Below are 288,358 nucleotides of genomic sequence, written 5' to 3'. Positions count from 1 at the left end.
GCTAATCAAATGTAGCAGACATAATCATCAAGCTTGATCATAATAGAGCAGGATATACACTAGAAACAACTGTACAGAATTAAACTACAAGCACATCTTGGGATCAGAATGAATTTGCATAATGCTCCTGTTATTTTGACGATATTCTACTATGCAGTGTTATCTGCTACTTAATTGGTTGTAATTTGGAAGCATAAATTATTTATGACAAGGTTTAGAATCTGTGTTCTGATTTTGAATCAGTGGGATTCAGTTAATTGGGAACATAGTAAAAATAATGGCATTCTTTTTAGAATATTACATTAAAATTGTTGACAAGATTTTAATTGGCTAGTTTTGTGTCCTGCCCAATAGCATCGCTGCTTTTTAAATTACAAAAAGTGCTACCAGAACTAGGGAGGTTCAATTACTGTTACAATTTGTACTCCCCCATTGACCATAAGGAGAACTACAGTATAAAGAGCGTTTCCAGTTCATTTTTAAGAGCAGTGTAACGTTCCTGCAGTCAGCCACTTTGTTTGGCATTTTCCCAAGAATACTTCAGATAGGTTTATCAATCCTATCTGCAAGTAATCAATATAAATGCTTAATTCATACTTTAAAAATTAACAGTGAAAGGTTTTACAGGAAAATATTTGGAGAACTCCCTGTATTCAAAAAAACAAATTACTAATGTTCAGATGGTGACTCCCCACCACCTAAAGTCCCAGATCACTTTTAAGCCCTACTTGTACCCAACTTCACTTACACTCAAGGTAGTTTATAGCAATTCAGAACATATATACAATTAAATAATGGAGAGAGCAATCCTGTGGCTCCTGGACAAGATGTACCCCCATGCCTCCCCAGCCTCCTTCCTTCCCACTCAGGCAAAAAAGCCCATCTTGCCAAAATGCAGAGCGGGAGGAGCACGGAGGCCAAGATAGCTTCCGCCGCTCCTCCCGCTCAGCATAGGGTGCTCAAAAGTCTCCGAGTTTGGAGGCTTACAGGCATCACCTGTAGAATTGCACCCTAAAGTCTCCAGTGAGTCCAAAATATCCACTCAGAGAGAAGGGTGCCCACTACATCTTTTTTTGTAAAGAATGTGCATGTTTTTGAATACAAAATCTGTAAGAAAATAAGGTCTATGCACTTGGACTTTTAAAGCGAATTAGTTAAAGTGAGATAATTTCCCCAACTTAGATATATCTATTCCTTGTTTGAATAAGAATGTAGTGCATATGTCTATTGTGTGCACCACACCTCTGGTTTAAAGCCTCCATAGACCTGCATTGCTTGTGACATGCGTATATGCTCTAGTCATGCGTGTGTATGAAGATGCGTGGCAACATTTGACCCATACATAATGATTAAACAACACTCTTATAGCCCTGCTCTTCATCTGGGGGTTAGTGTTGCCTTGTTTGGATCAGTCAAACATGATTGATCTCTTACTGTTGAAACAGTTGAGAAAAATGTGTTAAGGTTACTTCAGGGTAACAGCATTCTTTCCTCTTGATCCAAAAAATACATTCACAAGTCCATTGTTTTCAAGGCAAAGCTGCCATAAATTAGATTAAGCTTTATTTTTCAAAGTAAATTAGCATATTTTGAAAAAGAATTACACATATAGCACATTTCTTAAGTTTCCAGCACTTTGTTTAAATCAGGATTTATCGCAAAAATTAAATCAGCATTGACATAAATGTTGTCAAGTGCACAACACATTTATTCTAAATTAAACTACAGTGAAACAGTAATACAGCAATTGTTATGAGAATCTAAAAACTATACATACATATGTTCCAAGGGCAATATCCAATTTGGCACTAGTGCTAACGTAAATCTCATCGCGCTAGCGCAACTGACCTCTAGAGCAATCCAATAGCATTTGCTGATGCGGCAGGTTTCCCTGGCAAACTTGTGCAAGCAAACACCACTGGCATTGTGCTAGAGGTCACTTATGCTAGCGCAATGTAATTTATGTTAGTGCTGAATTGGATAGTGCCCTATTTCATTTCCACTTCTACAAATAAAATGTTCAAGGTATACTTCTAACACTAATTTCAAAGGTGTCATGACTGGAACAGTTGCACTCTGATTGTAAACATTTACACTAGTGTCTCTGCTTGCACCACTATCATGAACCTACAGTGACAAACCTGTTGGTGATACCCCTTTCCTGGTATTTGTGTTGGTGAAGCAACTTTTGGGAAGTGGGAAATAGCGAGATTTCACAGGGTTTTTTTTTAACCTTGTAAAGGATATACAACTGTGCCAGTATTTTTGAACCAAAAATAGTTATAATTCTTATTTTGTGAGGTATTTGCTCATTGACATTATTGCCCTGATGTCAAAGTGTTCACATATCTGCAGATTAAACAGCCTACTGAAAAGAGCAGAACTATCCAAATAGGCTATAGCACCTCAGCCTAAAACACTTAAAAGTAAGTTCTATTTATTTCAGTACCATTTACTTCCAAACTCCTACCTAGGACAGTAGGATCCTAGACATTTAGGCTGATGATATTTAGATCTGAAAGGCATTAGTTCAACTCCTATACTATGACTCCAATTCATAAATACTAATTCTAATCTGTAGGATGCATTCACACATGATGTTTGAAACAGAGGTAGTCAGGATATCTCCTGAGAAACCTCACCTAATAAAGTTCATGGGTTAAACCTCTTGAAGCCCTGTGAAGTTGTTTGTTACAGTTTTAAGTAGAAACCACTGGTTTTTTAACTATATAGATAACTGCAGATAAGTGATGAGATAATAAACTAGCTTAGAATTTTTATGCTTTCAGACATTTTGGAGACTACAAAGCAGTGAGGAACTTAGACTACATGAATTCGATTTTAGTAAAGAAGCAAAAAGAAAATTTCCAATGATACATCTCAAAATTACATATTCTATATCCCAGTACTATACATTTAGGACAACAGATAAAAATTCTTTTTAATGGTACTATGTAAGCCAAGTTAAGAAAATACAACATATTGTAAGTATCTAGTTATCTTCAGTGGTCTTGACCACAATTGTTAAATAAAATCTTTTAAAAATCATTAAATAAACATTAAATAAATGTTAATCTGAAACATAAATGTGATCTGCAAAAGTAATTTACAAGTATGAAAAAATAATCCATTAGTAGTATTCCAGTCCAACGTTTCTCAAGACCACATAATTCAAGTTTACAGTGCATCCATTGGTCAGTCACAACGCAATAGAACACAAACTTCTGCCCATTCAGAAACAACCATGTATACTGCCAAACCTCCTATGTGCTGTAGTACCCACACCTATATCTTATAGTGATATTATTCATGTGCACTGGTAACTCAAGTATCACTTAAATTCATATATGGGAGCAACTTGTAGTATAGATACGGTAGACACAAATTGCAGGTAGGCATGTTGGTTCATTAGGGGGAAAAAACATCCAAAAGCAACAGTAGCATAATCACTTATTAGGACCAGCTAAGAAGGTTGAAAAGTAATGGCCAACCTACAGAGTTCAGCTGAACTATTTTCAGGATGGATGTTAAGCAAAACAACCTTCAAAAGACACCAATGACAGAGTTGGAAAGACAAAAAGATGTTGAATGCTGTCTGGGCATAATGAAAAGCTCAAGTCTATAGTTTGTAATCTTGAAATGGAATGGAAGAGGCATTACACAGACTTAATTAGGTTAGACCATGCTTGGTGAAAAAAGATCTTCAACAGAGCACAGTCTCACACACACACACACCAATGGCTTCTCAACGTTCGGAAATAGAAAACCCAGCAGTTATTTTGATCTGGCCTTAGTAGTATTCGTAATACACGGGTCCCTAGTAAAGCAGAGAGCTGAAAAGTACCAAAATGTGGTAGTCTTTGAACTGCAACTTAATTTTAGGTTGTGCAGTAGGTATAGTCAATAAAAGCCAAATTGTGCGGTGTTACCTAATTATTGGTAGGTCATTTTCCTCCTGTTCTATGCTCCCCTATGTATTACTTTCTTGTCCTAGAAATGGTATTCTCCTACTTACACATTGTACACACAGACACAGCCATGTGAACGCATAGCACTGGGAAGATTGCCTACAATTTCCCATTTATTGCATTCAGGATCATATTTCTCAATGTTCTGCAAATATGATCCTTTGGAAGAGGAATAGCCCCCTGTTACATAGATGTATCCATTCATGACAACTGCCCCACACTCCATTCTTCTTTCTATCATATCAGCCTTCTGTTTCCACACATTTTGCTCTGGATCATAGCAATCTGTGATTGTAGTTTGTCCACCCACAAGATATAGATCGCTTTCCAGTGCAATAGAACACAATCCATATTCTATAGGGAGAACAGATAAATTACTTAAAACATTGAATAACCATATGAAGAACTAAAAAGCAGTGGCCTTTCATTTGGTAGAAATGCAATAGGACAAGAGGATTAGGGATCATAACCCAAAGCACTGAATTAATGTTTCTCCATTGACTTCAGGGGTTTTTGGAATGGATTCTGGTTTGTGAGGATATTCTGCTTTATTGAGATAAGGGAGATTACCTGATAACCTGTAAATACATGTATTCTCCAGAAAAGCAACTCCTTAAAATGTTATGTGAACAGAAAAGCCAAGCATAACAGGTCCTCTCAATTATTGCAATGTAGAGTAGTTACCTATTGTCAGATTAAGAAAAACATGCAGACCATTTTCGTTTTCTCTCTCTATCCCTAGTTATAGTTTAATGCTACACCAGCTTCTGCACTGAGTACTCAGATTCTTCGGGCATTTACCATCTTCAGCTGCTGTGCATATCTGAGCCATGTTCTCGTGGACTGTAATTTCCAACATATCTATTCTAGAGCAGATCTAGCAGTCCCATTGGCTTCAAGTTCAACTGAGTAAATTGTAGAGGACTTCAGACAGTAGAAGGGATACTTCATCTTTTTCAGTATCACTTTGAGGTTAACCATTCTAAAACAGATGGGCAACACATAGCCCTCTTGTCACTACTTTCCTGCTTAGAGTGGACAGGTGAACAGGCAGCAACAGGTGAGGAGGAGGAGGCGGCAGCAGCTCAGGGAGTCAGCAGTGGGTACTTTACTGGGGTGGGGACCTTGGCAGGTGCCAGGTGATAACAATACTCAGGGCTGGCATCAGGGATTGGCAATAGGCCATGGGCTTTTGAATGACAGCACGACATGTTGGTGCAAATCAGTAGAGTGGTTTCAGGGATTTTTGATGGAGAAAGACAGACAAATTGCTGTGTTTGGAATGTGATTACTCAAACTGATAAGAAAAAGTAAACCTTACCTGGATATGGACTGGTGGTGATTATGTTCCATTCATTAGTATCAGAGTGGTAGCTTTGAACTTTGTCATAAGTGCAGCTTCCCCGATAGCCATAGTGACCTCCGGTGACATAGATTACTTCGTTCAGGACACAAGCTGTGGCATTTCCAACCCCTGTTTAGTAATACTGACTTTGTGAAAGGCTTCCAAAAAGAGAATAATATTCACCATAATTTCCATCAATAGGTTACTAAGGGCACAATCCTATTCAGATAGGCGGCCACCTCCGAACTCGGAGGCAACCACCTATCCAATGCAGGGCAGGAGAAGCATGGAGGGGATCGTTCCCTCCGTGCTTCTCCTGCCCTGCATTTTTGGCTAGACAGCCAATTGTGGCTGTCTAGCTGCGGGAGGGTAGAACGGGGTAGGAGGCTACTGTACGACACATTGGATGTGTTGTACAGGCATTTCCGCCTGCCCCGAAACGCCCCTTTTCAGCCACTCCGCATTCCTCTTGTGAGCACGGAGCATGGGGCTGTTCCATGCTGTTTTGGAGGCAGCGCAGAAGTGGGGGGAGGTCAGTTCCCCAGGAACTGACCTTGGAGCACAGGTTCCGAGGTCGGTTCCCGAAAACCCAGATATCCTCTGGCCATCTAGCCGCTGTCTAGCGGCCATAGGTTTGCTCCCTCCTACAACTAATTTTATAAATGTAATTATACAATTACATAAATAGTAATGAATTTGTAATCAATTAGTAAGTAATTAGTAATATATAGATATAACAAATATAAATACAAAAATACATATTCAGGATTTAAAATATATTCATAATAAAGTATATACTAAAGACAGCCTGAAATATCAATATTGTCAGGTGTGTTTCTGAATGCAGGGAGTGGGATAGCAGTAGGGATGTACGAAAACCACTTACCTTTCGGGGATTATGCTGATGGTGGGGGGGAAGGCGCTCTGCCCCTCTCCCTGGAATCCTGGACGGGGGGGGAGGGGCTCCGTTCCTCCCCCCCCGGAATCCTGGCTGGCCGGCTGTGCTCTGCAGAGATTCTGCGGAGCCGCCGGCCAGCTCCGCCAGCAGCCGGACATCCAGCCGCTGGCTAGCAGGGACGCAAATGGCGGCGGCTGTAGCCGCCGCCGTTTGCGTCCCTGCAGTCAGCCGTGATAGGCTACATAAATGTTTACATAGCCTATCACGGCTGACTTTAAAAAAAAAACAAAAAACGCGTTTTTTTTTTTAAGTCAGCCGTGATAGGCTACGTAAATCTTTACGTAGCCTATCACTTTTTTTTTTTTTTTAAACCTGGAAATGGCTGCAGCGGCAGCCGGTTGGAAGACCAGCTGTCACCGCCGAACCGCCGCCAGGAAGATCCGCCCAAGGTAAGTCCAGTCCAGGGGGGGGCGGGCCATTCCACCACCGATTTCGGGGGGCCAAATGCGCTGGTATTCGGCCTCCCCAAGATCCGTGGCGGAACTTTCGTACATCCCTAGATAGTAGTTCAGATTCTGAAGGAGAACTGCCGGACATGGGGGAGATGTTTTCCCAGGCTGGTCCAGACATGATTAGGCCAGCTTCTCAGGTTACAAATGTCCAGCTGGCTGAGGATAAGGGTCCCTCTTCCCCCTCCTACCACCCGGGAGTGAACAGGGGGAGGCGGGGTTTGGGGAGTCTGATCTAATAGATGCCAGGAGCAGAGCAAAGAGAGAGAAGGCAGGGGCGGAACTTAAGATGGTCTACCGGATTGGTCTTGCATGAAAAGCTGTGCTTAGAGGCCTCACGAGAGAGAGGGACCTCCCCACTCTTAATTTAGGCTCCTGAGATCACCTTCTCATAATTACCTTTTGAATCCCCTGAAGGCATTCCTTGTAGACTGAGAGTCACTAGGAATTTGCATCTGTATGACCCTGTGAAGTAATGGATTAAAAGCTGTAGACTGAAGCCTCTTGTCTGTGCATGTTTCAGCGTTTGAAGTAAAGTGGGGCAAAACAGGGGAGAGGGACATGACCCTATTGATTCTCCTGGACCTCTCAGCGGCTTTCGATACCATCGACCATGGTATCCTTCTGGATAGGTTGTCTGGGTTGGGAGTAGGAGGCACTGCACTACAGTGGTTCCGCTCCTACTTGGATGGCCGATTCCAGAAGGTGGTGCTGGGGGATTACTGCTCTGTGCCATGGCAATTGTGCCATGGGGTTCCACAGGGCTCTATTTTATCCCCCATGCTGTTTAACATCTACATGAAACCGCTGGGGGAGGTTATCCGGAGGTGTGGGCTGAGGTGCCATCAATATGCAGATGACACCCAGCTCTACCTCTCTTTTACATCAAAACCAGGTGAGGCAGTGACTGTTCTGAATCAGTGCCTGGGCATGGTAATGGACTGGATGAGGGCTAATAAACTGAAACTCAATCCAGACAAGACGGAGGTACTGTTAGTGGGTGGTTCGTCTGCCCAGCTAGGTGATATTCAACCTGTTCTGGAGGGGGTTGCACTCCCCCTAAAGGATCAGGTTCGTAGTTTGGGGGTGCTCTTGGATCCAGAACTGTCACTTGAGGCACAGGTGAACTCAGTGGCACGGAGCACTTTTTATCAGCTTAGGCTGGTATACCAACTACGCCCTTATCTGGACAGAGATAGCCTTGCTACAGTTATCCATGCTCTGATAACTTCTCATCTGGATTACTGCAATGCGTTATATGTGGGGCTGCCTTTGAAAACAGTCCGGAAACTTCAGCTGGTCCAAAATAGGGCAGCAAGATTGTTAACAGGGACTGGCCTGCGAGCTCATATTACGCCAGTACTTTTCCAGCTGCACTGGCTGCCAGTCCATTTCTGGGCCCGATTCAAAGTGCTGGTGTTAACATTCAAAGCCCTTAATGGCTTGGGGCCAGGTTACCTGAAGGATCGCCTCCTCCCATATGTGCCTGCCCGGACCTTAAGATCATCATCAGCGGCCCTTCTCCGTGAGCCCCTGCCAAAGGAAGTGAGGCGGGTGGCTACTAGGAGGAGGGCTTTTTCTGCTGTGGCACCCCGGCTCTGGAATGAGCTCCCTAGTGAAGTTCGCCTGGCGCCTACATTGTATTCCTTTCGGCGCCAGGTGAAGACCTTTTTATTTTCCCAGGCATTTTAGCATTTTAGCTTTCTAAATTTTTATCTTTGCTGTTTTAAATCTGTATTTTAAACTCCTGCACTGCTGCTAGGTTTTATTGTGGTTGTATTGTTATATTGTGGTTTTAATTTTCTGTATATTTTAAATTGTTTTATTGTGCGTTGCTTGGATTTAATTTTTGTGAACCGCCCAGAGAGCTTTGGCTATTGGGCGGTATAGAAATGAAATAAATAAATAAATAAACAAACAAACAAATAAATAAATAAACGAATCCTGACAAATGTAACCACACTAATGCAATAAACAACTGATATTGTTCTGGTTTATGTTAAAAACTTACAAGATTTGTGTACTGTTTGTATTTGATTATACAGCTCTAGTTTTGCAGTGCTTAAAGAAACAAAGTAGGTATAGCAATATTTTTTGCCGATCTAGTCTTGTTAAAAGTGCACAAGTTTATAGTCTTCACGATATTTTTATTGAGACAGAAGACCACAGAAAAACTGCAAACCATTTAATACTTACTAGCAGAAGGCTCTCTTTTTTCCAGGTATACACATGGAATAATATCCCAAACCCTTATCAGTCTTAAATATGTTATGTATAATTTATTACGACAAACTAATAAACATAACTAATGTTCTTTATATGGAAAATAGCTTAAGGGCGCAATGCTTTGCATGTTTAGGCAGAAAAAAGTCCTACAACTCCCAGCATGCCCAAGCCAGCCTTGCTTCCTGGAGAATGCTGGGAGTTGTTTAGAAAGAAAACAGTTTCTCTTCTTTACAAAGAAAAAAGTTCTACATGCATAGGATTGCACCCTAAGCAACCAAAGTTTAGGACTGCATTTTACCTGAATATTGTTGCAATCAAACACAACTTTTCACTATATGCTCTAATTTACATTTCATACACTTCCTTTCATTACCATGAGGTTGCAATGTTTTAATTAGACTGCCTTTTGAATCTGGAGTAGGGAATAAGTGGTCCTCCAGATGTTGTTGGCTGGCAGCTCACATCAACCATAGCCAGCATAGCCAATCCTGAGGGATGATGGGAGCTTCAGTCCAACAATATCTGGGAAGCCACACATTCCCCATTTGTGTTTTAAACCCTGAAGAAAAATAAAGTGTGCACAACCGGGGGGAGGGGAGGGAAATAAGGTAGCGTCTTTAGATTATTCCTGGATATTTAAAAGGCAAGTGCAAAAATCATCATCACCATACATGAAACATGCATTATGTCACATACCTTTAATCATGTTTGCAATAGGGGCCCACTTCTTTTTTAAAGGATCATATAATTCTGCTTCTTCAGCTGGAGCCCCTTTTCTGTAACCACCTAAAGCATAGATACAGCCACTCAAGGTAACTGCACAGTGGTAATACCTTGCATTAAGCATAGGGCAGCCTTCAATCCATTCATCAGCTTCACAGTTGTATATCCACATTATATCAAGAGCTTCTATATTGTCTGTTCTATAACCCCCCGTCACATAAATGTTGGGTCCCAGACTAGTAACTGCATAACTTTCCCTTGCATGGTCTGGCATATCTGCTCCCTGGATCCAAGCATTGGTTATTGGATCCCATACATGCACCTCAGATAATGGGTGCCAATAATACCCTCCAATCACATACATAGCGGCTGTAGACCGTGTAGAAACTGCTTTTGGATTGGGACTTAGTGCATTGTGTATTAGAGACCTGATCTTGTTTTCATTTAACCAACGTTTCTTGTGCAAGGTTAGGGCTGACCTCAAATACATTTCATCTAAAGCTATTTCAAGACAGCGTAGGAGATCATAAATGTACTCAGTTCTTTTGTCCACATCATAGGCTATCCACTTAATAATGGGCTCTACTGCTGCCTCTTTCCAAATGCCGAGATTTTTTCTGGAGAGAATAAACTGGAGTTTCTCACTGCTGATTTCCAGAAATTCTTCCTGCCTCCACACTTCGTCAAATCTAGATAATAATATCCTCCTAGATTCCTTCTCTAGCTCTGAACAGACATGGTATTCTGCAAAGGAGTGCATCCCTAGGCAGTTGTCAATGTCTAAGTGCCTTATCAGAAACTGTTCACAGGCTTTTTTAACTGAAGTAAACTGAAGGAGATCTGCAGCTTGGAGGAGGCTTTGAACATTTCTCTTTGTTATTTGAATCTCCGATGTGTATGCATACATCACCAAGGGTTCCAGTACTGTGGGACTGAGCCCAGAAAGTTTGATCTGGTTTTTCGACTTTTCTTTCATGTCAGAGGTGAACATGGCTTTGAAATAGTTGCTGCAAGCAGCTAATACAGCTTTATGGCAATGGAAAGTCACACCCGTTGCACACTGTAGTGTAATATCAGTGAATAAACCTTCAAGGTAGAACGTTCTGAATGCATCCAAGAACTCCACAGGATGAGAGAGGTCTTTGTATATATAGGTATATTCCTCCTGCTTGGTCAATGCCATTACTGCAATAAAATATTAGAAATGGTAAGGCAATGAAATTCATAAAGCCCATTCCGACACATGTTCACTCAGAAGTAAGTCCTATCGATTTCAATGGGATGTACTCCCAAATATATGATGGCAGAGTTTATTTGTCAGGTAAAGAGCACATTTCAAAATACAACACTCAAGGGTGATACTTCTCATCCTTAAAGCCCTCCACGGCCTTGCCCCCCTCCTCCATCTCTCCACTCCTGTGTAATGACATATATGTGCCACTGACCTCTGCTTGTCCAGCTCCACCACCATCAGCCATCCGAAGGTCTCTTGTTGCTCTCTCAAACACCCCTTTCTTTCTCACTATCCCTGGTGCAAGAATATGATGCCACCATTCTTACTTCCTTCAAATCCCTCTTCAAAACCCACCTTTTCCATGAATAGGACTTACTCCTTAGTAAGAGTGGTTAGGATTTTGTCAAAACACACTATTATCAATCATAGCTGGAAAGGCCAACTATCTCCTAGTAAAAGAATGTACAAACACATTCATTTACAAATCAATTTAGGGAGCAATCCTATGGCTGCTACTCAGCAGCTAGACGGCCATAGGATAGGTCAGTTCCCTGAGAACTGACCTCCACCCCCTCCCGCACTGCCTCATAGGCAGCGCAGAATGGCCCTGTGCTCTGAAGAGGAGCGTGGAATGGCAAAAACGGGGCATTCTGGGGGGGGTGTCAGAGCTGGGAAGTCGGAAATGCCTACGCATTGTCCAGCTGCTGCTTCCCGCCCTCTGAGGGAAGCAACTTCTCCAGCCCCCTGAAAATGCTTCACAAAGGGCCATGTGGCCCTTTCAGTGGGAGAAGCAGTGACGCAGGGAGAATGGGGGATCCATGAAAATTGGGCAGAGGCTCTTTGCATGGGCAGAGTTCCATTTATTGAAAGTACATCCACCTGAGGGATCTCCTCTTCTACATAAGCCCCCCACACCACAACCTACTCAGGGCCGGCCCAAAATATTTTGCTGCCTGAGGCACAGCAGCAAATGGTAGCCCTTCACCCACCCAAATTAAGGTGCATAGTACCCAAAGTTAGCTGAATTATTTTGGTACATGTGGAAGAAAATGTGATAAGCATCTCTCCCTTTCCATGGTAGTAGAAATACAATAACAATGTAAATAACTAACAACTTGCTGCCCATTTATGACACCAACATTTGCTGCCTGAGGCTACTGCCTCACTCTGCCTCATGGTAGGGCCAGCCCTGAATCTACTCCTTTCAGCAGAGTCCCCTAACCTTCTGTGTAGGGGCTGAGGAGCTGTCATGAGGAGGAGGGAGCCAGGAAGTTCGTTTCTACCAACCCAGTTGCACACGCCTAAATCCAGATCCAACCCATTGTATAAAATTAATTAACACTGCAATCCTAAACACACTTAGGCTGCAACCCTATACACAATTACCTGGGAGCAAACCCCATTTAACTCAATGTGGCTTACCTCTGAGTAGATATGCATATGATTGCACTGCTACTAAGTAGTATAATCTCCATACAAGTCTACTCAAAAGTAAGCCCCACTAAGTTCAATAAGATTTAGGGTGAAAGTCTATGTATGTTTATTTAGACTTGCCGGCTCGGAAATACTGGGAGTTGTGCGATTTTTGTCTGCCTTAAACATGCATAGGCTCACACCCGTATTCTCAGGTATGTGGGTATGAGATTGCAGCCCAAGCCCCATTTAATGTAATGAGACCTAGTTCTAATCAAACCTGCTTAGGATCACGTGGCACATCGCTAACATACAATCAGTGCACAGCGGTACTATTGCACGACCCCTATTGGTGCTATGGTGAGCAGCGGAGCAGAATGTGTCCTTTCACGATTCCCGCTTTCAAACGTGGCACGCGCACAAAGCCAGCAGGGCAGGGCAACATAATAACATTTCAACAAAACGAAAACGATAAACTGGTGACCTTTGCTCCGTAGAGCTCTGAGGGGGGTCTTGCGTTCTGGAATAATAAAATGCCCTTGTTGATGACGCTGTGGAGCCTTTTCAAAGGCTGATACGCATGAACCAGTGGCGGTCCGGGGGCTATTCTAGGTACTGTTCGTCAGGTGGATAAGCAAACCCTGGCACAAATAATCCAACTGCCTCATTTTCCCCGCCCGACAGTGCTGACAAGGCGGTGTTGACAACAAATCCTCACCGTATCCCAGTGACAGACAACCTCCCCCCGCCGCTCGCCTCATTTGCTAAAGACCCACCTGCTGTCCAAACAGGTTGACGGGAAGACGCAGACTTTCGCTTTACCAAGAAGGGAAAGCGCCGGGCGGGTCAGCTTTCAAACGGAATGAAAACAAAGGAAGGTCGGACGACGACCCTGGCAATCGAAGGCAATTGCGAAGAGGCAAGCCCCCAACCACACATATTCTAACAGGCAGCCTGAGATTGGTCGCAGGGTATTGTGGAAACGCCTCCCCGGCTGCTCCCTCCATGTGGAGCCAGTCACATGGAGTCACCGCAAGTAGGCATTTGCTCCCCTTCTCTGAGAATTAAGGGCAGGCTGTGGGAGTGGGGTGCACACGCACGGGGCAAGGACTTGCGAGGCCCTTTCCGGTGTGCAGCTCTTGCTCGGTTCTCTTTTCCCGGGCAGCCCTCGCCTTACAATGCAAGCCTAGGCATGTCTACTCAAGCACCGTTGAGTTCAATAGAGTTTACTCCCAGGTAAATACAGATAGGATGGCAAGCTTCGGCTGCAATGCTATGCCCACTCACCTGGGAATAGGTCCCACTGAACTCAGTGAGGCTTCCTTCTGAGTAGGCATAAATAGGCTTGCTCTGTTAGTCTCAGAAGAATCGACGAGATCCGGGTCCAACCAACGCGCAGTGGTCGAGGCCGGCGCCGCGCTTGCAGCAGGTTGCAAACTTTGCCTGACCTACGGCGCCGCGCTGCGCCGCTCTCCCGCCCGCCTTCATGCATGCAGTAGCATGGCTGTTAGGCAGTAAGCGCCAATTCCACCCCACCCCAAGTTCAGAGACGCGGGGAGAGGCGCGAACAAGAGCAGCAATGGAGCAGCTATTGCACTTGCTGCTGCTCTTTCCAGGAAGGAACGGAGAAGGGCTAAGCCTTCTGGCCTTCCTCAAGCTCGTAGCAGCCCCTTTGACCATCTTTGGAAGAGATACGGCTTCTCTTCGCTGCTTGCCAGCTATAAGCTATAGAAAGAGCAGCTGGGGTCGAGTGAGGCGGCACCTCCTATTTTGGTGTCTCGGCTGGCTGTTCCCCCTACCCTTCCCTCTCCTCTTCTCCCAACAAGGTCATCTTCAAGCCACGGGCAGTCCAGCCTTCCCCTCCCCCACTGCGAAGCCCGCGCCTGCTGCTCCCAGGAGAGAAAAGGATGCCGTGCCTTTCATAGCTTCTTCTACCTCAGAGCGCCTCTTGCTGCTTTCTTTCCAAGCTGACTGGGCGCTGCAAGTGCTCGAGCTTTGACTCCCCAACACCAGGGCTGGCTCCAGTTTTTGGAGGGCCCTTGGGTAAGGCACCCTCAATGGCCCCCCTCAGGGAGTCTTCTCACCCCCATTGTCACCAGCTGCTCTTGCTCCTCCTCCCCTTTCTCATCCTTGCTGGCTTGACAAGCAGAGAGCCAGCGAGCAAGTCGGCAGTGGTATCTACTGCTGCTCCTTCTCACCACAACTTTTCTCTGAGGGAGAGGCAGGTAAACAAGCAGGTTGCAATGGTGGTGAGCAGCAATTCCAGGGGGTTCTTGTCAACAGACCCCTGCTGGGGTGTGTTCTTGGCACTTGCTTGACCATGCCTACCATTGTCTCCAACCCTGACCAACACTATCAGTCACAAGCTGCACCTCCTCTCCCTACCCACACCCTAAACTGATCAAAGACATGGAGCAGCTTATCCACAATTGGTGTTATGAAAGCAACCTGCTGGGCATGAAGTTGCGTAGATCAGGGGTGGGTAGAAAGTATTGTTCAGTCGTGTCCCACTCTTCGTGACCCCATGGACCATAGCACGCCAGGCCTTCCTGTCCTGCGCTGTCTCCCGGAGCGTGCTCAAGTTGGTAGAAAGTATATCGCCAGATATTTGGGACTACAACCTCCTGACAACTTCCTTCTGGAAGTTGAAGCCCCAGACTTCTGGAGATCTAACTTCTGCCCACCCCTGACTTAAATAGTTCTTTTTCTATGCTATATCAGGATTCAAACCAGCCTGGAAGTCTGCCCCAAAATTCATTCCCCAAATCTGAGATGCATAAAGATCTAGTAGTAGTGACTCAGTGGTGAAGGAGCAGCACTCTGCCCATGCTCACTTAATTCTAACTAATATTACTTTCCATTTCCCAGGATTGTGCTAATGGGCCCCAAAGAGTAAGCCTAGCAAGGTCCTGTCAGATAATCACAGACCCTTAGGAAATAAAGATGATATTTTACAGGACAGGTGGGCAGAAGATAAGACTGTGCTTTGCCATATTTATTTAATTATAGTTATCTAATATTTGTAATGCATTTGACATTTCTATGATTTTTCTCTTTGGTTTTTTTTTGTAAGTTTAATTAAACTGAAAGAAAAAACATCATGGTCCACTAGCAGCCCACATAGCACCTGCTAAGTGTAGGCTTTTTGCCAGGAATGCCGGACTAGCTGACCATGATCTGATTTAGTAAGGCATTTCTCACTTAGCACATACTAGTTTTGTAACTGAAGGAATTCTGAGTAGTCACTCTTGCTTTGTAATACACATTGCTGAACCAGGATTCAAAAACATAAACCATGCAAGAATGAAGTTAACCCCTCACATGGTTTACAGAACACTTGTAACTCCATAAGCTTACATGTGATAGCTTTTTTTACCCTCGATTTTAGAGCACTACTGAGGAGAAAGACTTGTCACAAAGGGAAGTAGGCTTGTCAAAAGCTTCTACAAGGAACAGCTCAATTACACTCACCAGCTTTTATATATTCACGAGGAGAACCTGAGACTTCTTAGAGAATAAACAGAGGTTACATGGGTGGTGACTGAAGAGAGGCCTTCTTGATTGTGGCACCTTATCTTTGCAATGCCCTCCTCAGGCACCTACGCCTCTCTTTGATGCCAGGCAAATACCATTTTTGTTTTCCCAGGGCTTCTAAATATTGGTTGTACTAGTTTTAACTCTTTTGTTGTTCTAACTTGTTGTGAATTTGTTTTAATATTTGTGAGGCACTCTACAAGTAGTAGCACTGAAGGGCAGGGTATAAACTAAATAAATAAATCACCAACTAGGTAAAAGCATGTCAAGTTTCATGGGTGGAGAGGGGAGAGGAGAGGAATGGAGAATTCCTACCAATTATTGACACCATCATCACAGGCAAAGCAAAGGGCAGAACAGGCCAGCTTTTCCAAGTCTAGCATTGGTGCCACCCCCCATATCAAAGTTTCTTTGCCCCATAAAACATGAGAATCAAGGCTCTCCCTCTGTATCTAGGCCCAATCTTAATCCACACAGCACTACATAGTGATCTTTCTTAAGTGGCACTGAACGTTGGAAACAGCATAGCAAAAAAAGGGGGAATGCTGGGAACTGGCTAGAGATATGCTGATAGCAGAACTTAATTTTGGGAAAGGGATTGACTACTAAGGTCAAACCAATTTTCATAAATTTATACTAGGAATGACTCAGAGCAGGGCCTTTTCTGCAGTGGCTCCATAATCTTGCTTGAGAGGCCTGTTAAGTCCATCTTTTTATGGTTCTTAGAAAAATCGGGCTAAATTTAAATTGTTTTTATTTAACCTGATTCCAGAATTTGTTTTATTGTTTTAAGATGTTAATGATGGGATGTATCCAATGTTAGTCCTACTTAGAATAGACCCACTGAAATTAATGAGATAAGTTAAACTAACATTGGATACAAACCAATGATTGTTACCTGTCCTGGGTCAATTGTTGAGGTAAAACAAAAATACCTTAAACAACAGCATTCATTCTTCTCTGATATTCACAAGCATTATCAAAGGGGCAATCTCACTAGAGTGAGCAAATGACTGAGGAATTCTTATTGCGCATGGTTCTTTCAAAACTAGTGAATGCAAAAATCTCAAAGAGCATCATTAGAACCATATCTCTGTACATCAGATCTATTTATACAACTTATCTTATTTCTGTTGATTTATACTGCAGCTGTAGTTTACAATAAAGCCAAAGAATTCAAATTAAACTGTGGTTACTTAATAAAATATTTAATTACATATTATCTATATAAGCATGGATCCTTAAATACAAAACTACAAACAAGATAAATTAAATTTATATCTTTGTTATTTTAAACAATATACAGACTCCAAAAGTTGCAGTAGGCACATGGTATTCAAAGTAACAACTGAGTGAAAGGTGGATCTCCAAGCAAATCCATTGTTCACTATACCAAGCCCTTTAGCCTCAGTATTTAAATTTTAGCAGATAGCTAAGCTAAATAAACTCTTCAAGGGGAAGATTGCCACGAAATTACTGGGATCTGGAAGTCAGCTAGCAACTATCTAGTTTTTGCTCCTTACTCTTCCTTATTCACACTTTCAAAACATACATGTTTCAAAAATTGAAAAAAGCCACTTTACTTAAATATGTATTTCCACATATTATGGACATTTTAACACAATCACCTTCACAATGGGGTAAAAGATCAACACAATACTGTTTATCAATATATACCATTTTCTCCTAAGTTTTAGGAAGATGGATACCATACTCCTCGGTGATACCCTCACAGCTATTAGCAAAAAATCACAAATGTGGTGCCTCACTACACAGAAGATCGCAGCAAGAGCCATCAGAATCGGATTGGTGGCACTGACATTCCTCTTTCCAACTTTATTATATGCAGGACAATCAATCATTTCAGCAAAATCCTAATTTTAGTTTTATGGCTGCAATCCTATGCACTCTTACATGGGATTAAGTCCCACTTAACTTAAGCAGGAATTACTTCCAAGTAAACATGCATAGGATCATGCTGCAAAAATGTAAAGTGCTCTACTACTCGTGACAAGGAGTACATCTCTCTCATTGCCTCTTCCCTTTTAAATTCCTAACAGTAGATTTGCACTGCATGGGCAAGTGAAGTTAAGAGTATGAAACAAGAACCACCTACATTTGATGCTGTGTGCTACATCACCTTTCTCTCTGTGAACAATGCGAGATTGATACTGAACAATGCTGATTAATGCATAAAAGTGTTTTTGTTAAATAGGAGAAGGAAGGGTAGCTGCCATGCTGTGCTGAGATGCACAAGAAATCTCGTGCCACAAAATTAGCCCCAATTTCTAGACTGACTTTGTGACACATGGAAGCAGCTTCCCTCAATAAATAATGCAACAGCGCTATACTCAAATACAGTGGGGAGCTTTAGGTCTCTTGCAAGTAACAGCTGAGGTATGAAGGTGCAAGGGGTTCTTACTGGAGGGACACTGAGAACAGTTAAAACCAACACCCCATGTGAGCAATTCCTTAACCCATAGGGTGACTTGGCAAAATCATACCATCTCATATGGATAGAAAACCACAGCTGCTGGATATCCCATGGTATTGGGATACCATGGTGCAACCTTGGCTTTAGCTCTTGCCACATTTCTACTACCCATCAGTAGCTTTCACCTCTTTGTAGAAGGACTTGGGGCAACATTTTCACCGCTAGAAAAGCATGTTCTGTTATTGTTCTGGGAGCCAGCTACCCTTATTTCCTTGTCCTGTTAATAGAGGAAAACTACTTTTGTGTATCATAAAACAGACCCTATTGATACTTTATCTAATGCAACACAGATGTTACATGGCAACTATATTTAACAATGACTTTGGCATCTGCTTCACTCTATTATGGATTCCTCCCCTTTCTCAGGCATACCTGCCTTCTATTCCATCCCCTTCACCCACTGACTTTGCACAAGGGAAGACAATGAATTAAAGTAGTGTAAACAAAACATTATTTTTTGAACATTCATAAAGAAATGGTCCTACCATGAGAAGATCACAATAGCACCAAGTTATTATTCACCAGTATTATTAGAACTATCCTTTTATAAGTAATTCTAGATAGTCCAGTATCTCAATACCAGATGACCAGATGACAACTGATGCCTCCACTGGAACAAGATTCTGAGACAACTTAGAAATCATTTTCTCCAATATATACCCATGTCTTGGCATAACAACATCACTCTTTTTTAAACACATTACTGGGCACAGATCATTCCCACCATCACCTATATAAATAGTTTTTGAGTATTTCACCCTTGCCTTTAAATGGTTTTCTAAGATTTCTTCTAAGACTTTCCTCTTGCAGAGGTTTATGGGGCACTTTGTGCAATCATGAGCATGACAATTCTGTACAGTAAGATAGCCACAGCCATCAAAACTTGCAGGATTTGTAAACACTTTATCAAACAGTTGACAGACATTAGCAGCTTTTAAAATCCAATCAATAAATATTGCATTGGAATCTGATATAATTATGCAGTCAAAAAAACCTTTGTGTTTGCCAATAAAATCTAGGAGATCTTTCATTCCTGCAGTGAAAGGGATAGCTGTCATAGTCCTTTTCATCTCCTCTTCTCTTACTCCTTTGTCCCCCAGGTATCTGAAGACTCTACCCATATATTCTGTCCAGTGTCCTTTTTGATAGGAGTTTTTTATTTCATCAGGAAGCATTGAACCAGGTGCACATTTCACAATCCAGGTATCACTGTTTTCATCTACAATTGTATGGTCAAAATCAAAAACCAGCAGAACCTTCATTGTAGTTGGATAAATGTAACCCTGTAAATGAGAGAGAACCGTTTGCTTAATTGTTCTATGACTATATAAAACTGATATTATAGTTTGATGGTGTCATAATGACAATTTGACCAAACTATATATAAACAATTATATTACATTTTGGCCATGGTCTTCTGACAATTCTGCCAGAAAAATAATATTTTATCTTATTTACAAATGAAGTTGCATATGACAGTACTTAATGTTTTTGAAAGTATAGGGAATTCACAGGGTACTGGTATCTGCAATATCCCACCATGTTGTGTAGTGATTAAGAGTGGTGGACTAGGGCCGGGAAGACCTAGGTTCAAATCCTCACTTGGCCATGATGCTGACTGGGTGACTAGTCACTCTCTCTCAGCCTAACCTATTTCACAGGGTTGTTGCAAGAATGACATGGAGGGGAAGGAACCATGTATGTTGCACTGAGGTCCTTTGAGGAAAGGTGGGATATAAATAAGAGAAAATTTTATGTGATCTGTTTGGAATGTGCAAGTATTTATCATACCTTATAGACTTCAAATCGAGGTGTAATCCAGGTGTAATCCAGACTTCAAATCCAGGTGTATAGTTTGTACAAACTATGATTTGCTAGGTTCAGACAAAATGGCAAACTGCATTGAAAGTTTTTAATCTCCTCTCCTTGCACATGAAGAAGGGAGCATAATGCTCACTGCAGCTCATGCTCGTAACAACAAAGCATAGTTTGTTATTATATCTGAATCAGGCCAGTGTGTACCTGCAGGGAATCCACACACGTATTTCACACACACATGTTATTATACCATGTGTACACTTTACAAATATGATGCAACAAGTTGAGGCCAATGAAGGCTCCTCAGTTTGCATTTCACAAATGCACATCTGGTGAAATGACTGTGTTTCTTTATCTCTCTTATTACAAGATAATATTCATGAATGCATATTCATGTTAAACCGAGTAGTGTTGTGTGTGAAGCAAAACAGAGATATATACGAAGTCAAAGTCAAAACAAAGATATAAGACATTTGGTTATATTTTCAAGATGTAAAGAAGTGCCTTGTGAAATCTTTCCAATATAATAACAATGCATATTTTTTTTTACAAAGGAAAAGAAACTAACAATAAAACAACACAATTATACTCACTGGTTGATGCTGGGATATTTGAAAACTGAATTCATTGGAGGGTCTCAAATAAAAAACGGTGAAAGTATTGCAGTTCTCTCACAACTCCAACATGAATATAGGTCACTTTATAATAGCTGCACATAAAGAGAAGACTGACATTATCCTGTCCTTTCTCCAAGGAGGTCAGGGTGATATACACGGTTCTCCCCCCTGCCCCAATTTCATACTCACAACAACCCTGTGAGGTACAGTAGGCTTAGAGATAATTACTAGCCTAAAACCACCCAGTGAGGTTCATAGATAAGTGAGGATCTGAACTCAGGTCTCCCTAGTCTTAGTCCAACATTAGGAGTGTGAGCCCAGTTTCTTTCACGATTAGAAAAAACATGATGCGATGACAGAATTACTCTAATCATATATTGAAGAACCTGGAACATATCCCCAACTGCCAAGGGCCAGTAAACTCTGCAGATCATCAGACGGGCTGCTTTTGTAGGCATCTTTCCCATAGGAGTCCCTGAAACCATCTGCAGCTCCTTTTGCTTCCTCCCTGTAGAGGGAAGGAAGTGTCTAGAATCTAGACTATAACATAAACTGTTGGGGCTTTTATGGATTTTAATAAGCCAATCTTGGCTGAAAAGCAGCAAATAAATAGAAATACATAAATAGTATTTATTTTATTACAACATTTCTATACCGCTCCACATCTAAACAGATTCTGGAGTGGTAGACAAGATATGAAACGAACAAAAGATAAAAAGAATGAAACATGATATTAAAATTCTTTAAAAATAGAGTGCCAGTAAAACCAAGGCTAGTTAACCAAGGAAGGCTTCCTGGAAAAGAGCTGTTTTCAGGAGGCCGCCAAAACAACCCAGTGTTGGCACCTGCCTGACCTCCAGAGGCAGGGAGTTCCATAGGAAGGGAGCCACTGCACTGAAGGCTCTTCTCCAGGTGGACTCCAGTCAGGCCATAGGTCCATGTGGAACCACCAGGAGCATGCCCCTCTGATCACTGCAGTGATTGGGCAGGTTGGTAAGGGAGAAGGCACTCCCTCAGGTATCCTGGCCTCAAGTTGTTTAGGGCTCTGTATACTAGTACCAAAACCTTAAACCTGGGCTGGTAATGAATAGGCAGCCAGTGCAGTTCCCTCAACAAAGGAGTATTGTGCCTGATATTGATTTACTATGAGAACAGGAACAGAACTTTGGTAATTAATGCTTCAGTTTGCTTTGAAAGTGTCTATCTTTAATCCTATGCATACTATTCCAGGTATTCTCGAGCAAACATGATGTGTAGGATCTGGCTGTTCATTAGAGTAGATCAGTTACGAAGCAATTGTGGAATGTGGTTACTTTAGAGACTGCATATGAACTAAACCCAGGGCAAAATGAAATACTGCATTCAGACAAACATTTAAAGTAAAACTGTCAACAGTAACTCTTTGACTTGCTTTTGTATTCTTCATACACAGGCAATACATAGGATAGGACTTTACTTCCCGTTTCCATTCCATGTAAACTGCATGGCACGGACAGCCTTACTCTCTTAAGCTCCCCACAATCTCTGTAGCAAATATCACTTACATGTCAGGATAAATGTTTCACTATGGAGAGTTGTGACAGATTTATGGCAAGTAGGGTTCCTCATTCAGCTGGCAGCTCTTCCCTTCCTAAGTAGTAGACAGTAGGGCAAATGCTCATAACTAGTCTTGTTCTATGGAGAGAAAAGACAGAAGTAATGTGGTTAGCTGCCCAGCATCAAGTACCCACCTGGCATTTCCCAGCCAAGGTGGTCCCTGTTTCCTATCACTGCTGCCACAGGTCTCTTTAAGAGCCATGGAGCCCTGAGGGGAGGACAGTGAAGGCAGAGGAGCCTATCAGATTCATATATTTGATATATTTAATATATATTTAAAGCCATCAATTAAACATATGTAAGCCATCAATTAAACATATTCTTAGCAAAGGCAGCTACTGGTAACAAAGATTTTCAACCCCACTGGTATACACATTCTTAGGGGTTTTGTAATAATTACCTTGGGGATTTTTTTTAAAGTGGAGAGGCAATTCATAAACATACGATGTGAACAAATAAATATGGTATGCCTTCCTATCACAGCTTTTGCATTTGCCATGTGTCTTAAGCAGGGACAGAGAATGAGTAGCCTTCTAGAAGTTGAACTACAACTCCCATCAGCCCTAACCAATGGCAAGGGATGATGGGAGTTGTAGACCACCCAACAACATATGGAGAGACAAATGTTCCCTATTCCTGGCCTTAAGGACACAGCACTACAGTGGAAGGCCATGGGGATATCACCAACGGGGAGTAACCACAGCAGTTATAAGAATAACACTCCCCCCATGCACAGTGGGAACTCGTTACGGGGTAATACAATAGTCCACACAAGTAGTAAGAGCCAGGGCTAAACCAGAGGCAGAGCCGGCCCTACCATTAGGCAGAGCGTGGCGCCTGCCCCAGGCAGTAGATTTCGAGTATGTGGAGAAGGGCAGAAAATTGCTAGCTGCTGTGTCTGTTATGATTACATTTTTACTTCCAAGGAGGGGGGCGACTCTTGTGGCATTTTCTGCCTCAAGTGGTCAAGTAAGGTCTCTGGCCGCGGGTACAGTGCACCTTGACCTGGGAAGGGGGCGCACCATTTGCGGCGCCTCCGCCTCGGGCAGCAAAGTATCTCGGGCCAGAGGGCTCGTTATCTATTGCGTGGGCGAACCCCGAGAACTGGGCAAATGCTCCCGCACTCGCGGGTTGTCCGTCCGCCGAGCCCCCGCCCCGGCTCTGAAGCGTTGCGGGCCGCTCAGCGGCGGTTTGGGTGGCGACCGCGCGCGGGCCCTGGCGCGAGGGACGGAGCGCGTGAGTGAGGGAGGGGTGACGTGGTGGTGCTGGCTCAGAATTTGTGGGAGGTGGAGAGAAAAGGAGGACCCCACTCGCGCGGTCGGCCGAACTGACCTGCAACGCCTTTTCCAAGCCGGGTCACGTGAGTTCCCATACTGCTCTCGCGCCGTCCCAGCCGTGGAGCGTCGCGTGACTTCCTCCTCCAGCCGTTTCCCGGTTGCCCAGCAACCACCGAACGCTGCCGCGCCTCGCACCGAGCCGCCGCGTGCGGAGAGCGCAGGTCGCCTCGAGGCTGCTTTTCTCTCGCCTCCTGCCATGGAGACGAAGGTCCGTCCCGTGGTGCGATTTGGAAGGCGCAAAGGGCAGACTCGAGAGTCCACGCGTGAGTGCGCCACCGGGCCCGCGGAGGGTGGGGAAGGGCAAAGGACGGGGAGGGGGCGTTGCTGGCCGGAGGTAAATCAGCCACGTGCGCATCGGAGTGCAAAACAGGACGCCATCCTACGCACGTTTAGACAGAAAAGGGTATGCTGGGAGTTGTAGGACTCCCCCCCCCCCGGAACATGCCTAGGGTTACGCAATCCTAGGCATGTTTAGGGGGGAAGTTCTACAACTCCCAGCAATCCTGGTTGGTTGGGGCATGCCGGGAGTTGCAAGACCTTTTTCTGTTTAAACCTGACTAGGATTGTGTCCTAAAGGTTCCTTTCCCACAATGCTTTCTTCCCTGTGGGATGGGGAGCAGAGAGGGAGGTGGCAAAGAGGACATCACTGAAACTCCTGCTTCTGTATCCTTCGCAATTGACTTCTTCCCCATCACAAGTGGGTACCACCTTTGGGAAAGCAAGCAAGAGCCTCCCGTGTAAAAGGCATTCTCGACACGTCATAGACTACTAAAGCCCGCTTTGTCACATGCATGAAGCATCATTCTCTGTTTTATGGATCTAGAGAACACACACACCCATGTAAAGTAAAAAAGTAGGGCTAAGTGGCCATGAATTGCAAGAGGTATAGCCTGTGAAATTTCCATGCAAAGTTCTGTTGTACATAAGGTAAACATAGCGACCATTCACAACAGCAGTGATTTATTGATTTAATTTGATTTGTACCTCACTTTTTACCAAGCAAATGGCACTCAAAGCAGCTTACAATCATTGATAAATAAAAATTGATTAAAACAGTACTAAAAAGAAGTACACTAACACACAATTAAAAACACACCAATAACAGACTAAGTGGGATTAATTATGATAATGCAATCTTTGTAGCTGTGCTGTACTAATCTAAACGTTGTAGTGTGAGAGACAGCCTTGCTTCCATATCATCTGGATGTTGCCGCTTCTGCTGGGCCCTGCCCTGTGTTCAGAAGAACTGACTGTTCTATTTGTGGTATATTACCACCACTACCCCTGTTTCACTACTTCACCCTTTTCATTTATATAGTGTATTTTTTACTGAGTCTTTTAAGGAACATATACGGGGGGAAAGGGGCTAGGACTCTTGAACTTAGCTTACTTCTTTTAGGGTCTGGAACAACACGCCTTCCTAGGTAGGGGCTTGGTGCCATTTCTTTTTTCAGTTCTTTGCTTCCTTCACATAACCATTAACTTTCAGGAAATACCCTTGACCTGGTGGTTATTTTCATGTATAGAGTAAGACACAATCCTATGCATTTTTAGACATTAAAAAGGCCTACAACTCCAAAAGGCATTGTAGGCCTTTTTTCTGTCTAAATGTGCATAGGATTGCGCCCTAAGGCTGGAATCCTGTGCATATTTATATGTAAGTAACCCCCATTGAAATCAGATGGCCTTACTTCTGAGTAAGCGTGTACAGGATTGTGCTGTCAGACTCGGCACTTATATAACTTGGGCAGGATTGACATCACAGCTGGGTGGTAAAAGTAATGGTTTTGACTTGGCCAGGAGGTGAAACAGTTTTAAATAGAATTAAATACCGTTTTTTTCTTTTGTAGCAAATAACGAAGATGAAATTATGGAGGGAATATTTCTTCCAGTGGGTGTAGATCTTCGCCAAATAACTATACTGCCCAAAGCAGAATGGCAAAGGATTCAAGACAGCCTCACTGCCCCAGCTAGAGAAGCAGCACGAATTCGTGCTGAAAGGAAGGAACGGAAAGATATGCACTTGCAGTCTCAAGCACTTGTGAATAATTGGACCAACACTATTGCAGTAAGAGAAATGTGTGCAATTCAGTGTCTGTGGATGCTTTCTCAAACATCTTAGGGCACAATCCTATTGGGATAGGCGGCCACCTCTGAATGCGAAGGCGAACGCCTGTCCAATGCAGGGCAGGAGAAGCACTGAGGGGATCGTCCCCTCTGCGCTTCAGCTGCCCTGCATTTACGGCTAGACAGCCGATTTCGGCTATCTAGCTGTGGGACCTCGGAGTGCAGGAAGCTGCAGCCGGATGATACGTAGGATGCATTTCCCACTTCCTTGCCCTGACACACCCCCAGGAATGCCCTGTTTTTGCTGCTCTGCACTCTTCTTCTAAGTGTAAAGCCTTTCCAGGCAGCACGGGAGTGGGTGGAGGTCGGTTCCCGGGAACCAACCTTTCCTATGGCCATCTAGCCACTGACTAGCAGCCGTAGGATTGCACCCTTAATGTATTTATATCTTTTCTTTTACTATTGAGTAGAACAAAAGATTTGTCAGTCAAGAGAGTTTCAGAATCTACATTGTTAGCAGAGATGAGGCCTGAAGTTGGGTACTAGTTTGCATTTTGCAGTTCCTTATTCACAAGAACGTTTGAAACAGAGTTCAGTGCATTTGATAAGGAGCTGATGTTTATTTGTTCCTGCACCCTGAAATAAAATTTGGCCTATTTATTTCTGTGTACAGTGGGCTGGATCCAGACTTAGTCATACTTAGTTTAGACCCCTTGAAATCAATGGGACTTACATTAGTCATGGCTAACGCATCCCATTGATTCCAACCAGTCTGTTCCAAGTATACTGTATCCAACCTATTGGCTGTGATTGGCTTGGGGATACCATGTTTGATAGTATTTTGCATCCAAATGAAGTGTAAGATTGGACACAATTTTATGTTGGGGGGACACTGATTTGGGGTTGCCCAAAGCTTAATTTAGAGTGCACATACCCAGGTCCTTATTTGTAATTGTCATCTGGGGTCATCACACATTAAAGAGCATTGCACAAAAACAGTGGTTTTGGTTGGAAAGAATGATTGTGAATCTCAAAGGGGACAGTCCCCCGGTCATGGAGATACAGGATACAGAGTAGGCCAAAGCTTATATCAGGGTTAGAGGTATATAAACTTCAGTCCCTTTTTAAGTTTACCTAGCGAGCTCTGTTTTCAACATTTCAGCAATTAAGCAAGTTAAGGAGCAATACTATGGCTGCTAGTTAGCGGCTAGACAGCCATAGGATATCTGGTTTTCCAGGAACCGACCTCAGAATCCGCAGGAAGTGCGGAAAAGCCCCATGCGCCACACTCGCAAGAGGAGTGTGGAGCAGCCAAAATGGGGCATTCCCAGGGGGTGTTCTGGGGAGGGCAGAAATGCCTGTATGACATATCCAGTGTGTTGTACAGCAGCCTCCTCCCCTGCACTGCCCTCCCATGGCTAGACAGACGCAATCGGCTGTCTAGCCAAAAGTGCAGGGCAGGAGAAGCGCAGAGGGAATGATCCCCTCTGTGCTTCTCCTGCCCTGCATTGGATAGGCGGTCACCTCCAAGTGCGGAGGCAGCCACCTATCTGCATAGGATTGCGCCCTTAGTAACTAACTTCAGACTCATTTAGCAGAGCTGGTGTAGCACAGTAGCTAAAGGGTATGAACTGGGAAGTCTTGGGTTCAGATTTCATTTGAACCAGTAGTTAATTAGGCAAGTCCATAGCTGATCAGCCATGGTGGGTTGTTGTGTTGTGTGACTCTGGTGCGGTTTCTGCAGGGTGGCTTATTTTTCACAAACAAGCCACCCTGAGAACCCATGGCTTGTTTTAGGGTTGTTGATGCCTATGGAGGCTTGTTGAGACATCTGAACCGGGCAGGGTGATTTTATTATGGGTTGCCAGGAATGATTAGAGACCCACTTGGCCAGAGCAGCCAAAAACCCTGCCACTCCTTGCAATCTTGCTACTGCCCCTGCTATCCTCCCACAGCCCTTCTCAGTGCCCTCTACCCTGTGTTCCTCAAAATAGTAAAGAAAGGATGCCAGAGAGTGTCCCGAACATGTTTGCAACTTTTTTGGTGGGGGAGGGGGTCCTGCGCAAGTGCACAGGAGCAAATGACAGCTGCTAGGAAATTTGTGTAAATTTTTGCCTCCATTTTACAGCTCCGCCTTGAACTTTGTGCAATTTTGTACTCCATTTTACTTCTCTACCATGAGATTTGTACAATTTTCCCATCTGTGTTACTGCTCTGCTATGAGATTTGTGCAATTGTTGCCTCCATTTCACTGCTCTGCCTTGAAATTTACACAGTTTTCCACCCCACTTTACTTCTTTGCCATGACATTTGCGTATGTATAGCAATCCCACTCACTGTTCTGTAACCCATATGTATATGTGACAACTAGCAATGGAGGGAAGCGACAAGCAGGTAGGGGGAGCCGAAAGTGCCTGAGAGAAGGCACTTTACGAGCAGTTGTTCTTTCATCATAACGTGAAGCAGTCTTCAAAAAAAGTGTTCACTAGCAAGGGAAGTGGAGGACATTGACAAGAGGGTTATGCTTGGCTAAGTATTGGAGGTATTCTTGTGCAAGAGCACAAGTCCCCCTCCATTTTTTTTTAAAGCTTGTGAACACATTCCCATGTTCATAAGGGCTCAGAAAGTTTCTTTTTGCAATCTGATGTGTGTGAGGGGAGCTGAAAGCAGCTGGGAGCTACTTGAGAGAAGGGTGTGTTCATCATGGGTGAAGGCAGGGAGCCAAAAACAGCTGGAGAGAGTGCTTTGCCAGTGGATGTTCTTACTTCAGTGTAAAGTGAAGCAGCCTTTAAAAAAAGGTGTTCGCTACCAAGGGAAGTGCTGAAATGGACAATGAAATTGACAAGGGCTAAGTAGTGATAGGCAGTCTTGTGCAAGAGCGCAATTCGCCGGGGAAAAATAGTTTGCGAACAGGTTACCGTGTTCATAAGGGCTCAGAAAATTAATTCCATTTGGCGATCTGATGTGGGGGAGGGGGGTTCCCTTGGGAGCCATCAACTCCAGCAGACCAATTGTAGAAAGAGTGCTGATATAGGGACCAAGGAAATGAGTTGTGCCGCAAAGGAGCTGGCGGGAGGTCTGAGGGAGAATGAGGGGGGAAACAAGCATCAGCAAGCCTGATCATCTGTTGGGTTAGCAAGCGAACAATCAACCCATGGTGGCTTATTCGCAGGGTAGCTTAGCATGACATGGAAACCCGCCCAGTATCTCTTATCCCACCCTCCTTTTGCAGTAGACAAATAATAATACCGACCAACTATACAGGCATATTGTAATGTATGTGGAGCTCTATATAAATGCTAAGTATTAGAAGTAGTAGCCCTATTCATTAAGGCTTTTCGTTACCCATGCAGACCAAATGTCATAGTAATGAATAATACAAGGGAATAGTGGAAAGTAAATGACATATCTTCTGATTAGTTGTCCTCCTGTTACTCCTAGTTTGTGATGAGTGATTGTCAGCACAATCCTATATATGTCTACACAGAAGTAAACCCCATTAAGTTCAGTAGGATTGCTCTGAAGTAAGTGTATGTACTTTGTCACAGGCTGCAAACTTGTGCATATTTTATTGGGAGTAAACACCATTGAATTCAGTGGTCCTTACCTCTGAGTAAACATAGATAGGCTTGTGCTATGTCAATGTAATGTGGAGGCTATTTCAAGTGTAAAGGGTGGCATGAAAAAAGAGACATGTAAGAGAAGTAAACAAATTGTCTTTGGAGTTTGTGTTTAATTGATGCTAAAGCTCCCTTCAAATGTAACAGTGGAGAATCCACGTCATTCTGGTATAATTCACCCTTGAGATGAGAACTCTTCAGTGGAGCTCAAAGTGAAGTTAATCTTGTTTTTTGAAGTACATGTAAAGATTGTTTGCATGATTTTTTAAAGGTGCCAGTTTTGACCTAACCCATTGTGCTTCTAATAATATCCCTAATAGGAATGGGGTTTCTTGGTATTGCAGGGTATGTCACAGAGAAAACTAAAAGCCAAAAAAGTGCGGCAAGAGAAAGAAGAGGAAGAAAGAAGAAAGATTGACCTGGAAGAAGCAAAGTACCAAGCACAGAAGCGAAAAGAGACCATACAACAAGCCACAATACAACTGTATTATCAAAATGAGAGAGTGAAAGGATTTCATGTAATGTAGTGGGTTTTGTGTTTTTTTCATTTTAATTTTTGGGATGCTTAAGCTCGGAAGCCTGTTAAAAGTAACTTTTTGTTTTGTAGAGAGCCCTCTTACTTACTGAAGTCTTAAAGGAAAGAGATGCCCAGATTGAATTTAAAAAGAAAAAACAAAATCTATACCACAAGAAGGATGAAGAAATAGAATGTGAATGTCAAAAAGCTATACTAAGAGAGGAGGAAAAAGCCAAAGAAAGCCATATGAAGAGACTGCAGCTTAGCAAGGATCAACTGGAGCAGTAAATATAATCAAGATAGCACTTTTTAAAACCCACTTAAATCCATACATGGCCACTGTGACCCATGTATTAGTAACTGCGAGGTTGGATTATTGCAATGTGCTCTATGTGGGGCTGTTATTGGGTCTGGCCTGGAAGCTGCAACTCATGCAGAATTCAGTGGCTATGGTGCTCACTCAAGCGGCTTACTGCAAACATGTTCCACTCCATTAAAGATTGCACTGCTTGCCAGTATGCTGCTGAGCCAGATTTAAGGTTTTGTTATTTATAATAATAAAAAAGGATGTGCGCTGTTTATCTGCCAGCACCATAGCACCAAGACTGTAAAACCTAGGCACTTGAAACTTGGCATGCAAACTACAGGAACCCTAGGGGTGTGCACCTTGAGGTTATTTTGTTTTTAAAATGCCTTAATTTTAACGTGTCCATGTGTTTGATGGTAATGCAGCACCATCTTCAGTCACTTGGTGGTAGACCTCCCTAACCTGTGCATAGCTTTGCAGACAGTACAGTTTGAAGTTGGGTGGAGTTGTTGGGAGGACAAAGTTATATAGCTGCGCCTTCCCCCCTGATATGGAACAGCCTGTGCCCCAGTGGAATGGAGTGGACAGAACCCTCCTTTAGGGTGCTGTAGCGTTGCACCATGGCAGAGGCCATGCCTAGGGGTGTGTCAGGGTGGAAACTGAGCCCATAGAGCCCCAGAGTTCTGATTCTGAGGAAGAACAGCAATCCGTGGGAGAGGAGCTCACTCATCTCTCACAAGCACAGCAGCTGGCAGAGATTCCTCCTGCCAGCATTCCTGGGAGAGATAGTGACCCTGGCAGTGAGAGAGCGCTGGAGGGGGGCTTGCTGGATACTCGGTGCAGACGCAGGGAGCGACAACAGATGGAGGGCGTGGAAAGGAGGCGCTCCACTCGTTTGGCGCTCAAACAACGGTTGCGTCCCGAGGACCCAAGGGAAAGAGGGAGGATCTCTCCCTAGCCCATAAGTTCAGAGTCTTCCCTTGGTTCTCCTTCAAATGAGGACCAACTGCCTTACCTGGAGCTTAGGCTACTCTGCAGTCTTCCCCCAGTGCTGGTCCTTGCTTAGTCGCTAGTGATTAGTATCTGAAAGAGTCATAAAGGAATAAAGCCTTGGAAAGAATCCTCATTGTCTGTGTCCTGAGTTGGCTATTGGAGGGGACTGGAAGAGGCAGCTAGGGCGCTCCTGACAGGGTTCCAGGTGGCATGTCTTCAGATGTGGTGGGTAGAACGTGTTCAACTTTGACAGCTGCATAAGTTTGCTTGATGGAGCCTCTCTATCAAACTGAGGGTTATTCCAACCCATGCAAAGCTGGGTCTTTTAGGTAATGTCCGGAGCACCCTTGCTGCCTTCTGAAATCCTCAAGTAGCCAGAATCAACACGCAGACGATAGGGCTCTTTTCCAAGGCTTTGTTTCCATTCAACCTAATGGTGCTTACAGATGCTAATTGCATGAGCCTAATGAGGGAAACTTAAGAGAGCTGCCTACTAGGGGTTTCTAGCCTTAGTGAATCAGTTGATCTCCGTTTGGAGGGTAAAGGCGGGAAGCCTCTGAACTTAAGGGCTAGGAGGCGAAAGTCCAACCCTTTCCTGTGGGGCATTGGGGCGCAGCTGTTGATGTCGCGCCAAGCGGGCTGAGCGCCTCCTCTCGGCATCCTCCATCTCCCGCTTGTCCCGGCGCCTAGCATCCCGAAGCTCCAGTTGTCCCTCTCCCTGCCTGCCAGGGTCACTACCACTCTCAGGAATGTGATCAGGGAGGGGCTGTCCCTCCAGCGGCACCTCTGAACGGCGCTTGGGTTCCTCTCCCATAGTTTCTCTCTCTTCCTCAGAATCAGAACTGCTTTGGGGCTCTATAGGCTCCAATCCAACCCTGACAAGTAGGTAGTTCATAAAGCCCTAAACAACTTGGGACCAGTTTATCTGAGGGATTGCCTTCTCCCATATTAGCCTGCCTGCTCACTAAGACCATTGGATGAGTCCCTCTTGTGGAGCCACAGCCATGAGTTACGTACCTGGCAGCCACCTGGAAGAGGGCTTTCACAGTGATAGCACCTGCTCTTAGGAACAGCCTTCCCTTGGATATAAGGCATGCGCCAGCAGTATAGATTTGCTGTGTGCTGAGAATGTATTTCAACAGGCATTTCCTGACCGTTGATACTGCGAGCATACACTGCCCCCAGACCTGACTGTGCACTTATTATGAATTGTTTGGGGTTTTATCTTATTTTATTGTTGCCAATTTTTGTATTATTTTAATTTGTACACCACTTTAGATATTTGTTAATATAAAGCATTTTAGAAATGTTTTTAAACACATAAAAATAAAGGAAGTGTTTGTTGGGCAAGCATGGTTTCCACATAAATCAACAATATAGAAATTGATCTGTTTTAGCACTGAGAGGTGGGGGTGGGTAGAAAAGAAATCCTATTTGCTCACTAATGTCCTTGCACTCAGTTTTAATTACCACTGTTATATTAGTGTAAGAGACTAATAAATACAAAAGCAATAAGGTGATATATTTTATCAGGCCACATTCTGAAAGAGCAGCTGTAGGGAGTTTTGTTCCTTCTCCCTGCCAGATAGAAGTCTGCTCTAACAGACCTGCTGTGGGACTGCAGAAGTGAGGATAGGACACAGTGGCATCTGCTATCAGCCAGTAGGACAAGGGCACTGGGTAATTCTGGAGTTTTAAAAAATTGTCTTCATGTGTTATAAGCCGCCTTGGATAAACTGATGTATGATGCAATGGAACATTGATCTTCTTGGGCACTGAGTTGGATGTATGAACTCTGATCCACTCCCCATGTTTAGTTCAAAAGTTCCATTAATTGTAGAGAAACTTCAGACATTGGTAATAGCATGCTGGTTTACCAGTGATTTCCCTTTGTTTATGTTTTAGGATAAAAGAGCACGAACGTTTAGCAAAACTGAGCAAGCTACAAGACATAAAAGAAGGGGAAGAGATTCAGGCATTGACCAGGTTATATCAACAGGAAATGCAGGAAAAAGAGAAAGAGGAATATGAAGAGAAACATAGGCGTATGCAGGCACATCAGGTATGTAGCATAAAGCCCGTATCCAAATCTTTGAAAGTTGGGATCTAAAATATGCTTTTTGACCCTTATTTATTATTTCATTTCTATACTGCCCAGTAGCCGAAGCTCTCTGGGCAGTTCACAAAAACTAAAACCACAAAGCTCACCATAAAACAATATAAAATATGAAAGCTTAAAACCACAATATAACAGTACAACCAGAATAAAACCTAGCAGCAATGCAGAGATTTACAATACAGATTTAAAACACCAAAGCTAAAAGACTAGGAAGCTAAAATGATAAAATACTAGGAGAATAAAAAGGTTGTCACCTGGTGCCGAAAGGAGTACAACTTAGGTGCCAGGCAAACCACTCTAAGGAGCTCATTCCACAGCAGAAAAGGCCCTCTTCCTGGTAACCATCTACCTCGCTTCCTTTGCAGGGGCTCATGGACAAGAACCGCTGAGGATGAGCTTAAGGTCCGGGCAGGCACATATGGGAGGAGAGAATCCTTCAGATAACCTGGCCCCAAGCCATTAAGGGCTTTGAATGTCAATACCAGCACTTTGAATCGGGCCTGGAAATGGACTGGCAGCCAGTGCAGCTGAAAAAGTACTGGCATAATGTGATCTTGTTGGCCAGTCCCTGTTAACAATCTTGCTGCCCTATTTTGGACTAGCTGAAGTTTCTGGACCATTTTCAAAGGCAGCGCCATGTATAATGCATTGCAGTAATCCAGATGAGAGGTTATCAGAGCATGAATAACTGTAGCTAGGCTATCTCTGTCCAAATAAGGGTGTAGTTGGTATACCAGCCTAAGCTGATAAAAAGTGTTCCATGCCATTGAGTTCACCTGTGCCTCAAGTGACAGTTCTTGTTCCAAGAACACCCCCTAACTCTCCTTTAGGGAGCATGCAACCCCCTCCAGAACAGGTTGAACATCACCTAGCCAGGTAGATGAACCACCCACTAACAGTACCTCTGTCTTGTCTGGATTGTGTTTCACTTTATTGACCCTCATCCCTTACAAAGTTAGAGAGATTTTTTGAGGTGCTGATTTAAACAAACCAGTCAAAGTACTAAGAGATAACAAATGGTGGTGGAGTTGATTCAGGTGCCTTAGGCGAGAGCCTGCAGAAATTATTGTAGCTTTTATAGGGGAACTTTTGGTGTGAGGGATGGGAGAGGCAAAGGCTGCTTCCAGAAACACACGTGCATGCGTACACATGTGTTTGCGTGTGTGTTTGTGTGTTAGAGATGTGCTTAATCAGCACCTGTGAGCCACACATACAGACTGAGAGGATTCTTACTACTCCAAATAGTAGATTGAGTATTGGCAGAATCAGACAAATGGTGCAGTCCAAAACAGCTGTGGTGTCAAACCAGATGTTGACAAATCTAAAACCCATGATGGGTGACTAGCCATGCAGCATGGGTTGTTTTGTGAATTACAGCCACAATTTACATATAACCAAGTACTTTGCTGCCACAAATGGCGTAAAAGATGCTAATTACAGCTGTAATTAGTCCAAGTTACACTAATTGTGGCTGCAATTGGCATACCTTGCCCTGTTTAAAGACAAAAACAAACTGCACAAAATCCAGAGAACGTGACAGGGCTCCAGGGAAATCCACTGAACCCCAAGAGGGCCAAATTTCCCCGCGATGGACCCTCCCAGACCGGACATTGCAGGATTCTCACATTCTTAATGCAGACACGGCACTTAGTTAGATAGAGCTTAAAGTGTGCTGCTTTCTTCTTTTCATTCCAGCCAAAGCCCCCATGAAAAGATAGGGGCCAAAGGGGATATGATTTCACCTTCTTTCCTTTTAGTTGTCAAGACTTTTGGCTAAGGGGAATTAGCTCAATTGATGCATTCATTCCCTATGTTTGAGAAAGTCCCCAATGACCCCTTCATTCTGTGGATAAGAGGCAGAGCAAACAATTACCCATTTTCTCTCTGCCCTACATCCTTGCTGGTCCCCATTTGTATAAACTATTGTCTTCCATAGCTTGGGCCTATTCTGTACAAATGCACTGATGCTGTAGATCAGTGGTGGGGAACCTCCATTGAGGCTTCCTCATATGGCTTGCCAAACCTCCCCATCCCTGAAGTCTGTCCCTCAGAAAGGGCAAGAGACACCCGGCGGGGAGTTCTTTGAAGCAGTGATTCCTGATGGCTGGGTTGGGTGTTTTCTAATCAGCTGAGTAGTGTGGCAGGCAGAGATCATGGCGACAGGAGGTATAGATGCTAATTTTGGAAAGCAAAATGTACTTTCTGTTTTGTTTTGTTCTTTTAAAGGCACATGTTTCTGACCAGATTATTCTTAAAGCTATAGAAAAGCAAAAACAAGAAGAAGAGGATGATAAAATTCGAGCACATTTTAAAGCAAAGCAAGCTATGGCTAAGCTGAGAAAAACAAAAGAAGAGGAAATGTGCAGGTAGGCAAAATATGAGTGATAAATTTTTAATACATGATCCAAATCAAGGATGAAGTTTTCTAGTATTATGACTGTTTCCAGTGGAGACACCTCTTGCACATTGCAATATTACGGTCACAACATTTTAGGGTGTCAGGAACTCCATTTTCTTTTAGTGTTCTAGTACTTTGTAAGCTCCCATTTTGCAAAGGCTGGGGTTGCACGTAGGGCGTAAACCACTTGTGCGTGTGTTATCTTCTAGCTCCAAGGTCAGAACAGACCTGCATAATTGGACTGCGTGATCTCAGCTGCATTCTTGTGGGAAGCCTCAGCCCCCTTTAGGGGCCTGAGAAAACTGTTCTAACCAAGCTGTGATTGGCTAATGGGGATCACCTTAGAGTTGCCCAGTAGCTTGAGTATATAACCAGGGAGTTACAACTACCCATTGTTGTCGTTGTACCTTTGCTTTGGATGCCAAGTGTTTCTGTCTGGGCCCTGTCCTATTTGTAGACCTGTGCCTAGGTATGTATGGACAGTTTTAGATAGCTTTATTATTTTTTCCTTGAAGTATCATTTTCAAACAGTCTCTGGCTCTTGGGTATCTTTTATTCCCTTTTCCCAGTAAACTTACTACCTTTACAGCTGGTTGTCTGTGTGCTTCTTTCTAAATTGCCTTAGTACTAAATCCGAAGTCTTCCTCTGGGTTAATGCTACTGCCTAAGCCTTAGAAATAGAGGGTGGTAGTTTGGCCCCCTATTTGTCCTGTAAGGTCTGAGAGTTCCCTGACTCAGGCTGAGTTGAATGTAAGGGGTGGTAGCAGCCTACCTTGCTGGGTTGGTGTTCAGCCCGAGCAACCTCTTGTCCCTGCCTACACTACTGGGAGTTAGGGCACCCACTTCCTCCCTTCACATTGGGCACTATTTATTTATTTAAAGTATTTTTATGCTGCCCTCAACCCAAAAATGGGCTCCCAGAGTGGTCTAGAATCAATCAGTAAAAGACTAAAGAGTCTGGATTCAGTTGTATGCTGCTATGAATTAATTTTATCTGATTTTATCTAATGGATATTGTAAACAGTAGCTTTAAGACAAGGGTGGACAATTTGTGGCCCTCTAAATGTTTTAGCCTGCAACTCCCGTCAGCCCATGCCAGCATAGCCACTGATGAGGGCTGATAGGAGTTGTGGCCCTCCAGATGTTTTGGCCTACAAGTTGCCCATCCCTGCTTTAAAGGATGCCTCCCTCCCATTCATCATGCAGATAATGGCTTCAATCCTAATTAGCTGTCTGTTGGTGGGAATGTCCCCTCAGCGGAGTTGTGCCCATGGGAAACACTCCACATTGGCGGAAGGAGGGGAAGCAGTTTTTACCGATTCCCCCGGCCCCTGAAGCCCTGTAAACCTGCTCCAAAGCATTGAGGACCCTGTGGAACAATGTGGGGAGTGGCATAGGGGGCTGCAGAGGAGAGGATTGGAGTTTCTTCCATGAGTGCAAGGAGCTCTTCTGTTTCCAGAAGAGAACTCTGGATCCAACCCAGTGTCACGTGTGTTGTGACTGCATAGATGCTCAATTCATGCAATTCTTATCCCACAAAAAGAGTGTATGTGTGTGAGAGAGAGATTGCATAAATTGGGTATTTTCTCAGTTGGGCGTCCATGTTGAGTGTCTGTATCAAATGTATCTACATGATGATCCGGGGGGGGGTGGGGGGGTCATGCATGCTCCTCGACCACTTGAAGACTCTTCCTGGCCTAGTAAATGTCTGAACTAATGGTTGTGTGGTGACATTATCACTTATCATAAAAGAATATGTGATTTGAGCAAAGATAGTGAAATAAAATTGAATGCCTGAATTCAAATATGATAATAAGGTTCCAATGATGTGCCTCTAAGGAAATATCATTTCTTCATGTGCCATCTACATACGATACTAATTCAGTGTTTCACATGCTCTTGAATACCTGGGGAATACTGTATTTTTGGATTAAAACTAGAGGTACACTTCATTCTTATACACGCATTTCCTTTATCAGCTCTTAAAATCATGGGCAGGTACTCTTCTTTTTGCTAGGTCACTCAGGGAAGGATCATACTTTCTGGGCAATGACAATGCTTCATGGATTCCCCCACATCAGTCACCTGTACTGCGGGTTGTGTACCCTTCCCTCCTCCCTGCCTCAGGATGATGCCGCTGCTCATATACACAGTTTAGGTCCTGGATATCTGATGGAGTGCCTTCTCCCTTATATACCTGCCCGGACGTTAAGATCTAGTGAAGTTGTCCTCTTGATGGTGCCACATTTGTCTGGGATTCTATATGCAGCAACCCGAGAGAGTGTGTTCTCGATATAGGCACCCTGAGTGTGGAACTCCCTCCCCCCTCAAATACGATTGGCGCTGAGTCTTATAAACTTTTGGTGCCAACCAGAAATCTATTTGTTCACCCAGACTTTTGACTGAATAGGTCTTGCTGTATCTTGTAAAAAGTTATTTATTTGTGTTTGAGTTATCCCCAGTTTGACAGTTTTATCAGTCTATGTTTGTATGATTTTACTGGGGGTTGGGAGTTAATTGGTTTTATATCCTGCTTTGGGATTTTTTTATAATGAAAAGCAGATGATGAAGTTTAAACATAAATAAATACGTAAATCGGTTTATTTGAAGAGATATCGGTATCAGTGCTGAATAGGGCTTCCCTCCTCCGACTGGCATTGAATGGTGGTTGTATCCAATATGATGGATTTAGTCAAGGTGTGCCTCAGACCCTTTTGCAACACATCATTAGAGAATCATTGCACTGATTCTTGAACTGTTACAGAAACCTATGGGAAAAACTGCTGAAAACAAGTGTAGATTAGAGACTCCTTTTTCTCATAAAGGCTCTTTATACTTTATTCCAGTTTAAAGGCTGGAACTGGTGTAAATCATGCCTTAACAAATACGGTTCTCACAGACAAAGGGTTTCAAAAGGGCTGCATCCTTGCTTCATTTCTTTTTAACTTTTATATGAATGATGTAGTTGCATCAGTTCACAGCCAAGATTTTCATACACCAAAGGTCTTGGGTAGATCGATAAATATCCTTCTATAAGCGGATGTTATGATTTTGTTACCTGCTATGCAGGTAGGCCTGTCCAGACAATTAAGAAAGTTCAGTGACCACTGTTGGGAGAATGATCTAGTAATTAATAGCATGAAATCAAAAGTGGTGATCTTTGCCAAGAAAAAGAAACGATATACGTGATTTTTAGACACCAATGAAATAGAGCAGGTGGGGTCTTTTACTGACTTGGGCATAGTCTTTTCATCTGTGGGAGCCTGGACATTACAAATAAAGAGAAATGAACTGAAAGCAACTGCCTGTGCTCAGACTTTGCATAGGCTCTTAAATTACCCAGGCTCACGCCAACAAGCTACGAGTGTGTATAAGGCAAATGTGTAATCAATGTTAAACTTTGGTACAGAAATTTGGGGCTTTGCCAATAATGAGACAATTGAAAGGCTCCAGAACCTGTTTTTACATTTGATTTTAGGTGTGTCAAGAGTCTCTCCAGCCCACACAATGAGAACCGAACTTGGAAAAGAGGCAGTTTCAGATCTGATCCACCTTAGGTTATTGAGTTATTGGTGCAAGTTAGTTCAAATGAGTGAAGCCAGGCTCCCTAACAAATGCCTAAATGAACAGGCAGTTAAATCCGTAGAAAAATCTTGCCTGTACAATCTCTCAAAATTGGTATTAAATTATGGTTTTATTGTGGAGGTTCAAAATGTTTTTAGTCCTAATATAAGAAATGTTTTTAAACAAAGATTATCAGATACAAGAGCGCAGATGGACATAGCCACTCTGTCAAATGCAATGTCCATGAAATGGTTAGTGAGGACTAAAACCCAATTTCAGGAAGAAAAATATCTCTTCCTCCCAGTGAAAAGGGATCAGCACATGCACGGCCTTTGCCATCTCCAATTCTAACAAATAGACACCACGATGCAACAAGGAAAATTCCGGGGCATTCCAGTGCAAGACAGACTTTGTATATGTGCATCTGCAGTAAAAGATCTGGCCTGCTATTTACTGGAATGCCAGTTATATTCCAGTTGTAGGGAACATTATTTATCTCCATTTCTTGGCTGTATGCAAAATTGGGTGGTTGAGGACAAGCTGCATTTTCTCTTCTGAGGAGCTTACCAGTTTGTGAATCAGGCGGCCAGTTTAAGGAAAAAAGAAAAGGAAAAACTGCCTGATTAAATGAGCCATGTTATAGCTTTTAAATTATGTGGGGTCTTAATGGGTTTATAAAACCTCATTTTATTAAAATGTACTGTATAGGTAATTTTTTACTTTAATCTTAGGTTCTTTTATAATAGTTTTATGTTTTAAGATTCAGGTATTTATTGCTTGTTTTTAATCTGTGTTTATCATGTTTGAAATGGTCTGAAGATTTACTCAATAAAATTTGACTTGACTTAATTTGAACCGTTACAGGTCAATGGCGGAACAGAGGGACCGTATTACTAACCACCTCTTTGCTATGATGAAAAAGAAGCTTGATGACGATGATGAGCGTATTGCTAGAGAAATTGCAGAGACAGAAGAGGAGCTTGCAAAAGAACTCAAAGAAAAAAAAGAAAAGAGCAAAGCTGATTTGGAATCCATAAAAGAACACAGAATTGGTGTGGTAAGAAAAATCCATGCGCTCCTGTACCTTCTGCTGTTTTATCATTTCTTATAAGTCAGTCTTTGAAAATAGACTTCTTTTACAATGAAATAACATTGTGATCCTAAGCAACTTGCATGAAATCAAGTTTAATTTAAATTAGTGGGATTTGCTTTCAAATAAAAGTATTTAGGAGCTCTGAATAGCATATATTTAACTCCTGAGTAAATTAGGAAAGGAAAGGTTCCTCCTGTGCAAGCACCAGGTCATTACTGACCCCTAGAGGGACGCCACTTGCGCTGGCGTTTTCATGGCAGACTATAGCAGGGTGGTTTGCCATTGCCTTCCCCAGTCGTGACTACCTTTCCCCCAGCAAGCTGGGTATTCATTTTACTGACCTTGGAAGGATGGAAGGCTGAGTCGACCTGAGCCGGCTACCCGAGACCCGGCTTCCGCTGGGATCGAACTCAGGTCATGGGGAGAGTTTCGGCTGCAATACTGCCACCTACCACTCTGTGCCACACGAGGCTCGAGTAGATTAGTAGCTGATTATAGAATGATCAGATTTTAGGTTTCACTACCATGGGATATGAATTAAATTGTGTTTTTCTAGATAAAAATGAAAGAAGAGAAGGAAAGACAGGAGAAACGGGAAGCTCAAGAGATACTTCGTGGACTAATGGAAGCAGACCGGATCTATCAAGAACTGGAGAAGGACAAGAAACATAGAAATCATTGTGCAAACTTAAAACTTCAAGAAGCCCATGTCATGCAAATAGTAAGTATAACCTCTGCATTTCTATTCAGTGAGGGCAGTTTGTGAGAGGAAACTCCATTCTCTGCATCTGGGTATCATCTTGGTTACAGGCTTCCTTTATCTCCAGATTGAGATACGACAAACACATTAGAGAAAGAAATTTCACATCCCATCAGAAAACATTGTCTGTGGGGTATACAAAACCAGGATCATCATCAGTGTGGTGTAATGGAAGAAACTTGAATTCTGAATATCATCAGCAGAGGGAAGCTTACTAAAAGTAGTTTGTTTTTAAGTTTTGAGTTATTTTAGGAGAGACCTTAAGTATTTGACCCATCTGGTTAATACTGTAGATTTTCCAACTAGCAATTTGCCTAGAAAGAAGGCTGAGGGATATATTATTTTATATCAAGTCATGGACACTGTTAGAATTGGCAGTAGCTTCCAATTTTATTAGCAAGGACTAGCAAATAATTCAAATTTGAATGGCCTTTGTGATTCAGATTTTTTGTCAGGTTCATACTGCAATTAGCAATCCTTCAAGCCAAACCTAAACCTGGAATGTGAGAAAGTTTGGTTTTTACACCCTATTTGTTCAAAAATGCTAGATGAGAAGTAGCAGTTTAGTAACCATTATTGTCATTGACTTAAGTCCTCTTCAGACATTTAGAATATCTAGCTGTGGAAAGCAGATGGGGGCACATGCTCTGGTCCCACTCCCTCCACCCTCGACCTCTCTGTGTTCATGCGTATGGTCTAAAGAGGAACTGTAACCATGGTCAGCTGAATGTGGTTAGAATCCTCTACAGGATCAGGAAGTCTGCACAATCAGGTTTCTCAGATTTGTGGGGAAATATAACTGCGTTGAGGCAAACACAGTTACAGTTTCTCTTCAGGCCTTCCCTATTAGAAATGGGCAACAACACTTGTTAGTTAATTGTTTGAGCTAGTGGTAGGTGATAGTTGTGATAATCTTTCTGTCCTTGCTGACTAATCCTCTCTCTAGTAAATAAGGGGTTAACTTGCTTAGCCTGTCTTTGCCCCTGTTCTGCTCCTGCATCTTGACCACTTCCCTTCTTATCCCGCCTCCTCCCTTTTTTCTCCTCCTTCTGCAATGAGGTGCTGTTTTATTTTCTAGTAGCTGAGATGATTGTGTGTGTTCCTTTTTTTACTTTGAATAAAGTTTTTAATTAAATACAGTTTTAAAGTTTTCACCTTGACTATAAGTCTTAATGGACAGTTTATTGCAGCTGCTGTCTGCAAATTTATCAAACTATTCCCAGGATTCCCACATTCCCTGTCGACATGGGGAGGCCGGGGGTGGAGTGGGGACCAGGCGGAACACACATCCCTCCATGGGTAGAGATTCTGAACACCTGAAGGGAACTTCTCTTTCATTCCAATGGGGTTCGCGCAAGAACACTGCTCAGAAGCAGCCTATAAGTCCAGTCTCAGATCTATTAAAATAAAGGCAAATTCAGTTATTAACCTCATTGGAAAATGGATCGCACCCATACTATGCTTTTGCTATGTGAGTTTATTATTTATTCTTGCCAATACTGTATTAGTTTATTGGCTGTGGATTGTGAGGAAAAATCAGGACTTCCACAAGTTTATAATCTCAGTTCAAATAAATTTTAACATTATTTATAGATATACTTAAGAGCTTTTTCTCCAATACAGGCTGAAAAAATGGCAAGACAAGGGCATGAGAAACAAGAGGACATAGAATATGTTAGGCAAAAAGACCTCATTGCACTCTGCAAGGAGCAGGAATTCCAGAAGTATGCAAAGAAAGTAATTGATGAGGAATCCAAGACAACTCAGAATCTTTATCCTCTTTTCAAAGCAATCCATGAAGTTACTGCTGGTGTCAGTGCACCAACTGATAGAGAAAGGCATCAGTCATGTGACAAGCATGCTAATAAGCTACCATATATAGGTGACAGCGCTCAAGAAATGAAACTATTAAATGAACATGAATATGATCACACTAAGGCACGACTAGGTTTTACATGGTAAAAAACCACATTTGAATGTTAAAATAGAAGCATAATGCATTTTGAAATAATCCAAATTGTGAAAAATATAGCAGAACACTAGAAGGTTTAAGATATTATAATAAAATGTGTAACTATCTTAATATATTTGTCTAACACTCAGTCAACCAGTAATTCTAAATGAAGTTAGTATATTCAAGCAGTGTAAAAGCTTTGTTTTTACTTAGTAGGTTTGAAAAGTAGGAATAGCATTGTATTGAAGTTCCCAGAAAGCTATGTATAGCTTACAATTCAATCTAGATTCTGTTGTTTTATTACTTACGTTTATGCCTCTTGCATGACCACCAAAAATAATCTGTCCTTTGTGAAGAAAACACTTGCTGTTCATTTTCCATTTAAGCTTTTAGGCTGGAAATATTAACTAGCCATTTAGTCCTACACATGGGATTCCCCATAATGTATTTGCCTCTCATCCAAAGCAGGGAACCACATGCAAGGAAGAAGATGTAGGCAGGAAGGGAGGTACTCATGTGTTCTCTCTCCCACTACTTTCCCCACTTGATTGGGAAGCCTTATCTGGGGGGCAGACTGGGAGTAAAGCAGTTGGGGCGGCAGAGGAAAGCAGCAGGTAGATGGAGCTTTGAACATCTCTCCTCCTGCTCTCTGCTTTTCCCCTACAAATACCCCTCTCTGCTTTGTGTGGCAGCCTAAAAGATTAAACGGAAAATTAACAGTGGCTAATTTAGAAACAGTGGCCAAGTAGAAACGTTGTGAAAGATCTAGTTCCATCCTTAGTATCACTAAGAAGTGGACTATATACCTTCAGATCATTGTATCTATCATGTTTTCTTGATTAATCATCTGACTTTTAAGTTATATTTAAAACCAACTTATGTGTCACTAAATCCTCAATATAGGTGCCTCCTTGAGGATAGTAAAGGGAAAGAATGGTTTATCCTAAGTGTGAGATGACTTGCAACTTAATAAAGAATAATTTACAGAAACACTTTGTACTTGCCATAAAAATTTTGTTATGGCAATATAGTGCAGCCAACAATTTCAAGAGCTTTCAGTGTTATGGAAGAGATCCAAGTTGAAAAGAACATTGACACTGATTTCAACAGAGCACAGTCAACCTGAGTTGCCTGAACAAAAAGCCATATTAATTTTACCCTGAAATGCAAATATCTGCCAGAAGACAGAGCAATCGGGGGGGGGGGGGAGGGGGAGTCCATTTTATCCTGACAAATTACCCATGAAAAACATGCCAAATTTTAAACGCTCCCCTTGCACTATATAGTGTACATAGGCTCTACAGTGTCATCCAGACACTCCATCAAGGATCAAGCACTTAAAGCAGGGGTGGACAACCTGTGGCCTTCTGGATGTTGTTGACTCCCAACTCCCATCATTCCTGTCCATTTCCCATGCTTGGTGGGGCTGATTGCAGTTTGACTCCAACAGTATGTGGAGAGCCACAGGTTGCCCCCTCCTGACTTAAATGTTTCTGACTGGTGTCTGTTTAGCAGAAAAAAGCCCTAAAACCTTTCCATTCACAACTCCCTAACCCCAGCACCTATCCTTCTGAAATGTCACAGGTTTTGTTTACCTACAGGCACCTCTGTGATGTACGCCATTCTCATATAACTTTTTCACAGAAAACAGCAGAGTGAGTGAATCTGTTTTTGAAAACCCACCTCCCAACTTTGAAGACTCCCCTTGTATAAAAACTCTGGCACATCTCTGTATGAAATCTGGCATGGTTCATCCTCTCTGAAGGGGCAACCATGCCTGCAAATTTCATCCATTCCTGTCAAAAAGCAGAGACTATTTGTTGTTTTCCCCATTATAGCAGGGGTACACAACCGTTTGGGCCCCAAAAGTCACATCAGGGCTCTTTCTGAAATGCTAAAGTGCAGTCTGAACCAAATCTTGTCTTCCATGCGCACTGTACTAGAAACTGCTTCTATAGGGATTAGATTCTGCTGGCATCTGCTGGTGAATGATAAAAGTATCCTTGCACGTTAGGTCAACAGCTATAGATGATCATACATTACAGGAAGTATTTATTTAAAATGAATTACTAGTACACAGAATAACAGAAACAAGACACATAAATAAGTATGGAGTATTCTGTTTAGTTCACAATAAGAATTAGCACATTTTTTTAGAATAAAAACATTGCATTGCTGAAACATCAAAATTCTCCAGTCCTACCGACTGAGGGGACAAAGGGCAAGTCCACACATTACAATTGTTGCAGGAAATATATAATGGGTGAATGTCATATACCAGGAGTGGAGACCTTTTTTTAACCCATTACAGCTGCATTACATCTGGTCATTGGTACTGGAGCCAGAAACCATTTTATAGTCAATTTTAGTATCTAAGGTGGTAAATGGCAAGCAGAACAGGAGAAGGAGGTAAACACGGAATATGCTGGTAGTAACGTCATCACCTGGGAGAGAGAAATGATCAAAAGAGAACAGATTACTTCTAAAAGAGAAAGAAAGAGAGAGAGAAAGAAAGAAAGAAAGAAAACATTATCCTACAGCCGCCTTCAAGAGGATATTGCCAAGGGCCTTACGGTATGGGGACCTGAAGTCTACCTTCCACACTTCCTTCCAACCTGGCTTTGAGCACTGTTTCATCCTTTTATTTGAGCTGGCTTTGAGCAATTTTTTCCATTTATGTGCCTTTTCACAAAACTCCTTGAAGTGTATCTATTCTTTACACAAGTTTGGCTGGCTTGTTCAGAACATTGCTGCGTATTTTTCTCTTTTGCAAGAGACTGCTTCGCAGTAATGAATGATGCCTATCATTATCCACATTACATCTCTCTCTCTCAAGCCAGCTTCGTAGGGATGGGAGAATCAGCGAGGCTTGAGCTTGTCAACGTTCTCTAAATTCCACCTCCAAGCTCTGCTCACCTCGATCCCATCCCTGAATGCAAGTTTTTGTTGTTCAAATGGGAAAAGTGCACATTTAGGTGCACATTTTTTAAAGTGCACCTAAATGTTTACTTCCCCCTGTTGACTAAAGCATTAAACTGCACATTTTTCTAATAAATGCATTTTTCTAACATGATTTCAAGCTCAGGAATATGCAAGCTTTGCCCAAAACAACGCTCTCACGTTTGGGGTTGCGAAAGGGGCAAGTTCTGATGTTTAACGAACTGAAATGAAATTCTCATACATCTGTGAAACTTGGTGGCCCCATCTTATGAGCAGTAAGCTCTTTCCAAGGAAATTGACATTGCCTTTGATTTTCAAGAGGTTTCTCAGGTTGTAAATAAGATTATTACTCATCCAAAGTTCGAGGAACTCCTCAGAGATCTTTTTACTGCCTCCATTTGGAAATGTCCAGTGTGTAGCCTCATGATTATAAATAGTGTCCTTTGCTATTAACAGGAATTCTTCTGGTTTTCTGTGTAGAGGCTCCAAAACTTCTAAAGTCAAGAATTAACTCCTTCATCCTTTTCTCCACATATAGCCTAATGATGTGTGACTTGGTTTGCATATATTAGTTCCATCACCCTTGATTATCTTTCCTCCTTGCCTTTTCCTCTGTCAAAATTTAGATTGTAAGTTCCTTGAGGCAGGGACCTGCCTTTTCTGCTCAAGTTGCTCTGTAAAGGGCCATATACATGGATGGTGCTAGGTAAATAAATATTAAGCAGCCATGTATTATTAACATAGGGTGAAATTGTCATTTGCATGAACTGTTATCAGTTGCAGTAATCTGGCTCAACGTATCTGTTCACAGCAGTATCTCCCAATGCTGAATCTGGTGTTTCCCGAATGGTGGAAACATCCTCAGCCCCATTAACTACGTTATCACAAGGAGCAGGAAATCTACTCAACACATGATTTGACCTTTGAGGGGGCAGACCTAGCACCCAAGGCTCTCATGGAGGAATATCTTTACCTCACTCACCCTGCGGATATCAATATAAACCAGCACATCTTCATTCCTTCTTCTGGTGCATGACAGACAGCCCTGACAAGGAGACACCAAGAGCTAAAGCTTTGTTGCTCCCTGCAAACTTAAGATCTTTCTGACATAATGACTTGGGGTCTTTCTGTTCCACTTGGCTGATTACTGATCTTTCTGCAGTTGTCTATAACACACATACCCCTTTTCTTCCATCTTGTTGCAGCAGTGGTCTGAAACAAGATGCGACAAATAAAGGTCCAACTAGCTTATGAGAAGAAATTTCTGTTTGTTCATAGAGTGCAACCTATGGGAGGAGAGCATCATAAAATATAATGAACTGATGGTCTTTTGATAGCAGAGTCAATTTTGAGGAAGATTTGCCCTTACTGATGAATATTCAGAAGAACGCAGTTGATATTAATGAAGGTATATAACAAGAACTGAAACCAAAGGGTGAGATCTCATTTTACTGGCCCACAAAACTATGGCATTTGATATAATGCATAACGTTGGGGGTACTGTTCTCATCCTTTCCAGCTCACTTAACTTTCTGTCGGACCAGCAACTCAAAAAGGTCGGAGGTGCCCTCCCTGGCTTGCTGGCTTGCTTGCTGTTCACTCAGAGTTCATGCTGCACCGTGTAATCACCCAGTTAGGATTCAATGGAATTCTATGGGGAAATCATCCGCATTTCCCTGCTGAGTCTTTCCTCTCTTTCATAGGCACTTGATAGCTATTCTGCAAAGACCATGGCTAGGGTAGACCCCTGGCAGGAGCTCTAAATCTTCTCTGTTCCCAGAGTAGACAAGATAATATACTCTCCTTTCTACGTTTGGGATGGGACTATTATCAGGAAAGAAAGTCCTTCACAATTTAGCCTGAAAGAAGCAGCTGGGCTGAAAAGATACAGCTTCAACTATAAGAAATCTCAAAGTACCTCACTGGGAATGCTAGAAAACACACTGGAGGGTGGGGTGGGGGATGGGAACAGAGGAAATTACAAGTAGCCTATTTTTTATTATTACATTTATAACCTGCCTTCCCCCCGCCCCGAAGTTGCCTAAGGCAGTATACATGATCCTTCTCCTCTCCATTCTTTCCTCACAACAACCCTTTGAGATAGATTAGGCTGATAGTTGGTAACTGGCCAAAAGTCACCCAGTGAGCTTCATGGCTGAGTGGGGACTAGAACCTGGATCTCCTGAGTTCCATTGATCTCTTGCAAGCAAAGACAACTAAAAATCCCCAGTTAGGTATTCGCGGTTTTCTGCATGCTGGTTTAGAATTAAAAATTATTCTTTATGCCGATGACCTTTTATTGTTTATTTCAAAACTCTAGTTACCTATTACAGCTTTGATGAAAATTATTAATACTTTTGATGAACGGTCTGGTATTCAGTTAATTGGTCAAAGTCTGAACTTATGCCAATTGGAGATAATACATCTCCTAGTGTGTTGGCTAATAGGCAGTTTCAATGATGCCCTGATTTTATTACCTACTTGGGAATACCAGAGATATATCCCAATTATTAAACTAAATTTGAACAAGTTGATTAATCAGATTGCACAAGATATAAATAGATGGGCATTGTTAAAGTTCAGTTTGTGGGGTGAAGTTAACGCACTAAAGATGAATAGCATACCTCGGATTGTTTATATTATACGTGGCATGCTTCTACTTATACTTAGCAAATATTTCCAAAAACTCAATACTTTGTTTTGTAATTTGGGGGGGGGGGATGTCTCTCCATCACGAATATCTTTGAAATGGATACAACTTCCAATTAAAAAAGATGGGTTTTCTTTTCCAGACCTTGCTTTATACCATTGGGCCTTCTTGTTGACCTGTACTAAATTTGGTCTTTTCCAGTCTGATTAGATTTTCCACCCTGGTCAGTTCTGCAATCCTTCTGTTTGGACCCCCTTTCCAAATGGATGACACTAGGTTCTTGGCATATTAGAACAGACACCCCCACACACACAATTCCGACTGTTAGAGAGGTGTGGCATATAATATCACGTCAATTACAGTTTGATCCATTTTCTCATGCTCAACTGACTTTATGGGGAAATCCAGACTTAAACATTGGAAAGAAAATGTTTTTGTGGAGGACATGGATAGATAAGATGATTTTTACCCTGGATCAATTACTGGGTCCAGACAACAAGTTTCTGTCATTTTCTTATTTGCATGCTAAATATGATTTACCTGCTAGGGCTGAATGGCAATACTTGCAATTGCAACTCTTGTTGGAATCTAGGTTTGGTCCGGCTGCTTTTACAGCTTCAGCATCTCCACTGTTACTGGAAATACTTATAGCGGCTGATCAGTCATATCGACCCATAATTCATATATATATAAATACTAATTATCAGTAAATAAATATGATACTCAGAGTCTCATATGACAGAAATGGAATAGAGAACTGGAGCACGCCATTTTGCCTAATCAATAGATCATTGTTTTAGCATCTTTATCTGTATCTTAGGTTATGCCTTTTTCAGCAAAAAATCTTGTTTCGGGTTTATTGGTCCCCACAATGTCTTTTTAATAAGGGTTTGTCTAATTTCCATAATTGTTGGAGATGTAATACACCTAATGCTTCTCTTATCCATATGTTTTGGCAATGCCCAATAGTTGCCTTCTTTTGGAAGGAGGTCAGAATACAAATAAACTTTGTATTGGAATGCTCTTCAATACTGAATGATGCACATGTCCTCCTAAACTATTTACTGGTTTCTTGGAATTTACCATATGGTCAGTGCAAATGGATTTTCTATTTCCTAAAGGCTTACTAAAACATTGGAAGGATAAATGTTCATCTCATATAATGCAATGGACTGAGGACCTAACAACACTATCAATATTTGAACAGGTGGTATATAGGCGCCACACACAAATGGATAAATATATGGATATTTGGTCTGCTTTTCTTGAAACTTACGTGTAATCTCCTGGGGTTTGTTTGTTTTAGAACATTGTATTTAATGGAATATTTATATTTCTATGGATGTAGTTTCTTGTCTCCCCTCAACTCCTTTTTTCTTTTTTCTTCACGATATGTTTTGTTTTGTTAAAATCACAATAAAACATTAATAGAAAAAAATCCCTAGTTAGTAGCTTTCCCCCCATTCTGCTCCCCTCAAATGTAAACTCCAGGCCAACAGAGGAGGCCTCATTGACTTATCTCACCCTGTGATGCAGCTGAGGAGAATGGCTGCTGAAGCGTAAGTTTCTGAGGAGCCAAATGGCCGTTAATACAGACAGGCTAATGGCGGTGGGGAGTTTACCATCTCACCTTACCTCAGAGATGAGCAGGCATATGCTATAGCACTATGGGGGGTGGGGGAAGGGATTTCCCAGTTTTGTCTCTTTCTCCACACATTCTTGTGGGTTCCTCCAATTTGTTTAGAACTATTTATGTTTTCTACAGTTGTGCTTTGTGATTTAGAGCCCCTCTCAGCTGGCCTCACCTACTGCCTCCTTCAGTTAACGTTAATTCAGAGACAGAATTTCCACCTCAAATTTGAAGTGGGCTTTTATGACATGAATGACAATTAATTTTTTAAAAAGAGAGATAGAACTGTCAAGAACAATGAGAATGACTGTTGCTTTCATTCTAGTTTTCAGTGTGCATGGCCAAAACTTGATTCTAGTTTTTGATGCACCATGTCTCTCTATGGTCTTCAGCTGTTGTCAATATTTCAAATTCAGACAGCCCCTTTCCTGCTGTACCGAAAACCATACCGACTTACAGTGTGGTGTATGGGTTTCAAATTAGTTACAGTAGGATGAGATTGTGTCCCTTAAAATCCCTCAGGTGATCCATGCTGCCATATCTACATAATTTGAATATAAATGAATGACTGGCCCATGGAAGCACTTAGGTCCCACAGCTCACAAAGGCTTACTCAAAAGTAACTTTATGAAACTACTCCACTCTGTCTGATCCGAGCTTCAGGAATGTGGTGTGCTACATCTGAGTTGGCATGTGTGTATACATGCGGTCAAAATGATCATTCTTTCAATATTTAGTTTTTGTTCCGATCAGTCCCTATTTTTCTACCTTGTAAAACAATCAATGACTGGCAAGGTTTACTAGGCAAATTTTGGGGGTGGATAAATAGGCACAAGTCGCTGTAATGACATTTGGAAGGCCAACAGCCCACAGTGGTCTTGATGCGCCAGGCTGAAAAATATATTGTGATGCATCTCAATTAAGGCACACCCTGGCAATGACGTCGCTCCCTTCTCACAAGGCCTGGCTCAACATTTCTGGCTATATGTTAGAAGAAATAATATGGTAAAGTAAGATGCAATGATCATAATCTCCCCAAAATGATCCCCTTTGAACCTCAAACACTGATAATATTGGGATAGATGGAAAAAGATACAGTGACAGATTTTACTTTCTTGGGCTCCAAGATCACTGCAGACGGTGACTGTAGCCATGAAATTAAAAGACGCTTGCTCCTTGGGAGGAAAGCTATGGCAAACCTAGACAGCATAGTAAGAAGCAGAGACATCACCTTGCCGACAAAGGTCCGTCTAATCAAAGCTATGGTTTTCCCAGTAGTAATGTATGGCTGTGAGAGCTGGACTATAAGGAAGGCTGAGCGCCGAAGAATTGATGCTTTCGAACTGTGGTGCTGGAGAAGACTCTTACGAGTCCCCTGGACTGCAAGGAGGTCAAATCAGTCCATCCTAAAGGAAATCAACCCTGAGTGCTCATTGGAAGGACAGATAATGAAGCTGAAGCTCCAATATTTTGGCCACCTAATGCGAAGAGAAAACTCCCTGGAAAAGACTCTGATGGTGGGAAAGACTGAAGGCAAAAGGAGAAGGGGACAGCAGAGGATGAGATGGCTAGATAGCATCACGGATGCAATGAATATGAACTTGAGCACGCTCCGGGAGAGAGCGCAGGACAGGAAGGCCTGGCGTGCTATGGTCCATGGGGTCACGAAGAGTCGGACACGACTGAATGACTGAACAACAACAACAACAGTTTGATTCCCCAGTCTCTGTCTTCTTGAGCCAGAGGTTTATCCCAGTGATGGACATTTCAGTGATTCTATGACATAATGTCCTATCATGCCCTAATGTCATGGGTCAGTATCCAGTCTGGCCACTGTGGTCCTGCTGGTTCTATTGCGTAACAGGGTCTAGCATTTCTGACAGTAAGAAGTTCATAGAATCATAGAATACTAGGGTTGGAAGGTGCCTACAAGACCATCGAGTCCAACTCCCTGCTCAGTGCAGGAATCCAAGTCAGAGCATCCCTGACACATGGCTGTCCAGCCCCGTCTTGAATGCCTCCAGTGTGGGAGAGCCCACTATCTCCCTAGGTAGTTGGTTCCATTATCATATTACTCTAGCAGTCAGGACATTTTTCCTGATGTTCAGCCGGAATCTGGCTTCCTGTAACTTGAGCCCATGATTCCATGTCCTGCACTCTGGGATGATCGAGAAGAGATCCTGGACTTCCTCTCTGTGACAGCCTTTCAAGTACTTGAAGAGCGCTATCATATCTCCCCTCCATCTTCTCTTCTCAAGGGTAAACATGCCCAGTTCTTTCAGTCTCTCTTCATAGGGCTTTGTTTCCAGTCCCCTGATCATCTTTCTTGCTCTCCTCTGAACCCTCTCCAGCTTGTCTGCATCCTTCTTAAAGTGCAGTGCCCAGAACTGGACACAGTATTCCAGATGAGGCCTAAACAGTGCTGAGTAGAGGGGAATTAGTACTTCCTGGGATTTGGAAGCTATGCTTCTATTAATGCAGCCCAAAATATCATTTGCCTTTTTTGCAGCCACATCACATTGTTGGCTCATATTTAGCTTGTGATCTACAACAATTCCAAGATCCTTCTCATTTGTAGTGTTGTTGAGCCAACTGTATCGGCCCCAGAAGTGTAACCAAGTCACCTGTAGCATTAGAGGGGGCCTAGACATCCATAATGCCTTGCTTAAGTTCATTATGGGTGCAATTTCCTTGCTGGTAAGCCTCTGAGCATGTGAAGATGAGTCAAATGGCCAACAGCGTGGCCTAGCACATTCCATACTAATGAGTGAATCAAGATGTGCCTGGGAAGTGAAGTTTGTTTGTCTTAAAGCTGCAGGTGGCTGTGCTGGGAACCAAGCCCGGCTAGTCTATGGTAGGAATGAATGCTAGGGGGCACTTGCCGCTGTCATGCTGCCTCACTGCTAACATTTATGGTATAAAACCCATTGTACCCCATGGCTCTGGGTTCAGAGAAGCTGTCTGATCCAACCATTGGGTACGCCTGTGTGCTGTAAGTTACTCAATAAAGTACTCCTTGTAAGTAAACCTGGGTCTGATTTATCACTATCTTGGCACCTCTAAATTAAGAGGTTGAAGCCCATGGCTGGGGCAATACAGCCACGTATCCCCCATCTTGTAACTGTGCATTTGGTTTCTTTTTCCTAGGTGCAGAACTTGGCAGTTATCCCTATTAAATGTCATTCTGTTGTTTTCTGCCCAGCGCTCCAGTCTATCCAGATCACTTTGAATTTTGTTTCCGTCTTCCAAAGTATTAGCTATCCCACCCAATTTTGTGTCATCTGCAAATTTGATCAGCATTCCCTGCACCTCCTCCTCCAAGTCATTAATAAAAATGTTGAAGAGCACTGGGCCCAGGACTGAGCCCTGCGGTACCCCATTCGCTACCTCTCCCCAGTTTGAGACGATCCCATTGATAAGCACTCTTTGAGTGCGATTCTGTAACCACCTGTGGATCCACCGGATTGTTGTTTCATCTAGCCCACTTTGAGCTCGTTTGCTCATCAGGATATCATGGGGCACTTTGTCGAAAGCTTTGCTGAAATCAAGGCATATTATGTCCATAGCATTCCCACAGACCATAAGGGAGGTTACCTGATAAAAAAATGAGATCAGATTCGTCTTGCAGGATTTGTTCTTGACAAATCCATGTTGGCTTCGAGTAATCATTGCATTGTTTTCAAGGTGCTTACAGATGGATTGTTTCATAACCTGCTCCAGAATTTTCCCAGGGATTGATGTCAAACTGACTGATCTGTAGTTCCCAGGTTCCTCCTTTTTACCTTTTTGAAGACAGGGACAATGTTAGCCCTCCTCCAGTCGTCTGGCACTTCCCCCATCCTCCATGATTTCTCAAAGATAATAGACAGTGGTTCTGAGAGTTCTTCTGCCAGTTCCTTTATTAGTAGGGATGTACAGATTCCCCACCATCCATTCCAGTGGAGAACCCACCTGGGGGGGGAGGAGATCCGTTCCTCCACCTCCCAGAATCCTCCAGAGCAGTTCCGCTCTTCAAGGATTCTGCAGAGCCACCCGGCTTGAGGGCCGCTTACCTTGACAGCCAGAGCCGTTCTCCTCCGCGTCGATCACCTTAAAAAAAAAAAAGGTGATCGGCAGGATGTTTCCATAGACTTATATACAAAATAGGGCCGTGAATCTTGCATATAAGCCTATGGACACATATAAGAATATGCAAGATTCATGGCTCTATGTTGTGTATATGTCTATTGGCACATTCTGTTGATCACTTTTTTTTTTTTAATGGCGATCAGCATGGAGGAGAACAGCTCTGATGGAACAAGCAGCCGAGTGCTGTCCCACGTGGAATTCTCCTGGAGTGGAGGTAAGTGGGGCTGATCCGCCACGGATTCCGGAGGCCGGATTCCAAAGAATCCATCCTCATTTGAATCCGTGGCGGATTTCTCTAATATCCCTACTCTAGGGTGCAGTTCATCTGGCCCTGGAGATTTGAACACGTTCAAAGTAATTAGGTGTTCCTTCACCATATGCCTATCGATCTCAAGCTGCAATCCTGCCCCTTCAGCCTGTACTTTGCCTTTGCTGGGGGGTCATAGACCCTCTTTTGGGAGAAGACTGAGCCAAAGTAGGAATTGAGCACCTCTGCCTTTTCTTTGTCATCTGTTATCGTTTTGCCATCCTTCTTTAATAGCTGAACCACCATTTCTTTCCTCTGCCTTTTACTATGCACGTAGCTGAAGAAAGCCTTTTTGTTGTTTTTAGCATCCCTCGCTAACCTCAGCTCGTTAGCTGAGCCTTCCTGACACTCAGCTTTAGCCTTCCTGACACCATCCCTGCAATTCTGTGCTACCTGCCTGTACTCTTCCTTTGTGGCTTATCCTTCCTTCCACTTCCTATATGTGTGCTTTTTTGTTTTCAGGTCATCCCTAAGCTTTTGGTGAAGCCACATTGGCTTCTTCTGTTGTCTTCCACCTTTTCTTCTTGTTGGAATTGTTTGTAATTGTGCCTTGAGAATTTCCTTTTTTTAAAACTCCCACCCATCGTGGACTCCTTTTCTCATTAAAGTCACTTGCCATGGGACCTTACTGATCATTGTTCTGAGTGTATTAAAATCAGCTTTCCTAAAATCCAGGGTACGCATTTGACTACACTTGGCTTTTGCTTCCCTTAGAACAAAGAACTGAAGTACAACATGGTCGCTTTCCCCCAGAGTTCCTGTAACTGCTACTTTATCCACTAAATCATCTCTGTTGGTTAGGATCAAGTCAAGGATAGCCAGTCCTCTAGTTCCTTCCTCTACTTTCTGTAGGAGGAAGTTATCTACCACAAAAGCCAGGAATTTCCTGGAGGGGCCATGTTTTGCAGAATTTGTCTCCCAACAAATATCGGGGAAATTGAAGTTGCCCATTATTACTACATCATGCTTCCTTGAAATATTGGCTCTTTGCTTTTCAAAAGTTTCATCCTTGTCTTCTCCTTGATTGGGTGGCTGGTAGTAGGCTCCGACCACCATGTTCCTTTTATTCTCTGCTCCATCTATTTTAAGTTGTTGGACTCCCAACTCCCATCAGCCCCAGGCAGCATGGCCAATGGTGGGGAAGGTTGGAGATTAAGCCCAACAATATATGGAGGGCCACAGGACACCTTGTTCAGTCGTTCAGTCGTGTCCGACTCTTCGTGACCCCATGGACCATAGCACGCCAGGCCTTCCTGTCCTGCGCTCTCTCCCGGAGCGTGCTCAAGTTCATATTCATTGCATCCGTGATGCTATCTAGCCATCTCATCCTCTGCCGTCCCCTTCTCCTTTGGCCTTCAGTCTTTCCCAGCATCAGGGTCTTTTCCAGAGAGTTTTCTCTTCGCATTAGGTGGCCAAAATATTGGAGCTTCAGCTTCAGTATCTGTCCTTCCAATGAGCACTCAGGGTTGATTTCCTTTAGGATGGACTGATTTGACCTCCTTGCAGTCCAGGGGACTCGTAAGAGTCTTCTCCAGCACCACAGTTCGAAAGCATCAATTCTTCGGCGCTCAGCCTTCCTTATAGTCCAGCTCTCACAGCCATACATTACTACTGGGAAAACCATAGCTTTGATTAGACGGACCTTTGTCGGCAAGGTGATGTCTCTGCTTCTTACTATGCTGTCTAGGTTTGCCATAGCTTTCCTCCCAAGGAGCAAGCGTCTTTTAATTTCAGGGCTACAGTCACCATCTGCGGTGATCTTGGAGCCCAAGAAAGTAAAATCTGTCACTGCTTCCATTTCTTCCCCTTCTATATGCCAGGAAGTGATGGGGCCAGATGCCATGATCTTCGTTTTTTTAATGTTGAGTTTCAAACCAGCTTTTGCACTCTCCTCTTTCACCCTCAACAAGAGGCTCTTGAGATCCTCTTCGCTTTCTGCCATTAGGGTGGTATCGTCTGCATATCGGAGGTTGTTGATAATTCTCCCGGCAATCTTAATTCCGACCTCTGATTCATCCAACCCGGCATTTCTCATGATGTACTCTGCATATAAGTTAAATAAGCAGGGTGACAATATGCAGCCTTGTCGTACTCCTTTCCCAATTTTGAACCAATCGGTTGTTCCATGTCTGGTTCTTACTGTTGCTTCTTGACCCTCGTACAGGTTTCTCAGCAGACAGGTAAGGTGGTCTGGTACTCCCATCACTTTAAGAATTTGCCACAGTTTGTTGTGATCCACACAATCAAAGGCTTTAGCGTAGTCAATGAAGCAGAAATAGACATTTTTCTGGAATTCTCTTGCTTTCTCCATGATGCAGCGAATGTTGGCGATTTGATCTCTAGTTCCTCTGCCTCTTCGAAACCCAGCTTGTACTTCCGGTAGTTCTCGGTTTGCATACTGCTGAAGCCTAGCTTGTAGGATTTTGAGCATCACCTTGCTGGCATGTGAAATGAGCGCAATTGTGCGGTAGTTTGAACACTCTTTGGCGTTGCCCTTCTTTGGAATTGGAATGTAAACTGACCTTTTCCAGTCTTGTGGCCACTGTTGAGTGTTCCAGATTTGTTGGCATATTGAATGCAGCACTTTAACAGCATCATCTTTTAGGATTTTAAATAGCTCGGCTGGAATACTGTCATCTCCGCTAGCTTTGTTGTTACTAATGCTTCCTAAGGCCCACTTGACTTCACTCTCTAGGATGTCCGGCTCAAGTTCAGTGACCGCACTATCATGGCTATCAGGGACATTCAGATCTTTCCTGTATAGTTCTTCTGTGTATTCTTGCCACCTCTTCTTAATCTCATCTGCTTCTGTTAGGTCCCTGCCTTCTTTGTCCTTTATCATGCCCGTCTTTGCACAAAACGTTCCCTTGAGATCTCCAATTTTCTTGAAGAGATCTCTAGTCTTTCCCATTCTGTTGTTTTCCTCGATTTCTTTGCATTGTTCATTTAAGAAGGCCTTCTTGTCTCTCCTTGCTATTCTCTGGAACTCTGCATTCAGTTGGGTGTATCTTCCCCTTTCTCCCTTGCTTTTCGCTTCCCTTCTTCCCTCAGCTACTTGTAAAGCCTCCTCAGACAGCCACTTGGCTTTCTTGCATTTCTTTTTCTTTGGGATGGATTTCGTTGCTGCCTCCTGAACAATGTTACGGACCTCCGTCCATAGTTCCTCAGGCACTCTGTCTATCAGGTCTAATCCCTGAAATCTATTCCTCACCTCCACTGTATATTCATCAGGGATATGATTTAGGTCATACCTGAACGGTTTAGTGGTTTTCCCGACGTTCTTCAATTTAAGCCGAAATTTTGCAAGAAGCAGCTCATGATCTGAGCCACAGTCAGCTCCAGGTCTTGTTTTTGCTGACTGTATGGAGCTTCTCCATCTTTGGCTGCAAAGGACATAATCAATCTGATTTCGATATTGACCATCTGGTGACGTCCATGTGTAGAGTCGCCTCTTATGCTGTTGGAAAAGAGTGTTTGCTATGATCAGCGTGTTCTCTTGGCAAAACTCTATTAGCTTTTGTCCTGCTTCATTTTGTACACCAAGGCCATGCCTGCCTGTTATCCCGGTGATTTCTTGACTTCCTACTTTAGCATTCCAATCCCCTATGATGAAGAGGACATCTTTTTTTGGTGTTAGTTCTAGAAGGTGTTGTAGGTCTTCATAGAACCGATCAACCTCAGCTTCTTCGGCATCAGTGGTTGGGGCATAGACTTGAATTACTGTGATGTTGAATGGTTTGCCTTGGATTCGTACTGAGATCATTCTATCATTTTTAAGATTGTACCCCAGTACTGCTTTTCCCACCCTTTTGTTGACTATGAGTGCTACTCCATTTCTTCTAAGGGATTCTTGCCCACAATAGTAGATATGATGGTCACCTGAATTAAATTCGCCCATGCCTGTCCATTTTAGTTCGCTGATTCCCAAGATGTCGATGTTCAATCTTGCCATCTCATGTTTGACCACCTCCAGCTTACCTTGATTCATTGATCTGACATTCCAGGTTCCTAAACAATATTGTTCTTTGCAGCATCGGATTTTCTTTTCACCACCAGACACATCCACAGCTGAGTGTCCTTTCGGCTTTGGCCCAGCCGCTTCACTCTTTCTGGCGCTACTTGGAAATACCCTCTGCTCTTCCCCAGTAGCATATTGGACACCTTCTGACCTGAGGGGCTCATCTTCCGGCGTCATCTCTTTTAGCCTTGTGATACGTTCCATGGGGTTTTCTTGGCAAGAATACTGGAGTGGGTTGCCATTTCCTTCTCCAGTGGACCACATTTTGTCAGAACTCTCTGCCATGACCTGTCCGTCTTGGGTGGCCCTGCACGGCATAGCTTATGGCTTCACTGAGTTACGCAAGCCCCTTCGCCACAACAAGGCAGTGATCCATGAAGGGGACAGGACACCTAGCCCTGATTTAAGTAAAATGTTGGGACAGCTTCCTCATTCTATGACCTTTCTGCAGCTTGAAAGAAAGCGCCAGCCAAAGTGGTACAAGATGTGGAAGTGCTGAACCCAGACCCAGGCCTTGAAACAAAGCCTCTCAGCCAGGAGCCTCTTGAGCTGGAGATTCTAAACTGGAACCCCTGGAGCCAAATTCTTCCTAGGGACCAACCTGCTCTGTACCAGGGGCCTCTGCGCTTCCCAGCACCTGCTCACCACTGCAGGAAAGGAAAGGAAAGGTTCCTCCTGTGCAAGCACCGGTCATTACTGACCCCTAGAGGGACGCCGCTTGCACTGGCATTTTCATGGCAGACTATAGCGGGGTGGTTTGCCATTGCCTTCCCCAGTCGTGACTACCTTTCCCCCAGCAAGCTGGGCACTCATTTTACTGACCTCGGAAGGATGGAAGGCTGAGTTGACCTGAGCCGGCTACCCGAGACCCGGCTGGGATTGAACTCAGGTCGTGGGGAGAGTTTCACTTGCAATGCTGCCGCCTACCACTCTGTGCCACATGAGGCTCTCACCACTGCACACCATGCACCAAGTGGAAATTAGCAGAGAGGCTGAGGAATGCTGGGCTCCAGGCCAGAGGTCTTCCCCTTCAAGGCTCACCACTGCTCAGGAAGGGAGCAGAGCATAGGAGCAGTCGGACCCAGGAGGGAGTACATAAGGGCTCGACTGACATCCAGACACTGGAAGAGCAAGTTGCTAACTAGGAGCTGCGGTCCTACAACACCCACCTAACACCTCCGGCGCCCGGTCGGTTACTGCTTGTGTTCATGACCAAGCATGAGTGTTGCTCTGAATGGATTCCTGGTTCCTTCCAGGAAGCACAGTACTGCAGACTGCACCTTAGTGGCGCAGTATTGTGGCTCTTTTTGGTATTATTAGTGTACTATTAATGGCTCTTTTTTGTATTATTACATATTTTCTCTTTTAAAAAGAAAGAAAAAAGAAGGAAGGTAGCAGGAGTGTGCAGGGATTTTAATCACTCACCCATTCATGTGTTCAGGGATGTCTTCTAGTATCTGCCATCCTATATTCTACTCCTTTCCTGTCTCAAGGTGGGTCACTGGTGCAACTCTTCTGGAATATCAGAGCTGCAGTTCTGTTCCTTTGAGTTGGAGGTCTTCCCAAGACCTTCACCTTTCCCCAGAAATATCTTTAGTTGCTCATCCATTCCTGACCAACAGATAGCCTCCCTGGCCTCTCATTTGTTGTTCAGTCATTAAGTCGTGTCTGACTCTTCGTGACCCCATGGACCATAGCACGCCAGGCCTTCCTGTCCTCCGCTCTCTCCCGGAGCGTGCTCAAGTTCATATTCATTGCATCGGTGATGCTATCTAGCCATCTCATCCTCTGCCGTCCCATTTTCCTTTTGCCTTCAGTCTTTCCCAGCATCAGGGTCTTTTCCAGTGACTTTTCTCTTCGTGTTAGGTGGCCAAAATATTTGAGCTTCAGTGTCTGTCCTTCCAATGAGCACTCAGGGTTGATTTCCTTTGGGATTGACTGATTTGACCTCCTTGCAGTCCAGGGGACTCATAAGAGTCTTCTCCAGCACCACAGTTCGAAGGCATCAATTCTTTGGCGCTCAGCCTTCCTTATAGTCCAGCTCTCACAGCCATACATTACTACTGGGAAAACCACAGCTTTGATTATACGGACCTTTGTCGGCAAGATGATGTCTCTGCTTCTTACTATGCTGTCTAGGTTTGCCATAGCTTTCCTTTCAAGGAGCAAGCATCTTTTAATTTCATGGCTACAGTCACCGTCTGCGGTAATCTTGGACCCCAAGAAAATAAAATCTGTCACTGCTTCCATTTCTTCCCCTTCTATATGCCAGGAAGTGATGGGGCTGGATGCCATGATCTTCGTGTTTTTAATGTTGAGTTTCAAACCAGCTTTTGCACTCTCCTCTTTCACCCTCAACAAGAGGCTGTTTAGATCCTCTTCGCTTTCTGCCATTAGGGTGGTATCGTCTGCGTATCGGAGGTTGTTGATAATTCTCCCGGCAATCTTAATTCCGACCTGTGATTCATCCAACCCGGCGTTTCTCATGAGGTACTCTGCATATAAGTTAAATAAGCAGGGCAACCCCCTTCATGGATCACTGCCTTGTTGTGGTGAAGGGGCTTGCGTAACTCAGTGAAGCCATAAGCTATGCCATGCAGGGCCACCCAAGACGGACATGTCATGGCAGAGAGTTCTGACAAAATGTGGTCCACTGGAGAAGGAAATGGCAACCCACTCCAGGATTCTTGCCAAGAAAACCCCATAGAACGTAGCACAAGGCTAAAAGATATGACACCGGAAGATGAGCCCCTCAGGTCGGAAGGTGTCCAATATACTACTGGAGAAGAGCAGAGGGTATTTCCAAGTAGTGCCAGAAAGAGTGAAGCGGCTGGGCCAAAGCCGAAAGGACACTCAGCTGTGGATGTGTCTGGTGGTGAAAAGAAAATCCGATGCTGTAAAGAACAATATTGTTTAGGAACCTGGAATGTCAGATCAATGAATCAAGGTAAGCTGGAGGTGGTCAAACATGAGATGGCAAGACTAAACATCGACATCTTGGGAATCAGCGAACTAAAATGGACAGGCAATGAACGAATTTAATTCAGATGACCATCATATCTACTACTCTGGGCAAGAATCCCTTAGAAGAAATGGAGTAGCACTCATAGTCAACAAAAGGGTGGGAAAAGCAGTACTAGGGTACAATCTCAAAAATGAAAGAATGATCTCAGTACGAATCCAAGGCAAACCATTCAACATCACAGTAATTCAAGTCTGTGCCCCAACCACTGATGCCAAAGAAGCTGAGGTTGATCGGTTCTATGAAGACCTACAACACCTTCTAGAACTAACACAAAAAAAGATGTCCTCTTCATCATAGGGGATTGGAATGCTAAAGTAGGAAGTCAAGAAATCACTGGGATAACAGGCAGGCATGGCCTTGGTGTACAAAATGAAGCAGGACAAAAGCTAATAGACTTTTGCCAAGAGAACACGCTGATCATAGCAAACACTCTTTTCCAACAGCACAAGAGGCGACTCTACACATGGACATCACCAGATGGTCAATATCGAAATCAGATGGATTATGTCCTTTGCAGCCAAAGATGGAGAAGCTGTATACAGTCAGTAAAAACAAGACCTGGAGCTGACTGTGGCTCAGATCCTGAGCTTCTTATTGCAAAATTTTGGCTTAAATTGAAGAACGTAGGGAAAACCACTAAACCATTCAGGTATGACCTAAATCATATCCCTTAAGAATATACAGTGGAGGTGAGGAATAGATTTCAGGGATTAGACCTGATAGACAGAGTGCCTGAGGAACTATGGACGGAGGTCCGTAACATTGTTCAGGAGGCAGCAACTCAATCCATCCCAAAGAAAAAGAAATGCAAGAAAGCAAAGTGGCTGTCTGATGAGGCTTTACAAGTCGCTGAGGAAAGAAGGGAAGCGAAAAGCAAGGGAGAAAGGGGAAGATGTATCCAACTGAATGCAGAGTTCCAGAGAATAGCAAGGAGAGACAAGAAGGCCTTCTTGAATGAACAATGCAAAGAAATCAAGGAAAACAACAGAATGGGAAAGACTAGAGTTCTCTTCAAGAAAATGGGAGATCTCAAGGGAACGTTTTGTGCCAACACGGGCATGATAAAGGACAAAGAAGGCAGGGACTTAACAGAAGCAGATGAGAATAAGAAGAGGTGGAAAGAATACACAGAAGAACTATACAGGAAAGATCTGAATGTCCCCGATAGCCATGATAGTGCGGTCACTGAACTTGAGCCGGACATCCTAGAGAGTGAAGTCAAGTGGGCCTTAGGAAGCATTACTAACAACAAAGCTAGCGGATATGACAGTATTCCAGCTGAGCTATTTAAAATCCTAAAAGATGATGCTGTTAAAGTGCTGCACTCAATATGCCAACAAATTTGGAACACTCAACAGTGGCCGCAAGACTGGAAAAGGTCAGTTTACATTCCAATTCCAAAGAAGGGCAACGCCAAAGAGTGTTCAAACTACTGCACAATTGCGCTCATTTCACATGCTAGCAAGGTTATGCTCAAAATCCTACAAGCTAGGCTTCAGCAGTATGCGAACCGAGAACTACCGGAAGTACAAGCTGGGTTTCGAAGAAGCAGAGGAACTAGAGATCAAATTGCCAACATTCGCTGGATCATGGAGAAAGCAAGAGAATTCCAGAAAAATGTCTATTTCTGCTTCACTGACTATGCTAAAGCCTTTGATTGTGTGGATCACAACAAACTCTGGCAAATTCTGAAAGAGATGGGGGTACCAGACCACCTTACCTGTCTCCTGAGAAATCTGTATGAGGGTCAAGAAGCAGCAGTAAGAACCAGACATGGAACAAGCGATTGGTTCAAAATTGGGAAAGGAGTACGACAAGGCTGTATATTGTCGCCCTGCTTATTTAACTTATATGCAGAGTACATCATGAGAAATGCCGGGTTGGATGAATCACAGCGCGGAATTAAGATTGCCAGGAGAATTATCAACAACCTCAGATACGCAGATAATACCACCCTAATGGCAGAAAGCGAAGAGGATCTAAAGAGCCTCTTGTTGAGGGTGAAAGTGGAGAGTGCAAAAGCTGGTTTGAAACTCAACATTAAAAAAACGAAGATCATGGCATCTGGCCCCATCACTTCCTGGCATATAGAAGGGGAAGAAATGGAAGCAGTGACAGATTTTATTTTCTTGGGCTCCAAGATCACTGCAGACGGTGACTGTAGCCATGAAATTAAAAGACGCTTGCTCCTTGGGAGGAAAGCTATGGCAAACCTAGACAGCATAGTAAGCAGAGACATCACCTTGCTGACAAAGGTCCATCTAATCAAAGCTATGGTTTTCCCAGTAGTAATGTATGGCTGTGAGAGCTGGACTATAAGGAAGGCTGAGCGCCGAAGAATTGATGCTTTCGAACTGTGGTGCTGGAGAAGACTCTTACAAGTCCCCTGGACTTCAAGGAGGTCCAATCAGTCCATCCTAAAGGAAATCAACCCTGAGTGCCCATTGGAAGGACAGATACTGAAGCTGAAGCTCAAATATTTTGGCCACCTAATGCGAAGAGAAAACTCTCTGGAAAAGACCCTGATGCTGGGAAAGACTGAAGGCAAAAGGAGAAGGGGACGGCAGAGGATGAGATGGCTAGATAGCATCACCGATGCAATGAATATGAACTTGAGCACACTCTGGGAGAGAGCGCAGGACAGGAAGGCCTGGCGTGCTATGGTCCATGGGGTCACGAAGAGTCAGACATGACTGAACGACTGAACAACAACAACAACAACAAGCAGGGCGACAATATACAGCCTTGTCGTACTCCTTTCCCAATTTTGAACCAATAGGTTGTTCTATGTCTGGTTCTTACTGTTGCTTCTTGACCCTCGTACAGGTTTCTCAGGAGACAGGTAAGGTGGTCTGGTACTCCCATCTCTTTAAGAATTTGCCAGACTTTGTTGTGATCCACACAATCAAAGGCTTTAGCGTAGTCAATGAAGCAGAACTAGACGTTTTTCTGGAATTCTCTTGCTTTCTCCATGATCCAGCGAAAGTTGGCGATTTGATCTCTAGTTCCTCTGCCTCTTCGAAACCCTGCTTGTACTTCCGGTAGTTCTCGGTTCACATACTGCTGAAGCCTAGCGTGTAGGATTTTGAGCATAACCTTGGTGACATGTGAAATGGGCGTAATTGTACGGTAGTTTGAACACTCTTTGGCGTTGCCCTTCTTTGGAATTGGAATGTAAACTGACCTTTTCCAGTCTTGCGGCCACTGTTGAGTGTTCCAAATTTGTTGGCATATTGAGTGCAGCACTTTAACAGCATCATCTTTTAGGATTTTAAATAGCTCAGCTGGAATACTGTCATCTCCGCTAGCTTTGTTGTTAGTAATGCTTCCCAAGGCCCACTTGACTTCACTCTCTAGGATGTCCGGCTCAAGTTCAGTGACCGTACTATCATGGCTATCAGGGACATTAAGATCTTTCTTGTAGGGTTCTTCTGTGTATTCTTTCTACCTCTTCTTAATCTCATCTGCTTCTGTTAGGCCCCTGCCTTCTTTGTCCTTGATCATGCCTGTCTTTGCACAAAATGTTCCCTTGAGATCTCCGATTTTCTTGAAGAGATCTCTAGTCTTTCCCATTCTGTTGTTTTCCTCGATTTCTTTGCATTGTTCATTTAAGAAGGCCTTCTTGTCTCTCCTTGCTATTCTCTGGAACTCTGCATTCAGTTGGATATATCTTCTCCTTTCTCCCTTGCTTTTCGCTTCCCTTCTTTCCTCAGCGACTTGTAAAGCCTCATCAGACAGCCACTTTGCTTTTTTGCATTTCTTTTTCTTTGGGATGGATTGAGTTGCTGCCTCCTGAACAATGTTACTGACCTCCGTCCATAGTTCCTCAGGCACTCTGTCTATCAGGTCTAATCCCTTAAATCTATTCCTCACCTCTGCTGTATATTCATAAGGGATATGATTTAGGTCATACCTGAATGGTTTAGTGGTTTTCCCTACGTTCTTCAATTTAAGCCGAAATTTTGCAAGAAGCAGCTCATGATCTGAGCCACAGTCAGCTCCAGGCCTTGTTTATACTGACTGTATAGAGCTTCTCCATCTTTGGCTGCAAAGGACATAATCCATCTGATTTCGATATTGACCATCTGGTGATGTCCATGTGTAGAGTCGCCTCTTGTGCTGTTGGAAAAGAGTGTTTGCTATGATCAGCGTGTTCTGTTGGCAAAACTCTTATTAGCCTTTGTCCTGCTACATTTTGTACACCAACGCCATGCTTACCTGTTATCCCCGTTATTTCTTGACTTCCTACTTTGGCATTCCTATCCCCTATGATGAAAAGGACATCTTTTTTTGGTGTTAGTGCTAGAAGGTGTTGTAGGTCTTCATAGAACCGATCAACCTCAGCTCCTTCAGCATCAGTGGTTGGGGTACAGACTTGAATTACTGTGATGTTGAATGGTTTGCCTTGGATTCGTACTGAGATCATTCTTTCATTTTTGAGATTGTACCCCAGTACTGCTTTTCCCACCCTTTTGTTGAGTATGAGTGCTACTCCATTTCTTCTAAGGGATTCTTGCCCAGAGTAGTAGATATGATGGTCACCTGAATTAAATTCGTTCATTGCCTGTCCATTTTAGTTCGCTGATTCCCAAGATGTCGACGTTCAGTCTTGCCATCTCATGTTTGACCACCTCCAGCTTACCTTGATTCATTGATCTGACATTCCAGGTTCCTAAACAATATTGTTCTTTACAGCATCGGATTTTCTTTTCACCACCAGACACATCCACAGCTGAGTGTCCTTTCGGCTTTGGCCCAGCCGCTTCACTCTTTCTGGTGCTACTTGGAAATTCCCTCTGCTCTTCCCCAGTAGTATATTGGACACCTTCCGACCTGAGGGGCTCATCTTCTGGCGTCATATCTTTTAGCCTTGTGCTACGTTCCATGGGGTTTTCTTGGCAAGAATCCTGGAGTGGGTTGCCATTTCCTTCTCCAGTGGACCACATTTTGTCAGAACTCTCTGCCATGACCTGTCCGTCTTGGGTGGCCCTGCACGGCATAGGTTATGGCTTCACTGAGTTACACAAGCCCCTTCGCCACAACAAGGCAGTGATCCATGAAGGGGCTGGCCTCTCATAGACACCCTTTAATTCTAAGGTGGTGCATTTTTTTACTATTTTCATCAGGAGAGCTTCTGGGCTCACCGCTTTTTCTTGCTAGAATATGCCAATTTGTATGTGCAGCTACTCTCATATTCAGAAGTGTCTTCTTTTCAGTGTTTTATTCAAGGACTTTGGATGTTTTCTGATCACCACCAGACTCTTTATGCGATCTATGGTTTTCTCTGCAGGTTGTAGTGTCCCAACCTTAGAAAACTTTATTACAGATTCTGAAAGAAAAATGATAAAGTTTTCTAAGGTTAGGAGTGGAGTTTTCCTCTCAAGCCAGGTTATTTAATTTTCCTCTCAAGCCAATTTCATGGTGGTGTCAATATTTATTTTATAAACTCAATTTAGATGTCCATCTCCCCCAAACACATAACTGAATTCCCACTAAATATTTCTTGATTCCAGCTTCTCCCAAGACTTCAGTACACTCCAGTGCCCATCTTCAATATCGTCTGGATGAAAGCCTTGACATAGCTTGGACTGCCATCCTGCTCACCAGTAGCATTACTCTTGTCATATGGAATTACAAACTCTAATTGATCTTCATCTTGCGTTTCTGATTTTCCATTTACCCATTGGCTTTAATGTAGTGCAATTATACATACCTAACAGTTGGTTAGTCTCCTCGAATGGACAGACAGGGTTCACTAGGGGGATTATGTGGCAGCAGGCACTGTAGTCTAATTGGTATCAGTTTTTATTCCCCAGCACCATCTCTGCATGGATGGAATGGTTTCTGGGGCCTTGTTGGATTTCCTGTATTGTGTTTATTACTTTATCTGCTGTCCACTTTCACTGTTACTCCATATTCAGTAGATACTGCAGGTTTGGGACTTTACTGTTTTGATAGATACTTGAATGCCAAGTGGTTTTATTCATCACATTCGTGATATTTTCCCCATAATCAGGTCAATTTGTTTTGTCTTGCATATTTTCCTCCACAATACTTGCACTGCTGTATGGTTTCTATTGTTGTCCTTGTGTTGGACTGTATGGACAGCTCCACTGCCTTCCCTTTCAGGGCTTTAATCCTGTCTTTCGACTGCTGAGCAGCCCTGCATATCTTCAAGCTTCCCCCCCCAACCAACTAAGCTTCACTCAGCAATCTCTCAAGTGTCCTAGATTCTGTACACAACCTAGTCTCTTAGTAATCATGCTTTACTATATCTGAAATGGAAATTCACTCCTAACACCTTTAAACTAGTTAGTGTGGTACTGCTTAATACCTGCCCCTATTGGGCAAAATAGCCCCTATTGGGTAAAGTCTCCTTGATCTTGGGCAAAAAGAGATATCTTTCTAGTGTTTCATTATTTAAGGGGTTGCAATGAGCACAAAAACAGCTTATTATTGCAGACAGGGTATGCTATGCTTGTGAATATTAGCCCAGAGTGTCTTACCTATCTCTCCCCCATTATCCAGCCAAATACAAAAACAATTTCATTTCCACAGCCTCCTTTGTGTCTGCCATTTTTGTTGTTCAGTTGTTAAGTCATGTCTGACTCTTCGTGACCCCATGGACCATAGCACACCAGGCCTTCCTGTCCTCCGCTCTCTCCCAGAGTGTGCTCAAGTTCATATTCATTACAATGCCCAAATATAGGTTAAATGCCTATTTCCTTGTGTTCTATGTGTGGGCTAAGCTCTGAGCTTTAATGCCTTCAATATCTTTAGGCCCTTCCCTTTTCTTTCCCCATCAACATTTTGCTGCTAACTCATTTGATATTCTGTTGTGTGTAGCTGTGTGTAGCTGAGCCTGAGATTCAGGGAGACACCAGGTACTAAAGCTTTGTTGGTCTTTGGAGTCTTACTGTGCAATCTTATGCATATTTACTCAGAAGTTAAGTCCTACTGTGTACAATGGAACTTACTCCCAGGAAATGTTTAGGATCACAGCCTTAGGTTGTGATGTCTTTTACATTTTAAAACAACCAAAGGAAGATGATTTCTCTTATGGAAAAAAAGGGAAATTCCTTTGATAAAGAGCAGTGTCTCAAAACATGTTGAGTTAATTAAAAGCAAAACCCTATTTTCCATATCTTTGAATGTTTTCCTCCCATTTTTCTATAGACTAATATAGTTCCTGTTTCTGGTACCCAGGAAAGTTGGAGATGACTATGGGAAACGTTTGAATGCGGTCTGTCAGATCATGTGTCATCATTTCCTGTTAAGGGAAATGTGGGTTGACAGCAGCCATGTGTAACCCATAACCTTGTTTGGGCCTAAATTGAAATAATCTACCAAAAAATAGTATACTTTAAATGTGCATTAAATATAGTATTTGGTTAGCATTGTTTTTAACATGATAGAGGCCGGTGATAAAGACTCAAGAAAGGGGTTTAGGCACTTGAGCAAATTCAATGACACGATGAGACATCAGAGCACTAAAGTCTTTTCCCCCAGTACAGCAAGCTTAAAAAAAACTTTACAATTTTTAATAAAAATGCTGAGTTGTATCCAATCTTTGTCTGACTTAAGCCTCATTCATGACAATGGGTGTACTCTGAGTAGGACTAAAATCGGATTCACTTTTAAAATATAAAAGTCTTAAAGCCAAACTCAGAGCCATGAAGCCCATTGTGTGATCTTGGGCCAGTCACTGTCTTTCGGCCTGACCTGTCCTTTAGCCAAGGTTATGAGGATAAAGCAGGGGAAGAACTATTATCTTGAGCTCCTTGGAGGAAATACGCTGCACGTATACTGTGGATACGTGCAGCGCCAATGAAATCCTGACTCTTAGGCATGTTTGTTTCCTTGAAGGCAAGGTAGCTAATTCGGGGAAATTGGGAGACAGCACCCTAAGAGAATGTAGAGACATTGGGTTGATCCAGATGAAGCTAGATGTACTTAAGTCCTACTGAAATCAAGCTATGACAAACTTTTCACAATGAATTCAGTGGAACTTAAGTGCAATTAAATTTGTCTGGATCCTATCCATTGCATTCAGCACCGAACTTATTCATCAGTACTCTGCATTCAACTACCTTCTCATTCTGATTTGCAAGATGGAGTTTGCTCTCTAAACTTAGCACAGTGCATTTCATAGTTCCTTCCCGCCTAATTTTTGCCCACAGCTTGAAAGTCAACTATTGAGTAGGAAGGACACACATTATTCTTATCACCAAGCTTCCACATTTTACAGTGACACTATGGAAAGACACCATGATGAAACAATTCATGTGCCATTGGAGTAATGGATGAAAGGTCCATTAGATTATACGTGCAAATATATCTGTACTTTGCCCACATACAAGTTCAAGTTACTGTTGTAGTCATTTTAATAGGCTAGGAAGGAGAGAAACAAGCTTATTTTTATGGGCTGCAGACCAGAGATGCTTGTGTACATCTGTGTACCTGCCCAATTTTTTTTTTGAGACTCTCTCTTTGCAACTACCTCTACAGGACACCCCTTGCCCCTGAAATTGCTTTTTAAACACTTCCAAGTTTAAAAAGAAGTTGTGGTGGTGGTGAGCAGTTTTTAAAGATGAATCAGATTTAAAATGTCATGCATGTCATATCAATCTCCCTTTAATAAAACAGATTTCATGCCAACTCCCTCAACCAATTGTCATCCTTCCCTTATCAAGAGTAGTGTGTTTGTACAGAGAGCTACTGAGTTGAAAGGTAACAGAAAAATTGTGTGTGCATAAGTGCTACACACATTCTCCTGTTTTCCCCCCTCCATTTTCTCTTCAGTATGTAATGGCAATCATATCAGGCAATACCACAAAAAAAAGACAATCTTTGTGACACATTAAGAACTTTTAATGAGTTTATTGTATGAGTTCTCACTGACAACAATCTTCTTCACCAGATTGAGAAGATGCTTATTAATGTCTGCTCCTTTTTGAATTGGTGCTGAGCTACTTGGTTTCCACTTTTGAGAGCTTCTGATGTGCCTATTAACTCTGTGACCTTCCACAATCCTTGTTTGTATTTTCCATTTAAGCTTGGAAAGCTATGATCAAGGTGTTCTATATTTTTGACAATCTAACCCAATATGTCACAGCCAAGAGAATCCCAGGATCATATAAGAACTAGAAAGTATACTATCAGTCTTTAGGATGTATTTACATAGTAGTAGTAGGTGCAGTGGGTAAGGACCAGTTTAGGCATATACAGTGCACTCCTACACATGTCTACTCATAAGTAAGAAACTGAACTCAATGGGAGTTCCATGGGGCTTGCCCTCAGGTAAGTAGGTATTGGACTGCAAGGTCTAACATTGTGTCATGTATGGGAGCAGGAGCAGCACAGAAATTCCAACTCATTTGCAAAGTGTGTGGAAGGTAGCAATTTTAAGGTTGGGAAAGATAGCTTAATTGCACATGCTCTTGAGGCTGTGCCCATGCCCCACTATGTATAAGACCTTATTGGCTGTCCAAATACGTGAACCAGCCCTTATCTTCAAGATTAAATACAGCGATATAACAGAATATGAAAACAGCATTTAGCTTCTCAAAATACTTTTAATATATAAGTTTCACGTTCCATATCAAGCACTCACATTTTCATGTGTCCTTCCCAGCTGAGAATTACAAACTACAAAAATTGTCCAAAATAATGACTTTCGAACACTCTTCAGGCAACACCAACAAGAGTTATTTTGTTATCTAGACAACTCATCTGTTCCAACAGATCAGCAACTATGTATCCTATGAAGGCTACCAGTCACCACAGTGTTGACTAGATGCAACTTATAATGGTTCAGATACTGTAGGTTAATCACATTTAAAAAATACATTTAAGAGAACACACCAAACTTAACATATATGTACTTTACTATACAACTTTATTGCAAAAGGGGCAATATATGTTAGCTCAAAATCATTGCAAGTTCTCCTACAAACATGCTCGGCATGTTGCAAAATTTTTAACCAAATAATTTTTATCAACTATTGCAATATATTAGTGCAAAGTTTTAGGCTAGTGTGTTCTGTATCTTTAGAACTTTGATAAATGCAAACATTTAATACTTTAAGATACAGACACACAGGAATGGCAGATCCAAACATCCAATGCCGCAACCAGTTGATCTGGTGGACATCTCTTACTTGTTTTTGGAGTTTGATGGGTTCAAGGAGAAGATGGAACAACTTGACCAATTAACAGGCGTTAAAAAGGTCACTTGCATTCCAAAGGAATAGTACCTGAACAGACAATTTGGATGTATCTTGATATTCTACTTGCTTCAGCCGAAAGCAGGAATGATTACTTTTTTATGATATGCAACCAACAGGCTTTGTTTTCAGTGGATTTATTTTTTAAAAAACCCACCATTAAATCTGATACTTATTGGCCCTGTTTGGACATTACATATCTCGGCTTAATTAAGCACATAAGCCTTGTGCCAGTGCATTCCATCCTTGTGCTGTGTTGTCTTTCCTTCTCTATGTCCTGCAATTGAGGACCTCCTGGGTTAATTAACCAGTTTCCAGTTATGTCTGAAGCAGGGCAAAACAGGTTGCTTACCTCTAACAATGGTACCTTGAGTGGTCATCTGGGCAGTCACACATATGGTTCTGCACCTGTGCAGAGCAACATTCTAAATTTTCTAGAGCTATGTAAAAGATTTGGCAGGAATCCACATTTGTCATGACATTATGCATTGGATGTTTGGGCTTGGGTGGATGCCTCTTTCAGATGGGCTGTGCTGAGCTCTTGTTACTGCCTACTGATGAACACTCAGTATGCATGCACAAAGGGGGCGTGGCTCCTGCCTTCATGGACCACTGCAGCATCTATATAAGGAAACACAAGAGCAAGCCTGCAGTGGGGAAGGAGTGCAGGTTATGGGACCGCACAGATGTCCACTTGAAAACCACTAGTTATGGATAAACCACCTGAGTTTTTTTCTCCTTCATAGTCTGCGTGCAGTCCCAAATATGGGAGAATAGGAAGCCGACTTACGTAGAGAGAGGGCAGGTAGTATTAGGCAGTGACAGAGCTCAGCACAGCCCATCCAAAGCAGGCATCTGCCCAAGCCCAAACATCCAGTGCGTAATGTCTGACCAATGTGAAGAGTTGCAACCAAATAGCGGCTTGGCAAATCTCAGAAACAGAGATCCCTTGCAGAAAGAAATATCATTGAGGATGTGATGGGTCTCAGAGTGCACTCGGACCTCATAAGTGGGACTGCAGAGAACCTAAGATCAACAACTTTACCAGGTTCAGAACAAACCAGGACCTGAAACCAACTTCAAACGATGGTTTCAGATCCTGGTTTGTTCCAAACCTGGTAAGCAGTTTCCTGTTTCAGATTTAATGGGAGACTATGGTTAAATAACCCAGAAAGACTTCCATCATGGCACATGGAGAATAGAGGTAGGAAAGGGCACTGCAAGGAAGGAGCATGTGGATACAAAACTTGTACACATGGCTTAATAAGCCAAGATATGTTACATCCAATCTGGGTCAGTGTTTCCCCCAATCATCAAGCTAGCAGCCTTTGCCATACTGACATAGGACACATGGGGCTCAATCCAGAGCAAGTCAGTAACAATTAGGTTCCATTGAAATAAATATGGTTTAAGTTAGTTTTGTCTAACTTTTCACACTGTTTTCAATGGAAATAAGTGTGACTAATTTTCTTTGGATTCAGGCCAAGGGAAGTCACACAACAAAGACTGAATTACCACACTGCACTTGAATTTTCAAGTATTTCTTTGTAGAGATTTAGCCCATATAAGCAGGAGGATCAGATCAGGATTGTGGTGGCCCATCCTGTGCATAGAGCAGATCTCTGAACTGTACACCTCAATTTTGAGTTGTACAGATCAAACAGGTTGTGGCTACATGCACGGAACTCTATGAACCTGGTCTCCAGTGCAAACATCCAACATGCAACTGTTCGGCAAGCTTAGAACAGATGTGTCAAAAGTCACACCAGTGTAATTCCAATTCCTCATCATGGATACAAATTGAATGTCTGCGCAGGACTTCTATGCATATTTAAATATCCGTATCAAAGTAGCTTTGGGAATTATAAAGAAGTTTGCTTTTTCTGCTTACACTTTCCTGAAAAACAATCCAATCAATAGTTACACATGCAAAAAACAAAAACCTTCCTCTGAAACTTCATACTCTTTCAAAAAATAAATGAGGGGCAATCTAGAAAAGTATACAATTTAAGTTACAGTATGACAGAATTTTGCAGCGTATCATAAGGTTTACACTGCACCAGTAACAAGAATAATGGAGTTGTAGTGACATATGCTCTTCCCCGCCTTATATGAACTACTTTAAGGAAAGGAGGGATTTGAACACACTTTAATTTCAGCAACAGTCTAAGGAAGGTCCTACCAAAAGATGCAGGGACCCTGAAAAGAAAATGCAGTATTCTTAATAGATTTAAGTTGTAGGTTGCCCGACTAATGAACCACCTCACAGAATTAGATGATAGGAGCTTGGTGCCAGAACCCAAGATACCATTTGTCACAAATGCTACTGCACACACATTTTTCAGGCCCAATGTGGTGCAACTAAAACACTTAGCGGAGATGGTATGCATGCATACAAGCATGCATGGCTAAAGATGCTGGAATAAGGGATTGTGAAGGTGTTCCAGATCCCTACATGTTATATTAAGGGAACTGTCAGGACTTTCCCCTTGGTAAGAGGGACAGAACTATGTGGTCATGGTAGTGATGGAGAATACATTAATTCAGTTTGCATTTTAATGAAAACCTAATTTACACTTCCTGAACCAATACACTAAACAAAAGCAGTTATCCTTAGTATTTGTAGTTCTCCAATAAAAAAATGTGTACAAAACTGTGTAAAATAACAAAAATGCATATATTACAAGAAATGCACACAAAAATGCATACAAATTTTCATGCTGACTTTTAAAAATAATTACAAACTGATGCATAAACAGGATGAAATAAACTTAAGATGGAAAAAAATGGGAAAATGAAGACAAACTGAAATTGACAGATTTGTCCATCTTTAGATTGTGCCTTATCTGCCATGTTCTTTAGCCCACAGCAACACACAGCCACACACTATTTTTAGCACCACAGTAACTACAGATGAGCTAAGATCCTGATCTCATCCATATAAAAACATTTGTACTGGACCAAATTAAAAGAGATGTTAAGGGATATCATATTTATGGACATTTTGCATAGATGTCAAGAATAAGCAGATAGCAGCAGCCTATGTTGAGAGAAAATGGCAGTCTTTCAAGACATGATTTCTATGTTAATAATGCTATGAGGAATATAAAAGGTAACTTGGGATCAGACATCACATTCAGCTTTGAACCATAAACAGCACAGACTTCCAATAAGTAATAAAACAGCAACTACAAAAAACAGGTATAGAACTAGTATGGAGAAGTATGTTCTGTCACTGGGGATACTTGAATCACCACATAACAATTTTGTTAGACATGAAATTGTGTTGAACATGGGCAAAATTGTAGGTGCCCCATAATATTAATTTATAATTTCATCATGTGGAATAATATGGACTTGGACACATGGCAGACACATTCTTAATATACATTATGTACTTTGGATGCATTCATACATCTCAGCTTCACTTTTCTCTCAGGTTATCACATTGCTATTTCAGTTGCTGATATTTTGTCGATGAGATCACCAAATATCAGCTCAAGACCAAGTGCTTTCTTACAATGCCACCATGAACAGCTTTACTGAATCATCGCAATCCTGGTATAAATTAAATTTAGTTGGAGAAATAAATACTGCAATAAATAATTTGCCTGTCATGAAGATTAACAACTGTCATTTTGCACCACTGCAAAGAAAAAAGCAATTTTGCCATGCATATGCTTTTAACCTGAATATTTGAGAACATGGTAAACTAGACCATCTAGTAGTGTTTTCCTCTCAAAGTTTATGCAAACAGAAATTGAGAATACTCTACCGTACAGATAATATACTCATGTAACTGATAGGAATTTTTTACACTTACAGAATTCTCTAATTTATTTCATAGTACTTAGTAATTTTTATATTGATTCTCCCTTATCCCCTTCTATACTGGGAAAACAACCGCTAATTCCTTACACGTCAAGCTTCGTTGTATTATATGTAAGTAAAGCTCAAATGAAACAGTGGAATTTCAAGTTGTGTTTGAGAATAGGGCCTTAGGCAGCAAATGCCTGTCTACTACAATTATATTAATCTTTTAAACTGGATAATTTCCTAGGTTATCAATGGTGAAGCTTGCCTGGTCTGTGCAACATTCCCAAAGATACTGAGTCTTAAAACATTGAGTAATATTGTGAGAATTTCTTAACATACTAGTTTTATTTAACTGTGCCTGAATGGGCCATTTTGTATACACTGAATGGCCATCCAACTGTCATGATTTATACTCCCTAGCCTAGGGGTATGCAGAAGGTAGATATCCAATTATTTTAGACTTCAACTCCCAGCATTCCTGACCATTGGTCATGCAGGCAGGGGCTTCTAGAAATTAAATTCCAAAACACCTGGAGAACTACCTTTTGCCCGCCCCTGCCTTAGCCAAGGCTAGTCCCCCAGTGTCTAAGCACGTCGATGTAGAAGAGCAGGAAACCTGCACAAACAGGAATGGCCTAACTGCTGGCAGAAGCCACGTGTGAAATTTTCCCACAGCACACCATTCCTTTTCTCATACTCCCACTTCTAGCAAAGCAGAAACAGAGAAAGCACTGGTGCAGATACACTCTATAGCAAGTGAGTAAATAATGAGATTTCTTAACAGCATAAAAAGATGAAGCTGCAGGATTTGGTAAAAACAGATCCAACTTAGAAAAGAGAAGTTAGCTTTCTTTGATTGCCTGCTTCTTGTTGCACACTCTGAAAGGACAGCAGGAAGGGCAGCAATATCAGAAAGCAGCTATGTGGACCACAGAGGCACTGCAGTTCAATCCTTACCTGCACGCATGTGGAAGTACAGTGGTGTAATTCCAATAATGTATGCAATGGTGGTAGGGACTAATAGCCCTTCTTGAGCTTTTTCCCACTCCTGTTAAATCACCAAATTAGTCCAAAAGCAAGAAAGGTTATGAAGTGAACCTGCAGCACGTGACTGACCACATAGCACACTCTCTAATTTCAAACAGGCTAAGGAAAGGGCATGCAGTGTTTTGTTCCCCTATGTCCCTCTTTCTCCAGTGGATGACAATCTAGTATCCTGCCCCATGAATGGGTAGAGAACCTTGAATTCTTTATGAAGCAACATACACCCTCATTTCTCTGACAGATGCCCAAATAGGATTGCTGTACCTCCTGGTGTTTTTGCCCTCTTCTCTACTCTTTGTAGCACATCCACATCTGCTAGAAAATGGAAGCATTAGAAAGCACAGCAGGAATGACAGCTGAAGCATAGGCTAGAGCAAAATAGCTTCCCTCTCATCATTGCTTTTGTTCCTTTCAGCGGGAGAAAACTGAGATATATGGCTCGCTTTTTAAACGCATGCATTCAACTGTGCCTTTTCCTTAGCCGAAAGTGAATCCATTTATGGAAGCTCAGGCACCAAATTTTCACTGATCTTCCCTACCTACTGCAGCCTTCTGTGCCATATCATGTTCTGTTCCAGAGGGGCCCCAAACCCACAGGAGCAGCTTTTCAGAGGGGATGGGTGGCTTATGTGGGTAGGCAAGATTCAGGGACTTGGGTGCCCTGACTTGTGTGAGCAGACGCACTTTCTGCTAAGGCAAAGCCACCACAGGACACAATCCACTGCACTCACTGTCCCAAACAAACACTGGGTCCAAGCAAACTCCTGGTGAAAAGAAAGATTAGCTACTGGAGAGAATTAGGAACCACAGGGACCTACTTACAAGTCAATGGAATTGGGTTTTCTTCCGTTCTGGAAGAATTTTTCCCTTTCAGACAAAGCATGGAAAGTTCAATCTTCCACAGTAGACAAGTCACAGTAACACAGCATTGCCATAGGTAAACATGAATTAACACTAAAATGGAGGATACCCAGGAACATATAATGATTAGCATTTCTTAAAAGAGTTGCTTCTACCAAAAATATTTCATCCAGAAAAAATGGCCATTCCAGAGGACAAAGTAATTGATGTTTTTCCTGACTGCAACAACATCACATTTAGGGCAACGTAGGTACCTTCATTAAAGTATTCAAATTGCAGAATATCCCTCCTTCTTCTGCACTCCACTCCTTATACTCTGGTTGTCTACTTACTGTAGTTCTGTAATGTTAACATAATGTTATTTATTGTTACCACAACAGCAGTAGGCGGGATTCTACTGGTTCAAAGAAATTAAATTTATTTTCAGCCCAACCTACTTGTTTGCAGTGAGCCATCTAAATTAAAATGTAAATGCAATACAGTATGTTTCCTTCTGGTAACACAGAAGTAGTATACATAAACCATGAAATATTAAAACACAGCACACCATATTACACATAAAACATGTTTTTCCATTTCAAGTTTATTAAAACTTTAGCAGTACAAATGATCCAGGTTGTGGATTATCAAAAGACCAAACTGAAGTCCACATTAAAAAAAAAAGTGTTCCCCAACATGTCTCTAGAACCTGGAGGCAGAACAGAAACAATAAGTTCATAAACTTATCCATGTCTGTCTTCATCAGTTCCAGCACTTGATTCATGATCAGATTTTTTATCTTTACCATGGGCACGATCTCTCTCCTGATTCTTTGATTTTTGGTTGATCTCTTTTTCTCTTGAGGAACGGGACCTGTCCTTTTCCTTTTCCTTACTCCTGCGAGAAGATGATCTTTTCAATTCGTTGTCCTTGCTGCTTCGTCTTTTCTTTGAGTCAGGACTTCTATCTTGATCTCTACTGGCCTTTTTGCTTTTATTAGTCTCTGAGCTACTACTGTCACGGCTTTTTGAACGCTTTTTTTTCTCAGCATCATCTTTTTTGTGAGAACTTCTGTGGTCTTGATTCCGATGCCTCTCTTTACTTCGGCTCTCCTCCCTCTCGGAGCTCTGCGACTCCTTCCTCCTCTTGTTTTCTTTACCTTTAGATCTTTCTGGAGTGCCTTTTCTGTCTCTGCTCCTTGACCTCCCTCTTCTTTTTACTTCCTTATCTTTGTGTTTTGAGTAATCTTTACTTCTGCTGCGATCTCGTTCTTTACTTCTGGACCTGGCTCGCTTTCCTCTATCTCCGCTTTTGCTTCGCTCTCTGGTCTTACTATTTGAGCTGTATTTGCTTTTAGACTGCTCACGTTCTCTACTCTTTGACTTAGCATGCTTCTCCCTATCTTTACTTTTAGTATGATTCTGACCATTACTTTTAGATCCTCCCCTTTTATTTTTCTCTTTACTTCTGCTCCTTTCTCTCCCACGGAAATCATTGTATTTTTCTTTGTCCCTCTCTTTCTCATAGTCCCTCTCTTTACTTCCCGATCGCATTTTCTTTTCTTCATGTTTGCTGTGTTTTGAGTCCCTCTCCTTACTTTTTGACACCTCTTTACTTTTGCTCTGGCTTTTGGATCTAGCCCGTTTTTTAGCCTTGCTTTTGTTATGTTTGTCCTTGTCCTCCTTCTCAGAATTCCTCCTTGTCTCTCTGTCTTTACTACTAGATTTGTGGTCTTTTGTTTTCTTTTCCTTTTCTTCCCTTCTACTAGGGCTCTCTGAAATTTGCCTGTGGTCAGATACTTTTCTTTCTTTTCCTCTCCCTGGGCTTTTCTGATTTGCAGCATCCGTCTTGTTCTCATTAACTTCACCCCTTGACAGAAAAAAAATACTTTATGCATTTTGAACTTACAAAAAAAACAACAGGAAGCTAGTGAAGTCAGCGGGGAAAAGGTCAGATCAGTAATTGAAGCTGAAGCAGCATTACACACATAATGGAGTGGATTCAGATTTGGGCACATGCAATGGGGCTGGCAGAAGCAGACTTCCTTGCCTCCTCCTCCTCCTCACAGCAGCCTCTCCACCTGTCCCCCAAATGCTACAGAGGAACACTACTGAATGTGATAGACTGGGGTGATGGTAGGGGCTAAGTGGAAAGGAGAAATACCCCCAACACTGGATGGAGGTACCTTCTGTGGGGGGTCCTAACAGTGGTACAGCTAGGTAACTGTAGACCTTAGACGATGGACTTATGAGAGCCGCACCCTAGACAGCCTTGTTGTATTACTTCAGTTGTGAAATACACAGCTAATATTTTGCTTCTCCACACCTCCTCCACATTGTCATTTCATGCTTTACAACAGCTTCTACATTCCTGATATGTTAAACAAAAACAAAAACAGCTTCTACATTCCCGATATGTTAAACAAAATCAAGACATACTCTAAGCATGTGCAGTTTCGCATTTTAAACTCACTGAAATCATAGCACCATCATGACTATATGAATAAAATCGGGTTTGCTTCTGCTGCCCTAATGCTAAACATATTTACTAGGGAATAAGCACCATTTTGTTCCAGAAAAGGATAATGCATTTCTAAAGTACATTAATAAAATGAACATCTGTAACCATGTACATGGGTCGCTTTCTGCTCCCTGACTATAACATTTAAAGAAGAAAAGAAAGGATGCTGTGGCGAGCATAGGTATCTGCAGCAGGCCCCGGCATACCTATGCCGGCCCAGGATATGGCACTGCGCTTGTTTGCTTACTGCCCCCATTTCCTGCCACACCCTAGTTGGGGGGTAGGTGGGTTATGAGACCCTGGATTTTGGTCCCAGGGTCCAGCCCTAACTGCCCCACTGGCTGCTGTGAGGAGGAGGAGGCAGGGAGATCTGCTTCCGCCAGTCCTGCTGCACGTGTCTAAATCTGGATCCAACATAAAGATTTTTTTTTTCATTTCTGTTGTCCGTAGCTCTTAGACATGGCTACAAAATGGGCAAGTGGAAATGGAAAAAGTCACCAATTGTAGCAGTTTCACTAATATACTGAATATAGCGCAAAAACAAGTACTGCTATATTTGAGAAATGTTACTACTTTGATTCCCAGTATGTGCTCTATTATCCACTGCCAAACTGCAACACAAAAGCAAGTTTTTAAATCACATCTTACTTGTCTCCCTTTATCCATCTTTCTCCACTTGATACTCTCATTCTCTGAGCTCTCTGCATTTCTTGTCTCCAATGCGGAGGAGTCTCACTGCGTCTAAAACGATCTCTTGACCTGGATCGTGAAGGTGTCCGATAGCGCTTTGAAAATGGAAAAGAAAATGTTAGCTAAAAACTGGCTGTCTGTTAACAATAAATAACTGTTTAGTAACTATCATACATGAACTTGAGCACACTCCGGGAGAGAGCGGAGGACAGGAAGGCCTGGTGTGCTATGGCCCATGGGGTCACAAAGAGTTGGACACAACTTAACGACTGAACAACAAACTATTATACATCTGTGGGCAAACTGTTTCACCAAAAGCAGAAAAAATTATACATTTTGATTATAAATTTAAAAGCAAAGCAATCATACACTTGTAGAACAATGTAAGTTTTGTTTCATTGTGCAAGTGAAATATGTTGAGTCCCACCTCAAACCTGCTTTACCTAGTAAGTTAGAATACCTTCTTAGGATATCATCGTCTTCTGAGGGAGACATTTCATAATCCATTACTCATTTAATTTATAATTTAAAAAATACATTGATCAGTCAACATATTAGTTAGAGAATATTTTTCATGAATAATATTTCACAAAGTGGTCATACCAGTTAAAAATCCAATCAAATTAGGTCTGATTCAGCCAAAATTAAGGACTTTTTAGTTTTATTAACTGCAGTGGGAGAGTTAAGTATATGCTCACATCTTTCCCACTCTAATCAATGGGTTAGAGTCAAAATACATAGCCAAAATAACTTTGGCTATTTAGGCCCATAATGTTCAATTCCAACAATAAGAGTGAATAGTAAGAATCACTTAGCAAGCAACCACAAATCATAGGAACATAGGAAGCTGCCTTATACTGAGTCAGACCATGGTCCATCTAGCCCACTATTGTCAACACTGACTGGCAGTGGCTCTCTAAGGTGTCAGGCAGTAATTTTTCCAGCCCGACCTGGAAATGCTAGGGATCGAACCTGGGACCTTCTGCATGCAAAGCAGCTGCTCTGCCACTAAGCCACATCCCCAGCTGTGTAACCTTAGATATTCTTGAGCTATGAATAAATCTAGGCTTGTGCTTATAAGAAAGAAACAACTGACAAGGCTATTCAGCAGAACAGATCTTTTGCATGCCTTATGCAGCTAGCTGTGCTATGCCTTATGCAGCTAGCTGTGCTGCTGTCCACATAGGTGCTAAAAACCACAGAAAACTGATCCTCATTGAAAGTACCCAGACTTCAAAACCAGTTCTCCCAGATAAGAAAAAATGCAGCAGTCAGTAAGGAACATCAGTGTATTTAAGTTCACAGCTGGACAAAGGCACTTGTCTCATATATGGTCATCTTAAAATGCTGCTGAGCAGGAAGGCATGTCCTGGCTAGATTTCACCACAAAAGCTTGAAATAGGTGGGTCTTTCACGGCACAACTGTAGGAGTGGTGTTCAGGGTTTGTGGAACCTATTATTTGTGGGAGAAGTAGTGACAAATGCCATACATAGTCAGGTTGCTTACCTGTAACTGTAGTTCTTCGAGTGGTCATCTGTGCATTCACACATATGGGCTCTACGCCTGCACGGAGACTCGTTCAAGAAACTTCCAAGCTGCATAGCTTTTTGGCAGGAACCCCTCCCCCCCAGTCTCTGGCATATATAGCATGGGTTCCCACCTTCCCCTCAGTTCCTTGAGACCACAAGTAGTCCCAGACCGAGGAGACTAGTCCAGTCCAACAGTCCAGTTGACACCGAAGTGGAGATGGTGGGGGCGGGTTGTGTGAATGCACAGATGACCACTCGAAGAACTACAGTTACAGGTAAGCAACATGACTTTCTTCTTCATAGTCTCTGTGCATCACACATATGGGCAAGTAACAAGTTAACTTACCGGAGGTGGGTCAGTGTCTCATTGTAGTACTGAGGAAAGCACAGCCCTACCAAAGGCACAGTCCGCTTGAGCTTGGACGTCCAGTCTGTGGTGCTTAATAAAGGTAGAAGGCTTAGACCAGGTGGCCGCTTTACACAAGTCTACGATGGGAACTCCTCTTGCAAAGGCAGTGGAAGTTGACACTCCCCTTGTTGAGTGCGCTTGGATTCAAGTTGGTAGGGGTTTCCTGGCGACCTCGTACACGAGTCGAACGGTGTGTATGATCCAGGATGCCAGCCCCTGAGAGGAGACTGGAGAGCCCTTATTGGGTCCCCCACAGCATAGGAAGAGCTGTTGTAAGTTGCGGGAAGGCTCAGTCCGTGACTTATAGAAGGGCAGTGCTCTCCGGACATCTAGAGTGTGTAGCTGTTGTTCCAAATCAGAAGTTGGGGATGGAAAGAAGGCAGGGAGAACGATCGGTTGATTAAGATGGAAGTCCATCTTCAGGAGGACTGCCAAGTCTGGCCGCAGGACCACCTTTTCCTTTTGAACTAACAGTGTAAGTTGAGTCTATTCGAAACGCGGAGAGTTCGCTCTCTCTCCTCGATGCTGTAATGGCTATCAGGAAGGCGACCTTCCAAGAGAGCAGCCTCATGTCTACTGTAACAAGTGGTTCAAATGGTACTGACGTGAGGGTGTTAAGCACCAGGGTTAGGTCCCACTGAGGAACGAAGTCTCTCACTGGAGGAGCCAAGTTTCTGAGTCCTCACAGGAATTGCTTGCATAAGGGGTGGCTGAATACGGAGCATCTGTCAATGTTGCCCCTCACAGCAGAAATCGCTGACACATACACCCTGATGGAGGAGTACTTCAGGCCTCTGCTGAAAAGATGTTGGAGGAAAAACAACATGTACACTAGGCAACAGTCATTAGGGTTACAGTTGTTGTCGGTCACAAACTGAACAAATGAAGCCCATTTTGCTGAGTATGAACGGCGCGTGGATGGTTTCCTCGCCGCATCAAGTATAGTCTGCACTGTCGATGGAATCAGTGGGGGAAAGTGGTGGGTGGGTGGATCCCCCATGCCACGAGGTTCAGGGTGTGGAGATCGGGTTGAAGGATCCTGCCCCGCTCCCGGGAAATCAAGGTGTCTATCCGCGGTAGAGGTAGGAGGCATCATGTGCTAGGTTCAACAGCATCATGAACCAGGGTTGTCTGGGCCACCAAGGCGCAATCAGGATGCAGTTTGTGGTGTCTTGTCACTCTCGTAAGGAGTGGGAATGGAGCGAAAAGGTAGAATAGGCAATCCTTCCATTCTAGGAAAAAGGCATCGCAGAGTGATCCATGGCCGACTTCGGCTCTGGAGCAGAATTGTCCACAGGCTGTGTTCGCTGCAGTTGCGAAGAGGTTGATCTCTGGTAGGCCCCACTGGTTGAAAATTAGTTGCAGGACTGTCTTGGCCAGCTGCCATTTGTGGGAGCACTGGAGGAAGCAGCTGAGAGTCTGCCAACAGGTTGTCTTGTCCTGCTATATGGAGAGCAGTCAAGCGAATGTCCTTGGCAATAACCCAGTTGTAAAGGTGTAGAGTGAGAGAAAGGAGGCGGGAGGAGTGTGTTCTGTCTTGCTTGTTTAGGTACCAGAGAACGATGGTGTTGTCCGTGAGGATCTGGAAATGTCGATGTTGGAGGTACGGTTCGAAGGTGCAGAGAGCTTTCCAAACTGCCAACAGCTCCAAGAAATTTATATGGTACAGTGTTTCCTTGGAGGACCAGAGACCTTGTGCTTGAAGGGGGCTGCAGTGCGCTCCCCAACCTAGGAGAGAGGCGTCTGTGGTGAGAACCCTGGATGGAAGAGCTGGAAGGAATGGCGTCCCTTGGGTCAGATGCCTGGAGTCCATCCACCAGTCCAAGCTGAGAGCAACGACCTCCGGTACTGAGAGTGTGACAAAGAGAGGGTTGCGGGTCAAGTCGAAGTTCTGGATGAACCACTGTTGAAGTGGTCTCATTCATAGCTGAGCCCATTCCACGACCGATACCGTGGCTGCCACGTGGCCAAGGAGGCATTGGACGTTGTGGCACGGCGGACAGAGAATATCGACATGGCTTGCGTGATGAGGTTTGTGACATGAGTCGTCGGTAGGTACGCCCAGCCCGATTTGGAATCGAAGATGGCCCCTATAAATTGAACTGTTCGAGTGGGGGTCAAGTGAGACTTCTCATTGATTCGTAGTCCCAATGTCCGAAGATCCAAGACGATCATGGTATTGCACAGTACAGCTTCTCGGAAGGAGGTCACCAGTAGCCAATCGTCTAGATACGGGTAAATTTCTACTCCCTGAAGACGGAAGTAAGCGCAGACCACAGCCATGCACTTGGTAAATATGCGTGGAGCTGTCGAGAGGCTGAACGGCAAGACATTGAACTGGAACAGTTCTTCTCCGATTGCAAAGCGGAGGAACTTTCTGTGTGAGCATTCTACGGCTACGTGGAAGTAAGCGTCTCCAAGATCGATCGTGGCAAACCAAGAGCCCTTCCGTAGGAGTGGGAGAATTGTGGCCAGAGTTGTCATCCTGAACTTCTTGAGGGTGACAAACTTGTTCAGGTCGAGAGGTCGAGAATGGGCCGAAGGCTTCCATCCCGTTTTGGTACTGTGAAGTACCTGGAGAAGAACCCCTCCGTACCGACGTTTGGATGAACGCGTTGAATGACGCCCTTTCATTAGAAAGATTAAGTTTCTTTGTGGAGGACCTCCGAAGGTGGAGTGACCCGGACTGCACCCAAAGGCGGGGGTGTGTTGAATTCTATTCTGTATCCGTGACAGACAATAGCTAGCACTCGGTTGTCCAACACCACTCTTGCCCACGCCGGGTAATATTGGCTCAGGAGGTCTCCGAAAGGTGGATTGTAATTGTTGGTATGGAGGGGAACGGAGCTGAAGTCAAAGACAACGTTTAGAGAATCCCTCACCCTTCACCTTTTGTTGGAACCTGGGGAAGGAGTAGCTTTTTCTCTGCTGCTGCTGCTGTGGGAATCTGGGTGTCTGGTCCCCAGATTGCCAAGGTGGATAGGTCTGGTTTCGGTACCAGCGACACTGACGTACAGAGCATGCTGCTGCTGCTGCTCCTGGGCTTGACCGATGCCCATGTCGGGGTCAAGGACGAAGGTGCTTTCCATTTTACGAGCACTCATTCTGGCTTTCTGCACGGAGTCCATCTGTGTTGGTGTTGAATAAACCCCCGCTGAAGGGTAGATTTTCTATCTGCCAGCAGGCTTCAGGAGTTAGGCCCGCAGAGCAAAGCCAGGCATGCCGCCTTAGGGCAACGGATCCCAGCTTAGCTTGATGACGGGCAGTGTTGATCTGTTGACGAGAGAGCTTGGATGCCTCCGCATGGAACATACTAGCTAAGTCACGTTGATCCTCAAGGAGGTATGTGATGAGGGTGTCCATTTTCTCCCAGAGGAAGAGCTGATACCTGGCCATCATCGCCTGGTAGTCAGAAATTCTAAGCCCCAATGCCGCTGAGTAGAGACAACGTCCAACGATATCAAGTTTGCAACCCTCTTTATCCACAGGCAAGGTATGTGCTTTCTGCGAGCGACCTTGGGCAGACTCCGCAATTATGGAGTTCGGTTTCGGATGTGAGAAGAGGAAAGACGTGTCTGTCTCTTGAACCCTGTACATTGATTCCAGCCTCTTGGACGTTGGGGTCAAGGACAAAGGTGCTTTTCACGTCTGTTGGACTGCACTCAGCAGGGCTGGAAGGGATGGCTACCAGTGTGGACAGGCCCGTTGCAACAGCATCGAATACCGGATCATGAATCTGTTGGGGAGGTTGTTGGACCTTGATGCCCAATGATTGTGCCATCCTCAGCACTTGTTCAGAGAAGTGGCCCATGTCTTAGAAGGTGAGGCTCTATCTCATCTAAGCCTTCTACATTTATTAAGCACCACAGACTGGACGTCCGAACTCGAGTGGACTGTGCCTTTGGCAGGGCTGTGCTTTCCTCGGTACTATATTGAGACACTGACACACCTCCGATAAGTTAGCTTGTTACTTGCCCATATGTGTGATGCACAGAGACCACGAAGAAGAAAGTCATGATGCTTACCTGTAACTGTAGTTCTTCGAGTGGTCATCTGTGCATTCACACAACCCCCTGTCACTGCCTCAGGTGACAGTTCTGGATCTAAGAGCACCCCCAAACTATGAACGTGATCCTTTAGGGGGAGTGCAACCCCCTCCAGAGCAGGTTGAATATCAATTGGCCAGGCAGACGAACCACCCGCTAACAGTACCTCTGTCTTGTCTGGACTGAGTTTCAGTTTATTGGCCCTCATCCAGTCCATTACCATGCCCAGGCCGATTCAGAACAGCCACTGCCTCAACTGGTTTTGATGTAAAAGAGAGGTAGAGCTGGGTGTCATCTGCATATTGATGGCACCTCAGCCCACACCTCCAGATAACCTCCCCCAGCGGTTTCATGTAGATGTTAAACAGCATGGGGGATAGAATAGAGCCCCGTGGAACCGCATGGCACAATTGCCATGGCACAGAGCAATAATCCCCCAGCAGCCATCTGCTGGAGTCAGCCATCCAAGTAGGAGTGGAACCACTGCAGTACAGTGCCTCCCAACTCCCAACCCAGACAACATATCCAGAAGAATACCATGGTCGATGGTATCGAAAGCTGCTGAGAGGTCCAGGAGAGTCAACAGGGTCGCACTCCCTCTGTCCCTCTCCCGGCAGAGGTCATCCCACAGGGCGACCAAGGCAGTTTCCGTTCCAAAACCAGGCCTGAAGCCCGACTGAAATGGATCTAGATAATCCGTTTCATTCAACAGTGGCTGGAGCTGTCCTGCAACCACCCGCTCAAGCACCTTGCCCAGGAAGAGGATGTTGGCCACTGGCCTATAATTGTTAAAATCCTCTGGGTCCAGGTTAGGCTTTTTCAGGAGTGGTCTGATTACCACCTCTTTTAAAGGAGGTAATAGGAGAATCACAAATAGGAGAATCTAGTAAAGGAGGAGGAGGTGGGAGATCCTGCTCCTTTTCCTGTTGTTTGGAGGATTTCTTTTTCCTCTTCTTTTCCGGGGCATCCGCCATTGGTTTAGGGCATTTTGCCTGTTTTGAGAGCTTTTTGCCGCCAAAATGGCCAAGCTCCTTCACGGAGTAGGTGGGTCTACTCGCACCACTCAGTGGTGGGCGGGGGGGAAGACTGGGTCACAGTGACCGCTTCTGTACTTGTAGAAGGAGCTGCGGAGGGCTGGTCCCTGGGTGTTTGTGCCTGAGGCATGTCGACCACCTCAAGGGCCCGTTGCCACAGGAATGCTTTTAGTTGAATGGACCTGTTCTTGAGAGTATGTTCTGATAGCGATTGGCAGTGATGGCAAGTTTCAACCTTGTGGGATTCCCTCAAACAAAGAAAACATAAGGACTGGCCATCCGAAGAGGGCACCTTACTGCCACAGGCCACGCACCTTCTAAATGGAGGCTTTGTGGCCATAGGCTGAGGAAGAAAAAATGCATCGCCACCGAGGTGAACGACGCCCCCCAACACCACCAACAATCTCCATCTCTCTCTCTCACTCTCTCTTATTTTGAAGATAATGAAGAAAAAGAAGATGAAGGAAGAAATTAGATTTAGATAAGATAAGATAGAAATACAGTGTGACAGAACGTCGAAAGAAGTTCCCCACGAAGTAAAGCTAAGGCGGTCGAAAAGGAACTGAGGGGAAGGCGGGAACCCACGCTATATATGCCAGAGACGGTGGGGGAGGGTTTCCTGCCAAAAAAACTATGCAGCTTGGAAGATTCCCAAATGAGTCTCCGCGCAGGCGCAGAGCCCATGTGTGTGATGCACGGAGACCACGAAGAAGAACTATAAGCACTATGATACAGCTGTCCCATTCATCCCCCCAAATGCTTTTCTGAAACACCAGCATTTCCATAAAAAAAAGGAATTTCCATAAAAAAAACCACTCTCAGGTGTTGTGAAACTGAATCAAGATCAGTGCATTAAAGGATAACAGCCAAAGTTCAAAGAATCAGATCATAACATACCCTTGGTCCTCTTCCTTTTATTTTCCGCCCAGATCTAGTCACTAACAGCCTTCTCTGATATGATGATTGACAGTTTGATGGATTACTAGAAATTAAGAACAGAAAGACTTCACTGCAGTTCTGGGATGGTTCGGAAGATGATTTTTCACTTTCTTCTATAGTTATGTATTCCTGAAGCTCTGAAACTACATGTACTCAGAAATAGTTGGCTAAATATTTGCTCCACGGCAATGAACTCAAATGTATAATTGCAGTTTATGAAGACAGTACAAACAAGAACAACCTCAGAAAAAGTTGATGCTGAAATACTTCAGTCCTAAATACACCATGTGAATATTTGCCTGAAATCAGTGGATGTGGGATTGGGAAGAACACTGTTTTTTCTTCCTTGTACGAGTCCTTTAATGCAGTCCATTGAAATAAGTACACAGAATATAAAATTTATTTGAAGGATTTCAAATGCCAGCATGCAGCAAATAACCCAAGTCAACATATAGGTAATTCAAACAGACCAGAACTTGCATTAAATCCACGGTAACTACATTAACAAGCAGTCCTGATAAACACACATAACTTTACCTCTCCCTTTCTTTTTCCCTGCTCTTTGTCTCTTTTTCCTTTTCATCTACTTTAGGAGGACTTTTCCTCATCAGGAATCTGTTTTCTGGGACAGGAGGAATCTCTTCTGGACGAACAGTAGAAAGTGGCTGATGTGATTCAGGATTTTCTGTTTCACTTTCACTAGCTGAACTTCATTCATAAAAGAACAAAAGTTATTCATGTCTATTTTAAACATATGTTATTTTGCAATTTGTACATCTCACACCAGGCATCTTGCATTGATTATATGTAAGAAACTTATGCTAGAAGAAGCACCAGAGGTGTCCATTATTTTAATTTGTACTCTGCCACAAAGTTAAGCAGCGGTCTATTTGTGCCAGATTTATAGTAAAACTGTATGACCTTCTTTACACTAGAGTAAATTTCACCAAGATACATCTGTCTTGTGCATGCCTGAACTCCAGTTAGTGGCTACAGGAGAAAGACTGTTTACAATTTATGTATGGAAGAGATAATTTTGTTTGGGAGTACTTAATCCTGTAACAATGATGAAGGCTAAGGAAGCATGGATATGATTAGTGCCTGGGTGGCAGACCATTGGGAGCTTCAGGTACTGGGCTCTGTGCTTTCTTAGAGTTGGATAGAAGTATAAACAAAATAATGCTGTTTACAAGAAAAACATAAAACAATTTTTAAAAGTTAAGTCCTTCACAGCAGTAAACAAAAAAAATAAAGCTTCCTGTTCTTCAGTTATTTGTGACCCAACCTGGTGTTAGTGATGTGGGGTAACCAGGGTTGGGCAGCTTTTAAAAATCAACATCATCATCATCTAGACAGAATGATCCTATGGCAGATGGAGGAGAGCATCTGTGGCTTAGTTTCCACTGCTTCCTATGCCTTTCTGACTCACTGTAGATAGGGTAGGGACTACTTTTTTGGCCTTATCACCACACAGACTTTTTTTTTTTAAAAAAAATCTCTTCCTACTGACAGTCATTGGAATGGGTGGATGTGATTAACTATGCCAGCTCCAGGGCTGATGTAGTTTCAGGACCGCGTCAAGTGTGGAGGTCCACAATATTGTAAGCCCTCTGGGACCCCCTCCCAGGGACCAAAGGATTGCTCTCTAAATATCTCAGATTTCGTTCTAAAGTTACATTGGTAATCACCATGGTTGCACAGATATGTCAGAAATCGTATTTTGATAAAGAGCATTTTAGAGATTCACAAAAAAACCAAACTTGTATAAAACAAGAAAATGACAAGGGGTCACTGATTATTTTAAGCAATTCTGTATTAAATTCTACACAACTGTTCTACAGGGTAGTTGATTTCTAATGTTTTCACACACACACACACACCCACGCAATATACCTCTTCTTGCTTTTTTTCCTCTTTTTCTTTTCTTTCTTATGTTTCTTGGAATTTTTTTTGTGCTTCTTTTTCTTTTTCTTTGTTTTTTCTTCAGAAGCACTGTCAGAATCAGATGAGTCAGAAGAAGTTTTTGAATCACTTGAACTTTCTGAATCACTGGATGAGGAGGATGACTTGCGCCTTTTCTTCTCTTCCTTCTTGGCTTTAAATTAAAGCAACAGACAAGCAGTTACCAACAATGACAACAAAACCCAAACAAGTATTTTCATATTTTAAAAACATTTGCAAATTTCTTTAGCTAAATTCATGGAGCAATAGTTGTCTAAAGGTTTATTTCAGCTATCAGGTGACTTAGGGTATACAATATTAGAATTAAAATCCAAATGATAAACATCTGAACAAATTAAATAAGGGTACAATCCTATGGGAGTGCAGAAGGAGAGGTAGGTCAGTTCTCCAGGAACCGACCTCAGAGCGCGGGCTCCTAGGTCGGTTCCTGGAAAACCAGATATCCCATGGCCGTCTAGCCGCTCACTAGCGGCCATGGGATTGCTCCCTACGTTAGAAACAGGATACAGCTAATTTTTCTGTGGCTACATTTCCAGCATCCTCTTTTTCTTCTTTAATAACAGGGTGGTATAGAAATGTAATAAAGGAGGAATGGTGTATTTGCATATGTGAGATGATGGACTGGGGAGTGAAAGGGGGGTGAAGTGTGTGTAAGCAGAGTGCCATGCTTGTATGGGACAGACAAGGAAAAGATCGGGGGGGTGTTGTGCGAGATGAGATTTGTGTGGGGTCTGTGAAGAGATCGATTGTAAAGAGAGTCTGAAGAGAGTGTGACTAGGATTTGTGTGTATGAGAGGATACACATAGATAGAAGCTTTAAAAGTTACTGATTTAATGTTGAACATTTTAATGCTATTGTTAATAAAGTTTACTTTGTTTTATAAAATCCTACACCTTCTGCTCTTGGCCATGTAAGGATAAAGTAATGAAGGGAACTACAGAGATTATAAAATAAAGCAAGTGGGTCCTCATAACTTGAGGACAGAGTGAAGTGTTAGACCTGAGGTAAAGGCCCTGGTGGCAATGTTACAGTGTATGGGGGAAGGTGTTGCCTGTTGTGGGAAAGGCCTTATTGAAGGGGTATTCTCACTGATAATACGCAGGAATGTCACAGTGTACACTTGTCATTTCAATCTTATTGTCATTTTAGTGAGTTCAATATTCAGCTTTTAAAATCTTAGCTCTTTGCAAACCAGCTAATCACACAGGTATCTTTCATAGCACAGTTCTGTTTACTGTCAGCATCCTTTGCTTACCACAATGGCACAATGTGTGTGTGCTTATCAGACATATCAGTCCCAGATAAAGATAATTTAATAAAGTAAGTACTGTGGGGTCACTATAAAAATATTTGAAAGACTGCCCTCACCACTATCAGCCTGCCTGCACTTTTAGATCAGCAATGGAGGCTCTTCTCTACCTGCCTTTGAGGGCAACTAGGTTGGCAGGTACAAAACAAAGGGCCTTCTCCACAGTGGACTCACGTGTGTCTGGAATAGTCTGCCATCTCGGGTCTGTCAGGCCTCATCATTATAGGCTTTTAGGAAAGCTCTGAAGACCACTGGTTTTCTTAGGCTTTTTATTTAATTTGATCTACAATTGTGTGTTAGATTCTAGTACTGTCTGGGATGGATGTTATTATTGCTGGTGTTTAGTGATTTTACACATTTTCACTGTTTTAGGATTGTATGGGATTGTATTATGTAAACCGCCTTGGGAAGGCTCTTGCCATTGAAGGTATCTTAGAAATATTTTAAATCAGGGGTGGGCAGCTTGGGGGGTCTAGGGGCCACTTCTGACCCCCCCCCCCTTGTAGGCTACACTCCTACTGCTGCCACACCACCGCATTTGGTAGTGGCAAAAAAAAACAGTGGCTCACCACTGACTTTCATCAGCAAACTGCTGCACAGGGGTTAAAAGGACAAATTTAGCTTATAGTGCACTGATTTTTTTTGCAGCCACTGGGAATTTCCTGAAGGCCACCCCTGTTTTAAATAAATGAATTAGTTTCATGGAGCAGTTTTTATAAGCACACACAATTTTAAAAGCACTTCAGACAAGTTTGTTCTGGATTCCAGAAGGTTGATGTTAATCATTTAAACCATATATTTATTACAGTGACTAACACAATAGAAATATTAACGTTTTAAAGCTTTAAAAACATTTCTGCTTCCACTTTGTCATTTGTTCTGATGTGAATCAAAGGGTACTGTAGCCAATGTGGCAGTTATAGAACAGTGAGGATGGAATGTTTCAAAGTGTTGGTTTTGCTGCAGAAAAAACTTAAGACACATAACACACACACATATATAAAATACATATTTTCAAATTGAGAGAAAACGTATAGGTCAGTCTTCGATCCAGAACGGCCCTCAAAGCAGTACAAAATATAAAGCAACAATATATTCACAATACAATAAAAATATGAGCAGCAATAAAAAGCCCACAAACAAAACCATCAAAGCAGCCTACCAGCAAAGGAGACATAAATAATCCAGACCAAAGGCACAACAAAACAGCAGTCTTCACTGAATGTCAAAATGCCATCAAAGAGGAAATCAGACAGACTCTTGAGAAATGGTCTTCCACAGTTTGGGTGCCACAACCCAAAAGGCTCTGCTCTATACACCTATGACACATCTACTGAAGATCGGAGGAACACGTGGAAGGAGGCAGTCCTTTAAATACCCCAGTACTAAACTGTTTAGGGCTTTAAAGGCAAAGACCAGCACTCTGAATTAGGTTCAGAAACAAAGTGGGAGCCAGTGCAGGTTGAACAGTAATTGGGTCACATGATCCAGAAAAGAAAACATGAAGTTACAAGGTGAGAGGAGGAGAAAGTGGGAGGCAAGAACAGAGGCAGAGGGGAAGAGAAAAGCTGGACAACTGACAGAGGAGATGGGAAAGGACAAGGGGGCACCTTAAGCCTGTAGCTTAAGGTGCCACCCCTCCACAGGGGGAGAACTTCTCCCTCAACTCCAAGCCGATAACCCCCCTCAGGCAACGCACACGCCAGGAATATAAAGCAACATTTTGTTGCAGGGCTCCACTTGTTCTCTCTAATAGTGAACGTGTATGGTTGAGTGCTTAACAGTCTGGAAGTGAAACAGGGCCACTCACAAATAAGGTAGTGGGCTCTACATACTGAGGGAGCTCCCTAGGTGAGCAGAAGTATAGAAGGTTGTACATTAAAAGATTAAAAGAAAAAACACCCAATACATCCCAGTAGGTATTGAGCATGCTCAGTGGTCTCCAGGAGCCACAGAATGTTGTGTCAGTTTGAAAAGAGAAACAGAAGGGGGGGGGGGGCTCCTTTAACACTTACAGTCTATAGTCTCTTGGAAGAGGGAATGGCCTGTTGTCTGGAGCCCTGATCCAGTGCAATCCATTCTGGGGGTAGAGACAGACTGCAAGATTTTGGTGCAGGCCCCACTTGTTATTTACTAAGTATGTTGTTTGTATACTAGAATTTCAGTAACAACTGCTCCCAGTCAGACCTGATAAATATCTATTACAAAATCAAGAAGAGAGGCACCTTTAGAAATAGTTGAATAGATATTTCAGTCTTACCTTTAGATTTTTGAATTAGCTCTCCACAACTCATTATTCGTACTTCAGCATAAGGTTTACTAGATGCATCTGTTTTCTGGTTTTCTATTTCTCTTACAACATCTTGACCAGAGATTACTTGTCCAAACACAACATGAAGCCTAAATGATTAAAGCTTAATTTTAAAAGCTGGCTGGCATCTCTATCATAAATTTGAAGTAGCTATTCAATTATTAAGTTTTCCAATTTCAAGTAAGAAATACAAGGACACTTACCCATCTAAATGAGGGGTAGGTTTGGTTGTTCTTTTGATGACACCAGGGGCAAGAATTTAACAAAAGAAAGGTAATATTAGTATCTGCAGTGGGGATAAATGTGGTGTATTATGTCACGAATTTGAAGATACAAACATATTCAAAACGCATTAAACATTGGGACTATAGTTCAAATATCAATACATCAACAAGTTGCACATAGCTTTAAATTAAAATATTACCATAACAGTATCTTGAATCTGAAGAGTTTTCACAAATTCATGTTACATGGACCTAGTTCTCCCTGAGATGGCAAACCTGTTTCCAAGGTGTACCAGAGGGGGGACACTCACATCACTGAATGCTCCTAGATAACAATTTCTTCTGCATATAAAACTAGATGCCTTGAAGAAGGCTAAGCTAGAACCCGTCTCCCTGGCATCTTGTTTTCTATGTGGAAGGAACGTTTTGTATTCAGTGATGTGAGCCCTCAACTTGCAGTCTGGAATGTTACAGCTTAGACACAGCTTTACCACCTCAGTGAGAATTAGGCCATGGTCTCTTTCAAAAAAATGAGAAGACATGCTGCCCGCTTTCAGAAGCATAACCCTCATGATGTTGTTGGGATTATACATGTTTATGCAGATAAAATACTGCACCAGAATCTCTCAAATTTTACTTATAATCAAGCAAATAAGTGTTTTCAGAAAATGTAGTTTATAGTTCATAAACTATCTGAGTTGACAGTCAGCACTAATAATCACTCCTCTCAAAGCAAGAAACTAGCCTAAGTAAAAAGGAAGAGGCAAGGAAAAGGGTGGCTAAAACAGAAGAGAGACAAAGAACTGTAGGCAGACAGATGAGGGAAAGACAAAATTTCTGAAGGCACAGCAGTCTTCAATATATTACCCTACCTACAACTCCACCTAGTTGCAGCTGGTAACTTGGGTTCACTCTGAGTTCAGACTGGAGCTTATTAAATAAATTTTTTAAATCATTTTATCACAATAAAGAAGACTCGTGTCTTATTTCCATCTTAACAGTCTGGTCAGATGCTATTTCACTCCTGGGATGAAGAGAGAGTAGGGCTCAGATCTGCATACTTCCCTTCTCCCTCACCGTGGGCAGATGTTACTGAGTGTATCAAGGAGATCATCCCCATTCACTTGTTACCTTCTATCCACACTGGAAGTCAAAGAAGAGAGCACACAAACTCCAGGCCTGTTCCTAATTTCACCATGGGTAGAATCCTGGGGTCAAAGTAGTATCATCCGAGCAGGCCTTTTGTTACCCTTGGGATATTCAGCAAGGCTTGTTATACATACAAAGTAGCTTGCTCTGACAGATTTAGAATATCTGTGCTAAACAAGCACTGCCTCTCTCAGCCTCTTATTTGATATGCTTATATCCAGCTTTTCCATTAGAAAGCTCAGAGCAGATTACACAGGGCTCTCAATGGTCTCCTATCCAGGCACTGATCAGATCCAGACCAACTTAGCTACTACAGTGCTAGAGCACCAGGTGCACACAGATCTGTCTTGGGTTAGCTTCCCCTAACAGATAGCTGATCTTGATTCTAACACACAGCACGACTAAAAAATTCAAACTTATTCCATATAATCCTATCTTTTAATCCTATTTACTATCTCTAAAATAAACATTTAAGAGCACAGTCACATTTTAAATCTTTAAAAGGTATTCATACTTTGTAAACAGCAAACGAGTTTGCCATTTCAACAATTCAAGGTTCTTACAATTTAAACTGTAAGGACTACTATCCAAATGCTGAAAGAAACACAGTGGAGCTGGCATGATACTTACATAAAAAACTGTGAACCATTTGTATCTTTCCCTCTGTTGGCCATTGAAAGGAGAAATTCTTTGTTGTGCTTTACAGCAAAGCTTTCATCTAAAGAAAGCGTTTCAATTACTTCAGAAATCCAAGTATTCCCTTGCACTGGCATTTCTTTAGCATTTTAAATTAGGATTGTCAAGCTGCACAAATGTATTATTGCAGTGCCAAGCAGTATTCAAATACGTTAAAAAAAAGCATAGAGAGGTACATCGTAATTCTCAGTCTAATACATAAAAATATAAATACTATTATCTGATCAACTCTGTTGAATGAGGATTATCATATGATAAATGAACACTTCAAACGTGGGTATATCTTGTAATTCAATAAATTTGCTGAAGAATAGTGCACTTACGGGCGCAATCCTATGGACTGTGCCCTCACTGCTCAGAAGCCCCCGAACTCAGAAGCTTCTGAGATTCCTATGCCCTGCCGGCTTCAGCAACGGAGACGACTTTTGCCTCCCCATCCTCTGATCTTTCTTTTTGCTAGACAGGATCTTCAGCCCATCTACCAAGGGCACTTTGAAGGGGGAGGGAAGGAGGCTAAGGATAAATTGTATCCTGACCTCTCCAGTCTCCTCCCCTCCCCACCCACCCACTGGCACACCTTTCCCCCCTCTTCGAGGTCTATTTTCCAATCTCCGTGTGGCAGCTGGCATGGTCCTCTCCATCCCGGCTGCGAGGGGGCGGATCTCTGACTCCTTCTTCTGAGGTCAGAGTGCTGTCTCCGACATTGGAAAGGATTTTTCAAGCCATACTATGGTCCCTTGGATGCTAGCCCAAGGACCATAGCATTGATCTCTTAACTTCTCATTCAATTAGCCCAAGCAGTGTGTTTTTGTGAAAACATGGCCATTATTTTGTTTTATGTATCATTTACTAAAGGGTGCAAAAATCAACACCAATAATATGAGAAAATAAAGTTTGCCATTCAAAAACAAAAAGCACCCCAATGTACAGGATAGATAATCTTGAAATTTAAAACCACACACAACAGAAATTCCAGTTATTCATGCAAATGCAGTCTTGTGCAATAGACTTGCTTATAACTGCTTTGAATCATAGTTTGATCCCTATTTAACTTCAAATAAAAGCCTTTTAACACCTTTTAATGGACAATTCCAAGTTTTCAAAAAGCCCAAGTTGAACTCTGATTAGTCAGTAAGCATCAGCAACCAGCCATCTTGCAGCTTGTAAAGGGAAAGATAGAAACAGTATGGCCCCATCCATTCGCCTGCTTGGACGAACTACCACTTAGCATTCATCTCTCTGCCAGACTGCTAGTTTATATTAAGGGTCTGCATGGTGATTGGGATGATGCTCCGTTTTCTCTCTCAGGATGCTGGAATATAAGCAAGTTTGCAAGGAGGGCTGTTTTGGGTAGCCCTATGAGTGTGGTAGGGAAGGCTAGGCTGGGCAGAACAAAGGGAGGTTAGATGGATATGAGACACAAGACTGTCATGCCACTCAATAAGACTGGAATTGCAATCTCAAAAAAGGTACAAGCAGAGGTGCAAAAGTGAGTTGGTACATCATTGATTGTATTATGAGACCTCAAGGGAGAAATAATTTTAATAATCTATAATTATTGAAAAGCTTGTGACACCTGTTCTGAGTCTCAAGGACAGGGCAGACTATGACCCTCAATAAATATTTTTGTCTGCATATCAGGGACCATAAAAGGCCATTTTCTTAACATACATATTCTTAAACCAACAGCTTTCACAGGGAGTTGTAGGCTAATTTGAGAAGGTGTTATTCTTACCTTCAAAAAAGCCACCATATATTGATTCTCCTCCTCTACCATTTCCTTTTATCAAAAGAAAAAATGTATTACAAATAACAGTAATGACTGCATCTCATGTAAATTCTCACAGGTTTCTAGTCAATTTTAAAGCCTTCCCAGAAACTGCACGCCCCACCCTCTCCCCTACCGCCTTGCAAGCAGCATGGTTTTTCCCGTCTCAGCGCTCGTACCCGCAGGGCGGAGGCCATGGAAGCGTCATTACAACACTTCCTATGCGCCCTTCCCCCTTCCTGCTCCGACGTCCCCAGCCAGACAGCCAAAAACGGCTGTCTAGCTGCAAATGCAGGGTGGCTGGAGCAAGGAGGAGAGGATCCCCTCCGTACTGTGCCAGCCCTGCACTGGGATGGTTGGCCGCCTCCAAGTTCAGAGGTGGCTGACTATCCCGAAAGGATTGCGCCCTTGGTAATGTTCATTACAAAGGCATTTGGCTTCTGCTTTCTTAAAAATGGGCAAAGAGGCCCCCACCCTGAGTGTAGCCAGTGTCATACCTTCACTGAAGTCACCTCCTTGGATCATGAAATCTTTCACAACTCTATGAAACAAACAACTTTTGTAATGCAATGGCTTCTGCGTTGATTTTCCTATACCTTTTTCACCTGCAGAGGGGAAAAAAGTTAAACTCCCATTAACCTTTAATGGGAAAACCTTCAACAGAAGGGGTCAACGGAATTAAAACTGAAAATCAGGTTTTGATCTATTTTGTAACTCTACTTGTCCAAGCCTATACAAGAAAAAAAGATAGTACTCATCAACTAAAAATGGTTAAAAAAAAAAAGGAACCACTTTGTTACCTACCTTCCCCCCAAATCTTAAAAATGTTATAGGAAGTAAATAGTACTTGTTTTATTGAAACTCTTATATAATGGCCAAAATCCAGAGAATTACTTTAGGGGTGCACAAGGGCTTGCACACACCACCATACTGAACGTCTCAGTTTTTATGCCATATTACAAGCTGCTTTGAAACTCTCTTGAACTTCCTAAATGTGAGGAGTTGCTATTCAAGAAATTCAAGTCCCAAGTCCTGATGGGCATGTGAATATAGTTGTGTGGTTATCTGGATTGTGGCCCATGTGTTCAGCCATGGGATACCAATTGTTTAATTAGCTAGTAAAGAAAGCAAGTGTCGGTTTTACAAGAATAAAAACTCTTGTTTCTCACAGAGATCAATTCCAAGAAGTATGTCATTCACATTATGGTTCATTACATAATTGTTTTGCTGTACCATGTGAAGGAATGCAAGGACAATTAAAACTGGACTAGTTTTATATATAGTAAGTTATGAAAGTATGGAAAAATATTTACAAACCTGTACAAAGGCAGCGAAAATTCTCACATGTCTTTGGACAAACATCTGAAAATAATTCAAAGACAACTCTTCCAGCTAAAATCAAAACAAAAGAAAAAGATTAAAAAGATTAGTGATCACTCATGACCCACATCCACTTATTGCAACTGGACTTAACTATGCATTTCAGGATTTGGACCAAGATTCAATATTAAAGCCAGTGGCATTTCTCTTACCAGGTACATTGTTGATGGCTATGTCAAAAAAGCAACGAGGTCTCTGGGTTTTCACTCCCATGGCTTCCAAATTTTAAGACTGTAACAGAATTACAAATTGTAAGTTTTCCATTTCAACTAGTGAAGGTAGTTCCGCTACATTTGAAATCATTTAAAAAGGAAAAATGGATTATGGAACCTAGATTATCAAACATTAACAAATGAAGAAAACATAGGTAAGAAATATGTTCTTTTCCTTGTAGAAATAAAGCTGTAAGAACAGTGATGCAAGGATGAACAGAAGTATTTGTGTTGTGATTATTCTCATGGGCTCTAGATGAGCAGAGCACTGAACATGGCAGATGTGAGCACAAGGGACAAGCCTGGACTGTGCGACTTTCAACTTCCAAGTCCTTCCCAGATTATGCTTGCTATGCTGGGGATTATCTACCAGCAGTAGGACTGGGGCGGGAGAGAAGAATAAAAATTGGCACCAATTAAAAATTTGGTGCCTATCTCCCCACCACTTCCCAGTGGTCATATTCCCTGCCACTTAACCCATAAACTCTCCTGACCCAGCCAGAACATAAACTCTCTTGACCGAGCCAGAACCAGTGTTCGGTAGCACTGCATAGCAGATATACTATAAGGTGACAGGAATGGGCCAAAACATAGCTCTGGTCTTAGATCATAGATCTCTGGGTGATTTGCAGTAGATCAGCAAGGACTTCTGACTCACAATTATTTAACACAAGCAACAACAAAAAAGACATACACAAAGGCCACCATCTGAAATTATACTGTTGAAATGAAGAAAGCTTGGGGCAACCAGGAGTGGATTTTTTATGTGGAAGAACCATGATCTCCATTCTGTTTTGGTACTCAGAGCAAATTCTTGGGCTCCTAATTCTTTAATTCTAATGGGCCAGTTTGCATGAACAAACAGCCCACCATGGCTTATTTAAGTCACAGTGGGTTATGGCACATGCAGGAGCCCATTTTGAATATTCAACCTGTGGCTTGATACATTGCCTGAACTCGGGGACCGTGGGTTATGCAAGAGATAAACAAAACGGGCCATGGGTTCTGAGAGAGTTGTTTAACCCTTACATAACCCATGGTCCCCGGGTTCATAGAATCATAGGGTTGGAAGGGGCCTGCAAGACCATCGAGTCCAACCCCTTGCTCAATGCAGGAAGCCTGATTCCCAGGCAGTCTCCCATCTAAGTACTAAACAGGGCTGACCCTGCTTAGCTTCTGAGATAAGGCGCATCCAGCCCTTTATGATTTGGACAATACGACAAGCTGCAGCTTGAATATTCAGGACGACACTCACAGTGATTGTGTAAACCCAGTCAATGTCTATTGCACCAGACTCCAGATGGTGGATCTTAGGGATCTCCTAAAAAACAAAGTAGATCCTGCAAGCCTGAAGTCAATGTCATAGGACAATAGCACAGGACAAGAGAGCAGCCACTGATATCCAGTCATTCTGTTTTTTATAAAATGTTTCAATTCAAAATTTTCTTGAGAACTCTCCAATTTCCTAAATTGACTGAGATCTGATTTAGCATGTTCGTTTAGTAAACAAAAATGTAAAAGTATGCCATGTTCATTTTACATGCTGCATAAATATCTAAAAAAATTCTGAGAGCCAAGACAGTATATCCACTGAAATACCAGGTTATGAAAAAAAACCAGTGAACAGTTAATGCAGTTTAATTAGAAAGCCACTGTGGTGTGGTGATTAGGGTGTTGTACTGGACTTGGGAGCTCTGGGTTCTAGTCATCACTTGGCTATGAAGCTCACTGGGTGACTTTGGGCCAGTCACTGATATGCAGCCTAACCTACCTCACAGGGTTCTTGTGAGGATAAAATGGAGAGGAGGTGGATCACGTAAGCCGCCTGGGTTCCTTGAAAGAGGAAAAAGGCGGGATACAAATCTAATAAATAAATATTCAAAGCTTTACTTGGAAATTATTTTTATTGGAATGCTTGTAAATAATTTAAATCGTAACAATTCAATAGCATGCATTTCTCTTGTTTAAATTTTAAGGAAAAAGGCCCTGAAAACTATCATACTAATTTTTGTATAACTAAAGAAATATATAGTATTTCATCAATATAATAATTGGGAAAAAGTTAATTACATTTTTGAAACTGCCTGATTTGTCTAGTATTGTACCCATTCATTATATTAGTGATTCATATTAAGGAACAATACATTTTTAGAAATGGAAAATACTCCATAGAAAAATATAGCAGTGGAAAATTGTCAACCCCATATCGCTACTGGTACCACCACTGAGTTTACACCCAGTGTGAAAAGCTGCACCCTAAAAGAGCTGGAGCAACTGCACAATTTAACTATGGCTTGTAAAGCAATAGTTACTCATGGATGCTTTGGCCACTCAAACATCATATCTTGTAGTCTCCTCTAATTTGGGCTGCCCAGTTTTATCTGCCTGCATTTGCAGCTGCCATGGAGTAACGCCACTATGCACAGCAGAGGATGTGCAGATGGGTTAGGTGGAGTGGGTGTTTGTACAATATGAAGCACAATTTCAGATATGCCTTCTCAGAAGTAAGCCCAACTGAATTCAATGGGACTTACTCCTAGGTAAGAATTACTGCCTCAGTGATTGGCCACAATGGAAGTTTGATAAGATTTCAGCCTACGTTGCTTGTCCCTTGTGCCGTTTTGGAGTGCTCCATCTCAACAGAAGTGGATCTCACACATGCCTCCTCGCTGCAAACTCACAGAATTGTTCAGAAGGCAATTTACTAAAAAAGCCAAGAATTATAAAACAGAAGGAAAACTCATAATGGAACTTTAAGACACACACAGTCACATATGATGATAGCAACAATCTGCTTACTAAATTGTTTAAAGTACAAGGACATGATTGTTAATAATGTCTAGGAGAATACAGCCTGGTTCAGATTTAATAGTACTGGTCCTATAACCAATAGTTTATTGGAGCAGGAACAAGCAATAAGCAATCATAGTTTCCCCTAACATCTGGAGCAGGAAACTGTGATTTACACTCCCCTACAAACCAGGATTACAAACTATGGTTTGATCCTGGTTTGCAATTCTGCTTTGAAGGGAGCGCTTAAACCAGTCTCCAGCTCTGGATGTCAGAGGAAACTATGTTTTAACAAATCAGGTAGTCTTCACTGAAGCTAGAAGTGCAAGGGAAGGAAGGAGCACCTGAGCTTGACCCAGTCCAACAAACCATGGTTTGTTGGACTGGGAACAAAGCATCTGAACTGACTCGTTCTGACCTCTCCTCGGATTAAGTTTAAAATTAACTAAGGGAATGAATTTCTACAAGGGGCTTTAAATCTGCAGAATTAAATTAAGGTTGAAGGGTCGAGGTTGTGTGCTTTTTATTCAGTGCACATGTGCTTTACAGTTTTGAAAAATATTTTTATGTTGTAAAAAACATAATATAAAGTTACATGTAAACAATTTATGTAGAATTTGCACATGGCTGCAAATTCTGGTTTGTATTTTCAGCTAACCATAGTTAGCATTATGATCAGTGTACACATAATGATAGTCATAGTTAGCTCGGAAAAGGCAAAAGAGGGGCAACTGCATGCAAAAAAAGGAGCAGGACATTCCCGATCTTCTAAACACACTAAAAAGATTGCACAGCACTATGTCCACCCTGAGCCACAGTGATGCTCTCTATTGCATCTATCATTCTTCCTAGTCACATCCTCTACCAGCACATCTTTAAACAAGGAAGAAAAACAGATTGCGTACTTCCCTAAATATGGAAGGACTGGTAGGCCTGCCCAACATAAGCATCATATCCCTCCTATAGCTGGTAGCAGGACGCCATGTTGCATGATAAGCCCTGTTGGTGCAACATCACATGTCAAAATATGTGAGGGCAGCAAGGAGTTTCCAAGATCAAGGAAATCCCAAGATTGGGGATACAAGTGTGGACAAGGAAGGGAATACTAGCTGAACACCAATATTGATGGAAAATGCAAAACTGAGAATATGTTTGGTCAACATTTTAATTTGGTTTTTATTCTGAGCATTAGAATAAGTAAATCATCATTTTCTGAAGAATTTAATTCTTTGAAATTAAAATGTCATGAAACAGCTAGAAAGTTTGAAAACTGAAGATTGCGGACTGATCTCCATGCAATAAGAGTTCCAGTTTTATGCAATTATGCGGAACACAAACATACCTAGTGATTCCACTAACAGACAGATGCATACAACTTACGCTAATGGACATTAATTCTGAAGTCTGCCTACTGTCTTGAGAATCATTCAAACACAGTAAGGGCCGAATGTTCCTCCAACAAGCAGGGTCTTGTCTTTCAAATTAACATTCCATCTTTGAGAGACGTATAGGGGCTCTTTGCACGCAACAGCCATTCACACGTAACCTACCATTTGTGGGGATTATTTATTAATTTCTTGAATTTATATCCCACCTTTTTTCCTCTTGCAAGGAACCCAAGGCAGCTTACATTATCTTCTCCATTTTATCCTCACAACAACCACCCTGTGAGATAGGTTGGGCTGAGAGTCTGTGACTGGCCCAAAGTCACCCAATGAGCTTCCATGGCCGAATGGAGACTAGAAGTCTGATCTCCCAGCCCAATACTCTCACCACTACACCACACTGGCTCCCCACGATTTGTGAGGATGAGCATGAGCTGATTCCGGTTTGCAGCAACAACCTACAAATAACCCATTCATACGTTATTTGTGGGTTAAACAACCCAAAGTTAACTTATGAACAAGTCATGGGTTAACTGTGGGCTGTTTAACCCATGAACAACCCAAAGCGTCCGAGTTCAGATATCAAAACACCTAAAGCGGTGTTCATAAGTTGTTGCTGCAAATCACATGCTGTGTGTGTCCCTGCAAATTGTAGGTTAATTAACCCACAATTTGCTGCCAAATATCACCGTTATGTGCAACCAAGGTCATAGGAGGATTAGCAAGAAGGGTTTGCAACTAGTAGCATTCCTGTTTGCCTGAGATTGTTGCACTGCTGCGTAGCTTAGTAGGCTAGAGGCAAAACCACACCATGGCACAGAATACTGGCACTGTATTACAGTAAGCACCAGACAAGCACCATCTCACATAAAGCACACTTGCCAATAAGGCTCTGGTAGGGAGAATAAATATGGGGGAGGGAAGAGTACTCTTTCAAAGTCTGCAACGTTAAACAAACAAATCATATGATTTATTGTGTTTACAGAAATGTGTCCTGCACGCTAGCTGGGAAGAACAGCTTTCTTTCCCCCCCAAATTAACTTTTAGGTCTACTGTTCATCAGAATAGTTGACAATGGGGATCAAGAATTGCCATAGCCACCAAACTTTGACAGAGAAAAATAATAGACTTGTTTTGGGTTAAGGCTGCAATCCTGTACACACTAGCAAGGCCCACTGAACTTGAGGAGACTTACTCAGTAAAATCAGTGGAATTTATACCCAAGTAAATGTGGTTAGGATAGAGTTGTTTGTAAACACTGCAGTCTTCGAATGTCAGCTGGCACCTTTAATTGAATAAGAACAGCCCTATTAGTTCAGAATGAGTCCATCAAGTCCAGCATCCTGTTTCTAACAGTGGCCAGCTGGATTCCTCTGGAAAGTCCACACACAGAGCATGAGGGCCACACAGTATGTCCCTAGCATCTAATATTCAGAGGTACACAGCTAGCGGGGGGGGGGGGGGGGGATTTGAATCAGAAAATTTTCCAGAAAAATTTTCTGATACGTTCTATGCTACCTTAAATCTACAGACCTGATTTAAAATTACTTATACTCAATAAACCAATCTTGTTAATAAGCCCACAAGAGTTACTAGCCTGCACTTCACTTTTTTATTTAGTTCACTAAGAGGCTAGTAGCCTGCATTCCCATGCTGGCTGCAGAAGAGGGAAAGCTCCTCTCTCTAGCCAGCATAAAAATGCAGGCTATTAGCAGGCTTGTAAAAGAATTGCCTTATACGAAGTGGGCTGGTGGAGGAGGATCACAGGGATCCATTCCTCTTCTTCCAGCCTGCTCACTCACCTGCATGACATTTCTTGTTTCCTATGGTGATGAGGCAAGTGGTTAAACACAAGGCTCTAGTAAACAAAACTAAAAAAATGAGCTTGTATTAACTTTACATGTTGTATAAATATCTGAAAAGTTTTCCCAATAGTCATATGTAATTGAACTGAAATATTTTATTAGGGGCAGGAGGGGGAATGAATAAAGTGCACAGTGTGGTTTAAATATTCTATTCAACTAATCTAAAGTTTTACTTGGAAATTATTTTTAAATGCTTGTAATTAATTTAAGACATGACATTGACAACATAATTCTATGACTTCTATCATGTTCCCCCCTTAGCTGCTTTCAAAACTAATCATTTTAGGGTGCAATCCTATGGGGTTAGGCAGCTACCTCTGAACTCGAAGGCGACCGCCTATCCAATGCAGGGCAGGAGAAGCACGGAGGGGATCATTCCCTCCGCGCTTCTCCTGCCCTGCATTTGCAACTAGATAGCCAATTTTGGCTGTCTAGCCACAGGAAGGTGGAGCAGGAAAGGAGGCTGCTGGACAACACACAGGATGTGTTGTACCAGAATTTCTGCTTTCCCCGTCCTGGAACGCTCTGTTTTGGCCACTCCGCACTCCTCTTCCAAGTGTGGAGCGCAAGGCTGTTCCACGCTGCCCGTGAGGCAGTGAGGAAGCGGGGGGGGAGTTGGTTCTCCGGGAACCGACCTTGGAGCGTGGGTTCTGAGGTTGGTTCCCAGAAACCCACATATTCTATGGCCATCTAGCCGCTGACTAGCGGCCATAGGATTACTCCCTCCATTGCTTTTTTCTTTATGTTTTCCATTGTTATAATATCTTTTCTGAGACGGGGCAACAAGAACTGTATACACTATTCCAGATGTGGCTGCATTGTTATGCTGTAGGAGCATCACACTGCATTAACACTGAATCTCATTTGCCACTTTGCTACCAGTTCACCATATTTGAAGTGTGCTTTGGACTTCACCATCCTGAATAATTTGGCATCATCTGCAAACTTAGCTACCTCACTGCTCATCTCTTAACTTCAGATAATTTATGTATAAATTGAAATACACCAATCCTAATACAGATTCTTGAGGGAATGGGGTACTTCATACTTATTATTTCCATTATGAAACTGGATCTGGTGGAAAAGAAGGGCTAGCAAAAAGTTTTGGAGAACATTCATTTCAGTATTTCCTTACATCTTAGAATGCACATTTTCATACACACACACACACTTTTATCATTGCGTGTGTGTGTGTGTATACACACACATATAATATGTGTATATATCTGATTTTAGCATCATACTTTACATTGTACATACAGATGTTTTTCTGGACTTCAAAATTCCAGTACAGGCAAGCCAAGTCTGTAAATCCATCTCTCAAAGTGCCTTGTACTGGATCAAATAAGAGTTGATAGCAGGTAAAATCCAGTGTGAGGCACAAATCAAGTACAAACTATCAACCTGCAAATAGCACGCGAAAATAAGTACAGATGGAATAATAATACATAACCTTTATATAAACACTTTTAGAGTACTCAAGGTGCTTCCTTTGGGTATAAGTGTATTCATCTAGTTCCTCCCCTTCCCATTGTGTCTGTTATTCCACCACTTCTTGCTATTTGCATCTTACCTCTTTACTTCGCTATTATTGAAACTAACTCCCAGGCCACCTTCCTTCCCTTCGCCCCCAAATCACAGGACTGCAAACTCCCACCCTCATTAATCAAGAATGGTAACTTATTTTACACACTGAAGAACGCCACTGAAACATTTCCCTGAACTGGAAGGAAGGCAAGAGGAAGTGGGGTCTAGTATTATTCTTATTTACTGAGATAGTGGTTTGTATGGCATGCTTTAGGAAACTCGGAAGGCGGGGAGCGTCTCTATTCCCCCCCAGCCCCCCGGTCGTCTCCTCCCCAAGTTTGCTGAAGCATTCCACACAAATCAGTATCACAATAACAGAAAGGCTCCACTCCCTCCTTCTCTCCCATTCAAGGAGGGCCCCATATTTCCCCGCAGCCACTCTCCGCGAAGAAACTCTCCCCCCCCACTCCCCCCCCTTGACTTGTTGAGGGGGCGACGCTCCCTTCAGCTGAGCCCTTAGTACCTGCTCTGACTGACAAAAAGCCTCCCCCAGCCGCGGCCAGCGTGAGGCAGATTCAAACTGGAAGAGATCAAGCCCTCCTCCTCCTCGCCCCCACCCCGCTCTCCTCGCCCCCACAGCTCGAAGATACGCCCGTTTCGCCCTCACGGGCCCCCTTAAATTTGCGGACGACGCGACCGCGGCCCCCTTCCGCGGAGGCTCCGCTCGCCACTCACCCCAGCCGCGCTCCCTGGGCCCGGAATCTCCCTCCCGCCGCGCTCTTCACCGCCTCGCCGCCGCCATGTTAGGATCTGGTGCAGCACGGACTGCGTCAGTGGAGGAGGGGAGGAAGCGGGAAACCTGGAGCGGCGAGTGGCTGGCGAGGGCGGAACGGAGGGGAGCGCGCGTGTGTGTGTGTACGAGAGAGAGAACGTGAGAGAGAATCCGAGGGCCGGGCCAGGCCAGGCCGGGCGGCAAGCCTTCCGCCTCGCCCTTCAGACCGAGACGAGCGGCCGTCTCGGAGGGAAAGCTCTCATCTACGCAACTGGGCCGCTTCCCGCCCCTTTTGGCGCGCGCACCCACTTCTTCTTAAGGCCCGAGAGAGCCCGATGCCTGCTCATGTACCGAATTCCCTCCGCTGAGATGCCCCCGACTCTGTTCCCTCCCTCCTCAGCAGAGGTTCCCTCAAACCCCTGGGATTAAAGTTCCCAGTCATCTGCCCCATTACACGAAGCATCATCGGTACAAGGCACGTTGGGCTACGCGGCTCGTCACCGCCACGGCGGGGCGCCTGTACAACAGGGCTGGGGAGCGTGCGGCCCTCCAGATAACGTCGGCCTGCGGCTCCCATAATCCTTCATCACTGGCTATTGTGGCTAAGACCAGTGGTAGCTGCGGTCCGCCAGCGTCTGGCGGGCCACACGTTCCCCATCCCTGCTTAGACAGCGAGGGAAGGCAAAGAGGGTAGTTTTCAAATACATTATAGTCGCTCCCGTTGGTGAGGCTATCAGATACTCCTTATATTAAGACATTTCTTTTTAAAAAGGGCCTTTGCGTTAGATATAAATGGGCGGAATGATCAGATCGACATATTGTGGGGGGCTGCTGTTTGCCTCTGGATTGAAGGAATGGAAGTCATGTTCTAAAATTACTGACACTGCACTAGTATACATGTTTATTCAGATGAAAGTCCCACTGTGTTCAGTGAGACTAACAGCGCACTCTTATAATAGCTACTCAGAAGTAAAGCCTATTGAGTTCAATGGAACTTGCTCCAAGTAAGTGTGCATAGGACTGCAGCCTAAAGGGTTCATCCCTCAGGCTACAATTCTAAGCAAAGGCGAGTAATCCCACTGGACCCAGTACTACTTTACGGAGTAAACATGCATAGTGCTGTCAGCGATTTTGGTGAGCTTAACCTTTTTATAAAATCACAGCTGGCATTTCTTCTCCCAGAACTGTGTTAAAAGTATATTTAGCTGTTGCCGGTAAGTGCCCAGTAATGAATTAGGCTGCAATCCTACACCTTACCTGGGAGTAAGCCCTATTAAATTCAATGGAACTTACTTCTGACTAGATATGTATAGGATTACACTGTTCGTTTCTTTTTTTCTCCCATAGAGTGTTAAACTTTAATTTGCACTATGTAAATAAACAAATGGGTCTAATTTAGTGGGATTTAATTATTTGCGATCTTGCAAGTATTATCAACAATAACCAATCCCCCCTCCCCTGCACACGTGGAAAAGGGATCCTCACAGCATCTCTGCAAAATTATATCGCTTGTATACCACTCTTAGAGATCCCCAGCTTCCTCACATCCTCGGGAAAGGCAATGCCTAAAAAACCAGTTTAAGTCTATGCTGTAGATACTCCACTAGTATGCGACGTCCTGGGATTGCATTTATTTAAGCAGCTAGCTATTACTTTTCACCCCACCAAAGAGAGGTACCCTAGAAAAATAGGATTCTAAGCATGCATGGCAGAAAGGTCCCACAACTTCAAGACTACAACTCCCAAGAGGCAACGAGATTATAGGTAGAGCATACTGGGAAATGTAGTCCCAGTTTCTTCCACCACCAATCGGAGCCTGTTGTTGCAGGCGGAAGCTGCCGAGCGGATAGTAAGTACTCTCGTATGAATGTATTTAGAAAGCAGCCGGATGTGGACGGGATTGTTAAACGCATGCATCGTTTTATGCATCCTCATCTCCTTTGTAGGTGGGAAGACTTGGGACTGGAGCAAGAGCAGAGGTGACGATCACTCACCATGTGCGTTCAAAGGAGGAGCCCGGCAACGTAGGTGGTGAGTGGCGCCTGCTTTGCCAATAGGCAGCGTGGTCGGATGGTCTGTAAGTCACCCCTGCCTGCGCTGGACGTGCTCCTGGGAAAGGGACAGGCGAATACTTCTCAGACCCAAGGGAGGGGAGGATTCAGGCTGTTTAATGGGGCGGTCAGGCAGTTGCTGGTCTTCATGGCTGCAGAGATGCCACGGTAAGATATGTTGTTGTTGTTCAGTCGTTAAGTCGTGTCCGACTCTTCGTGACCCCATGGACCATAGCACGCCAGGCCTTCCTGTCCTGCGCTCTCTCCCGGAGCGTGCTCAAGTTCATATTCATTGCATCGGTGATGCTATCTAGCCATCTCATCCTCTGCCGTCCCCTTCTCCTTTTGCCTTCAGTCTTTCCCAGCATCAGGGTCTTTTCCAGGGAGTTTTCTCTTCGCATTAGGTGGCCAAAATATTTGAGCTTCAGCTTCAGTATCTGTCCTTCCAGTGAGCAGTCAGGGTTGATTTCCTTTAGGATGGACTGATTTGACCTCCTTGCAGTCCAGGGGACTCGTAAGAATCTTCTCCAGCACCACAGTTCGAAAGCATCAATTTTTTGGTGCTCAGCCTTCCTTATAGTTCAGCTCTCACAGCCATACATTACTACTGGGAAAACCATAGCTTTGCTTATATGGACCTTTGTCGGCAAGGTGGTGTCTCTGCTTCTTACTATGCTGTCTAGGTTTGCCATAGCTTTCCTCCCAAGGAGCAAGCGTCTTTTAATTTCATGGCTACAGTCACCGTCTGCGGTGATCTTGGAGCCCAAGCAAATAAAATCTGTCACTGCTTCCCTTTCTTCCCCTTCTATATGCCAGGAAGTGATGGGGCCAGATGCCATGATCTGAGTTTTTTTAATGTTGAGTTTCAAACCAGCTTTTGCACTCTCCACTTTCACCCTCAACAAGAGGCTCTTTCGATCCTCTTTGCTTTCTGCCATTAGGGTGGTATCGTCTGCGTATCTGAGGTTGTTGATAATTCTCCTGGCAATCTTAATTCCGACCTGTGATTCATCCAACCCGGCGTATCTCATGATGTACTCTGCAAATAAGTTAAATAAGCAGGGCGACAATATGGGTACTCCTTTCCCAATTTTGAACCACTCAGTTGTTCCATGTCTGGTTCTTACTGTTGCTTCTTGACCCTCGCACAGGTTTCTCAGGAGACAGGTAAGGTGGTCTGGTACTCCCATCTCTTTCAGAATTTGCCAGAGTTTGTTGTGATCCACACAATCAAAGGCTTTAGCGTAGTCAATGAAGCAGAAATAGAAGTTTTTCTGGAATTCTCTTGCTTTCTCCATGATCCAGCGAATGTTGGCGATTTGATCTCTAGTTCCTCTGCCTCTTCGAAACCCAGCTTGTACTTCCGGTAGTTCTCGGTTCACATACTGCTGAAGCCTAGCATGTAGGATTTTGAGCATAACCTTGCTAGCATGTGAAATGAGTGCAATTGTGTGGTAGTTTGAACACTACATTGTGTGTTCAAACACACACATTGCCCTTCTTTGGATTGGGATGTAAACTGACCTTTTCCAGTCTTGTGGCCACTGCTGAGTGTTCCAAATGTGTTGGCATAATGAGTGCAGCACTTTAACAGCATAATCTTTTAGGATTTTAAATAGCTCAGCTGGAATACTGTCATCTCCGCTAGCTTTGTTGTTAGTAATGCTTCCTAAGGCCCACTTGACTTCACTCTCGAGGATGTCCTGCTCAAGTTCAGTGACCGCACTATCATGGCTATCAGGGACATTATGATCTTTCCTGTATAGTAATTCTGTGTATTCTTTCCACCTCTTCTTAATCTCATCTGCTTCTGTTAGGTCCCTGCCTTCTTTGTCCTTTATTATGCCCGTCTTTGCACAAAATGTTCCCTTGATATCTCCGATTTTCTTGAAAAGATCTCTAGTCTTTCCCATTCTGTTGTTTTCCTCGATTTCTTTGCATTGTTCATTTAAGAAGGCCTTCTTGTCTCTCCTTGCTATTCTCTGGAACTCTGCATTCAGTTGGATATATCTTCCCCTTTCTCCTTTGCTTTCCGCTTCCCTTCTTTCCTCAGCGACTTGTAAAGCCTCATCAGACAGCCACTTTGCTTTCTTGCATTTCTTTTTCTTTGGGATAGATTTCGTTGCTGCCTCCTGAACAATGTTACGGACCTCCGTCCATAGTTCCTCAGGCACTCTGTCTATCAGGTCTAATCCCTTAAATCTATTCCTCACCTCCACTGTATATTCATAAGGGATATGATTCAGGTCACACCCAAATGGTTTAGTGGTTTTCCCTATGTTCTTCAATTCAAGCCGAAATTTTGCAAGAAGCAGCTCATGATCTGAGCCACAGTCAGCTCCAGGCCTTGCTTTTACTGACTGCATACAGCTTCTCCATCTTTGATTATGCACTTTGCAGCCAATCTGATTTCAATTTTGACCATCTGGTGATGTCCATGTGTAGAGTCACCTCTTGTGCTGTAGGAAAAGAGTGTTTGCTATGTTCAGCATGTTCTCTTGACAAAACTCTATTAGCCTTTGTCCTGCTTCATTCTGTACACCAAGGCCATGCTTGCCTGTTATCCCGGTGATTTCTTGACTTCCTACTTTAGCATTCCAATCCCCTATGATGAAGAGGACATCTTTTTTTGTGTTAGTTCTAGAAGGTGTTGTAGGTCTTCATAGAACCGATCAACCTCAGCTCCTTCAGCATCAGTGGTTGGGGCATAGACTTGAATTACCGTGATGTTGAATGGTTTGCCTTGGATTCGTATTGAGATCATTCTATCATTTTTGAGATTGTACCCCAGTACTGCTTTTCCCACCCTTTTGTTGACTATGAGTGCTACTCCATTTCTTCTAAGGGATTCTTGCCCAGAGTAGTAGATATGGTGGTCACCTGAATTAAATTCGCCCATGCCTGTCCATTTTAGTTCGCTGATTCCCAAGATGTCGATGTTCAGTCTTGCCATCTCATGTTTGACCACCTCCAGCTTACCTTGATTCATTGATCTGACATTCCAGGTTCCTAAACAATATTGTTCTTTACAGCATCAGATTTTCTTTTCACCACCAGACACATCCACAGCTGAGTGTCCTTTCGGCTTTGGCCCAGCCGCTTCACTCTTTCTGGCGCTACTTGGAAATACCCTCTGCTCTTCCCCAGTAGTATATTGGACACCTTCCGACCTGAGGGGCTCATCTTCCGGCATCATCTCTTTTAGCCTTGTGTTATGTTCCATGGGGTTTTCTTGGCAAGTATACTGGAGTGGGTTGCCGTTTTCTTCTCCAGTGGACCACATTTTGTCAGAACTCTCCGCCATGACCTGTTTGGGTGGCCCTGCACAGCATAGCTTATGGCTTCACTGAGTTACGCAAGCCCCTTCGCCACAACAAGGCAGTGATCCATGAAGGGGATGGTAAGATATACCGACATTAAAGAGAGCTGGGCTCACTTCCTCCCTCTGTCCTAAGGACGTGAACATCATGGATGGTCTTGTTCTGACAGGGCTTCTATAGACGGTGGAGGTTTTCGTTTATTTTTTTTAAGGAGCCTTCACATTCTTTTTATAGAATATGAGTAGATTTTCATGACTATCTAAAACGTGTTTGTTTCTTTCTTTTAAAGACGCATTTTAATGATATTGAGTGTGTTGGATCTAAAGCCATCTTACTTGGTATTTCCCTCTTAGAACTTGAAGTTGGGAAGGAGATATACCGGCCTTCCCCAACCTCGTGCCCTCCAAATGTTTCGGACTTCAACTCTCATCCACCCCAGCCAACATGGCCAATGGTTAGGAATCCTGGGTATTGTACTCCAAAACATCTGGAGGGTACCAGCTTGGGGAAGACTGAGCTACACTGCCTTCACACTGTGATTCCCTCTGAACAGTTGTTGGAAGAGTAAAAATAATACATACTCTGAAATAAAACTGAAACTAAAATAATAAAATATAACCCACACAACTCTGAATCAGTTTTTAGGAGGACAAAAAACATTTTTAGCCACAGGACTTTCCCCCATTAAATTACAAATTCCTATTTTAAGTCAAGAAGGCACGCACTTGAGATTTCTAAGATCAGTAACATATCTGAAATAGGGAGTACTAGTCCTCAAATAACTTTTGTTACTCTTCAGTTGACTTTCTCTGAAGGATGGTATAAGTCTGTAACCTATTACAGCCTTCCTCAGTCTAGTGACCTTTGGATGTATTGAAGTGCAACTCCTATAATCTCTTTTGCCTCCTGAGCAGGGAATACAAGAAAGTTGCACCCAGCCTTTGACTGTGTGTGTCACTTCATAGCTTTTAATACAAGGCAAATCTATGCCATAGAATGAAGAAAGAGAGTAAGATACAATCCTCTTTATTATTATACACTGGCTCCCTTAACTGGGAAAACGTAGCACACTTTGGACAATACAGACCAGTTTGGATGCAGTGTTTCAATTAATGGACCATTTCTGTGCACAAATAAAACATTACATCAGAATGCCCGCTTATGTGTAATTCGCATGTTCAAATTGGCTTGTTCACCTGACAGTTTTCCCCTGCATGTAGTTATTTTGATGTCAGAATGACAGCCAAATAATCTGAGACTTACAGTGCAATCTTATGCATGTTTACCCAGAAGTAAGTCCCACTCTTTTCGATAGTGCTTCCCAAGTAACGAGGTATAGGATTGGAAGTTTAGGCTGCAATCCTACACCCGCTTACTTGGGACTAAGCCCCAAAGAACTAGCAATGGTATTTACTTTTCAGTTACATATAGGATTGCACTGTTAGAAAGCAATGGAGTTATATATGGACTTCAAATCTGTAGATGTCTCTATTGGAGTACAATACGGAGCAGAGAAATGCCATCATGTCCTTCACCCCCATCTGTAGAGCACACACAACCCTGTTTTCATACAGACAGCTACAATGGGAGCAAGTGGGGGTAAACCAAGCTTTTCACGTGAGGCCCTCCCTTTCCTTACATTGCAGCAGTGGTGCTAGTTGTTTGAATGAAAGACTGTGATGCAAGGATGCAGTTTGGGAGGAGGCTGGCATATAGAAAGGAAGAGTGAGTGAGGAGGAGGAGAAGGAGCAGAGACTGCTGTGGAACTGGCTTTCCTACTTTTTCATATCCTGGCTACCAAACCTAACTGTGAAGAACTTCATGAAGCCCTTCCTTGGGCTGAAGGCTTTATTCATTCTCTTCCCTCTGCCCCACTGTCAGTTACCCGGGAGTGAAGTGGGGAGCCTAACCAACAGGAGCATGAAGACAGTGAACTCTTAGCATTGTTAATGTATACATTAGCACTGTGTAACTGCAGGAGATGGGTCAGTGAGATCGCTAGTCCTGAGAATGTATACTTATTCTGGGCATATGTGCACGCCCATGGGGGCTTTGGAGAGGCTGATATTTCTTTATTTTTTTAAGCATGGGTTGGCTCCTAAGGTCCAAAACTATCGTTCTGTTTTCCAACAGTGACTCATTCATCTGTGTATCACAGGTGTAAGTACTATAGTTGCTCATGTGCATACTAGATTTTTCTTTTGAGATTATAAGTTTTTTTGTTAATTTAAGGAAATCATGAAATCAACATTTTCCCTATATGGGTTATATTTATAGTATTAAGGACTACAGTTACAGTTAATCGTGTAAGCTCTGCAGAAATACTCAGTTGAACTGCTTGTTCCTGGCATCTCCAGGTAGGGCTGGAAAGCCCCTGCCTGAAACCCTGGAGCGCCTCTGCCAGTCAGTGTCAACAGTACTAGGCTAGATGTACCCATGGTCTGACTCAGTAGACGGCAGCTTCCTATGTTTTCTTTGGGCCATAGATGTGTTACAACTGACAGATATAGGGAGGCAGGCCAGTCAAAGTTTTGTGAGTTAATAGCTTTTGTGGACTTATTTGGACTAATTGTTTTAAATTGATGCTGTTACAAATACTTCAGAATTCCTTTCTACTTCACACAGGAACTTCAAAGAATACAGGAAAAGCAAGCATTTATATATCTAAATGCTGTACTTTTTTGCTAACACATGGTTTGCTGATTATCAGAAGTAAAGGACGAAAACTTCATTCTGGAGACATTTAAAAGAAGGCCATAAAAGTGACAAAAATGCTTTGCTTAAAACGTTTTTATCCGTTTGCGCTGAGGTGTTGCCAGTGTCGAACTTTGAGCAGTGACCCCTTGTTGAGCCAGTTGAATAACTGCACAAATGAAGATCAAGTGTTCGATCTTATTGGAAAGAGCAAAACCAAACTCTCTGAAAAACATGTGGGAAGTGCAATTAATATACTTTGGCAGTTTCAAAAGAAGAAGAACAATTTCCTGAGAAATATTGATTATGTAAAAAATCACTCACAGTTTCTTATACTTCGCATCTTAGCAGAAAACAAGATTGAATATATAGATAATGAAGCATTAATGGACATGCTATACAATATACTCAGGTAAGCAGTGTGAGCCTTTAATGTAATGGGATCAAGTTTATTAATCTGCACTTTTAAAAAGTAGAAGTTCTTTTCTTTTTATTAAAAATAAACACCCGACATCCTGTTTGCTGCACAAGTACAGCTCACTGGTTTGACATCTGTTAAGATGTGCTCATGGGCTACTGCTTATAATTATTTTTAAGTATGATCTAGGAATGAATCTCAATACCTGTGTTTGATCTTATAAAAGCTGATGAGATCACTGTCAAGTTACAGCAGATGTTTGTAAAACTTGGTGTTGTTTACCTTGCAAAAGGCAAAGGTAGAGAGGGAAACAGGGTTTGAGCCAACCCTCGCATAAGTGGAAGTCCACTCGCGTAATGCGACTTCTGCTCACATGACAGAATTTTCCCATCCTCTCCTCCCCTTTGCAGCCCCCACCACATCCACCCCAAATTTGTTCTGGAGGGTCCTGCAACCCTCCTACTGGTGGAACAACAAAATTGAATACAACTCTGAACCTTCACAGGGGTAATCAAGCCAAAGCAAAGATTACTGCTGAAGCACCAACATCAAAGCTCCAGCTGTTCCCTATGCTTCTGCCCCAAATGTATAGAACAGGGTTAGTCAACTTTGGGAGGTCCAGGAGCCATTTTCACTCCCCAGAACCTTGCCCCCAGTGGGCTGCATTCTCCCCACCCCCAGGTGCCCAAACAGAAAAAGTTAACAAAATTTAATGGCATCTGTAGCCACGATGGCGCACCCAAGAGTCAAAATTAGCTTGCAAGAGCTAATTTTGAGCCTTCGGGCACTCCATAGCCACTACAGACACCATTTTGGGGAAGAGATTTTTTTTTTTTTTTACTGAATTGGGGGGCAGCACTTGCCACATGTGGCCCATGGGCCATGTGTTACCAACCCCTGATACAGAACAATGGGAAGCAACATTAGTACAGAAAGGAAAGACAAGAGTTTCGATGGTTGATTGTAAACCAATACAATTACACATTCTTAAGCGTGGTTACAATAAGGTTGGGGATTTAAGGGATTAAGTCAAAGCCCTTGAAACAAAAATGGATATTGAAGAAAAAGAGAGGCACCATGTACAGTTCCAGGCACTGATCCATGAGTAGTTGCGAAAGATACCCCAAAACCCATAAGGGAAGTGTTCAGTAGGTACAAAATATACACTAGCAGCTTGCTGTTTGTGCCAAGTTTCTGATTCTATAGTTTCTCTTCACTCCCTGTCGAGTAGGTTAAAATAGCTATGCAGAGCTGTTTGACTTGTCTTCTGGTCTTTTTGAAGGTTCAGAGTTGAAGCCCATGATTCATTAGTAGAAGAGCTGGTCATGGAAGGCTGGAAAAGATTAGATGGGCAAGTACACTTAGTTCTTTCTCATATACATTGAAAATTTAGTAGCTCATGTTAATAAAAGCTCTCACAAGATTAGTACTGGCAACAATATTTTTAAAGAATCGTAAACTGCTTTCTCTCCCTTTTCAAAGACCTATACAGTCAGGAGTCTGATGTTGTGGGTCAAGTTAAATTCGCACTGAGGACCATTGTACTAAAAAGGGGGGCTACAGATTGAAGAATGTACCAGTTCAGTTGTTGCTTCAGGATAGATTTTGAATTGTAAATTTAAGCTGCAATTGTATAGTCATTGAAACCTGGAAAAGAGCCACAGGATATGCAGCTCATGGTTTGTTCTCCAGGTTTGGCAGATTGCTCTTACAGAGAAATTGACACATCATAGTAGATTAATTAGAGGTGTTAAGAAACAAGATGTATCCTTTGAACATAACTCTGGTTTATATTGTGTGTAAATAAGGGATTTTCTGGGCAGAGTTCATCAGTTGCTCACACTTTCTTCTAAACGGATAACATTTTAGCTTCCTGGAATGGGGGAGAGACCTAAAAAAGTAAAGAATTGTAATGGATAGAGATCATAGAATTATAGAATAGTAGGGTTGGAAAGGGCCTACAAGGCCATCAAGTCCAACCCCCTGCTCAATGCAGGAATCCAAGTCAAAGCATCCCTGACAGAGGCTGTCCAGCCTCGTCTTGAACGCCTCCAGTGTGGGAGAGCCCACCACCTCCCTAGGTAATTGGTTCCATGGTCGTATTGCTCTAACAGTCAGGAAGTTTTTCCTGATGTACAGCTGGAATCTGGTTTCTGGTAACTTGAGCCCGTTATTCCGTGTCCTGCCCTCTGGGATGATCGAGAAGAGATCCTGGCCTTCCTCTCTGTGACAACCTTTCAAGGACTAGAAGAGCGCTATCATATCTCCCCTCAGTCTTCTCTTCTCAAGGCTAAACATGCCCAGTTCTTTCAGTCTCTCCTCATAGGGCTTTGTTTCCAGTCCCCTGATCATCTTTGTTGCCCTCCTCTGAACCCTTTCCAGCTTGTCTGCATCCTTCTTAAAGTGTGGTGCCCAGAACTGGACACAGTACTCCAGATGAGGCCTAACCAGTGCTGAGTAGAGGGGAACTAGTACTTCCTGGGATTTGGAAGCGATGCTTCTATGAATGCAGCCCAAAATAGCATTGGCCTTTTTTGCAGCCACATCACATTGTTGGCTCATATTCAGCTTGTGATCAACAACAATTCCAAGATCCTTCTCACTTGTAGTGTTGTTGAGCCACATATCTCCCATCTTGTAACTGTTCATTTGGTTTCTTTTTCCTAGGTGCAGAACTTGGCATTTATCCCTATTAAATGTCTTTCTGTTGTTTTCTGCCCAGCGCTCCAGTCTATCCAGATCATTTTGAATTTTGTTTCTGTCTTCCAAAGTATTAGCTAGCCTGTCCAATTTTGTGTCATTTGCAGATTTGATCAGCATTCCCTGCACCTCCTCCTCCAAGTCATTCATAAACATGTTGAAGAGCACTGGGCCCAGGACTGAGCCCTGCGGTACCCCGCTCGTTACCTCTCCCCAGTTTGAGAAGGTCCCATTGATAAGCACTCTTTGAGTCCGATTCTGTAGCCACCTGTGGATCCACCGGATCGTTGTTTCATCTAGCCCACTTTGAGCTAGCTTGCTCATCAGGATATGATGGGGCACTTTGTTGAAAGCTTTGCTGAAGTCGAGGTATATGATGTCTACAGCATTTCCACAGTCCACAAGGGAGGTTACTTGATAAAAAAATGAGATCAGATTCATCTGGCAGGATTTGTTCTTGACAAATCCATGTTGGCTTCGAGTAATAACTGCATTGTTTTCAAGGTGCTTCCAGATAGATTGCTTTATCATCTGCTCCATCCCAGGGGTTGATGTCAGACTGCCTGTTCTGTAGTTCCCAGGTTCCTCCTTTTTACCCTTTTTGAAGATAGGGACAACATTAGCCCTCCTCCAGTCATCTGGCACTTCAGCCGTCCTCCATGATTGCTCAAAGATAATAGACAGCAGTTCTGAGAGTTCTTCTGCCAGTTCCTTTATTACTCTAGGATGCAGTTCATCTGGCCCTGGAGATTTGAACATGTTCAAAGTAATTAGGTGTTCCTTGACCATATGCGTATCAATCTCAAGTTGCAATCCTGCCCCTTCAGCCTGTACTTCACCTTTCCCAGGGCGGTCATAGACCCTCTTTTGGGAAAAGACTGAGCCAAAGTAGGAATTGAGAACTTCTGCCTTTTCTTTGTCATCTGTTATCATTTTGCCATCCTTCTTTAATAGCTGAACCACCACTTCTTTCCTCTGTCTTTTACTCTGAACATAGCAGAAGAAAGCCTTTTTGTTGCTTTTAGCATCCCTCTCTAACCTCAGCTGGTTCTCAGCTTTAGCCTTCCTGACCCCATCCTTGCAATTCTGTGCTACCTGCCTGTACTCTTCCTTTGTGGCTTATCCTTCCTTCCACTTCCTATATGTGTCCCTTTTTGTTTTCAGGTCATCCCTAAGCTTTTGGTGAAGCCACATTGGCTTCTTCTGTTGTCTTCCACCTTTTCTTCTTGTTGGAATTGTTTGTAATTGTGCCTTGAGAATTTCCTTTTTTTTAAATTCCCACCCATCTTGGACTCCTTTTTTCATTAGAGTCGCTTGCCATGGGACCTTACTGATCATTGTTCTGAGTTTATGAAAATCAGCTTTCCTAAAATCCAGGGTACGCGTTTGACTACACTCAGCTTTTGCTTCCCTTGGTACCAAGAACTGAAGTATAACATGGTCGCTTTCCCCCAGAGTTCCTGTAACTTCTCCTTTATCCACGAAGTCATCTCTGTTGGTTAGGATCAAGTCAAGGATAGCCGATCCTCTAGTTCCTTCCTCTACTTTCTGTAGGAGTAAGTTATCCACCAGTGTGGTCAGGAATTTCCTGGAGGGGCCATGTTTTGCAGAATTTGTCTCCCAACAAATATCGGGAAAATTGAAGTCCCCCATTACTACTACATCATGATTCCTTGAAACATTGGCTATTTGCTTTTCAAAAGTTGCATCCTCATCTTCTCCTTGATTGGGATTCCAACCACCATGTTCGTTTTATTCTTTGCTCCATTTATTTTGATCCAGATGCTCTCGATGGGGCTACCAAGCTCATCCTCCTGTATTTCTGTGCAGAGATATGTATTTTTCACATATAGTGCAACCCCACCACCCTTTCGTTCCTCCTGTTCTTTTTGAACAAGTTATATCCTTCACTTGCTGTATTCCAGTCATGAGAGTCATCCCACCAAGTCTCAGTTACACCTATCAAGTCACAATTTCCCTCTTGTATTAAGAGTTCAAGTTCATTCTGTTTGTTTCCCATACTCTGGGCATTGGTATATAGACATCGAAGACCATGTGCTTCATAGTCTGGCTTTCTTCCTGCATGTGTCTGAAGACTATTATTGGGCGCTTTTAGAGCTGTTCTCTCCATTGCGGTGCATGAGCCTTCGTCCATTGTTACCCCCAACTTTACATCTCCCTTCCCCATTGGATTCAGTTTAAAGCCCTCCTGATGAAGTTCTTCATGCTGTGGCCAAACACTTTCTTCCCAGTCTTTGTGAGGTGCAACCTGTCCCTTGCCAACAGCCCATCTTCCAGGAAGTATAGCCCATGGTCTCAGAATCCAAATCTCTCGTGCCGGCACCACCTTCATAGCCAGTCATTCACCCGGAGTATTTTTCTTTCCCTTTCTATCCCTCTTCTAACTACTGGAAGGATGGATGAGAAAACTATCTGGGCCCCAAAGTTCTTGAGTTTCCTTCCCAAAGCTTCAAAGTCTGACGTGATTTCTTTGTAGCTCCACTTAGCGGTATCATTTGTTCCCACATGGATGAGAAGAAAGGGATACCTGTCAGTGGGCTTTATGAGTGCAGGCAACCTTTCAGTCCGTCCTCCCGGGAGACAACATACCTGGCAAGTCCACAAGTCTTCGCAACGTACCTGAGTTTTGATCCCACACAGCAAGGAGTCTCCCACTACTACTACTCTTCTCTTCTTGTAGCTGTAGTCCTGGGTTTCATCGCCTCTTCTTGACTGACCTTCAGCCTCTTGCTCACTCTCATGTAGGTTCCCCTGTGATTCTTCCTCTGCAGGCTGTCCTCCAGTCTCATCCACAAGTACCTGGAATCGGTTCCACAGCTCCACTGCTTCCACTGGTGCAGAGTGGCGTCTAGTTTTTCTTCTCCTAACTGTCACCCTTTTCCAAGGAGTATCCTCTACTCCATTTTTCTTCACCTCAGCATTTCCTACTGCCTCATCTTGCTGTTGCTCTTCAAGCTTCTGGTCTTCCCTTTGCTGCTGTACTTCCCCCATTCTGTCCAAGAACTCTTCGTGTTCTCTTATTCCCCGGAAGGTCGACAGTCGCCACTCCAGTCCTCTTACTTTTTCTTCCAGCAGCGTGATCAACTTGCACTTGTTGCAGGTGTAGGCCATGTTGTTCTCAGGCAAGAAAACAAACATTGCACACACCTTGCAGGTCACCACCACTGGAGAGTCTTGTCCTTCCATAGCCTCTTTTCCCTTTTTGTATCTAGCTTTCTGATTGTTCTAGAGTAGCCTGTGCCTGTTCCTCTACTCACTAGAGGTTAAAAGCAGAGTCCCACTGGTGTGGAAGTGTGTGTTACAAGAAAAATAATTTAAAAAAAATGTTAGGGGCCTTCCCCTTGACCTCCCCTGCTGAACTCCCCTGTCCAACTCCTGTTTGCTCCCCCTGTTTGTTCACTCTGGTCTCTCACTCTCTGAGAGCTTGCTTGCCTCTGTAGTCCCTGGACTACAGCTTCCTCTGCTCTGCTTAACTGGGAGGCGGGAAACAGACTGAAGCTTCCTGCCCACTCAGCTGCTGGGAGTACTCCGGCCACACACACCCAATTCAGTTGGAGCTCTCAGGAGCACCTGGTGAGCTCACAGCCACTCAGAAGGATAAAGGACAGCCCGCTGGGCTTCCTGCAGCCCACTTACCTCTTTGCCTCTGTCTCCTTTGTGTTTTCTACCACTGCAACTCCCCTGGTCAACTCCTGTTTGCTCCCCCTGTTCGCTCTCTCTGGGAGCTTGCTTGCTTCTGTAGTCCCTGGACCAGCTAGAGCAGCTTCCTCTGCTCTGCTCAGCTGGGAGGCAGGAAACAGACTGGATAACTTGGTTTTAAAACAGTTTATAGCAAGCTCCATAACATTTATTATGGACCGCCTGGAGGGCTTGGGCATTGGAGACACTGTATTACGGTGGTTCTGGTCCTTCCTCTCTGGCAGGTACCAGAGCGTAGCACTGGGAGAGGAGGTTTTGGACCTGTGGCTGCTCAATTGTGGGGTGCCACAGGGTTCCATCCTCTCCCCGATGCTATTTAACATCTATGTGAAGCCGCTAGGGGCTATCATCAGGACGTTTGGGGTGTGGTGTCATCAATATGCTGATGACATGCAGCTCTACCTCTTGTTTAAATCTTCACCAAAGTTGGCTGTAGAATCCCTGTCCAAATATCTAGAGATGGTGAGTGGCTGGATGGGGAGGAAGAAGATGAAGCTGAACCCTGACAAGACCGAGGTACTTTTGGTGGGAGACAAGAGAAGGTTGGGGGATGTTGACCTGGTGTTGAATGGGTTACAGCTACCTTTGAAAGACCAGGTCTGCAGCCTGTGGGTCATTTTAGACTCCCAGCTGTCCATGGAGCCTCAGGTGACAGCTGTGAGCCAGACAGCGCTGTACCAACTCCATCTGATACGGCAGCTGCGCCCCTACCTTCCTGACTGTCTGCTCCCATCGGTAGTACATGCCCTGGACATCTCTCATCTGTTGTTTGTTGTTTATTCGCTCAGTCGCTTCAGACTCTTCGTGACTTCATGGACCAGCCCACGCCAGAGCTTCCTGTCGGCCGTTGCCACCCTCAGCTCCCCCAAGGTCGAGTCCGTCACCTCCAGAATATCATCCATCCATCTTGCCCTTGGTCAGCCCCTCTTTCTTTTGCCTTCCATTTTCCCTAGCATCAGCATCTTCTCCAGGGTATCCTGTCTTCTCATTCTGTGGCCAAAGTACTTCAGTTTTGCCTTTAATATCATTCCCTTAAGTGAGCAGTCTGGCTTTATTTCCTGGAGTATGGACTGGTTTGATCTTCTTGCAGTCCAAGGCACTCTCAGAATTTTCCTCCAACACCACAGTTCAAAAGCATCTATCTTCCTTCGCTCAGCCTTCCTTATGGTCCAGCTCTCGCAGCCATAAGTTACTACGGGGAATACCATTGCTTGAACTATGCGGACCTTTGTTGTCAGTGTGATGTCTCTGCTCTTAACTATTTTATCAAGATTTGTCATCGCTGTCCTCCCAAGAAGTAAACGTCTTCTGATTTCCTGGCTGCAGTCAGCGTCTGCAGTAACCTTTGCGCCTAGAAAGACAAAGTCTGTCACTGCCTCCACGTTTTCTCCCTCTATTCGCCAGTTATCAATCAAGCTGGTTGCCACAATCTTGGTTTTTTTGAGGTTTAACTGCAACCCAGCTTTTGCACTTTCTTCTTTCACCTTCGTCATAAGGTTCCTCAGCGCCTCCTCGCTTTCAGCCATCAAAGTGGTATCATCTGCATATCTGAGATCGTTAATGTTTCTCCCAGAGATTTTAACTCCAGCCTCGGATTCACCAAGCCCAGCACGTCACATGATGTATTCTGCGTACAGGCTGAATAGGTAGGGTGAGAGTACACAACCCTGCCTTACTCCTTTCCCAATCTTAAACCAGTCCGTTGTTCTGTGGTCTGTTCTTACCGTTGCTACTTGGTCGTTATACAGATTCCTCAGGAGGCAGATAAGATGATTTGGTATCCCCATCCCACCAAGAACTTGCCACAGTTTGTTATGATCCGCATAGTCAAAGGCTTTAGAGTAGTCAATAAAACAGAAATAGATGTTTCCCGCCTCCCAGATGAGACAGAGTAGAGCAAGCTGCTCCAGCTGGTCCAGGGACTACAGAAGCAAGCAAGCTCCCAGAGAGCGAGCGACCAGAGCAAGCGAACAGGGGGAGCAAACAGGAGTTGGCCAGGGGAGTTGCAGTGGTAGAAGACACAAAGAAGGCAAAGGAGACAGAGGCTAAGAGGTAAGTGGGCTGCAGGAAGCCCGAGGGGCTGCCCTTTATCCCTCTGAGTGGCTGGGAGCTCACCAGGTGCTTCTGAGAGCTCCAACTGAATTGGGTGTGTATGGCCTGAGTACTCCCAGCAGCTGAGTGGGCGGGAAGCTTCAGTCTGTTTCCCGCCTCCCAGCTGAGCAGAGCAGAGCAAGCTGCTCCAGCTGGTCCAGGGACTACAGAAGCAAGCAAGCTCCCAGAGAGTGAGTGACCAGAGCGAGCGAACAGGGGGAGCAAACAGGAGTTGGCCAGGGGAGTTGACCAGGGGAGATCAAGGGGGAGGCCCCTAACATTTTTATTATTTTTTTTATTTTTTAACTAACTTTTTTTCATTTATTTGTCTTGTAACACACACTTCCACACCAGTGAGACTCTGCTTTTAACGTCTACTGAGTAGAGGAGCAGGCACAGGCTACTCTAGAACAATCACAAAGCTAGACACAAAAAGGGAAAAGAGGCAATGGAAGGACAGGACTCTCCAGTAGTGGTGACCTGCAAGGTGTGTGCAATGTTTGTTTTCTTGCCTGAGAACAACATGGCCTACACCTGCAACAAGTGCAAGTTGATCACGCTGCTGGAAGAAAAAGTAAGAGGACTGGAGTGGCGACTGTCGACCCTCCGGGGAATAAGAGAACACGAAGAGTTCTTGGACAGAATGGGGGAAGTACAGCAGCAAAGGGAAGACCAGAAGCTTGAAGAGCAACAGCAAGATGAGGCAGTAGGAAATGCTGAGGTGAAGAAAAATGGAGTAGAGGATACTCCTTGGAAAAGGGTGACAGTTAGGAGAAGAAAAACTAGACGCCACTCTGCACCAGTGGAAGCAGTGGAGCTGTGGAACCGATTCCAGGTACTTGCGGATGAGACTGGAGGACAGCCTGCAGAGGAAGAATCACAGGGGAACCTGCATGAGAGTGAGCAAGAGGCTGAAGGTCAGTCAAACAGAGGCGATGAAACCCAGGACTACAGCTACAAGAAGAGAAGAGTAGTAGTAGTGGGAGACTTCTTGCTGTGTGGGATCGAGACCCAAATATGTCATGAAGACCCGTGGACTTGCCAGGTATGTTGTCTCCTGGGAGGATGGATTAGAGACATGACTGAAAGGTTGCCTGCACTCATAAAGCCCACTGACAGGTATCCCTTTTTTCTCATCCATGTGGGAACAAATGATACCACCAAGCGGAGCTACGAAGAAATCACATCAGACTTTGAAGCTTTGGGAAGGAAACTCAAGAACTTTGGGGCCCAGATAGTTTTCTCATCCATCCTTCCAGTAGTTAGAAGAGGGATAGAAAGGGAAAGAAAAATACTCCGGGTGAATGACTGGCTACGAAGGTGGTGCCTTCGAGAGAGATTTGGATTCTGGGACCATGGGCTATACTTCCTGGAAGATGGGCTGTTGGCAAGGGACGGTTGCACCTCACAAAGGATGGGAAGAATGTGTTTGGCCACAGCATGAAGAACTTCTTCAGGAGGGCTTTAAACTGAATCCAATGGGGAAGGGAGATGTAATGTTGGGGGTAACAATGGACATAGGCGCATGCACTGCAATGGAGAGAACAGCTCTGATAGCGCCCAATAATAGTCTTCAGACACATGCAGGAAGAAAGCCAGACTATGAAGCACATGGTCTTCGATGTCTATATACTAATGCCCAGAGTATGGGAAACAAACAGAACGAACTTGAACTCTTAATACAAGAGGGGAATTATGACTTGATAGGTGTAACTGAGACTTGGTGGGATGACTCTCATGACTGGAATACAGCAGGTGAAGGATATAACTTGTTCAAAAAGAACAGGAGGAACAGAAAGGGTGGTGGGGTTGCACTATATGTGAAAAATACATATCTCTGCACAGAAATACAGGAGGATGAGCTTGGTAGCCCCATCGAGAGCATCTGGATCAAAATAAATGGAGCAAAGAATAAAAGGAACCTGGCGGTCGGAGTCTACTACCCGCCACCCAATCAAGGAGAAGACGAGGATGAAAATTTTGAAAAGCAAATAGCCAATGTTTTAAGGAAGCATAATGTAGTAGTAATGGGGGACTTCAATTTCCCCGATATTTGTTGGGAGACAAATTCTGCAAAACATAGCCCCTCCAGGAAATTCCTGACTTGTGTGGCGGATAACTTCCTCCTACAGAAAGCAGAGGAAGGAAGTAGAGCAGAGCTTTCCAAACTTTTCATGTTGGTGACACACTTTTTAGACATGCATCATTTCATGACACGGTAATTCAGTTTTACTAGCAAACCAGAGGTTAAACTAACCCGTTATAAGAGATACGGACACATATATAAATTGTATTAATGAAATGTATGGGGATACAACATATCTCATGAAAACCTTTCATTTATATTTTTAAAAATATATGATTTGTAAGATAATAACATACATTGTTGTCATTTATGAGTAACAGTATGTAAATATGTGCAAGAATTTTAAAAAGTTGAATAACACCAATAACTACTTACCATTTTAATGGGATGTATGAGGTTGATGAAATGAAGTCCACAGTGCAGAAGTCTGCGAAGGGCACGTCTGAAACCATGCAGGGCTGGTGGCCGCTGCCACTTCTCCACGTCAGTGTCGGGGGAGCTCTGCTCCCAGAGCAGTGCCTCCCTTCCCCTCTCTTTGCCCCGTGCCTCTACCTTTCCGGGGAACACAGGCTCGAAGCTCCTCGCCTGCCCGGTGCAGCCCTCCCTGCTCTTGGGGCGTCCAGTGGGCCGTTGTTCTCCCCCACTGCCCTACAGCCACACCGAGGATGCGGGGAAGCCTCTCGCCTGAGCTGATTGCAAATTGCTCGACTAATTGCTCCGCTAACTTCGAATTCTCCACACTCCTCGTGCAGCCAGCATTACCACACTCCTCGCCATACCTCTCCAACACCGCCAATCACGTGCGTCCTACGTCAAGGCGCCACATGATCCTAAAGCAGCTAATGTTAAAGCACCTAAGCCTTAGCTAAGCTGCTTTAACATTAGCTGCTTTAGGAAGTTCCGGGGGAGGGGCCAAGGGAAGCAAACGCGAGTAAGGGAGCTCCACGGTGCCCTTCCGCACAATTTTCTGCATTTCGCGCGACACACCTACACACTGCTGCCGGCACACTAATGTGTCACGGCACACAGTTTGGAAAGCTCTGAACTAGAGGATCGGCTATCCTTGACTTGATCCTAACCAACAGAGATGACTTAGTGGATAAAGTAGCAGTTACAGGAACCCTGGGGGAAAGCGACCATGTTGTACTTGAGTTCTTGGTTCTAAGGGAAGCAAAAGCCGAGTGTAGTCAAACCCTGGATTTTAGGAAAGCTGATTTTAATACACTCAGAACAATGATCAGTAATGTCCCATGGCAAGCAACGCTAACGAGAAAAGGAGTCCAAGATGGGTGGAAGCTTTTAAAAAGAAATTCTTAGGGCACAATTACAAACAATTCCAACAAGAAGAAAAGGTGGAAGACAACAGAAGAAGCTAATGTGGCTTCACCAAAAGCTTAGGGATGACCTGAAAACAAAAAGGGACACATATAGGAAGTCGAAAGAAGGTCAGGTAACAAAGGAAGAGTACAGGCAGGTAGCACAGAATTGCAGGGATGGTGTCAGGAAGGCTAAAGCTGAGAACGAGCTGAGGTTAGAGAGGGATGCTAAAAACAACAAAAAAGGCTTTCTTCAGCTACGTGCATAGTAAAAGGCAGAGGAAAGAAATGGTTATTCAGCTATTAAATAAGGATGGCAAAACGATAACAAAAGGCAGAGGTGCTCAATTCCTACTTTGGCTCAGTTTTTTCCCAAAAGAGGGTCTATGACCCCCCCCGGCAAAGGCAAAGTAGAGGCTGAAGGGGCAGGATTGCAGCTTGAGATTGATACGCGTATGGTCAAGGAACACCTAATTACATTGAATGACTTCAAATCTCCAGGGCCAGATGAACTGCACCCTAGAGTAATAAAGGAACTGGCAGAAGAACTCTCAGAACCGCTATCTATTCTCTTTGAGAAATCATGGAGGATGGGGGAAGTGCCAGATGACTGGAGGAGGGCTAATGTTGTCCCTATCTTCAAAAAGGGTAAAAAGGAGGAACCTGGGAACTACAGACCAGTGAGTCTGACATCAACCCCTGGGAAAATTCTGGAGCAGATGATAAAGCAATCCACCTGGAAGCACCTTGAAAACAATGTAGTGATTACTCGAAGCCAACATGGATTTGTCAAAAACAAGTCCTGCCAGACAAATCTGATCTTATTTATTGATCAAGTAACCTCCCTTTTGGACTGTGGGAATGCTGTAGATATCATATACCTCGACTTCAGCAAAGCTTTCAACAAAGTGCCCCATCATATCCTGACGAGCAAACGAGCTCAAAGTGGGCTAGATGAAACAACGACCCGGTGGATCCACAGTTGGCTACAGAATCAGACTCAGAGAGTGCTTATCAATGGGACCTTCTCAAACTGGGGAGAGGTAAAGAGCAGGGTACCGCAGGGCTCAGTCCTGGGCCCAGTGCTCTTCAACATGTTTATGAATGACTTGGAGGAGGAGGTGCAGGGAATGCTGATCAAGTCTGCAGATGACACAAAATTGGGCGGGATAGCTAATACTTTGGAAGACAAACAAAATTCAAAGTGATCTGGATAGACTGGGGAAAACAACAAAATGACATTTAATAGGGATAAATGCCAAGTTCTGCACCTAGGAAAAAGAAACCAAATGCACAATTACAAGATGGGGGATATGTGGCTTAACAACACTACAAGCAAGAAAGATCTTGGAATTGTTGTCGATCACAAGCTGAATATGAGCCAACAATGTGATGTGGCTGCAAAAAAGGCCAATGCTATTTTGGGCTGCATTCATAGAAGCATCGCTTCCAAATCCCAGGAAGTACTAGTTCCCCTCTACTCAGCACTGGTTAGGCCTCATCTGGAGTACTGTGTCCAGTTCTGGGCACCACACTTTAAGAAGGATGCAGACAAACTGGAGAGGGTTCAGAGGAGGGCAACAAAGATGATCAGGGGACTGGAAACAAAGCCCTATGAGGAGAGACTGAAAGAACTGGGCATGTTTAGCCTTGAGAAAAGAAGACTGAGGGGAGATATGATAGCGCTCTTCAAGTCCTTGAAAGGTTGTCACAGAGAGGAAGTCCAGGATCTCTTCTCCATCATTGCAGAGTGCAGGACACGGAATAATGGCCTCAAGTTACAGGAAGCCAGATTCCGGCTGAACATCAGGAAAAACGTCCTGAGTGTTAGAGCAATACGACAATGGAACCAATTACCTGGGGAGGTGGTGGGCTCTCCCACACTGGAGGCATTCAAGACGAGGCTGGACAGCCATCTGTCAGGGATGCTCTGACTTGGATTCCTGCATTGACCAGGGGGTTGGACTCAATGGCCTTGTAGGCCCCTTCCAACCCTACTATTCTATGATTCTACCACTATTCTATGTTTTTCTGAAACTCCCTGGCTTTCTCCGTTATCCAGCGGATATTGGCAATTTGGTCTCTAGTTCCTCTGCCTTTTCTAAACCCAGCTTGTACATCTGGCAATTCTTGTTCCATGAATTGCTGGAGTCTACCTTGCAAGATCTTGAGCATTACCTTACTGGCATGTGAAATAAGTTCCACTGTTCAATAGTTTGAACATTCTTTAGTGTTTCCCTTTTTTGGTATGGGGATATAAGTTGTTTTTTTCCAGTCTGATGGCCATTCTTGTCTTTTCCAAATTTGCTGGCATATGGCATGCATCACCTTGACAGCATCATCTTGCAAGATTTTAAACAGTTCACCTGGGATACCGTCATCTCCTGCTGCCTTGTTATTAGCAATGCTTCTTAAGGCCCATTCAACCTCACTCTTCAGGATGTTGGGCTCTTAACTCACTGACCACACCATCAAATCTATCCCTGATATTATTATCTTTCCTATACAGATCTTCCATATATTCTTGCCACCTTTTCTTGATCTCTTCTGCTTCTGTTAGGTCCTTGCCATCTTTGTTTTTGATCATACCCATTTTTGCCTGGAATTTACCTCCGATGTTTCTAATTTTCTGCAAGAGGTCTCTTGTCCTTCCTATTCTATTATCTTCTTCCGCTTCCGCGCATTGCTTGTTTAAAAATAATTCCTGATCTCTTCTGGCTAGCCTCTGGAATTTTGCATTTAATTGGGCATATCTCCCCCTTTCACTGTTGCCTTTTGCTTTCCTTCTTTCTTGGGCTACTTCCAGTGTCTCAGCAGACAGCCATCTTGCCTTCTTGTTGTTGTTTTTTTTGGGGGGGACGTTTTTTGTTGCTGCCTCCTGAACAATGTTGCGAACTTCTGTTCATAGTTCTTCCGGGACCCTATCTACTAAATCTAGTCCCTTAAATCTATTCCTCACCTCCACTGCATATTCATGAGGAATATTAGTGAGCTCATATCTAACCGATCTGTGGGTCTTCCCTATTCTCTTTAGTCTGATTCTAAATTGTGCAATAAGAAGTTCGTGATCTGAATTACACTCAGCTCCAGGTCTTGTTTTTACCGACTGTATAGATGTCCGCCACCTTTGGCTACAAAGGATGTAGTCAATCTGATTTCGGTGTCGACCATCTGGTGAAGTCCATGTATAAAGTCGTCTCTTAGGTTGTTGGAAGAGAGTGTTTCTTATGCACATTGAGTTGTCTTGGCAAAATTCTATCAGCCTATGTCCTGCTTCCTTTTGTTCTCCCAGACCATGCTTGCCTGTAATTCCAGGTGTTGTTTGACTACCCACCTTAGCATTCCAGTCTCCTGTAATGAACATAACATCTCTTTTTGGCGTATTATCCAGTAGGTGCTGCAGATCCTCATAGAACTGATCTACTTCTGCTTCTTCAGCATCTGTGGTTGGGACGTATATTTGGATCACTGTGATGTTAAATGGCTTACCCTGAATTCAAATTGAGATCATTCTATAATTTTTTGGATTGTATCCAAGCACTGCCTTAGCCACTTTATTATTAATTATGAAGGCTACTCCATTTCTTCTGTGGTCTTCTTGTCCACAGTAGTAGATCTGGTGGTCATCTGATGTGAAGTTTCCCATTCCAGTCTATTTCAGTTCACTGACACCCAAAATGTCTATATTTAATACATCTCCCCAATAACCACATCCAGTTTGCCCTGGCTCATAGATCTTACATTCCAGGTTCCTATGCTGTGTTGATCTTTAGAACATCAGATTCGTCGTTCACCACCAGCACCATCGGCTGCTAGCCGTCCTTTCGGCTTTGAGCTAGCTGCGTCATCACATCTGGGGCTAGTTGAACTTATCCTCCCCAGTAGCTTTTTGACCATCTTCTGACCTGGGAGTCCCATCTTCCGATGGTATACCGACATCTCTCTGGTTGTACTGATTCATTTAGTTTTCATGGCAAGAATACTGGGGTGGGTTGCCGTTTCCTTCCCCAGGTATCGTATTTAGTCTGACTTCTCTGCCATGACCTTCCCGTCTTGGGTGTCCCTTCACGGTTTAGCTCATGGCGTCATTGAGGTGCTCAAGTTCCAGCACCACAACAAGTTAACTATCTCCTTTGCTGGTCTAGACTGCTGTAATGCGCTCTATGTGGCATTACCCTTGAGGACGGTTCGGAAGCTGCAGCCGGTACAGAACGCGGCAGCTTGCCTAATTAAAGGCAGCTGCCGGTGTGATCACATCACTGCAGTGCTGGAGGAGTTGCACTGACTGCCAGTTGTTTTCCGGGCCAGATTCAAGGTGTTGGTTTTGACCTTTAAAACCCTATATGGTTCCGGCCCAGCCTATCTTCAGGAGCGCCTCCAGCAACACCAGACAGGCCACTTAACAATATCAGCCCTGAATGGCCTTCTCTCTGTCCCATCAGCCAGGACAGCTAGGCTGGTGAGGACGAGGGAGAGGGCCTTCTCTGTGGTGGCCCCCACTCTGTGGAACTCCCTCCCTAGGGAACTCCGCCATGCCCCCTCTTTGATGAGCTTTAATGAGCTTCCGCTATGCATTAAAAATGTGGTTGTTCAGGCAGGCATTTGGGGTGAGTTAGAGTATTTTTAGAAATATGATGTTTTAAAGTAGAATTTTATTGTTTTAAAACTGTTGTATTGCTGTACATCGCCCAGAGTGGCCGGGTGACCGGCCAGATGGGCGATTGAGAAATTGAATAAAAAAATAAAAAAATAAATTTATTGGGGCAAATAACCTCTGTACCAGTCTGGTTTTCCCTGCAGGAGTTAAAGCACACAAGATCTACAAACTAAATAATCCAGACTAGCAGCTAAATAGAACATGGGGTATTTAGTATAGTTCAGTGCTCTAGTAAATTGCAAGTACTCCTTTGGAAACTTGTTCCCTGGTTCTCTGGTGCCAATCTTCTGGATCAGGTTTTGGCTCAGTGGGTGATATTCCAGAGACAAGCACAATGTGACTGAGCAACTTCTGTGCTCATTTCTGGCTGTGTATGTGAAGCTAGTGTAAAAAGGAGGGGAGGGAGAATACAGCAAGTAAATAAGCATACACCCTAGTGAAAATAAGTAAGCATCTATCTGACATACAGCAAAAATAATGGCTTGGATCCAGAGATCTATCTATTTAAAATTATTTATAGGCTGCTTTTAAGAGTGGAACCATGCACTTAGGATGGTAGCTGAATTGACATGTTCAAGTTAAATGGTAACCAGTTATCAATTGAGTAGCTCCCAGAAGATCTGAGGTGGTTGGAAGAGGTTATCTGACTGCTAAGTATATATAATTTTACATTTTGTGGTTATCAAGTGATAGCTGCAAGATTTGTTAGTGAATAATGTAAGTAAGCGATGTATTCCTCAAGAATTTCTCTTGCATATGGTGCATGTGGATAAATGCTTAAAATGGCCATACTTTGTATGTACAAGTTTAAAGCTTTTGGTGCAGTAATGGGATTTTCTTTGATATCCTCACAGACTGAGCCTGCCTGCGCTATCTAAATTTGCACTGTGTCTACATGAGCAAAGAATATATAATAGTCCTCTCATGGGTCATATCGCTGATATTGTGAATAAGAACTTGGATTCCATTCAGGATACAAGGTGATTTTAGTTTAAGAAATGCCTCTGAGACGCGATTGTGACTACTTTTCATTAATGTACTCATGTGTTTACAAAACTATTGTACACACACCTGTTTAGGCCTCTCTTAGTGTGTAGTTAAATTAGTGGAACAAAGTTCTAAACCAAAGGAACAGATGCCCGTGATAGGAGCCTTCTTACATTGATGAATTCATTGTGGAGATATTTTTTTACTGTTTTATTGTGGCTACGGATGCAAACTGTCTAAGCTAGCTGCATACATAATTCAATCTGTTTTCCCTGTTACTGACAAATATTTTGGGCTTTGATAACTAGTGAACATACCTGGCTTTGCATGGCTTGGAATAGCTCTTAGTTTGATAAAGTAAAGACTTCAGCAGTGTTACCATTACCCAGCTGTCAGAGTTGGGCACATTATACCCACCTCATATGAACCAAGCCATGCTTACTTGCACCCCTAGGCATGGCCCCTATATACCTCTGAGTAAAGGGTCTGTCCGCTCCATTTTCCTGAAGAGGGCTGCTTGTCAGCAGGGTGATGGGGCAGCTGTGTAACTCAGTTCCTCAAACTACTCCTCCCAGCTTCAAATTGTTGTGACTTCAAAGTTTGTTAGAGATGTCTGCCACCTGGTGACTGAAGGTGGTACTGCAGGCTTCAAACACAGGCATATTTAAATTAATTAATATTAATTAATGCACTTTAACATCCAAATAACCCTGAGATGTACATCCCTTGGGTCCTCTTCGTATGCATGGCAAGTTTCAGGTGTTTAGGCTTGGTGGTCTTGGCACTATCATTCTGAAAGACAGACATCCTCTTTTATAGATCAGGAAGGGCAACCTCTGGCCCACGGGGTTAATTTGGCCTGCTGAGGCTTGGGCTCCATCAGTGAGCCCTGTCCGCTGGCCTGGAGGCTGTGGTGGGGGGACTTTGTGAGGAGACAGGGAGAGGAATCTCCTTATCACATAACTGTCATTGGAGATAACAAGGTGATGCCCCTGTGCACAGCTCTCCTTCCAAATGGAGGGTCAGGAGCCTAAAGGAGAATCCCCTTCTTATCTCCAATCTCAGATCTGAGAGGAAGTGGTGGCTTCGCTGCATGCAAGCTGTCTCTAATGGAAGAAGTCCCATGCACAGCGAAACCCATTCAGCGGGTGCGCCGGGGGATCAGTCTTTCGACATGTCCACTGGAGACCAAGTGCTCGTCTGCCCTATGTCCTCTCCTCAGTTGGAGAAGGTATGGGGCAAAGTGATCCACATTCAGCAAAGCCCAGTTCCCAGCAGACATGCCAGAAGGATCATTGCATGGACCCACCTGCTGGGGACCAAATGACCTCAGGGGGTGTGGCTCTGCCCCTTTGACATCAGGGGGAATGGCTCCGCCTCTTTGATGACATTCCGCCCACAGAGGTTTGGGGAGATGGTCATACAGCCCCCCCCCCCCCAATTCCGGTTGCTTGCCCCTCTTATGGATAGATTGAGACTCCTCCAAATGGCAATTGGGAAAGTGTTCTAAAACATGAGTTCTTGTGCCCATGTGGAGTGATTGCAATGATCTATTACCATTTTAAAAGGATTTATTTTTAACTGGGAACTGGCTGAGGTTGCAAGGTGAGAAGATACCATTGCTTGGCTCTGGGTTTCCCACATTTTTCACTTGCCCTTGGAAATGTATTTAGTTTTAAATGACTGCTGGATGTTATTTCTAGTATCTTACATTCTGATCCTAGACATATCTGTTTGGCTATAAGTCCTGCTGATATCAGTATTATCACCTTCATGTTGCAATATTATCACCCCCCATGTTGGGTCTGGGGTTGTGATATCTTGCCAAAGACTGAAATTTGAACTGGGGACATAGTGGTTTACAAATGAGTCTCCTACAGTGTATTCCAAAGCATATGCACTCAGAAGAAAGCCCCACTGAGTTCAACTGGGCTTACTCCCAAGTGTTTGGGTATAGCCTTTGCCACTATGTCACTCTTTCTCAAATGTGAAGGAAATAATTCAATTGTTTTGCTTGCAAACGCTGAGGTTTTGATAGCATTCTAAATGAATCGAGCAGATTTTAGTTATTTTTAAAAGAACATCTTTGCTTGACTTTATAACTTTTGCCTGTTTCAGCATGCATGCAGTAGAGTTGCCTCCCCATCCCACATATACACTGGCAGGGGGGAGGGCATTATCTATGTTTTGGATTTCAAGTAGATCATCAAATGAAGGCACTTGTTCACCTCCAGCCCAAAAGTCCAACCCACCCACCCATCCTTTCCTTTTTATTTATTTTTAATGCCGCCTTCCTAAATAATTTTCTTATCTCATAACATCTTTTAAATATTTTTAGGGTCTTGTCAGTTTTGATGATCAGCATATCTGGTGTTATCTCACAGAATTTCCGAGATCGGTTAATACAAAAGGCAGAGTTTGCTTTGGAATCTATGGAACTCATCTCCTTGAATCATGCCAGGCGATTTGTACAGTTTCTCCGAAATGTCAAACTACCGTATCGCCCGTTGCTGGATAAATGTAACAAGGTTTTTCTCCAGAATGCAAAGCAGCTAGATGTTGAGCATTTGGCTATCATCCTTGGACTATACCAGTCTTTACAATTCAACAACACTGAATTTAGATTAGTTGCTAAACAGAAACTGATGGAAATGATGGATGATTGCAATAATCCTTTGAGCTTCACTCGACTGTTTGTCACTCTTGCACCCATGGCAGGACCAGAGGTCAGAGAACAGTAAGTTTCCCTGCTGGCTTACTTGGTATATATGTGTATGCATATTTCCCGAAACTTAGTCTTTCAGTGGTTTCTCTGACGACTATTGATACTAATGGGTTATAGGTATAGGCTGCGATCTAGCAAAAGGAAATTGCAAGTGTAACGGAGCTGTCCTTGTCAGCTATAAATGGTGAAACATCTTCCTGAACATCTGCTTTCTTGCACGTTATTTCCCCAGCTCAAGAAAAGTAGACTGCATACATGTAATAAATTTCCTCCCCTCCCCTTTTGCCATTCTCCTGTTTTCTCTCAATCCATGAGGGTCAATAAGTGATGCAGGGGAAGTTTCTCTTGGAGAAACACAACAATAGAACCTTGTTAAGATCCAAGGATGTGTGCACAGAGTTTCTGTTGCCCTGGAAGCTTCTTCAGAAACTTGGAGATCCTTCAAGAGGTACACCAAGAGAAAGCGAGGCCCTGGTGCACACTTTCAAGGGCTAGGACATGCCAATATAGATCCCATGAACAGTGCAGAGCCAAAATACACCACCTCAGTTTCCCATTTTCTTTATCCATTAGAATAGGTCAGCATCTTACTGAAAATTCCATATTTGGTTAGTATCTCAGCATGCTGATATTGGGCTGGTTCCCATGTTACAATAAGCCACTGTAGGTTAATTCACCCATGGGGCTCTTAAGAAATACACCAGCTGCCATTTTGAATATGCAAACTGTGGCAGGGCACGGCAGGGCTTGTTGTGTCATGTGAACCCAGACATTATGGGTTATTTGAGGGGTAAACAACGGTTGGATAACCCATGAGTTGTTCTAGGGTTATCCAAAGGTTTTTTAACCCTCAAATAACATACGACGCCTTCACATGACACAACAAGCCACGATGTGCCCTCACCATGGCTTGCATATTCAAAATGGCAGCTGGTGTACATCTCGGAGCCCAGCAGGTGAATTAACCCACAGTGGCTTACCGTGACATGTGAACAGGTCATTGATACATATAACTGATTTGGAAATTTGTTGTCAACAATAAGTGCTTTTTCCAGAAGTATTTCTATACAAAACCATGGGGTTGATGTTGATGTGCCATCTTTCTGAGCTCACTATTACATAAGGATCCTTAGAATCTTGCTTTGCCTAAGGAATGAGAGCGAAGTTCACTGCTCCCTACAGAAAAACAGGAGCTACGGTTCCCAATTTCCCCCTTGTTAATCCAGGAACAACAGTGTGTTATTTGTCAGAGATGTGCCTTGTGCTTTTCCTGCCATCTCACATGCAGCCCTTGTAATGGTGGGAGAGTACATTACTGAATCTGGAGCTTGGCCCATGTATTTTTGGCTGTATGGTTATCAGTAGAGGAACCACATCATCCCTGTAAATACTTAAAAATACTTTTGAAAACTTTAAAAGTTTTCCTTTATAGAATGTTTCCATTTTTTCTAGCATACTTCCTTCCTGCTTTGAAATGAGGATGATATAAACCATCATGTCCTCTCTTATACAGAAGAACTACTGGAAACATGCAATATATATATATATATTTATATATACTGTATTTTTTTTTCTTTTTAGGTTAATTGAAACTGCTCTACTAATAGCAGATGAACTTGACCACCACCAGACATTAGCAGTGATGGAAACTATGCATGAAATGGAGTGCAGAAATTCACAGCTGATTCAAAAGTAAACCTTCAATACAAAATGGCAACACTGTTCTCATTTTAAGTAATTCCCCTATTCTGATTTTTCAGAATGGAGCAAGTGAAAATTTATTACTTCTCTTAGTCATGCATGTTCTATACGGTATATCATTGACTTAATCTAATACCACAGTCCTAAACACACTTATTGGAAGCAAGGCCCATTGATTTTAGAAGAACTTGCATCCAGGTAAGTGTGCATAGGATCATGGTGTAACTCCTCACTGTGCATTTTATGGATTTAGGATCCATCTTGTAATTTGTTATATATACATCTCAGGGTCAGAATCTAGGATAGTTTCTAAAGGCAATCTTCTTTATGATTCGTAATGATTTTATTCTGAAATTTAACCTCAACTCTTTTTGGTTTCAGGATTACTTCTCTGCTTCATAAACACTTGGATATGTACAGACCAACTGAGTTGGCCAAAGTGTCACAGTCTATAGTCTTGCTACGTTGCCCCAATCCTGACCTTTACACCAAAATACAAAGATTGCTAATTGGGTAAGAAGGTACAGTAAATATATTCCATAAAGCATTTTGTTTATTATTGTATTATATTTATATCCCACTTTCCTAATACAATACAATCCAAAATGGCATACGTGGCGTTCCCATCCAGGCCCTGGTGAGTCTCAGATCTGCTTAGCTTCAGCAAGGTTGCTGCACCATATATCTTCAGACCATTTTGTCCTTAGAGAAGAGCTGAAAACAAAACTGTGCAGGTCTGTAAGTTTAATGCAGTCTTGCAAATAAGTTCACAGTCATTAGCCCATGCAAATGTTTACTGCTCATTTGTACCAGATTTGGGAAGTAAATTTTCCCTAAACAATAAGCGTTTGGGAACTGGGATCCTGAAACAACAACTACTACTGCTGCTACTGTTATTATTATTGTTATTAATTCGGTTTGTGTACCGCCCAAATGCCTATGTAGGTGTGGGCTACTGTGGTGTTGCCAACAGTAATTGTGATGTAGGTTAATTAAAAAGAAATATAAAATGAACTAAAATGTACAGTCATTTTATGGTACACAGATGGCTTGAATGAAAAAGAACACAACTAATTTCCAGTTTATATTTATTTTCCTTCCTGATTGCCTAGAGGCAATTCTTACTCACCATAAGAAATGAGGCAAGTGGGGATTTTCAAACCTGAAATAGCTAAAATCCCAAGGTATTCATAAGATAGTAAAGCAACTTTTAAAATGGTCCTGGCTTGAAAGCATACTTTGAATTGGTGGTATAAAAGTAAACACTTTGAAGTTTTATTTCTGTTTTTTCAGGTAGTATAATACAAAAAGCTTTTCTTTATCATTTTAGCCCTTTCAGATGGTATCAGATTAGTGTGCCTCCACCAATGGGAGGCATTCATTGGTGGATGAGGTGGGGTGGGGAGGGGGGTAGTGATTTTTGGTGATTCTTGCTAGCCCCACCCCCCAACTTACTCTGGAGGGTTCCCCAACCTTCTGGAGCAGTGTTTGTTGGGGGCAGCATAGGGGGTGCAAAAAGGAGGGGGAACTGCCAAAAACAGCCCCCCTCTATAGATAGATGCCTTCCCTCAGCAGAGGGACAGTAGTTACTAGTTGAATGCCACCCTTTGTGTACTGCTTTTATAATACATTTTCATTAGGGCTGCAACATTTAGGGTGCAGTCCTGTGGAGATAGACATCAGCCTCCGAACTCGGAGACTGACCCCTATCCAGTGCAGGGCGGCTGGAGCACGGGGGTGATCCTCGCCTCCGTGCTCCAGCTGCCCTTCATTTTCATCTAGATGCACAGTTTTGCATGTCTAGCTGGGGACATTGAAGGCCCTAAGCACACTGAAGTAGAGTCCATTGATATAAATGAGATTTCCTTTCAAGCAAATCTGTATGTGATCTTTGTGTAAAATACATTCATAAATATTTGTGGTCTACTCATTTTTTATTACTAATCACTGATGGATTTCTTTCTCTTTTTTAAAATTCCAGCTGTTTACAAGTTAACGTCATACCAGCTGATATTTCTATGCTAACTCGTGCTCTCTCCATGCTTCCTTCTTCTCACATGGATGAGGTTGTAGTCACTCGAATTGATGCCATCCTGCCTCAGTGCAACTTGAGTGATTTGAATTCCTTTGCCACAGCCATCATAAAGTGGGTTCGACGAGACCAGTCAAATCAGCAAAACCCTTCTGGGCTATATGGGAAACTTTTGCAAAAAGTTAACCATTGTGCATTTCAGAGACTTCAAAAAGCCAGCGATCTGGATCTTCTGTTAGAGGAATTGAAATACGTATCTGGAGAGTGGTTCGAAGAAATGCTTCTTGAACAAACCATGATTGCTGTTCAGCGCTTGAGAGACCAAATTACTTGGGCAAATGTGCTAGATTTTTCATCCTTTATCATCAAACCCACCTACTTCTGCCCTCCGTTACTTGATAGAATAGCTGCTGTTACCATTGAGCATATAGATAAGGTACTAACAACACGTTACCATTTTATGTAATGACATCAAGTGATAACAGAAGCAGCATGCAATGTTACATTGGAGAAAGGCTGTGGCTCAGTGGTAATGCACCTGCTTTGCATGCAGAAGGTTCCAGGTTCAATCCCCAGCATCTCCAGGTAGGGCTGGGAAAGTCTCCTGCCTGAAATCCTGGAGACCCACTGCCAACCGGTGTAGACCAGGGATAGGCAACTTGTGGCCCTCCAGATATTTTGGCCTAAAACTTCCATCAACCCTAACCACCATAGCCAATGGTGAGGGATGATGGGAGTTGTAGGGCAAAACATCTAGCTTCAAGTATTCATGCTGTTGTCGCATAAAGCCAGTTCTCTAGTTTTTCTTCTGTTGACTGTGTTGCACCTTTGAAAAGTCCAGCAAAACCAAGGGACAAGGAAAGCAATGTCCCTTGATGGTCTGCATGTGAAAATGAATCACCTTCCAGGATTGGCTGGAGCCAGCCTCTTCCTTCCTTCCCTGCAGGGAATGTAAAGGAAAAGACTCAAGCATGTGAGAAAAAGGAGGAGCCTTTTTGCAGGTCTTAGTCTCTGGTGACTCATGCTCTGTGTGCCCAGGCCCTCAGAGGTACAGGGAGCTAAGGAAAGCATGATTCATTGCCTGGCAACTTGAGGTCAACAGAATACTGGGTTGTGTGGAAGTCTATCCCCCTCCTCATATTCCTCTAGTAATGTAAAATGCAGCCCATTCAAAGTGATAGGTACTTTGCTAGCATTCAGTGCCTAGCAGTCAGTAGAAAGAAAATGTTTATGGAGTTATAGGAATAATGTTAAGGATGCAGAGATCACCACAGTCTAATTGGCTGGTTCAAATGAATAATTGCTTGAAGACATTTTCTTACCTGATCAAAATATTCTTTTAAGTTGTATGCTTTTTCAGGGCCAGATCAATTAATCTGACTTTCAGCTCAATTGTATTTTTAATTTAATCATTTATTTAACTTGTAGTCCACTCTTCAATGTAAAAAAAAATTGCGCTTGGCCTCAACATAAATACTGAGGCTGCCCTGTTGGGAGTGGCTCAGAACCCATGGCAACCATGGGTCTGTCCCAGTTGGTGCCTGGCTCATTTCAGAAGGGTTTGGTGGGGGACTCCTGTTTGCCACTAAAGTGGCTATTGGCTTATGGTGCCCCTCAGGATTCATTCTTGTCCTCATGCTATTTAACATATGCATGAAGACCACTGGGAGAGGTTGTCTGGAGTTTGGGGTTTCAGTGCCACCAGTATGCTGGTGACACCCAACTGTATCTCTCCTTTCCATCTCACTCTAAGGAAGCCATTTCAGTTCTAAACTGGTGTCTGATGTCGGCAGTGGACAGGATAAGGATGAACAAATTGAAGCTTAACCCAGAGAAGGCAGAGGTGCTCCTATCAGTAGAAAGGCAGATCAGGGAATAGGGATTCAACTTGTCTTTGATATCGTTACCCTTCCCTTGAAAACTCGGGTTTGCACTTTGGGCGTACTTCTGGATTCATCCATGAACCTGGATGCCCAGGTTTTGGCGATGGCCAGGAGTGCATTTGCACAGCTAAGGCTAGCGCGTTAACTACACCCATTCCTGGGGATGTCAGCAGGCATATGACAGTGACATATGCCTTAGTTACATCCTCTTTGGACTGCTGTAATATGATGTATGTTGGGCTGCCTTTGAAAAATGTTGAAAAACTTCAGCTGGTCCAGAATGTGGCAGCCAGACTATTGACCTGGGCTGGTTTTAGGACCTGTGACTCCCTTGTTATGACAGCATCACTGGCTACAGATCCATTTATGGAGATAATTCAAAGTGCTGTTTATGATCTATAATGCCGTACATAACTTGGGACCAGGCTACTTGAAAGGCTGCATTTTCCTATATGGGCCATCCCAGTTTTTAAGACCTTATGGGGAGGCTCTTCTCTCTGTCTCACCACCATCAGAGGCACATTTGGTAGGAACGTGAGAGAGGGCCTTCTCAGCGGCTGCTCCCAGGCTCTGGAACACCCTGCCAAGCGGGGCCAGGCTTGATGTCCTTCTGCAGGCAGGCAAATGCATTTTTATTCAGTCAAGCCATTTGGCTTTTAGCTGACTTGTTTGCTGAGGTAAATTTTAGCCAATGAGTGTTGTTTATTTCTTTAATATGTTTTAATTGATTTGCTTTTATGTTTTAAATTATAATTTTATCATGTATTTTATTATTGTTTTCTATTTTGAGCACTATTCATAGTAAAAAGGTGGGAGAGAAATGTAATTAAAAATAATACATTTTCAGGGTGACTTAAAACATAACAATAAGGAAAGGTTCCTCCTGTGCAAGCGCCAAGTCATTGCTGACTCCTAGAGGGACGCTGCTTGCGCTGGCATTTTCATGGCAGACTGTAGCGGGCACAATTATAAAAAAGCAACAATAAATAGCAAGTTTTAAAAAACGCTTTTAAATGCTGTATCATGTGTATGGATGTTTACTTTTTAGTATGTGAAGGTAAATGAATCTCAAGTTTTGGACAAGGATGCTTAACCACATCTTGGAAAGGGGAAATTTTTGTTTACCTTAGCAGTGTTTTCTTGCAGTGGCCTAGACCAGGGGTGCACAACCTCTTTCAGCCCAAGGGCTAAATTCCACTTCAGAGAAGTTCTCAGGAGCAACATTCCAGTGGCAGGTGGGAATAAAGGCAAAAGGGGGTGAGCCAAAGGCAACAGGGGGGAACCAAAATGCAAACAATTCCAAAGATACCACCATATTTTAGGTTAAAGTTCTTACCATCAGTAGCTAACTCTTAGAAGAGGCATTTCAGAATATGGAAAAAAAACCTGCACAAAAGTCAGTAAACCACCAAATGATAGGTGTTTGGGGGAAAGGGGGTGGGAATTCGGGGAGCCCTGGATGGCTGGGTTTGGTCCCCATGTCTGAGGTTTTGTACCCCTGGCCTACACAAAATGTCCTGCGTTTTTGGACATCACTCAGACATTTAGATTCTATTCTGAGTGGGATCAGGAGCTGGCCTTCGGTTTGTGCATTTCCTGTCTGCCACTCCTCTCACTGCTGGGAGAAAGTAATAAGAGCTCCAGAAAATTCTGCATTTCCCACTTAGCGCATTACCTTCTGCCTGTAGGGGAGGAACAGAAGATGAAGTGGGTGGAAATGTACTGCCTGCTCTCAGACCCACCCTATGTGGAATCCTGACAGCCAAGCAAAGAGACACAGGGTGCAGTCCTCTGCAAAATTAGACAGAAAAAAGGCCTACAACTCCCAGCATGCCCCAGCCAGACATACTGGCTGAGGCATGCTGGGAGTTGTAGACCTTCTGTCTAAACATGCAGAGGATTGCGCCTTTACAGACTCATTAATTGGCTGTTTCTAAATTTGAGAGCTGCCTTACCTTTAACAACAACAAAAATGAAACAGAATAAAAACTGACTGTGAAAGCAGTCCATAGTCTGTGACTTATGACTAATTCTTAAATTGAACCTTCCGCTGCTAGTCTCATGTCTATTTGGCATTGCACTGAAATAGTTGCCTGTCACTGGATGATGAGTGAATGGCACAGAACGAGCCGCCTTCACCTGTTTGCAGATATTCACAAACTTGGCACTGAAAACTAGGTTGATTGACAGCTGTGGCTGTCTCAGACCATCTCCTTAGGTTTCATTGTTTTTTGAATGATTTACAAATCTGGCAAGCATATGTAATGAATGCTCTTTTTCCACTGCTTCTCTAGATTTACAATTCAGGAATTTATTCTCTTCTCCTTCCCTTTGGTATTCTAAATTATGATCCTCCCCAAGGTGAGGAGTTTTTTGAGGCTTGCATTGGACACCTCAGTGCTCGCTTAGGTAAGTTTATCATGAGGAGATGATTGTGAGTTAATATTTTCCCCAAGGTGCAAATTAGCAGTACATGAGGAGAACACAATGTCAAACCCTTTGTTTCTTTCTCTCGCTCTCCCTTACTAAAGGAAAGAAAACTAATATAATGTTCAGAACCTTCTATTGTTTGTTCCCCAGCGGGGACTGTTCCAACCTCTACCCACATTAGTGGGTAGAGTGAATTTAAAATGGTGAGCAGTGAAGTGTTCCTTTCTGTGTCTTTCAAAATAACTACAAAGCTAAGCAAGAGCACATTTAAAATGAATCATGGAAATGTACCTCCTGCTGGTTAAAAAAAAAAATAACAGTGTTTTAAGGTAACATTATACTTTGTTGTTTCCTGAAAGGGTGCTTATCAAGTTGCCCTGTGTTGTAAAGAAGCTGCCGCTGCGAACGTGTCACTCACGCTGTGGGAAGGCCCAATTGCACAGCTTTACAAGACATGGCAATGCATGGACAAGAGGTTGGCAGGCAAGGATTGGGTGAACAAAAACGTGGGAGTAGCCTCGATACTACTAGTGATTTTCTCACATAAACCACGCTGGAGAGAATGTGGGTAGAGAATCTGTTCTTCTCTCCAAATTAATGTAAAGGCCAAGGACATGAAAATAAGCTTTTTACCATGCATCACTGTATCATTAATGGGGTCAGTTTTTAGGGCTGTGATATTTGCCATCATGTGCTTCCTTCCATGATGGTTACCCCAGCTGCAGAGAGACCCTTCAGAGATATGCAGGCTGGGTTCTGATGGCAAACTCTTCACCACAATGAGTTAGTTAATCTCTCTCTTGCAGAATTTGTCCAGCCTTTGCATGTGCTAGAAAGCATGTTCCATATCTCTTAAAAAGCTTCTCAATAAATATAAAGCTTTAAAAAAAGAAATGGGGGGAAATGCTGAGGAGTCATGGAGCAGTAGAAGGAGTCACATTAATTGTTTTGCCTTCAGAGTTTGATCAACTGGTGAGACTTAATCCAAGTAAAGGGGGCATACTATTACATTAATTAGGAGTTTGGCAGTATTTTCTAGAGGTGTTGTTCTGAATGTTGTTCAGACAACAGAAGCCTCAGTGCTTGGCTTCTATTGTCTGCACTGTAGCAATGATCTGTCTCCCAGGAAATCTTCTCAATATGTCCGTTATAATGGCCTTGACTGAACTGTTCTTGGGCATTAGGTTTGTGGCTTTTTGTTTGCTTGTTCATCTATGTTAAATTTCTGAAAATTGAACATGAGTATTTTGCACTTCTGGTTATAATCCATGCAGAAGACTTCTGTTAACCCTTATGGTCCCAGCCAGCCATAATGGAAGTCTAATGGACTGTTGCTTTCCTGCCCCATGTTGGCTGGAACCTGTCAGTTCCCAATTAACTCAAGTGCTCAATTAATATGTCAGAGGAAATCGTTTTAGGGCTTGTCAGCAGAACAGGGTAATAAGAAGGAGACCTGCAACAAAACAGCCTTTGTAAGACTCTAGTCAATGGCCATTTCCTCTGGCTTAGGCCCATTAAAATCACTTAGGTTACACCAGTGTAAGCAGTCACCTTAATGTGCACATTTCCAATCAATGGACTTGCTTGCTGCTGACAGATGTGACTGTTCTAACATGTACTCACTTTCAATAAAGACAAAAAGGAGCAGCAGTGAAGCTGCAGAAGGGAATGTCCTGAGGCTTCACTTCCATTTGGGGAAAATGTGATCTTATAGCTTGGGCAACATGTGGGCAGTTCCTACAGAAATCTCAGGAAATGGTGAGAGATGGACAAATTAAATAGGATGAGGCTTCAGGACATTGTTTTCCAGCCCACCTGTCCCCAGTCTTTATGTCCTTCCCATTTCCATTCCTCTAGTTCTTCCCCACCAATAAAAAATCAAATATCTAGGTTTTGAGAAGCAGTATGATATTAAGTAAGAAAACAGATGCAAATATGCTAAATGTGTATACTTCTGGTATGAGAATTTGAATTTTCTTGGTGGAGAGTTCAGGTATCCCACATGTTTCGCCACATCTGCAAAAAAATAATGTCACTAAAAGCCTGCATCAACCTATTTCTTTTATACAGGTTGTTTTGAGCCGCATCTCTTTGTGCTACTTGGTTTTGCCTTGGCTCTTACTGAGTATTTCCCAGAGAATGTGATAAAGGCCATCTTTAACATCGAATTCCTAGCCAAACTGGATGCCCAGCTTGAAAGTAAGTGATAGTCACCACACACCTTTCAAATGCTGTATGGGCATTGGGAATACTCTTACACTGTGTACATGTGTAGGGTTTTCCATTTGCTTGGGACAGGGATGGCCAACTGCATTCCCAGGCACCACTCTATTCTTCAGGCACTGGGGAATGAAATTTAGAGGATGACCTCCAAATAATGCACCTTTTGTACACTTACCTGGGAGTAAGCCCCATTAAACTTGGTGGGATTTACTTGGGAGTAAATATACATAGTGGGACCGCGGTGGCTTAGTGGTTAAGACATTGAACTGCAGACTGGAAGGTCAGCAGGTCAGCAGTTCGAGACCCGAGTGCTGCGTGACGGAGTGAGCTCCCGTCTTCAGTCCCAGCTTCTGCCAACCTAGCAGTTCGAAAGCAAGAAATTGCAAGTAGATAAATAGGTACCGCCTCGGCGGGAAAGGTAACAGCGTTCCGTGCACCTGGGTGTTCAGTCATGCCGGCCACATGACCACGGAAGCGTCTTCGGACAGCGCTGGCTCTTCGGCTTAGAAACGGGGATGAGCACCACACCCTAGAGTCGGACACGACTGGTTGGGGACACCTTATCTTTTTTTTAAATATACATAGGATTGTACTATCAGCAACGTCCACTCCCATATGTACGCCTAGTGTGAGTGTGTTTTTGAGAGCACACATCTGCAGTGAAAGTAAGCTCCTCTCAGAATTAAGTGAGTTCTGAGACAACTCATATTTTCAAAATCTAGAAAGGGGCCATGCAGGGTGCTTCTTTGCTCCAGATATTATTCATTTTATTTATTAAATTTATCAAACACCTTACAAAATAAATGTCTGTAGGCATTTTACAGTAATAATTATGGTAATACAAATAAAATAAAATCAACAATTAAAAACTAATAAACATGCCAACAGCATAAAATACAGTATCACGTTGCAGGGAGTAGAATAATAAAATACACTGCAGGGATTAAGATGATAAAATACTAAAATATTTAAAAATACTTTAAAATATTTTAATTAAAAATGTAAATGTACCCTAGCTTGTTGCATGGCAAATATTCAGATGTTAGATTCCAAGGAAAAACCTAACATCACTCCTCCACTGCGTCGCAGGGAGAAACGAAAAGCCGATCCAGGCTGTACCATGTCTTGAATGCGTGATCTCCCCACCCCAATCCAACCTAGAGAAGAATAAAAGTTTCTGTCATATTTCTGTGTACAAATAAACACAATACAGCCTGGATCAGGTAGTTCTCCCCATAGATATCCTGCTGCACAGGGTAGGGCAGGAGTGAAATGTCACTTTAAGTCATTTTGCTTATTCATGCACATGTGCTGGGATTGTCCAATAATTCAGAGATTCTGTCCAGGGTTTTCCAGTAGGCCAGTGAAATTACAAGGCAAAATATACAGATGACTCCAGAACTCTGCCTATGGTCCTTATTATATATGGGAGAAAATAAAAACATACTCTATAAAAAAATGTCCTTTTTGTTGGGAGCAACTAGAAGTGAAATAGCCACAGTGTGGAAAGCTGCCAAAGAACCCTCATTGGATGCCTAGAAAAATAAACTTTGGAAATTGGCGCAAATGGAAAAAACTGTCTAAAGAGTTGAGAATATTAGGCAATCCCCTGGTGGAGAATAACATCGACTCTATATGGCACAAATTTATCACATTCTCCAACAGCCACGGACCCCTCAGTCTCGTGGAAATATTTAGAGAGATTTATTAGGCAATGCCAATTGATCATTTCTGTAAAACTCATTAAAACACTTCATGGTTGTATTGTGTTTGTTTGAAATTTAAATAATTAAAAAACAACAGATAGCTAAAATTGGCATTTTAATTTTGTCTGCTCACTACAACTTTTGGTCTGGTTCAGACTTCCTGCACATGGATAGTAGTAGTCCTCTAGCTGGTCACATATTTGCTCAGCCGTGAGACTCACTTTGTTCAATAGGACTTACTTCCAAGAGCACAGAATTCCAGTCTTACTTGCCAACTTTAATCCCTCTTGTGCCCCGCCTGAGAGGAAAAGCGTGCCTGATCCCTGCCCTCAACAGTTGCGACTATCTTTGTGAGGAAGCCATTTGTCCTTTGCTTAAGCAGCAGCAAGGCAGAGCAGTCGTTCTCCTTTTCCCTCCCAGAGAGAGAGAGAGAGAGCAAGCGAGCAAGGAACAGGAAGTACCCTATTCCTCCTCCCCGACCGATTCTATGGAATGATGGTAGATAGGAGCCCTCAACATTCCAAACAGCCAGAGGTGGAATAAATGTGTGAACTCAGCCTTTGACATTTATGAGGATAGTGCATACAAAATACCTTAAGGGTATCAGCAACAGAATTTTGTCTCTGTTTTGAGAGCCACCTGTCATTTTTAACACTTTGCCTGGCAGTTATTTAAGTTAACTGTGTTTGGCTTCTTGCGGTGCACTGTCTGCAATGTCCTTGATTGGCAGTTTTAAACGTTCCCATATGTTTTGTGGGTTGCAATCCACTTTTTGGGAATCCTTGACCCGGGGCATATGTTCGGTCCCTTGTCAGATGTCATTTTTGTGTTACTATTATACAACCCCCCTAATAAATCAGATACTTCTGTTCCCATGATTCCTCCTCTTTTGTATGTTTCATGATAGGATTTCTACTATATTTCTTGCAGGTTAAGCCCAGAACCCTAAGGAAGAGAGTCTTTCTTTATCAGGATTTTCCAGCATAGCTTGTAGTAACAAGCATAGCTTTTAGTTTAAAGTGAGCGAGAGAGAAAGATCTTTAGAGTTTTGCAGATTAGCTTTAGACAGAAGGGCTTGCTTGGGATATAGAGTTATTTTATGATTGCAGGCAAGGCCTCACGACAAATTAGTAACACAAATAACCACGTCATTTGCAAACATGCTTAATTTATGTCCTACAGAGCTAATGCAAACACCCTTGAACTAGGTCAGTTTACTGGTTCTTGGCGTATTCTTCATGAATATATTCAAATAAAACAATTTATTTTGTTTTACGTTGATTGAAGTGCTGTAATTTGACACCCCCCTTCCCTCACCTGGATGCTTAGCTGCCATGAGCATGATTTATCATAGAAAGCCGGGATATAAATGCCTACATAAATAAATATCTAGCATGATATTAAATGATATTAGTTCAAAGGCTGCCATGATGTAAAACAAAATGTCATTCATCCAATAATTTTTTATTGAACTTTGTTGAAATTGTTGCTATTTACAAAGAGCTTCCAATCCTTAGAAACAAATAGTTTTGAGTTCTACATTTTTCTTTTGCATTCTTCACACATTCCAAATTTTGCAGAAAGCCTTGCTAGTTCTCAGTTTTTGTATTACTGCATAAGAGACTTTGAATTCATTCATAATGTCTGTTCTAAAGGGCTGCTTTCTTTTGTACTTAAGAGATGTGCTGTTAGGCATACCATGTTCTAAATGGTGTTTTGGTGTTTGTTTTTTCTTCATTTTTTGGAATCAGCATTACCAGATTCCTTAAACAGGCGGGTCCGCTTACGGCTGATGGAATTGAACCGAGCAGTCTGTTTGGAGTGTCCAGAGCTTCAAATTCCATGGTTTCATGAGCGCTATTTCCAGCAGCTGCAGCAAAAAAGTGAGTATTTAAACTATTAAGTGCCATTGACATTGTAAATATTCATTATAAAAATCTTTATAGAGTCCTGTTTATACTCAGAAAATTGCAAAATGGAAAGTTGGCCAGTTCATCAATGAGCTACAAGTCTCCCTTGTCAGCATGGACATATTTGCTCTGGCGAACTATATGTGTTTTTTTTTAATATTGGGCAAAGATGCAGATGGTCTCTGATAATTGTAACATGTTGTCCCTGTGAAGTGAGTGGTGGGATTTTTTCCTGTTCTAATTTTGTTTTGCATTTTGTTTTGCTTTTCCCCCAGCAAATGGTAATCTCAGTGCGTTGCAACAGCAGGTTCACAGACTGCTGGGAGAAATTTTGGGAGGAAGACATTTTGTCAATGTGTCTGTACTTACCCCTTACTACTATGGAATCGGTGAGTGTTTAATTGAAAGTCCTCTTTGGTTCAGAGCTTCATGGGGAGCTTCTCCTAAATATTATTACCAGGGCAGTTACATATACATACATACATATACAGGGCCACGGTAGCTTAGTGGCTAAGACGCTGAACTGCAGACCAGAAGATCAGCAGGACAGCAGTTCGAGACCTGAGTGCCGCGTGACGGAGTGAGCTCCCGTCTTCAGTCCCAGCTCCTGCCAACCTAGCAGTTCGAAAGCAAGAAATTGCAAGTAGATAAATAGGTACCGCTTCGGCGGGAAAGGTAACAGCGTTCTGTTCAGTCATGCTGGCCACATGACCACGGAAGCGTCTTCGGGCAGCGCTGGCTCTTCGGCTTAGAAATGGAGATGAGCACCACACCCTAGAGTCAGACACGACTGGTTGGGGACACCTTTACCTTTTACCTTTTTATATATATATATATATATATATATATATACACACACACACACACACACACACATGCGCCTACACACTCACAGAATTTTATTTGTTTAGCTAGAAGCCATTACCAACATGAAAACATTAAAGTTTGGGCCACAGATTTGGCTCTCAATTTCCTGACTGCCAGCACAAATAAAGAAACACGCTTTGTAATATAATTATTCTTGTCTAATAACAAAAAGCATGTAAACTCAGTTGGTGTAACAAAAATGTTCCTGTGACTAAACTCAGACAGATATTTATTTATTATTATTTTATTAATTTAATTTCTATACCGCCCAATATTTTTTCACAAGGATCATTATATAGCAATAATATAGTGGACAATGTCCTCTATAGCCATTTTACAGACCACACAAAAATGTTCTAAATGTTGCTGTTCTAAAAGTAATTTCTTATAAGGACCATCCAGAAAGGCAGAAAGCATAATGTTAAAACTTAGTTCTGTAAAGGCAATTCTCCTTGGAGGTAATTACCTCCAAGTAATTAGCTTTCTGGTGGTCTGTCTTAATGCATGGATACAGCCTAGTCAGTCTTGACAAATGGATAGTTAGCATATCTGTCAAAGAAGCTTTCCCCTACAGGAGGAGCCACAACTGCAGTTTAAGCATTGACTGGCTCAAAATCATCTCACTATCAAAATCTCTAGCAAGGGTGTGTAAAGCAGCAACTTCCTTTTGACAGTTTAAGGATGAGCCATAGGCTATAGAGACCAGATGAGAAAATGACAAGGTTGACATTCGGTCATGAAAATTTAGGAGACAAACTTGTATTCTTGCCTGGACAGCAGGCCAACCTACTTCTGCATGGACATACACAGCAGGGGTACCAACAGGGAAAGCCAATACTTAATTTAAAAAGGAATTTTGAACCTTCTTGAATTCCACAACTACTGGTTGGCTGTAACCCCAAAGTTCTACACCATATAATATGGAGGGAACAACCTTAGTGCAAAAAACGTCTAGAGCTGGGGCAACCAATTGCCCATTCTTTGTATCTCCCCCCCCCCCAAAGCTCTAAAAGTCATCTTACTTGAATAAGAATAGCATTGTGGTGCTTAGTAAAATAATTGGTCCATTCATCAGTTGGAATCTGGCCCTCAATGATCCCTCTCGCTTCAGCTTGACCATGGGTAATGATATCTCAGAACTTACACTCATTATTTTCTGTAGCAGCGAAGCCCAAAGCCTCCCACTGAATTCTGTTATATCTTTCCCTTTCCTTTCCTTTCCTTTCCTTTCCTTTCCTTTCCTTTCCTTTCCTTTCCCCTTTCCCCTTTCCCCTTTCCCCTTTCCCCTTTCCCCTTTCCCCTTTCCCCTTTCCCCTTTCCCCTTTCCCCTTTCCCCTTTCCCCTTTCCCCTTTCCCCTTTCCTTTCCATATGAGACATTTCTACAATTGTCTGAAGTTGATGAGTTGTTGAGTGGCTGCTTCCATTTCCAGTTTAGAATGTTGTCTAGAAAGTTTAGCCAGAGTTTTCTTAACTATCTGGCAATCCTTGTCAAAACATAAGGAGGATGAGCCAGAATTCTAATGTAAAATACAAGATGTAGTTAGGGCGGGTTTCAGGCTATCTACTATCTATTGGTATATACTTAATATTAGCTCCTTAGTCTTCATGAAATTATTTTGAGATTAAGATAAGGCCACAGACCACCTCAGTCTCCTAGTCCCCAGGGCTTTACTATTCCAATTGTATTGATAAACTAACTGGGATCCAAGAATATCCACTGGGATCCACTGGCTGCCTATTCGCCACCAGGCCAGGTTTAAGGTATTAGTACTAGTGTACAAAACCCTAAACAACTTGGGACCAGGATACCTGAGAGAGTGCCTCCTTCTTTACCAACTTGCCCAGTCACTGAGGTCATCAAAGGGCATGTTCCTGGTGGTTCCACATGGACCCACGGCCTGGTTAGAGTCCACCAGAAAAAGAGCCTTCAGTGTGGTGGCCCCCTTCCTGTGGAATTCCCTGCCTTTAGAGGTTAGGCAGGTGCCAACATTGTGTTCCTTCGGGCACCTCCTGAAGACGTTGTTATTTCAAGAGGCCTTCCTTGCATGACCAGCCGTAGTTTGTTAAATTCTACTTTATTGGGGTTTGTCTTTTAAAAAAATGTTTTAACTCTTTTAACCTGCTGTTTTATTCTTTTACCATGTTGTTCACCGCTCCGAAATCTTCGGATGTGGAGCGGTATATAAAAATTGTAAATAAATAAATAAGTAAGTAAGTAAATAAATAAATAATATTGAAATCTAACAGAGTATATGGGGATAATGACTACTATCTATACAGTACAAAATATCCATTTCTTTTATAGAGACAAACAAAGAAGGGCTGACAATAAAGTAATCAATAACACCTGCCCTGAGTTGCCAGTATATGTTAAATTACCTCTAGACTTATCCCAGGGGCTACCATTTACTATAACAAGATTGTGCTTATAGGAAAGCTTTAGGGAAAGCTTTAGTAGAAGTTTCCCTCTGTGGTTCAGATAGCTATCCCTGGAACAATGCCCCATAGGGAAAAAATCTTCCCAATCCATATATTCTGAGGATAGAAGCTTAAGGGAGCCAATCCTAGCATTCAAATCACCCATAATCACAAGACCTGCTGTAGAATGTTTGAGCTAATGAAGGAGAGCTTCGGCTATTGGGTGGTATAGAAATAAATAAATAAATAAATAAATAAATAAATAAATAGAATTATCAAATTGATCCCATAAGTGTAAGATGTTAGGTACATTAGAAGAAGAGATATAAATATTAAGACAGACCAAGGAGGTCCTGTTGGGAAATGGTATTAGGACCAGAAGAAAAACATCCCTAAATAAGAGCCAGGTAATATAAATGTAGAGCCTGTGATATCAACAGAGGTCAAAGTAGCTAGCTCACTCATACCTCACTCAAAATGGCGTTTCTTAGTGGCTGGCTAAGAAAAAGGTCTGCATCCATGGGCCTGGGGAAATTCATTCTCCAATAACCAGGTCTCTTGTAAACATATAATTTTAAAACTGGTTAAGAAAGTTAAGAAATCTGTATCATTACACTTATCATTTCATCCTGCCACATTCCAAGATTGAAAGTTTTGTCATTTGTTGGGAGTAATGCAATCAAGGGTCTCCTCTGAGTCAAAAAAAGTACAGCCATTAACCATTCACAGCTCCAGGATTTGTAAAGTGGTCAGTGCTAGATTGATTGCAGCATCAAGATTGGGCGACCCATATTAATTTGGTTCAATGTTCTGCAGAGTTGTCTAGTTTCTAGTAGCTGGTGAATTCAGAGGTTTCCCAACCCAATTTATTGCAGATAAACAAGGGTTCATTGAAGTATTAGCCAAAGAGACAAGCTGGTTAGGGTTATTGGCTATAGGGGCTGGTGGTGAAAACAGCCCTCTGGCTGATAAAAGGCTTAAGGAAGAGTTGGTATGATGGACAACTTGGTAGGTATTTCCAGCTAGAGAAAGTGTTATTAAGGGTGGCTCTACCTGTGAAATATTACTTTTAAGAGGTTAAATTCCTTTACAGAGGAAAACGTACTCTGTGGGATTTCAAGCATACCCAAAATGGTCTCCCTCTTATCAGTGGGGGCTGAGGGGGCAAACAGGCCTCCAGCTGATAGAAGACATGAGGAAGGATTAACATGCTGAACAGCTTCTTTGGTATTTCCAGCTGGAGAAAATGTTGTTAAGGGTGACTCTACCTGCGGGGAATTAATTGTAATGTTTAATTCCTTTGTAGAGAGTCATTTGTTCTGTAGCGTTTCAGGCCTACCAAAATGGCCTCCTGCTTTTCAGGAGGGAGGTTTACAAAGTAGTTCAAAAGATCCTCCTCAATGGGCTCCTGGTACCCAAGAAACTCCTTCCTATAGGTTAGAAAGCCCCCAGAACTGCTCAACCCTCCCTCTAAACATGATGGCAACCTGTCATCCTTGCAATGCTCATGCGAAGGTTCAAGCTCTGGTGAGGATAATCTGGAGGTTTTAATTCCATTGAGGAAGTGGTGGTATGAATACAGAATACAGTCCTGAACCCTCAATTGGGGAAAATCCCAGGCACCACTAATAATTCCTTAAATTTTGGTGTAGAGGAAGGAAGCTGAGGCATGTTAAACATCAAAAGATTCCTTTAGAGCCTGGGCTTGTAGGAAGGAAGGTTATTTGAATCATGTCAGTTTTAGAGGCAGGCAAATATAGATGGGTACCAAGGATTTTCAGTATGCCATGCTCCGTAAAGTCTTGCAGGCAAGGACAACACCTCCTGATTCCTAACTTAAATGAGACTTGTAGAAGGAATGGACAATGCCCTGTCCTGGGGTTACCTTTTCACCAGCCACCTTGTGGTTCTCCAAATGCTCCATTGTACTGAAATGTACCGAAGCATGCTATAGATACCTAAAGCTGTGACCCTAAGGGCTTTCCAGCCAATCTCTTTATAGGTTTACAAATGCACAGTTGTTTCTCATTTCCTATTGGAAGATCCAGTATTTTTCCTTAATGTAGTACTTCTATTGCAAAGATACCACGTTTTCTGAAGTGTCAAATGGTGGAATGAAATCCAGTTTGTTTTTCTCCACCAAGGGAAGGCTTCCTTCAGTGGAATAGGATGGGGGCAATTTCTTCTTGTCCCCTGCAGCCCTCCCATACCCCCTGAAATCTGTCCTAGAAGGTTGGGAGACCCTCCAGAGCAGATTTGGGGGGGTGGGGGGGAGAGGAGGGAAAGTTCCACGTGTGCAGTGTTGGATGCAGCCCGTGGTATTTTAAAAAGTGCAGTGTTTTGCCCAGCAAGTGCATCTATTGCTTTTGCAGTTACTGGATGGCGTTGAGTGAGTGTCATGAGCACAAATGAAAACTCCCTCGCCATCTCCTTTTATGTTTGCATGATAGTATGGCCATGTAGCCAAGTGTGCATCTCCCCCGATTTAAAACAACAACAACATGTTAATCATGGTTGAGCCATGCTTTGACATCCTCTGGATGAGCCTCTAGTAGGAAGTGTATTTCATTGAAACCAATAGCACATGCTTCCAAGTGAATGTGTTTAAGATCATAAAATGGTGCACTGTTTGGCCCCACTGAAATGGGTGGGACTATAGTGACATAAGTAGTGAGTACAGCAGGCTCTATTGTTTGAATGTATGATAACAACTTTGCTATATTCCCCCCTCCTGATAGTAGCCTACATCACTATTACCCTGACCTCAAATAGACCTGAAGCCAAAGCACTGTTGAAGCTAAATATGTGTAGGCCTGATCAGTGCTTGGATGGGAGATAACTGGGAGCCTTATGTAAGTCATCCCAAGCTTTTTTTTAAAAGAGAGCAAGATATAAGTAAACATGTATGTCTCTAGTGCCTGAGTAATATTGTGATTTGCAGCAGGGGTACAGAACCTCTGGCCCATGGGGCACCCCAATCCAGCCCGCACAGCCTCTTGGGGTTCCTCCAGGCATGGGGCTTATGCTTCAAGCTCCAACCCCTGGAGGAATCTTCACTGCTATCTCTGATCTGAGGTGGCGGAATGCGCCTGCATGGGGAAGAGCAGCCTGGGAGATAGCAGTGGGGAGATAGCAGCAGGGCAGGCTGGAATCTCTGTGCTGAGAGGAGGCACAGTTCCATATCTCCTTCCAGCACAGAGAAGAAAACGAAAAAAGGGCAGTTGATGCCAGGGGCAGGTCCACGCCCCTGATATCATCTGGCCAGAAGGGTGTGGGTCAATCTGCCTCCCTCCCCAAAATGGTTCAGCCCCCTGGTTTACATGATTGCCCTGGTGCAGCACTTTATTTATTTATTACATTTATATCCCATTTTTCTTCCATCGTGGAACTCAAGGTGGCTACATGTGTTTCCCAGGTAGTCTCTTCTCCAAGCACTGACCAGACCCAGACCTGCTTAGCTTCAGCATGGCAGCTGCCTCATGTGCCTTCAGACTATGCTCTAGAACTTTAACACCTGATTGCAAACATTTACTTCCCTTTATGACAAATCCTAAGGTGTAACTTTCATTTTAAAATAGCTGTTACAAGGATTAAATTACCAGGAGTGATAATTCTTGTCTTTCAGACTTTGAATGTATACTTGATAAAAACAAGAAGCCCCTTCCATATATGGACCAGTATGTTGCCATGGCTGACTTGAAGAGACTACACTGGGGCCAAGATAGCCAGTTCTTGGGAAGGAAAGGGCTACCACCAGGAGCTCAGAGGTTATTATGTATTTTCTATGTGGTTGAATATTCAGTATTTCATCTCCCTTCATACTGCTTTATGTTAGCTTTGCAACTACACATTCAGGGAGATGTGGCTAATGCCATTTCATTCACCTAACTCCACTCGCTCCTAACGAGCAGGTGAGCGGCAAACTTCATTTATAATTTCAGCTGCCAGTAACCAGAGCTAGATATTAATTGGGCAGGCATCCTTGCTCATTTCATCAGTCACACTATTTGCTTCTTTCCTAATGAAACCAAGACCATACCAACTTTAGATAGATCAGAATTAGCTTATACTTAAGATCTTAGCAATATTTAAGATACGTTGCTCATTGCTTAGATCTGAACCTGGGAGATGTGAGCCAGCCTCTCCTGCCATTTAAACTAGGAAGCCCACAGGGGTGGGCCTATGGGCCGCATGTGACCCTGCTACCCCCCAAAATGCTAAACCATGTATATTTTAAAACAAAATGTCATCTGGAGCAGCCATGTTGAAGGTTTTTTTACTTTGTTAGTGCTCTGTGGCTACTACACAGGACAAAAAGGGTCAACATTAGCTTGAAAGCAAGCTAATTTTGGTGCCGCATAACTGCTCGGTTGCTGTGGGGGGGGGAGTGTTTGAGAGGACAAAATGGCTCCCAGACCTCCTGAAATTGCCCAACTTTGCCTTAGTAGCTGTACTCTTGAGCCATTAATATATCTGACTTGGAATAAAATGTAAGCCCATTACATTGTGAAATACGATACGTTTGTTACAGAACGTTTGGAGGTTCTTGGACCAAGGCAAGCTGAGTTGAAAAACCAAAGTGAATTCAGATGTTTCTGCAGGAGAAGAATGCCTTCATATGCCATTAGTGAATGATTATAATGGGCGACCCAAAAAAAAAGCTAGAACAATTAGGACTGAAGGTGCTTGTATTTAGAAAGCAAAGGCTATAGCATTATAATAGCATAGCAGTCCCACACATCTGGAGGGCACCATGTTGGGGAAAGCACTCATAGAACAAATAGTGCTCTAAACATCAGTTTTCAGTTGAGGCTACTGCACTGTGGTATGGACAGTCAAGCTTTTTGATATGAATAACTACTTCAGATAAAGCAATACAGTTGCTGTTGACTAATTCCCACCTCCCCACACACACACATTTCACTGCATTTTTCCCCCAAATAAATAATATAAATGAATCAAAATGAAAGCATAATTCCAAAGAAGACCAGAAAATACAATACACATATTATAACCGAAACTGAACATTGCCATAAATTAAAATAGAACTCCATAGAATTAACAATCATACAGAAATCCGGCATTCCGAAAAGACCTGTGTTGACTTAAGGATTTCTTTACTGAAGAATTACTGTTCTTATATATATGAAACAAATATCTATTAATAAATGAGTCTGCTTGTGCTCGTCCATCAGACACCTGTAATTGTTCAGCCAATTTGTCCATAAAGGCTAAATCCTATACTGTTGTGTACCCCTGAACAACTGTAAGTGGGTTGTGTTTTTTCCATTTATGAGCAGTTTCTAAATGTGCCGCTTACAAAAGAAAAATGGCAAATTCCTTGTGAGGCAAGTCACTAAGACCCCCCACCAAGTATTGGGAAGGATAACTTGGGTTTTCAAATTAAATCATAACGCACAGTTTCACTTACTTCAGCATAGGTCTGAGTTCAAAACATTTTACTATTACCATCTTATCACATATGGTAGTATGACCCAGTACATTTGTAGCCTCTCCAGCAAATGGAATATGTTTTATATATGTGGTATAGTTTTAAAATTGTAAAGTGTAAAATCAGTTATTCCAGACATTATCCCAGTCTCGTAATAATATAAGTTCACCTGTATCATTTTTCCACGTTATCCTTAAACCTTCAGTTGAGCCTCAAGAGATGCCAGTTGAAATATTAGAAATTTTAATATTCGATTTTACTGTCTAGACTTTACTGTCTAAATATTTACTGTTGAAGAATGTTGAATTATAAGCAATTCAAAGACAGTTAAGGGCATGTGAGGCCTGCTAAATTATTGTAGGATTAGATGAAAAGTATTTAACTGGAAACCAGGTGGCTAATTTTAATGGCAGCCCAATGTTAGATTTGTGAAGTGTCTGGACAGGACTTTCTGGACTTCCATGGAACAAGCACGAGCAAATGTTCTGGTACATACATGAATATTATAATACCAGAAAGTTGTACTGTACTGGTCTTTTATAAGATTTGTTTTTTGCTGGAAAAGTTGCTGATTTGGAGGTGGAACATGGAAATATGGGGTGGAGGGAGAGAGACCTTATTTTCCACTCATTGCATTTTTATGCCTGTTCACAGCCATTGCTTGCTGCTTGGCAACATTTTTTACTTGAAAGGGTTTCTTTACTGCAAAGTCCAAGCCAATCAGCAATCACATAGTCGTCATGGTGCCATGTAACCTATCAACTTTGGCTATGTGATGATGTCATTGAGGGCAAATGAATCACATTTTATTTCCATTATTTTACAGAAGTTTATTCAGAAAGGAGTCATTTCATTCCTAATGTAGAAACACACCTTATTGGTAGAACACCTCATGCTTGGGTTTGTTTTTACCAATCAGTGGCAAATTGATTTCTCATTAGCTGTTTTGTAAAAGAGACTCTGCTTTAATGTGTTTCTTGAACCTTACTTGCTCTGAATAGCAAATTTGCCTTGTAGGGATATTTTTACTGTTTTGTGCATGCCCATTTGTACACATAAATCACTTTGCAGAGATTCATGCCCATTCTGATGTGAGACACATCCTTTGTGCATTGTTAACCATTCATTTCAGTGGAGATATGTGTGTACAAAGGAATGAACATGGATTGAAGGGAACCAGGAAAGCAGTTTTTGGCAGGGACATTCCGTGCATCCATCAGCATCCCCATTCTCAGAACATATTGAAACATTTGCAGCTTAAAATTGTTTTAACTAAAAATGAGAAGATTTTCAGGTTATTGACTGTAGTATAACAAATAAGTATGTTTGGTATATATATCTGAAAGTCAATATTCTGGATTGTATTTTGTTCAGAATTGCAGTGGAATGTCTTGATTCAAAAGCCTTTTGCAAAAATTCAAATCATCCAAAAGGAGAAACTGCTATGAAAAAGAGACACTTGGAAATTCTCGGTTACCAGGTTGTCCAGGTATGATGTCTGGTATATTTGGTAAATATTGTATAGAATTGCAGAATTATCTGAAAAAATGTCACTTTTTATGGAATTATTTATATATTTATGAAATGTTTCTTGTTGTCAGAACTGACTTTCCAGAGATGAGGCACAATTCTCAGTAAAACCTTTTACTGCAGTAATTAGCTATAAGCTTTTGCAATCCCAATAAAGATCCACAGTTAACAGATTACAATGGAGTGCCTTGACAAGAATCCGTTCATGAGTTTCAAAACAAAAAGACCCAATGAGCCCTAGGTTCAGCATGCAGAATAAATCCCAATAAGTTCACAGTTCCAGTTAAGCAGGAAGCTTTCCGTGTTACTAATACAGTGTTTCCAGCAAAGTCTACTGCCGGTTGCCCTGTCTTAAATGCAGGGGAGGGGCTTCTAAAGATCACTGTCAGAGATTTGATCCTGGCAGGGAGTCCTGGCTCTCAGGCAGTTGCTGCACCTCACTGGATGCCTCTGACACATCGTCTTTTACTAACAATGCAGCAAAGGAGACACCCCCGAAACTCCCTCTCCTGCGGAGACCTCCCCTGCCACCCTGCTCCCACAGAAGACGTCCCTGTTCAACAAGCAGGGGCATCTGTCAAGGTCATGTCTCCTGGCTGTGGAAGATAAGCCACATCAGCATCCTGCATCTCACCCCATCCCAGCTCATAAGCCAGCGGGAGGCGTGGTAGAACTGAGTTCTCAGGCGCCTGGCTTCCCATGGCTGGGCCTGGCTCTACAGCTTACTCATCTGGCTCAGAATCAGTATCACAGGCTATAGCTCCCCCTGGCCTGGGGCAAGGTCTCACACTTGTAATGAATATTCTGTCCCTCCTCCAAAACTTGCAATCAAATCTAAAAGTAGCCACATCATTGGACCAATACTGTAGATTCTTGTAAAGAAAATAAATATTCACAGTGTTAAATAATGGTATTTTCTTTCAGATCCCCCATTTTGAATGGAATTCCATGGAACTGTCAGCAAAGGATGCTTGGACAGAATATCTAAAAAAGAAAATATTTGAAAGGGTTTGATTATTGTTGCGTGGAGAAGGCATACAATCATGAAGCTATTTTATATGGACTTTTATCATGGAACATTTAATATTTTCAATCTTATGATCATTTCAGTGAAATATTTTCAAAATGGATCTCATTAATGTGGCATTAAAACACACACCAGTGCCCTAATCCAGCAAGGGCAATCCATGGGCAGAAGCAGGCTTACACACATGCCGTCTGTGCTGAATGCATATTTGAATCGGCGTTGTGATGCTCATCTGGATCTGTTTTGAAATGACGGGATAAGTCTTCTGATGCAGATGGGCAGGTATTTCCTCAATCCGGTGCCACAAAACGTGCATGACTAGAGCTGGATTGGGTCCTGGGGCTTTGGTGACCTTGTTGCTAAACTAGAAGACTAATTTCTATTCACAGCCATCTAAAAAGAAACATGATAAACTTGAACTACATATGAATTCCAAGTTTTGCTATCACAAGTCACCTAAGACTGAAACAGGAACACAGTACACATTTGGTAGCACAAAAAAATGTTTGGAGACTTAAAACGTCTAAACGAAGGGATGAATTGGCTGTATTACATTTGCAGTTGTTTTTGTTCAGCACTTTAGCAACAACAACCCTTAATACCTTGATCCAGTTGTAGTCATGTTTTAAAGTTATTTGAGTGACTAGTTGCACTAGACTCTGCATGGGGATGTGTATTCAAATACACATTTATGGTAAGCAGTGCAATACAGAAAAAGAGCATCTACATTTGCATGTGTATCTGATCTGTACCTGTGCTTCTGATCCAGCAAGGATCCCAGTTAGATTAAGGCTGGAAGAAGCTGTAGTGAAATTTACCCCAACTCTGTTAGTGTTGGTACCGTAAGTATATTTGGGGGGAAAGAGACATGGCTTCCCTATCCCTTTAGCACATCTGACGTTCCTAAAGTAAAGACCGTGTGGCTATGCAGTCCACAGCCCATCGCTACCTCAAGGATCACGCTGTCTTGTCTTAACACTTGGAATCAGCCAGTTTTGAAAGAGTTGCTCATGGCCTGCCTCAACACATCCCATTGTATTTCTCCCTACTTTTAAAGGTGAGTAGAAAAGTTGGGAGTTCAGAGGAAACAGTGGTAGTACAGAGACAAAACAGGAAATGTAACAGCTGTAGGAAAACTTGTATGTGCGTGGGGGGGGGGCATATGGGAACGCAGCCCTGTGGTGCTGGGGAGAGAGGGGTGTGCTATGAAATGTAGGAGGAGAACTAACAGAGATTGGGAGAGACCCAGCACTGTAGTGTATGGAGAAAAATACTTAAAATATTTAGCATTTGTATAGTGCTTTCAAATGTTAAAAGTGTCTCAGAAATTAGCTAGTAATCCTCAAAAAAAATGCAGGCTACAAAGAATACACTGGGTTATATTGAAACTTCTGCATTTAAGATCGCAGTGCAGTTGTTTTTAAAAATGTAAAACTGGCCCCTCAGAGTGATTTGATGTGCGTTATATATCCCTGGTGAAGAACTACTAAGGAAAAGAAAGCAGCAGGCTACAGCTTTAAGCCTAGTAGTAGAAGAAAAAAACAGCTGTTCTGGCAGGGAAAGAGAAATGGCTGCAGGGGCTTATGGCTCAAACATATGAAGGTGTTCACATATAGCCAGGTTCCTTTCTGTGTACTGTCTCTCATTTAGAAGAGTTGAAGTCCTGTACATAATAGAGATCTGTGCGATCTGATTAATGCAAAAGACAGAGCCAAATAACTGCTGGCCTTTATTTTTCCCTAAAATGAGATAGGGATGAATCTGTCTTTCGGTTTCTGTTCCTCACTTTTGAGATCTTAAATTCAGTTTGTCCTGAACTTTGGCAATTTTTTTAAAGATTTTTTTTTAAAAAAATTTTTTTAATTTTTTAAAATTTTTAATGAAAATTTGTATGATTTTTGTGTGCATTTCTCCTAATACATAATTTTGTTTACAATGCTTATACATGTTTTTGGCAATAGTTTTCCTAATACAATGCTACATTATTTTCACTAATATATGTATTGTTGTGTGCATTTTCTCCTAATATAGCCATTTTGTACACATTTTTGAATGGAGAACTACAGAGAAGTGCAAATTTTGAAGGATACTGAGTTTGTTTGCGTATTGGTTCGCAAGTGTAACATTAAATTCACACTAAAATGTGAACTGAATGAATTTTCCCCCCATCCCTAACATGAGAGCAACCATTCTTTGTGCAGCTTGGAATCTTTTGTACCAAGCACAGTCTTATTAAGTCTGTGTAACTGCCTTCATCCTATCATAAGACCATTACAAAAAACTGCAGCCTTGGACTTTTATCACACCAAGCAACATCTCTTTCACAGCCTGTCTTTTCTGCTTAACATCCAGCTTACACTTTTTTGTTTGTTCTAGTAGAAGGAGGTATTATATTTCTGTAGCTGTTCAAGAACTACTTCCGTCTCCTGCAACTGGCAAGCTGAAGTTTCTTCATGAGTGTTAAACAGCATTTAATTAAGAAAGGGAACTCCTATCAGTATATTAAAAATAGATCAGAAAAGCCTGACACACACATTAATTTTCCCTTCCCAATATGGATTTTTCCGCAGGTCTGTTGATGCACCTATTGAAAGAACAGCAAAAAGATACAATGATAGCCAAGGCTCTTTAGCATGTTGGGCATTCTGAGTGACAGTCACAGATTGCTTGTCCATTGTAGAGATGCAAACTGCTTTCTGAAATAGTAGGCATTTATATCTTGGTGTTTCCTTCCCTTTCCAATGCTAGCAGCAAATAGTTGAGAGCTGCAAACCCTCAGAGGACTATACTTTTTATTGGCCAGCAAATATTAGCCCATGTTTTAATGGTAAGTTAAGGTGATCTTTAGAAGGAGGTGGTTCCTATATAACCTGATTCTCAAAATGAGTTCTAATGCAAGCACAGAATTTAATTCTAGAGGTTGTATTGTTTCAGGAAAACCAGACAGAAAGCACTTGTGCAAAGGGCTCCCTCTTTTTTGGCAATTCTCATTGCAGCCCTCTGTGGCACATGCTATTCTGTTCCAGAGGGCCTCCCCCCGAACCCTCAGGTGGTATGTGTGTGGAGCAGCGGGGTGGCTGCAGAGGTAAGTTAGAGGAGAAAGACCTGCTCTGTTCACAGAGCAGAAGTTAGGATCCAAGCCAGTATTATGCCAAGGACAGTGAACATTATTTTGAAATGGAACAATCCAAGGTATTTCAGCCACCAAGGCAACCTGGGTGGTTGGGGCAACAAGTGTACTTGCGTATGGAACCACAGGAAAAATTCCACTGGCAGAAGCCTGAGAGTACTGTACACCAAAGCTCTCAGACTAATTCTTAGTCAAATTCAATTTTATTCAATGTTACAGTAGAATTTACTTCAAATTCAAACTGTTAGTAAAAACTGGGGGCAGATACACCTACAGAAGTTAATACAAATTTAAGACAGATACATTAACAGTTTAATGAATAAAATTAGTTATTAATCTCTGTACAGGGTGGGCTTACACAATAGTACCAGAGGCCATAAAAATATTCCTCATCTTTAGTCAATCAGCGTTCCGGTTTATAGCTTTGACAGCTTAAACAGATTCAGGCCAACGGAAAGGCAAGAGGCTCCAGAGGCATAGCGGATTTCTTTCAGCATGCCACACCACTCTTTCTTCTCATCGTCGTACCTGCAAGGGCAAAAATTCGTTTTAGTGAGCATGGTCGAACTTTGGGCAAGACAGCCTATCCCTCAGTTATTTTTATGCCTTTCTCAAAAAGGACACACTGATAATCTGTATACTTCAAGTATACTTCAAGCGTTCAATTTTATGGTAATACAGAGATAAATGGGAACTTAATTGCTAATGTAAAGATGGAACTACATGTTACAGGTAAGCATTACTGCATAATGTATAGAGGAAAGGTGAACTCAAGCTAGGGATGCCCATTATCTCCTATAACATGTTGTGCCACCCCAAGCTCTTGGTTTGAAGGTATTTTCAAACCTTTTACTGCTGTTCTGTGGCAATACAACTGCTTGAAATCCTCAAATATGTGTATCAGTTTGGGCCTTCTCAGTGCACCTCCTGCCTAAGGATTACACCCTTAAGAACCTAAAAAGAGCCACGCTGGATCAGACCAAGGTCTATCTAGTCCAGCATCTTGTTCATACAGTGGCCAACCAGCTGCCTGTGGGATACCCACACACAGGACATAAGTGCAACAGCACCCTCCTGCCCATGTTCCCCAGCAACTGGTGTATATAGGCTTACTGCCTCTGATACTGGAGGTAGCGTATAGCCATCAGGACTAATAGACATTGATAGCCATATCTTTCATTAATTTGTCCAATCCCCTTTTAAAGCCATCCAAATTGGTGGCCATCACTACATCTTATGGAAGTGAATTCCATAGTTTGACTATACGCTGTGTGAAGAAGTGCTTCCTTTTTATCTTTCATGAATCTTCCACCAATCAGCTTCCTGGGATGACCCCGGGTTCTAGTATTATGAAAGAGGGAGAAAAATATCTCCCTATCCACATTCTCCACACGATGCATAATTTTGTACACCTCTGTCATGTCTCCCCTTACTCGCCTTTTTTCTAAGCCAAACAATCCCAGCTGTTGTAATCTTTCCTCATAGGGAAGATGCTCCAGCCCCTTGATGACCTTAGGCTAGCAAAGAAGAGTAATATTCAGACAGAACTTACTTCCAGATGTCATTCACCTCATTAGGTGCAAATTCCTTTGTTTCAAGTTGAACCATAGCAAAACCACCAATAGCATACAAGGAGCCAGCCAAGCCAACTAAACTGATAGAGCTTCTCTCCTGCGGAAACTCTGGCATAACCTCCCATCTGTAAGTTAAATATAATGTTCACTTTTAAAACATGACTTCATAGCAGGTGTAGGCAACTTTAAAATATGTCCTCTATTTGTATGTGGATCTGTAGAGCAGACATAAGCCCTTGGTTCTGAATGTGCATCATCTGGTTTATGAAACGAGACAAAAGAATGTGCGGAAAGAGAAAATCTGCAAAATCACAATCAGTTCTGTGATTCTAAACAATCAACCCTATCCAGGAAGGGCTATGCACATCCTGAAGCAGGCTTCCGTATATGATTCCCCTGCTAGATCAGGGTCACACAGCACAGATGGATGATGTGCGTTGGGTTCTCAGCACTAGATCAGGTGTCTGGTACTTGGTGCTACATACACAGTTCCTGACAACACTAATCACATGCTGAGTGAGAGAAGGGGGGAAGCTCCCTCACTCCCCACAGAGTCAGGCTCCTGCTCTTGAAACAGGTGGCTAGTGTTGCCAAGACTGACAGCACTGGTTGGGCTGCTAGGTACACAGGCTTCACCGATCGGAGCCGTTAATTTGTGACACACCCAATTAATTACAACAGAACATACTTCCAAGTGCATCAATCACAAGTGCATCCTATGAGAACAATAAGGTAACTGAGAATACATATTAAAATACTGAAAAACTTTGAGTACAGCCACTTGAGAATGAGATGCTTCGGAGCAATGCAATGTAGAGGCCAATGAATTGCACGTCTAGTAATTCTGCAAGAAGAAACCCCAAATCCAGTAGGCAGAAAGGAGCGATCTAGCTCAATCAACACTCTTTCACTGCAGTTAATAAGACATCAAAGTGCTTAACAAAAAGACAAAGTACCAATAGGAAAAGTCAGGCAGGGCAGTATACACTGAACCAGATTCTTAAACAAAAGAGAATGGATAATACACTAACTTGTTAGTGGTGAGATCAAATGCTTCAACAGATGCTGAGAGACCATCTTCAGTAACACCCCCTGCAATTATAATTTTGCCTTTATGGACAGCAATACCAAACATAGAGCGAGCCACTTTCATGGGGGGAAGATCACGCCAGTCTCCCCTCTTAGGACTGTATATGAATACTCTGTTAGTGCATTTTCTGTGGAAAGAAACAACAATAGTTCTCAGCAATCACAACAAAATACGTGAACAACAGCTTACAAGTTATTTAAACTTGGATGACCACATTTCATCCAATGTCATCTTTAGACATTTCCAACAGAAAAATGATTTCCAACAGAAAAAGAAAAAACGTCTGGATATATAGACCAAAAACCTTAATCCCATGGCATTCACTTGGAGGATAATACATGAAATTTAGCTATGGCTTTAGTTCTTGTACTTGTATTGCAGATCCTGAGAATTTTATCTATCTATTTATTTATTTATTTTATTGCATTTATACCCCACCTTTTTTCCCCTTGCAAGGAACCCAAGGTGGCTTACATTATCCTCCTCCCCTCCATTTTATCCTCACAACAACATCCCTGTGAGGTCGGTTGGGCTGAGAGTGTGTGACTGACCCAAAGTTACCCAGTGAGCTTCCATGGCCGAGTGGGGACTAGAACCCAGATCTCCCACCTCCCAGTCCAACACTCTTGCCACTACACCCCACGGGCTCTCCATTTTCTCCATTTTCAGCATTCTTAGACCTGCCACTTTGGCTCCCAGAGCTTGATTTGAAATCCAAATGTGTTACTAATAAAGGTGGAAACCGAACATTTAATTAAATAATTTTTCTGTTTTATTGGTTGCTTATTTACATATACTTTTTAGTAACTTGACTGCATCTTGCCAGAATCCAGAGCCTACTGCTGCACTGTTTTAGTTGTTTTTCAGATTAACTATTTTGAAATTATAGTCTGTTCAAAACTGTAAAAATCTGAAAATCAAAATAAAATGCTTTTTAAAAAGCATTTTAAAATACACTGGGTTTTATGTACAGTCAACTCAGTGAAAAAGTATAATGCAGGGACAATGAAGTCGAGGTCTGCATTATCAGATTCTCCAGGTTCAAATCACCAGCCTTCCCAGCTAACAGAGTTTAGGGCCACCTTTACATTAAAGGAAAACCCCACAGTCCTCCCATTGTGGAGCATTTCCACTTTTACAGGGGCAACCACATAACTGCTGAGAGGGGAAGCTTAAATTTTCAGGGTTCCATAGAATGAAACCACACCATCTAATGGCTGTTTTAATAATGTAACATCCCGACTTAAATAGCTCATTATTTCTGGTTCTTTCTGAGATGGAACAACCAAGAAATACCTCTGGATGTGCCCGTCATCTAAACGACCTGCAAACTTCCGTGAGTGAGCAATCTCAATAGCAGGATAAAAGCTCCATGTGAAAAAGTCCTAGATCTAAGCTGGAAAATGCTTTTTAAAAAGCATTTGAAAATACACTGGATTTTATGTACAGTCAACTCAATGAAAAAGTGTAATGCAGGGAAAATGAAATCGAAGTCGGCATGGGTCAAATTCTCCAGGTTCAACTCGCCAACCTTCCCAGCTAACAGAGTTTATCTAAGCTGGAAAATGCATCTGTCAAAGACTCAAGAACTCTAGGTAAATACCCCCCCACCAGTCAGGGCTGGTATCACAAGCTAGTTTAACTTACTGCTCTGGTCCAGTATAAAGAATCACACCAGCTTGTATGCAGGAATGACAGAGAGTTTTGCAGGACAGTGAAGGCACACACAAACCCCTCTCCAGTACTAGAATCAATGGTCCACCACCATAACCGTCCATTTTCTCAGCTTACACAGATATCCTGTCCACAGATAATCTAAGATTTTGGCTAATAGGCTAAGGTTTGTTTTTTAATATTGAGATTTTCAGGATACCAAATTTCATGTCTAAAACTAGATTCCAGTGCAGACCATACTCAGCCCTAAGATTTTTTCATGCTAGTTATAGTATTATTACCTATTATAGTGCTTAAATGTTGCTAAAATATTGCTATTGTAGAACCATCAAAACAAAGGCAGCCCCTGCCTGTAGGTTCTCAATCTAAGGAATCAGAACTTCTTCATAAACTCTTTTTATTTTTTTAATGTGGGTTTAAATGTAAGGTATAAGTCTTGAGCAAACATTTTATTCTGTGAACATTATGATCATTTTTTCCCTATGCAATACCACAGCAGGACTCAAAGAATGCTGATGTTCAGATTCCAGTCCATGGGAAGAGCAATCTTATGCACCTACACAGCGTCTGGGGGACATAGGGTTGTTCAGTTTCTGGCTACAAGGTTGGAAACAGGGCTCTGATCTTCGAGCCAAGAAACCACACTCCTTGCCCCCTCCCCCTCATAGCTGGTGTGGAGAGAACTATGCCAGCTACCTCTCTGCACTTGGAAAACAGAGCACTTGGAAAACAGAGCCCGGAGAGCATGGGGTGGGGGGGGAAGGGGAGGAGACCAGGGCGGCAGCCATATGAGAAATCCTATGGCTGCCCCAGCCTTCTTCCCTCCCCCTCCCTGAAGCCTCCACTAGACAGACGGAGATACCCATCTAACTTAAATGCAGAGTGGGAGGTGCCACAAATTCAGAGGCTTACAAGTACCCAGGGTGCATCCCATAGGACTGAGCCTGTACCCAATTAAATACCCATTCTTCTTTTAATTGGTGGCTCATTCATTGAGTCACAAGTGTTTTCTGATGGTTCCCTCCATACTATTGTGCTTTATGACATATACTTTCTGTTAATCCTGCAATAATAATATGCTAATGCACACCTTAACATTCTCATCTCTTCTCAAGCTGTTGCCACACTATGGTTCTACAGCAAATCAATATGTACACTATCGCGTTGCACAAAAGTAGATACACACAGCCAAAATCCTGGATAATTCTAAAACAAGGGTGGGGAACCTGTTTCAGCCTGAGGGCCAAATTTAGTTTTGGAGAAGCTTCCAGTGGTAAGTGGGGCCGAAGGCAAAGAGGATGGGGCCAAAAATACAAAAAAAACCACACCTCAGCATATTGTAGTGTAAAAGCTCACACTCCTAATAACTACACTTTAGGAAAGACATTTCAACCATTTACAATAGAGAAAAACTGCAAAAGCCAGGAAACTGCCAAATGATTGGGGGGAAAGGGCATGGCCATCTGGAGAACCCTGGAGGGCCAGATTTGGCCCCCAGGCCTGAGCTTCCCCACCCTTCTTCTAAAACAATGGGATGAGATTTCACCTCCCTTCAGTATGGTAATGTTGAGCCAGTAAACATACAATGGCATGTATGGGTCACAGGATCATGAGCTTCCTTCCCCAGCCCCTTCTCTGCCATGAATTTCCCCAGTTGGCCTTAACGTCTGTTAAGGTTTATACTGGCACCAACCATAATCATGGTTTATCCTAACCAGGGTTTGAGACCAAGACAAGTGCAAATTTTTAAAGATTTTTTTTCTTGGAACTTGAGACAGTTCTGAAGCTATCAGGTACTCACTTATCATCAGTCTTTCCTCCAAGACAATATATAGCTCCATTATGGGACGTTGTAGCATGACCATACACTTTGAGTGGGAGCTTTTTGACCTCATTCCATTTGATTGATCTGGAATGGAAGGGGACATCAATATGGCATTTAAGTTTAAAAGAAAATTAATTAGAAGTCTCACTAAAGATCAGTTATTTATTTCATTTCTAAATCACCCTAATGCTGAAGCTATCACAGAAATACACACTACAATACAAGATCATAAAACATAATATAAAATATTTAACCTACAAAAACTAAAACCATTTAAACAGTGAAAAACAATAAGATACTGGATCAGATAAACACAACTGACATAAATACCCCATCGTATGCCATCAAGTAATAACATTAAGCAACCTACGTGGGATCATAGCATAATACTGAATCCAGAGACTCCTCAGTTTGAAGGTCCTTGCCTGCAATTACATAGATTTTGTTCTCCGATTCTCCCAATCCAAACAGACATCTGGCTGATGGCAGTGGAGGAAGGCCAACCCATTCTGAAGTGACGGTATCCAGCTTTTTCAAAATTCATAAAAAACGTTAGCAAAGGCTACTTAGCAAAAAAGGATACACATATAGTGAAAACTGCTCCATTAAGTCAGTATTAAAACCTTTAATGCATTATCTCTTTAGCCCCATCCCACAAACTCCACAATCAGCATCTTGGTGAGAACCCCCCCCCCACACACACACACACACACACACTCTTGTACCACACATGGATCCCAATGCATCTTTTGAAAATTGCTATACTGTGCCCTGATAATTATCAATGTTTGCCACTTCTATATTCTCCAGTGGCTATTTCCAGATTTATTTTTCCTAAAGATTCCTCTATTTACTTGGGTCTAGTTCTTGCAGAGGTGGTAAAACTATGTCTGGATTGTAGCAATTCAGGACTGGGTTGAGCTGAAACAGGGAGCCCTTCTTGCAAAATATTTCAGTCGCTGCAAAAGGAATTCCCTGTTATGACAAACTTCTGTGGATGGGGAGGGCACAAGAACAGGGATGAAAATGCTCACTCCCTTTAAAGTGGCAACAGCCTATCCTTTTCACAGATGTGTTAGTTTTCTATGTGCAGGAAGGGGAGATCTGTGAACAAGAATGGATCCCAACTTACTGGGGATCCCCGTTTGTGCCAGCACAAGGGGAGGGGAAGGAGAGGGAGACTGAGTGGCTGGTCCAGTTGCTGCCTGCCTCAGAGCTACAGCGGCCTGCAGGGCTGCTGTTTGGGGGGGACAGGGAGCCAATCGGAATGCAGGCTGGCTTTCCTGGGGGTGTCTCAGGCATTAATTAGGTCACCACACACCTGGGATGCTGGCCAAGTTGGGACTGGCCAGTAGGCAGGCTGACCGAGGACTGGATCCAAGCCCTATTTGAGCTAAAATCAATACAGTTGTCACCATACTTAACTCATCCGAGGTGTAGATATCCATTAATACTTTGCCTCTCCCTTCGCCCCTGCAGACCAACTCCATGCTGCCCACACAAGGTCTCCTGTGTTTTGTTTAGTTTTAAAATTAAAAGCAGCTACATAAGGTTGAGGGGAAATTGGATTGGTGCTGGGGAAGAGGAACTTAGCTCTTTTCCTCCATGCTATTTTTCTAATATAAATTCCCCAGCTCTTTGTTGAACATATACCACTTCTTTGGTTTCCTCTTGCAGGGCAAATAGCAGCTTCCAGCTTTAAATCAAACAGAATTTCACATGGTATGAGAACTCTGGAGGATCCTGGTTTCTTCAACAAGCCAGAACCAAACCAATCTTGGCCCGTGAACAAACCATTGGTTAATCATGGTTTAAAATAACCAGAGTTCCACAAATTCAGATGTAACAGGGAATTCTAATTGGCTTAAAAGTGGAAGCAGATGCTTCTGCTCTCCTCGCAGCCACACCAGAGGCTCACTACTGCTTGTGCATGTAATACAAAACTGTGTATTAGCATTACATGCAAAATGGAACATTGTAGAAATCTTACTCACTGCCCATCCCTGCCTTCTAATACTTGAATTAAATTCTCGACAGGAAAGTTTATTCTGTTGTAATGTACTTAATAAAGAACATTTCTGATGTGAACAAGTGTAATACACATGTCTTGACCTAGAAGCCTAGATGGGGCAGGGAATGCCATAGCTCAGTGGTATAGCACCTGCTTTGCATGCAGAAGGTCTCAGGCTCAGTCCCTGGCATCACCAGGTACGGCTGGAGAAAATGCTGTCTGAAACCCTGGAGAACTGCTGCCAGTCAGCATTGACAATATGGGGCTAGATGGACCAATGATCTGACTCAGTAAAAGGCCACTTCCTATGTGCCTATGTGTACCCAGACTGCACATGGATGGAGGAATTAGATCTGTAAGAACAAAGAAGTGTCCATATGTATCTACTTCCACTGCAAAATGAATGGGGAACCCCTTGAGAGTGGAGGAGTGTAATGTGTATGCAGGAGATATTGTGCCCACTAGAAATGTGAGGGAAAATGTCAGAGCTTCAAAGCAGAAAATGTATAGACAGACAAGACACTAAGGCCCACATTAAAAATCTATTTTAGACCCATTCAGATCTTTAGCTGAACAAGCATGCAAGGAGAGCAGGATCATGCCCACTGGCTCTGCCCCCACCCTCTCTTCACTTTTGGCAGAAGGTTTGAAAGAGTCTATGCAAGTACAAACAGTATGTGAGTAGGCTCTTTCAGACTTTCCACCAAATGCGCTCAGCATGGCAGGGCTATGAGCGAGTGCCACCGTACTGCCCTCATATTGGTATTCAGTTCAATGTCTGAACAGTGCTTTTATATCAAAGTGCACATAGTTCCATGGCTTCTATTATAAAACCAATACCATGTCACCTTCATTAACATTTACATTTTAGAAGCCAAAACAGTGTTAATAGGTACTGTTTGAAAATGTTAAAACATTTTTACTGGGAAAAGCTTAGAACATGTAGTAGCACTGAGCATAGTCTAGAAGGGATGGTGAAATTATAGGATATATGACAGGATTATGGGATAAAGTATTACGGGCACAGTCCTATGTATATTTAGACAGAAAACATGCATAGTGCTGGCTGGGGAATGCTGGCCGTTGTAGGACTTTTTCTGTCTAAACAACCATAGGATTGCACCTTAAGTATCTTTAGTTCTCTAAATAATTATGACAGAATATACAACTTCTAAAAACTGAGGGATGATGAACCAAAACAGTTACATGCCAGAGATACACACAGAAGCTATGTTTTTAGCACATGCAACTAACTACTAACCAAAGAAACAGGAAATTTATACCTGGAAAAAGTATGACTGGAAAGGCTGTTCCTTGTTCTCTTCATCCACATACAGTCCGCCCACTACATAGACCTGCTTTTGTTTAGTGACTATGCTGGAATGATTTCTGGGAATCTGTTCTGACAGCGCTGCCAGGTAACATTCATTCTCTGTAGGATCATAAGCCACAGAAGCACTATCATTGATTAGAAGAATGAGGTCTTTGACAAACATTCCATGCCTTGGAATATCATTTAGGTAACCAGGGAGTAAATCTTCATCCCCTACATCTCCATTAACTTCTCCTTTGGCCGACTTTCCTGCACTTTTAGTAGGCTCTGGCAATTTCCCAGCAAAGGCATCTTTAATAATCTTCATTTTTTTGGAAAGATCTGGGTTGCTTTTGATTAGATCATCCTTTTCAACATGCTCCTTGAAATATTTCTCCTCCATCAGGCGAAAGCGGATACAGTCAAACACTTCTCCGAGACTCTTCACTCGATTATCTTTATCTGTCTTCACCCATTTCATTACAGCCTCGAAAACCACCTCCTCTTTTTCAATGTTCAAGCTGTCTGGCGAAATAACTGAGATGAGTTCATGGGGGGCAAGCTGCATGAAGTCTTCTTCTTTGCAAATCTTCACAAAATGGTCTGACACGAAATCACGGGCAGACAGTGCAAGTCTTGGGCAGTCAAGGAGGAGACCTAATCTAAGGATGGCCAGGCAATTACCAACAGCAAGTCTCTTCTGAAGGTAAGAAACACACACAGTGAAAACAGAGGGAATTTGAAAGCGGCTCGCCAAGGCAAAAATATCTTGTACATTAGAATCATTGAGGTCAATGCTTGCAGAATAAAGGTACTTAACAATCATGTCAAGAATGACAGGGTCAACATTGTCTAGGACTACCTCTTTCTTTTTTTCCTCACTTTGCTCTGATAAGAAGTACTCACGGAAATAAGGACTACAGGCTGACAGAATCAATCTGTGGCACGGAAGACTTTTATCCCCAGCTTTTAGGGAACAATCGACAAACTTTTTCTCTTCCAAAAGCTCCCTGAGGCCATCCTGAAGAAGAGTCGATTGATAAAGTCGAAGCTCTTCAGTGAGTTCTCTTTGGGAATCCATTATGTGGAAGGCTTAGGCAAGGAGGTAGAACAGAAAGCCCTCTTGTTGGTACCCGGGTCTGCCTGAAAAAGGCAGATCAGTGTGCTTCGCCCAGCTTGAAGTTTCTGTAATTTAATCTTGCCAGCTAAATATAGCTACAGACTTTCACAAGGTGGAATTTAGGATGGATGGTGTGGAAAGAAGAGTGGAGTTTGCAGCTGTCATGGGCTGAAAGAAACAACTGTTGCTTTTAGTCACTAGGGAATCAGTTTTACTTGGTTACACACACTGAATCACTGAGATTACTTATAGAGTATAGTTAGAGCCCTGAGTTAGCAAAGGTACAGAATTAGGTCCAAAGGTAGTTGCTATGAAACAGATCTCTAAAACATTGATCTTAATACTCTCAAGCATGTTCTAAAAAGATGGAAGTCAGTAGATGAAACTATGATGGCCATTCATAACAGATTCATTCAAAACCATTTAAAAGGTGATTGATTCAGAGAAACTGAGCCAGGGTATATGCCTATGAAAACAAATTCCTGTTAAATGTCTGTTGAATACAACTAGAAAGTTATTTGGGCCTGTTAATATACTTGCTCACTACACAATGGTAAAGTGTCCACTGATTTAAAATAACCAGGATTGAGTCTCAAAGTTACCACATTTAAACTGTATCTGTGATCCATTGAGTGCTTGACATGCAGGCTAGACATGAATGCTCAGCCAGGCTGGATGTATGTTTCATATCATTTAAGACCTAAAATGGACTTAAGAATGGTGAAGGAGTTTCTGCTGGAATCAAGTTAAAAATATAACCTTCCAGGAAGCACATTACATACTCACTTGATCACACACAATAGGTACAGTTCTGCTACCACTTAAGTCAATATAAAGTTCCAATTTTGAATGGATGAGGATGGCACTCAGAGCCTGAAGTTTGATACAGTTTATTAAAATTCACCTTTATTCTTTTAATGTAGAAGAGATTTCATCAGAAGCAATGGGCTGGATCCAGACTAAGTTAATTGCACTTAGGTACCATTGAAATCAAGTGAAAAGTTAGTCATGACTAATGTAGGTCCCACTGATTTCAGAGTGAGCTAAGTGTGACTGACTTAGCCTGGATTCAATCTTAATGATAGGAAAGATTAAACAGGCTTCTTCTCAATGTATTCTCAAAAGATCAGCTGCTAAAATAACAGCTGGATGGACAGGTCATTTGACATTTTTCCATTTATAGACATGGTGTACAAGGTCTTATCTCACTTGAAAACATAGCAGCTGCCTCTCTCAAACAATAAATGACATTTAATTTTGCATGCAATGCACTGTTGGATCATTGAATGCAACTATTATATTGTATTACTTTTATTTCTGCCCCTTTCTGTAAAAAATTCTCGCACAAAGCTGGTCTGAAATGTTTTAGTTGGATTATAGTACTTTGACTGCTTTTGGTATGTATGATATTGAATTCTCCTTAGGATTTACCCACAGGCCAAGTCAATAAAAGTACATTAATATCACCAGCATTTGAATTCAACATACTTCTATGTTCCTTTCCAACACAGCATTCAATGCAGCAGGCCCCATTTACTCAATCTGAATGTGTTACATGTCCCAAAGAGCTGTTATTTAAATTTACTATTCAAGGCTTTGAGCATGTTAAACACACTAAAGGCAACTATAAAATCTCCCACTGAAATTCAAAATGACAATTCAACTAGGAGTTAAAATTTATACCACAAGCTAAAAGCCAAGACACTCTGCCATCTTAGCCTCTTCTGCTCCACAAAGGCCAGCTCAATACAAACATCTCACAATTTAACCAAAAATGTGGCAACACATAGCTGGGTGAAACTTCAGCAGGAGGAAATTCTAGATTTGTGGATTTTCAGCATCTGGTGCACAGATGGTGACTTTTAAGAAGGTGTTTCTGAGCAATCCTACAATCAGATCATTCATCACACCCAACTTGGAAATCAATTGCACTGAAATCAGGTTTATTTCCAAGTTAACATACTTGATGAAGTGCTACTTTTGGAGATAGTGATATGGCACAGAAGAAAAGATAAACAATAAATAAGATGGGAGATAAACATTAGTTGGCATCTAATTCAATGGCCAAAAGTTCATGTGTGTGATGCTACTGACTAAGTAGAATCGCCAATAGTGATGTCTGTGAGCATTAAATCTGTCCTCAGTAATAATGAGGTAGAGAATCAAGAAAAAAGCACTGAATAGATAAAAAAGTACAATGACAAGTCAAAGTTCAAAATGTGTCAAACCATCCAGTAGATTTCCACTTGATTTCCTAGCATGCATCCAGAGTTAAGGAATATCCAGTATCTGGCAGAATGAGCTAAGAATAACATTTAATGATTGGCAGAACAATCCTAACCCTCAGATCTGCCTGCTTCGAAGGGATAGGATGGGGTAGAGGCACTTTCCTACCAGTGGAGAGGAGCACCATCACTCGGTGACTCAGTTTCATATGTGGAAAGCTAGTGCCAGCAGCATTATTGCCAGTGGTAGCAAGCATAAAGTTCCAAAATGGGGCATGTCAGGGAGAGCTGGAGCCAGCTTTGGACTCCCCTTATGAGGGCGCAGATTGGAGGTAGAGTAGCATATTCCTCACCCCCCTTGCTTCCACAATAATTTGAAAAACATTAGCTACAACATTATTCAGAAATACCACATCTTACTTTATTCCCTTAAATAACACTTTTATTTACAGTCATATGAGATCGATACATGTTCTAAATTAACAAATAATTTAAAATGTCAACACTGAAAGCACTATATACAAATACAAAACAATACAGTGCATAAATATATCTTACAAATATAAGATCTTATTTTATAACATAGAAACTATATACTGTACATCATTATCTACCCCTTGTAGAATTTCCATAAATCAGGTAGCTGTGGCCTCTTCATTAAAAAGTACTGAGGTATGACTTTTAGAGACTAAACATATTTATTTATATATTAAACATTGTTTAGATTAATGTCAACCCATTACTTCCCAGAGTCCTTGCAGTGTGAATCCATCTTTTAGTTTCTCTATTGCAAGTCCTAGTTCTTCAGAAAAAACAGGTTCACGGTCCTGTTGCTTTTTTTTCAGGAAATGAGAAAAGAGAGAGAAAATGCAAATAAGGGAATGGTAAGACTGTCAATTAGGAACTAATACATCATTCAGTTTTATTTTGAAATAAAAACGTTCTTACCTTGTTCCCATCAGCAAAATAGGCCTGCAACAGACAAGTTAAAAGTAACTGAATGTTCATCTTTAAGTATTAAAGCTCTGTGAATTCAAATACCTTAGTTCAATGAAAAACCTGCCATTATCTGTTATATCTAAAATGGTTTTAAAAACCATGTTTTACCTGTGTCTCATTTTTCCCTTACACAGTATTGTATGAATACTTTCATTTGTAATCTACCAAACAAAAGAAAGGCCTCTTCACCTTTGCAACACATTGTCTTTTTGATATAGCATTAAACAAAGTAAATCCAGTTTTTTTCTACCTGGTTTCAAATTCAATGAAAATATTAGTTTACTATACGTGGCCTATAGCAGTTCTGAGCAATTTAAAACAATTCACTTCAGTCTGATACACCACAGATTGTCTAGATTGCTAATTTATCCCTCATGTATAAAAAGGTTAGGACTTCCTGTCTAAAGAACTGCAGAAAGTACTAGTGTGAAGTATTAGGGGAGTGTCAGGCAAATATTGCAATATTCACATGGGAAATAACAAAAAAGTAGAGAGCTGACAGTATTTTAGCAAAATCATTAGGCAGTTTCAAATTAGTACAATTTAAAGATGAAGAGGATATGTGAAAGTATTTTTATGTTTAAAGAACCCACTGCGATTACTTGCTCAGTTTGGTAATAGAGGTGAGGCATAAAACACTTTATGACTGTCCCAGGGACCATAGGATTGCTTGGAAAAACCCTTCCAAGGTCAGAGACAATACTCTGACTTTGGAAGGGGGAGTTGGGAGATCCGCTGTGGGTGCGGAAAGAATCATGCCAGCTGTCCTCCAAGGTCAGAAAAGCAACCTCAGAGGAGAAGGAAGACCGGTGAGGCCACTTCTGGTGGGTGGGGAGGGGAGGAGACTGGAGAGGCCAGGATATGAGATATCCTGAGCCTTCTCCAGCCTCCTTCCCTTCTACTACAAAACGCCCCACTAGACAGGCTGAAAAACTCGTCTAGTGAAAATCACCTCCGCTGCTCCTCCCATCCTGCCGGCTTCAGCCCAGCAGGGCACAGCAATCTCAGAAGTCTCCAAGTTTGAAGGCTTCCAAGCAGTGAGAGCACAATCGATAGGATGTGTCCTGAGTGGTTTATCTTATTCATCTTTTATAGGACAAAGATAATTATGTGACTTATCAGTTTTAATGATCATGTTTCACACTACTGGATCACAAGAACAGTGCAACTTTTAAAACAGAATCTTTCTGCTTTATCACTAACAGAGTACAAGGAAGCACCTTCTAAAAAGAGTAATAAACAAACAAGCAAGCAAGCAACGAATAAAGTATTGCAAGTACTCTTCCACCCTTTACAACTAAGAGGGTTTCTATGAAATATAAAGTCTTGTAATCTTCCCGTAGAATCAGAAAATTTAAGAGATGTGGATCCTGACCCTATACATGTTATTCAGAAGTTACACTGGCTGCATTAAGATGATCATATTTCAGCTTACTTAACAAGCTGAGATGTGAATGAGCCTTGTGGCCTTTCATACAGCTGCTTGCTCCTCCTTTTGTTCAAGCCAGGAAATCTTCAGTTAAATATAGTTTCCTGTTGTGTCTGAACCGGGAAATTACGGTTAACAGCTTCTGAACAAGCCAAGATACTGAGACAATTTTAAAGAATGGCTTCATAACCTGGCTTGTTCAGAAGCCATTGACCATAATTTTCCAGTTTGGATATAACTGGATTAGTTATAGTTAATGTTTCCTGGCTTGTTTGCTCGCTCACCTGAACGGATGAGCCACAAGTTTTGTTTATACCTCTGCTTATTAAGCCAAAATATGATTGAATGCAATCACTGTATTCAATTGGACAGTCTACCAGATAAAAGTGCATAGGGCTGCAGCTTTAGAGAGAAACCTTCAATGGAATTTTCAGTAGAACCTTACCACAAAAGCATCGGTCTGCTCATCTGCTTCTATCTCTACATCATCCTGTACCTGTTCCACCGTCAGATCTTCTAGCTGCTGAGGCTGGAAATAAATAAATGAAAGAAAACAACCTTGAAAAAAAACCCTAATCTATTCCTTAATTCTTTTAAACAGAAGCAGTGGCTAATTTAATTCTCACAAAGCATATTTTAAAACCAAGATACCTTTTCTTCCATTTCATAATCCACTCCAAATATAGGATTGACTGAAAATACTTTATGCAGGGAATTTATTTCTTTGGCTGTTTCCTCTAGTTTTTCAACTGGGTCAATCTTAAATCCAAGCACATAACCTCCAGTCTACAAGAAAGCAGTACGTTAAAATAAAAGATAGTCCATAATTAGCCAACGTAACTAAATTAGCCAAATTCATTAAAGTGGTTCTGTCTGACTTTCATGTACCTTTTTCAAGATTGTGAAATGGTGCACCACTTCACAGATAAGTCATAGACACAGTGGTATTAGGACAAGATAAACTGATATGAAATTAAAGCGTGCTCAAATATATAATCCAGTCATATATACTGAAGCAATTTTTAGAGATACCACAATTTAGTCTGCAATTCTATATGCACTTACCTGGAAATGAACCCCATTAAACTTAATGGGACTTACTTCTGAGTAGATATGTACAGGATTGCAGTGTTAGTGGGCTTTTGCAGTGTGTATGTGTTTATTATCACTCATATTTTTTGTGAACGCCTATAATTTAAAATACAGTTACAAAAGTGACAGAGCAATCCCAGATTGAGAACTATTTGCAAACACTAATTGCATCTTAGCTGCAGCATGGGAAACGTAATCAGCAGTGACACATGCGTTTCCAAAGTAATTTATTCACGAACAGTCCTACTCCAAGAACTACTCAGAAGAAAATAATTTCAAGACTGTAGTCTAAACTTTCACAGGAACGTGGCACTCAAAAATACTAAGTGACCAAACTGATATGCTGGTGTCTCATTCAGAGATTTGATTAGTCACCTGGTGCTCATTTATCATGGTCATTATTCTGTACATTCATAACTCAGCTGTCCTAGTTTCAAGCATGATACTACCATGATGACATCCTAATTAAAGCAGCAATTTGCATAAGGTTAGTTGTCACAGGGTATAGGTGCTTGATGCAAGACATGTAGAAAGGACTTACTGAAGTTTAAAATGGCATGATACAAACGGAAGGAAGTAAAAATATGTTACTGAAGTTTCTTACCGCCTGAGAGCTTTCAATGACAAGTGCCAAGCCAAATTTTGAGTCTCTAATCTTTACTGACCGCTGATTGCAAAGTAAAAAGAAGCAAAACAAGTTTTTTTTTGTTAAAATCAAGTTTTCTTCAAATGTGATTCCTAAAGAGAACTAACTAAAATGACCAACACTGACTTCCTGAATTGCTCTATTTCCAATAATCTGTACTTATAAAAATACCCTTTTTGTACAGAAGAACACCAAAAATGTTGAAAAATATGTGAAAAAGTTATTTTTGGTGAACTTTAATCACAATTCACTGCTCATATGCCTATGATTAAAAACAACTATAATGCTTTCAACTGGCAGCACAATAATTACCATAGCAACCAAGAAAACTGGCCACCCTTTTAAAGAGCTGTTATGGCATAGTGATTAACAATGTGAGCTATGAACCAAAGTCCCCAGTTTGGGAACATTTAGGACCTCTCACTGAGTGGCCTTAGATAAACCACTATCTCTTAACCTCACCTCCCCACCTGTAATATAGTAAAAATACTACTGGCCTGCCTTACAAGCCTTTTGTAAAGCTGTATGTGAATCTCAAGTTCTATATACACATGACTAAAAATAAATAAAGACCAGGTACGGGGGTAGTGGGGAGGTATCATCATTGGAACTGTACTGTGTGAGGAGGGGATGTTTAATTCTACCCATCCCAGCCACAATCTCAGTAAAAATGCCCTCTCCCACCTCACACACACACAGAGCAATTCACACTAGAAAAAGCCTCCCATACTAAACATCATTTTAAACAAACAAATAAATCCTGAGATGGCAGCTGGGGAGGAAAGGCTTAAATGTTCTTTCCTTGCATGCCAATGATTATTGCGTCTCCACACTGGCCTGGTATTGAATTAAAAACCCCTGCCAATGACATGATTGCTAATCATGTTGTTTTAGCATCACATGTAGTTAGGTCCTGACCGCTAATCTTGGAGAAGAAATATCCTCTATGTTAGCCTTCCCCAAGCTGGTGCCCTTCAGATGTTTTAGTCTTCAACTCCCACCAGCCCCTGACAGCATGGCAAATGGTCACGAATGCCAAAAGTTGTAATTCAAAACATCTGAAGGGCATCAGGTTGGGAAGGTTGCTCCATGTTCTCGGCATGAGCCTACGTCCCAACCAAACATAAAGTCACCAATCCATCAATTTATGGTTGCATATGGACAGTGCATACTACAGAAAATTCATCCAGATCAACGCTTTCATACTAAAGACACCCTACTTCCCTCATGAAAGAACCCAGGCCAAGGTGAACACCCCTCTCCCCATCATCATCCAGCTGAAAGATCATTTATTTCAACAACCAGCAAAGACATATACACATCAGTTCTACAGTTTGTCTGCCAATACTGCCAAGTTTATATTAATATTCACAGTTGTTTGCCAAGTAAAACATACTATTTACATAAAAATAATATACTGTAATTAAAATAATGTAATCTATATTTATTAATATTTGGCTTAAATGTTTACTGTAATATTATGGTACTCACAATTTGTAAATATGGTATACTGACATTAAAGCTGTCATTCATATTAGCATGCCAAACTACTCTTACATTGGTAACAAAAAAGGTGCCCAGATTTCCCTAAAAAAGAGAGAAATCAAAATTAACTTGGATCAGCCTTCTATATCACTATATAATGTCCTCCTCCATATTAATATAGAATAGCAAATTTCACTTAGTAAAATGAACATTTATGTAGTAATTTAAATAAAACCACCCTGGAAACCTTGTTACTACAGCAAACCATGTTAAACCACATGCTGGAAATAATATGCCATTCAAGTACAAAGGCACACAAGCTGAATTTAGGTAATCCCAGACAAATATTCCAAAGTGAAAGCAGCAGTATCCAAAAAGAACCTTTTTGCTCTGTAAAATTAGTGTTGTGCCTATGTTCAGTTAGAATTGAACACGTTAAAATAACCACTTCACTCTATTTCACATGCCAAATAAATGGCTGTGGGCTGGACCTTGAGAACCACAAGTGGAAGGAAGCTTGTGGAAAAGGACTTTCCTGCCTCCTCACCACTGCATCCCACCATGTTTCTGTCATTAATAAGATACAATCTGATTATTTGTAAAGATAATTTAAAAATACTTCCTGGTATCATGTCTTCACATGATAACTTCCATGACACACCATGGCATAATCATTGCAATTGTCCAATGACAAATGCCACAGGCTCCTTGATGAGCCTGTAAACTGAGCAGAATTTACAACAGTCAAAGTTCACAGGTTTTCATGGGGCCAGCAATAGACCAGTAAAATTTCCAACTGGCACTACAGGTCATGCCTGTTGTCATAAAACTGGTGTGCTATCTAGATCCACTTAAAAGGCCACAACCTAGAGAATGTGTACACAGCTTAGCTCTTTCTTCTTCAGAACAACATCTGCCAGTCTTTTACTTGATTCAAAAGATATCTGAAAAAAGAGTTTAGGAAAGAGCTGTTGTACTGATGAAAAGAAGCTATGATCCATTCACAGATCTGACACACAGACATTTCTCTGCATCGGTGTACATTTTTACATATTGTTAACAATATGCTGCAGACACACCTAGGCTCTCAAACAACCTGCCCAGGAAGGCCTACCTTGCTCTCTAATGGGGTTCTGCTGCAGTGTTAAGACCGTTCTTTTTATAACCATTTTAAAAAGGTGTTTGGTCTACACAGGATGTTGTTTTAATCTTTCTTCTGACTGCCACTCAATGTTGAAACTGTTCCATATGGATTAAAAACAACAACACTTTCACTACACTTTTGTTCTTACCCTGCAGGTTACTGAATTGTTATCTGCTGAGTTCTATTATATTATTGATATTGTTGCTGTTAATAGGGATTTTATTGTTTTAACAGCTGCCTTGGATATTCTTAGGAGTTTAAAATGTGAGGTAAAATAATACTAAGTATAAAGTATTATTTCTACTTTTATAAAGAAATCAAAAGTATTTTATTAGTATAAAATAATACTAAGCTTATTCCACTGAACCACACATAATTTCAAGTAGACTATTTTTGTGAGGTCACTGCAGAACTCCTCTGGTAGGAAAGAAAGAAAAAAAAGCACATTCTTAATACCACTTAAGGATATATCTCCTTGCATTGCACCATACCTGATCACTAGATAAATTCCAGACGCCATTTATTTTGTCATATACTTGTTCTTTTGGTAGCAATCTCAACTGTTTGTTTTGAATTAATGCACATCTCAGTTTAAGCTCACGGTACATTTTTGATGTTTCATAAGCTCTAGGAATAATGAGACACAGTTTTAACATTTACATTTTTATTATAGCTCATTTAAACAAACCTATAAAATGTTCCATCTTTCCCTTTTAATTTTGCTGTCATGAGAAATAATTTTAGCAATAAAGACAGAACTATTTTTAGAAAAAGAAAAGTAAGTAACAGAATTTACATTTTTTTTTGCCATGATATGACATTTCTGAGAGTAAGTTGAATGTCATGAGATTCATTTACATTATGGGATCATCACTCCTATTAACAATGAAAGGTGGTGAGTTTCAACAGGATAGCAGCCAAAACACAGCCACCGAGAAACACGAGTGAAGTATCAGTATGCTTGAGGGCATCCCAAATGTGCAGAAGTACAAAATACTTTCCCCCAAAACTAAGGGGGCAAGCCCCTGCCTAAAAAAAAAAAACCCCAATGAGGACTGAGCATGCCCAGCAGCCACTGGCAACTGGAAAAGAAAACAGGCCTGCTGGAGGGCATGGCTGGCTGGCCAAAGCCCTGAACAGGACCATTCCCATTAGGAGGTGAGAATACACTGCAGCATTTTGTTGCAGGTCCCACTTGTTCCATCTTGTAGTGAATTCAAGTGGTTGAGTGCATTCAGAAATGAAACAGGACAACCCAGAAATAAGGGAGTTATATATTCTAGGAATTCTTTAGGCATACAGAAGTATATATGTTTGTAAATTAAAAGAAAAATAACATTTTATACCCCCCAAAAGGCCTGAGGAGGGCTTGTGAGCTTCCAGAAGGTACAGAATGTTGAGTTGGCAGTTGGGGAGGAAAAAAGGGAACCTGGAAAAGGTAGAGAGGGTGATAAGAAGGCCTGATCTTGAAATATGGGGCTGGTTCTATGAACTAGCATACATATGCATGCCAATACCAAATTATATCAAATTTTAAAAAGTACTCAAAGTATTCATTCTGAAAGTTTATGTACTGTATGCAACCAAACCAATGTCATTAGGAATGCTTCAGTGTGCATTTCCTGCTTTTAAATGAGACTCTTTTTTTAAGCTCAAGTACCTGTGTACAGCAATAACCGAGGCAAAAAGTCTGGGGCTCCCAGGAACCACATTTGTAAATATGAATTCAAAACGTGTATTGTTACATTTGGTTAATATATAAAGTGCTTCTGTCTGGCCTCTTAATTTCTGTAAGAGAAAAGCAGGAGATTTAGTCCTACAATCAAAATATTTATGTATTCTCAGCATAATTATTTTAAAATGTCCCTAAAGCAATATTATACACAGCTGTGTAAAATTCAACTTCCATTTTGGTGAAGCATACCAACACATAGTTATTTAAATTCCTAACCAGCCTTATCACAAATGCCTGAGGTAACAACTAAAATTAAATATATAAACTATTTGTTCAGTACAAAGTACAGCATGTAAAAGGTCCACTCCTCTATTAAACCAAAAGCCAAACTAAATAAAGCACCGGACTGTAATGTGTAGGATTTAGCTGTTGGCAAATCTCCAGGGGAAAGGAGTTCCACAGCTCTGGGGCAGCCACCAAGACAATTAGTAATCCAAAACTTGTTTCTTTAACTTACTGAGTTAGCTGTTCTTGTTGTCGTATTCACAAAGCAATTGTAGCCAACAGCTACATAATTAGGGAAAAGAAAAATAATATTGTTAGATGTCACTTATTCTGTCTGGCATATGAAAAAAAAATATCAGTCTGAAAGTTGTCAAATATTTAACAACAGAACTGGATGCAGTAATATGCTAGATCAGAATGCTTTATATGAAGTGACATTATGAAGTGTGAAACACTGCATGTCCCTCAGAACAAATATGCAACAGCAGTGAAAGTTCTCAAGTGACAATTAAAAGTAGAGCAAGGCAGTACTTATTTTTAAGAATTCCAGATAAACATAGAATTTTCTGTAATATCCACAATGTTTTTGATAACATTTATTAAGAGTTCAATCCTATGCATGTTTAGACAGAAAAAAAGTCCTACAACACCCACCATTCCCTGCATGTTCACATAGGGCTGGAACATCTAGATTAATTTGTGCAGATGAGGGAGCACCTCTCCCTATATATGCCTGCCTGAGTACTGAGATCTGTTCGAGGGGCCCTCCTCTGTGTCCCATCAGTACAAGACATACACTATAGTGGGACGTGGGAGAGGGCCTTCTCTGCTGTGGCACCCTGGTTATGGAATGCCCTCCCGTTGGAGGCCCGATTGGCGCAGACACTGGTCTCATTTCGGCGCCAAGTAAAAATGTGGCTTTTTACTAAAGCCTTTGAGGGCTAAATGCATTCCCTTTGTTGTTCAGTTGTGTCCGACTCTTCGTGACCCCATGATCATAACACGCCAGGCCTTCCTGTCCTGCGCTCTCTCCCAGACCATGCTCAAGTCCATATTCATTGCATCGGTGATGCTATCTAGCCATCTCATCCTCTGCCGTCCCCTTCTCCTTTTGCCTTCAGTCTTTCCTAGCATCAGGGTCTTTTCTAGTGACTTTTCTCTTCGCATTAGGTGGCCAAAATATTTGAGCTTCAGCTTCAGTATCTGTTCTTCCAGTGAGCAGTCAGGGTTGATTTCCTTTAGGATTGACTGATTTGACCTCCTTGCAGTCCAGGGGACTCGTAACAGTCTTCTCCAGCACCACAGTTCGAAAGCATCAATTCTTCGGCGCTCAGCCTTCCGTACAGTCCAGCTCTCACAGCCATACGTTACTAATGGGAAAACCATAGCTTTGATTAGACGGACCTTTGGTGATGTCTCTGCTTCTTACTATGCTGTCTAGGTTTGCCATAGCTTTCCTCCCAAGGAGCAAGCGTCTTTTAATTTCATGGCTATAGTCACCGTCTGCGGTGATCTTGGAGCCCAAGAAAGTAAAATCTGTCACTGCTTCCATTTCTTCCCCTTCCATATGCCAGGAAGTGATGGGGCCAGATGCCATGATCTTCGTTTTTTTAATGTTGAGTTTCAAACCAGCTTTTGCACTCTCCACTTTCACCCTCAACAAGAGGCTCTTTAGATCCTCTTCGCTTTCTGCCATTAGGGTGGTATCGTCTGCGTATCTGAGGTTGTTGATAATTCTCCCGGCAATCTTAATTCCGACCTCTGATTCATCCAACCCGGCGTTTCTCATGATGTACTTTGCATATAAGTTAAATAAGCGGGGCGACAATATGCAGCCTTGTTGTACTCCTTTCCCAATTTTGAACCACTCGGTTGTTCCATGTCTGGTTCTTACTGCTGCTTCTTGACCCTCATACAGATTTCTCAGGAGACAGGTAAGGTGGTCTGGTACCCCCATCTCTTTCAGAATTTGCCAGACTTTGTTGTGATCCACACAATCAAAGGCTTTAGCATAGTCAGTGAAGCAGAAATAGACTTTTTCTGGAATTCTCTTGCTTTCTCCATGATGCAGCGAATGTTGGCGATTTGATCTCTAGTTCCTCTGCCTCTTCGAAACCCAGCTTGTACTTCCGGTAGTTCTCGGTTCGCATACTGCTGAAGCCTAGCTTGTAAGATTTTGAGCATAACCTTGCTGGCATGTGAAATGAGCGCAATTGTACAGTAGTTTGAACACTCTTTGGCACTGCCCTTCTTTGGAATTGGAATGTAAACTGACCTTTTCCAGTCTTGTGGCCACTGCTGAGTGTTCCAAATGTGTTGGCATATTGAGTGCAGCACTTTAACAGCATAATCTTTTAGGATTTTAAAAAGCTCAGCTGGAATACTGTCATCTCCGCTAGCTTTGTTGTTAGTAATGCTTCCTAAGGCCCACTTGACTTCACTCTTGAGGATGTCCGGCTCAAGTTCAGTGACCACGCTATCATGGCTATCGGGGACATTCAGATCTTTCCTGTATAGTTCTTCTGTGTATTTTTTCCACCTCTTCTTAATCTCATCTGCTTCTGTTAGGTCCCTGCCTTCTTTGTCCTTTATCATGCCCGTCTTTGCACAAAACTTTCCCTTGAGATCTCCAATTTTCTTGAAGAGATCTCTAGTCTTTCCCATTCTGTTGTTTTCCTTGATTTCTTTGCATTGTTCATTTAAGAAGGCCTTCTGGTCTCTCCTTGCTATTTTCTGGAACGCTTCATTCAGTTGGATATATCTTCCCCTTTCTCCCTTGCTTTTCGCTTCCCTTCTTTCGTGAGCTACTTGTAAAGCCTCATCAGACAGCCACTTTGCTTTCTTGCATTTCTTTTTCTTTGGGATGGATTTCGTTGCTGCCTCCTGAACAATGTTACGGACCTCCGTCCATAGTTCCTCAGGCACTCTGTCTATCAGGTCTAATCCCTGAAAGCTATTCCTCACCTCCACTGTATATTCATCAGGGATATGATTGAGGTCATACCTGAATGGTTTAGTGTTTTTCCCTACGTTCTTCAATTTAAGCCGAAATTTTGCAACAAGAAGCTCATGATCAGTCAGCTCCAGGTCTTGTTTTTACTGGCTGTATAGAGCTTCTCCATCTTTGGCTGCAAAGGACATAATCAATCCGATTTCGATATTGACCATCTGGTGACGTCCATGTGTAGAGTCGCCTCTTGTGCTGTTGGAAAAGAGTGTTTGCTATGATCAGCTTGTTCTCTTGGCAAAACTCTCTTTGTCCTGCTACATTTTGTACACCAAGGCCATGCTTGCCTGTTATCCCGGTGATTTCTTGACTTCCTACTTTAGCATTCCAATTCCCTATGATGAAGAGGACATCTTTGTTTGGTGTTAGTTCTAGAAGGTGTTGTAGGTCTTCATAGAACTGATCAACCTCAGCTTCTTCGGCCTCAGTGGTTGGGGCATAGACTTGAATTACTGTGATGTTGAATGGTTTGCCTTGGATTCGTACTGAGATCATTCTATCATTTTTGAGATTGTACCCCAGTACTGCTTTTCCCACCCTTTTCTTGACTATGAGTGCTACTCCATTTCTTCTAAGGGATTATTGCCCAGAGTAGTAGATATGATGGTCACCCTGAATTAAATTCACCCATGCCTGTCCATTTTAGTGTGCTGATTCCCAAGATGTCGATGTTCAATCTTGCCATCTCATGTTTCACCACCTCCAGCTTACCTTGATTCCTTGATCTTACATTCCAGGTCCCTAAACAATATTGTTCTTTACAGCATCGGATTTTCTTTTCACCACCAGACACATCCACAGCTGAGTGTCCTTTCGGCTTTAGCCCAGCTGCTTCACTCTTTCTGGCGCTACTTGGAAATTCCCTCTGCTTTTCCCCAGTAGTATATTGGACACCTTCCGACCTTAGAGGCTCATCTTCCGGAGTCATATCTTTTAGCCTTGTGATACGTTCCATGGGGTTTTCTTGGCAAGAATACTGGAGTGGGTTGCCATTTCCTTCTCCAGTGGACCACATTTTGTCAGAACTCTCTGCCATGACCTGTCCGTCTTGGGTGGCCCTGCATGGCATAGCTTATGGCTTCACTGAGTTACGCAAGCCCCTTCGCCACAACAAGGCAGTGATCCATGAAATGCATTCCCTAGCACATTGTTTTAACTATTTTAGATTTTAACTGGTTTTAGCTTGTTTAATAGTTTAATACGTTTTTAGGTGTTTAAATTATTTATTGTTCTATACTGTTTACATTGATTTCATCTGTATGCCGCCCTGAGATCTTAATGATATAGGGTGGGATAGAAATGTTTTATAAATAAACCAGTGTGGGGAATGCTGGGAGTTGTAGGACTTTTGTCCTGTCTAAACATGCATAGGATTGCACCTTAATGCATTATGTAGGAATAATTGCTGTCAATTCCTAGTATTTATTTTATTTACTAATAGCATTTATATACTGTCTTATCAGTTAAAATGTTATCAAGGCAGCGTACAACAATTTAAAACCATAAAAATAAGAACATTAAGGGAGCAATCCTACAGCCACTAGACACTGTCTAGGGGGCCATAGGATATGCTCTTTTCTGGGAACTGACCTCGGAGGTCTGACTTGGACTCCTGCATTGAACAGGGGGTTGGACTCGATGGTCTTGTAGGCCCCTTCCAACCCTACTATTCTATGATTCTATGACCTCCCCCCACGTCCGTGCTGCCTCAGAGGCAACGCGGAGAAGCCCTATCCTCTGCGCTCGGAAGAGGAGCGCGGTGTGACTGAAAAGGGGCTGGGCTGGGGCCGTTCCAGGGCAGGGATAGCGGACCTGTGCATACGACACATCCTATGTATCGTACACGCAGCCTCCTCTCCCGGTCAGCCGCCTGTGGCTAGACAGCCGAAAACGGCTGTCTAGTGGAAAATAGCAGGGCAGGAGAGGCGCAGAGGGAACGATACCTCCCTGCCGCTCCTGCCTTGCTCTGGATAGGCGGTTGCCTCCAAGTTCGGAGGGATTGCTCCCTAAAAATGGTAAAAACATTAAAACATTAAACTACATGTTTTAAAAGGCTGAATTCAAAAGATGCATCTTTACACCCATTACAAGAGAGTGGGGGTCAATTGTGGTCCTTGAGGGGACGCATTCCATAGTTTGGGAGCAACAGGAGAAACTACTATTCAGGCAAATGCATTTAAACAGGATGAGCAATTTTAAAACTGTATGACAACCCCCCCCAGTAAAATCAGCATATTCCAATTCTATTGCTTGTCATGCCCGAAGAATGTCTTGGAAAATCACTGGAACTCACCTTTCCAGTTCTCCATATACACATCAACCCAGCAGCTAGAACAGAACTGGCAGCTAGATTATTCCTAGAGCTATCTTGGTGTTAACATGGAATGAACTGTCCCACAACAGAACGTACATATTTAAAGAGCAATGATGTGGCATGGGACAAGCCAGAACCAACACTGGTTTTAATACCATAATGACAATTACATCAGTGTTCAAATTAGTTATTTTATGTGTCCAATGTACAACTGATCTTGAGATTTACACCTGTGGAGCCAGTGTTCCACTCTGATCTTAAAGCTGTCTACTTGGAAGTAAGGTCTCTAAAACTAATGGGACATACTTCCAAGCAAGTGTGCTTAGGATTGGGATGTAAATATCTTTCTCTTGAAACTGCACTGGTATCAGCTAGTAAGGGGAGAAACTTCTGAGTGACCAATTCGTTTAGTTTTCTTAAACTGTACAATTCTAGTATATAACCACCAAAATAAATAAAACATGCATTAAGGAAGGGATACTTACAGAGGTTGACTCTAGGCAATACTATAGAGTGCCAAATAATGCGTAGGTTTGTTACCAAGAGTCTGCCTGGAAATTTAAAACAGCAAACTTTAACCAGATAATTTATAACAAAATTATTGTAATAAAGAGACAGAAGAGACCAAAGGTCTGCCTAATCCAATCCCATGTACTCAGGCAGGAACCTCTGTATCCACTGTCCCACATTAAATAGTCATGATACTTACGAAAGGGAAAAAAAACTTATATAACAAACAAGTTGGACTGGCAATAAAACGTTGCAGTGTCAAGTACTGCTGTTCTGGGTGTCAGCCAGCCAGCCATTCCCTTTTCCAGGAAGTTGCATCTCATCCCCCTGCCCCCTTTACCAATTGTCCAACAGTCAGCATTACATTATGTGGCCACTGAGTACACTCAGTCCTCACTGGGCTGTTCTGGAGTTCCCCACACACACCTTAAGGGTTCCCCCCCCCCTCAGGTTTGTTGTACTTTGGCAATCCCTCGGGTTTCCCCAACCTTGCTCATACCCCACTCTTGTGTGTGGATGGTGCCATTTTGGCTAAGATTCACACTTGGAGAATGAGTTCAATACTAGTATGTAGGATTCCAAGGATAATGAACCATACAATAATGCTGTACAAGAAAAAAAGTAGAAGCAAGTGAACTTTAATCTATTTCACAGGGAAGGGCAAAATGTTTCAGGCCTTACATACTGCCAAAATCTGGGAGAGGAGAGGAAAGGTGGGACCCAAGACTAGATAATTTGGGGGGAAGGATATAAAGGTGGGATATAAATATTTTTCATAAATAAATAAAAAGTCATAAGAACATAAGAAGAGCCATGCTGGATCAGACCAAGCATCAAGCATTCCATTCATACCATGGCCAACCAGCTGACAGTGGGAACCCACAGGTAGGACATGAATGCAATAGCATCCTCCTGCTCATGTTCCTCAGCAACTAAGTAAATAAATAAACAAACAAACAAACTGGTGTACACAGGCATACTGCCTCTGATACTGGAGGAAGCATATAGCCATCAAGACTAGTAGCCACTGACAGCCTTATCCTCCATGATTTTGTCTAATCCCCATTTAAAGCCATCCAAACTGGTGGCCATCACTACATCTTGTGGCAGTGGCTTCCATAGTTCAGCTACACTGGGTAAAGAAGTACCTGCTTTTATCTGTCCTAAATTTCCCACCGATCAGCTTCATAGGATGGCCCAGATTTCTAGTATTATGGCTCTCTTGGGTGCCTTGTTCTCTCTAATAATAGCAGACTCAGGTGGTTGAGTGCTTATCACTCTGTAGAAAAATGGGCTTACCCAAAAATAAGGTAGTGGCTTCTATGAACTCAGGAGACCCTCTAGGTATGCAGAAGTATGTAAGCTTGTGAATTAAAAAAATACATTTTCCAAAACTCCAAAAACTGCCTGGAAGAAACCTATGAACTTCTCGGAAGTATAAAAAGCAGATGGCACTTGAGAGGGAAAACAGTCTAAAGCAACCAGAAGTTATGCTGACTGTGTAAGTCTATCAATTAAATCTATGGTTGAGAGCAGTTTACAACATATAGCTTGATTAGCCCACCAAGTTTTTTCTTTTTTTTAAAGAAAATTTGGTGGACTAGATAGAACATAGGTCATACCTAGTTAATAGACATAACCTATATTTATGATCTGTCAATATACACTTCAAGAATTACCTTTCTCTCCATTGTTTCCTTTGGTATCTTCAATAGGATCCAAACAATCAATGAGCACTTCTCCTGGTCTCATTTTCATTTGCCTACAACAATAATTATATTTTTAGATACTGCCTCAACAGTTGGCTTGCTTTCATTTATGTGGGCCAATGAAATTGAAATAAAACATTCTGGGGCAATGATGCTCACTATGCACACATAAGAATCAGGTCTCTAATGACTTTGAAATGATCTGTCCTACACCTGGCCAACAATTTATTTATTTATTTGAAGCAGTTTTACCTGGCTCTTCAGTCAAAAAAGGCTGTCCTCCCAGCTTACAAAGATTAATAAATGTTCCTACCCTCAGTCTTACAGACCTGGTTTGCACGTAATGCCAATGGATGGGTTGTTTAACCGATGAGTTGGTGGGCCACAAGCAAGGGAGTGACTGTGCTGCCTCCCGTGCACTCATTGCTCCCACTTTCACTCAGATTTAATCAACAAGCCAAGAACACCTCATTTCGGGGTTGTTTGATGTCCGAACCCTGGGTTGTTGTAGGGTTAAATAAACCTGAGTTTAACCCAACAAACTTGGGTGACAGTTGGATTAAATTCTGGGTTGTTTAATCCTAAATAACCCAGTGTGCCAGGTTCCGACATCGCATCAAACATTTTTAAAGCTGATTCAAAACGGAAGTGCTGAGCACGCAGGAGGCAGTGTGCTCGTTCCCTTGCTTGTGGCCCTGACAAGCCATGGTTTAAACAACCCATGGGTTGTCATTACATGCGAGCTGGGCCACAATCTAGAAGACAGAATACAAAAGAAAAAGGTATTGGAAGGGAAGAGGAAAAAAGCAAACTGAAGCACTAGTTCTTAATTGCAATGTTCTTATCGTTATTCTTTCTGGCAGGGAAGAGTTAAGCAAGATCCCAGCTGTTCCTTCTCTGGCCAGCTGCATGGGGCCAGGTTGGTCTCCCCTTTGCTATGATGTTCTTTCTGGAAGGCAGGGGTGCAGCCTGTCCCTTGGTCCCCTTGCTGATGGATGAGGCCAGAGTATGTTTCCTTTTAGCTCTGCATAATAACATGTTTCTGAATGTAACACCCATTGAAATGGCTAAGGAATTGCACAGCCACAATATGATATACTGTCCCCTAATCAGTCCCATTCACTTACCTACATGTGGCATGAATACTAAAAACAACATATATTTAAACGGTGGGTTCCAAACAAAATAAGATCCTAGTAAATGGAAATTCAGTGTTAGCAACATCTCTACAAAGTTACTTCAGTTCTGAAAGAAACAGCTTAGTCAAGAGTCTCTCTCTCTCTCTCTCAAAAAAAGTGTCCTTAGTCATACTCTCACAAAAAACAAAAATGGTGAAATTAGCCACATCCATGGGGCAATTCCTCCCAGGTCAGTAGCTTACTACAACCATTGTTCAAACTACCTTCTGTCAACAAGCCTGTGGTACATATTTACTGGCCAGGTGAAATATTCTTAGTTATCTACAAGTCTGAAACTAATCATTTGTGTGCTTTATTTAGGTCAGAACCATCAGTTTTCTTCATAAGTATCAGCTGCAAAAAGTTGCCACCACTTTTTAGATTTGATCAACAATCAATCAGAAACAAGGTAGACCAAATAACATACTTCATCCAGTTTTAAGCACAATATTTTATTATACTTATTACATTTTTATCCTTCCCATACTTCCTTCTTCCAGTGAGCTGAGAGCGGCCTCCATGCCCCCCTACTTTAACCACAACAACCCTGTAAAATAGGGCGAGCTGAGACATTGTGACTGCCCAAGACACCAGAAAAAGACAGGCCTCATATATAGACAAAGCATGCAAGCTACAGCTCTGGCTAGAATGCTCTTGAGTTACGTGGCTGGAAGTACCACGTAAGCTTTAAAAAGCTTTGTTGTTGTTCAGTGGTTCAGTCGTGTCCGACTCTTCGTGACCCCATGGACCACAGCACGCCAGGCCTTCCTGTCCTGCGCTCTCTCCCGGAGCGTGCTCAAGTCCATATCCACTGCTTAAAAAGCTTTAGGGGCTTTAAAAAGCAGGGCACCCAGAAGCGCAACTACAGACCCCACATATCTTGCCCTGCACAGCTCCAAAGAGAAGAATCCACACTACAGACTTGGGGAACAACAGCAGTGTATGGAAAGTCCAGATTTATTAAGATTTTAAGTCCCGTGTCTGGTTAGTGGCAAGTGACGGTCCCAGGTGGCTACTCTCAGCGCCCACGAGGGGGCGATGGCGGCCTGAAGAAAACGGCAGCCCGCGGGCGGCGCGCGCGGAGCCCTTGCTCCGTTTCGAGACTCCAGGCCGGGAAGCGCCGGTTAAACGGCCGCTAGAGCGAGGCCCGCCTCGAGACTCCCCTCGTGACAGGCCTTCCCAGCGCCGCGCGGGGCGGACACGCTCGCGCGAGAACACTCACTGCGAAGAGATATCGAAGCGGACATCCCTGTCCTCCCACAGCGAGTCCGCCGCCGCCACAGCCGCCGCCATGGCGACCGTCAATTCTTCCTCGGCGTCCCCGTGCTCTTCCTTGACAACCTCCCGACAGGCGCCGACGAGGGACACGCTTCCTCAGCGCGCACGAAACTTCTGTGCGCACGCGCCGGGCTTCCGTCGGCGAGGAAGTGGGTGGGCGCCGCTGCTGAGGGGCGCGTTACTCGCCTTCTCTCCGCCCAGTCTGTAGGGCGCCCCGCTCGCCCCCGGAGAATGCTATGTGGTCTCCCCAGCCCCGTTTGTAGGAGAAGGCTGTGGCGTGGGTAGTATCCAACGTCGGGCCTGCGTAGAGTTGTTGTTGTTGTTGTTGTTCAGTCGTGTCCGACTCTTCGTGACCCCATGGACCATAGCACGCCAGGCCTTCCTGTCCTGCGCTCTCTCCCGGAGCGTGCTCAAGTCCATATTCATTGCATCGGTGATGCTATCTAGCCATCTCATCCTCTGCCGTCCCCTTCTCCTTTTGCCTTCAGTCTTTCCCAGCATCAGGGTCTTTTCCAGGGAGTTTTCTCTTCGCATTAGGTGGCCAAAATATTGGAGCTTCAGCTTCAGTATCTGTCCTTCCCATGAGCAGTCAGGGTTGATTTCCTTTAGGATGGACTGATTTGACCTCCTTGCAGTCCAGGGGACTCGTAAGAGTCTTCTCCAGCACCACAGTTCGAAAGCATCAATTCTTCGGCGCTCAGCCTTCCTTACAGTCCAGCTCTCACAGCCATACATTACTACTGGGAAAACCATAGCTTTGATTAGACGGACCTTTGTCGGCAAGGTGATGTCTCTGCTTCTTACTATGCTGTCTAGGTTTGCCATAGCTTTCCTCCCAAGGAGCAAGCGTCTTTTAATTTCATGGCTACAGTCACCGTCTGCGGTGATCTTGGAACCCAAGAAAGTAAAATCTGTCACTGCTTCCATTTCTTCCCCTTCCATATGCCAGGAAGTGATGGGGCCAGATGCCATGATCTTCGTTTTTTTAATGTTGAGTTTCAAACCAGCTTTTGCACTCTCCTCTTTCACCCTCAACAAGAGGCTCTTGAGATCCTCTTCGCTTTCTGCCATTAGGGTGGTATCGTCTGCATATCGGAGGTTGTTGATAATTCTCCCAGCAATCTTAATTCCGACCTCTGATTCATCCAACCCGGCATTTCTCATGATGTACTCTGCATATAAGTTAAATAAGCAGGGTGACAATATGCAGCCTTGTCGTACTCCTTTCCCAATTTTGAACCAATCGGTTGTTCCATGTCTGGTTCTTACTGTTGCTTCTTGACCCTCGTACAGGTTTCTCAGGAGACAGGTAAGGTGGTCTGGTACTCCCATCACTTTAAGAATTTGCCACAGTTTGTTGTGATCCACACAATCAAAGGCTTTAGCGTAGTCAATGAAGCAGAAATAGACGTTTTTCTGGAATTCTCTTGCTTTCTCCATGATGCAGCGAATGTTGGCGATTTGATCTCTAGTTCCTCTGCCTCTTCTAAACCCAGCTTGTACTTCTGGTAGTTCTCGGTTCGCATACTGCTGAAGCCTAGCTTGTAGGATTTTGAGCATCACCTTGCTGGCATGTGAAATGAGCGCAATTGTGCGGTAGTTTGAACACTCTTTGGCGTTGCCCTTCTTTGGAATTGGAATGTAAACTGACCTTTTCCAGTCTTGTGGCCACTGTTGAGTGTTCCAGATTTGTTGGCATATTGAATGCAGCACTTTAACAGCATCATCTTTTAGGATTTTAAATAGCTCGGCTGGAATACTGTCATCTCCGCTAGCTTTGTTGTTACTAATGCTTCCTAAGGCCCACTTGACTTCACTCTCTAGGATGTCCGGCTCAAGTTCAGTGACCGCACTATCATGGCTATCAGGGACATTCAGATCTTTCCTGTATAGTTCTTCTGTGTATTCTTGCCACCTCTTCTTAATCTCATCTGCTTCTGTTAGGTCCCTGCCTTCTTTGTCCTTTATCATGCCCGTCTTTGCACAAAATGTTCCCTTGGTATCTCCAATTTTCTTGAAGAGATCTCTAGTCTTTCCCATTCTGTTGTTTTCCTCGATTACTTTGCATTGTTCATTCAAGAAGGCCTTCTTGTCTCTCCTTGCTATTCTCTGGAACTCTGCATTCAGTTGGGTATATCTTCCCCTTTCTCCCTTGCTTTTCGCTTCCCTTCTTTCGTGAGCTACTTGTAAAGCCTCATCAGACAGCCACTTTGCTTTCTTGCATTTCTTTTTCTTTGGGATGGATTTCGTTGCTGCCTCCTGAACAATGTTACGGACCTCCGTCCATAGTTCCTCAGGCACTCTGTCTATCAGGTCTAATCCCTGAAATCTATTCCTCACCTCCACTGTATATTCATCAGGGATATGATTTAGGTCATACCTGAACGGTTTAGTGGTTTTCCCGACGTTCTTCAATTTAAGCCGAAATTTTGCAAGAAGCAGCTCATGATCTGAGCCACAGTTAGCTCCAGGTCTTGTTTTTACTGACTGTATGGAGCTTCTCCATCTTTGGCTGCAAAGGACATAATCAATCTGATTTCGATATTGACCATCTGGTGACGTCCATGTGTAGAGTCGCCTCTTGTGCTGTTGGAAAAGAGTGTTTGCTATGATCAGCATGTTCTCTTGGCAAAACTCTATTAGCTTTTGTCCTGCTTCATTTTGTACACCAAGGCCATGCCTGCCTGTTATCCCGGTGATTTCTTGACTTCCTACTTTAGCATTCCAATCCCCTATAATGAAGAGGACATCTTTTTTTGGTGTTAGTTCTAGTAGGTGTTGTAGGTCTTCACAGAACCGATCAACCTCAGCTCCTTCGGCCTCAGTGGTTGGGGCATAGACTTGAATTACTGTGATGTTGAATGGTTTGCCTTGGATTCGTACTGAGATCATTCTATCATTTTTAAGATTGTACCCCAGTACTGCTTTTCCCACCCTTTTCTTGACTATGAGTGCTACTCCATTTCTTCTAAGGGATTCTTGCCCACAATAGTAGATATGATAGTCACCTGAATTAAATTCGCCCATGCCTGTCCATTTTAGTTCGCTGATTCCCAAGATGTCGATGTTCAATCTTGCCATCTCATGTTTGACCACCTCCAGCTTACCTTGATTCCTTGATCTTACATTCCAGGTTCCTAAACAATATTGTTCTTTACAGCATCGGATTTTCTTTTCACCACCAGACACATCCACAGCTGAGTGTCCTTTCGGCTTTGGCCCAGCCGCTTCACTCTTTCTGGCGCTACTTGGAAATACCCTCTGCTCTTCCCCAGTAGCATATTGGACACCTTCTGACCTGAGGGGCTCATCTTCCGGCGTCATCTCTTTTAGCCTTGTGATACGTTCCATGGGGTTTTCTTGGCAAGAATACTGGAGTGGGTTGCCATTTCCTTCTCCAGTGGACCACATTTTGTCAGAACTCTCTGCCATGACCTGTCCGTCTTGGGTGGCCCTTCACGGCATAGCTTATGGCTTCACTGAGTTACGCAAGCCCCTTCGCCACAACAAGGCAGTGATCCATGAAGGGGCTGCGTAGAGTAGAACCACTGAAATGAATGAAACTCAAGTCAGTCACGGCTAACCCATGTCCCATTTGTTTCGTAGGACCAACACTGGATACTACGCTTCGCTTCTCACGTGTCGGCGAAGCCGCGCCTTTCCTGGGCAATAAACAGCTTTAGATTAGGGATGCCGCATGATGTGTTACGCCACGGGTGGGCAGATTTCGGGCGTCTAGGAACTACAGTGAAGAAGCAGTGCTATGCACGTTTGGACAGGAAAAGAAGCCCTACAACTCTCGGCATGCCCCAGCCAGCCGTGCTTCCTGGGGATGCTGGGAGCTGTAGCCCCCCCCCCCCCCCCCCCGGAAACATGCATAGGGTTGAGCCGTGAGCCTTGATTTATCTTGTTTATTAGTTCAGTCGCTTCCGACTCCTCGTGACCTTATGGACCAGCCCTCGCCAGAGCTTCCTGTCGGCCGTGTTTTATCTTAAAAACTAACACATGTATTGTGGCACGAGCTTTCATAAACTATGGCCTATTTCATCAGATGCATGGAGTGTTTCCCCCCAAAAGTTTCACGTTTATATGTTCATATAAACTATATGTACATATGGTGGGTAGGTGGGAGAATTGCTGCAATAGACTAACTTGGCTATCCCTGAAAATTGAGGTCTACTTTGTTTTTAGTAAATCACCAACTGCAATCAGATGCAAAATAGTGGCTCAGCGCAGATGTATACCTATTTGAACTAAGGAACAGGGTGTTTCTGAGCACATTTTCAAGCTGCGCTCACAGTCCTTCTACACAGAAATCAACGCCTGGTTTCTCCCACCCTACGCTTCATTTCAGCAGTTTAATTTAGAGGGACGGGTGAGCTTTTTTGATGTTGCTGCTGTCAAACTGTTTCTCATATGTTTGATGAGAGAATGCAAGAGAACACTTTCTAAAGGAACACAAATGAAAACAGCCTTGAATGAACTTGTTGGGTAATTTAATCCATACTTGCCCAGAAGTTCTGTTGAGTTCAGTGGGACTTAATCCCAAAAAAGCAGTTAGGATTTGTGCATTTTGCTACAAACATTAAAACATCTCCAGAAATATGCCTTGCTGGGACCAGGGATATGGCCTGTTCAGTGGCTGCTCCCAGGCTCTGGAATTCCTGGATGAGGAAGTCTCTCAGTCACTCTTTTTTGGGCTTTGGGGGCAGAAAGGGTCATTCCCTTTTTGAGGTGGTTTTAATGGCTATGGTTAGAATTCTTTTTCATAGTTGCACTTTTTACTCTTTTCTCTCTCTGGTATTTTACGGCTGCTTCATTATATTTATTTATATTGGGCAGTGGTGGAGAACCTCTCAGCTCTTGAGGGCCAAATTCCATTTCAGAGAAGCTCTCAGGGGCCACATTCTGGTGGTGGGAGTGAGACCAAATGCAAAAGGGTTGGGACCAAAAATACCAGCATATTTTAGCTTCAAGTTCAGTAGTTAAGCCTTAGGAGGGGCATTTCAAGCTTTTAGAATGGGGGGGGGGACTTCATAAAAGCTGGGAAGCCACCAAACAATCAGGGGCTGTGGGAAAGGGGCGTGGCCATCTAGGGAATCCTGGAAGGCTAGATTGAACCCCAGCAGGGCCAGAGGGTTCCCACCCCTGATATACAGTATGAATGTTTTTTTAAAAGGTGGCTTCCCATATTTTTTTCTGATGGCCCAGTAAACACAGAAATAGGCTATTACAAAAAGTATATTTTTTAGTATATATTTAATTCACAAAAATACATCTCACACATTTGATGCAAATACACATACATCAACAAATCAGTAAACAAAAAAACCAGGAACACAAAAAAGTATTTAAGGGCACAACGTTTAGACAGAAAAAGAAGTCCTACAACTCCCAGCATTCCCCAGGAATTATGGCTGGCTGGGGAATGCTGGGAGTTGTAGGATGTTTCTGTGTAAACATGTATAGGATTCTGCCCTAGGTGTCTGTGGTGCATTTGACAGGGTTAACAGAAAATTAGATGTCATTTTTAAACAGTTGGACCTTTCTGCAGTGCCAGCGCATCATTACCAAATAAATGATTTTGCGATGCCATAATGGTACACACATTCTAATCACTTATATGCAGACTCACCAAGTTTTAGGACGAGTCATGTTAATATACAGTTTGTTTAGACAACACTTAGGTAGCGTCGCAGTTAACAGTGCATACTGCCTGCATGAAAAATTTAAACCTGCACTGCCAAGCCGGAATCGACAACGTTTTCTGTACGTACATTGAGCTCATGAAAGGAAAATCTTTTTTTCATCAAGTGCCAATCTCTGCAGGTAAAGCCAGAAAATGACACTGGGTTTATTTTCTAAAAATACAGAGAAAGCATCTGAAATCCACAGTTTTAAAAAGTGTTTCAGAATTCAGCTACATTATGCTAGCTGTGGCATCATTCACTCTTCCTGACATGATATTTAAAATGGATTCAAGTTGTGTTGTACTAGAACTTTAGGCCTTTGCTCAAAGCATGTTTGTTAGTTCTGTGGGAAATATATGAAATATGTAGGGTGCAATCCTCTCCTCCTCACTCCAGCCACCCTGCATTAGCGGCGAGACACCCGATTTCAGCTGTCTAGCTGGGGCGCATCGGAGTGGTGGTGGGGAGGCTGGACAGTGCATAGGAAGCATCATAACAACGCTTCCGCAGTCTCCTCCCCTCCCCACCTCACCCCCAGGAATGTCCCCTTTTGGCCTGCACCGCACTGCTATTACAACCATGGAGACAGGGATGAAGCATGCTTCCTACGAGGTGGCGGGGGAGGGGGCAAGGAGTGAGGTTTCTGGGAACCGAGCTCGGAGCCCTGGCTCCAAGCTTAGTTCCCAGAAACTGAAATATCCTGTGGCCGTCTAGACACTGTCTAGCGGCCATAGGATTGGGCCCTATGGGAGCAATCCTATACGGATAGGCGGGTGCCTCCAAACTCAGAGATGACTGCCTATCCAATACACAGCAGGAGGAGCTCGGAGGGGATCCTCTCCTCCTAGCTCCAGCAGCCCTGCATTTGTGGCTAGACGGTCCGTTTAGGCTGTCTAGCTGCGGGATGTCGGAGCGCAGGGTGGGGAGGCCAGATGTTGCATAGGAAGTGTACCAGCACTTCCACATGCCGCACCCCACCCCCAGGAATGCCCCCTTTTGCCCCTCTCCACACTGCTCTTACGAGCACGGAGCTGGGGAACAATCTGTGCTGCCTACAGGGCAGCAGGGGAAAGGGCGGAGAGGCAGTTCTCCAGGAACTGACCTTGGAACACAGACTCTGGGGTCAGTTCCTGGAAACCGACCAATCCTATGGCTGTCTAGCTGCTATCGGGCAGCCATAGGATTGCACCCTAAGTGGTTTAATTGGTCATAAATAAGATACAGCTGGGGTGGAAGCCTAAATCACGTATCTTCTGAATCATTATATATTGTGACAAGGCCTTGTAACAAACCTGTGTGGCAATAATTTCTTTCTTACCTTATTTTAACCATGGGGTGCTTTTAGATGTCACATGTATTGGCATTAGCATCACAGTGTAAGTGCAGCTACAGAGAATATCTGCGTATCACTTAGCACTGGAGTTTCCCCCACTTTATGGTTTTTGACAGACTGAATGTCGGTACCAGTTTATTGTACCTTTGTCTCATACCATATTGTGAATCCAGTAAAGGGTGAGATGGGACTTCACCATACGAAGAAGGTAGCTACTTCAAATAAATGGTGGCATAATTGGAACACTATGGGGTGTTATACTTCTAGTGTGGTATATATGATGCTTGGAAACAGACAGGCAGTTTGAAGCAAAAAGAAGTGATGTAACATGCCCACACTTATGTAGTAATTAGTTTCCAAAACGATGCAAGTGGACAAAGGAGTTATTTGCTAGTGTCGAATATGTTTTCAGATTAACTCATGCCATCCTATCGTTCTTACTCAGAAGTCCCACTTTGTCCAGCGGGGTTTATTCCAAGTAAGTGTGCATAAGGTTGCACCCTTGAAGTAGTATCTCATTTCTACCCCTGAGTAACAATTGCATGAAATTCAAACATAGTTAGCAATCCTCATATGTTTACTCCAGAATAGTCCACAGATAAACTGAAGCTTGTGAAAATTGTGGAGAGAGTTTTTAGCACGTGTATGAAGAAAGGTGTAACCACCATGACAGACTGCTACATCTCCTAATATTGTATTTATTTTTAATTATTTTAGGCCACTTTTGAGGGTAAAACCCTCTGAAATTCTTGGAGCCTGCTAGGAACCTTGAGATAGCTCATAGGGCAGCCTCTCATCAGAATCCATATCATTTTCCTGGGAAACCTAGTATCTGGCAGCTTCCCAGATTCCTAAGGGTGGAACTATGTTTTACCAGGAAAAGATAGAGTTCCTAACCTTGAATTTCCATCATGCTTCAAACGAGGTGTTTTCCAGGGGAGAATTGGCAACCCATCGCTCCCCCCAGGGCATTTATTGCCCCAACTGTGTTCTGAACTTGGAAGCAAGCCTGACAGGAAAACCAACCTCAGTGGGGCAGTTACAAGAGAGACTAGGTGGACATGGGAAGGTTAAACACCTCTCCAGCGCACTAATTCTTCACTTGCAAGTGCCTCTCCCATGTTCATTCTGTCCATTTGGGAACAAGTATTTGCCAAGACAACATGTAGTTTGGTCCTAAGGGAGCCAAACTTCCAGTCCTGCCAAAGTTCTCAAAGAGGGCTGGGTAAGCTTCAGGTTGGTAGCCTGCCCAACCCTATGCAGATCTAGGTGTACCTAAGCCCGCTGAACTTGAGTACTTTAAACATGCCTACTTTGCACAGGATTGTGCTGTGAAGGGGCTAATGGGTTCAGAGTCAGATAGGTTAGAAGTGTGTAAACTTCTTTTTGAGGCACTCTGCATCACACTCAGAGCCAGACTAATATTAGCTGTTGTTGCTCCCCACTACTGATTTATATCTGGGTTTTTGCCCTCCATCCTTCCGAGGTCGGTAAAATGAGTACTCAGCTTGCTGGGAGAAAGGTAGTCACGACTGGGGAAGGCAATGGCAAACCACCCCGCTATAGTCTGCCATGAAAACGCCAGCGAAAGCAGCGTCCCTCTAGGAGTCAGCAATGACTCGGTGCTTGCACAGGAGGAACCTTTCCTTTTTTTCTTTTTCGCCCTCTTCTTCCTTCTCCCAACCACCTTGTGTTGAGGAACTGTCGAGGAATGGGCTAAATCAGTACTTTTTACTTCTGATTGAGCTCCCCCATACCCAGTGGAGTTTTCTTACTGGATCTTTACTGGGACCCATCTTCAATAATTTCTGCTCTGTCTCTGGCAAATGACATTCCATCTCTGATTCTATTCTCCACTAACCTGGGAACACTGCAAATTTGGTTCAGTTTGGCATGCTCAGAATTCATGTTTACAATAAACAAGCAAGAGCTGCAGTACCTATTGGCCCCTAAGCATGGCCATTTGGTATTTTGTGGGCACTGGAGGCATATATAACCCAACGTTTTTGTTTTGGTACTGTTTTGCAATCTACAAAGCATGCACTGTCAGACAAAGTCTGGGTGAAGTGAACCTAGTAAGGGCACAATCCTGTGCATGTTAGATAGAAAAAAGTCCAACTCCCACCATAGAATCATAGAATAGTAGGGTTGGAAGGGGCCTACAAGACCATCAAGTCCAACCCCTGCTCAATGCAGGAATACAAGTCAGAGCATCCCTGACAGATGGCTGTCCAGCCTTGTCTTGAATGCCTTTGATGTGGGAGAGCCCACCACCTCCCTAGGTAATTGGTTCCATTGTCATATTGCTCTAACAGTCAGGACGTTTTTCCTGATGTTCAGCCGGAATCTGGCTTCCTGTAACTTGAGCCCATTATTCCGTGTCCTGCACTCTGGGTGGGATGATCGAGAAGAGATCCTGGCCTTCCTCTCTGTGATAACCTTTCAAGTACTTGAAGAGCGCTATCATATCTCCCCTCAGTCTTCTCTTCTCAGGGCTAAACATGCCCAGTTCTTTCAGTCTCTCTTCATAGGGCTTTATTTCCAGTCCCCTGATCATCTTTGTTGCCCTTCTCTGAACCCTCTCCAGCTTGTCTGCATCCTTCTTAAAGTGCAGTGCCCAGAACTGGACACAGTACTCCAGATGAGGCCTAACCAGTGCTGAGTAGAGGGGAACTAGTACTTCCCGGGATTTGGAAGCTATGCTTCTATTAATGCAGCCGAAAAGAGCATTTGCCTTTTTTGCAGCCACATCACATTGTTGGCTTATATTCAGCTTGTGATCTACAACAATTCCAAGATCCTTCTCACTTGTAGTGTTGTTGAGCCACGTATCCCCCATCTTGTAACTGTGCATTTGGTTTCTTTTTCCTAGGTGCAGAACTTGGCATTTATCCCTATTAAATGTCATTCTGTTGTTTTCTGCCCAGTGCTCCAGTCTATCAAGATCACTTTGAATTTTGTTTCTGTCTTCCAAAGTATTAGCTATCCTGCCCAATTTTGTGTCATCTGCAAATGTGATCAGCATTCCCTGAACCTCCTCCTCCAAGTCATTCACGAACATGTTGAAGAGAAGTGGGCCCAGGACTGAGCCCTGTGGTACCCCGCTCGTTACCTCTCCCCAGTTTGAGAAGATCCCATTTATAAGCACTCTTTGAGTCCGATTCTGTAGCCAACTTTGGATCCATGGCTAGCTGGGGCATGCTGGGAGTTGTAGGACTTTTGTCTGTCTAAACACACCCTATGTGCCTTAACATTTCAGAAGTAGGATACAGACTGTCCCGTTGACTTTAGAAGGATTACGCTAAAATAAGTACTTTGAGCATAACAATCTGTCCTCTTTTTAATCAACTACGAAGATATAAAACAATCCTGATACATATGCATAAACTCTCTCTTGGCTAAAAAAAGTATTTTCTGTTGAATTCTGCTTGGTGGACATCTCTATTAATATCCTTCTTCAGATATCTGTAAAATAGGGCAAGTTATATAATTTGTACCAATAAATATGAGTATATCAAGTCAAGCAAAATGAAACCAAGTGATGTGTCCAAAATGTATTTACCAATTTCCAATTATTATAAACACTGTTTTCCTAGTGTAACCCAGTACACCATCAAAGCACCATTTATAAGCAAGCTTTGAAACTATTCTACTGACATTTCAAAGCAATCAGCTTTGAAACTATTGTACTGACATTTGGCCTCTTAACAAAAATGTGATTAAAGGGCATGACTACAATCCAACAATGTTTCGGTCTCAGATACATCCAACCACTGGAGCTTATATCATACTAGTTTTCCTTCAGCAGTACCTTTTGCTGAATCTCCAAGCTGCCTTTTATCATATACCAACCTGGGGATTCAGCAAGGGCAGCTGTTTGGAGGAAAATGCTTCATAAACCCCAATGCCTGTATTCATTTGTATGCAGGGGTACAAGAATTCACTGGATCAAGGGTGAAGGTTACAACCTAGCACCCAGTTGTCTGTGTTTAAGCCAGTTTTTCCTCATGCTTTTTGAATGGACCCTCCCATCTAAATGTCCTCTACCATTCACTACCTCTCTCCCTAGCCAGGCTCTCTAAGCATCTGACTGGTTGTGGAGAGATCCTCATTCACTAGTGGCATGAACATGTGGATCTGGGTAGAGAGACTATAAAAATTCCTTTAGTGCAATGTTCTCTATTCTCCTCGATCCCACCAGCCTTACTTTCTTGCCTAGCTCCAGTCCCACTCAAGAAGTCCAAGTACAATCACTCCCAATTTTGGTCATGGGAACCTTGTAGTGAGGGAGTGCCTTGTAGTGAGGGAGGATGGGGAGATCAAGAGTGGCTTCTTCTGTAACTCTCTATGAGGAAAGGATGGGCACAGGTATGTTTATGTTTTCTAATCCTTAAGTGCTGTCCTGGGAAGGAGCAGAGAGGCTGCCCAAGGGCCAGAGCTATGGCCAGAGGAGGGCCTGCGAAGGGGAGGTCCCTTTGGGGGTATTCAATCCCACTCCCTGAATGCAGATTTCTTTTTCAAAAGAAAAACTTTAGCATTTTTACTTGTTGATATATGAGGAAAGGTAGTATTACCCAATTGCGCAGTATTACAGTTAAACCAGTTTTACATTTTTAGGTTAGCTGCATTTATCTGATGGCTATTCTGAAGGCCCCCTCAACTGAGACTTGAGATTGAGATTTGCAGAGGGGGGGTAGATGAAAGGGAATAACTTTGGCGGTTTGTGTGGTTGGCCACAGAGGGAGAGAGTACAGTAGTAGTAGTACAGTCTACTCTCTGAGCATAGGGATGTCAGAAGCATCCAATTGGAGGGTGGAGCTTGACAGTCTTTCGTCGGCTTGGCCCCTCAGAACCCATTCCATCTTCTGCTAGCTGGCCTGATTCAGCCTGCAGCGAATTGGGCCAGCTAGTGGATTTTCAGTATTTTTGAATTTAGGTAAATTATGGCCGCAGTTTGCCCAAATTGCGCAAATTTGCATAATTTCCGCAAAATAGGGCTGCAATTTGCACAAGTTACACACATTTTGGCCATAATTTGCACAATTTGTGGCCGTAATTTGCTCAATTCTCTATTTGTGCAAATTACCACCAAGACCGAAAAAAGTAAAAAGTCACCATGGAGGTCCGGCAAGCCCCAAAAGGGCCAGGTTTCCCGAGGACAGACATTCCTACCTGCACAGTCCAGAACAGTCTTCCCGAACCTGGTGCCCTCCAGGTGTGTTGGCCTGCAGCCCCCATTACCGGTGGCCATTGGCCATGACTGCAGGGGATAATGGGAGCTGTAGTTCAGCACCAGGTTGGGAAGGCTGCTCTAGCAGATGGGAGGGTGGAAGCACCATTTCTTCCAGGCCGATGGGAAGGCTATGTGGGGTGGGGAGGAAGAATGAAAAGAAGGGAACAGGGCAGCTTCAGCCTGCTCAAGCTGTTGGCCCAATGGGCAGCGGTAGAGCCGCTTCTTCCTCCAGCTGCTGCTTGGAGCTCATAGTGGGAGAAAATGAGCAGCGTCCCTGGGAGGGAGCCCCAACTGCTGCTTGACTTTTGACCAGGTCCCAGAGTCTCTCCCTCAACCCGTTACCTCACAGGTAGTTTGCAGCCCATGAACATCAATGGGACTACTAACAGAATGCACCCAACACGGTGGCACAGATCACAGCCTGTGTTACGTAGATCTACAAGGAGGCAGAATTAATCTTTCATGGATAACCTTACTCTTCCATATTTTCTTTCTGAGGCTCTGATCTCAGGAAAAGAAGTAGTATAAACATATGTAATGTGGGGCTCTTCCTGATCATGAAGCCCTTAAGTGTTTGAAAGAATGGCAGTGTCAGCACAGGCTGCTTCTGGAAAATACAGGAAGGAACTGGCAGGGGTGGTGGTGGTGGTTAACTGTAGGAAGAGTGGTTGATTCTTACCTCCAGAGAAAAATACGCAGGTCTTTTTACAGGCTTCTTCACTATCAAAGCGGTTATCATTTCCATCACAGCCACCGTACCAAAACTGAGCACAAGAATTGGCTTGCTTATCATAATACCATTTTATTATATACACACGGCATGGTCCTTGATCTAATCTTAATTTACATTGTGGAGGGCTCAGGATATTTTCTTTAAAAAACAAAAACAAAAAAACATAATTGTTCCAAGTATGGTACTTTACAATAATAATTGTTAAAATAAGGCTGCAATTTAAAGAGCAATTCTAATGTCGCCAGTTAAATGTATAGAGCTGGTGACAGAATGTCCAAAAAGTGTTTTGCAAATCATCAGTTTCATAATTACAAAGCCAGCAGTGGCCACAACCTGAAGAGAGCTCAATTAGACAGGCGTACGTTCTGCTGTTTGGAAGGGGCATTTGAAACTCTCAAGAACATCTTACAGTGGGGCACAGGTGTTGCTGTTCAAAAAGAAAAAGATGTAAAGAACAGACAAAAACCCACTAGGTGTACAAAGCTAGTCATGTGGGTCCCTGGATTATGGCTAAGTAGAAATGTTAGTTATTACATTAATTAGATTTATCAGCTATAAAGGCTCCAGTTCTTATGGCTTGTCTTAATAAGAAGAAAATATGTTTCAGGAAATATGCAGCTATAATTGTGTAGTAAATTAGGTCATTAGTACCTTCATATACGAAGAAGTAGAACATTTCTTCTCTACGAGTGTAGTATTATAAAAGTTTTACATATGTTTATTTATACAAATCATATCCCTGATCTATTGATCCCAGTGGAGGCTGGCGGCTCCAATGTCAGTGGGTGGTAAATCCACTCCGGGTTTCAGTCAGAGCACCTTGGATAGCTCCTTTAGAGTTCTGATGGGTTCTAACTGAAACCCGGAGCGGATTCATCACCCTGCTGACATTGGCGCCACCAGTCTCCACTGACTGATCTTGTATCCACTGAGTATGGTGCTCCCATGCACATGTGAAGCTCACTCACCCCTTTAAGGGCTTCCCTAATGGGATGCATGCTGTGAGTTGTCTCCATCACTGAAGTGCACATGAACACCGTGGTGCACACAGGATGCTGGCTAGAGATGACTGATCATCTCCTTTAATTGAAAATACAACAAAGTATTTTCTCCTGCAGCAAATACCATGCACTACTTACTTCCTATAATTTCTTTTTTAAGATTTAAAGATTTAACAAGGTTGGGAATCCTTCCTAACAAAGTGAACTCGATTCAACAAGTTTGTTCAAATTGCCTTCCCATCCACCATGGCATTACTAATCTCTGTGAATCATCTAATCACATCATAAAACTGTAAATCATTAGAACATGTTTACTTGCTATATAAACTTATAGTAAGTAAACACATTCGAATGATTTATAGTTTTAATAGGGATATTAAAAGAACACACTGAAAACTTTGATATGTGTAATGACCTGGTTTTGGCGTAGGTAGCATGGAAGAAGCAGAGGAATGAGAAGGCGAGAGCGTGTTTTCTGCTGTTAGAGATGGCAGCGGTGGTGGTGGTGATGCTGATGATGCCGGTGGCAATGCTGATGGAACTACTGCAGGGTATAATGTCAGAAAGAAAACATTAAAAGTAGAGGGTTTCTTTGGATTGTGAGACATGCTCTGTTAGGAACTAGACGATGAAAACAATTACCTTTGCTATTAACTGGAGACAAGAATCGGAGACCATCTCCATCTGGTACCACATCATAGTTCCAGTGAAATATCCTGGGTGATTCTTTGGCCTGAAAGAAATACAGTTCTGTTAATTTTAAAATATATATGTGGACTTTCCATCAATAAAGGAAATCCTCAGTGTTGTACAGGAGACTAAGAGACTCCCCTCCATTTTACTTCCATCCTGGAGGACCCACCCGTGGATCCATGTTTCCAGTTCAAGAATAGAATGCAGGCCCCAGAATATTAAAATAATATTTTTTCTGGCCTATCTTTGATATATATAAAAGTCAAAAATTGTGCGTGGGTTTGTTTGTGGCTGGCTGCAGGGCTGTCTGTAAGGCAGGGAATAAGGAGGAGCTGCCCTGGGTTTAATCACACTGTAGGGGTCCACTGAGCCTGTCATTTGGGCCCTACAGTTGCTGCCCCTTTTACTTCACATTCTCACTTGCCAGAGTGTATGACAGGAGTCACTGGGTTACATTATTACTTTGTTTATACTTCCCCTTACTAACAAGTATACCCTCTCAATCATGGTACAGGCCAGGTTTCTGATTTCAGCCACCAGTCATCCTATTGGCCATCTTTCATTCTATTGGTCTCTCTCCCATTCACTCTGACTTCCTTCACCTTGGATTGGCTGGCCGCTGTTTGTTCCCCCCCCTTTATTCATGGTTTCTTTTCTGACTGTGAAGAGCTTTTAGTTTCTCTCCCCTGTTCTTGCAATATCCAGCAAGGAAGCCTCTGTTGAACATTTTAATAGTGGTATGAGATTCAGTGTGGATTATATTGTAGTAGTACTTACAGATTCAGCCTCTTCCATTTTTAGTAGTGTTTTTTATTCAATCTGCTCACTATAATTGTTGTGCTTTTTTAATCAAGTCCGTTGGATTCAACTTTTCACCTTTCTTATGGGGCCTTTCTGAGAAGTGTAAACCTACCTTAACGTGTTTCTAACAAATAGTGCCTATGACAAAATTACATTCCGGGCAACGCCGGATATATCAGCTAGTAGAACCATAAAGTACCTACCAGGTGATTTCAGGCTTTAGATTACAATACTGTTAAATTAGATGTGTTGGAATTGACTTTGATAATTCATTGACATTACCCAGAAGCTTATTAAAATATTAGAATTCAGATTCAAACCACTGGACTACAAAGCCAGTTTTCTAAAGAAGATTATTAAGGACAACCGTATTACTGCAAGTAAAAAAGGAAGAATTCAGAAAATATCCAGTATCTAATGAGTACCGGAATTAATGGTTGAGAAACCTGGCCAAAGTTTATGGAATTCTCTTTCACTGATGTTTCATATCCATTTGATGGAATTGACTGTCCATTATTACTCTTAGCATGCAATAAGTATTGTGAAGAACGAGAAGATACTGAGTGAATAGATGGTCCATTTATTCCTCCATTTCCAATTCGGTTATATATTAAGGCACCATGTTCATCTTCACAAAACTGGTTAACAAGTTTGGACTCCAAAGCTTTAAAAAAGAAAACAAGAAAAACCCATAAGAAACTTAAATGCCAAAAATATACAATTTTTGGTCAAGAAATAAGATTATTCATCTAATTTTAATTTTGAGCATGTTTCAACATTTTTTTAAAGCAGTGATTGTTTCTTTGGTGTTGGGATAGCTCTTAGAGCAGCTTTTCCCAACCTGGTGCCCTCAAGATATGTTGGACTACAACTTACATCAACCCTGTGCTTCCACTCTAGCTAGGAATATTTAGTAACATATATGTCAAACATATGTATCAATTGTATGCATGCAGTGAACTGCTGTATAGTTTTGAGGGACAACATTTATGAGCGAAGTATGTACTTCCTACATTGTTGTTGTTGTTCAGCCATTAAGTCGTGTCCGACTCTTCGTGACCCCATGGACCACAGCATGCCAGGCCTTCCTGTCCTCTGCTCTCTCCCGGAGTGTGCTCAAGTTCATATTCATTGCATCAGACTTCCTACATACCTCCGCTATTTCTAGACTTTTGTCCGGCACAGAGAGAGTATCCTTTGAGTGGAAGCATCAAAACACATGAACCCAGGACCTCTTAACCTGAAGATGGCCTGTAGGACATGTACATCTTTTCAGGGCCAGCTTTGCATGCTCACCTGGAAGAGTATTAAAATCATCTATGAGATACATATGTTCTCTGTCAGGGTCTGATGCAATTAGATTCAGCTCACGTAAGAATTCAACTTGTGTTGGGTCTGAAGCGTTTACAATTCCAATTGCATACATTTCAATGTTGGCTGCATGAGCCTCTCTGACAGCAATATCCAGCTTCACGGCTTCTCTCTTATCTGCTTGGCCATCTGTTAGGACTATGGCAACTTTCCTCACACCAGTCCGAGCCCCAAAAAATCCTTCTTGTGTTGCTTTGCGGATTGCTGTTCCCGTGTAAGTGCCTTCTCCCATATATAACATTTTCCTGATTGCTTGTTTCACATCCTGCTGCGTTGTGTACCTATTGAGTCCAAATTCAAGCCGGACCTCCAGACTATAGAGGACAAGACCAATTCTGGTCGCATTTCGCCCTACAGTTACTCTGTCGACTAAAGCAGTGACAAAGTCTTTGATTATTTCAAAATTTTCTGGGCCAACACTTTCAGAGCTGTCAATCACAAACACAAGCTCCATAGGTATCTCTTTGCATTTAATACCACATCCTGCAAAAGGAAAAACAACAAACAAATTAAAACAATCTATAGGATCAATCTTTCATATGTGTAATGTATATGAGCACTACTACATTGTTAAAAATAAGCATTTTGGTGGTGGCAGCCCGGTTGTTGAATGCCATCCCCTTAGAGGCTCGCATGGTGCCTACGTTTTAATCTTTTCAGTGCCAAGTGAAGACCTTTTTATTTTCCCAGGCTTCAGTTTTAAAACATGTGTTTGTGCATTTTTAGATCTTTGTACTGCTGCTGGCTTTTATTATGGTTTTGCTTTGGTGTTCTTCTGTTTAAACTTATGAATTTTATATTACATTTTACTATGTTATTGTATTTTATGTTTTTAAATTTTGTTTTGTGAATGGCCCAGAGAGCTTTGGCTAATGTGTGGTACAGAAAATGTAATAGATAAATACATTAAAATAAAATAACAGCCTTACATTCTTTGTAGATAAAGCAGAATTTATTTATTTATTTATTCATTTCATTTTTATACCGCCCAATAGCCGAAGCTCTCTGGGCGGTTCACAAAAACTAAAACCAAACAACACACAATAAAACAATTTAAAATATATAGAACATTAAAACCACAATATAACAATACAACCACAATAAAACCTAGCAGCAGTACAGGAGTTTAAAATACAGATTTAAAACAGCAAAGATAAAAATTTTGAAAGCTAAAATGCCTGAGAAAATAAAAAGGTCTTCACCTGGCGCCGAAAGGAGTACAATGTAGGAATATGGGTACAGAAGTAGGATATGGGATGAAACAGAGCCCAGTAAACCACCTGATGGTTTTAATAGTGGCCTTAGCATTGACTGAGATGTACAAATTATCTATTGCTAATCTGAGATTCATTGTTTTCACAGTTGGAAATGGAGGTATGGGCATTTGCTGGAAGAAGTGCAAGTTCCTATCCAGCCACTAGGAACTTCTCATTGGCTACCTCAATTGATCATAATCCAGGATGGTTGCAATCTGGCTCTGGACTGAGAGCTGGGAGATTTGGGTAGAATGAACGTTTTCCCCTTTTTGACTTAGAAAAACTCCACATGTTATGTTTCAAAGTGCCTGCTGTAGTCAAGCTAATTCTAACCTCTCCTTTTGGGTGCTAGACAATTTCAGTGTTAATTTTTCAGTGTTTAAGGGAGCAATGCTAAGGCCACTAGACACTGCCTAGAGGGCCATAGGATACGCTCTTTTCTGGGAACCAACCTCAGAGCCCGTGCTCCAAGTTCCCGGAAAACTGACCTCCCCCCATGTCTGCGCTGCCTCGCAGGCAGTGGGGAGAAGCCCCTCCGCACTTGCAAGAACAGCATGGAGCAACTGAAAAGGGCTGGGGGTGTTCTGGGGCAGGGAGAGCGGAGCTGCATGTACAACACATCCTATGTGTCATACACGTGGCCTCCTCTCCTGATCAGCCCCCCGCAACTAGACAGCCAAAAACGGCTGTCTAGTGGAAAATAGCAGGTCAGGAGAGGCGTGGAGGGAATGATCCGCCCGTGCCTCTCCTGCCTTGCTTTGGATAGGCGGTTGCCTCCAAGTTTGGAGGCAGCCACCTATCTTGATAGGATTGCGCCCTAAATTAATCTGACATATGCAAGCGATCAGTGATATTCCCTTGGAGGTGCAGATGTCCTAATAATAATGTTCTGGTTTGGGGACTAAAGGGTCAGAATAATGAACAGTCATAGGATCTGAATGATAAGGCTTGCTGAAAACTTACCACATATCTCTTTAATTAATTTAATGATATCTTCCCTCTAGGTTAGAAAAGACAGTTAAAGTGTACATATACAGTATTGGAGAACTGTTTTATATTCAGCAATTTACAATATGGCTTCTGCCAGGCATATCTGAACTTTCAGGCATTGGTTATTGTTAGAGGAATTACCAATATTTTTCACATCAAGAAAGTTAAAACACTTAATATTGACTCATTCAATCAATGGTTAAATGCTGCAGTGTATCGTGGCTTAAGAAGCTTTAGTAATAGATGTAAAGTACGCTTTTTGTATATAAGGTATTTTGTGTATAAAGAAGAATATAATTCCCATCAGAAACTGCAGCACACTGAGCATCTCTACACCAGCCTAAAAACCCGCATTTAAAACGGGGCTTTCTGCTTCCCTTTTAAATGCAGGATCACAACGGACTCTCTTCACGTGTGCTTCCTTTCCCCCCTTCTTTCCCCCCCTTATCTGAATCTTCCATATGTTTCATTATACAGCTGCTAGATGGTGCTGTGGTCTAGCTCCTCTTATTGTGGGTTTTCCTCTTTTCACAAGGGAACTTAAGCACTGTAATTTGATAGCTCATTAACTCCATTCTTAAAAAAAATGGAATAAAGGTCATTTAGTGCAGGAGACGCCTTGGAGGTTGATGCCGTCATCTAAAGGACCCACAAACTTCCATGAGTCTCAATAGCAGGATAAAAGCTCCGTGTGAAGAAACCCATTTTTTAACATGTAGATTTACTCCACCTAATGAAAACATTTTAGGGCACAATCCTATGCATGTTTAGACCGAAAAAAGTCCTACAAATTCCCTACATTCCCCATTGCTGGCTGGGGAATGCTGGAAGCTGTAGGACTTTTTTTTTGTCTAAACATGCATAGGATTGAGCCCTTAGTGTGGGGGAACCAGTACCTGCATCACATGAAAGATTACCGAACTGTAGCCAATTATTTTTCCATTCAAAAATTATTTTTCTTAAGTTGTCTAAGAATGCAGGATGTCTTTAGAATCCCATTTAACACATACGTCAGGGATGGGGAACCTTTTCCTCCCCAAAGACTGAATTCCCTTGAGGCTAACCTTCCCGGAGTCGCATGCCGGAAATGCATAGGCTTCCTGCAAAAAATGGGTGGGGTAAAAGCTAAAATAGGTAGAGCCACTCTATTCTCTCTCTCTCTCTCTCTCTCTCTCTCTCTCTCTCTCTCTCATATACATACATGCACATTCATACACATAAATGCTTCCACATAATACACACATTCTCACACATAACTCACACACATAGATCTCCCCTACACCGAAAGTAGGTTTGAAAAAAAGCCTGCCATAGGCTCCTTATGGGAAGGGGGGGTTGCAGTGTGGGGTTAACCCTTTTCTCTCCAGCTGTGGCCCCCACGTTGCCCTGCCTGCCCAGGCTCCAGAAAAGCTTCCCATTGGTACCAAGGAAAGGCTTTTTTCAAGCCTAATGGCTGTGAGGGACAAGATAAGGGGTGTCATCATATGAGGCTGAAATCCCGCACCCTTACCAGAGCTTCGTCTTCCACAGTCTTTGTGGGATTACAATAAGCAAAATAGACGTCCTTCCCCACCCACTTTTTTGGCAGTTTCCTGTGTGCACAAGCCCCATATGGTTCATTTACACGGCCAGTAGATGGCACTACAATATCGTGCAATATTTTGCCATTCCAGATTTTCACCACCTGTTTGTTTCAGGTTTTATATATTACTGCATTTTCGGTGAGCTAAGTCATGGTGGAATCAATCTAAAAAACGACAGGAGAGGCACCGGAGGATGATGATGTCGTGAAAAGGACCGGCAAACTTCCGTGAGTGACACACCACAAATGCACGATAAAAGCCTCGTGTGATGACACCCAGGGAAGGGAGGCTGCAGTCTGATTCTCCATCCCTGACGTAGATGAGCTCTGGCAGAGGAGTAGGTAAAGGCCTACCAGTACAATCATGGAGAAGGAGCGCCAGGCAGCCAGCAGTGTGTGCTGAAGGACAAAGCAGTTCAAGCATGCACCCAGCCCAGCTCTGCACCTCACCTAGCCCAGCCAAGTCTGCAGTATTCTCCCCATCCCAACAAATAGGCATTTAATAGGTGGCTTGCTGCATGCAAAAACCTTTGGATGCCTTTTTGACCTGGTTCATTATACAGTTGTGTCAATACCTACTGTTTTTGCTATATTTAAAAAAATATTTTATGTTTACAATGTAATCTTTATTTAATTTAGCCCTTTTTATCCCCCAAACTACTTCATTTCCTTAGTCTACGTGCCACTTGGACACAGAACTAGTAACATTAAGAAAAACTGCTGTAAGCCACTTAGAGCCCATGGAATAGAGCAGGACAATACATACATACATACATACATAAGTTCATATTTTCAGATCTGCTGATCCTCCAAAAGAAATCTGTTTGCGAGTTTATTTATATGGCAGAGAAATGTACTTTGTGCTCTCTTTCTTCCATTGTTGAGGAAATTACAAAGAAATCTTATGAATAAATTACTTTGCTAAATATCAGTGTGCTTTCTCTATGAATTGTTTACCCAAATAAAGCATTCATTCCTCCCCCCACTTTCATAATTGTTACGTGACATATGGGGTAACTGATACAACATTGTACAACTGAATGCTATTTTGAAAAGTTTATTTGCTTACTGTCAGGCCTTGCTCTCCCTTTGGTCCAGTTTTGCCCTGAAATTATAATAATTAATTTAGTTATTCCCAATTCATCATTAAGCTTTGATGGTATCAGCTGCAGTATAAACCATAGTAAACAATGCTATCAATAGATATCGGAACACAACCTACAAACATCTCTTGCTTTTCTAAGAAAGCTTATGGGCTAACTACATGCTATACACTAAATGTGAAAGAGAGGATTAATCAGATGATTACAAAATGTCACAGTGTGATTATGGCACCACACCTGGACAAAAATAGGGAAGAATTTGGAAAGCAATGACTGTCCATTATAATAAAACAAATCCTGTAAGAGGCTATTCTGCATTTTCTTCCCTGTTTTCACTTCTGTTATTCTACAAAACTTAAGTTCTTCCCACACTTTTTTTGAACAGAGCTATCAGTTACAAAGTTTCTCCACTCTGAATATGCCTTGCTAAGATTTGCTTTAGTACATTAAAGAAGAGCCCTGTGAGTATTTAGTTCTCTGAACATTTCCTTAACGTGGAGACATCTGTTATAAATGAAGGGGCCGAGGGAAGGAAGCTTAATGTTTCTATATACATTTCAAATTATTGACTTGGAACAAGTGCTATTAATATGTCAGGCAAATTTATCTGCAGAGTTTTAGCAATATGTTTGAAGGCAACTTAGTGAAAGATACTTACAGGTTCTCCAGCTGAACCAGGATCACCCATGTTGCCTTTTTCGCCTTTTCTTCCTCTTTCACCAGCAGTGCCACGATCACCCTTGGAATTAGTTATATAACTTCTGTGAAGCATCTTATTTGTATCCATTCCTCATAAGCTAACGGGAAAGGCTAGATAGCATTGTCCCAAAGATCATTGCATTGTGCTACTGAAACTGACACTATTATAGAACTCTCAAATATTTGTGCAAACTCTCAAAATAAAATGATACAAAACTCATGGCTTAATGGGATTGGCCCATCTGTCTGTTTTCTTGACCATTAAGCACATCAAGATATAATTAAAGTCCCAAAAACGGGACTATCCATCAACCCAAGTCATCCCCCCACCCATTTCTAGGGGTGTGGGGTTGGAAAGTATTCTGGCATTTTGAGGATGACACTGTAAGTGACAGTGTAACTGCTGTGGTTTTCTTGAAGATTCACAAATATTCTAAGAGCTCGGAGAATGACATCAGTTCTTGTGAGTGAATGGAAAGGTCAGCCTGAATAGGAGAAACCTTCAAACAGGCTGAAAGACAGCAGATAAGAGGGAACGATGGTTAGGTCTGTAAAGCTTATTAAGAAGACGTTCTAGATGGTAAGAAAGCTAAGGGGTGGACTGCCCAGAAGCAGAAGTGACTGAAGAAGAGGGCAAAGTAGGCATCCTGGACTGAGGTCTGAATACAGTAAGCGAAGGGAAGAGAGGGTGTTGAGGAAAGGAGGGGCTATTGACAGGAAAATGCAGGAACATCACAAAAACTATGGGCAGGACTATTTTAAACAAACGTGTGTTTAAGGAAAGTGTGTGTGGGTAAAGGAAAGTAAGTACGTGTGTGTGCATGTGTGTGTTTGCGGGGTGAGAAACACGAGTTAAGAAAGGCATGGTAATGTAATGAATATGGAATCTATCCTATTCTGAAGCCACAGTTCATGAATAATGTGATAGACATGTCGTCGTCCCCCGCCCCTAAATGTGCAGATTGTTCCATTCCCAAAGAGAAGGCTCATGTCAGGGTTGTTGTTTTTTTGCAAAAATAAAACAAAGACAATCCCTATGTTCTCATTTATAGTGACTGGAAAGTCTCAAGACTTGGCTGGAACCACTACAAAAACCTCCCAGCCATAAAAAGACTGCGCTCCAGCAGAGGAATTGCAAGGTACTTAAAGACTCGGGGCCCAATCTTTCCATTGGCATGAATGGGAGGTGTGTTTTTTAAAGCTTAATTGCCATGTTGAGGAAGGGACTGGGGGGCACAGTGCATAGGGAAGGGAGTGTTTACCCTCCCCTCCCCAACTGTGATCCCGATGGAAATCCCCACCCCACCCCAGCATGGAAGCTAAGCTCAGGAAAAACCTCCCATTGACGCCAACGGGAAGATTTTTTCTAAGCTTTATTATTAATATTAATATCAACAGTAACATTTCTATACCGCCCAATAGCCAAAGCTCTCTGGGAGGTTGTCTTGCAGGGGAGAGGTTTGGGGGCATATTGCAGCATGTGGGGCGGGGGGTTAACCCTTCCCTTCCCAGCTGCTATCCCCCTTGAAAATCGCCCCTGTATGACAAGCTGATTTTTAAAAAAACTTCCATTGGCATGAATGGACACTTATGGGTCTGGGGAACAGATCTGGGGTCCTATGGATCCAGACCTAACAATACCCCTGTGTTCCAGTTTCCATCTGTGCCTGGGTTTTTCTAGGACTTGGGTTGTTTGGCCTGGTAGAGGAACTGAGAAGAAAGAGTGTGAGGAGAATAGTGCACTTTGTAGATGACTCCCTCACCTGACTCCCTCAACGGGGCTTAGTCCCAGGTAAGTGGATATACAGTTGCCCCCTCCCTGCTTCCAAGAAATGTCTAAATAAAGGCAATCTGACTGTAAAGGTGCAACGTGTGTTATACCAAAGTGTAAACTGATATTTTTAGGGGGTTCATTCTGATAAGAAACTGGCAAGTGGAACGAGTTGACAAGCAGTTTATCCAACAAAACCGTAAGGTCTATTACTTATTTTAGGGAACAATCCTATGCATGTTTCAACAGAAAAAAGTCCTACAACTCCCAACATGCCCCAGCCAGCTATGTTGGCTAGGGGATGCTGGGAGTTGTAGAACATTTTTCTAAACATGCATAGGATTGCACCCTTAGTTAATCAATCTGCCATATTAACAAGATTATTATATAACATAATGATTTCCTCATACTATTCTAAAACAGGAGTGAGTAGAAAGTAGATTAGAATCTACTGGTACTTCTCGAGGTGATTTGCAGCAAACTGGCAAAGGGTTCTGTGTCCCAGTTTAATAATAGCAAAAAATGAAAAACACTCATCCGCCTCAAATTCAGCTGCTGAAGTGAAGGCCTGAGAGAAAATGAGGAAAGGATTTGTGTGTAATAGTTTAGTTCTGGAACTAAAACAATTTCCTGGGCTGAGCATGCGCTCAAAAGCACCTTGCTCTTTAACATACTTCTGACCCCTAAGCCAATATTTTTCACTTGTGTCCAACTGGTGGACCTAGGGGTTCTAGCAAAAAACAAAGTATATCCTCTATCCCTGAAGTCAGCCCACTCCTGTTCTAAAATGTCCGTAACATTATAGTATCCCATTCTTCATTTATGGAGTGTGAGGAACTCCAAACTGTTAAAGTAGGTGGTAGGTATAATGCTTCCTTTACATTTCCATACCATACCTTTGGTCCAAGAAGCCCTTCTCCAGGAGGTCCACGGGGTCCTGGCATTCCTTGAATTCCTTGCTCACCCTAATGGCAATTAAATCAAAATGGTTGGCCTTTTGTTAAACTGAAATTTTCTAGCGTAAATTAATATTAATTAATCTTCATCTTTATTCTTTACATAAAATTGATTAAAGGTATAAAATTTAAAAAGATAAGAATTTTATTCAGGCTTTCTTTTGACACATAAACACTGGAATATGTTTCTAGAATCTTCATTTAGTCAGAGGAGCTTGTTTTTATAGCACATACAAAATAAAGCGAGTAACATCTTACCTAACTCATAAGTGCCCTAAAATCTAAATAGATTTAGGGTGCAATCCTATGCATGTCTAGAGAGAAAAAAGCCCTGAAACTCCCAGCACACCCCAGCCACCATGGCTGGCTGGGGCATGTTGGGACTTGTAGGGCTTTTTTCTACCTAAACATGCATAGGATTGCACCCTTATTTACAAAGAATTAGACTCAGTAATAATGTCTTTAATAACTCAATAACAGCTTCATGATCTGAGAAGAATGAAGTAGACAGTAGAAAAGGGCTGCAGACAGAAGCCAGAAAAGTTGACTAAGAGGGTTGGGTTTATGGTGAGAAATATGCTAATAGATTCCACCTATGCACTATTCATTTTTGGTAATGTCTCTTGCTTTTTCCATCTCCTTCAGCACAGCTCTTCATGACATGAAAATGGCTCCAATGTCTACAGTACTAATTAGAGTAAAGTCCTACTTTGAAGCTGTTTTGCAATGCGTGGTGTAAATTGTATATGTTGATGTAGGTTATATGGCAGTTACTCCAGAGGAAACGGCTCTTGATGCTGAATTGTTTCAAAAGAAATTGGGTTTATTAATTTTTTACATGGACTTTTTACTGAAATCAATAAGGATCAAAATGCATATCATATATGATGGTCTTAAGTACAGATACTCAAAAAGTAAGGATCAGCTACAATCCACTACTTCTCTTTTGCAAGTACTTCTATTTTGCAACAGAGTGAGAATACAACTCTTCCAAACACTATTTCAATGTGCATTTTGGGGCCAAAAGAAATCCAGAAAATGTGTGTTTGTTAAAGCTACTGTTGCCCCAAATGGTGCCAGTCTTAAGCATGGAAACACCAGGAAAATGCATTATCAGTGCTTTTGGCCATCTACCAGTGAGGAATATCATTCCTTATGTCTACTCTACAGCTTCTGAGGATTGATTCACATATATCCCCAACCACCGCCTTTCCTGTGGTTATACGATAATTTAATGCCATAGAATTTGTAGAGGATTCACATGAATTCACAGGATTCATACATCCTGTGAATGGATGTAACATGAATTTAACTGGCCAGCCACTGTTTGCTTAGCTAACATGCTCTGTTTTTAAGAGTTGCTGATACATGATGGTAGGGCAAACAGAAGTGAGTTGAATCTATTTATAAACACCTAGCTTTCCACCTCATAGTGAAAAAACTGGGTATATTATTCCACTGGCTCTCCAGTGTATAACTAAACAATGGGCATTTCTACATGAGGCTTTTATCCTGCACCTTTATCAGGGCTTCTGCTTCCGGATTCTTTGCGGGATTAGGATTGGCTCCTTTACCCGTGCTTTTTCAGGGGATTTTCTTTCCCTGCTGTTCTATATGTTTCATTAAACAGCCACTAGATGGTGCTGCAGTACAGCAAAATTGTGAAAACACACACATTTTTTAATAGCAACATTCAGAAAATGCTGGACTTTGCCTGAGCATAAAAAACCCAGGATAAAGGTTGCAAAGCATGGGAGTGGCCTGGGAGGCTGACAATGTTATATAAATGACCTCCAAGCTGCCATGAGTGAGCAATCTTGAGTGCACAATAAAAGCCTCATGTAGAGATGCCCAGTGTGTAACAATATGTAAATAAAACAAAATAATCTTTTTTCTATTTCCTCCAAATGGTAAAAATCACCTTCTCTTCCCACCCACCCCCATCCTTGGTTACATGTAAACACTGAATATAAGAAGTCTTTATACCTTTGGTCCTTGGATACCTTCACCTGGAGGTCCCAAAGCTCCAGGTGGGCCTTGTCGCCCAACATTGCCCTAAATGAAGAAATAGCACAGCATCCTTAGAAATAAATGCCTGCAAGAATGTGATCCATGTCACCGCATTTCATGTCACTTCTGTCTAAAATATGTGTAAGTTACAAGAGCCTCCTTGAGATTCCATGTGTTGCAGTCAGTGTTTCTTAAAGCTTGGTCCTAACCATATATATGCTAAGAAGTATCACGTTATTTTACTGGTTCTTATTTCCAAGTAAATATGTTTAAAATGGCATACAGTACAATCCTATGCATATGTATTCGGATGTAAGTCCCAGATAAGTGGGTAGATGATTTCAGCCTTAAGCCACAATCCTTTCATCACTTATCCCAGTTCATTCCAACATCAGCAGAGAAAGGGAAAGTGGATTGGTTTAGACTTCCTATTTATAAAAAATGATTTCTGTCTATGTATATAATCTCTCTATATAATAAACATTGGGAGTCAGTCCAGATGGATCTCCACTGCTGCACAATGTCTCACCCATTAATTTGATTAGTGCTTTCATTAGTCTTTCCATTAACAAAATGCATGTTATTTATGATATTATGTTATTCCTAAATTAATGTGGAGATTACCATAATTACATACATATAGAGAAGACAATCATTTCTGAGAAGCAATGTTCCAATCTGAGAAGTAATTGTAACTTACTTTTGGTCCTGGAAGGCCTTCTCCTGGTGGGCCTAGGGGACCAGCTGGTCCTCTCATACCTGGATCACCCTAAAAATATACATTTTCAAAAATTTCACAATGTCCAGTTTTACTGTTGTTATTATTACATACTCATCACCATGGTGATCATCATGGAAAAGAAAATTCAGGAGAACAAATTAATCAGAATGAAAGACCAAGCTCCTACCCTAGGTTTTTAAGTCATTGTTATTTTCTTCAGCAGGAGAAAAGCTGACCAACATAACTAAAAGACACATTGGCTGGGTTCACACAACATGACAAGCTAGAATGGGTTGAGTGTGGGTTGTCTCATGGGCTGTCATTGAACCATGGGTTGTTGTGATTTGTGAATCCAGTTGTGCTAACAAACCATGGTTTGTTAACCCTGAACAACCCACAAAGAGAACCCATCGTTTGTTGTTGAGTTGTGAAGTGTGTGTTGTTCGTGGTTAACAAACCATGGTTCATTAGCACAGCTGGGTTCACACAACACAACAACTCATGATTCAACGACAACCAACACTGAATCCAAACCCTGGCTTGTCATGTTGTGTGAACCTGATCATTCTGTGAAAACCGTTGTGCTAATTGCTCATGACATTCAACAAACACTAACATGTCATAACTTTTACAAACAGTAACCTGTGCTGGTATGTATTAAATATAATTTAGCTAAGAATTCTATGTAAGGTACCTTTGATAACAATTTTAGTACATATATAAAAAAACACTATTATCAATTAATTATTATTTAATAATAATTAGTTAGAAACCAGTTAGGAAACGACACAGCCCTTTCAAAATGCATATAATAACCCAGAAACAATCATTCAATATTTTAGTTTAAATTACCAGTTTGTACCTTAGGTCCAGGTAGTCCGATCCCTTCTGGGCCTTGCTCCCCAGGAGCTCCTGGAAGACCTGGAAGACCCTGAAATTGGAAAGGAAATTGATTAACTGTTGATTGCTTTGAGATGACATCTACAATGTTCCTTATTACAGGGGCTCATCACTGAAAATTTTATATCTGCATAATAATGCCAGAAACATCCTATTAAGGCAGGTTAATGGGAATAACTCGGCTTTGTAAAACAATCCAAGGGGGGAAAAATCTTGAATATATTATCTACTGAAATATCACACATGAAACTCTTGAAGACTGATCCAACTGACACTCTGGCCTGTTTGGAAATGTCCAAGCCTGGTGTGATGAGATCATGAGCGATACTCAGGATCGTGCCCTTCCTCCCTACTTCAGAATAAGGAAATCCAATTTTCAAATACCTCTGGGATCTCCTGATCTGGAGTTACCTTCTATGTGTTGTATCCAATGTTAGCTCCACTTAGAATAGACCCACTGAAATTACTAACTTAAGTCCCATTCATTTCAGTGGGTCTGCTGTAAGCAGGACTAATATTGGATACATTCTGATAAATGGAACATAGGAAGCTGCCTTGTACTGAGTCAGGCTATTGGGCTATCTAATCCAGGATTGTCAGCACTGACTGGCAGCAATGGCTCTTCAGGGTTTCAGGCAGGAGCCTTTCCCAGCCCTACCTGGAAATGCTGGAGATTGGGCCCGGGGCCTTCGGCATGCAAAGCAGGCGCTCTACTGCTGGGCTACAGTTCCTCCCCTTGGGCGAGAGGGGCACGAGAAAGGGGCAGGATGAAGGCACATGAGACTGAAAGCACCTCCTGATCTCAAGGCATGCCGAGGTAAATGGTGGGAAGTAATGTCTAAATTGGCCTATTGCCTCATTGACAGGAGTGGAAATCCCGTGCACATTAAAGGGAAGGTTTTTGCCTTCTCTATGTTCCCAAAGAGCCTACAGTCCTCTGCAATGTAATTGCCATAAATTAGGGACTCGTCGTCTACAAATGGAGTGTAAAAAATGTATTTGGATACTTACAGGTGGGCCTGGATAGCCATCTCCCTTTGGTCCATATGGTCCAGGTGGGCCGGGATGTCCACGGTCACCCTTTTTGCAAAAAGAACATGTTTGCATTCTCCTACAATTGTTTGTTAGGGTGTGTGTGTGTGTGTGTGTGTGTGTACACTTTTTCTCTACTTTATGTATGTGTTTACCAACTCAGTTATTACCTTAGCCCCAGGAATCCCTATTCCCTGTTCTCCAATTGGTCCAGGAGGTCCAGGCAATCCAATATCACCCTGCAATTAAAGAAACAAAACATCTGAACAGCAAAAGAGTGAAACCATGACAAATACTGAGTCCACAACCAGGACGAAAGAGGCAAGACATAAGTCTCGGGTGAACTAGGGACACAAATTTATGAAGTTATTACAACACCGTCTGCAGCAAGGCCTGATGCCTGTGCAGGAACAGAATGAGGCAGGGGGTCACCTTGCAACCTCCTCCTCACCAGCATACGATCAGCATGGCCACCCTGCCCTGCACACAAGCAGGGTATTCTTTGCTTACGCCCAGTCGGACATCTCTTGGTTGAGCAGGGCTCCCTGGACTCACAAGCCCCACAACATAGACTGTGCAGTCCAGGAAAGCCTCAAAGGGGTTTCCTCCCTGTTATCCTGGCCCCACAGCCCTTATGGCTAGATCTAGGGAATCCCCTGCTAACCTAAAGGTGCTTCAGGTTGCTCACCAATCAGTTACCTATTCATCTCTTTTCCCATGCTGTCCTGCAGTTGAGACCAATGTATTTATCAACAGTACCACCCAAGCCAATTACCCATAACTCCCTCTTATGGATCAGTGCAGAGTAGGCTCCAAACCCTACTTTCGCGGCCAATCAGGATTGCAGATTTTAAAAAATCCTTCTTGGCCCTATAGCAAAGAGGGCCAGTATTGGGCAGGCTGGCTTTTATATCCTGAAGCCCCACTCGCATGCTCATTTCCTGTTCCTGCATCTCTCTGGGGAGTATGCAAAACCGCTCCATGCCTGATTTGCCCCATTAGGGCTCAGGGTGAAGAAAGAACTATTCCCTTATTGCCCTCTAATTAGTGTTTTCCAATTTCTAGTTCCAAATAAATGTATGACATCAGTGGTGTAGTGGAGCCAGGACTCACAGGGACGTAGCGCCAGTACTTTTTTTATTAACAGTGTTGGTGATGTCATGTGCCACCCCAGTCAGAATTCCCTGTTCCCCCTGAGCTTAGCTGCAATTCTCACAGTAGCTGGAGGGAAATGAATTTTCCCTGTTGTAATGGAAAATATTTTGGAGTAGTTTGGCCTTGAATGGGTAATTACGACCCATTTGTTTTACATAAGAATTGCGCTCATTTCACATGCCAGCAAGGTTATGCTCAAAATCCTACAAGCTAGGCTTCAGCAGTATGCGAACCGAGAACTACCGGAAGTACAAGCTGGGTTTTGAAGAGGCAGAGGAACTAGAGATCAAATCGCCAACGTTCGCTGGATCATGGAGAAAGCAAGAGAATTCCAGAAAAACGTCTATTTCTGCTTCATTGACTACGCTAAAGCCTTTGATTGTGTGGATCACAACAAACTGTGGCAAATTCTGAAAGAGATGGGGGTACCAGACCACCTTACCTGTCTCCTGAGAAACCTGTACGAGGGTCAAGAAGCAACAGTAAGGACCAGACATGGAACAACCGAGTGGTTCAAAATTGGGAAAGGAGTACGACAAGGCTGCATATTGTCACCCTGCTTATTTAATTTATATGCAGAGTACATCATGAGAAACGCCGGGTTGGATGAATCACAGGTTGGAATTAAGATTGCCGGGAGAATTATCAACAACCTCCGATATGCAGACGATACCACCCTAATGGTAGAAAGCGAAGAGGATCTAAAGAGCCTCTTGTTGAGGGTGAAAGAGGAGAGTGCAAAAGCTGGTTTGAAACTCAACATTAAAAAAACGAAGATCATGGCATCTGGCCCCATCACTTCCTGGCATATAGAAGGGGAAGAAATGGAAGCAGTGACAGATTTTACTTTCTTGGGCTCCAAGATCACCGCAGACGGTGACTGTAGCCATGAAATTAAAAGACGCTTGCTCCTTGGGAGGAAAGCTATGGCAAACCTAGACAGCATAGTAAGAAGCAGAGACATCACCTTGCTGACAAAGGTCCGTCTAATCAAAGCTATGGTTTTCCCAGTAGTAATGTATGGCTGTGAGAGCTGGACTATAAGGAAGGCTGAGCGCCGAAGAATTGATGCTTTCGAACTGTGGTGCTGCAGAAGACTGTTACGAGTCCCCTGGACTGCAAGGAGGTCAAATCAGTCCATCCTAAAGGAAATCAACCCTGAGTGCTCATTGGAAGGACAGATACTGAAGCTGAAGCTCAAATATTCTGGCCACCTAATGTGAAGAGAAAACTCCCTGGAAAAGACCTTGATGCTGAGAAAGACTGAAGGCAGTCAGAAGGAGAAGGGGACGACAGAGGATGAGATGGCTAGATAGTATCACCAATGCAATGAATATGAACTTGAGTACACTCCGGGAGAGAGCGCAGGACAGGAAGGCCTGGCGTGCTATGGTCCATGGGGTCACGAAGAGTCGGACACGACTGAACGACTGAACGACAATAAGAAGAGCCCTGCTGGATCAGACCAAGGGTCCACCTAGTCCAGCATTCTGTTCTCACAGTGGCCAACCAGCTGTCGACCAGGAACCCACAAGCAGGGCAAGAGCACAACAGCACCTTCCCACCCATGTTCCCCAGCAATTGGTGTATTTCCCCAGCAAGGCATGAGCTCACTGCCTCTGGTACTGGAGGTAGCACAAAGCTGTCAAGACTAGTAGCCATTGATAGCCTTTTCCTCCAGGAATTTGTCCAACCCCCTTTTAAAGCCATCCAAATTGGTGGCCATCACCACATCCTGTGGTAGCAAATCCATAGTTCATGCGCTGTATGAAGAAATACTTCCTTTTATCTGTGCTGAATCTCCCACCAATCACCTTCATAGGATAACCCCAGGTTCTAGTATTGTGAGAGAGGGAGAAAAATATCTCCCCTATCCAAATTCTCCACACCATTATCATGTCTCCGCTTACCCTCTTTTTTTCCAAGCTAAACAATCTCAGCTGTTGTAACCTTCTCTCATAGGGGAGATGCTCCAGCCCCTTGATCATTTTAGTTGCCCTCTTCTGCCCTTTTTCCAGCTCTACCATATCTTTTTTTAGGTGTGGTCACCAGAACGGTACACAGTATTCCAAGTGTGGTTGCACCATAGATTGTATAGGGGCAGTATGATATTGGCAGTTTTATTCTCAATTCCTTTTCTAGTTATGTATAACATGGAGTTTGCCATTTTTACAGCAGCCGCACACTGGATTGACATCTTCATTGAGCTGTCTTCCGCAACCCCAAGATCTCTTTCCTGGTCAAGTCACTGCTAGCTCAGATTACAAAGGACCTGCTCCTGGAGGAGATGAAAACTGCTAGAACAGGTTTGTTGACAGGGATCAATTCAGCTGCCTGCATTTTTGGACTCTCTTCGGGGGTGTGGCTATGAGGACAGTATGATGAGCACCTGCACTTCAAAAATCACTACTATACCACTGTATGACATAGAGAATTCAACAGAAAAATAATTACTTCCTAACAATAGGTATTTGCAATTCAAAGATAATTGGTTCTGTAAGTATTTATAGTCAAGCCAAAACATGCAATGGTGACATGTGCTTTCAAGGGTCTTACTTTTCAGTGGGTTACATCCAGACTGACACTGGATCAACGGCGCTGGTGGAAGTGGACTTCCGTGCCCCCTCCTTCCCATGGCAGCCCTTCTAACTGCCTGAAAATGCTACACAGAGTCAGGAGACCCTGCAGAATGGGGTGAGCTGTGGTGTGGGGGGGATCCCTCAAAATCAGGTGGAGGGACCTTCCATAAGCGGAGCCCTTCCTTCCCTTGTGGATTCCCCTGGATCCAGATACTGGATCCAACCCAGTGAATTTTCCTTCATTTACACTACAGATTCTACAGACTTTAGCAAATGTGACAAAATTGCAATATGAAAAGTATTGCAGCCCATAGGTAGATCATGACATGTGATGATCACACACACACACACATACACGTACACACGTTAATTTCACTATGTGGAGGTGCTCTGGAAAGCCCAAATGCAGGCACGTACATGTGTGTAGTCCTACATGATGATGATCTCCATTCAGATTGTATGTTATTTTCAACCTGAAGATGCTTTCTAAGTAGGAATTCTGTCACTTTGAGCTCCATGTATCTCAGATTCAAGGTCTTTAGGGCGCAACCTTATGCATGTTTAGACAGAAAAAAGTCATACAATTCCCAACAGTACCCATGAAGCATGGGAAATGCTGGAAGTTGTAGGACTTTTTTCTGTCTAAACATGCATAGGATTGTGCCCTGAGGCTGCAATCCTATATTCACCTATTTGAGAGTAAGCTCCACTGAACTCAATGGGCTTACTTCTGAGTAGACATGCATAGGATTGCGATATGTATTATTACATAATTCCCCAAATGATGTCGTTTGTAACAGCAACAGTTGGTTTGGCCCATCACAACATCCTATGATTCCTACACTCATGTAGTGAGTGTTGTAAAGCAAGAGAAATACAGCAAATACCTTTGGTCCCATAATGGCTCGTCCTGGGAGACCCGGCATCCCAAGACGCCCTGGTGCACCAGGTTCACCCTGTCATAAGAAACAAACAAAAAAGGGTTTTCAAGGGAATAGAACAAAATGAATAAAACATTTTCAAGGTGTGAAGCTTTTCCAAATAATGGCTCTTGATTTCCTAGATATAGGAGGGCTGTGTTTTCACTGTGGTTAAAATACATAACATCAAACATCTGCCAAGGTAACTCAAATTTCTTGCAAAGGAAGGCTGGATTCTTCAGCTGTATAATTTAGACTATTTTAAAAACTTTTTTAGAAGTCCTTTCAATAATTTCCCATTTCTTTTTTAAGATCTGGGAACATTTCAGATCTGTGACTTGTACTCACTGTATTGTATGAGGTTATAAATGAAAAAGTTAAAAGCCCTACTCCTAACTGATAAAATGTTTTTCTGATGTATTGTTTTGGGGTTTCTTTCCTCAAATTATCTGTTTGATACCTTTCTGTTTGGCTTTTGCTCCCTTCATTCTAACCAAATCCATCAATTCAAGGAATAATTAAAGCAGTCATGTATACGGTAAGAACTTAAGAATAGCCATGCTGATCCAGAGCAAGGGTCCATCTCATCCAGCATTCTGTTCACACAGTGGCCAACCAGCTGCATGTGGGAAAATTACTCTCAGTACACATTATTCTCAGTACACATTGGAGGTCTCCTCTCCATGTGATGCTGTTTGGACGTAAATGCAGCCTCTGGTGGCAATTCATGGGTTATGGAACACACAAATTGCTGCCAGAGACTTTGATTACATCCGAACAGGTCCTTTGTCTTTGGGTGACTCTACATTAAGCAAAAAAAGACCTGTGTCCTTTCCGGGGCTTTCTGTTTTTGCTTTCTTTGTGGGATTAGGGATGGGCTTCTTTACACAGCAGACACATGGTTTGCATAGAGGAAGCACCTCCCTCCCTCTCTGGCATGTGTGCAAAGGCGTCAGAGGGTGGGGGAGTCTTGCTTTCAGGGCTTAACTTGTGGTGTACTATTTCCTTGCAGCCCTAGGCACACTTACTTGGGAGTAAGCCCCACTGAACTTAATGGGGTGCTCTGAATCAACAGAGGTTCAGATTCTGAGCTTGGTGGGGTGGGGGTTCAGATTTGTCTCCCTTTGTTGCAGGGAGACATTTTACTCTGAGAGACACATGGTTTGAACTGAGGAAAGTCCTTCCTCAGAAAGTTTATGGCACTAATTCAGCATTACACACTGCCAATATGGTGCTATTAACTTTCATTACTAGTTTACCTCCGATCTTTTTGAAAGCGTGATAGAGGGGAGAATGTGCCTGAGACGTCCTGGAGGCTGACAATGCCATGTAAAGGACCCATCAACTTCCATGAGTGACCAATCACAAGCATGCAATAAATCGCTCGTTTACAGACACCCTTTGCCCAGGTGCCTTCCCTTCTTTCCTTCCTTGGCATTGTCCCTCAGGGTCAAACTAGACTTGAAAGTTTGCCCCTGTGTACATAGCCAGACCAGACGGTGCGGGGGATGGGCAAGCCAGACCAGCAGGGGAGAGAAGGGGAATTTTCTGCTGCTGTACCCTGTGGGAGGAAAGCTGCCATTGCTGCCGGCTATTCATAGAAAATGAACAGCCAGCACCAATAGCAGCTTTCCTCCCATTGCAAATAGCCTGTGCAAGGGCAAACTATGTGACAAAGGCCATGATCAGTCTGGCCCTAGTCGGTGGGCCCAACCTCACCAGCTTCAGACACCAGACGTGGTAATACCAAACAACAATAAAACAATACTTTAGCCCCTGAAGGTCCTGGTGCTCCAGTTGGTCCTGATAATCCACGTACACCTCTTTGACCTTGATCACCCTAGAAAAAAGTTGTTAAAGAGTTTGTTGTTTGTTTTTACTAGACACTTTACACAAAAGTAATCAAAAAGATTTTGCAGCGCGTGTAAGGAAATTAGGAACCTCACCGGCACAGGAGATTTATATGCACAACAGAACACACACAAGAAGTCCTGCTGTCAGGGTGGACACTGAGCCCATAGAATCCCAGAGTAGTTCTGATTCTGAGGAAGAGCAGTCACTCCTGGGAGAGGAGCGCGCGCCTCTTTCCCAGGGCCAACAGCTGACGGAGATTCCTCCCACCAGCATTCCTAGCTTAGATAGCAATCCAGGGAGTGACAGAGCGCGGATAGCAGACTTGGTGGACGCGCAACGCTGACGCAGAGAGCGGCGCCAAATGGAGGGCGCAGAAAGGAGGCGTAGTGCCCGGTTGGCGCGCAAACAACGGCTGCGCCCAGAGGATCCAAGGGAAAAGGGGAGGGACTCTCCCTAGTCCTTAAGTTCAGGGGTCTGCCCGTAATTTCCTTTCAAACGGGGACCAACTGTTCCAACTTAGGGCATAGGTACTGTGCTTCTCAGATCTAGTTGCAAACGGTAGAGTTGTTAAGTTGTAAAAGAAGAATAAAGCTTTCAAAGGAATCCCTTTGTCTGTGTCTGGACTTGGCTACTGGATTAGACTGAGAGAGGCCTCCAAGGAGCCCTTGACAGCTGCTTTGCCTTGCTTCTGTTTGCAGAATGGGGTGGGAATTCACCCTCCCCCTGCAGCCCCTCCACATGCTCACAAAATCTGCACCAGAGGGTTAGGGGGCCCTCTGAAGCAGACTTGGGGTATGGTGCGAAGGGCTGGAGTGGGGCAGAGAAGAGGGGAAAATGCATGGGGTGAATTCAAACAGAGAGACTGTGGGTATGTGGCAGGGGCTGAGCTCTTTCCCGCCTCTTCCCTCCCCACAGCTGTTTTACTCCTCATTCGATTTCATTCCAGTATCAAAACCGATCTAGGAGAAAAGTGACCAGGATGAGGGTTGTGGGAGAAAAGTAGCATCTGGGGGTGGAAGCTTATTGCCCACTGCTTCTCTGCTCAAAAACGCACTCAGCCTGTACCACCCAGTTTACAGATGTTCGGTGAAATCCACTTTCTAAGATGTAACTTGCAGCTATAATAATGTATAGCTAGGCCCTATTTTGGCATAATAATTCTACAATAAATCCATTAACAAATTCTTGCCTTTTCACCCTGTATTCCAATCCCAGGAGCACCTTCTGGACCACGGAGGCCAGGTAACCCTGGTTCTCCCTGCAACAGAAAAAGTGTTTGCATATAGTTATATATATTATATATACTGGTGTAGGATAGTGGCTAAGAGATTCTACTGGGAATCTCTCTGCCCCCCTGCCTTTTTTATTTTACATTTCTATACTGCCTAATAGCCAAAGCCCTTCACCATGAACTCAGAGCACAATCCTATGCATGTTTAGTCACTGTAGGACTTTCTCGGTCTAAACATGCATAGGTCTCTCAGCTTCAGCCTCATCTGTAATATGGGGATAATAATGCTGATCTTCCTTACAAGGTAGCTGTAAAAATTACAATAAGATGATGTATGTCAAACCATGTATAAAAGGTAAGTCTTTTAAATACTGATATCTGTTCTTGGAATATGTATAGATACATTATTTATAAATGTTATTTGTTTTCTGATTTACTTACTTGAGTGTGCATTCCCTCTATGATGGACGCACAGGGCAACAAACTTTTTAAAAAGTAAAAAGTAGCAAAGTTAAACTCCCTCGCTTGGTTAATCCGATCCACCAAAGGACATCTCAAACAGATGGGTCCAAGATGCAGGTGGTCACACCTGCCCTTTCAAAATATGTATATTACGTTGGTGATTGGTTTAATTGGATTTTATCCAATCCTGATAGTCTGCCAGAAGAACGGAAACTGCTGGTGGAACAGTTTTTACCTCCTCCCTGCAGCTCCCTCCCCACACACCCCAAATCTGCCACAAACCATTGGGGGACCCCCTCTAGAGCAGATCTGGAAGGTGAGCAGGAGGCTACAGGGGGGAGGAGTGCAAGGGGATGTCCCATTGCGTGACTGGATTTCCTCTCATGTAATGTTGGATTTAAGCCATTAGCAGTAACCCATAAAAGCATAAAAGGCAGAGTCTTTCCATATCCCAGCTGTGGCCATATCACTGGTCTCCAAGTCATGCCACAAACGTGTGATGCTGTACGTGGATTAGGTGGTCGAGCCATCAAAGCACACAGAATTAATCTCTGAGTATAAATGAAACTAGCCCAGATTTACCAGGCTATTTACAGCCGGGAATAGTAAGTCTGCTGGATGGCATTTTGAAGAAAGTCTGCCAAATGTGAGAAGCAGACAAGTTTGAAGAAGGGACACAAACCTTTTGTCCTGGCGCTCCATCTTCTCCTGGAAGGCCTGGTAGGCCTGCCAGCCCTGAAGTACCTGGTTCCCCCTAATGTAAGTGAGAAAGGGGCAAGTTGAAAAAGTGACTAGATACTAGCCCTCATCCCGCAAAGTTGACATGCGCATCCCACACTGGACTGGGGAATAAGCACACAGTGCCCAGCGCTGGATTTCCACATCCAACACCAGGTATTATAGCACAAACTCCCAGAAATATGACTACTTAGCTTCTTAAACAGAAGCTAAGGCAGAACAGAAGCTAAAACAGAAGCTTTATTTGCTAAAATCAGCCACTGTAAGCAACATGCAAATCCCTGCTCCAGGAAACTTTGTTCTGTTTTTACTTTCATTGCCTCCTGGTATAATTGTAAGACACTCTGCCTATTCTCCCTGCTGCTTCTGTGCAACTGCTAACTCAATCCTCCTAAATACAGAAACAAACTGGTAAAGTTTCAGCACCAAGGGCTGCTTATGCAATTCCGGACAATTCCTGATAGAAGTGAGAACCGCACCTGTAGCACTGAAGATACAGGACTTGATGCTGTCAGTTCCTTCCGACAGGACTGATCGCAACTTTGAGAAGGCGGCTGGGAATTAATCCAAGCACATCCCCCCTTTCCTTTCCCATTGGAGATGGGAGAAGGGGTGCTTGAATTCAGGTTCCCCATGCCATCCCACGGAGATGCCCTTCCAAGATGACAGCACTTTCAGTTAGAAACCCACAATGCCCTACTGATAAATGTGTCTCTGGATTAGGACTGTTATCTATTAACTGACGGGAGAACACACTGGATTCTGAAAGTTTATTCAGCTTTTATTTATAATATTTATACTATGATTTTCAAATCATTTAATGGGAAGGCTTATCAGCATTTTTAATATACAACTTTTAAGATAATACCTTACCTTTGCACCAGGTTCTCCAAGACCCCTGTCTCCTGGAGCTCCAGTTTCTCCTGGCAAACCTTGATCACCCTTAAACAACAACAGCAACATTTTTGAAAAGCTATAGCAGCTACAGCAACAGAAACACAGATGAATATTTGCTCAGTTTTCATTTTCAGGGAGTCTATGGCATTGCATCAATACAGGGACCCCCATTTTAGCAAAATTCAAATGATAAAAATAAAAGTTCTGAACCACTGACTGGCTTTGGGTACAATTATATAGTATTATGTCTTTCCCCGCCCTCCCCTCTTCTCTCCCGTCATGGCTGCAAGGAAGAAATTGGAACCTTTTGCTTCTGTTTTCAACTGATCATGACTTATTGTTATATCCCAACCCAGAACTGTGGTTAACCTTAACTGTGGTTTAGGGAAGAGCTGGCCCATGTTGCCCCCTCCCTAGAGCCTCCCAGGGGGTGAACACTACCCCGGCTGAAATTGCCCCCACTGACACTGCTACTCAGCAGCAGCAAAAACTGCAGCAATTTTGCAAGGAAGCAGAATCACACTCCCAGGGGCCATCTACATGAGCCTTTTAGTCCAGGGCAGGTGTGAGTCAAGGTCCTTTTCATCAGACGATGCAGTCGCCACTTCACAGCCATCCATGTTTTTTCCCCAGAAAATGTGGATTTCCAAGGAGGCATTTTTCTGCGATGTTTTTGGTTTGCTATGGGTTTCCCATGGTTGCAAGCCGTCTGTCCCTTCCCCAAACTGACTTTGCATTTTGCGGCGTGCATGCATTGTCCTTGCGTCGCTCTGTGATGCCCCTTTACTTCCCCCATCCCTTCGCAGCTGCACAGTTACAGAGGCACAGAGGGTTGTTTTCATCTATTCCATCACACTTTTGCACATTTTGTATCTTCGCAGTGGTTGCTTTTGGTCTTGGTGCCCAAGGGCTGGGGGGTCTTGGAGGAGGACCAACATCACTCCAGCCACCATTTCGGAGCGATGGATAGGCACGTACCACTCACGCTTATGAGTACGAACCATCATGAGAGTTTCAGGCTGAGGAACTGACAAACAGATGGCGTGGGAATGAAGGAGCACAAAACACTCACTTTTTACTTAATGAGGGACAGAAAGACACAGCAGAGCCCCTAAAATACAAAACAGCCACTGAAGTGTTGCACCCCCACACTCACGGGACTGCACAGCTGTGCATTTAAGTATAACGGCAAAAAAAGAGGGCACAGTGGAGTCTGTCAGGGAAGCACGCAGTAAACTGTGAGTGTATACTACCAGAAGCTACTTCAAAGCTGAAATGCTGTGCAGTTGCGACGGGGTGGGGGGTGAAAGCAGTGCCATGTAGATGGGGTCCCAGTAACACTATTCTACTTGCAAACACAGTGTGCACTCCCTGCACACCTGGTCTCCTTGCAAAATTGCTGTATTTTTTTGCCGCCATGGAAAATCTGACAGTAGTGGGGGCATGGGTGCTGCAAAAATGGCCAGGGAGGCCACATATAGCCCATGGGCACCATGTTGCCCACCCCTGGTTTAGGGAAACAAATAAGGATCAGAAACCAGTGTTTGAAGTTGGCTTGTTTCCCTAAATAGCCCTCCCCAATCCAGGGCCCTCCAGATGTTTTGGACTGCAACTCCCAGAATTCCTGACCATTGGCTACGGCCGTATGCTGGCTAGGGCTGGTGGGATTTGAAGTCCAAAACATCTAGAGGGCATCAGGTTGGGGAAGGCTGCTAAAGCATTTTTAAGACTAACCACAGTTTGTCCAGGTTCAGACATAACAACAAACTTTGGTTAGTTGGAAATGGAAGCAAAATCTTCCAATTTCCTCATAGACGTGTCAGAGGACAGGAGAGAGGGAGCTAAATTATAGTTAAATCTGAATGCAGCAGAATTTTCATTGCCTTCAGAAGGGTTAAGAAGATTGCAATATCTAAACCTGGTTTGATCTCTGGGGCAAAAGCATGTTCATCACAGTTCTACCACAGACAGAGTTCCCATGTCACCTCATCTCTCCTAACCTCACTTCAAACTGCAACACTATCAATGGAAGCACGGCATGGTAAGTCATACATAGATGCATGATCCCTTCCTTAGGATCACAAAATTTGATGCCACTTTTCATACATGTATTCCAGCATATCTATCAAGAGCCTTATATACTATATGGCTTTCTCCATCTGATCAAACAGGAACAGAGATGTAGAATCAGGCAGCAATTGGGCAACACACATTCATTTTCTTCTGTGGATGTTTTATCATGTAGCTCATCATGCATTCATTCATGCATTCATTCATTTATTTATTGCATTTATATCCCGCCTTTTTTCCTCCTTAAGGAACCCAAGGTGGCATACACAGTCCTCCTTCTCCTCCATTTTATCCTCACAACAACAACCCTGTGAGGTGGGTTGGGCTGAGAGTCTGTGACTGGCCCAAAGTCACCCAGTGAGCTTCCATGGCCGAGTGGGGACTAGAACCCGGATCTCCCAGCTCCTAGTCCAACACTCTAGCCACTACACCACACTGGCTCTCTGGGTTTCCAGCCAAAGGATTCTGGCAAACAATTGGAAACAGAAAATGGATGTGCTCGTTTTGAACATGAAAAGGGAGTCTCAGGCAAAGAGGACAACAATAAAGATATTACATGCACTGACAATGACACCCACCTCTGGTTTGGCACAAGTATCTAACAAGTCCTTTGAGAACCATACTTTCAAAGCAGAGGTGGACACTGTGGGAGGTCTGGGCACCATTTTTGCTCCAATTTTCTTTTCTTTTTTTTAAACCATCAGTTTCCTGCTGAAATTCAGTGGCAAACTGCTCTGTAACACTCTGTAGCACTAAAATGACTACATTTTGCATGTTTACAACCTAAATTTGACCCTTTTAGTGCTCCATAGCTAAAATTGCTAGATTTATTTCCAATATCCCCCCCCCCCGCCCCCGCTGCTGGTGAATTTGGTTGCATGGAGGAAGCCACTCTGCTTTTAAGCATCACAATGAAAATAAGCCATCTCCTGCCAATTATATTTGATATTAAAAATCAAGCAGTCATAGTTCCATAATGATTGAATTTGCTCACCTTTGGTCCAGGTAACCCCTGTCCAGGTGGTCCTCTTGGCCCTGGTGGTCCTTTGGGGCCTTCTACTCCCTAGAAAATAGGCCAGAATTATAATCCTATAGAAAGAGTTCCCTCAACCTGGCATAAGCAGTTCTTTAAAACCTACACACAACAAAACTCACCTTCTCTCCTTGAATTCCAACCCCAGGTAATCCAATAGGCCCAGGCAAACCAGGTGGGCCAATTTCCCCCTGATAAACAAAGTGCAGTTACTTACTACCACATACAGATACATGGCATCTCTTATAAATGACTGAACTTTCCATCTGCTATAGGTCCTTTAAAGCCACTGGCATAGCCTCCATACAGACAAGCTGACAAACTTATTCTATATTTTCTAAGGATACATTTAAATAGGAAACTTTATAGATGCTGCCTCTGCTGCAGTAACGAACGTGCACAGTCTCTAGGGTTTTTTTTTTTCATTCCAGAACTTTCCCACAGAATCAATCACTTCTGATTACATCTCATGCTTTACTACGAAGAGATGTTAAAATAGGCTTTGGATAGTTTATTGGACATAAATCTATCTGCAAACTACAGTATTGTTCAGTGTCTATTGAAAAAGCAAATTCTTTATTTTGCTTCATTACACCCTTTGTGACTAGTATCAGTCATGGAGCATTCAGGTTTCTTTAGCCTTGCAAATACCCGGGCATATTTACTGCTCACCTTTTCACCCTTTATGCCAATGCCTGGTTGGCCCCGAGGTCCTTTTGGACCATCAAAGCCACGATCGCCCTAAAGGGAAAAACAAAATTACATGGTAGTTAGCAAATGTGATCTGTACTTTAATCTTGGATTCTATTAAATTTAAATGGACTGACTGCTGTTCATGTAATCATAATACCAAATACTACGAATGCAAAAGGAAGTGCCTGAAATTTCTCTTGTACAGCCTTCCCCAATCATTGACCATGCTGACTGGGGATGATGGATGTTGTAGTCCAACACATCTGGACGCCACCAGGTTGGGGAAGGCTGTTCTTGTGCATCAGAGGGCTTTTTCTCTCCAGATGAGATCACTATTCAGTCTGCCAATCATCACAAAAAGATTAATACAGTGTTTTCTCTTCTCTCCATTTCAGATATGTTTGGTCCACTCCTGAACTGATGGGGAAAGTTCAGTCAATGCATGTCATAAAATACACATGGCCTCCTTGATGTACCAAATCTAAATATTCACGTATAGAAGGGCTTGAGGTTCTAATCCTGTACCCACTTACCTGGGAGTAAAACCCATTGAACTCAATGGGACCTAATCTATCTATCTATCTATCTATCTATCTATCTATCTATCTATCTATTTCTATACCGCCCAATAGCCGAAGCTCTCTACCTAGTAGGAATGTATATGATTGTTCGAGTACTCTGTAGCAATATTATGTTGCAATTGTCTTATAGTAGAAAATATTTTTATTTACTGAAGATATTTGTACCTATCTTTCCTTGTGGGAAATCAGGGCAGCTTTCAATAGTTTAAAACATAATACATAAAATATGTAGCTTTAACGTATCTTAAGAAACCACTGGGCAGTATCCAATGCCACCCATCCATGGGCTAGGCCCACTGCCACTTCTGTTCTGCCGATTCCGTTGCGCAAGCAGCACCCACCACTTGTACAACAGAGAGTTGGTGTTTCTGGGGGCAAGCCCCCAAACACTTATTTCTGGAATGGAGCAGGTCGGCAGAGCTCACTTAAGGGAGCCATTGGATACTGCTCAGAGTAACCATCAAAACAGGGGACTCCAATTCTGTGGGAGACCAAAAGGGTGTCTAAAAATGCCCCAGTCTTTGTAGTAGGAATGTGCACTGGCAAGCTTGCCTGTGGAAGAATTCCAGAGCACTGGAACCGCTACTATAAAAGTCCTGCTTTCTAGAGCTTTTCTACATGAGGCATTTATCATGCAGTCGTCATTCCCTAATCACGGTGGTTTATGGGTTCTTTAGACGACGTTGTGACCCTCCATTTTGCTTCCGTGTCTAAAGAGCACTTTCAGCAAGTTTTTTTAGAGCTGGGAAAATGTGGTATTTATTTGTAAAAGTGAAAGAAACTGCTATTTTACTTGTGTATTCACGCTATTCCGCTATAGCGCAGTGCCACCTTGATGTTATGTAGTGGAAAAACAAGAAAGGAAATATTCTTCGCGTAGTGCTCAGATCTCAATTCCACGACAAAAGTGAAAGTAGGTACAGTGGCCTTGTGTAGAAAAGCTCTTACTCATGTCTTTCCAGTGGGGAGTTGCACTCACAGTAGGCCCTCTCCTGATGATATGTAGGAGTAGTAAGGTTCATACTAGGAAAGATGCTCCCTTAAGTATGTTGGACCCAGGATGTTTAGGGGTTTAAAGGTTAAAATGAGTATCTTGAATTGTGCATGGACTCTAACTGGAACCCCCAGTGTTAATCCTAATTAAAATGGGTGAGTTATATGTCCACAACTGATCCAGAGACACACTCAAGTCCAGAGTTCCACAGGTGGAGCAATGGGAAGGACAGGTGCTAAGGCATGTTCCTAGGTTTCCAACAGGTGGCCAGTAGCACTGTCAGCTCTGACAATTACCTGTTTGGAGGGGGTAGGTGGTGGTGGCTGAATTTAGAGACAGAGCTGGTTATCAACAGCAGCACAGTGGTGAGACCCACCCCCAAAACTCTGGATGGCTTCATGTAGATATTCAACAGCATGGGGATAAAATAAGAGTCCTGAGAGACTCCAGAGGCCAAACAGTAGCAACTCAGCACCACTTTCCAGGAGCACTCAGCCAGGTAACAAGTAGTCAAATTCTTAACTATATACATTTCAAAGTTTGCTATTTTAAGTAATATTCCTTGACCTTAAAAAAGGGTCTGATGTTTGCTTTTGCTTTTGACTGGTTTTCTTTAAAAATGCAGATTGTCACATCATAATTTGTCTAGATAAGAAAACATATTGGGCACACTTGATTGTGTAAAAGTATAGGCAAAATTATACACCAATCTGTTGAAACTCATTTCATCTTCTGCTTTCTGTAGAAGCAAGCCTGAGTTCTATTAATACTGGAGTCCTGGCTAAATTCCAAATTGGTGAATGACATTCATTCTGCCTGCTTAAATCTCCTTTGTAGCCAAGGTTGTGAATGCATTCCTAACTTCACTAAACTGTTGTGAAGTGCTGTTCTGTGTTCGCTGGGAAGCCATTGTTTCACAACGTCCAAGGAATGACTCAATTTCGACAGTCATTTTGCGATTAACGTTTTTACCCCTCTATATAAAAGATGCTATAAAATGTGATAAAGAAAACATCAGGAGAATGATCCTTCCCTGTAGAGCAGGGCTGGGTAGACTGTGGCCTTCCAGATGTTTTGGCCTGCAACTCCCATACTTGGCTAGACTGTCTAGGGCTGATGGGAGTTGTAGGCCAAAACAACAGAAGGGCCACGTGTTGCCCACTCCTGCTGTAGAGGCACTGCTCCTATATGTGGAGGGATCTCCATGGGACATAATAGCTTCCTCCAACCCAACCCTCTGTATATATGCAAGCACGTCCTCCATTATGGGGAATGGGAGGACTGTTAGCAGAACCCCGGTCGCCATCCGGCCTACCCCCTCCACTTGGTCAAGGAATGCAAGCTCATATTCTGGACAGAGATATAGGAGGTGTACACAGCCTTCCTTCTCATAACGGCCTGGCACACTAAGTGTCCATCCATTCCAAGACAGGAGGGTGAAAACAGGGCTCTGTTATGCCCTATGGAGATCCCTCTTTGTGCAGTCCCCTGAGAGAACTATTTCTGAAGACTCTGGGAGGAAAATGTAGCCAGTTTTTTCTCCTCCCTAAATTCCAAATGACAATGCTAGCAGAGGTAAATCAGATTCTGCAGAATAAAAAGGAAAACATCAGTTAAGAGCTGTTTAACTCCATTTTCAGTTTGATTCTAAACCATCTTGAGAAGGTATGTTAAGATTGGTAACATTTTCTATGTCAAAATAAGATCAAATAAAGAACATAAAACTTGATGAAGATGAAACACTCAAAGAACTTTTGTTTGGCATATAGATTCAGGGTGTTTCCAGATGAGGATGGTACTATTGTGCTGCCTTGTTCACAGAATTTTACAGAGAGTCCAGATTGTCTTCCGTTCGTAGCCCTCTATTGTTTTCCCACTGCTTCTTCCATATTTTTCTTATCACAAAGAATCCATTAAGGAAGAAAAGATGGAATAGTGCCACAATGCCTTCTGATTGTTAGCACTAGGACCCCTCCATGTGGAAGCATCGTCATTAGAATATGCAAAGGTGCTTCTAGCTGGAGAGCTCCTAAAGCTCACAATCAAAAGGCACAGTGTAGTTCTTCTGTCCCCCCCCCCCCCCAATGGATTTTTTTCTGGTAAGAAAAAAAACAGAAGTACTGGGAAAACAGGAGGGTTGCAAATTCCAGATGGAAGGCTCCTAGTGCTAGCAACCAGATGGCCTTCTGCAGCTGTTCTGTGTTTTGCTCCTTAACAGATTTTCTGTGTTGGGGAAAAAGATGGAAGAAGGGGTGGAAAAGCAAGGAAGGGTAACAAGTGGAATACCACATAGCCTGGACCTGGCACCCCACCCCCACCCCATATATGTCCGTGAATGAGGCAGGGTAATGGCATCATAAAAAACTAATCTGGAAGCACCCTCCCTATAACATTCTGTGAAGGAGGCACAGCAACTGCACACTAAAAGCCTCATCTGGAAGCAACCCAAGCAATAAAAAGCAAGCTTCTGGTCATCATTGTTGTAGCTCTGTTTCTGAATCTTAATCATGATTTAAAACATTTGAGGCTAAGAATACAAAGGCTTTTGATTTGTCCCCTGTGGCTAAAAAATATCCAGCTGGTCACTGGGTGATATCCAATCGTATCCCTCTTCTTATGGCAGGCAGTTTGATCCAGTGCAGGCTTCCATGAATGGAAGGGGATTTTCACAGATTCCCCCTTCTCTCTGGAGACCTCTCCATCCATCCACCACCTGCAACCCTGCCCCCAAGGACTGGGAGAACCTCTGGAACAGCATAGGAACAATGCAAAAGAGAAAGGGGGAATTTGCAAAAATGGCCTCCTTCCTGCTTCCCAAGGGCATCATTAGGTGCAAGCCCTCTTGGGCACAGGCCCTGGATCTTTTTGAGCTGTGCCCCGGATCTTTTGAGCTGTCCTAATTACCATTGTTTTTACATTTTCCCATTGACTTGCATTGAAAAACAGAAATGGCCATAACTTCTTTAGTTTATATAACAAATACATGAAATTTGGAAACCTGATAAGCCCCCAGGGAGCTGATTGAACCTGCCCAATTTCAGGCAGTTAGGTCCAGTGACTTTTGTGTTGTCACAGGTAAAATTTGCTATTTTCAAGAAAATCTGCCAAAGCAACGTGCTATAATTTTTTTGTGCTTCCACATAAGTGCATGGAGTTTGGGGACCTGGCAGCACCTAGACTGCTGACTGAATCTTCCAAATTTCAGACAGTTAGGCCTACTGGCTTTTGTGCTAGCCATAGGTAAAATCTGCTTTTTTCAAGAAAATGTAAAAAAAGAAAAGCAAAGAACTATACTTTTTTTGTGCTTCCACATATGTGCATGGAATTTCGGAACCTGGCTGCCCCTATGGAGCTGACTGAACCTGCCAAATTTCAGACAGTTAGGTCCAGTGGCTTTTGTGCTAGCCATGCGTAAAGTTTCCTTCTCTCAAAGATTAAAATAAAAAGTAAAAACTGTCAAGCCACACAGGGGATTAGGGATCCTAATCAGAAGGTGTTTAAGGTGACCATTAGGAGGTCACTATCCCTAATCTCTGGTGCAGGGTTTTTTTGAGGTGCAAAAAAACTCTCTCCCCCTACTTTTCTGCTCTTACATGCCCACTGTTGGGAGCCTGCTTGCAATGAAATTTTGAAGAGGGAGAAGGAAGGGAAGAAAGAGCTAAAATACCTGACATTATCATCCAGTTCTGACCAAGAGAAAAAAGTTAGTTTTTTTTCTAATTTCCCATGGTGGTCAACAGGAAGCATCAAGACTAATTTTTCTAAACCTTGACTCAGGTTTGGTGCTGAGCTGAAGTGGTCCAACTACAAATTGGACTGAGCAGAAGCATGATGTTTTCCAAAATGCTGAATTGGGGTCTGAGTTGAAGAGGGGTGGGGGGGTCAGTGCGCACTTCTTATGTATGTATGTAATCGATACACACATACAAGCACACCACATGCACACATCACACACACACACATATATATTAGAGGTGTGCTTAGACTTGTATATATGTGTGTGTGTGTGTGCGCGCGCATATTTGTGTTATGGGCTTGTGCCCCTGATCTTTTAAGAACCTAGCAATGCCCCCAGAAGTGTTGCTTCATGGAAGCCTCTACTGGAGCAAAGAGTCTTCTGGGAGTGGAGGAACACAATTTGATACAACCCATTTTCGTGTGTATGTGTTTTGGTCATTCAAATATGGAAATGACAATGGCTACATAAAAAACTTAGAGGGACATTTATTTAAATAATACCATAGCATTAAAAAAAAACACCATAAAACCACTTTGTACCTTTAGTCCTGGAAGTCCTTCTCCTGGCGATCCCCTTTCTCCCTGAATACCTTGTGGACCTTGAGGCCCCTGTAAAATGTTTTAGAAAAGCAACTCAGAAAACTGTGAAAATCAATAGCAAATCAATCAAAGTGTGATCTTTATACATCTCTGCAATTTACAGTCGAGTTCCAGCCTGCCCCAAATTGCTACAGTAATACTGTATTCAAAATACATTAAAAAAAAAGAGGCAGCCATGAATTGCGGCAACAAGTTCTACCAGATTATACTAGCAGTCGTCCTCCCCCACCCGCGCCCTGTCCCATAGCTGAATACAAGGCTTAAAAAATGTGAGCCTGCAAGGTTCATCCTGTAATAATCCAACAAAGCAGTCAAGCATAAGCTCAATTTTAGTAATAGATTCTTATGGGATCACTCACAGCCTTCAAGGTCAGCAATTGCTTTAAGATCCCCTGCAGGGGACTTTAAAATAGATACAGTAACCCAGTGGTTTGCAACATTCTGGGGAACTCTTTCCATATCCTTGTGTTTGCTGAGGACATTTACTAGAAAAATATCAAGGTCAAATAATGTTTCTTTGGCCAATGACTCCATTCCTACCAGTTACCACTGAATGCTGAGTCATAAGCCTCATGACAAGAAAAAAAAAATCCTGCCATCAAGAGGAAGGCCCCAAGAGTAGCCAAAAAATAACAGTGATGCAAGACCACTGCAGTGACAAGGAGTTTTTGTTTAGTACAGGAAGCCCCAGAGGAAGGGGGTCAGGCAAGTGGTACAAACTAGCCTGGCACTCTTGTGATCTTGTTTTGCTGTTGTTTTTTTGGCTAGAAAAAAAAAATCCAGACATTGCTGACCTTTATTCCTAGCTCTAGAACTCCCAAGCCACCACCAACAGATTTAAACGGAAATCAGACATATGTTTTAAATGGGATGCAAGTGGTGAGAATACACATTTTCTATCCCCAGAGCAAATGCCTCAGAGTGAAAAGAACTGCCACAGGTAAGCAGGAAAAAAAGAAGAATGTCAGAAGAGCCCTGCCAGATGAGGCCAAAGGCCTATCACTCTGTTCCCAGAATAGCCAACTAGATACCTACAGGAAGCCCACAGGCAGGATGTGAGCACAACAGCACCCATACCTCTGATACTGGAAGTAAGAAATCACCATCATGACAGGTTACCATTGACAGACTTATCTTCCATACATTTATCTTTTTTCCAAACCAAGGATAAAATCCCCAGTTCATTTTTGCATTAAACAGAAAACGACACCTGGTATCAAAACAACACTCCCTTACACCATTCCTCTTATACCAGACCTGATTTTTACAATGCTTGTTTTCAGAGGGGCACTAAGGGCAGCATCCAATGGTAGTCCTATGTAAACTGGTCCAATTCACTTCAATGGGCTTACTCTGTGTAGGAGTACCATTGGACACTATCCTAATATTCCTTTCTCAGGCATTCCTTTCATGGGATTCTCCCATGTACAGTACGTACCGGTAAACCTGGTTCTCCAACTCCTGGTGGACCAACAGGGCCTGGTCTTCCTGTCAAACCAATGTCACCCTTCAGAAAAAATATATTTTATAACTGGGTTTGAATAAAAGATAATGGATAATTCGATTTGATATAATGTTCTTGAGTAGGGTGGCCACTTCTGAATTGACAAAAAAGAGGAAATGCATCACCAGAAAAGAGGACAGCTACTTGCATCATGATTGCATATGATAAACTATATGTATAGATGCCAATTTAGAATTATTATAATTTAAATAGAAATACAGTAAATTTCACCATAGCATGGAAGACTGTGACCAGGTGGCCTGTGTGCCTCCCTGTTTAGCTTGCTGTCCAGGTGCAACACCTCTTAGGGTTCTTTATTTTATTTATTTATTTATTTTATTGCATTTATACCCCGCCTTTTTTCCTCTTGCAAGCAACCCAAGGCGGCTGACATTATCCTCCTCCTCTCCATTTTATCCTCACAACAACAACCCTGTGAGGTGGGTTGGGCTGAGAGTGTGTGACTGGCCCAAAGTCACCCAGTGAGCTTCCATGGCCGAGTGGGGACTAGGACCCGAATCTCCCAGCTCCTAGTCCTACACTCTTGCCACTACACCACGCTGGCTTTATCTTTAAACTGGAATTCTACAGGACAACCCTTCAAACAGAGGATGCCTTTAAACGGACAGTTCTCTGGCAGCCCTTCAAATAGAGAACTGTCCTCTGTAAAGCATGACACATGGCCAACCTATAATCTTCAGAACACTAGAAGGAAATGAAACAAGTCCTATCCCAGGATGAATAACTTTGTATATATAAATCAAATTTGATTATCAGTGAACTGCTGAGAGTTACAAAGTGCAGTGTTGTAGGTTGTGGGGTTTTTTTTTAGTGGTATGAATTTGAACTGTATCCAGAGTACCTTTCAGGTATTACAAAGACATCATTTATTCTTGTTTTAGTTTTTATCGAGTCATACATTATTTCAGCAGCTGCTCCTTTTTGTTCTTTTGCACAGTAGACTATATGATTGGCATTTTTACCTTTGGGCCAGGCAATCCAACTCCGGTTTCTCCAGTCAATCCAGCAGGGCCAGGGAGGCCTCTTTCACCCTTTAAAAAGGCAACAGGAAGATAATTGCTTTACATGTTTTAATTGGATTTTAAGGAAACCAAGCTTGCTCTTCCCTCCCCACCCTCAAAGTCAACAAAAAATTGTAATCCTGGCAGATTGTCTGGAGTGGGAGTGGAAGCTAGAAATGAAACAAAATGTAATAAGAATGGGGAACACATATAAAGATGGAGGAATGGAAGGAAAAGTAGAATGAAAGAAGGGGTGAATGGATTTTCCCTGTTGTGATCCTTTCCTGAGCATTAGGTTTAGGGATACTCAATGATTTATTTATTGAGGGAGGGAGGGAGGGAGGGAGGGAGCAATCCTATGGCCGCTAGTCAGCGGCTGGACGGCCATAGGATATCTGGTTTTCCAGGAGCTGACCTCGGAGCCTGCACTCCGAGGTCAGTTCCCGGAGAACTGACCTTCCCCCCAGTGCAGAACAGCCCCATGCTCTGTGCTCACAAGAGGAGCACGGAGTGGCCAAAATGGGGTGTTCTGGGGCAGGGAGGGTGGAAATGCCAGTACAACACATCCTATGTGTTGTCCGGCAGTCTCCTCCCCTGCTCTGCCTTCCTGGGGCTAGACAGCCAAAATCGGCTGTCTAGCAGCAAATGCAGGGCAGGAGAAGTGCGGAGGGAACGATCCCCTCTGTGCTTTTCCTGCCCTGCATTGGATAGGCGGTCACCTTCGAGTTCGGAGATGGCCACCTATCTGCATAGGATTGCACCCTTAATGTATTAAATTTATATAGGGCAAGTTCACACACCACACTAAGCCACCCTGAGAACAAGACATGGTAGATGGGTGGCTTGTGTGTTACTTCTGAACACAGGAATGGGTTCACAATTTGTGTGTGTGTGTGGGGGGGGGATCTTGTGCAAGTGCACAAGATTGCTGGTCCACTATTTCACCAAGCACAGCCATATCCCTCACTTGTCAATGTCCTTGTCAATTCATCCTCCACTTCCATGCTTCCCTTGCTAGCAAACACCCTTTAAAAAAAAAGGCTGCTTGACGTTCTACTGAAGTAATAATATCTGCCCCTAAAATTCCTCCTTTCCTGTAGCCGCCAGACACTTTCGGCTCCCCCCACACATCTCCATCCCCCCACCCCGCTTCGTGTTTGTCAATTCCTTCCACTGGTCTCCATTGCTAGCTGTCAGATATACATATGGGTTACAGAGCAGTGAGCAGGATAGCTAAACATATGTGAATTTCAAGGCAGAGTAGGGACCAAGTGGGTAAACATACACGAATTTCAAGGCAGACAAGTGAGGTGGATTGGTAAAAATAAGCAGATTTCATGACCAGTAAAACTAAGGGGGAAATTATGCAAAATTCCTAGCAGCGGACAAAAAAAGCCAACATGAACATGTTCAGGACACTCCTGGTGTCCTTTCTTCAAGATTTCTATGAAAAAAGAAATTAAAAATCCATCCTGAGGCACAGGGCACTGAAAAGGGATGAGGGAAAATGGCAAGATTGCGAACAGTGGCAGGGGTTTTCACCAGTCTTGCTCAATGTTTCTCTAGCCATTCCCAACAATCCATAATAAAATTGCCCTACTGGGTTCAGACATCACAACAAGCTACCTTGAGAACAAGCCACCTTAAATAACCCTGCTACAAGCTATGGGTTCTCAGGGTGGCTTGTTTGCAAAAAACAACCCACAATGGAAAAACCAGTCTGGGTTTGGACATCATCTGGGTTTGGACATCAGCACCCTGCAACCACTCTTGAAAACAACCCACCATGGCTTAGCATGACATCCAATTTATTTATTTATTTAAAATATTTCTTGGCCTCCTTTCAGAGCAGAAGCCTAATGCGACTTAGAATAATAAAATACATAAAAACAATTAAAATATTAAAAGTGATAAAAATGTAAAAACAATAAAAGCCAACAATAAACAATTAAAACCAACAATAAAACCAACAACCATGTTAACAGCAGCAACAGTAGCAGTAATATCAGTAGAAGGCCAAGGTAAAATAATGTGTTTTCAAGGCCGATGTCAGGGTTGGAGCTGAACCCATAGAGCCCCAAAGCAGCTCTGATTCTGAGGAAGAGCTACAACCCATGGGAGAGGAGCCTGCTCATCTCTCAGAGGCACAGCTGCAGGGAGAGGCCCCCCTGCTTGCATTCCTGAGATTCCTGGCAGCGAAAGAGCGGGAGATCGGTTGTTGCTAGACGCAAGGCGCCAGTGCAGAGAGAGGCATGAAGTGGAGGGTGCCGAGAGGAGGCACTCAGCCCACTTGGCGCTACGGCAACAGCTGCACCTCGATGCCCCATGGATAACGGGGGGAGCTTCCCCTCCTAGCCCATAAGTTTCAGAGCTTTCCCACCCTTCTCCTCCAAACGGGGACCAACTACGTACATGGAGCTTAGGTTACCCTGCTAAGATACCCTTTGCAGTTCTTTGCTTAGTTGCTGGCAATTAGCATCTGAAAGAGTCATTAAGTTGTAAAGGAATAAAGCCTTGGAAAGAATCCCTTTTGTCTGCATCTTGTTTTGGCTACTGGAGGGGACTTTAAGAGGCAGCTAGGGCGCTCCTGACAGCCTTCTTAAAAGACTTCAATGAGGGAGCATGGCGGGCTTCCAATGGCAGCTTGTTCCAAAGGTGTGGGGCCACTGCAGAGAAGGCCCTCTCATGTGTGTTCACCCACTTGACTGCTCTCACAGGTGGGCAAATGCGAAGGGCCTTTCATTCTGATCTTAAAGTGCAGGCAGGCTGATATGAGTGTAGACAGTCCTTCAAGTAAGGATTTCAAGTGGTCCCAAACTGTTTAAGGCTTTAAAGGTCAAAACCAGCACTTTGAATTGGGCTCGGAAACGCACCGGTAACCAGTGCAGCTGGCGCAGTATAGGTGTTATATGACCGAATTGCCTCACCCCCACCAATACTCGTGCCGCCGCATTCTGCACAAGCTGGAGTTTCTGAACCGTCTTCAAGGCAGCCCCACATATAGCACATTACAGTAGTCCAGCCTGGACGTGACTAGTGCGTGGATCACTGAGGCAAGGTCTGTCCTCTCCTGATAGGGCCACAGCTGGCATACCAGCCTAAGCTGGTAAAAAGCATTCCTGGACACTGCAGCCACCTGGGCTTCCCCGGTTAGCTCAGAGTCCAGGAGGCCTCCCAGACTGTGCACTTGGTCTTTCGGGGGAGTGCAACCCCATCTAAGGCCAGTTGTAAACCTCCATCTGAAGTAGTTGGTTTCCCAACCTACAGTACCTCTGTCTTGTCTGGATTAAGTTTCAGCTTGTTCACCCTCCTCCATCCCAAAACAGCCTCCAGACACTGGTTCAAGAGTTCCACAGCCACCTTAGGATGTGCAGATGGAAACAAGAGGTAGAGCTGAGTATCATCTGCGTACTGATGACATTTTAGCCCAAACCTCCTGATGACTTCCCCCAGCAGTTTCATGTAGATGTTAAAAAGCATGGGGGACAAGATAGAACCTCGCAGCACCCCACAGGCTAATGGCCATGGGGTGGAACCTAAGTCCCCCAGCACCACCTTCTGAGACTACTCCTCCAGAAAGGACCAGAACTACTTTAAAACTGTGCCTCCCAAGCCCAGTCCAGATAAACAATCCAGAAGGATACCATGGTCGATGGTATTGAAAGCTGCTGAGAGGTCCAGAAGAACCAACAGGGTAGCACTCCCTCCATCCATTCCCTGGCATAAGTCATCAACCAGGGCAACCGAGGCTGTTTCCATCCCATAACCAGCCCTGAAACCTGACTGGAATGGATCTAAATAATCAGTTTCATCCAAAACGGCTTGGAGTTGTGAGGTCTCCACACACTCTAGCACCTTGCCCCAAAACGGCAAATTTGACACAGGGTGGTAATTATCTGCAACCATGGGATCTAAATTTGGTTTCTTCAGCAAGGGCCTCACCACAGCTTCTTTCAAGGCTACAGGGACCTTGCTGTCCCTCAAGAAAGCGTTTACCACCTCCAAGGTCCAGCTATCCAGCCCAGCTCTGGCAGATTTCACGAGCCAGGATGGGCAAGGATCTAAAGAACAAGTAGTAGGCCTCAGTCCTCCAAGCAGTTTGTCACATCCTCAGGTTGCACAAGCTGAAAGATATCCATAATATGACTAGATGGTGCACTAGCCTCGTCCATATCAGACTCTGTCAAAACAATGTCATCCAAGTCAGCACGAATGCATGCAATTTTATCTGCAAAGTGTCTGGAAAATTGTTCACAGTGGGCCTTTGAGGGTTCAAGTTCTTGTGTTTCTTGTAAAGGCCCAAGAGGCCTTTAACCACACAAAAGAGCTCCGCTGGACGACACTAAGCAGATGCAGTGGTGGCGGAGAAGTAGGATTTCTTCGCCGCTATCACCGCCACCGAATAAGATCACAAGTGGATTCTTACTTCGATCGTATTCGTTCCAAGTCTTCTGCCATTTGCGCTGTAATCGTCGACACAGTCGTTTCATTGCTCTCAGCTCCTCAGAATACCAAGGAGCTGACACAGTTCTTCGACTAGGTCGAGGACATTTGGGAGCGATCATATCAATAGCCCGGGTCATCTCCTCAACCAAAGAACTATTGACCAATCGCACTGCTTCTCGAAAGGCTTCTGCATAATAGAATCAGCCAGAAGATACTCCAGATAATTCCAGTGGAACAAGCTGGATTTCGCCCCGCACGAAGCTGCGCTGACCAAGCGCTTTCACTAACAACCTATATAGAAGCAGGATATCAGGTGAAGCAAAAAACATCAGTTGCTTTTTTAGATTTAAGTGCAGCATATGATACAGTGTGGAGACATGGACTACTTTATAAATTAATACCAGTAACCTCGTGCCGAAAAACTACCCGACTTATTGATAATATGCTTGTTGGAAGAACTTTATCTGTGACTATAGGAGAGGATACTAGCGTCCCTAAAATTTTAAACAACAGACTACCACAAGGCTCGGTTCTTGCACCTCTCCTTTTCAATCTATACATAGCTGACATACCACACACAAAGTCTAGGAAGTTTCGCTACGTGGATTATTGGGCTATAGCCACACAACATAAATCCTTTGAGACAACTGAAGATGTCCGCACTTCCGATCTAGACATACTGAATAAATATTTCTGTAAGTGGAGGTTACAGCCCAGTCCAACAAAGACGGAAGTAACATGCTTCCACCTTTGTAATAGATCAGCAGGCAGAGAGCTCAACGTTCAATTTAAGGGAAACCGGCTCAATCACAACATGCATCCCAAATATCTTGGGGTCACACTGGATAGGACACTTTCCTATAAAGAACACTTGATGCAGACTGCTGCCAAATTGAGAAGTAGAAATAACATTCTACACAAACTATGTAGCACTAACTGGGGCTCGACAGCGGATACGCTAAGAACGACCGCACTCAGTCTAGTTTACTCAGCAGCAGAGTATTGTGCCCCAGTGTGGCTTAATAGTCTGCACACGATAAAGATTGATACACAACTGCATGAGTCAATGCGTATTGTTAGTGGGACGATACGATCTACTCCCACATACTGGCTGCCTGTTTTGAGCCATATACCACCTCCGGATGCAAGATGAAAGAGCGCCTTTCTTCAAGAATAAAGGTAAAGGTAAAGGTGTCCCCAACCAGTCGTGTCCGACTCTAGGGTGTGGTGCTCATCTCCACTTCTATGCCAAAGAGCCGGCACTGTCCGAAGACGCTTCCGTGGTCATGTGGCCAGCATGACTGAACACCGAGGTGCATGGAACGCTGTTACCTTTCCCGCCGAAGCGGTACCTATTTATCTACTTGCAATTTCTTGCAAGTAGATAAATATTATCTACTATAATATTTATATTATATATAATATTTTCGATACTAATAGGTATCGAAGCGGTACCTATTTATCTACTTGCAATTTCTTGCTTTCGAACTGCTAGGTTGGCAGAAGCTGGGACTAAAGATGGGAGCTCACTCCGTCACGCAGCACTTGGGTCTCGAACTGCTGTCCTGCCAACCTTCCGGTCTGCAGTTCAGCGTCTTATCCACTAAGCCACCGCGGTCCTTCTTCAAGAATACCGGAAGATTATTGACAATTTCCAGCTACCAATATTAAATGGCGTAAACTACTTGGAGCAAAACAGGTTAAGATCGAGACATCCAGCCATTTATACTGCTAAAGCTCTTCTACAAGATGATTTCAATATCCACAACACGTGGAAACAACATTGGCTAGGAAATTGCCCTCCACAATGCCGAAGCTTGCCCTGCATCTTGGAAAAACCACCTGGATTTGACCAGCCCAGTGCGATATGGACAATCTTGAACTGAATTCACACGGGTCATGATAGATGTGCAGATACCCTTTATAAATTGGGCAAAACAACATCATCAAATGGTGATTGTGGGGCTGAAAAACAAACTATCCAACATACAGTGACAGAGTGTCAAAACCGGGCCTACAATGGAGACTTTGCTGATTTCCTGGCTGTGACAACAGAAGTAAAAAACTATATCTGTAACCTTGACATACATTTGTAATATTCCTGTCTATATTTTATATTTCATATTTATTATGCTCTATGTTTTTATTGTAATGCAATATAAATGTGCCATACGATAAATATATAATTCTCCTCATTCCAAGCGGTGACCAGGACCTCGGCAGGACTGCCGGCTCAGCCTGCAGGAAAATCCCCAAGAGGTCTCAAAAATCCATCCGGATTCATCAGTCTCCAGAGGCAGACAATCAAATCTGGTCCCCCACCCCTGCGGAGGTTACAGGTGACCTGAAGGTCAAAACTGATCAGATAATGATCTGTCCATGCCAAGGGAATCACCACTGGCTCCCCCACCTGCAGATCATTTTCTCCCAATCCAGCATGGAAAATCAGGTTCAAAGTGTGTCCTGCCACATATGTTGGGCAAGATTTTATTTGAGACAGGCCCATGGTTGACATGACGGCCATGAAGTCCTGGGCCGCTCCTGACAAAGTAGTCTCAGCATGAATATTAAAGTCCCACAAGACCATAAGCTTTGGGGTCCTCAACATCACACTTGAGACCACCTCAGTCAGGGAGACTGCTGGGCAGCGGGGTGGGTGGTACACCAACAAAATCCCTATTCTGTCTTGGGTGCCCAACACCAGGTACAGACACTCAAAACTGGCTGACTGTTGAATAGGAAGTCTGACCAGGGGGATAGAATCCCTATAAACCAAGGCTACCCCCGCTCCCTGCCCCTCCAGTCGAGCTTGGTGCTGCACAAGAAATCCCGGCGGACACATTTTGGGGAGACTGACTCCTCCCTGTTCATCCAACCAGGTTTCGGTAACACAAGCCAGGTCAGCATGTTCTTCAGCTATAAACTCAGAAATGATGTTACCTTTCTGAGTAGCCTACCTGGCATTCATCAGCAGCACCTTTAGGCTAGAGGGGACTGCAGGCAAGACACCAAAATCACTGAGGTTGGGAGGTGGACTGGAAGGGGATAGAGCACACAAATGTCTCAATCGCCTTCCCTTCTCCTGATGTCATCGCCTCCCACCACCATAACATGCAAAGCAGATCATAGCGTCCAAGAGGCAGATGCCCTCAGAGCAGTTTAAAAAAAAAAAAAAAACACCAAACAACTTTAAAATAACCAATCAAGGAATGCAACAATTAAAATATGAAAACATTTTCAATATTAAAGAGCCAGCAGTAAAGTTACTAATCAGAGCAACAGATTAAAGATCAAATGCCTGCTGGAAGATGAAGGTCTTAAACGGCTGTCTCAATGTATACAGTGAAAATGCCAGCCAGATCACCCTAGAAAGGGCATTCCACAGAAGGGGGCTACTGCAGAGAAGGTTGTGGTATTTTATTTATTCATTCATTAATTCATTTCATTTCTATAACGCCCAATAGCCGAAGCTCTCTGGGCGGTTCACAAAAATTAAAACCAAAGAGCACACAATAAAACAATACAAAATATATAAAAAATTAAAACCACAGTAAAGAATACAACCAGAATAAAACCTAGCAGCAGTTCAGGGATTTAAAATACAGATTTAAAACACCAAAGCTAAAAGTCTAAAGAGATAAAATGCTAAAATGCCTGGGAAAATAAAAAGGTCTTCACCTGGCACTGGAAAAAATACAGTGTAGGTGCCAGGCGAACCTCACTAGGGAGCTCATTCCACAGCTGGGGTGCCACAGCAGAGAAAGCCCTCCTCCTAGTAGCCACCCGCCTCACTTCCTTTGGCAGGGGCTCACGGAGAAGGGCCACTGAGATGATCTTAAGGTCCGGGCAGGCACATATGGGAGGAGGCGATCCTTCAGATGACCTGGCCCCAAGCCATTAAGGGCTTTGAATGTTAATACTAGCACTTTGAATGTGGCCCAGAAATGGACTGGCAGCCAGGGCAGCTGGAAAAGTACTGGTGTAATATGAGTTCATTGGCCAGTCCCTGTTAACAATCTTGCTGCCCTATTTTGGACCAGCTGGTTTCCAGACCATTTTCAAAGGCAGCCCCACGTATAACGCATTGCAGTAATCCAGACAAGAAGTTATCAGAGCATGGATAACTGTAGCTAGGCTATCTCTGTCCAGATAAGGGCGTAGTTGGTATACCAGCCTAAGCTGATAAAAAGTGGCTCCATGCCACTGAGTTCACCTGTGCCTCAAGTGACAGGGTCCAAGAGCACCCCCAGGCTACAAACATGACCCTTTAGGGGGAGTGCAACCCCTTCCAGAACAGGTTGAACATCACCTAGCCGGGCAGATGAACCACCCACTAACAGTACCTCCATCTTGTCTGGATTGAGTTTCAGTTTATTGGCCCTCATCCAGTCCATTACTGTGCCCAGGCCCTGATTCAGAACAGCCACTGCCTCACCTGGTTTTGATGAGAAAGAGAGGTAGAGCTGGGTATCATCTACATACTGATGGCACCTCAGCCCACACCTCCGGATAACCTCCCCCAGCGGTTTCATGTAGATGTTAAACAGCATGGGGGATAAAATAGAGCCCTGTGGAACCCCATGGCACAATTGCCATGGCACAGAGCAATAATCCCCCAGCACCACCTTCTGGAGTCAGCCATCCAAGTAGGAGCAGAACCACTGCAGTGCAGTGCCTCCAACTCCCAACCCAGACAACCTATCCAGAAGGATACCATGGTCGATGGTATCAAAAGCCTCTGAGAGGTCCAGGAGAATCAACAGGGTCGCACTCCCCCTGTCCTTCTCCCTCTGGTAGCCACTTGTCGTATCATTGTGGGTAGAAGTATCCAGTGAAGAGACTCTGAAGGTGAACTTAGCAATTGGCCAGAAACAGATGAGATTTTGTTTGGTCTGCATTTTTAAACCAACAATCCTGATTTGCACTGCCCCGATTAATAAGTGGATCTCAATGTTATACTACAGTTCATTTCTATGCCACTTTTTGGCCAAAAAGGCCCCCGTGGTGGCTCACGAAGGTTAATATAAATACAAAATTCAAATGATACAATAAAATACAACGTACAAATGTAAATAAGCAATACCTCAATAATATATTTTAAACTAAAAAACCTAAAATCCAAACATCTGTCCTGATGTTTTAAAGCAAAAACAGCACACACACACCCGCCAACTGCCCCCAGGGTTCTTATAAGTTTTCCTAGGCAGGGGGATGGAGCAAAGCAGATGGAAAAGCTCACCCTTGATGGGAACAACAGTTTCTCCCTGTGGCCGTTATCCTTCAGTTTTCACACTTGTCTGAACTTTGTGGTACAGTTCTCATCTCAAAAAAAGTACTAAAATGCATATACAAATGTGCATTTTAGGTTAAAATTCCTACAAAAACATGTATTTTAGAGTAAAATGCATATAAAATACTGCAAATTTTAACATGCTTTAAAAATGCGCAGATTAATGTGGAAACAGAATGGACTTATGAATGACGATATATGAGACTGATACGGATAGGAAATGGATTGATCCATCCGTCCATTCCTACTTGGGTTCACTCTGCCCCATGTTGCATGCTTCTTGAATTCCAGTTGAACTAGGAACATTTCTAAAATTAAATATGGAATTGGAGCATGTGATGTTTGTTGCAACTTTCAGTTTCTTTGGTTCGTTTGCATCTTTTGCATGCATCAACAATGTGGATGTGGGGGAAAAACACACAATCTTGATGTGACCAAGAACGCATAAAATATTATTTTTGTGTGATGTTTTATCAGTGCATCCAAGTGCTTTTTGGCAGTGTTTCATCAAGATGCAAAGTGTGCATCAGTAATGCAGAGGAAGAATAAAGGACAAAAATGAACTGAAGGAATTGTACATGCACTGTGTTCTGTATAAGATTTAGAGAGAAAAGCAGAACAGTTGAGGATTCTTCCTATGTCTGTTCCACAGATTCGCCTCTTAGGCCTAACTTTATGTGACACTAATGCTGTGATTAGTGATCACGTTGCTGTTCTTAAAAAAAATGTACACCAGGTGGGGTGGGTGATCAGGGCCGGCACTGCCATTAGGCAGAGTGAAGTGACTGGGAGACAGTGGTGGCAGCAGACCAACTGTTCCTCCTGAACTCCCTGGCAGTTCCCCTATGTTGGAGGACTGAGCTATGTGTGCCACAGAAACTATCCTGGCCCCTCTAAACTAGCCTGCTGCCTCAGGCACGGTGGAGAACACTATCCCATTGCCAGTGGTGAAGGAAGATTCATCTGGCAGCCCAGTCAGATTCTGCATGTGAACAGGGGAGGGGACATGGACTTCTCCTTCACCTCAGGCAGCAAATGTCTTGGGCTGACCCTGAGGGCAATAATCAGCACCACCATGTGGGTGGAGGGAAGGTTAACCCTTCCATCACCAGTTGCAATCTCAGTAAAATGCATCCCCTTGCCCTGTGTGGAAATTAACATTAAGAAAAACCTTCCCATTGGTATCAGTTTTTTTCCTAATGATAGTTGTTGTACAAGGGAGGGGGCTAATTTTTACTGGGATAGAGTGAATGGGTGCACCTGGGGACACCATTGGAGTGAGAACTAGATCTGCCCAAAGGGTCTCTGGAACCAAGGATTTGGGAAAAATCCACACAGCCAATTAGGCCCCATGTCAGAATGTGACAATTTTAATTGGGGATAAAAGCATTAAGTGTAAATTAGGACTTGCTTCACCCAACCACTTTTGTTGGATATCGAATGGATTTTGCAGTGAGCCCCCTATGCCAAGATCCACATGGAAAACGCACTGAAATGTAATTTTTTGGGTTGCTGTATGTGCAGTGGCCAGAAAGACAAGTGCATGTTGAAATATTTATTTATTTATGTATTTATTTATTGCATTTATATCCTGCCTTTTTTCCTCCTTAAGGAACCCAAGGCAGCGTACAAAGTCCTTCTCCTCCTCCATTTTATCCTCACAACAATAACCCTCTGAGGTGGGTTGGGCTGAGAGTCTGTGACTGGCCCAAAGTCACCCAGTGAGCTTCCATGGCTGAGAGGGGATCAGTACCCGGATCTCCCGACTCCCAGTCCAACACTCTAGCCATTACACCACATTGCTATGAAGACTGTATACCACATGGATGTCAGCACAAGGTGGGAACAAAAATCACAGGAAAGCAGCTGTGTGAATCAACTTCTTACCAATCAGTACTCACATACTGTGCCATTGTTAGGAGAGATGGCCTGGAGTAAAATAACTTTCTCATACATTAGAGAAGAAATTCAAGTGTCATATAAAGTCTCAGTGAGATATTATTTATGAGCCACACTTTAATGGTTTCCCTGCAGCTTAAAGCCATACAAAAATGTAAATGAAGTGCCTTGAAGGGGATTCTTGCAATGTGGAATGTTATGGAAGTTGTAAATTTCTAGCTTGATATTGCATTTCACTGTTAAGTAACAACAAAGGAGTCTATTCCTGCTCTTTCTATGATTCTTTGGTGATTTTGCAGATGCTCTTGGGGAGTCAGCTTCAGTCTAGCTAAAATGGTTAGAATTAATAGTAGAGGAAACTTTTGAATAGTAGTATCTTTTACATTAATATATGCATCCCAACAGATCTGAATATGCGATATCGTATGTACATATGTTACTGATTTGATCCCATTATCACTGAAGTGCAATTAAAACATGTTTTTAAAATTCTGGATTCTGCTGTAGCAAAATTAATAATAGTGGCTTCAACACCACGTGCACAACAAACACCTCTTTATATAACTTTGATTCTTAGACTGAAAATGTATTTCTCATAGTTGTTAAATAGTTCGGTTTTATGATTTATAACCATAGGACATCACAATATAACAGAAAAATTAACCAATATATTACCAAAAAAAGGGGCCACAAATCAGACATAAATCTGTAAAAGCAATTAATAAATCCAAGACTGCCGAATTCAGCCTAAAGATAACATTCCATAACACTGGTGACCAACTTTTATAAAAATGCCTGTTAACCAAACCAAGAATAAAACATAAAAGAACAAAATTTTAAAAATATTAACAAACTTCTCCCGTGCAAACTTTTATATTTGCCTTATAAAACCGGGCATGTGCCTTGACTAGTGCCATTAAGTAAGTAGCAGCTCTTCTCAAATTCTTGAGATAATTGTTAAAAAGCAAAAAGTCTATCTTTTGGAAAACTGAACTGTTAATTTTTGTTAAATAACGTGCCCTTGGATGACTGAAGCACTGAACAGCTGAATGCCATTTTGACAATGTCCATTTTCAAAGCATTTACATACCGTTTTAAGTGGCACAAACGTTGTCTATAATTTCTAATTGCATTGCCCAATGGGGTACAGTAATGGTGCAGTCCTATCCATGTTTACACAGAAAAAAGTCCTGTAACTCCCAGCATCCTCCAACCAGCATGCTGGAGAAAGAAAAAAGTCCTACAAATCCCAGCATCCTCCAGCCAGCTGGGAGTTGTAGGTGTTTTTTTTCTGTCTAAACATGCATAGGATTGCACCCTAAACTACATCCTACAATTATCTTGTTTCATTTTGAGGAGCTTCATAGCTTTTGTTTTTCTTCTAGGAGGACTTTAATCCAAGCACTGTGAATCAAACAATGTGAGGGGAAGCAAAGTCTGTGGAAAAGTTAGAGATGTAGCTGTAATGACTTATGACTTTAAAAAATAAAATTAATGTTATGATTCTTGCCTTTGATCCCTGCACTCCTTCAGGCCCTTGATCTCCGGGCAGACCCTGGGGACCCTGTTAAAACATGAAGATGTGATAAGAATCTTTTATGGCTTTTAAGTGAAGAAGTTTGGATAAACAAGGATATTATTGATTTATTACAATTCACACAAAATGGTACATTCCGTGACCAAGTAATGATATTTGGCTATATACCTGAAGGTTGGTTACATTCCTAAGGAAACATTACCTACCATCTAGTCTTAGCTTCTGAATCTGCCTTTCTTGGTCTGTGGGTTCATAAAGAATTAGATTTGGAGATATTTACAGGGCCAAGGAGATTACCTTTTTTCATTGGTTAGATTGCTGCTTTGACTTGAATTAATATCCTGAAAAGAGCTGGAAAGCAATGTCTTGCTAGTAAAAGCAGGACATATTTGGAAAGGTGCTTCCCACTGATGAGAACAAGGGAGGAATCCATGGCAGAAGGGGTTAAGTGATATGGGGTCCGGGCAGGCTTAGGTTCCTCTCAGTTACTTCTCTTTTTGGCCAGTTCTGTGGGTCAGTTGGATGGAATCAGCCCTTCAAATCTTAGTAGCTTCCACAGTAAAGATAAAAGATAAGGCCTCTTCATTAAAACTGGCAAGAGAGGAAGGTTGTTTTCATTGGTTTTAGAGATTGTTTTCACAAGCTTTTAGATTTTTTTTAGAACCATACAATTTCATAATGCATTTTATTATTGGTCTCTTTTGGGAACTGAGCAAACAATATATCTAATAAGGCTAATTTCAAATTACATGGATACTCTCTAGTCTAGTCCATGGAAGGATAAATAGATACTTGTTTTATAGGGATGAGAGGAGAAAAGTAACTGGATGATCCACTGATTACATAACCTTTTATATTACAGCCTATAGAAACCTGTACCCTATCCTATAACCACGTTGCTCTCAAAACTCTTCCCCAAGCTCTGATCTGGAAATGAAACTTTTAATCACAACACACATTACTAGCAGGCTGGCAACCCACAGGGAAAGCTCTTTCAGAGCACTGGAGAATCCTGACTTGGGTTTTACCACCTTAATCACATTAGCCCATTAGTTAAGAAAATTATTTATGTATTTATGTATTTATTCATTTCATTTCTATACCGCTCAATAGCCGATGCTCTCTGGGCGGTTCACAAAAATTAAAACCAAAAAGTGCACAGTAAAACAATATAAAATATAAAACATTAACATATAAAAACATTAAAACCACAATATAACAATACAACCAGAATAAAGCCAGAATAAAAATGGCCATGTATAGGCATTTCCTGGTCTCTGACATTAAAAAAGCCTATGTACTAGTTTTGCCTTGTTAAAATCAACAGCATGTGAGGACTAGAGAGTAGTCCTCTAAATACAGGATGGGAAGGAAGATTAAATTTAGGTCAGTCATTTTACCATCCTGTTAACCAAGGAAATTTTATATACAAATAGCCTCACATTAAATGTGCAGCCTAAGACCACTGCCTAGTTCCAGTGAATGAACACCTCTTCACACACAGAAGTTTCCCTTACAGGGATATCCATGTAGGAAAATGTGCGTGTCTTCCCCAATCTGGTGCCCTCCAGATGTTGTAGATGTCAACTCTCCTGAGCAGGTCAGGAATTCCGGGGGTTGTAGTCCAAAACATTTGGAGGGCACCTGGTTGGGGAAGGTTGGTATATACCATCACTTGTGAAGTGCTTCTTGAGTGTTTATTTTGCCAGCAGTTCATGCACTGAGAACCTCCACTGGCTTCCTTCCCCATATATTTGTGGCCAAATAAACTTCCACTGCACTTCACAAATCACCGTTCACAATTTTCCCCACGTGGTGATTATTGATAATGGCCCACAATGATGAGATACAGGTTGCCATAATGACAGAAAATCAACATATACTTGAGTAAAATTGGAGGGGCAATGTAGCTAGAGACAGATGACAGCTTAGCATGGTCTCAAAGGAAAGTGTGTTCACTATCTGTTACCTGGAGACCTCGGAGACCTCTTGGGCCACCTGGACCTTCTGGACCCTGAGTGATAAAAGAAGAAATTATACTTTAACTCATATACCATATAAAATAGAATAAGTCTAATAGTCAATAGCTAACAAGAAGTAGCTGGGTAAAAATGTGGTAAGGATAACTGAAACATGGGCAGAAAAAGTAAAGTCAGGTCAGATTTAAAATCCGGTGTACGTGATCATGCTCTTTATGCACCCCCCACTGCAAGGCTAGTCCCACCTCAGTGAAGCAGGTTTGCACAGTGATCACAGTACTATACAGGATCAGGCCTAGCAGCTCTATGAGGAATGCAGCTCCCAATTGCCTGTATAAGCCCTTACATTAATTCCCCCTCCCCCTCTATTTAACCATAAGATAGTTACTTACTCTGTCACCTTTTATTCCTGGTGTTCCACATTCACCTCTTTCACCCTTAGATTAAAAAACAAGTGTAATAAATCACTACCATTATCTCTGCATTAAAAAATCTGCAGTGTTCAGTGCTTTCTCCCTACCAATTCCCATTATGTTCTGTTGCTGAAGAAGATGAAAAATATCCATACCTTTTCTCCTTTGTATCCAGACTTCCCCTTATGGAAAAAAACAAAATACACATTGACTACATTAGTCCTGGCACTACTTAGATAAGAAATTTAGGACAATAGGGAACGACTGCTTATTGATTAATTTGATGTGTTTAGCCTACCTATTCTGAAGTTTTGGAGTGGGTACCAGAAATTAGGGATTTCTTGGCAGGCTCTCTATCAGGACTGTCTTGCATAGATGATCAGGATCCTATTGTCTTCAATGGCAAATAGGCCATAGCCTCATCCTCTGTTTTATTTACAAGTATCAATCAAACCCCCGGAAAACCATGAAAAATTTGCTTTCCAGATTTCAGAGGGAATACTATTTTCTTGCTTCGAATCTTCATTTCTCTGTGAGATTTCAAAAAAACCCCAACAACTGAGTTCCTATACAAAACAGGGGTGGGAGGATTATTTCAGTTTCTGCTTTGGGTATGAAAATATCTGGCACTGCAAAAGTCCACTGGGTGGGCACCATTGCGAGTGCCAATGTCCAAACAATTCCTGAAAGTGGCCATTTGGAACTTGACAGTGCTAGATAGCTTGGGTGGTTTGAAAAGACAGCAGTGGGAGCTGCCTGATTGAGCTGCTGATGCAGATGTGATTTGGAACCACATAAGTGGCCTGAACCATGTGATGGAGGTTTTATGTGTGACCTTCATGATGTGGCAACAGCAGTTGCTCATACATTGCTAAGTTATTGTTTTAAGATGGATCTTACATGTCTTGTTTTATAAGGCTGTGGGGGAAATGGGACATATTGCATTTATCGTAGGGTGTGTGTTGGTTTAAAGGACCTAGGTGTTTCCCTCAAAGCAAGTGAATGCATAATAGAAAATACGATGCTTTATGCTTTACCTCCGTTCCATCTCTTCCTGGAATTCCATTTAGGCCTGGCTCCCCCTAGAAGCACCAAGGTGTATTATTATTATGACTCCTCCTCCTCCTCCTCTATAATGCAATGCTGAAAACTTCTGAAGTTAGTGAGAAGGTTGTCCTTCACTTCATTTGAATTAAGACTGAATTCTATATTACTAAACACAGAAAGGGAAAGTGGAGTCTCCAGTCCACTCTAGTCCCGCCTTCAAAACAAAACATAATTCTCATTCAGGAACTTGAATTACAGTTTTAACTTAGATTTATTTATACACCCTCAGTTCTAAACTCTGCCGTGTTTTGACTGAACATGTGTTTACGTCAACAAGGTCCTTTCTAAACCAATGGGCATTTTAATAACCTCTCAAGTGCCAGGTTACCTTCACTCCCTTTGGACCAGGAACTCCATCATCACCCGGACGGCCCTTTTTACCCTGGAAACAGAAAAACAACAGAAGGATGTTAATTAAGTGCCTTATGTTCCAACTTCCTCTGTTAATTACACTTTTAACAGCTTTGTATTGTCGCTATTAAGAAAATTATTAGATAACCCAGAAGAAAGTGACCATATTCTAAGGATTTTTGCCCACACATGAAGCTTAAAGCAGGTCTTGCTAGAATCAGTTTTGCCATGCAAATGGAATGGCTGCACTGGTCAGAATGCTCATTCGCATTATTCCTGGCCATTAAACATGCAAGTACCATTCTTACAGCTTTCAAATAGCTTGTCTAGTAGATAAGAAGATTATTTTCATGAGTGTCAAATTTTCTTTTTAAACTATATTTAAAAATCCAGCATGGACTTATTCTAAAACCAGTGAACAGACCCGGCTTCACACAGGTTGGAATAGCCCTCAGTTTATTACAGCAAAGCCTTCAAGCAAACTTACACAGTCATCAGAGTTGGACACATTTTGCTCACCCTGTCTGAACGAAGCCATGCCCACTGGTACTCCTAGGCATGGTTCCTGCCATGATCTACCCCCACTGACCCCTGAGGGAGGGGTCTGTCCATTCCATTCCCCTGAGTGGGAGCTGCCGCACAGCAGGAGGGAGGGAGCAGGCATATCACTCTGTCCCTCAGGCCACTAATCTCCCCTGACTTCAAACCGCATGGACTGCAAAGTTATGTGCTGGTTAGGGAAGACTACCCCTAGTGGCTGAAGGTGTTACTGCGGGCTTCAACCACATGGACACATTTTAATTAATTAAAATTAATTAATGCACTTTAAAAAAGCCAAAAAAACCTTGGGGTGCACACCCCTAGGGTCAATTTAGTGAGCACGCTTGCCGAGTTTTAGGTGTCTAAAACCTTCACAGCCTTGGTGCTATGGTGCTGACGGACAGACAGGCACACATCCTCTTTTTATCATTATAGACAAGAATAGTGAGAAGGAACATGTTTGGCTGTTCTGTCAGAACAATAAACAAATGTTGTTTTGAAGTTTTATACTTTTTATAAAAAGCCATAGTCATGGTTTCGCATGTTCCTTGCTACTGAAGTATGTGCATGGGGAAGCGCAGCTTGTTCCTGTGCATACAGACTTGCAAGGGTCCATTGAGTTTCATGGGAGTAGCGTTGTGATAGCAGTCTCCCACCTGCTGAACTGAGGGCACATGTAATGGCTTGGATCCAGACTGAGTCAGGCTTAGAATAGAGCCGTTGAAATCAGTGGGACTTAGGTTAGTCATGACAAACTTAAATCCCATTGACTTAAATCTCAATGGCTCTTCTCTAAGAATCTCAGTCCAGCCCAATGCGTATTCAGAGTCCCCATCTGCACAGCTGTATGCGCAGAGGGCTTCCTCGACACCAGGGAAGGGGAACGTGTGGCCCTCCAGCCAGCATAGCCAATAGTGAAGGCTGATGGGACTTGTAATCCAACAACACATAGACAACCACATGTTCCCTATCCCTGCACTAAAAGATCAGAACCCTGTCATCTGTGAATGACGTGTGTGTGTGTGTGTGTGTGTGTGTGTCTCCCTCACGCTGGATCCCACAGCGATTGTCTCTAAATATGCTTTTCATGAAACGGGCACCACTAATTAATAAAATGCTGCCACCCAAAATAATCTCTGTTCACCATCAAAATTAAGCATAAGAAGAAGGTCAGTTAAAAATAATTGCTACTTACAGCAGGGCCAGGAAGGCCCCTTTCTCCTTTTTCACAGTTACATATAGGAGGCTGGGGACACTTTTGAACAAAAACAACCAGATAAATTAATCGTCAACTTAATCTTGCCAGAAAGATCTACACCTCTTTTATTTGCTGATTATTTATTTATTAAAAGTAGGGAAGATGTGATTTTGAAACAGCATTCTACTACCTTCCAATACTAAAACTGGATTTTAACTACTCTTGTTCTTTAGCAAATATTTCCACTGATTTCCCACAACATAATCAAAACTTTTATTTTCCTTTCAGATTCTTGTTCAACCTCCAAGCAGCCTATGGTTTCCAGCTATATCTTAGTTTGTAAGGCAAAGGGGGAAAATATACATATATGTTAAACGTACATACTACCCTCTGTCAATAATTAGATTTAAATCCAATGTGTTTCTTTTTATTATTTGTTGTAGTTTTTTCCTGTGGGTTTTTTAAATTTTGTTTTGGAGAACTAATAAAACCTTTTAAAAAAATCTTGCTCAACTTTCAGCTTTCTAGCTGGTGTAGAATTTCATCTCCCCCCCGCCCCCCGCTTAAGTGAGAAATGTACAAATGTCTCTGTTTCAGACTGTTCTAGTAATCAAGGGATATTTGTACTCAAATGTCTATGTGACATAGAGGTACCACAGAACACCCCGTTTTGGGGCCTAATGGCAGCTACTGCTGGCAGGAACACCACTGGAAATAGATTTACATCAGGGGTGCAGAAGTTCTTTCAGCCCGAGGGCTGGATTCCATTCTGGAGAGGGGGGGGGCATATTCTACTGGTGGGCAGGGCTAAAAGCAAAAGGGGTGGGCTCAAAATACCAAAAATACCAGTGTACTTTAGCCGAAAGCTCTTTCTGCCAGTCACTAAGCTTCAGGAGAGGCATTTCAGCCTTTTAGAATGGGGAAAAACCTGCACAAAAGCGAAGAAACCACCAAATGATAGGTGGTCAGAGGAAAGGGGCTGGGCCCAGGGGAAGGGGGTGTGGCTATCTGGGGAACCCCAGGGGGGCAGACTGGGATCCCATGAGGGCCAGATTTAGCCCTGAGACTTGAGGTTCTGCACCCCTGATTTACACCCATGGAGATTTCCGTGGGCATTCCTGCGGCCCCTGAGGCAGAGGTGCTTCCCTGCCAGCGAAGCTCGTCTCCACCAGCAGAGAGGCATCTCTGCCCCATGCTACCCCCTCTTGGACAGCCACCAGAGGGGATCAGGACTGCTCTGCCCGTTCCATGTGCATTACACAATATATTCAAAATATAGCAGTAACAGATCGGAGATAACAAGGGGATTCCTCTCCCTGCTTCCTGCCCGAGTCCCTGGTAACCTCCAGGCCAGAGGACAGGGCTTGAGGACAGCCTGCAGAGAATGTCCAGTCCTCCATGGGCTGTACTGGAACCTCCATGGGCCTGATCTAGTCCATGGGCCATAGGTTGCCCACTCATGGGCTAGAAGATGTAAGGTGCATGAAAGAGTAAACAAAGTGATATTTCCTTATTGTACTTTGTAGTTTTCTAAAAACTATTTTCTTGTTTTTCTATTCATCCTGTATTACATAAATGATAATAATTGACATAATATGTATTTATTTACTTATTCTGAACATTTATATCTCACCCTTCTAATGCCTACACGTTACTCAGGGTGGCTTACAACAGGTAAAATGGCACAGTCTTGCAGTAAAACCAGATTATAATTTTGCCAACATAATGAATCATCACTTTAATTCACAAGTCTTTTTGTACAGTTATGCATTTTCCCCCATCCAGAAATAAGACTTACCCCTTCTTCTGCCAGATCTTTCTGGGGAGACAGATAAGTGCAAACAAAATTAAAACTTCTATAGGTAATAAAGCACACTTTAATAAAAAGTGAAAAAAGGATACTTTGCAAACTGGAAGATTATTTCAATAATGGCACAGACCTTAAGCTTGTGATACCATGCCATTGCCATTTTTTTTAACTGACAGCTACATAACAGATAGAGACTAACAAGAGAAGCTTTATCAACATATCACTATACTGGCGAAAACTTCACTTGTTGATTATTGCCTTTTATGTTCAAAGCTTCTAAGGCAGCCTTCCCCAACCTGGTGCACTCCAGATGTGTTGGACTGCAACTCCCAGAATTCCTACCCAACATAGCCATTGGCCATGTTGGCTGGGAATTATGGGACTTCCAGTCCAACACATCCGGAGGGCACCAGGCTGGGGAAAGTTGCTCTATGGGGTAGCTAAGGGTGTGTTGAAATGGGATGTGGTGGACATTTCTTAGGCCCCAGCTCCAAGGTTGTGTGGCTCCTCACAGTTCCATCGCCACCATCCATGTGGAAGCCTGAAGTGGGGAATCCTTAGGGTGGAGACTTCCCCAGGTTCTGGAACCCAAGGGAAGTGTCCACATATACAGGACTATGTGCGAAGGCTTCCCTGTCTCAGACATCCACATTAATAACATGTATTGGGGCAGGGGCAGGAGGAGCCATGGAACATCAGAGGCGGGGCTACAGGCATGGCTCTGCACTCCCTTTCAACACAATTTGCCCCTTCAGAGGAGTAACATGTGAAGGGGGCTTCTGTTATCTCCCCCAAGGGGAGTCATAACCCAATCCTAGTCTCATCTGCCCAAATAGCTTACATTCAAGATACTCAAATCATTCATCAAAACACTAATTTAATGCTTAGCCATAATTTTTGTTGTTCAGTCGTTAAGAGGTGTAATCTGGGCTTCCTGAAACCAGGGGGATTTCAGGTGGGGAGATTAAATGATTCAAAGGCACATGGGAGCGGGCTACCAATGGTGGGGGCAGTAGCCAAATAATTCCCCCTGAAAAATTATTCACCAAAGTGGCCCTCCAAAATTGGTCCCCTGCAAATTAGTTGGTGAAGCGTGTGTGTGTGTGTGTGTGTGTGTGTGTGTGTATTAGGGGAACATTATTGCTCAGTGATATACATGTGAATGTACAGCATTGCTGAGCCAGCATTTGGGGTGGTTGACAGTTGGTAGTCGACAGTCACCAATGAAAGTTTAAAAAAAGAAAGAAATTAAATAAGGCTTTAAAACGAGAAGTTCTGTTTGTCCTGGAGCCCTGCCAGAAAAAATGTGACAGCCCAAGTCACATTCAATACAGAATGCATAATAGCAATGGATTTGTCATCTGGGAGGAGCATCATGCATGCAAAATACTGAACTCTGATAGCTTGGGAAAATACAGTATGCTGACAACTGAAACACACCCTTCAAGAAAGACAACAGATGAATAACAAGTTATAAACTAGGCAAAGTGCCCCCTGGTGGGCTCCCCCAGGCCTACGTGGCAGCAGCATAACTCCATGGATGGCTAGGAGCCATCACTGAAATTTCCCACAATGCCCCAGGATGTCTGATATAGCATCACTCCAGGGCGCTGTGGGAAACTAAAATGGCTGCTTGCAGACCCAGCTAGGTGCATGGGGAGGCCCAGGGCAGGTGTCAGCACTGGTGGGCCTTGTCAGGTTATAGGGGCTTGGAAGCTGCCCTAGGATGCCAGGTGCCAACTCTGGGCCTGCAAACGCCTATATATTGCACAAATAATAAAAATGATTGAAAAAGCTGGCTGTAGGCATAAGATTGCTTCACATTGGATCTTGGATATGTGCCACTTGTCTTATGGGTGATCTCCCCAGTTCTGCCCCTTTCAAAACTCATCACCGTTTTTCATATCCCTCAGCAGCCACTTTCTAGCCCATGGGTCAGCCTCAGTCTAGTAATTTTGCAGGGCCAAAGAGAAGGGATGTCATACGTGGTGATGGCTAGGTAATCCTCAGTCTCTAAAGAGCTCCAGAATGACCTAGGTGGTCAAATGGCAAGTGCTGCTGTATGTGAGCAACTATGGCCTGCCCTCGACAGGTTCAGTTGACTGGTGAGTTTTAATCACAGAACTACAAACAGAAACAGAACACGGCTTTCCAAATCCTAAAATGTGATGTGATATAGCTTGGGTCAACTTTCCCCAGCCTGGCACTGCCCCCCAGATGTGTTGGACTACAACTCCCATCTGGGGGTGATGGGAATTGTAGTCCAACATATCTGGAAGGTGCTGGGTTGGGGGAAGGCTGGCCTTAGATCTATAGAAAGATACTGCCAGACCTAGAATTAAAACCCACAAATCAGGACGTCAGTGTAAAATAAACAGGTATAAAACTGTTTTGTCATGTAGGGTATATGTTCCCAGGGCCCAAGCATGGGAGCGGGGCTGGGGGAACACTTTATCCAACACTTTATGCAAGCCCATTACCATGAGGGGGGAAAAAGTTAAAGCTAAATTGTAGAGGATGCTTATGTGAATTTATTTCCCTGTATCTATATGGGATGTCCAGATCTTGGGCAGTTTGCTGGAGCCAACTGGAAGCAGTATTAGAACAGAAGAAGCAACATTCTGAATAGTGAGTTGCTGCCTCAGGCCTTTCTCTAGAACAGAGAGAGAGAAGCATGCGCAGCAAATTCTAGAACTTGTTGTTTGAGAGTACAGCACCACCCTACGTGATGTGCTCTCTCAGGAACTACAAGTCCCAGAGTTTCTCAGTTCGTGCTGGCATCTCACTAGCAACAAGAAGAAGGGACAAGTGCTGAAATAATTAGGGAAATTCAGATTCCAGGGACAGCGAGAGCCAGTCCTTCAAACAAGACTGGATCTACATGACAACGAAATGAGAAGCGAATCAGGGTATTATCTGGATTTTCATGAAATCGGCTTTGGTCCATCAGGGATGCAAGAAGCAATAAAAGTGGAGTGCACAGCACCAAAAATCTGCTTTTCCAGTCACACGGGAGTAGAAACTTTGGGGTTGAGTGGGCGGAGTCTGGGAGGAGAGCTGAATGTCATCAACCCGGGACGTATGAATGAGAGAGGCTTGTTTCTCACCCCTAGGTCCCCTGGCTCTTATGAATCAGAGAGCAAGTAATTCCAATTCTGTAACTAGCCTAACTTGCCTATTCATCAGACTCCTATTCCTCCCCATCAGAATGGCGATTTACCTCAATGGGACTTGCCGCCCTCCTGTAGGAGGAGGGGGATGGCGGCTTCCTTCTCCCCCGCCTGATTAACAAATGAGAAACAACAGCGAGTGGAGTTGCTCCTTCGCTCCCCGACCCCATCATCCCCACTGCCTCTCGCTTGCTTGCTCCCCCCGTGGCTCGCAGAGTACTCCAGAAAGGCAGGCTGCTGCTTGTGAATGGGCGAAAAGGCTACAGTGGGAAGTGGGAAAGGAAGCCTCCAAAAGCCCCTACTGCAATTGGGGGGGAAAGGGGAATGGAGGTGGAGGGAAAGGGTGGCCCCGCCCCTTGACCATGTCACTGGCTGGTAGGGATGGTGCGGGAGTCTGCTTGCCGGGCTGCGAGGGCTCACTTGCCCACTCGGCGACTGGCAGGAAGTGCTGCAAGGCCGTCTGTCCCCTTACCAAGCTGCAATTGTGCACACAATCACGGCTCTGGGTTACTTCTGCATATCTAAAATTGCATCTATGGATGCCTTAAAGGGGCAATGACTCAAGATTACAGGCATAAAGGGCCCTTTAAGGGGACAGACGGCCTTGCAATGCTTCTCAGGCAGTCGCCGAGCTGTCCTTTAGCTCCTGCAGTGGGCTCACATGGGTGGGCAGCGACAACAGCTTGGTGATCGCCTGAAGTGACCGGATGGAGGTGAGTCTGCCCATCTCTACTGCCAGATCACAGAGGTATGCCCAGGATTTAATGTGGGGAGCAAAAGGCACACAGCAGAGGGACCACTTTGGAGTTGCTTTAACTTCAAAAACCGGAGTAAAAGGAGTTTCTAAAAATGTGGCTTTTCAGGACGGAAGCTGCTGGATGGCTGCAGATTGGAGACAACGTCATGTGATGTGAACGACCTCAAAGCGCTCCCACTGCGCACTAAATCGACCATGAAGATGGTCCCCAGGATTTACAGGCCCCAGAAGATATGTGGGTAAATGGGTGAGGTCTGCTCTCCACAGTGCACAGAGGAACTGAAACTAGATCTCAGGGACAAAGAACAGAGTCTAAGGGCTTTTGTCACTTGTCTATAATTAATAGACACATATGCCTTACTGCCATATCTGGCTATAAATACAAATCAGACTATCAGAACTGTAAGAAGGTTAAACAAAGAAACCTAAGGAAGCTAAGGGACACCAATCAAAACAGAAAGGACCTTTCATGGGTGGGAGAGAGAAACGGGACGATGTTGTTACATGTTTGTACCAGGCCCAACAAAATGATGCTTGAGCCCTGAGCATGCTAAACGAAAATTGCAGTAGAGCTAAAAAGGGAATATATCCAATGGCTGTTAAACCTCTTTGTCAGGGCTCCTCTACATTGTAGTCTAAAACCTTAAAATCTGAGAATTGATGATGTGGCCTTCTGAACAAAAACAAATCCAAAATGGGCATCATGAAATGCACAGCTTTGTGTCTTGTTTCTAATCTAACAGAACTTAAATCACATTGGAACTATAGCCCCCTTGGGGCTCCTTCACACTGAGCTTTTATTCTGCAGTTGAAATTGCTCCTTCACGGAAGTTTGCAGGCTCTTTACATAACGCCATGATCATCCAAGGCATCTCTTGAACTAAATGCCCTTTGTTCCATTTTTAAATAGATCGCAGATAATGAGCTATCAAATTACCCCGTTGTGTTCCGCTTCAGTTTCCTCTGTAAAAAGAGTAAAAGTGGCAAGAAGAGGAGCGAGAGCAATGGAAGATAATGGAAGACTCAGATACGGGGAGAAGGAGGGGGAAGGGGGAGGGGGGAAAGGACCCGGGTGAAAAAGGGAGTCGTCATGAGCCTGCATTTAAAACGGAAGCAGAAAGCCCCGTTTTAAATGCAGAATTTTAGGCTGGTGTAGAGATGCCCTTGGTCATTCTCCTCCACATGGGAAGGAGGGAGAGGGAAAGCCCCGTTGCACAAGTGGCCCCTCCTCTCGTGTAACATTTGGAAACAACTGATTATTATAACACGAGAAGTGCATAATATATGCTATAAGTGCCATATATGCTTTATATAGGTCCCGCTGAAATCTTTGTCCCTACCATTTCTTTGAGAATTCTCTCCACAACTCCTTTCTCTTGCAGATTGAAGACAAACCTGGATGCTGGAACACTGGCCAGAAGCCGGAGCTTGGCGGCATTGGCCACCTCTTCAGCCACTCTGGTCATTCCCACTGTGAAGAACACGATACCTTGGTGTTTAGCATCGGCAGTTGCTGAAAAAATGTCTGGGTTTCTCGGATGGTCCACTCCATCTGTCAACAGCACAGCTACTTTCACGCTACCGTGAGTCCCTTCAGTCATGTAGAGTTGCGTGAGGTTGGTGATGGCATACGTGGTATAGGTGCCATGGCCGATGTACGTTATGGGAGCGATACGAGATTTAAAGGCATCCGGTCCCTTCCAGTCTCTGAAGGTTTGTTCGATGAGGACAGTGCTGCTATACTGAAGCAAGGCAATCCTCCAGCTCAGGATACGGCCAGAATTGAGTTGCAGGCCTTTCATTCTGTCCACGGTCTCCAAGACAAATGTTTTCTGCTGTTCGTGATTGAAGTTCTTAGCGCTCTCTGAACTGTCCAGGAGGAAAGCCATTTCCAGAATGCAGTCTTCATCTAGGAATAATGCATAGTCAGGTAAAGAAATCTCATTGAATTACTAACTTGATGAACACAGAGAACATTACTCATATCATACCATCTGGCCTGCTTGGAATGCTCTTTACCTCATACCAAGGATCATTTTGAAAGCCCCCCCTGCACACACACCCCATGCACATTGAAGGCTCTTTTCTCCTTCACCCTGCAGCCCTCTAAGCCACCTGAAAACCTGCTGTAGCGGAACAGCATGGGAGGTGGCATAGGAGGCTGCAAGTAGAAGGATAACATTCAGAATTGGTGCCTGGGTTTTCTTGTTTTCCTCCCCCCTACCCAATCCCTTTTTTTACTTTTGTGTCAAGTCTTTTAAGATGATAAACCCAAGGGCAGGGACTGTCTTATTTTTATTGATCTGTAAGCCACTCTGCCCCTTCATGGATCACTGCCTTGTTGTGGCGAAGGGGCTTGCGTAACTCAGTGAAGCCATAAGCTATGCTGTGCAGGGCCACCCAAGATGGACAGGTCATGGCAGAGAGTTCTGACAAAATGTGCTCCACTGGAGAAGGAAATGGCAACCCACTCCAGTATTCTTGCCAAGAAAACCCCATGAAACGTATCACAAGGCTAAAAGAGATGACGCCGGAAGATGAGCCCCTCAGGTCAGAAGGTGTCCAATATACTACTGGGGAAGAGCAGAGGGTATTTCCAAGTAGCGCCAGAAAGAGTGAAGCGGCTGGGCCAAAGCCGAAAGGACACTCAGCTGTGGATGTGTCTGGTGGTAAAAAGAAAATCCGATGCTGTAAAGAACAATATTGTTTAGGAACCTGGAATGTAAGATCAAAGAATCAAGGTAAGCTGGAGGTGGTCAAACATGAGATGGCAAGATTGAACATCGACATTTTGAAAATCAGTGAACTAAAATGGACACGCATGGGTGAATTTAATTCAGGTGGCTATCATATCTACTACTGTGGGCAAGAATCCCTTAGAAGAAATGGAGTAGCACTCATAGTCAACAAAAGGGTGGGAAAAGCAGTACTGGGGTACAATCTCAAAAACGATAGAATGATCTCAGTATGAATCCAAGGCAAACCATTCAACATCACAGTAATTCAAGTCTATGCCCCAACCACTGATGCCGAAGAAGCTGAGGTTGATCGGTTCTATGAAGACCTACAACACCTTCTAGCACTAACACCAAAAAAAGATGTCCTCTTCATTGTAGGGGATTGGAATGCTAAAGTAGGAAGTCAAGAAATCACTGGGATAACAGGCAAGCATGGCCTTGGTGTACAAAATGAAGCAGGACAAAGGCTAATAGAGTTTTGCCAAGAGAACACGCTGATCATAGCGAACACTCTTTTCCAACAGCACAAGAGGCGACTCTACACATGGACATCACCAAATGGTCAATATCGAAATCAGATGGATTATGTCCTTTGCAGCCAAAGATGGAGAAGCTCTATACAGTCAGTCAAAACAAGACCGGGAGCTGACTGTGGCTCAGATCACGAGCTTCTTGTTGCAAAATTTCGGCTTAAATTGAAGAACGTAGGGAAAACCACTAAACCATTCAGGTATGACCTAAATCATATCCCTTATGAATATACAGTGGAGGTGAGGAATAGATTTCAGGGATTAGACCTGATAGACAGAGTGCCTGAGGAACTATGGATGGAGGTCCGTAACACTGTTCAGGAGGCAGCAACTCAATCCATCCCAAGGAAAAAGAAATGCAAGAAAGCAAAGTGGCTGTCTGAGGAGGCTTTACAAGTAGCTGAGGAAAGAAGGGAAGCGAAAAGCAAGGGAGAAAGGGGAAGATATATCCAACTGAATGCAGAGTTCCAGGGAATAGCAAGGAGAGACAAGAAGGCCTTTTTAAATGAACAATGCAAAGAAATCGAAGAAAACAACAGAATGGGAAAGACTAGAGATCTCTTCAAGAAAATCGGAGATACCAAGGGAAAGTTTTGTGCAAAGACGGGCATGATCAAGGACAAAGAAGGCAGGGACCTAACAGAAGCAGATGAGATTAAGAAGAGGTGGAAAGAATACACATAAGAACTCTACAAGAAAGATCTTAATGTCCCTGATAGCCATGATAGTGCGCTCACTGAACTTGAGCCGGACATCCTCGAGAGTGAAGTCAAGTGGGCCTTAGGAAGCATTAGTAACAACAAAGCTAGTAGAGATGACAGTATTCCAGCTGAGCTATTTAAGATCCTAAAACATGATGCTGTTAAAGTGCTGCACTCAATATGCCAACACATTTGGAACACTCAACAGTGGCCACAAGACTGGAAAAGGTCAGTTTACATTCCAATTCCAAAAAAGGGCAACGCCAAAGAGTGTTCAAACTACCACACAATTGTGCTCATTTCACATGCCAGCAAGGTTATGCTCAGTATCCTACAAGCTAGGCTTCAGCAGTATGTGAACCGAGAACTACCGGAAGTACAAGCTGGGTTTCAAAGAGGCAGAGGAACTAGAGATCAAATCGCCAACTTTTGCTGGGTCATGGAGAAAGCAAGAGAATTCCAGAAAAATGTCTATTTCTGCTTCATTGACTACGCTAAAGCCTTTGATTGTGTGGATCACAACAAACTGTGGCAAATTCTGAAAGAGATGGGGGTACCAGACCACCTTACCTGTCTCCTGAGAAACCTGTACGAGGGTCAAGAAGCAACAGTAAGAACCAGACATGGAACAACCGATTGGTTCAAAATTGGGAAAGGAGTACGACAAGGCTGTATACTGTCGCCCTGCTTATTTAACTTATATGTAGAGTACATCATGAGCAACGCCGGGTAGGATGAATCACAGGTCGGAATTAAGATTGCCGGGAGAATTATCAACAACCTCAGATAGGCAGACGATACCACCCTAATGGCAGAAAGTGAAGAGGATCTAAAGAGCCTCTTGTTGAGGGTGAAAGAGGAGAGTGCAAAAGCTGGTTTGAAACTCAGCATTAAAAAAACGAAGATCATGGCATCTGGCCCCATCACTTCCTGGCATATAGAAGGGGAAGAAATGGAAGCAGTGACAGATTTTATTTTCTTGGGCTCCAAGATGGTGACTGTAGCCATGAAATTAAAAGACGCTTGCTCCTTGGGAGGAAAGCTTTGGCAAACCTAGACAGCATAGTAAGAAGCAGAGACATCACCTTGCCAACAAAGGTCCGTCTAATCAAAGCTATGGTTTTCCCAGTAGTAATGTATGGCTGTGAGAGCTGGACTACAAGGAAGGCTGAGCGCCGAAGAATCGATGCTTTCGAACTGAGGTGCTGGAGAAGACTCTTACGAGTCCCCTGGACTGCAAGGAGGTCAAATCAGTCAATCCTAAAGGAAATCAACCCTGAGTGCTCATTGGAAGGACAGATACTGAAGCTGAAGCTCAAATATTTTGGCCACCTAATGCAAAGAGAAAACTCTCTGGAAAAGACCCTGATGCTGGGAAAGACTGAAGGCAAAAGGAGAAGGGGACGGCAGAGGATGAGATGGCTAGATAGCATCACTGATGCAATGAATATGGACTTGAGCACGCTCCGGGAGAGAGCACAGGACAGGAAGGCCTGGCGTGCTATGGTCCATGGGGTCACGAAGAGTCGGACACGACTGAACAACAACAACAAGCCACTCTGGGAGCTTTTCTGGCTGAAGAGTGGGATATAAATGCCTTAAATAAAATAAATAATAATGTAAATAAACACTAGCTGTTTGTCCATCAGCTCCATACTGTGAAACCTATTCACCAGACTGTGAAACCTAGACACCTAAAACTTGACATGCATCTTAAGGGGACCCCAAGGGTATGCACTTCGGTGTTATTTTGTCTTAAAACACATTAATTATTTTAATTATTTTAATTGTATCCATATGGTTGAAGCCTGCAATACCACCTTCAACCACTAGGGGCAGACTTCCTTAACCAGCACATAGCTTTGCAGTCCATAGAGTCTGAAGCCACTGGAGATTAGTAGGCTGAGGGACAGTTATATGTCTGCCTCCTCCCTGCTGCTCTGGGGCAGCCCCCCTCAGAGGAATGGAGCGGATATATTCCTCCCTTAGGAGGCGCTATAGATGTGCACTATAGCGGGCCATGACCTGGGGATGCTACCAGGCATGCCTTCACTGAAGGTGGGGCAGACTGGCCAGCTCTGACAGCTGCATAAGTTTGCTTGAAGGCTTTGTGTGTTCCAGAGGGGTATTCCAACCTGTGTGAAGCCAGGCCCGTTCGCTAATGAAAGTATAATAGAATTACATTCCCTATCCTTCTTGTATCACACCATTGGTCCATCTAACTCAGGATTGTCAATGCTGACCGGCAGTGGCTCTCCAGTTTTAGACAAGGGTCTTTCCCAACCATACTCAAAGATTCCAGGGATTGAACCCCTGGGACCTTTTGCATTCAGAGCAGGTGCTCTGCCACTAAGCTATGACATTTTCCCATAAATGTGTTCAGGCTCTCGAACAGCCTGCATATTTCAAACCAACTCACCTCCTGAAAGGGAAAATAAATTCTGGAATAGTCACCTTGGTCACTTGAACTGGGATATTTTTCTACTGCGTTTGATAGGAAAGGTTTGGACTTCTGTTTTCTTACTCCGTTTCTTTTTTCTTCATTGGTGTTTTGTGCCAAAAATATGTGGTGGTCCAGCAGAAACAAAACCCACCATAATCTGGAGAACATGGTTTGCTTTCTTGTCTTTTCTGAAAGACATAAGAAATAGCGATTTCAAAAAGCTGTTTTTGCACTTGCAAAGAGAATGACACACAGACCACCCTTGTTACAATCTTAGCCAAAGTATACATGCATATTCTATAAAGAAGTCATTCAGCATTCTTACAGTAAAGTATGTGATCAATTTGTCTACCATTTCTTAGAAAATTAGAGCAAGCAGTTGTCAATTGCAGTGATACCAGTGCATACATTAACGGTTTTTGCAGTATTTACAGGAAGGCTAAAAAAAGTAATGTAATATTTTATTTGGCAAATGTATATTCTTTCCTCCAAGGAGCATAGGGAGACTTGTACAGGTTATATTTCATTTTTTTCCTCACCCCACAGGCTCATTTTTTCCTTCAGCCTCATAAGCTGAAGGCTACAAGCTTGATCTCTTTACAACTTCTACTTTATACATCATCAAATAATTTGTCAAGTAATATACAACAATCCTGCAAGGTGGGCAGAAAGAGGGTGATTTCCCTTAGACCACCCAGAATGCTTCATGGCTGACCAAGAATTTAAACTCCTGCTCCAGCAAGTACAATGTTCTAGCCACTTTACCAGCTTTCCCCGACTGGGCACCCTCCAGACATGTTGGTGTGGGGATTATAAGAGTAGTAATCCAACTCATCTGGAGGATACCCAGTTGCAGAAGGTTGCACTATACCATACTGGGTTGTTTCCATAATTTATATCCCACACTATCTGCTAGAACACTGCAAGTGGTAAAACATGTAATAAGGAGAGCTAGTCTGGGACTGAGAGGCAGGTGGACAGAGTCTCGCATATGCTGAGGTTACAGCACAGGTAGAAACTTGCACAACTGCAGCCCGGAATCAGAGAGATTACCCAACTGCATGTGCAAATCCGTTTGTATCAATACGTCTGATTCAAGAGGCATGCGTTATGTATAGCTACCTGCAAAAAAGCCCACAATTGAGGTCAAGGATCTGAGTCTATAATAAGCACCTGCGTGCTAACCAATTTAAATGGTAGATTTCACCCCCAGAGAGCTGTTCGTAAAGACATAGCACGATTAAAAAGAAACAACATTCACACAAGCTTCTTTGCCTCTGTCCCCCAGTTACAGTTTCCCTAGCTGGCTTGTGATGGTTTGCTGGTGGCAATCCACTCAAAAGGAGTTTCTCAAGGAGTTGTGCCACTCCTTGCACAGACCTTGCCCATAATCGACATACACAGTCCCAGCAAAACACAGATGAAGTACCACCAGTCACACGAGAAACGTTAGCAGCAATAAATAACATCAGAGACATAAATCAACTCGGCGCCTTTTGTGTCTTGGTTTCAGACCCATCAGATCTCAGGGTGAAAGGAATTACTAGTCAAAGCCTGCAGAAATCCAGCTCCCTCTTAAAATGCTGGTGCCTATCAAAGATGTCTTAATTCTTACACTCAGACAACACTGGGGGGGGGGGAGGATTTTTCTTACCTCTTTTCTGTCCTAATGAATGCAATGAAGGGTGAGTGCCAGGTCTGGGAGAAGTGACTTCTGCCTGATGATGTTGCTGCCTTGGTTATTATCCCTTCACTCTAGCAATGAAGAGGGGTGGGAATGAGAGGGTGAGCAGTACAAGAAGAACAAAGTGCGACAAAGAAAAGAGACCACTCCCCCAGTCCAAAGCTACATCCACCCCGACTCAAATCTCCTCCCAGGCACATATATTCACACTTGTTTTACTGATGCTGGGAATAAATAAATGTAATTGTGGCAATATATAGTGACTATTTTCCCCTCCCTGGTTTTCATAACAAGGTTGTTTAACTTAATTAGGGAGTGGGAGTTCGATGATTTTCTTTCTGAGCTTTCAGCTGTAGAGAACTTAAGTAAGGAACCGTTTCTGTAACATAAGTGAGAAAAAATATTGGGGGGGGGTAGAGGGGAAATCTCATATATGAACAAACCTACCTGTGATTAATACATTAAATATATATGACTTGTTCTTCTGAAAAATATGGATTCCAGACTTAAGGTTAACATGAAGGGAATCCCAGGTCAAGGCACTCACTATTTGGTTGTTTCTGCTCATGGCGGTGATGGGGACGTGCATGGCCGTTTCACCCAACTTCCTCTCCTACTGCATCTTCCGGTTCCTGAGTGGCTTGGTGTATTCGGGGTTCAGCTTCGGCATCGCCTGTTTGGGTAAAAGACCTCCCCAGGGCAAATGGAAGTGAATGGTTGTACCCTTTGGGGAGTCAGCCATCCGTTTTGTAAATGGATGTAAAAAGTCTAGGGAGGCGGTGGGCTCTCCCACACTGGAGGCATTCAAGATGAGGCTGGACAGCCACCTGTCGGGGATGCTCTGACTTGGACTCCTGCACTGAGCAGTGGGTTGGACTCGATGGTCTTGTAGGCCCCTTCCAGCCCTGCTATTCTATGATTCTATGACCTCTCCTGAGAACGGGATAGACAGAAAATAAATCGTGTGGCAAAATCAACATTTAGATTAATGTGGTCTCATGCATTATCTACAAGTTGAGGGGGCGGTCAACTCATATTATCCTTAATCATTACTTGGTAAAATTAGATTCCTTATTAAGAAAATGTATATGGGGCTTCATGAGTAAGCCCAGAATTGGTTACAAACAGTTTCAGCTAACTACTCTGCTTGGTGGAGCAGAGTTTTTAAAACCTTCCTAACATGCACCAGTATCAGAACCCAGCTGGAAGTGACGTTATTAATATATTTAGCCTTTGCATGCATCCCCCCCCCCCGCCCTGTCAAATAGCTAGAACTGAGCTTGGGTGGGGAGCTTTACTCCTTTGCCCCTTCTGTGATCTTGGTGTGAATAAGGGATTCCCATGCCAACTATTTGCAATGGGAGGAAAGCCAGTTAGCATTGCCATGTAGCTCATGCCAATGTGGTTCACATATGTTGGGGTTGCCCTAAAGTCCAAATGTGGCAGGGACATAAGAGCTAGGATAAATCTTAGATCCAAACTCCATATTAGGTTATAATTCTTTGGACAGTATCCAGTGCTGCTGCTGCACTGCCACCACTAGCAACAGGACGCTAGTGCTTCCTAGAGCAACTCTGGAAATGAACCAAAATGTTTGTTTCTGGAATGGGACAGGTCAATGGAGCTCCCATCTGCTAGCTCCAGGAACAGTTCCCTTCAGGAAACTAGTGTGTTGGCTCATTTCCAGTTGCTTTAATTTCCCATTATACTAGTGGTGGGTTCCATTGGTGCACAGGCAGCATTGGATACTGCCCCTTAACTGGAACTCCCAACATAACTGTTTCTTCAAAAAACACCGGCGCATGGGGGTGGGGGCTAAGTTTGGATTGGAGCCGTGGCATGGAAGGAGAGGGGTTGTTTAACCCTTTGATCCTGTGCTGATTGCTCTGCTTAAATCATCCCATTGAAGCTGCCATTAGCCATGGAGCAGAAAACAAAATAAGTATATGAGTCATGGTTGGATTAGGGCCTGTGTGTGTAAGAGTCGGTCAACCCCCCTGCATTACAGCCTCCCATGTTTCCCTTATAATATGTAGTTCTGCCCTTAGCACCAACTGCAAATAACTACGTATGCCTGGAAATAATTGATCCTAGGTCACAGAATAACTGTGTTTGGTAATCTACTTATTTTACAGAAGTTACTGAATATTTTCAGTAGCTAAATATTTTACATAATTAAGACTGAAACCCTATACATGCTTACCAGGAGATAAGCCCCATGCAACTTAGTGGGACTATATCTGAGTAGATAAATATTGGATTTTTGTGAACCGCCCAGAGAGCTTTGGCTATTGGGCGGTATAAAAATACATACATAAATAAATAGGATTGCACTGTAAATACATTATGTATTAAATATATTCTGTTTATTTAAGTTATCCCTAATAGTCGCATCACAGTTTTAAAATATTAATGTATTAAATATATTAAGATAATGTAAATGTTTTCTGGTGGACAAGCTGAATGTCTCATCTGCTCCAGTAAATCTCCACTCTTCTTTTGCACATGCAAAGGACAAACCTTGTGACTAGGAGAACGGAATATACCAGAGCACAAAATCCAACAGACATCATTGCTTACTGTAGCAGAAATTCTCACTGTATAGACACATTTAGGTCACAATCCTATGGGTTGTGCCCTCGATGACCTTAAGCCCTGAACCCGAAGGCTAACCATCATTCTTTGCAGGGAAGAAGGATCAGTGGAGGCCATCTCTGCTTCCCTGTCCTCCTACCCTGCATTTTTCACTAGACAGGCTTTTTTGCCCATCTAGCTGAGGTGCAGAGGGAGAGGGGCGGAGGCTGGGGAGGCCTCAGGATAACTCATATCCCGGCCTCTCCAGTCTCCTCCCCTTCCTGCCCACCAAGTTCCCAACCTTGGAGAGCAGCCGACACGGTTCTTTCCACACCAGCTGTGAGGGGGAGGGGGGTTTGATCTCTGATTCCCCCTTGTTACGTGATGTGCTCTAGTCAGACCCATGTACAAACCTGAACACTTTCTAATGAGACTCACACACCCACTTATAAGGAATCTTCAGACATTGCCAATAGAGCGTCTATGGCTAAGAAGGTGATTCCCACCCTAAGAGATTCACACTCAGACACTGTTGGAGAGGATAACACTGCAATGGCACATTTATTGGAGTTTACAAAGATTCAAATACACAAGCTGGTCTTGTGGGAATTAGTTGAGCAAATGGATTTAACACTTAAGACCAATTGGGGATGCTCCAGCCTTCACTGAGTTATGCTTTGGTGGGGAAATTTGCTGCATTCTTAGTGAGGCTGAGCTCGGGCCTAAAAGCAGTTTTCAAGACTGTGGGAAGGAGTATTCCCGAGGCCTGAAACCTACACACACACACAGAAGGGAAAGCAGGAGCAGAGACTACCATTTGTACTAAGAACCTCCAAAAGCAATATACTTTTCCTGGGGCTGAAGCCCCTTCCTGCAGACAGGAACTAGTGTGCGTTGCAATTCCTGGTCTCAGCTGAAGAGGACGGACAGCAGAGAGCCTTGATAAGGGGAAGCAAAGCTGTTGGCATCTTATTCTGGCAAGCAAGGGGCTTAGTGAGTTCAGCAATTTCAGCATGGAGCCTTTCCTCTGGGAGAGTGGTTTCCTCTGAGCGATTTCAGCAGCAGTGTGGCACCTTACCCCTGGAGGGGTGAGGCACCTAGTGATTTCAGCACCGTGGCCCCACACCGCTGGGAAGAGGGGGACTGAGGACTTCAGTACTACCCAGACTTGAGGCTTCTTATACAGTTCAGAGAAAGGCAGTGACATCACACCTCTGATGAACCAGGCAGTGCTCATAGGCCCTGGAAATGGTGCTACTTGCAGTGGGATAAAGACTAAGTTGGCCTTCCATCCCGTATAACAAAAGAGGGTGCTTGGGGATGATGGCTGTACTTGCAGGAAACAAAAGTCCTACTTACTATCTCTTACTCTTTTAACAAAAGAATACCTTGCATGTTAATGACTGTCTTAAAAGCAGGTGTCAAGGGTGGAGTTCAACAATGGGAGGATATTGCAGGTAGTTGATGGGCGCAATCCTATGCAGGTTTAGACAGAAAAAAGTCCTACAACTCTCAGCATTCCCCAGCCAGCTTTGCTGCATAAGATTGCGCCCTAGGTAACCTACTAGATATCACTCTTGCTATCCAGCACATTCAAGTTTTGCTGAACTTTGACCCCCACCTTTGCTTTTGGGGAATGTATTTTATGGAAGTCCATTAGAAATTGAATTGCTTGATCTAGACTTGCATGATGCTCTCAACCCCATTCTTGTGCCTTTCTCCCACCTTTGCTGAGGCTGGGGATGAAGATGCCTGGCTTTTGGCTTTGGGGCTGTGTCTCAAAATGGAGTCCGTACTGTTCACTCAAAAGTGACCTCGTAACACCGAGGTCTGTGTGCTGTCTCCAGCCACGGATCGGGGAATCCGAACTATCATATGGCCCCACAGACGCTGTCTAGGGGCCTTAGGATTGCTCTCTCCTTTATTCAATAGAAGATATAATATTCTATTCAATACTGTGCAAGCAGATGTCAGCTGGGGTGATGGGACTTCCCCTTCCTCTCCTCTCCCCTGAATCCCCAATCTGCTCTGGGGGATCCCCAACCCTCTGGAGCAGATTTTGAGGGGGACAAGGGACTGCAGGGGGAAGCTGGAATCCCTTCTGCCAGCAATGTCCATTCCTTTTGCGGATGGACAAGTTGGATACAACCCTACGTTTCTATCATACTCTTCCTCCAAGGAGCTCAGGCAATGTACGTGGTCCTTCCACTCCCCATTTTATTCTCACAACAATCCTGTGAAGTTAGTTAAGCTGAGAGTTGGAAACTGGCCCAAGTTCACCCAGTAAGCTTCACGGCTGAGAGGGGAGTTGAACACCAGCCTTTCCAATCATATTTTTTTTTACAGAGAATCCAGACATCATTGTCGAATACTTGCGTTATCCTCCTGTGTTGTTTGAGACCTGATTTTGGCACTTTTTTGGGCAACACCATTCAGTTGCAGCGCCAGTCTATCCAGTATAGCTGCTGAGGCTTTTTAAAGGGCTTCTATGCCTTTCATTCTTGTTAGCATTTTCCTCATACAGCAAAATAAATAATTATACTGCTTATATCACAGTTTGGGACTCAGGTTGAATCAGGGTTCAAGCTCAGCAAAACCAAGGGTGAATCCTCAAAGTTCTTTGTTTGTTTGAAAGGGTGCTTCTGAGATATGCAAATGGCTATTCCCTCACCACAGAGGAACAAAGCAAGACGCTTTATTACCAGGTCAGACCCCTGGCCCATGTAGCTCAGTATTGCCTGCTTTCTGACTCAGCTCACACGATTGCTGGTGCCCATCAAATAAGCCACCATGGGGTGTTGTGTGTGCCGGCTGCCACTGTGAATATTCAAGCTGTGGTGGACTTTTTCCGCAGCTATTGTGATGTAAGAACCTGGGCCACTGGCTTGTTAACAACGGCAACAAGACATGATAGCCACAGCGAGCATCCACTGCAGCTTGAATACTCACAATGGTGGCCGGCATGCGTCACAACCCCACGTGGTTTATTTAAGCCACCGTGGGCACAGGTGTTCATGTGAACTCTCAGTCTGACTTGGAGCAGCTCCCCGGGGTTTCAGGCTGGGGTCCTTCCCAGCCTTTCCTGTAGATGCTGGGGAGTGAACTTGGGACCTTTTGCATGCAAAGTAGGGGCACTGAGGTACAGCCATTCCTCAACAGCACAGCAAAATCCCTAGTAGCACAATTTTCAGATGAAATGACATGGCTTCCAGGCAGGCTTGCACCTTGGCACTTCTGAGTAGCAGCTTACTGTTGCCTTTTCTTTTACTGGGAATATATATCTGTATCTATATATATGTCTATATCTCTAGATATATATCTCACCAGTAGTCAAGCTGGTTTAAGAAGCATGTGCTTTATTTTGTCTTGATAAGTTTCTGGTTTTCTTTAAGAGCCTGTATTCAGATTTCTAGGAGTATGTGCATCCTGTTGTGGAAAATAAAGGTACTGAGACTGTGCTGACCAGCTGCCGCTTTAGTTGTTGTTGTTGTTGTTGTTGTTTTTAATGGCTTGTGTTAATGACTGCAGATGTACTGGGTATAATAAATGGCACATAAAATGCAATTTACAGAAGCAGCCTCCCCCCTGCCACGAAACCTAGAAGGAAACCTGTTAAACTTGTGTTTGGATATGTAACAAGCAAAATTGTGTTATTCCTTTACTGTTATGTCTAACATGCCTTCATTTGTAGTTGGCAGATAATTGTGTGTGTGTGTGTGTGTGTGTGTGTGTATTTAGTAGCAAATTCGTAGCTGCAGGCTGGTCATATTAACCAGCGATATTTACCTTCTGGGCAATATTTTATTTTGCCCAGGTGTTCTTGCACCCGGGCAGCTTAGCAGATTTCTTGGAAGCTTCATAGCCAAGTGCACACGACACATGACAGGATTCTAACTAGAATTCCTGGTATGTGACATGTTGCATGCTATATTGGGCACTTCTAGACTTGTAGCTGTCTGAAGCGATCATATTCCCCACACTTGAAATACACTTTTAAGTTGAATGTCAAACTAAGGGCAAACCATGGATAATTTTGAGATTTTCAGTAGTTACTCTTAAAATTAAGCAGAGATCTTTATTTAAAGGAAGAAGATAAGGTAACCACAAAGGTTTGGTTTTGCTTGTCATCTACACAGCAGGCCAGTTCATCACCCAGTTGTGCTACCACAGAATGAGCTGCTTATCTGGATAGCAACACCACACGGTAAACTCACCTTGAATTGGCTTTTGGCACCCATTTACTTACTTATTTATTTATATTCCACCTTTCCTCCAAGAAACACCATGGTCCTCCCCCATTTTATCCTCACAACAACTCTGTGAGGTAAGTTAGGCTGAGAG

At 42.9% G+C, this 288,358-nt stretch overlaps 8 protein-coding genes across 17 annotated transcripts; 2 read left to right on the top strand and 6 right to left on the bottom strand.

The window, feature by feature from the left end:
* Positions 1-1,530: 1,530 nt before the first annotated feature.
* On the bottom strand, positions 1,531-14,433 carry KLHL23 (kelch like family member 23). The gene is made up of 4 exons (XM_084812420.1): positions 14,252-14,433; positions 9,643-10,854; positions 5,290-5,442; positions 1,531-4,322 (listed from the first exon to the last, which is right to left on the bottom strand). The coding sequence occupies exons 2-4, from the start codon at positions 10,850-10,852 to the stop codon at positions 4,012-4,014; spliced, it is 1,674 nt and encodes a 557-aa protein (XP_084668546.1). The 5' UTR covers positions 10,853-10,854; positions 14,252-14,433; the 3' UTR covers positions 1,531-4,011.
* On the top strand, positions 13,136-45,582 carry CFAP210 (cilia and flagella associated protein 210). 2 transcript variants are annotated; one of them, XM_084812412.1, is made up of 10 exons: positions 13,136-13,352; positions 19,445-19,547; positions 25,563-25,780; positions 29,744-29,917; positions 30,007-30,200; positions 33,122-33,278; positions 35,562-35,701; positions 40,162-40,354; positions 40,947-41,111; positions 42,774-45,582. In XM_084812412.1, the coding sequence occupies exons 3-10, from the start codon at positions 25,583-25,585 to the stop codon at positions 43,110-43,112; spliced, it is 1,560 nt and encodes a 519-aa protein (XP_084668538.1). In that variant the 5' UTR covers positions 13,136-13,352; positions 19,445-19,547; positions 25,563-25,582; the 3' UTR covers positions 43,113-45,582. The 2 variants fall into 2 exon arrangements, with proteins under 2 accessions (XP_084668538.1, XP_084668535.1); XM_084812409.1 differs by lacking the exons at positions 13,136-13,352; positions 19,445-19,547 and adding an exon at positions 23,765-23,975.
* Positions 17,045-23,756, bottom strand: PHOSPHO2 (phosphatase, orphan 2). 2 transcript variants are annotated; one of them, XM_084812443.1, is made up of 5 exons: positions 23,708-23,728; positions 22,324-22,453; positions 20,756-20,871; positions 20,136-20,366; positions 17,045-19,627 (listed from the first exon to the last, which is right to left on the bottom strand). In XM_084812443.1, the coding sequence occupies exon 5, from the start codon at positions 19,604-19,606 to the stop codon at positions 18,881-18,883; it is 726 nt and encodes a 241-aa protein (XP_084668569.1). In that variant the 5' UTR covers positions 19,607-19,627; positions 20,136-20,366; positions 20,756-20,871; positions 22,324-22,453; positions 23,708-23,728; the 3' UTR covers positions 17,045-18,880. The 2 variants fall into 2 exon arrangements, with proteins under 2 accessions (XP_084668569.1, XP_084668565.1); XM_084812439.1 differs by lacking the exon at positions 20,136-20,366 and having other exon boundaries at positions 23,708-23,756.
* A 32,567-nt stretch (positions 45,583-78,149) lies between the features above and the next one.
* Positions 78,150-108,302, bottom strand: PPIG (peptidylprolyl isomerase G). 5 transcript variants are annotated; one of them, XM_084812370.1, is made up of 15 exons: positions 108,211-108,302; positions 107,209-107,352; positions 105,279-105,368; positions 99,849-99,927; positions 99,634-99,708; positions 98,814-98,921; positions 98,284-98,328; positions 96,483-96,570; positions 94,683-94,712; positions 94,429-94,568; positions 90,790-90,991; positions 89,434-89,604; positions 88,855-88,939; positions 80,897-81,033; positions 78,150-79,597 (listed from the first exon to the last, which is right to left on the bottom strand). In XM_084812370.1, the coding sequence occupies exons 4-15, from the start codon at positions 99,907-99,909 to the stop codon at positions 78,472-78,474; spliced, it is 2,268 nt and encodes a 755-aa protein (XP_084668496.1). In that variant the 5' UTR covers positions 99,910-99,927; positions 105,279-105,368; positions 107,209-107,352; positions 108,211-108,302; the 3' UTR covers positions 78,150-78,471. The 5 variants fall into 5 exon arrangements, with proteins under 5 accessions (XP_084668496.1, XP_084668507.1, XP_084668488.1 ...); XM_084812381.1 differs by lacking the exon at positions 105,279-105,368; XM_084812362.1 differs by lacking the exon at positions 107,209-107,352.
* A 1,756-nt stretch (positions 108,303-110,058) lies between these two features.
* FASTKD1 (FAST kinase domains 1) lies at positions 110,059-164,467 on the top strand. Of its 3 annotated transcripts, none has more exons than XM_084812288.1 (16): positions 110,059-110,096; positions 110,194-110,278; positions 116,244-116,724; positions 118,013-118,081; positions 134,155-134,280; positions 136,626-137,024; positions 138,594-138,704; positions 139,095-139,226; positions 140,695-141,181; positions 144,923-145,037; positions 147,129-147,257; positions 150,739-150,870; positions 151,173-151,286; positions 157,809-157,950; positions 161,010-161,124; positions 162,090-164,467. In XM_084812288.1, the coding sequence occupies exons 3-16, from the start codon at positions 116,390-116,392 to the stop codon at positions 162,177-162,179; spliced, it is 2,496 nt and encodes an 831-aa protein (XP_084668414.1). In that variant the 5' UTR covers positions 110,059-110,096; positions 110,194-110,278; positions 116,244-116,389; the 3' UTR covers positions 162,180-164,467. The 3 variants fall into 3 exon arrangements, 2 of the variants coding, with proteins under 2 accessions (XP_084668414.1, XP_084668425.1); XR_014784640.1 differs by lacking the exon at positions 110,059-110,096 and having other exon boundaries at positions 110,103-110,278; positions 162,090-162,474; positions 163,082-163,249; XM_084812299.1 differs by lacking the exon at positions 110,059-110,096 and having other exon boundaries at positions 110,150-110,466; positions 162,090-164,337.
* A 1,044-nt stretch (positions 164,468-165,511) lies between these two features.
* KLHL41 (kelch like family member 41) lies at positions 165,512-175,893 on the bottom strand. Its single transcript, XM_084812317.1, has 6 exons — positions 174,780-175,893; positions 171,856-172,013; positions 171,462-171,569; positions 167,928-168,113; positions 166,875-167,021; positions 165,512-165,850 (listed from the first exon to the last, which is right to left on the bottom strand). The coding sequence occupies exons 1-6, from the start codon at positions 175,887-175,889 to the stop codon at positions 165,739-165,741; spliced, it is 1,821 nt and encodes a 606-aa protein (XP_084668443.1). The 5' UTR covers positions 175,890-175,893; the 3' UTR covers positions 165,512-165,738.
* A 921-nt stretch (positions 175,894-176,814) lies between these two features.
* On the bottom strand, positions 176,815-196,951 carry BBS5 (Bardet-Biedl syndrome 5). Of its 2 annotated transcripts, XM_084812330.1 has the most exons (12): positions 196,849-196,951; positions 194,419-194,501; positions 192,715-192,780; positions 187,141-187,190; positions 186,609-186,736; positions 185,440-185,575; positions 183,811-183,906; positions 182,278-182,340; positions 181,233-181,367; positions 181,027-181,110; positions 179,102-179,125; positions 176,815-178,986 (listed from the first exon to the last, which is right to left on the bottom strand). In XM_084812330.1, exons 1-12 carry the CDS (start codon positions 196,917-196,919, stop codon positions 178,885-178,887), a joined length of 1,038 nt encoding a protein of 345 aa, XP_084668456.1. In that variant the 5' UTR covers positions 196,920-196,951; the 3' UTR covers positions 176,815-178,884. The 2 variants fall into 2 exon arrangements, with proteins under 2 accessions (XP_084668456.1, XP_084668464.1); XM_084812338.1 differs by lacking the exon at positions 182,278-182,340 and having other exon boundaries at positions 178,555-178,986.
* A 10,293-nt stretch (positions 196,952-207,244) lies between these two features.
* Positions 207,245-275,236, bottom strand: LOC146358492 (uncharacterized). The gene is made up of 35 exons (XM_084805088.1): positions 274,688-275,236; positions 269,409-269,429; positions 267,608-267,667; positions 265,850-265,903; positions 265,452-265,496; positions 264,570-264,596; positions 264,394-264,438; positions 263,992-264,036; positions 261,996-262,049; positions 248,812-248,880; positions 247,763-247,831; positions 246,265-246,333; positions 240,391-240,459; positions 239,841-239,909; positions 239,680-239,748; positions 236,592-236,660; positions 235,663-235,734; positions 234,477-234,545; positions 233,202-233,273; positions 231,401-231,469; positions 226,950-227,018; positions 226,759-226,827; positions 225,710-225,778; positions 224,827-224,895; positions 224,103-224,171; positions 222,057-222,125; positions 219,349-219,429; positions 218,657-218,692; positions 215,979-216,015; positions 213,685-214,242; positions 212,814-213,052; positions 211,537-211,627; positions 211,310-211,438; positions 209,840-210,031; positions 207,245-207,392 (listed from the first exon to the last, which is right to left on the bottom strand). The coding sequence occupies exons 1-35, from the start codon at positions 275,234-275,236 to the stop codon at positions 207,385-207,387; spliced, it is 3,450 nt and encodes a 1,149-aa protein (XP_084661214.1). The 3' UTR covers positions 207,245-207,384.
* Between the last annotated feature and the right edge of the window lie 13,122 nt (positions 275,237-288,358).

The sequence above is a fragment of the Heloderma suspectum genome, chromosome 1, assembly GCF_057233095.1.
Source record: "Heloderma suspectum isolate Gila_16-S chromosome 1, 16-S_ref, whole genome shotgun sequence".
NCBI lineage: Eukaryota > Metazoa > Chordata > Lepidosauria > Squamata > Helodermatidae > Heloderma > Heloderma suspectum.
This window is presented reverse-complemented; position numbering and strand designations above follow the sequence as displayed.

Excerpts from the sequence above, each read along its gene's own strand:
- KLHL23 (XM_084812420.1), bottom strand. The coding sequence starts at position 10,852 with ATGGCATTGACCAAGCAGGAGGAATATACCTATATATACAAAGACCTC. Across the intron at positions 5,443-9,642 it reads TATTGCAAACATGATTAAAG|GGGTTGGAAATGCCACAGCT; the intron begins GTATGTGACATA and ends ATTACTAAACAG. Across the intron at positions 4,323-5,289 it reads CACCACCAGTCCATATCCAG|AATATGGATTGTGTTCTATT; the intron begins GTAAGGTTTACT and ends TTCTCCCTATAG.
- PHOSPHO2 (XM_084812439.1), bottom strand. The coding sequence starts at position 19,606 with ATGAAGGTTCTGCTGGTTTTTGATTTTGACCATACAATTGTAGATGAA.
- CFAP210 (XM_084812409.1), top strand. The coding sequence starts at position 23,909 with ATGGAGACGAAGGTCCGTCCCGTGGTGCGATTTGGAAGGCGCAAAGGG. Across the intron at positions 25,781-29,743 it reads ATTGGACCAACACTATTGCA|GGTATGTCACAGAGAAAACT; the intron begins GTAAGAGAAATG and ends TTGGTATTGCAG. Across the intron at positions 35,702-40,161 it reads AAAGAAGAGGAAATGTGCAG|GTCAATGGCGGAACAGAGGG; the intron begins GTAGGCAAAATA and ends GAACCGTTACAG.
- PPIG (XM_084812370.1), bottom strand. The coding sequence starts at position 99,909 with ATGGGAGTGAAAACCCAGAGACCTCGTTGCTTTTTTGACATAGCCATC. Across the intron at positions 98,922-99,633 it reads TTTTCGCTGCCTTTGTACAG|GTGAAAAAGGTATAGGAAAA; the intron begins GTTTGTAAATAT and ends TCCCCTCTGCAG. Across the intron at positions 88,940-89,433 it reads AGGGAAAAAGAAAGGGAGAG|TAATCCATCAAACTGTCAAT; the intron begins GTAAAGTTATGT and ends CTTAATTTCTAG.
- FASTKD1 (XM_084812288.1), top strand. The coding sequence starts at position 116,390 with ATGCTTTGCTTAAAACGTTTTTATCCGTTTGCGCTGAGGTGTTGCCAG. Across the intron at positions 134,281-136,625 it reads GATTCCATTCAGGATACAAG|GGTCTTGTCAGTTTTGATGA; the intron begins GTGATTTTAGTT and ends AAATATTTTTAG. Across the intron at positions 137,025-138,593 it reads GGACCAGAGGTCAGAGAACA|GTTAATTGAAACTGCTCTAC; the intron begins GTAAGTTTCCCT and ends TTTTCTTTTTAG.
- KLHL41 (XM_084812317.1), bottom strand. The coding sequence starts at position 175,889 with ATGGATTCCCAAAGAGAACTCACTGAAGAGCTTCGACTTTATCAATCG. Across the intron at positions 172,014-174,779 it reads TCCAGTCATACTTTTTCCAG|CTGGATACCGTCACTTCAGA; the intron begins GTATAAATTTCC and ends ATTTTGAAAAAG. Across the intron at positions 167,022-167,927 it reads TTTGATCTCACCACTAACAA|ATGGGAGGTTATGCCAGAGT; the intron begins GTTAGTGTATTA and ends TTTAACTTACAG.
- BBS5 (XM_084812330.1), bottom strand. The coding sequence starts at position 196,919 with ATGGCGGCGGCTGTGGCGGCGGCGGACTCGCTGTGGGAGGACAGGGAT. Across the intron at positions 181,368-182,277 it reads TCATTGAAAGCTCTCAGGCG|ACTGGAGGTTATGTGCTTGG; the intron begins GTAAGAAACTTC and ends GCTTTCTTGTAG. Across the intron at positions 179,126-181,026 it reads AGCAGACCGATGCTTTTGTG|GCCTATTTTGCTGATGGGAA; the intron begins GTAAGGTTCTAC and ends TGTCTGTTGCAG.
- LOC146358492 (XM_084805088.1), bottom strand. The coding sequence starts at position 275,236 with ATGGCTTTCCTCCTGGACAGTTCAGAGAGCGCTAAGAACTTCAATCAC. Across the intron at positions 227,019-231,400 it reads GAGCCATTATGGGACCAAAG|GGTGATATTGGATTGCCTGG; the intron begins GTATTTGCTGTA and ends CTTTAATTGCAG. Across the intron at positions 218,693-219,348 it reads CTGGTTCAGCTGGAGAACCT|GGCAAAACTGGACCAAAGGG; the intron begins GTAAGTATCTTT and ends TTATAATTTCAG.